Consider the following 288,358-nt stretch of genomic DNA (forward strand, 5'->3'; position numbering starts at 1 on the left):
GATCCGAGGGAGACATGCAAGGAAATTAAAAAAAAAAACTGCATTTTAGTTGCACATGATTGGATGATAAAATCAGCAAAGCTTCCCCTCATTTTAGATCTACCCCTCAGATTTACAAAAAAAGAACAGTTACTCGAAATAACGGTAATTGATGGTCGGATTTTGGAGGCAAGACGGGAGCGTGGAGGACACCGGACAGAGCTTGCCGCCTGCCGCCGTGACCCAATACCCCACCGAGACAAGATAAGTGCCAAGGGAGGCAGCATTTGATGGGCACAGTAGCAGCAATCGATGAGCACACTGGCAGCAATTAATGAGCACACTGGCAGCAATTGTTGGGCACAGTGGCTGCGTTTGTTGGGCACAGTGGCGGCAATTGATGGGCACAGTAGCTGCATTTGATGGGTGCAGTGGCTGCGTTTGATGGGCACAGTGGCAGAAATTTATGGGCACAGTGGCAGCAATTGATGGGCACAGTTGCTGCGTTTGATGGGCAGAGTGGCTGCGTTTGATGGGCACAGTGGCTGCGTTTGATGGGCACAGTGGTGGCAATTGATGGGCACAGTAGCTGCAATTGATGTTTTTTTTTTCAGTTGGTTTGTGCCCCCCTAAGAGGGGCCACCACTGAATAGGGGGGATTGAAGGGATGAGCTGAGGTTAATAAAGGGCAGTCCATAAAATACCCTTTCCCCTTAGCTCACCCTTTAACCCCCTTTGCCACCTCTGTCTCCCCCCCACAATTCCGCTTTTTTTCATAAGAGTTCATTTTTCCAATGCCACTGTAAATGTAGCATCTGCTAACCCACCTGTGTGCATAGTCTTTATTTTAACGAGAAGGATGAAGACTGGACCTGTCACGGTCAAGGATCTGGCTTGGAGACCAGTAGCTATAGCAACAGAGAGAGGCTCCCATCGGTATCAAGAGAGGTGTGCCCCAGTTAGAAACCAAGTGGATTTTTTTTTTTAATATAATTTTTATTAAATCCCAGAAAGGGCGAAACCAAGTCATTACAAATTACAAATGATGTGAACAGACTGCAGTTCCTCTTTAAGAATTGGAAGTTTTTCATCTCTGAAATGGGATAAAAGCTACATCAGCTTGGAAGTGTTTAAGGCCATTTAAAAGCATAGGTCTTTTCTCAGGTATATTGAGGCCCTTTGCGTTTAGTGATATTACCTTTATGTCATCCATCACAACCTCAGATGGGGAAGAGAGGAAAATAAAAAATAAATAAAAAGGGGGGGGGGCTGGTGGAGAGGAAAAAAATTATAATTTAAAGATTAGTAGAAGAAGAAAAGGGTGATAGTCTGCCGAACTGAGCGCCGGATACCACCCTCAACCTAAATTGGCAAATAAATTATTCGCAAAAGCACACATTAACCAAATGGTCCTTGCGAAATGTGGCAGAGAGGGGAAAAACCCATCTGTAAGTAACATCCAACGGACTGGCCAGGTCCAGGAGCGGGTAGAGAAGGGCTTGGCGCTGTAGTGTTGCCCTCGATATAGCCTGGAGAATATTAACTGGTGTCCCATCAATGTCTATATCTCCAGCTTCCCATGCCTTCCGCAGAAAGGCTTCTTTATGGATGTAGTGGTGCAGCTGACAGACCAGATCCTGAGATCTGGTGGGATCATTAGAGGGAGGGCCCAGGGCCTGTTGATCTGGCAAAACTCCAGGCGAGCCGGGAGAGAGTTTCCTGTGATGTTGCTGAGGATTGCCACCGCCGTATCTGAGAGGTCTTCTGTTCCAGTTGCCTCCGGCAGGCCCCGAAGCCGTAGGTGTTACACCGGCTCCATTCCTCCATATCTTCCATGTATAGTTGCAGCGTTATCGCAGCATCCACGTGAGAGTTCTGGAGAGATTCCAGGGCAGTCATCCGACGCTCTAAGGTTGTCAACGAGGATTCCCCCATAGTAAGCCGATCCAATAAAGATTGCACGTCTTTTTTGACATCCTGCAGGTCTTGCCGGTAAGTTTTCTCCAAGCGGCCGATGAGGACCTCAATGTTAGCCTTAGTGGGTAATGCATGTAGCAGGGATCTCAATTTGCCATCTGCCCATAAGGTAAGAGGTTGGTGAGAGGAGCTCTGTGGGCCCAAATGCATAGCTCCCAACTGTCCCTGATTTTGAGGGATTGTCCATGATTGGGAGCAATGTCCCTCATTTATCCTCATTTGTCCCTCATTTTGGTCTGATCAATATTGTTGAATATAAAATGCACATTTTATCTATCAAAAATTGTTTCCCAGTGCTAAACCTTTCATCTGATTTCTAAATTGCTGCATTTGTAAATTCCAAAAGCCAGTATAAAGGAATAGTAGTGGTAAAAAAAAGCACTTGTGGGTTTAACCAACTTTTTTTTGTACAATTTTTTTTAAGGGGGCGTGTCCTATGCCTGCATACTTTTGCTGATAGGTGTCCCTCATTCCTATCTCAAAAAGTTGGCAGGTATGCGAACGAAATGCTGCTGGAGTATCTGAGTAAGCCTCTGACCCTGAAGAGACGGCGGGTGAATCAGGAAGGTCCTGGGCCTCTTTAAGTAGGCTGGGTGACTCTGCCATCTTGGGATCAGAGGAGGCCATCTGAGAGCTCAGGAAGAACCGTTTGATTTCTCCCTCAGATTTAGGGTGGCCTCCGAGTTACTCTTTGCCTTCCACCTCTTTGCTGAGAGCATAATGTGGGTAATCAAGCTGGATAATCTGGGGTAGATAGGAGATGGTCAGGGGCTCAGAAGACTCTTAGCCAGATTCATAGAGAGTTACGCTGGCGTATCAGTAGATACGCCGACGTAACTCGGAATCTGCACCGTCGTAAGTTTAAGTGCATGCTCAAACTGAGATACACTTAAACCTATCTAAGATATGACGGCCTGCGCCGTCGTATCTTAGGGTGCAATATTTACGCTGGCCGCTAGGTGGCGCTTCGGTTGAGTTCGGCGTAGAATATGTAAATGCCTAGATACGCCGATTCACGAACGTACGTGCGCCCGTCGCAGTAAAGATACGCCGTTTACGTAAGACGTTTTCCGGCGTAAAGTTATTCCAACAAATAGCTGGCCTTGTCAATGTTAAGTATGGCCGTCGTTCCCGCGTCGAAATTTGAAAATTTTACGTCCATGAATGGGGCTAGACGTAATTTACGTTCACGTCGAAACCAATACGTCCTTGCGGCGTACTTTGGAGCAATGCACACTGGGATATGTACACGGACGGCGCATGCGCCGTTCGTAAAAAACTTCAATCACGTCGGGTCACTAATCATTTCCATAAAACACGCCCCCCATCCTCATTTGAATTAGGCGCGCTTGCGCCGGCCACATTTACGCTACACCCCGTAAGTTAGGAGGCAAGTGCTTTGTGAATACAGTACTTGCCTCTCTGACTTAAGGCGGCGTAGCGTAAATACGATATGCTACGCCGCCTTAAAGATGCAGCGTCCTACCTGAATCTGGCTATCTGTCTCTACTTGGCCATGACCAAGTAGACCACACCCCAAGTGGATTTTTTAACTAAAAACGTATGGTCCATTTGGATTAAATACTGATTGGGACTTGAATTGTTTTATCAGTAATGCATAGGTTCTTCTGTCTACATGAAAGCTTATGTACATTTTTATGTGTATTTTAAATATTTTATATACTGTGTATGAAAATTAAGAAATATTTAAATTTTCATTATTTTTACCAGAATTTGGGGAAATTTATACATGCTGTTATATAGGTAGAGCAACAAGGTGTCATAGATTACAATATTGTTTTTTTTTTTTGTTTTTTTTTTATCTAAATTTCTGAATTTTAGGATTCATAATTAATATAAAAATGTGTATTTAGTCATTTTTATAAGCCTCCATAAGGCCCCTTTCACACAGGGCAGGGGAGGTGCGGTGGCGGTATAGCAGCGCAATTTTTAGCGCCGCTGTACCGTCATATTTACCGCGATATTTGGCTGCTAGCGTTGCGGTTTTAACCCCCGCTGGCGCCCAAAAAAGGGTTCATACCGCCAGCAATGCACCTCTGCAGAGGCGCATTGCCGGCAGTATTACTGCGGTTTCCCATTGATTTCAATGGGAAGGAGCGGTATAGGAGCGGTAAACACCCCACTCCTATACCACTCCATGCGGCTAGCAGGACTTTTGGAGCGATCCTGCTAGCGCACTGCTTCAGTGTGAAAGCCTTCGGGCTTTCACACTGAAGACTGCAGGGCACGATTTTTTGAGGCGGTATAGCAGCGCTATTTTTCCCTGAAAAACGTGTCAGTGTGAAAGGGGCCTAAGTCTTTTGGCTTATGTGATGCATTCCCTTGTTTAACCACTGGATGGTGCACGGTAACTATCAGTTCAACGTGTATGGGTGATTCTCCCTGGACAGCTTGTCGCTCAGGATCCTATTACATGCCATGGGTAATCTTATAAAAAGCCTCTCTAAGACGTCCCTGTCATTTCCGCATTTCCCTGAAGACGCAAGTGTGCGAAACGTTGGGGCAGAGCAATGACTTTATCGAGCATAGCCACAGTCCAGAGCAGCATGCGCTATTGGAGCTTTGTGTATATTCATTCACATGTAAATGCACAATCTGTTATTTAACCTTACATACTTATTTTCCCCCTTAATGGCCAGGCCATTTTTTGCGATATGGCACTGCGTCGCTTTAATTGACAATTGCGCAGTCATGTGATGCTACCCAAACAAAATTTTCTGACGCATTCATGGCAGCACACACTGGGTTGTGACTCCGCCCCCACAACCTGACAGGATTGGTTAGCTATAAATTTGAAGAGGAGACATCCGGCATTATTCTCTTTTTTTATCCTCACCTGACAGGACGTGGACGTACAGCTTGTCTCCTACCGCTATCGCCCCAGCAGGTTCAGCCTCTCCTGTTTTGGAAGTCCCCCTTGTACAGTCTCTAATAGAGCTTTTATAGGGGGAACCCCGCTCTGGTGGTCTCAGGGGTTAATCCTGGCAAGTTCCTGGCATATATGCAAGCTTTAAATAAGCTTAAACAGGCAGTGTGGCTCTCTAACTTTTTTTTGTTCCCACTCCTCTTTCTGGGTATGCCCTTCGTTTTATATGTCACTTTTTCCTGCCAATTGTGCCCCCTGAAGGTTCCCATTTCATTGCTGTGCTTATTTTGTGTACATCTGTACCTTTTTCAGCAGGCTCACTGAGCCATGTAGTCCCTCGCACCGCCGCGTTCCCCGGGCGTACTGCGCATGCGCGCAGCACAATGATGACGCCGGACACCTCCCTCGCCCTCATCCAAGATGGCGCCGGGACGCGCGGGACGCTACTGCGCGTACGCGTCATCAGCGCCAAATTTAAAAAGCCTGAAAATTTCTTTTTTTCCCTAAGGCTGCTGCTTTGCTTGAATTCCACAGGGATTTCTCCCAAGGTATGCAGGTGCTTCCCTTTCCCTTTGCTTATGCCTTGTTATGTGTTTTGCTTATTTATCTTTTAAACCACCTGTTGCTTTCTTCCAGTCATCCTTCTGCTGCTTCCCTGTATTTTTCATTGAGACCACTGCCCTCGCAGACCACTACCAGCAAACGAGGTATGGAGACCATCATTTTATATGGTAAGTAGAGAAGAGACAAAAAAGAGAGCCGGCCACTAAACACTGCCTTTCTGTTGCAGTCCCATCAGGCCAAGAGACGCAAGCCCACGGCGCAGGGAGAGGTCCAGGCATGCATCAAGCAGGAGGTCCCGTAAAAGTCGGTCAAGATCTTCCTCCCGCTACCATCGATCAAGGCATAGCCGATCACGCCGCAGCCGCTCCCGTCACAGCCGGTCTCATCGCAGACGGTCTCCCTCATCTCACCGCGAGCATTATCATACCCGTCCTGCAGCAAACGCTTGCTGGGTGTGCGGTGCTACTGCTTTGCCAGGAAAGCTAGCATGTCAGACTTGCTTTAATGAAGCAACTAGAGAAAAGGAGACGAGCGCCAGGATGACTACAGATTTCTCCTCCCAACAGCTTGTGGGGGAGTCAGCGCAAGAATCAATGTGGACTTCAGTTCCTTTGGTCTGTGATGAGCCCACTCCGGGCACTTCATCCGCCTCCGGCCCATATGCCCAACTAATAGAGGCTCATTCCGATCATGAAGATCGAGAACTTGTGTCTGGATTTGACTTCTGTCTAGTCGAACCTTTTGCCCGCTCGGTCAAGGCGACACTAGGTTGGGAAGAACCCGTGACGGAACCACCCAAGGTTGGGAAGTATTTCCCCGAGTTAAGGAGGGATCCCGAACTGTTTCCCTTCATCGAAGAATTGGAAGACCTCATTAAGGAGGAGTGGGAGAAACCGGACAAGCGTCCCGGTCTGTCCAACAAACTCTCTAAACTGTACCCTCTGAGAGACTCTAAAGTCGCTTCCCTCATTAACGCTCCCGTGGTGGATGCTTCTCTTATGCGACTCGCCAGGCATGTCACTCTGCCAATAGAGGACGCAGTATCATTCCGGGATGTTCTCGACCGTAAGATCGACCTAGAATTAAAGAAGGCTTACTCCACGTCGGGGGGAGCATGTAGACCAGCTATTGCTACAGCAGCTGTCGCCAAGGCCATTTCCGCATGGGCAGCCAATGCTGAGAAGGTTCTCCTGGAAGGTGCGGATCGAGGGGATGTCATATCCTCCTTGCAGGAGATCAGACTAGCCGGTGACTTTATGGCGGGGGCCTCGGTGGATATCATTCGTTCTTCGGCCAGGTCCATGTTAGCCTCAGTTATGGCCCGCAGAGCCTTATGGTTAAAGCCTTGGGTCGCTGACGCGGCTTCAAAAGCCAACTGGTGCAGGATACCATATGATGGCACGAACCTGTTCGGCACGAAATTAGATTCGGCAATCTCCAAGGTCACTGGTGGAAAATCGGGGCTTATTCCCTCCGACAGAAGCGTCCCGGTAAGGAGTTCAGGAGAGAATGGAGACCTAATCGCCCACCCTTTACAAGGGGGCAGAAGCCCAAGGCCACTACTGCAGGGGACCAGCAGAAGTCCTTTTGAAGTCTTGCCTGCCCACCCAGCTCAGGTGGGCGCCAGGCTCAGCAATTTTGCACAAATATGGTCGGACCACATAGAGGACCCATGGACTCTTTCTACAATAAAGCATGGCCACAGATGGAACTTTATAGGGGTATTGCCTCACGCTACCTTTCAACCCACCAAGATACCGTCTTCCCTAGACAAAAGGAAACTGCTCACTCAATACATCTTAGAACTAGTTCAGAAAAGAGCTATCGTGGAAGTTCCTTCGCACCAAAGAGGCAGGGGATTTTATTCCCCTCTCTTTCTGGTGCGAAAGAAATCAGGGGACCTTCGGCCCGTGCTGGACCTCAAGCGGCTCAACAGAAGGATTCAGATAGAAGCCTTCAAAATGGAGAGTCTCCAGTCCATCCTCCTGGCAGTGAATCTCGGAGACTGGATGCTGTCGATCGACCTGTCAGACGCCTACCTCCATGTGCCAATACATCCCGCATACCAGAAGTTTCTGCGCTTTTCCATCGGCCAACATCACTACCAATTCCGATGTCTACCATTCGGGATCTCTTCGGTTCCCAGGACGTTCACGAAGGTTATGCTTCCCCTCATAGCATTCCTCAGAGAGAAGGGGCTGCGGGTGCATCATTACCTGGATGATATCTTGCTCTTGGCAGCAAATCGGGAGACTCTACTCCACCAGCGGGAGATCCTAATCTCGACCCTCCAAAAGTTTGGCTGGTTAATCAACTGGCGAAAGAGCAGCCTTCAGCCATCACAGTCCATGGCTCTCTTTCCTGCAATCGCTAGCACATGTACATTTTTAATCAGTAAAGAGGCTTCCACTGACTAGCAGGAAAAGTCACCCTGGCAGATCATATGGAGTCTAAGCACCAATCGGTTTTCGCCAGACCTCCCGATGATGGGCACGGATTTTGCTGCATGCTAGTACCAGGCTGTGGTCCTCAGGATCTCCCCACTAGGAGGTGCACAGTCCTGCGTCCAGTAGCAGATAGGGAAAGTAAACAAGCCAAAGGTTGGTAACAAGCGATTGTAGATTGGGATCAAGTGGAAGTGTTGGAAAACATTGTTTATCTATTTTTGTACAACTACAGATATATCTTTCAGCCAGTAGATGGCAGTGTTTATAAATCTTTAGCTGCATCTATGACTATACTGTATGTCATCTTTCTGAATAAAGTTTCTGTTTCCTGCTACATAGCTCCCAACTGTTCCTGATTTTGAGGGACTGTCCCTGATTTGAAACAAAGTCCCCCTGTCCCCAGTGTTAATTTTGGCAGAAAATTTCAATTTAGTTTTAGTCATAGTTTTTTGACTAAAATGCCATTTTAGTTTTGGTCCCATTTTAGTCATCTGCAATTGTTTTAGTCATATTAAGTCTACTAAATCTACAGTACATTTTAGTAGACTAAAATCATTATAGTTGATTAAAATTGAATGGGTTTAGTTAAATTGTAACGCATTATGTAAAGCGGACCTTCAGAAATGTTTTCATCTTTCCATCTATTAAATCCTCTGCCTTTGTTTTAACTTTAGATAGTAAAAAAAAATTCTGACAGTAAATACCTTATACAGCCCACTTCCTGTTCCTTGCCTGGTCATTAGCCTAGGCTTACAACATCATTCACAGCTAGCTTGCGCTCTCGCGCTTTCTGGAATGAGTCATAAGAGGGCCAATGAGGGCTGCAGAGCAGGAGGTGTGCCTTTGTTTGTCTGTGTAAATCCAGGAAGTGAACAGGCAGCAGCTTCAGCTACCCACAGGTAAAATGGATGCAGCCAGACTCAGTGGAGGGAGATTTCTGCAGCATATTTGGAAAGTACAGAATCACGGTATATATAAAATAATATGCAAAGTGGTTGGAGGGAAGCTTCAGAATGGCAAAGATGTTTTTATTACAAATTATGTGAGCAGACTGCAATTCCTCTTTAAAGAAGAAGTCCAGCCTTGTTGATGGCAGTCTCAGCATCTTACTGGGCCACTAAAATGGCCGCTCCCCGTCCTTCACGGCTCAGGGCTCCAAGTAGAGCAGAAGTGTCGCTGAATGGCAGTCAGCATTGCTCTGCAGGAGTGAGAACCGAGCCATCGGCGGTGTTCGGTGGCTCGGTTCTCAGTACAGAGATGCCGGGGAACAGACAGATGTAGCATCAGCTGATGCTGCTTCCACCGAGGTAAGTATGAATAGCAAAAAAAAAAAAGACTTATTTTTTAAGCATTTCTCTAGAATTTCCAAACTTATTATATACTCCTGGAGATTTTTTTTTTTGAATATTTTATTATTTATTGTATTCATTTAAACAAAACTCACAGATACAGATTGAGCCGCTCTGGAAGGTCTGAGGAGGCCTGTAATGCACAGTGCTCTGGCCAGTGGTCTGAGGAGGCCTGAGGAATGTAAGCTACATAGTGTTCTGGATGGTGGTGTCTGAGGAGGCCTGTAATTCTGCACAGTGCTGGATAGTGGTCTCAGGTCTGGCCTGTAATGCACAGTGCTGGATAGTGGTCTCAGGTCTGGCCTGTAATGCACAGTGCTCTGGATAATGGTCTGAGGGCTGGCCTGTAATTCTGCACAGTGCTGGATAGTGGTCTCAGGTCTGGCCTGTAATGCACAGTGCTGGATAGTGGTCTCAGGTCTGGCCTGTAATGCACAGTGCTGGATAGTGGTCTCAGGTCTGGCCTGTAATGCACAGTGCTGGATAGTGGTCTCGGGTCTGGCCTGTAATGCACAGTGCTGGATAGTGGCCTCAGGTCCGAGGGCTGGCCTGTAATGCACAGTGCTCTGGATGGATGGTGGTCATAGGCCTGTAATGCACACACAGTGCTCTGGATGGACAGTGATATGAGGGGAGGCCTGTAATTGTAATGTACACACTCAAAGTGGGTGCTCTCTTCTCTGGACGGTCATCGTCCTGACTTGTGAGTCGGGAGTAGGACTCTCGTCAAGACTCGGGAGGCCTGTAATGCACAATGCTGCTCTGGATAATGGCCTGAGGACTCAGAGGCCTGTAATGCTGGCTGCACAGTCACTGCAAATTGTGAGAAAAACAATCAGCGCCACAATGCTAATAAATTACTCCTATAATGACGTTAAAAAAATAAATGTACCCCTCTGAGTGTCTACACAGCTGCTGAACACTAAGGGCCCTTTCACACGGAGCGGATCAGTAATGATCCGCTCCGTGTGACCGCAAAGCTCAGCGGGGATCCTCCGTAAAAATCCCTGCTGAGCTGGCAGCCGACAGGGCGGTCCCCGCACACTGTGTTCATCCGATCCGATCCGGCAGACAGAAGAAAAATAGGATTCCTTCCGTCCGCAAATGCGGATCTTTGCGGAGGCAGACAAATTACGGGTGTCAGCGGATATTCATCCGCTGACACCCATAATCACATAGGGACCAATGTATGTCCCGTTTTCATCCGCAAACGGACGGATAAAAATGCGGACATACGTTCCGTACGTGTGACGTGTAATAGTGATACACCGCACCTATTGCAATATTCATTTTGTGAAAATAGTGCAGCGCTGCGTATCTAGAAGTCTTATATAAAAAATAAAAAAAATTAGACATACCATAAAACAATTTATGATTTATTTATTTTTTTTATAAAAAAAACAGTTCATATGTAGGTTTCCAAAGCTGTCACCGCTGTGTAAAATCCTATTTAAATGGATCCAATATTCAGTGCACACCACCACCTGCTAAAATGCCTGCTCACCTCAAGGATGAGCATAAAACTCATAGACAGATCACTCCTTGTGTCCACCACGCTTAATCCACTTTACCAATGGTAGTAATTCCTACAGTCCCCAGACTGCACCTCTGTGTGGGTAATCAATGTTTGAATTGTCTCCAAACACCACCTTCCTCCATTCACTTAATTCACTTAATAATCAATTCCACTTACCGTATATACTCAAGTATAAGCCGAGGCACCTAATTGTAGGAAAAAAAACTTTAAAAACGTATTGACTCAATTATAAGCCTAGGGTGTCCATCTGCATGCCTCACTGTGCCCATGTGCCCATGCCTCACTGTGCCCATGACTAGACTGACGTTTAACATGGGAGTCTATGGAAGGAGTGGCCAGATTTGAAAAATGGCTGCTCCCCAGCCATAGAGATGGGGATACATGTGTGCCATGTTCCGGGTCCAGGGGACCTACGACCGGCCGGTACCGGGCCCCCAAAGTCACCGGAGAAATTACCATTTAACATGGGAGTCTATGGAAGGGGTGCCCGGCTTTGAAAAATCGGTCCTCCCCGGTCAACAAACTTTGCACACTTGTAGAGAAAGAGTGGGGCTACATGTATGCCAAGTTTGGGGTCCAGGGGACCTACGGCCGGCCGATATCGGGTCCCCAAATCCAAAAGATCAGGTGCTAAAAAAGGTGACTCGAGTATAACCTGTAGGGGGTATTTTCAGCAGGAAAATGTGCTGAAAAACTCGGCTTATACTCGAGTATATAGGGTAAGGACATGAATGAAAAACACAAGTACCATAGTGTTCTCTGCTTTTAAATTGATTTAAAAAGCCCCCCTAAAAAGTTACACTTACAAGAAATAACAATAAAAACAGCATGTATCAAATCACCAGCTCATTCACCACCGATCTAGACTCACAGTGCTTCGCCTGACATCATAGATCCGACTCCTCCCCTCTAAACGCGTGTCAGCCTCTCATTGGCCTTCATCAGTAGATGCAGTCACTAGCTTGCTGGGAGTGGAAGCAGATGGAGCTCCATGAAAACCGGAAGTTAGTTCACAGGGGTAAACGTCCCTATCTCACATTTTCATTTGTTAACAAACATTGAATTGATTTTCATCATAGTTTCCGTCAGTGGACAAAAATGTGGTGTACTTTTTTTATCGTTTCATTTTCGTCACTGTACAAATGCAGCTGACGAATATATTGGCAAAAAACATTTTCGTTGACAAAATTAACACTTTCTGTCCCGCTTTCCTCCTCGTTTGTCCCTCATTTTGGTCTGATCGCTACAGTTGTATATAAAATGCACTTTTTATCTTTAAAAAAGTGTTTCCCAGAGCTAAACCTTTCACCCAATTTCTAAATTGCTGCATTTGTAAATTTGAACTTCTACATATCCGGGCACCATACCAATAAGCTCCAGATCTGGTTATTCTTGGGACCACAGCAGGGTCATTTTTTGATCATCCGCTCTTGCGCATTAGTTTTTTCTACATTTGTGTATACCTTACCTCCTTACACATATCTTATCATTGGCAGTATTGAAACACAGTATCAAGTTGATCGGTGAGTGATCCCCGTTCCATCTCCCATGATGCTCATTCTTTGTCCATTGGATTCTTGTACACTCCAACTTCTGTTTTGTTCTATTATAAATTGTCATTTGTCTTGATATCTCCTGAAAAATTGCCCTGATGAAGGGATTAATATTGGAGATCCCAAAACATGTCGGGCAAGACAACAGGAGATCAACAACTTCAATTGTATTAACTGTATTAATGCTTTATATGGGTATGTATGCACCTACCTTTTTAATATTTTCCCAATAAATGTTGTATTTTTTTTTTTTTTTTTTTACTCCAATACCTTTTTTTATTGTTTCCATACAAATACAGCAGAAAAGATACAAATCCATATTTTATACTCAGTGCATTTTATGTGCATACAAAAAGTTAATTGCAAAAGTTAAAAATATCCATCCATCCGATTCCCATTCCCAGCCCTCCCTCCTATCTTCCTTTTAAAGTGCATACACGTTTAAAGTTCTGTTCTTTTCCTTAGATTGTTCTTTACCCATCTTTCCTTGATTAAAGTGAGCGGCCTATTTTACATAACCAGTGCTCCCATATTGCATTACATTTTTTGAGGTTACCGCGTCTAATCCATGTTCCCCTTTCCTTCCCAATTGTGCTGTTCATTACGTTAAACCATTCCTCTGCTGTGGGTGGATTTTGTGCTTGCCATTTTAATGCTATCAGTTTCCTCGCCTGGAACAGACATCTTATAGCTGCTTCTAAAATATCCTTCTGCCCCATTCTCTTCTCAATGCATCCTAATAGACAAACCCTGGCTTCAAGTTCCAGAGTGATTCCAAAGGTTGCATTTATAATGTCCAGAATCTTAACCCAGTATCTATGCAATTTTGGGCATTTCCACATCATATGGATGAGGTCGCCTGTATTTTGACATCTGGGACATTTATCATCTGACTTCCATCCAAATCCATATAATTTCTTGGGGGTATAATAGACCCTGTGGAGAAGGAATAAATGAGAGACCCGTTGTGACGGAGCTAATGAGACCACTGTCCCCAGTTCCAGTATCCTGTCCCATTGGTCATTCGTTATAAGTCCAATATCCTCCTCCCACCTCTGTTTGTTCCTGCTCAGCTTCTCTTTTCCTATTAATTGATCGTTTATCCGTTCATATAGTTCTGAGATAAGACCTTTCAGAACCCCCGTCTTAATTACCGTATTTATCGCGCACTTTTTTCCCCTTAAAATAAGGGGAAAATTGTGGGTGCGCGATATACGCCGATAGCCGCTTCCCGCGCTCAGTTTGAAATCCTGCGCCGACATATACCGAGTGCAGTACACTCGGGTACATTCGGTTAGTCTCGGCTTCGCTCATGCTCACGCATAAACGTCACAGAGCGTGAGCACGAGCGAAGCCGAGCCTTGCCGAATGTACCCGAGTGTACTGCACTCGGTATATGTCGGTGGAGGCGTTCGAACTGAGCGCGGGAACTCGACTTGAGGCGCGCGCTGGAGAAGCCGGGAGGACACCATCGAGGCCGCAGACGGACGCCGGACCGGACGATGGACGCTGGGAAGACACCAAAACTAAGTAATAAAATCATATAAATTTTTTTTTACAGGAATTTCGGGGGCATTTTTAGGGGTGCGCGGTATACGCGGGAGCGCGTTATACCGCGATAAATATGGTAGTCTTTGGAGATGCGTGAGCTTTTGCCATCTTACCGGCTGTAATTTAAATTGGGCTTGTAGTGCATGTCTGACCTGCAAATAGGTAAAAAACATGGAGTTTGGAATGCTATATTCACTGCTTAGCTCTGAGAAGAGTTTTAATGTGCAACCTGTATACAGTTGTGCCACTCTGGTTATCCCACGTTTATCCCATTCTTTTAATTTTCCCATGGCCAAAATTTATTTTAAATTATTATTTTCCCATAATGGGGAATATTCTGTTAGTCCTTTATAGCCCAAAGCTAATTTTCCTGCTTGCCATATTCTTACCACCATCTTTACTGTTGGATTTTTCACCGAGAAAGAGTTGGCCTCTAAGGTCTCTATTAAAGATCTATGCGGAGACCCTCTTAGTATCATTTTCCCACTTGCATTTCCTCCCCCCTCTATACTACACCCCCTCAAATGCTGCAACTGTGCCGCCAAAAAGTAGCTATAAGGGTGTGGAACCGCTAGTCCTCCGCTATTTGTTGGTAATTGCAACGTTCGGAGACTGATCCTTGCTTTTCCCTTTTTCCAGATTAGGGTCCTAAAGAGGGTCTCTATCTTTTTAAACCATCGATTATCAATCCATACTGGGGAGTTGTGGAGTATATAAAGCAATTGTGGCATCCATATAATTTTGATAAGATTGCTACGGCCGGCCACCGACAGTGGCAAATGTCCCCATCTATGCGATTTGCGTTTAAATTTACCCAGAAGTGGCACTAGATTATTATTTATAAATTGTTCTGGGTTACTCCAGATACTCCATCTTCTCCCCAATTTTTAATTGAGGGATACCTATCCCATCCATATTGTTTACCGGGTCCACAGGTAAGAGTGTTGATTTTTCCCAATTTATTACTAGCCCCGAGAATCGTCCGAACGCTTCTACTGTTTGAACTGCAGTTTTAAGGGAAGTTGTAGAGTTGCCCAAGAAAAGGAGGATATCGTCCGCATAAAGCGCTGGGAGCGGAAGCAGATGGAGCTCCATGAAAACCGGAAGTTAGTTCACAGGGGTAAACGTCCCTATCTCACATTTTCATTTGTTAACAAACATTGAATTGATTTTCATCATAGTTTCCGTCAGTGGACAAAAATGTGGTGTACTTTTTTTATCGTTTCGTCACTGTAAAAATGCAGCTGACGAATATATTGGCAAAAAACATTTTCGTTGACAAAATTAACACTTCCTGTCCCGCTTTCCTCCTCGTTTGTCCCTCATTTTGGTCTGATCGCTACAGTTGTATATAAAATGCACTTTTTATCTTTAAAAAAAAAGTGTTTCCCAGAGCTAAACCTTTCACCCAATTTCTAAATTGCTGCATTTGTAAATTTGAACTTCTACATATCCGGGCACCATACCAATAAGCTCCAGATCTGGTTATTCTTGGGACCACAGCAGGGCCATTTTTTGATCATCCACTCTTGCGCATTTGTTTTTTCTACATTTGTGTATACCTTACCTCCTTACACATATCTTATCATTGGCAGTATTGAAACACAGTATCAAGTTGATCGGTGAGTGATCCCCGTTCCATCTCCCATGATGCTCATTCTTTGTCCATTGGATTCTTGTACACTCCAACTTCTGTTTTGTTCTATTATAGATTGTCATTTGTCTTGATATCTCCTGAAAAAATTCCCCTGATGAAGGGATTAACATTGGAGATCCTGAAACACATCGGGCAAGACAACTGGAGATCAACAACTTCAATTGTAGTAACTGTATTAATGCTTTATATGGGTATGTATGCACCTACCTTTTTAATATTTTCCCAATAAATGTTGTATTTTTCTATACATACTTCTATTCTTCAATCTCTATATAGTTGCCCTTGAAGTCCCCTGTGTACTCTTTTTGGGGGGCACTTAATTTTCTTCTAACAATATTGAACCCTACGGACTAAGACTGGAATGGTATTAAAAGTTCATGTGTGTGTAAAGGTAGGCATCCCAATACTTTTGGTAATATATATTGATATTGCTCTTAAAGCGGAGTTCCAACCAGAAATGGAACTTCCGTGGATTGGGGGGGGGGGGGGGGGGAGATATATGTCAAATCCAGGTATTTTCTTCCACTTCTGGGAGGAAAGATCGCCGCAATCTGTGTGGCGGACTACGCAATGTCTAGCCCCTCCTTCTTCACTCCCCCAGAAGACAGCAGAGACCATTCGGAAAGTGCAGTGCGACTCGCGCATGCACAGTAGGAGACAGGCTGTGAAGCCGCAAAGGCTTCACTTCCTGCTTGCCTTAGTAAGGATGCTGGTGTGCCTGCACCCGGAGCCGAGGAACGGGTTGGCTTCAGGTGCCGACATTGGGGGCTCCCTTGACAGGTAAGCCTCCTATTAAAAGTCAGCAGCTACAGGATTTGTAGCTGCTGACTTTAAAAAAAAAATTCCAGGCGGAACTCAACTCTAAAAGAGAAGTACGTTTTTGTCTTGTTTGTTATTTAACCACTTCCATACAGGGCACTTACGCACCTTCCCGCCCAAGCCAATTTTCAGCTTTCAGCGCTGTCGCACTTTGAATGACAATTGCGCGGTCATGCTACACTGTACCCAAACAAAATTGGCATCCTTTTTTTCCCCACAAATAGAGCTTTCTTTTGGTGGTATTTGATCACCTCTGCGATTTTTTTTTTGTGCAACAACTAAAAAAAGACTGAATTTTTTTTTAAAAAATAAAGTTTTTATTTTTTTGTAAATAAGTAGGTTTTCTCTTTCAATTACAGGCACTGATATGGCTGCACTGATGGGCACCGATGAGGTGGCACTGATGGGCACCGATGAGGTGGCACTGATGGGCACCGATAAGGTAGTACTGATGGGTGCTGGTATGCGGCACTCATGGGCGGTACTTATGGGTGGCACTCATGGGTACTTATGGGTGGCACTCATGGGTACTTATGGGTGGCACTCATGGGTACTTATGGGTGGCACTCATGGGTACTTATGGGTGGCACTCATGGGTACTTATGGGTGGCACTCATGGGTACTTATGGGTGGCACTCATGGGCACTTATGGGTGGCACGGGTGGGCACTTATGGGTGGGCACTCATGGGCACGGATTGGCACTGATGGATCAATGTTGCCAGTGCCCATTTGTGGGCACTGATTGGCATTTTTTTTTTTTTTTGCCCATTTTTTTTTTTTTTTATTCCCTGGTGGTCCAGTGTGGCGATCCGAGGGGGGCTGCGCTGATAAACAATCAGTGCGAACCCCCCCCTGTCAGGAGATCGGCTCTCTTCTACTCACGTCTGTCAGACGTGAGTGAGGAAGAGCCATCAACGGCTCTTCCTGTTTAAATCGTGATCAGCCGTGGACACGGGGGCACGCAGCGGCTCAATATCCTGAGGACGTCATATGATTAGATAACCACTTTCCGGCCGTCAATCTGTCATTGGCGGGCGGCAAGTGGTTAATAATAATACGAACCTAGGTGGTAAAACACAGCAATTGCTTGGTTTTCAGATCTCCCTGAGCAAAGAGCTGGTGACTGTCAGTCAGCAGCTCTCTGCTCCTCCTCACTGGAGTGCTGGGCTATGGAGGGGACAGGAGCCTGCGGCTCAGGCTCTCAGCGTCTTGCTGAGAGGCCGAGAGGGGGTGCCAGTCCAGGCATGCAGGCGGATTGCAATTCCATTGTTGTGATCTTGGACCGGCTCTGTGATGTCACGGGTCACAGGAGTGCAGAACGAATTGCACTCCCGTGATCCACAGAAGTACAGCCAAACAACCTTTGGCTGTACTTCTCCTTTAATGTATCCCAAATGGACTATTAACTTGGCTTATTAGGCCTTGTACACACAACCGAACATGTCCGCTGAAACTGGTCCGTCGGACCAGTTTCCGCGGACATGTCCGACCGTGTATAGGGCCGACCGGACAGTTTTCCAGCGGACAAAAGTTTCTTGGCATGCCAAGAAACTTGTCCGCTGGAAGCCTGTCCGTCGGACATGTCCGATGGTCAGTACGACTCATCGGACATGTCCACTGGCCCGAAATCCCGTGCATGCGTCAAAGTGATTCGACGTATGCGTGGACGCATTGAACTTCCGGGTTCGCGCACGTCGCCGCGTCATCGTCACCGCGTATTCTGTCTGCGGGGAATTTGGTCTGATGGTGGTCCGTGGACCGTTTTCATCGGACATGTCTGGTCGTGTGTACAAGGCCTTAAATTAGAAGTTCACCCTAACACTAAAATCTGTAAATCTACAGGCATCAACGATCTAAGACTAACTTATCTAGCCCTGTAAAGAAGAAATCAATATACATACCTTTTTTTGAAGCCGCTCTGGTGCAGTGTCCAGCAGCGGAAGCTCTGTAGAGGACACAGCCAATGGCTGTGAAATGACATCACCCATAGAGTTACAGGGCTAGGTTAGTGTTAAATCGTGGATGCAAGTAGATTTACAGATTTTAGTGTTAGGGTGAACTTCTACTTATTTTATAGGCCGACTTTCACAGTTATGAGGAAGCAAGCCATTTATTTATTGTGTTCTGTCACTACATGGAAATCTATGTAGTAAGAAGTACTGAAAGTTTATCTCAAAGGGAGTAAGTAAAGTCTATTTATCCTCACTACTCCGAGAAGTGGCAATAGGTGAGATGATTTGAATGCCTGCTCTGCGCACACTTATTTGTGTTTCTATAGACAGGAAATTTCTGAAATGATAAAGCGCGCTTAACATGCAAATCATCAGTCCCAGCGCAACAGGTTAACCACTTCAGCACCGGAAGAATTTACCCCCTTCCTGACCAGAGCATTTTTTGCGATTCGGCACTGCGTTGCTTTAGCGGACCATTGCGCGCGGTTGTGCCAAAACAAAATTGACGTACTTTTTTTCCCCACAAATAGAGCTTTCTTTTGGTGGTATTTGATCACCTCTGGGAGGTTAATTTTTTTTTGCGCAAAAATTTAAAAAAAAAAATTTCAATATTTTTTACTTTTTGCTATAATAAATATCCCCAAAAAATAAATAAAAAATATTTTTTTCTCCTCAGCTTAGGCCTATATGTATTCTACATATTTTTGGTAAAAAAAAAAAAAAACGCATATTGATTGGTTTGCGCAAAAGTTATAGCGTCTACAAAATAGGGGATAGATGTATGGCATTTTTAGTATTATTATTATTTTTTTTTTTTACTAGTAATGGTGGCGATCTGCGATTTTTAACGGGACTGCGACATTATGGCGGACACATCGGACACTATTGACTTTTGGTCAATTGATATTTTGGGACAATTATCATTTATACAGCGATCAGTGCTATAAATGGCCACCGATTACTGTAGAAATGACACTGGCAAGGAAGGGGTTAACACCAGGGGGGCGATCAAGGGGTTAAGTGTGTACTAGGGAGTGATTCCAATGGTGAGGGGGATGGGCTTCCACTGACATGACAGTGATCACTGCTCCCGATGACAGGGAGCAGTAGATCCCAGTCATGTCACTAGGCAAAACATAGAAATTGTTTGCATCGCCCCGTTCTGCCTCTGTCTCACGATCGTGGGCATGCTTACACGGTGGGCGCGCGCCCGCATGGCGGCAAAATCAAAGGGACGTACAGGTACACCCATTTGCCTGTACAAAAAACAAACATGTCATACTTACCTACTTTGTGCAGTTGGTTTTGCACAGAGTGGCCCCAATCCTCCTCTTCTGGGGTCCCTCAGCAGCACTCCTGGCTCCTTCTTTTTGCGCCCCGTTTGGAGAAGCGATCTTCCTGGTTGTACTTGTGCGGGCGCACTCCCATGTCCTGCTGCATCTATTGACACAAACAGCAGGACTTGGCTCCACCCCCAGCTCCCGCGTTATTGAATTCAATTGACAGCAGTGGGAGCCAATGGCAACTCTGCTATCAATCTATCCAATCAGGGTTCAGGTAAGTAAAAGGGGGACTCTGGGGGGCAGCTGCATCACAGGAGGTTTTTCAACTTAATGCATTTTAGGTGAAAAACCTTGAGGGTTTACAACCCCTTTAAGAAATAGCAAACAAAAAAAAATAGAATCATCAGTTTCTTTACAAAAAGCATTTTTATTTGACATTTTACCATTGTGTACATTTACAAAACAGCAAAACTGCAGGAGAAACACGGTGATTGTTTGCCAGTTCTGGAACAGAAAAGCGATGAATTGTTTGGCTCTGGTTTCCATTTTGTACAAAACATAACACTAAAAACAGAAGAGCTTTAACTTTTCAGGTACAGAAAAAATAAAATTGCATTAGACTTGAAAAAACATTCAACTGAAGATTGCCAAAAAAAAAAAAAAAAACACAACAACAACAACAAAAAAAGACAGTATATAGCAGTTGTAAAAAACATTGTTGGTTTCCCACTAAAGTGGAACATTTTTTTGTAACTAGCTGAATCCCTCTCATCACTAAGAGGTAAGTTTATAAAGCAGTGAATGGGACATTCACTGTAGGCGTTTTAAATGACAGCGATTGATTCAGTGGAATGTTGGGTGAATGCCCCATTCACCACTTTATAAATATACCTCAAATGCCCGGTACACACGATCCGATTATCGGACGAATGATCAACCGTTTTTTTTTGTATGCTAATCTCACGTCGAATCTGATGAGTTTACTAAAGTCACGAAAATTCTCGTACGGCAGAAGAAGTGATGTCATCTGTTGTAATGCATTTGTATTTCATTTTCGAACGACAGCTGTACTGATTATACGAAAATCGGACGATCTGGCATCGTCCGGAAAAAAAATTCGTGCATGTCCGATAAATAAAAATCGGATGAACTGTCCTGATCGGCTCTCGGAAGCGCTGTACTAATGATCCGATTATCGTACGATCGTTTCGAAATCGGCATTTTCCATACGATTTTCGGATCGTGTGTACGGGGCATTAGAGTGCCCTTACCAAAGGCATCAAGATCAGCACATAATACCCGGGTCACCATTCACCTGGCTGTGGTTCTCCATCCATCGCTATGAAGAACTGAGGTTACCAGTGCACACTGCAAGTCAGCGCCGGTCCGCAAATTAGCGTTCCAGGAATTTAGCTTTGTGCAATTTTGGTCCATCAATCTGCCAACATGTGGTGCGTCCTTTGGTAACCTTCAGGGCCAAGCCACACCAGTGCATTGATCTGCGTTTTAGCGCAGCTAGAAAATGCAGATCAACGGAAGGACATCTGAAAATATAAAATATTCCAATGTATTTACGACTTAAGGATGCGCATTCAAGTCAATGGACGTCAAAATGTATGCCAATGGACGTCAGCGCGCATTAAAATGCGATTAAAATGTACATGTCTTTTCCATTCATTTTAGCGCAAGTCAATGCGAATTGGCCCTTAGTCATCATAGAGAGTAAGGAAGGTCCACAGACAGCCAATGACAACTGTTAAAGAGGAACTGAACTCTGGATGCTTCAAAAAAAGTCCAAGTTAAAAAGACTATTTAGCAGTAATGCCTGTGGTCTCCCTGATCTGACTCCATTACAGAGTTACCATGCCTTGTTCTGCACCATGTGTCCCATATGGGGGCAGCCATCTTGGTAGAGCCTCCAGCAAGAACAGTGAGCTGGACCGTAACCACAAGTGTGAACGCAATCTTAATTTACTACCCAAAGCAGCATCAGAAATGTTTAAATAAAAAAAAAAAAAAAATCAAACCTAACCAATATATTATAATGGCAAAAAAGTATACAAAACCCTGTACATAGTGCCAAAACTATTGCACACCAATAAACAATGAAGGTCATACAACACCATGTGAAAGAAAAACTCCAGTAGTGGAAAAATAATAAAAATGTACATAAATATATAATTAAACTTCTCAATGGAAGCTGGGGGAATGAAATGTTTCTCAGTACATCACTGAGACTTATCGTCTGATCATAAACAGGCAGACCCTCCCACCTGATATTGACTTTGGCAAGTCTCAAAATATAGAGGGCAAAAGCAGGTTAGAGCGTCAATAAATAATTTACTAAAAATGTTTGAAATGTTGACAAGGTGACATAAAATTGAATTCTGAACCACAAACCAAAATGATCAGTTTGGTTAAGCAATTACTTGAGATTATTACACACGCACACAATTTTTTTAAATGAACAATCCATTGCCAAAGTCCTTAAAGTGGAGTTTCCATCCCCAAATTTTTTTTTTCATTATTGTGCTCATTAGACCTAAAAAATAAAAAAAATAAAAATGCCTGTTGCTATGCAATCCCACAAAATCTGCCTTTGGAATCACCTAGGATCCTGACATCATCTCCCTCTAATGCTCCTGGGAAATGTGTGTCATCATTTCCCAGGATGCAGTGCGCTACCCAATTATCACTCCCCATCCAAGACTTCCAGGAAGTGCCTGTAGGCTTCACAATGCCCACAAGCAAAATGCCAACTGTGTAGACATAGTTTTATAAACTATATTTTTTGAATATCTATGCGGATCGGCGGCGGATTGTAAAATAGTAAGTGACCGTATTTATATTATAAAAACGCAGGATGAAAGGACATACATTTAAAAAATGCTAATTGTGGTTGGAACCCCGCTTTAAAGGACTTGATTGACATGGACTATTATAGTTCATATGCTGCTATATTTAGGAAATAGATATTGACGTATATCATATTTACTTGGTTTAAAAACTTTATTACATTTCTTCAACTACTTCCTGGTTTCCAGGCCTAGGCAAATGATGTCATACATCCCAGGAGTTTTCAGGAGGGGAGGAGGGGTTTCTCAGCTAAGCACACCCTCCTGCCTACATGCCAGGAAGTCAATGCTACATGAATCATCTGCCCTTACTCAAGATGGCCACAACCAGAAATGCTAAGGGGGCGATTTCTCAGCAAAATAAAAAACATGGATATATGGGCGAGTTTTCATTAAATATAAAAAATTTATTAAAATGGTGTTTTTGGTTTGTGGTGTTCAGATGCAGTGTAGCTCCACTATAAGTAGTAGTTTGTCCCAGGCTCCCCACCAAGCTATGGAGATGTGTCACTTTTTCGAAGCTTGACGCCACTCAATCTTATAAATCTGCATTTTGGAGGATTCAATGAGGGAGGGTGAGTGACCACCGTTTGGCTTTGTAAAGGGGTGCAGCATTTGGGAAGTACTGCCAATTCTGGTAAGCAGACATAGGCTCTAAAAAGCCAGCATTGGATTTTATTTACCAGCAGCCATGCAAAACAACTATACTTTTGGTTGGCGTTATCCTTTAAAATCGCACTACCTAGAAAATTAAAAAAAAATTCCTTAAAACCATTTTTAAAAAATATTAAAAATTTTCTGTATCGGTGGTTGAATATTTTAACCCTTTGGAAGAAAAAAACAACAAAAAAAAAAACAACAGAAACCTTTACAAATCCCTTTGCCCTACAAATACATACAAATATTAGAAGCTGCCAATAAACCTTCTGCATTCACTGGATGCAGATAATTGTACTTTTCACAACAGTGTCTCTTATGCAACAATTAGGAAAAACAACTAAACATACACAGAGCGCAAAATCTACCAATAGGATTTGGTGAACAAAAAAAAATGTTCTTGAACTTGTGGCTGTCGGCCAACGGTGGGCTTTATTACAACTCCTGGTCACTGTGTCCAATCGGGAGTCAGTAAGATGGGCTCCTGATCATGTGATCACCGCGACAGCCAATCAAAGTAATCACATGATCGGGAAGCCCAGGAACTATCAGGAGCTGGAGGTATCGGGTTAAAGCATTTTTAAAGGCAATTTATTTATTTTATAGAACAAGCGTGTAATGCTCATCTGCTCTCTGCAATGGTTCTGCACAGAGTACTGTATTTATCGTCGTATACCGCGCACTTTTTTTCCCTGAAAATCAGGGCAAAATCGTGGGTGCGTGTTGTACGCCGATACCCGCGCTGTGTTTGAACCACTGCGCCGGCATATACCGAGCGCAGTACACTCGGGTATAGTCGGGCAGGCTCGGCTCCTCTCGCGGTCACGTCCTGTGCGTCCTTTACGCGAAAGGAGCCGAGCCTGCCCGACAATACCCGAGTGTACTGTGCTCCGTATATGTTGGCGAAGTGGTTCAAACACAGCGAGCGGGGAGGACGCCACGATGGCCGCAGAAGGACGCGATGGACGACGGGCAAGGCACCGACGAGGGGCATCCAAACTAAGTATTTTTTTTTTTTCAGGGATTTTCCTTCAAGTTTGGGGGTGCGCGCTATACGCCGGGACGCGTTATAGCAAGATAAATACGGTAGTTCCAATCCTCCTCTTCTCTGCTCCCCTGCTGGCGCACCTGCCCCCCAACCCCCCCCTTGCAAAGTGCCCCCACAACAAGGTGCTTTCTCTAGGGGCACTCTTGCATGCTTGCTCCCGAGCCGCCTCTGTGTGTCAATGAGACACACAGCGCACAGCTCTGCCCCACCCCACCCTCACTGGCTGTAATTGACAGCAGCAGGAGCCAATGTCTTTGCTGCTGTGTCTCAGCCAAGGAGGGAGAGACCCGGGAGAGCTTCTGCTCTTGTGTACATCGCTGGATCGGGAACAGGCAAGTATTAGGGGGTGCTGAGGGGGGAGCTGCACATTGGAGGTTTTTACTTTCACGCATAAACTGCATGATGGTAAAAAAAACTTCAGCCCTTAGAACCACTTTAACTCATTCCTCCGTGAACATCTATGGTGAGGCTCATAAAAACAGAGCCTTACTATGGCCGTTGCCACCACATTCAAAGTGCACGTCACAGGAATTTTTTTTTTTTTTTTAAAGCAACCGTTTCCCAGAGGTGCGACATCTGCGTCTCACCAGTAGGCAATAAAAAATACCTGGCTCTATACTGATACAGCGAACACACATCCGCATATTCTGACTGCAGCCATTTCTGCAGTCCAGTATGGCTTGGCGTAACTGCAGCCATGATTGTCATACTTCCAATAAAAATGGGAATTGGGGGAGTGGAGCAACCGATCGCCTTTGGAGTTGGTGGAAACAGAAGATAAAATGTCAGCATATCCATAATAAATACATTCGTTTCAACCTCATTCCACCTGTTGGAGTAATAAATACAGTTAACCTTCCAACAGATATTATATACTTTAAAAAGTGCCCAAACTGTGACCTCATAGTGCAACTACAAATGACACAGAACAGTTTTGTAGATGATATACATACAGGGATATTCCTATAGTAGCCAATCAGGTGGTTCTTCACATTTCAAAACCTGCATAGCAAAAATAACTTGAATCTGATTGGCTGCTTTTTTTTATGGAAACCTCCCAACAGATTGAGCATGTGAAATATTAATTATGTTTGACTAGATGCGTGTTTTAGACTTGCTTCATCTTAAAAGCAGACCTTCCATGCAAATTAGAAGGTTTGCTTCCCTGCCAGCCCTCCACACAAACAAAATCAGCAGGGAAAAAAAAAAAAAACACACATTAAAAATAAAGATAAAAAATAAATAAAAATAAATTAACCTCAGTTACAGCTTCTGGGAAGTACAGACTATGTCCCCATTCAATTCAAAATACCACAACCTGTGTTGGTAGTAGCAGGGTTAGTATCTGCATATGTATGTATATAATTATGTTCTTCTAAGGATTTTATCGCTATGATTTCGGCTACACTCCGAAACGCGTAAGCTGTGTATTTTGTATCACACTTGGATTAATAGATGTATTAATTGCAGAAGATCGAGCTGCTGACTTTCCTTTATCTATGGTTTGTTTGAGTGCTAAAAAGGACACTACAAGCCAGTGCACCAATGGCTCACCACCTCTGGGAATTACTACAGGTGTTTTCTACTACATTTAGACTATTAGGTAGATTCAGGTACGTTGGCGTAACTTTGCGGCGGCGTAGCTTAAGGAATTTAAGCTACGCCGCCGTAAGTTAGCGAGGCAAGTACATGATTCACAATGTACTTGCCTGCTAAGTTACGTCGGCGTAGCCTAAATCGGCGGGCGTAAGGGCGCCTAATTCAAATGTGTTTTGGGGGGGCGTGTTTTATGTTAATGGCGCTTGACCTCACGTTTTTTTACGTTTCTTTTCACTGCGCATGCGCCGGGCGCCTACATTTCCCAGTGTGCATTGCGGCTAAGTACGCCGCACGGGCCTATTGATTTTGACGTGGACGTAAATCCCGATTCACGGACGACTTACTTGACATTACTATTCCAATAGAGCCTAGCTCTAACTTTACGCGGCCTATCTCTTACGTAAACGGCGTAAAAGTACTGCGTCGGCCGGGTGTACGTTCGTGAATCGGCGTATCTCCTCGTTTACATATTCTACGCCGACCGCAATGGAAGCGCCACCTAGCGGCAATCCAAAATATTGCAATCTAAGATAGGACGGCGCAAGCCGTCGTATCTTAGATATGTTTAAGCGTATCTCTGTTTGAGCATACGCTTAAACATAAGTCGGCGTAGATTCTGAGTTAGGTCGGCTTATCTACTGATAAGCCGGCCTAACTCTTACTGAATCTACCTATCTGTCCCCAGAACTTACCGCTGCCTCCTGGCACTCTAAACCCTGCTGAATGCGGTCTAGCCCAATACAGGAGTGCAGTCTCAAAGGAGTTTTAGTGACCACAAGGCAGCAGTGAGGGGTGATGATGGCACCTGCACCTACCAGAAGCCAAGGCTGAGGCGATTAGTTTATCCAATTTCTTGTGAATCTTTATTTTTTATTTTATTTACAGCCTATTCGTTGGGGTAATGGTGGACAGCAGGGAAGCAAACCCGCCATTTACAATGAAAGGACTTTAAAGTGGAACTTTAGTCAGAAAATGAATGATAGATCACTTCAGGCTGGCGCCCCTTTTGCAGGTGTATCTATGTAAAACATTAAAAAATAAGTGCCTATACTGTTTAAAATCCAGCAATACCCTGTCTCACCCAGCTCTGCACATGCTCAGTTACTCTCTTTTTTTTTATTTAAATTGTAGGGGCCGATCTGCAGCCCCTGCTGCTCAGGGGCTCTGGGCTTCAGCAAAAAATGGCGGCCTCCAGCAAGAAGAACCAGAACAGTGACGGAGGCAATTTACAGCACACACTCATTTTGGTAACATAATTCTTCATATAGAAGAATGTATATTCCTTGCTAAAGAACATTGGGCCAGATTCACATAGAACTGCGGCGGCGTAACGTATCGTAGATACGTTACACCGCCGCAAGTTTTCATCGCAAGTGCCCGATTCACAAAGCACTTGCGATAAAAACTACGCCGGCGGCCTCCAGCACAAGGCGGGCCAATTCAAATGGGCGTGTGCCATTTAAATTAGGCGCGCCGGACCTACTGCGCATGCTCCGTTTCCTAACTCCCGCCGTGCTTTGCGCGCCGTGACGTCATTTTTTCGAACGGCGACGTGCGTAGCGTACTTCCGTATTCCCGGACGTGTTATGCAAACGACGTTAAATTTTAAATTTCGACGCGGGAACGACGGCCATACTTTAGACAGCAATACGATTGCTGACTAAAGTTAGGGCAGGTCAAACGACGACTAACTTTGCGACGGGAAACTAGACTAGCAGCGACGTAGCGAACGCAAAAATCCGTCGGGGATCCGCCGTAACTGCTAATTTGCATACCCGACGCTGGTTTACGACGCGAACTCCACCCAGCGGCGGCCGCGGTACTGCATCCTAAGATCCGACAGTGTAAAACCATTACACTTGTAGGATCTCATGGATATCTATGCGTAACTGATTCTATGAATCAGTCGCATAGATAGAAACAGAGATACGACGGCGTATCAGGAGAAACCCCCGTCGTATCTCTTTGGTGAATCTGGCCCATTATTTCTTATCAAGTTGTTATGGGTAAAGTTCCACTTTAAATGGCTTTAATCACCAATTGACCTCATTTGTAAAAAATGCCATAAAAACAACACATCGCTCTCTCCTTGCAATCATACAGAACAGACCTCTAAAGCTTCACTTTGAGGGGAATGTATAGGAGCAAGCTTATAAGTATAAGCTATGCAATTCATATACAAAACTGCTTATAAAAAAGGACCCTGGATTTAAGACGCCCATTTTGGTGGAAAGGGTAAACGCCACCTCATTATAATAACATGCCTGTGAAGTTTTAAGAAGCATTTACAAATGAGGTCAATGACAAGTCAAGTCGCAACAGTAAAACTACGGTTCGAAAAATCGTATTATGATATCCGGCACCATTTATACCTTAACACCTAAGGTAATCCTGGCGTGATTGCACTTTTACACCAAGTGAAATGAATTCCAGTAATGAACGTGTAAAAAGACGGTGGAAGTGACTTTTCAGTCCAGTGCTACATTCGTGAGCAGAAAACGCACAACTGCTTTCAACCAAAAATATGTCATCTAAAGTCTCTGTCACTCTCTTTGCAGTGCCACCGTCACCTTGCAGACATTTTCCAGCCATATCTAGAGCTGTGTGGAGGATTGTATACTTGGGGCTGGTTCTACGGGGCTGTCCACAGGGACCTAAGGGGGGGAGAAAAAATAAAGCATTCAACTGAGTATACAACAAATTCTATTAACCACTTCAATACCGGAGGGCACTTTCACCCCCTTCCTGCCCTGGCCAATTTTCAGCCTTCAGCGCTGTCGCACTTTAAATGACATGGTTATGCAATACTGTACCCATATGAAATTTTTCTCTTCTTTTTCACACAAATCTAGCTTTCTTTTGGTGGTATTTAACCACTTCATTACTGGGCACTTAAACCCCTTCGTGCTCAGACCAATTTTCAGCTTTCAGCGCTGCCGCATTTTGAATGACAATTGCGCGGTCATACAACACTGTACCCAAATTATATTTTTATAATTTTTTCCCACAAATAGAGCTTTCTTTTGGTGGTATTTGATCATCTCTGTGATTTTTATTTTTTGCGCTATAAACAAAAAAGACAGAAAATTTTGAAAAGAAACACAATATTTTTTACTTTGTTATAATAACATCCCATTTTTTTTTAATATATTTTTTTCCTCGGTTTAGGCCAATACGTATTCTTCTACATATTTTTGTTAAAAAAAAACAAAAAAACAAAAAAAAAAATCGCAATAAGCGTATATTGATTGGTTTGCGCAAAAGTTATACTGTCTACAAAATAGGGGATAGATTTATTATTTATTTTTTACTAGTAATGGCAGCGATCTGCGATTTTTTTTGTCAGGCCCGCTATTTTGCGACGGACATATCGGACACTTTTGACACAATTTTGGGACCATTTACATTTATACAGCGATTAGTGCTATAAAAATGCACTAATTACTGTATAAATGTGACTGGCAGGGAAGGGTTAAAAACTAGGGGGTGAGGAAGGGGTTAAATGTATTCCCTGGGTGTGTTCTAACTGTGTGTGGAGGGGGACCGACTGGGGGAGGTGACTGATGCTGTGTCCCTATGTACAAGGGACACAAATCGATCCCCTCTCTCCCTGACAGGACGTTGAGCTCTGTGTTTACACACGCAGATCCACGTCCCTGCTGTCACCGCCGATCGCAGGTACCTGGCGGACATCGCGGCCGCCAGGCACACGCATCGGCATCTGAGCGATGCGCTGGGCATGCGCTCGCGGGTAATGCACATAAAAGGACGTCCACCCGGCACTTGAGACCTGCGCTGTGGACGTCTTTCGTCTATAGTGCAGCTCTCAAATGGTTAAAACAGTTTTTCATTTTTGTTTGCAAATAAACGAAAAATGGCAAAAAAGTTATAAAAAGCAAACATATTTCTGTTATAAAATTTTGAAAATAACAATTTATTATAAAAATTTAGGCCAAAATTTATTCTTTACATTTCTTTGGTGAAAATAACCCAGTAATATACGGTGTAAATTAGTCTGTAGGAAAGTTATAGAGTACACAAACTATGGTGTGTGTGTGTAATATATATATATATCTATATCTCACAAAATCGATCAATCCTCATGTACTGAAGGCCTATCTCATCTTTTGAAATCTGAAAACACCAGGACCGTACAAATACCACCCAAATTAACCCTTTTAGGAAAGTAGACAGTCCAATGTATTTCGTAAGAGGCATGGCAATTTTTTTAAGGTTGTAACTTTTTGGAAAACAAATCGTTTTTTTCTTTTTTCTATACTGTCACCAGTGCAGTAAATCTTCATCGTATAACTGGTGTGGTGTTGAGCAGGGACAATGACTGATGATATGTAAAAAACATTTTTTTTTTAACCCACTGTGACCAGAGTAGTACAGTGTTACCATAGTAATGATCAGAATTTCTTTCCCCCTTTACACACATAGTGATGGTTTATACCAGTAAATTTCACTGGTATAAGCAACCATTTTTACAGAATTAAACAAATGAATTCAGTGTTTACTATTGTGATTAGCCATAGCTAATCACATGGTACAGATGGGCTGTGATTGGCCCAGTCTATACCATGTGATCACTGTGACAAATCACAGCTAGGAACACAATTGTACACAATGAATGGCATGAAAGGAGGCCATCCATTATGTAGACTTGTTATTGTAAGCTGCTGTTATTAGTCACAGTGATCACATGGTATCAGGAGCTGGCCGGTACGCTGATCAGTCATTGGCTGTGTCCAGTGGACACATCCAGTGACAGATCGTGTCGGAGCACGGCCCATGGGTGTTCCAGGAGGATGTCACATGAGATCCACCCAGAACGATGAATGTCCCGCCCAGCCGTCATTTTACAATAATATGCTGGATGGAAAGTGGTTAAACAATGCCTTTTAATCCTAAAGGTGATGCTATGCATAATACAGAAAACATAAACTGGCCATAAATGACTGTTTTTGATCAGCTAGCGGGCAGATAGAAAAAAATAAAAATGGATTCCTCCATCCACAAAAGCGAGGTTGATAGAGGAATCCTCCCTGCTAGGACATTGTATTCCGTTAGTGGGACTCCTCCACTGTCAGAATACACCAATCAACAGCTGCAGCCGATTGGCTGTAGTCACTGATCGATAAATGTTTTCCAACATTTCCGATCAACTTCTGTCAATGGGGGTCCCTGCTAAAACCAGCCAACTTTGGATTCATCTATGGCTAGTTTTAGGCAACCAGATTTTAGGAATACTGTTCACCTAAGTAACTTAATAAGCCTGAATGGTGATTATAGGTTACCATCAGAAATTTTGGGACCCCTCACACAGCTTCAGGCATGGGCCCCCTGGAGCAGAGAACCGGGAAAACCGGGGGGGGCTCCCGCGAATTGAGAAGGGGGGCGACCGGGCCCTTACAGGTGTTTATGCCTGTACCCCCCTGATGGCGGCCCTGCCCCACATTGCAGATAATTTCATGACCTATAGCATATGCCTGGTTATGAAATAAAGGTATACTTACGGCCTTGACTTCGGACTTCGTGATTCCAGCATTTATATTGTGTCTCCTTAGGTCTGATTTGATAAGAGCTGCAACAGTAACACAGAATAACAAATTACAAAGCCATAGAAAGACGTAGAATGAGATAGTAATAGTCACTTAATAATGAGGCAAAAAACATATCAGCTGTGCAGTATATCCATTATAGATTATCAACTATGAATTCCATACCTTTGGACTAAAGCCGATTACGTTATCCACATTTTCCCAGGGAGAAGATGAGTGTGCATTTATTATATATATATATTATATATATATATATATATATATATATATATATATATACACACACACACACACACACACACACACACACACACACACACACACAGTACTGTGCAAAGGTTTAGAAATGCTGTAAAATTAGAATTCTTTCAGAAATATATATTTGAATTGTGTATTTCTATTAATTTACCAAATGCAAAATGAGCGAACAAAAGAAAAATCTAAATCAAATCAATATTTGGTGTGACCACCCTTTGGCTTTATAGAAAAAACAAAAAAAAACGGCATCACTTCCTACACTTGCACAAAGTCAGGGGGTTTTGTAGGATTAGAGTCAGGTGTATGTTTAACCAATTATACCAAGCAGGTGCTAATGATCATCAATTTCATATGTAGGGTGAAACAGTCATTAACTAAAAAGGCTGTATAGGAGGCTTAAAACTGGATGAGGAACAGCCAAACTCTGCTACAAAGGTGAGGTTGTGGAAGACAGTTTACACCATGGCAAGGTAGTTATACTGCATCAGCAAGTTCTCTCCCAAGCAAAGATTTCAAAGCAGACCAAGGTTTCAAGGGGTGTCATTCAAGCCCTTTTGAAGAACCACAAAGAAACGGGAAATGTTGAGGACCAAAGACGCAGTGGTCAGGCAAGAAAATGTAAAGCGTTTTTTGTCCCAGGACTTCATATTCCCGATATGTGCCTGCTCTACCATGTACTTATGTACGTATGAGAAAGTATCCCGTTCTCTTTATATTGCTTCCTTCATGTGAAATCATTGGTGTTCCTGCCAGTCCCTCTGCTTTCCTGTTAAAAATTGACCACACTAAGCAGATCACACCGTGGTCTGTTCTCCAGCTATGCTGGGAACTCCTTCTGTTCTCATCCAATGATCAGGTTTGTCCTGACATGCCCCCGCTGCAAGCCTTTCACTGGGAAGCTCAGTGTGCTGCTACTTCTCCTCCCCCGCTCTTATGCAGCTGAGAACATAGGGAATGTGATCACTTATAAAAAAAAGGGATTTTTTTTTTATATCCAGAATGGGTTTGGGCATTTCATTTCCATTTTAAACTTGTTTACAATCAATCACTTTAATGCAGCAGATGAAAGACACATCATGCTTACTTAAAGCGGGGGTTCCCATCACATTTTTCAATTTTTAAACATATCTGCTTTCATCTCTCGTTGTAAATGTCAATATAGTGTCACTTACTATTTAAAAAGTCCCGCCGTTCCACCGAGTTATTCAAAAGGAACACTTTATATTGTTGTCTGCAGAACGTTCTCATTTTGCTTGTGGGCATTGTGAAGCCCACAAGCAATTACTTCCGGGAATAGTGTGGATGACTAGCTGAAAGGGCCGCCCGTCCCACCCCATTCTCGTGCGTCCGCAATAGAACTGCAGCGCCGCGCTGTCAAACACTTGGGTTGCCATCACAACGAGCGGCGGCGAAAGTGCACGCCGTTGTGATGGCAACAATAAACATCAACAAGCCGGGAGACACAGGGGAATAGGAAAGCAGATTTCATGGGACCGCATAGCAACAGGCATTTCGAGGTGAGTAAAACATTTTTTTTTTTTCTTTTTCAGGTCTAAGCTACAATATAAAGCAAAGTTATATTTTTGATGGAAACTCCACTTTAAGTCCCATTGACATAGGAAGATGTCCAGCAGTGCCATCAGCACAGAATAGGCGGAAACCAGCAAAGATCCATTCCTAGTATTTACTTTTACTAACCCCCTGGATTGGTATTAGGAAAAACCTGCACCCCATGTTCTGGGGCACAGGTATATTAGGGATGCACCAAAATTTCAACGGGCAAAACATATATTGGCAGAAAATGGTAAAAATGCACGCGAATTTGCTGCCATTTTGCCACAATTGAACTGTGCTTTTGGTGTGTTTTTCATAGGGCAACACGGGTGCGTTATCGATGCATTCTTGACGCATTTTCAATGCATTTCAACTGGGAGGTGCATTTTTGGTGCAGTTTTTTTTTTTTAACCGACCAAAAATGCAGCAAGCAAGATTTTTAGTCTGGGTTCACCCTGATGCAATCCGAATGGGTGAGATTCTGTGGATTTTTGCTGGAGACAGGGCGATTGTAATGCGAAGTTGGATGGGATTGGACGCAGCAGTGATGTGTAGTTTTCGCACACATCTGAACACAAGATGCGATTTCAGTGCGGTTTCCACTGATGTCTACGGAGACAAAACAAAAAAAATTGCACTGCCCTGCAGTAAACTCGCATAGGACCCTTTTAGTTGCTGCATTGCATTTGCATTGCAATACATAGATGTGAACAACTTTTATTGAACACAATGTGTTTTTGGACGACATGCAAATCTATGCTTTTTGTAATGCATCAAATTCATAATAAATTGGCATCAGTGTGAACTGGCACTTAACATCACAACGAAAGCGCTACGGACCAGTGCGAAGAAATAGATAGAATTTAAAGCAATACATTTTTTCTTGAGCCTTTCTTGCGCTAAAAGGTGACAATAATGGCTGACGAATTCATATTCATTTAAATTCATGATATTAATAAAAAAAATCAAATACAATTATATATAAAAATGTATATAGTTTTTAAAAACTGTCATTTTCGGTTTTCGGTCAAGTGCATCTTGCATTTTCGGCACCATAATTTACATTCGGTCTAAAGCCTGGTACACATTGAATTTTCCGCAGACAAAGCGTAGGACTTTTGTCCGAAGGGCATTGACTGTAAACTTGTATTGCATACAAACGGCAAAGAATATTCGGGCAACAAACATGAAACTACATGGGTTTTTCAGCTCTTTAGCGCCACCCTTTGGGCAACTTGTGTTAATGTTGTGCTATGGTGAACATTGCTTCTGAGCATGCGAGAGTTTTGTCTGAAGGACTTCTGTACACACGATCAGATAATCCGACAACACACATTTGTTGTCGGACAATTTTAAAGCATGCTATCCAACATTTGTTGGCGGAAAATCCGACAACAATTGTCAGATGGAGCCTACAAAATGGTTGAATTTTCCGACAACAGCCCGTCATTGTCACAATTCCAGTCGGATAATCCAATCGTTTGTACGGGCCTTATAGCGGAGCTCTGGTCAAAAAAAAATTGTCAGATAACATAGTCCCCAAAACATAGCACTATCTCCCCAGCCACGAAAGTAATCTTTGTGCACACGTGCCTTAGTTTCTTTCTCTCCAGATCTGGCCGTATCCATGTTGTGTGTGAGCATTTGCAGCCCAGTTTGTTTCCCTTCCTGGTTATCATGCTGAGGTGCATGCTGGATAACCAGCATGCATCTCGCAATCTCGCGCATGAGCAATAGAACGGCGCACGTATCGGCGTTAGTTTGTTTTGTTGTCATGGCAAGGGGCGGCGACGGAGGAACGTCCCGCCCCGTTGTTATGACAACGCAGATAACAGATCTCGCGCATGCGAAGTAGAACGGGTTTTCGGCAGAGAAAAGCGCATAGCCTCCTGGGAAATTATGACACTATTTTCCCAGGAGTCTGTGCATCTTAGGTAGGATAGGAGAACCACCGCGGTCCAGGAAAAAGGCAGATTAGCAATTCTGCCTAGCAGCAGGGTGTTAAAGGCAAGTAAAAAAAAAATGGTGGCACACAACATTTTTTAACTCATTAAAAGAAAGCTAGTGCAATAAAGTTTAATTTTAGGATGGAGCTCCGCTTTAAGGGGATATGCTTTCACCTCTACTTTGAGCGGCCCCAAAAGCAATCAAACATGTAGCAGTAAGGACTTGATTTTCTTTATCAGTAATACTGTAAACATTATTATGGATTTGTGCCTACCTGTTAAAATGATTCCCACAAACATCCAGGCACAGAGAAATATATTCCCAGCTTGAGGACTGTAGTCTGTTGTCAGCTTTCCCTGAGCCAGGGTGAATAAAATTCCAAATATCTGGAAAAGAGGGTAGAATCACACTGAGAAACAATAAAGATCGCACAGAACTACGTAACATTCATATTTATACTCATATTGAAGCATCAATCAGAATTCTGGTAAGAATTTGAAAGCATATGCCGGAGTAAAATAATAATAGAAGTGAAAAAAATCAGTATAGATCTGTGATATTAAAGCGGATGTGCCATGGGAAAAACATATCAAAAGCCAGCAGCTACAAATACTGCAGCTGCTGACTTTTAATATTAGGACACTTACCTGTCCTGGAGTCCAGCGCCGATCGCAGCAGAGGACGAGCGATCGCTCGTCTCTCTGCTGCTCCCCCCGCCATCCACGCTGAGGGAACCAGGAAGTGAAGCGCTGCGGCTTCACTGCCCGGTTCCCTACGGCGCATGCGCGAGTCGCGCCGCGCCCGCAGATTGGCTCCCGCTGTGTGCTGGGAGCCGAGTGTTCCCAGCACACAACAGGGGGGGGTGACGGGAAGTGACGGAATGCCCGTCTTTTGCCCGTGAATGCCGGGCCGGAAGTGGGTGCAAATACCTGTCTTTAGACAGGTATCTGCACCCCCCTCCCCCTGAAAGGTGTCAAATGTGACACCGGAGGGGGGGAGGGTTCCGATCAGCGGGACTCCACTTTAGGGTGGAGAACCGCTTTAACTCTTATGCACAGGTTTTGTCTCTTTGTAAACACTGCAAGTACAGAAAAGTAGATGCTGATCTGCCAGAAATCCAGTATGCTCTTAATGGACTGACAACACCGTGCCTTCAGGACTACAAAACTGATTTTTCCTTTTTCCTTGTGAGCAATTTATGCAAAATTCCTGCTTCATTCACCACAAGCCTCTGAATATTAATAGTGGTCATTGTGCTGTCTGATTTCCCTAACTGATTTGCAAACACAATCCCGTACATAACATCAGCCCTGGCAATATGGGATTAGTCCGTCAAAATGCTTTCAATAACAGAACAGAATAGTAGCTAAAGGGATTAAAATAGCTAAAGGAAATAAAATTCTAGAACTGCAGCTCAAAGAAATATCTCATCTCCTCTCAGTGCCTGACATATGCAGTATATGGGGGAAAAAATAAAAAATAAAATAAAAACACACAAAAACATTGTAATAAATGTGACGAACGTCCATCTGTCCCATTGGAGAGATTTCCATTCACTTCCTTTCCCATAGTCAAAACAGGAAGTGAGGGAAAACCCTCCCAAGTAAGAGAATCCCTGGCTGTCACTAGAACTAGTGTCCTCCTGGAAAGATTTCACCTTTTCCTGTTCTGGTGACAACCTAAAGTTTAGGATTTTTTTTTACTTTAAGTTATAATGGTAAAACAGGATAAAAAAAAAAAAGTGTTTTTTATCACACAAATCTCCTACTAGCACAAAGGTCAAGTTCCCAAGTCTACAAGAACATAAAACAAGTTTGGCGTTATGTCTATGGTTATAAAGAATTTAAAGGCAAAATCAGAACCACAATTAACCTTTATGGGTGATTCTAAGTAGGCCAGAGGCTGCTACCTTAGAATTTGTGAAAAACATTTACCTGGGCAGAGGCGTTCAGAAGGCCGGAGGAGGTGCCCTCAGACTCTGGGTAGGTGATTTCAACAGCAAACTCAAATCCCAGAGGAAGATATCCCGTCATAAAGAATCTGGAGGTAAAGAGGAAATGTGTTCAAGCTGAAGTTTAATCTGCATATATTAAGCCTTTCTGGGTTTTCATTACATACCTTATTATAGACTCAGTAATGTGATCACCAGCGGTTGCCCGTCCATTAGGGGGCGCCCGTGCCACCAACCCTATAATGTAGTGGATAGATTCATGCATAGCATGAATCCATCCACGGCCGCCCCCTATGAATGCGTCTGGCCCCCTTCAGGTCACCGGGCACATGAATTACAGCAGTGGATTTTTTTTTTTCCAAGCACTTGATTAGAGCCAGAGGCTCGAATAGGCTTAAAAATAGGATAGGCTGGGGTTGCAGAGGATGCGTCCAGAGCCTATCCAGGTGTGTTGCAACAGCGAATGACTGTCAGGACATTGGACGCCTAGCGCCGGGTGACGCACCTTGGAAGCTGCTCCAGGTGAAGAGCTCCAACTGCTGCTCTCACTGCCCACATCCAGGGTAAGGAGGACAGTGGGTGGTGGGGCCACTGGTCACCACTGTGCTTCTCTATACAATACAGGCAAATCAAGAACAATGGAAGGGGTCGGCAGGGTGCTGTACAAAGCTTCCGAAAACATCACAGCTCCCGGCCTCCCTCAGCTCTGATGCAAACAGTGGTTTGACTCTTGGGGTAGAGTTGTGCAAATATCAAAATGTCTTGATGAATGGATGTCAATCTGGAGAGGTAGACGTTCCTAGTCAGGCTGGATTTGGATACAGACTTCCCCGAGTAATGCCCACATGTGATGATGAACCTCCAGGAAAGAACTAAAATTAATGAAATGTAATTAAAAGGGATGGGCCAGGAACAGTCAGGCTGGGGAGGGAAGCCTAGATGCTGCTGGACGTCCTCCAATGAAGAAATGAGCGCTAGCCGACTTGCTGGAGCTTCTAGTGCACACCGAGGAGCTCACAATGTGCAGTGACATCAGAGTAAACTATTTCAGTATAGGAGAGGAGCCATGACTGAAGTGAAGGCTGGCATTCAGCTTTAAAAGAGAAGTATGGTAAAGCTTGTTTGGCCATACTTGTGGGTCACAGGAGTGCGCTTAGTTCTGCACTCCTATTATATAGGTCAGCCGACAGTGTGCTAAAGGCCGTTGTTAGCCGACGTCACAGAGCTTGTCCAGACTCTGCAGGGATCCTGACAATATTGTCAAGACCCACACAGATTCCTGACCAGTAGCTGGCTCATCCTCAGCTGCTGAGAGCCTGAGCCAGCCGCTCCTGCCCCCTCCACAGCCTGGTGCTCCAGTGAGCGCTGGAGAGGCAGAGCAGAGAGTTGGCGACTCACAGTCACCAGCTCTCTGCTCCCTGAAGATTGAGAGCTGAGCGATCAGTGCCTGAAAAGCTGCTCTCAAGCCTCCCCAGTAAACGCTTTTACAGTGGGGTGGTGCGCTTGCAGGATGGAAAAAAAAAAGTCCTGCAAGCAGCATCTTTGGGGGCGGTGAGGGAGCGGTCTATATACTGCTCCTAAACCACCCCTGCCATTGCCCCTGGCAGCGGAGCTTTCCACAAGCTTTTAACCCCTTCTTTGGGGTTAAAAGCGCCCTGCTCCCGCCTGCGGTGCTTAAAGCCAATGCAGCCGTGCGACCAGTGTGAAAGGGGTCTTACAGCTGGCAGGGGAAAGCTGCAGCATTGGACCGATGCTGCATCCACATAAGTGAGTGTGTGATTTGTTTTTGTGTAAAACTATACTTTTCTTTTAACCACCAGCCGCCGTCATATAACGGCGGCAAGGTGGTTGCTTAACTGGGGGTCGCCGTTATTTAACGGCGCCCACCAGAAGCAGTAATGCGCGCCGCCTCGGGCGCGCACACTGAAAATTCTGTGCGTGCCGGGTCTATGAGACCCGGCGCTACACAGATCTCGGTAATTGACCGACAACCGCGGTCTTTTACCATGTGATCGCGCCGTCCAATGACGGCGCGATCACAGGTAAACAAACCGGCGTCATTTGATGACGCCGGTTCCTCCCTCCTCTCGCTGTACCGATCGGTACAGTGTGAGAGGAGAGCGCGGATGGCAGCAGCAGTGTGGGATGGATCTGTGACTATTGCAGTCACAGATCCATCCATCCCTGCTCAGCCATCCCTGCATTAACCCCTGCAATGCTCTGCCTTCCCTGTGCAATACTCTGCAAATACCCCCGCGCAATACTCTGCAAATACCCCCGCGCAATACTCTGCAAATACCCCCGCGCAATACTCTGCAAATACCCCCGCGCAATACTCTGCAAATACCCCCGCGCAATACTCTGCAAATACCCCCGCGCAATACTCTGCAAATGCCCCCGCGCAATACTCTGCAAATGCCCCTGCCAGTACTCTGAAGTACCCCCCGCGCAATACTCTGAAGTACCCCCCGCGCAATACTCTGAAGTACCCCCCGCGCAATACTCTGAAGTACCCCCCGCGCAATACTCTGAAGTACCCCCCGCGCAATACTCTGAAGTACCCCCCACACAATACTCTGCAATACCCCCCACACAATACTCTGCAATACCCCCCACACAATACTCTGCAATACCCCCCACACAATACTCTGCAATACCCCCCACACAATACTCTGCAATACCCCCCACACAATACTCTGCAATACCCCCCACACAATACTCTGCAATACCCCCCACACAATACTCTGCAATACCCCCGCACCAATACTTTGCAATACCCCCGCACCAATACTTTGCAATACCCCCGCACCAATACTTTGCACCTGAGCGTAGCTTGTTTGGTCGTTTTTTTCGGGCGTTTTGTCGCGCGTATTCATGCGTATTTGCGCGTTTGCATACAGCGTCGTCCGACGTTTTTGTACTTCAACGTTTTTTATTTTAGCCAATAGGATAAATTATCATCTTTTCATCACTTGTTGCTATGTTGGTAGATTTTATTTATCTTCTGCCTGGGTGAAATGTTCTATTGATTAAAGCGACGAAACGCCCGTAGCAAACGCTCATTGTCGCGCTAGTCGCTTGAATCGAGCGTTTCCATTACTTTCTATGGGAAATACAAACGCTCAAAAACGCCCAAACCGCCCGATTCGCGCGACAAAAAAGGGTCCGGAACTTGTTTGAGCTTCAGGCGTTCGGCGTCAGGCGTTTTGGAGTGGAGATGTGAACCATCTCTATTGGGAATAATGTATTTTTTCCCCTCTAGCGTTTGAGCGTTGCGCTGCAGGCAACAAAACGCTCAGGTGTGAATGCAGCCTTAAGGATCTCGTACGTTACGTTATAATTACCTGCTCTGTGCACAAGTTTTGTACAGGGCTCCCCTGATCCCCCGTCGGTGCTCTTGGGGCCTTTTCTTCCCTGAGTGCCCCTGAAGGCGCTTGCCATGAGGGCACTCCTGCATGCTCATTCTCCTGCCCCGCTCTGTTTGTCCAAATGACACAGAAGGGGGATTGATCCCGCCCTCTGCTCCCTCTTCACTGGCTGTGATTGAAAGCAACAGGAGCCAATGGCTCCCGTTGTCATCCATCAGCCAATGAGGAAGCAGAGACTCAGGACAGCAGCTGCTCTCAGACACATTGCTGGATCGTGATAGGACTTGGGCAAGTATTTGGGGGGGCTGAAGGCGGAAGCTGCATACCTTCAGCCTTTAGAAACACTTTACGTCTGAATTGCCACATTTTCGGTTGCAATTATGTGCAATTCTCTTAAAAGTGTGACTCCCGCCCCCTAGCTGTCCTGATTACATCCTCCACACGATTATCAAGCTCCCAATTGAAGTACATGTCTTGTGCTAAGCAATAGATTTGTGTGCCCAAGAAATTGGATCATATCTATTGCACATCTTACAGGGTGCTGTAGTGAGTTGGTGGATGGCGCCACCATCTAAACACAGGAAAACAAGAATTTGCACACTGTGGCATAGTGATAATCTTATCTTTTATTCACCTAAAGTAACATGCATCGCATTTCAGGAACTCGCAGAGGCGCCTTCTGCCTTCAGAAAGGAATCTCGAATCTCCTGTGTACCTACTTGTAGCTGACCCAGACAGTACAAGGAAGGTCATATTCACAAGGTGAAAGACACTTACCCAAGAATGCCGCCCGTCACAAAGACCACTACGAGATTCCCCAGATCCAGTGTAAAGGTGAAGACCAGCATCCCAATAAACGACAAGATGTACACAATCAGAGTCGTTTGTCTGTAAAGAAAACCTACAGTTACAGCCAGTAATTAAAGGAATACTCCAAGGTATATATTAAATAGCAGATTCATATTTGTATTCATTAGGTCTTTATTAAGAAGGGTTATATGTGCAAATGTCACGCTGCCCAACCTGGTATCTCTGAAAAACCCACAACTGTGCAGATGTAAAAGGTTTAAACATTAAGGTAACAATACATTAAAGTATAACTAAAGGCAAAAAAACATTTATTTTAACGTTTGGGATAGAGTGGAGAGGAATTAGAACCCCTGTCAGTTTTTATTGCCGTCTGTGCCCCCATTAGGGATTTTTTTCTGGATATTTTTGTTATGCTGTCTCTCACTTTTAAATTAAACCTACCATTAAAATTATAGACTATAGACTTATAAACTTACAAAATCAGCAGGGGATCAAATACTTTTTTCCCTCACTGTATCATTACAGGTATTAAATCCATACAGATGCCAGAATACAATAATTTTGTGTTAGTGATCCTTTAGGCCCCTTTCACACGGAGCTGTCTGTCTGTTTTGATGGACTCCGCTTACTCAGCAAGGATCAATCCATTGAACTCTGCTGAGCAGGCGGATTACGAATCAGTCTCTGCCCACTGTGCAGAGATGCACCTGTCAGAGTCCCGCTCTCCCCAGAGATCGGATGAAAACAAACCGCCTGTCCGTTTTCATGCAATTCCATTAGATCTGATCCATCAGACGGATGAAAAAAAAAAACAAAAAAAAAAAAAAACGGGTTTCCATCCTTCTGGATTTGGCCGATTGTATAGCAACGGATGTCAGTGGACATGTCACCGCTGACATCCCTCGCTCCATAGGATGTGCATGGAGCGTCCAATCAGATCCTCCTGAAGAACGGACATGCGGACCTGATCAGACAGCATGTGTGAAAGGACCCTTAAAGTTTATAACAAATAGTTTTCAGAAAGACACACTAGGTGTTGAATTACTACATTTACTACCAGATATCTACTCATTGTATATGGACATAGAACAGAGGCAAAAGTATACACAGAACACAGCAGTGAAAACCGGTTAGAGGTTCAGCGTTTACCTACTTGTAAGTTTTAGTATAATCCAGCCACACACCACAGATGACAGAGCCAACCATTCCAGCTATGACCAGGGTGAGCCCAATCCGTCCTGCGTTTACTTCTTCCCCCTGTCAGCAATATCACCAAGACAGACAGATTAGTTTCAATCTCACTCATTGTTGGGCTAATACCGTGCGACATAAAATATTACAACGACCACCATTTTATTCTCCAGAGTCTTTGCTAAAGAAATTATATATAAGGCTTGGTGCCAGAAATGGGCTTGGTCCTTAAAAGCGGAGTTTCACCCAAAAATGGAACTTCCGCTTTTCGGAACTTTCTACCCCCCTCCACTTTTGTACCTTTCAGGGGGGAGGAGGGAGCAGATACCTGTGTAATACAGGCATTTGCTCCCACTTCCAGGCAAAGGTCACAGCGGCGACCAACACCATGTCCAACGCCTACTTTGTACAACCCCCCCCCCCGCTGTCTTCTGGGAGACACACAGGTCCCAGAAGACAGCAGGGACCTGTAGGATCGTGCAGCGTGACTCGCGCATGCGCAGTAGGGAACCAGAAAGGGAAGCCGCAAGGCTTCACTTCCCGATACCCTTACCAAAGATGGCAGCGCCCCCACCCTAGAGCCAAGGGACAGATCGGCTTTGGGTGCCGACATCGCGGGTGCCCTGGACAGGCAAGTGTCCTAATATTAAAAGTCAGCAGCTGCAGTATTTGTAGCTGCTGACTTTAATTTATTTATTTCGGCAGAACTTCACTTTAAGTGGTCAAATCAGTTAAGTGTCATTATATGTGTTCTGAAAGAACACACATATATCAGATAAAATCTCTGCAAATATCTATGTACTAAAACACACCCCTAAAAAACTCAGTGTAATTTATATACATTCTTTGCACCCATCTTCTGCATCGCTGGGCATTCTTCCATGAAGATTCCTAAGAAATGCAGAGCAGACATCTCGCAAGAAGACACCTCCAGTCAATTGCAAAGTCCAACGAGCAGTTAAACCTTGCAGGTTGGGCGCAAAACCACAGCAAGGGGGGGACATACAGTTCTCGTATGGCTCCAAGCACAAATCAAAATGACACATTTTAGCCTCTGGCAACACTGGTATGTCATGGGTGCAGAGTGTCACTTCAAGTGTGAGGCTCCCAGTGCAGTGCAAGGCAAATACTGTACATACAACATAGGTTTGTTTATTGTGAGCATGTAATATGTGGCCAGATTTAGAATTTTACTTTGGACAGAAACCCATTGACAGGGAGAGGAGAGCCGCGGGTTGTCTGTACTGTATATCTCCCCCTCAGCTGAAGGAGAGAGAGAGAGAGAGAGAGAGAGAGAGAGAGAGAGAGAGAGAGAGAGAGAGAGAGAGAGAGAGAGAGAGAGAGAGAGAGAGAGAGAGAGAGAGAGAGAGAGAGAGAGAGAGAGAGAGAGAGAGAGAGAGAGAGAGAGAGAGAGAGAGAGAGAGAGAGAGAGAGAGAGAGAGAGAGAGAGAGAGAGAGATTAATTGAATTTGATGTGCTGCTGCCGCCTTGCTTCCTGCCCGCTGTTTTTCTCCCTGAGAATTATGGCACTGATTTCTAGGGGGGGAAACGCCCTCCCTTGCCCTATGGAGCGGACGCCCATGCCACAGTGGCCACTATATTTTAGATTTGTAAGTGGTACTGAAATGGGAGGCCAGCCAACACTCCTGGGAGCTGTAGTTCAAGATTTAGGATTGGTTCATGCCACAGGAACAGTCCAGATTGCATCGCTAGGGATTATACCGGAAGATACCCTCCCAGTTTAAATGTACATGATGTGGATGAGAACCATGTATATGGCTCGCAAACTTATATTACAAAAATGGATATCAATTTACCCGCCTACGATAGATCAATGGAACAAAGCAACTAATCTTAATTTAAGACGAGAGGAACTGACAAACATAGGTGGTGTGCTTAAAAAAAAAAAAAACATCATACCCGAGGGACCCACTACAGAAGCTGGAAATCGCTGTAGTAGTTGGCGTTCTTCCAGATTCATGCTGGTGTTCTGTGTGAGAGGGTAGCTCCCTTGGCCCTGCCACCATGAATGAATACAAGACAATCTCTGATTGGATGAGGTGAAGAAGAGGGGGGTGGCGTCATCATTCATGATATTAACCTTGTCCAATAAGAGAATGCCTTGTATTCAACAAGTTGGCCTATGTGTCTTGGATACTCAACATTCAGCTCTCCCAGCCTCATTTCCCAACACCGTTCCTGTCCACCCGAGTCTAGGCTGTTCCCACCTGTATTCTATCTCCTCCCGTTACATTCTCCATAATATAAAATAATAATAATCGATTAGGGAGAGTGACACCTCAAAAGGTCAAAGCTTGTGTGCACATCCAGATTATCACAGTGCAGGTTACCTCTCCAGCATCGGCCAAAACTGGAATCTGTTTTTGGTGAACAGACTTCATAAGAAATAAAAAAAAAAAAATCAAACAGCTCTGTAATTCCAAAATAAGGAAACTCTTGTTTAGACTGGAGCTCTTCATAAAATAACCCTGACACACGATACAGATCACAGGCATTCATATTGACAGTGATGTAAAGGAGACTGACCTCGTAATGAAATGTAATCATTTGGTTTAGCAGCGTGGACACAGAATAGAAGGAGCCGGTCATGATCCCTGCAATAAAAAGAACAATTTCTTATCTCATGCCTGAATAAATATTTTGCCATGGATAAAGCCAAGGCTGATGAAGACAAAATGAACTTGACACTGCAAATACCGAGAACATGATTCACTAGAGATGAAGGACCGATCCTCACCCATTTCTTCCTCTTACAGGGAGATTACAGGATTGCATTTCACAGATATCATGTACAAACCTGCAGGTCTCTTCTATTCATGGATTATAGAATACAGAAACCCTGGTATATATATATATAGTACAATGTGGCCGTCTGATGACTACTGCTACACTTTGTGTTTCTCCTGTCTGTGTTGCATGTTTATTGGATCCAATTTGCTCCAAGAAGTTTTGTGGAGATAATCCGACGATTCCTCCTACCTCATTTTATTCTTTCCCATCTCTCCTCCCCCCCCCCTCCATGTTTTTATCCCTATACCGACAGGGAAACCTATTGAGCCGCGCAAATGAACAATTATGGATCTCTGTGGCCACACAGTCTTATACACGTGTAAAGCAAACACATTATACTTCTGACTTATTTGATATATTTTTACTACAGACTCGGTCATCTTAAAAACCAAAAGGTTAATTAACCCACTAATGACTAAGATGCCTAGTACAAATTTAGCAGTGACAGTGCATGTGTCAGGCTTACAATAACTCTATGACCTACTTGTATAGGCGAAATACTCTGAATGTACGTTCCTCCACCCCAAACTCACTCATCCACACTATACTGCCAAAATTATTGGGCCTCCCCTCCAAACCATTTGGTGGAGGGGTTGTTTTTCAGGGGTTGGGCTTGGCCTCTTAGTTCCAGTGAAAAGGAACTCTTAAGGCGTCAGCATACCAAGACATTTTGGACAATTTTCTTTATTTTCATGACTATGAAAATTGTATATTTACACTGAAGGCATCAAAACTATGAATTAACACATGTGGAATTATACATAACAAAAACGTGTGAAACAACTGAAAATATATTTCATATTCTAGGTTCTTCAAAGTAGCCACCTTTTGCTTTGATTACTGCTTGGCACACTCTTGCCATTCTCTTGATGAGCTTCAAGAGGTAGTCACCTGGCGCAGCACCCCATCACTCTCCTTCTTGGTCAAATAGCCCTTACACAGCCTGGAGGTGTGTTTGGGGTCATTGTCCTGTTGAAAAATAAATGATGGTCCAACTAAACGCAAACCGGATGGAATAGCATGCCGCTGCAAATGCTGTGGTAGCCATGCTGGTTCAGTATGCCTTCAATTTTGAATAAATCCCTAACAGTGTCACCAGAGCACCCCCACACCATCACACCTCCTCCTCCATGCTTCACGGTGGGAACCAGGCATGTAGAGTCCATCCGTTCACCTTTTCTGCGTCACACAAAGACACGGGGGTTGGAGCCAAAGATCTCAAGTTTGGACTCATCAGACCAAAGCACAGATTTCCACTGGTCTAATGTCCATTCCTTGTGTTCTTTAGCCCAAACAAGTCTCTTCTGCTTGTTGCCTTTCTTTAGCAGTGGTTTCCTAGCAGATATTCTACCATGAAGGCCTGATTCACACAGTCTCCTCTTATCAGTTCTAGAGATGTGTCTGCTGCAAAAGGTGGCTACTTTGAAGAACCTAGAATATGAAATATATTTTCAGTTGTTTCACACTTTTTTGTTATGTATAATTCCACATGTGTTAATTCATAGTTTTGATGCCTTCAGTGTGAATCTACAATTTTCATAGTCCTGAAAATAAAGACAACTCTTTGAATGAGAAGGTGTGTCCAAACTTTGTCTGTACTGTATATAATTTTTTTTATTATTATTAAAAAACCCTGCAGTTATAATAATAGGCTTACAAATATGCAAAAGTGTAAAAAAACAATTACTTTTTAAATCTGTAATTGTATCTGACAATTACAATATAAAATAAATGGCCCTGCAGAGGCTACTGTCCCTAATGTGTGGGGCCTAATCTGTGACATCATGGCCATTGATGGCAAAAGGCGAGGTGATGCATGTCAATCTCAAAACCCATTTTATAAGTACCTGTCATTTTAATAAAGGATGTAGTGTTAGCATGTTTACGGTATGCCTCGGTTCTTCCATGGGATTGCTGAGGATTATGTGAAGCGGATCGTGGTTTGTTGGCTGGTTTCTTGACCCTACTGGCTTGGTGCCATTAAAGTGGAGTGAGATCTGGGTACAAGTATATGCCAAGGTGGCCAGCTGCCTAGTGACCTACTATATAGATAGAGAGAGTGAGAGAGATCATGGCGTTCGGTAAGAGGCTGAGATACTTGTGGTGTGGGACATTGGAGGATAACACCAGTTTGTTTTTACGTCACATTGAGGAAAGAAGTTCACTGACTTTTCCCCATTTGAATTGCTCACTTTCTTATTTATATTTATGGATGAGCACTTTTGTCACACATTGTTTGGAAGCACACCGGCCTCTCCTATATTTGCATAAGGGGCAGATACCTGCACAGAACAATGTGGCTCCTCCCAGTTATGTCCTGTGTTCTCCCTTCTCATTTTTTAAAACAAGAAACACAACTCAAAAAAGGAGAGCGAAAGGAATGAGATCCTTTGCTAGTTCCAGGTAAAGAATAAAATAGTTTCTACAGGGGGAGGAGTACACCACTTCCTCAATCAGTAGCACCCAACAATCACCTCTCAATAATACGGAGAAAAAGATTAGGCAAGGTGGCCAATGGATCTTATCAAACATGGTATTTCAAAAGGTAACAAAGATCCTAACCCTGGTGCTAAAGCTTTGTATAATAGGACTCAACTGGGTTACGAATAACACCCTTCCCCTTTCAATCAAGATCTTTTAACCCGAAATGTCAGCTAAACGTTGTCAATTAATATGAATGTCCTACTATTCTGCAGGAATAGCCAGATATTACCTAATGTGCGTATTTATGTGCATTCAGCAGCAAACTGTAGAGTTTGTGTACAGCAAACCATTCCGAGAACATTTATCAGAAAATGCATTCCAAAACGAAAGCTGAACTCGGAGTGGTTGCTGGTTTTACTACTGTGCTGTATCTTTCAAGAAAAACAAAAAAGTAGACTGGATAAACAATGGAGACCAATGATAGTGCAGCAGTGATAGATGGAGAGTCCATGATAGAACTGCATCTTACCATAACTAATCAGAAGAAGAACAAAGGGAACATTTTTGAAGAGATTAACGATGGAGACCTTGTAGGAGTACTCTTCAGCTGAGCTGTCCTTCAGAACGGCTTGCGATTGGCTGGGGGGGATCTTCGGCTTCTCTTTAAAGACTGAAATAAATCAACAAGCTGGTCAGATGAAACGTTACAGTAGATATGTCTTATTGAGTATACAATCATATTCTTTTTGCTTTGCCAACAAAATGGGGGATGTAAAGTTGTTTTCACACCACTTTAGGGGAGCAGCTTCCTTAACCACTTGCTTACTGGGCACATAAACCCCCTTCGTGCCCAGGCGAAATTTCAGCTTCCGGCACTGCGTCGCTTTAACTGACATTTGCGCGGTCGTGCGACGTGGCTCCCAAACAAAATTGACATCCTTTTTTCCCCACAAATAGAGCTTTATTTTGGTGGTATTTGATCACCTCTGCGGTTTTTATTTTTTGCGGTATAAACATAACAAAACAAAAAAAAAAAAAAAAAAAAAAGTGTGACAATTTAAAAAAAATATATATATATTTTACTTGTTGCTATAATAAATATCCCAATTTTTTTTTAAAAAAAACTATTTTTTTTCTCAGTTAAGGCTGATACGTATTTTGACGTATTTTTGTAAAAAAAAAGCGCAATAAGCGACTGGTTTGCAAAATACAAAATGGGGAACAGAATTATGATTTTTTTTTATGATTTTTTTTTTTACTAGTAATGGCGGTGATCTGCGATTTTTATTGGGACTGCGATATTGCGGCGGACGTATCGGACACTTTAGACACAAATTTGGGACCATTCACATTTATACAGCGATCAGAGCTATAAAAATGCACCAATTACTGTATAAATGTGACTGGCAGGGAAGGGGTTAACACTAGGGGGTGAGGAAGGGGTTAAATGTGTATCCTGGTTGTGTTCTAACTGTGTGGGGGGAGGGGGGTGACTGGGGGAGGTGACCGATTCTGTGTCCCTATGTACAAGAGACACAGATCGGTCTCCTCTCCTCTGACAGCATGTGAAGCTCTGTGTTTACAAACAGAGCTCCACGTCCTGCTGTGTTACCGACGATCACGTGTACCCGGTGGACATCGCGGCCGCCAGGTACACGCATCGGCTCTTCAGCGATGCGCCGGGACAGTGTTTACCCGCTGCGCGCCCCCCAGAGGCGCGCGTGGGTAATGCACTTTAAATGACGTCCAAAGATGTCCACTTGGCACTTGAGAGCCGCGCTGTTGACGTCTTTTGTCAATAGCGCGGGTCTCAAGTGGTTAATATATTTTACATTACCATAGCGCAGAGTTCTCCATTTACTCTTTGCCAACAATAACAAAACTTAATTTATTATCAAGAAGGATAGAAGTTACCAAATCCAAGGGGCTTAAAAAAGCCTGACCAAACGATACTTTAAAAAAAAAAAAAAAAAAAAAATATACAAAAAAATAAAAAAAAACTTCATCGCTGGCTTAAAAGGGATTTAGCTTGATTGACTGGGCACAACAACCCAATTTTTAACAGATTTGCCTAGTCGTGGATAGAACCAAATCTGATCATTTGAAGTAACACTAAAAGGCAATTTTTTTTATATTTTCAAATAACAAACACGTTATACTTACCTGCTCTATGTAATGGTTTTGTACAGAGCAGCCCCGATCCTCCTCTTTTTAGGTCTTCCCCACCCCACCCAGTGCCCAGAGTAGCAAGCCTCTTGCTATGGGGGCACTCAAGTAGGCTCGCCTTCAAGCAGGACTCCTGTGAAGGGACATTGTCCATTCACACACAGAGCACAGCTCGGCCCTGCTCTCTCCTCATTGGCTGTAATTGACAGCAGCAGAAGCCAATGACTCCCGCTGCTGTGTGAGGAGACCCGGGAGTCTCGGTGCTCTCATGCACATCGCTGGATTTGAGATCAGGCTCAGGTAAGTATAAAAGGGGAATAACAGAAAAAATTTAAACCTGCGCAAAAAAAAATAAAAAAAATTTAAGATGTGATTGTGTATATACATAAAAAAATCAGAAATGTAAGTAGAGGAAACTATCTCCTGTCTCCTCCACTAAACTCCAATGAAAATACACACACATGTATGTTACCTTGTGCTCACTACACAATCATTGATTATATATGCGATTAAAATTGCGGGCCAATTGCCCCTAAATAATGTAAACACGCTGAAATGTCCACAGCAAAAGGTAAAGTTCCAAACAGAAGGGGATCTCCAAAAAGATGTAGAATTCTTAAATGAGAGTCCACGATGACATGTGAATAAAACCCAGGAAAGAGTGAATAAGTAAAGGAATCCTCCACCACCAGGTACTAGCCGCTTACCAGACTGTATGATCCCTTGGTTAAAAGAGATCACACATGCTTTGTGGCTTATTTCCTAGCCCTGGGTCTCTGTCTCAGCGGAAAGGATTTTCACAAATGTTCAGCTCACACGACAACCTCAGCAGGTGTCAAGATGGCCCATGTGGAACAATAAAACACTTCCATAGTGTAACCCAGGGGTTGACAAATTTGCTTGGAATCTAGGAGCCAGCTAAAAAAAGTTAGGAGCCAGAAAACGCACCCCGTCCCGACGAGCTTGCGCGCAGAAGCGAATACATACGTGAGCAGCGACCGCATATGTAAACGGTGTTCAAAACCACACATGCGAGATATCGCCGCGATTGGTAGAGCGAGAGCAATAATTCTAGCCCTAGACCTCCTCTAACTCAAAACATGCAACCTGTAGATTTTTTAAAACGTCGCCTATGGAGATTTTAAAGGGTAAAAGTTTGTCGCCATTCCACGAGCGGACGTAATTTTGAAGCGTGACATGTTGGGTATCAATTTACTCGGCGTAACATTAACTTTCATAATATTAAAAAAATGGGGATAACTTTACTGTTGTCTTATTTTTTAATTAAAAAAAAAGTGTAATTTTTTCCCAAAACAGTGCGCTTGTAAGACCGCTGTGCAAATACGGCGTGACAGAAAGTATTGCAACGATCGCCATTTTATTCTCTAGGGTGTTAGGATAACAAATATATATAATGTTTGGGGGTTCTAATTAGAGGGAAGAAGATGGCAGTGAAAATAGTGAAAAATTACATTAGAATTGCTGTTTAACTTGTAATGCTTAACTTGTAATACCAACGGCCACCACCAGATGGCGCCATCTTACACATCTGGTGGTAATAACTTGTAATACCAACGGCTCACCACCAGATGGTGCCAGCTCAGTCGCCAGGACCCTATTTCTAGTCGCCATGGCGACCTGGCGCCCGGGATTTGTCGAGCCCTGGTGTAACACATAAAAATGTATTTATTAAAAAGTTTAAAATTGCACTTACAATTAGGTAGATGTATATAGGCGATACAATTTGTAAAAACAAGCCGGCCGGCTCTCGATCACAGCCCGTAGCTTCCCGGGACTGGCACAGTACGCGATGACGTCAGCACGCCGCATCAACGATTCCCTTGAATAGAGCGGACGGCGACTTGTCAGGCGGCTGAGTCACCTGAAAGGTCGCCCCTGTGTGAACCGGCTATAAAAAGAGACCCTCTTACCATTCTGTTAAAGTGTATAAAATCTGCTTTGTACAAAGAAGAGATTACCAATAAGTGGTTCTCCTCCTACCTACCTCTGTGCACTTTCAGTGTAACATACAACACAATCTCCTCCGCTCCTCTTTCTGTTGTGGTACCACAAGGCTCCATCCTTGGACCACTCCTATTCTCCCTATACCTCTTCACTTGGTCAGTTTGACCTTCAATACCACCTCTATGCTGATGACACCCTGATCTATCGCTCTCAACTTACCCCCTCAATCTCCTCACATATCACTGCAGCTCTCTCCTCACTGGCCTACCTTTACACAGGCTATTATGAATGCTGATACTAGACCAATACACCTTACTAACCGATCTGTGACTGCTGCTCCCCTCTGCCAATCTCTTCACTGGCTTATACTACCCCACTGTATAAAATGAAATACGAACCACAACATAGCCCCCAGCTACATCATCAGCCTCATCTGCAGAGGTCACCTAAATTGTCCTCGCCACTTGTTTCAAGATCTCCTGCCCTCTAACTCCCTTGTTACCTCCTCACATGAACGCCTCCAGGACTTCTCCCATCCTCTGGAACTTTCTGCCCCAGTATGTCTGGCCAGCCCCTACCTTGTCTGCCTTTAGGCGATCCCTGAAAACTCATCTATTCATGGAAGCCTACCCTGCCTCCACCTAAGAACTGTACCCGAGTCACCTCCATTACATCATCCCCGCAGCTATTACCTTTTGTACCACCTCCCCCTCTCTTTAGATTGTAAGCTCCATGAGCAGGGCCCTCCTATTCCAACTGTATTGTAATTACACTGTCCCCTGCTCCCCCCCCCCCCTACATTGCAGAGAGTTGCGCAAACTGTAAGCACTATGTTAATTGTGAATAATAATAATTTCGTTAAAATGCATTTGTGGCCGGGTCTAACATACAAATCAGTAAAACAGGTTTTCTTTTTCACTGAATCCGACTATCACCGATACACCTACTTCATACAAATACAAAAATAATAAAGAGCCAAGAGGCTGCCGGAATTTTCCATCCTGTAATAAACACAGACATCCAAGGATCCATGTGGAAATTTCCACTGTTCCAGGATAAATGTCATCTGTGCATGAAAACTAAAAATGATAGAACATTGTCATTGCTCCTCAGCGCTGGTTTTTAGCGCACCAATCATTAGAGAGTGAGGGATGAAGACTACAGAATTTGACAAGTGCTTGCTGCCTGTAGAAAGTTTCACTTTCAATGCTATTGGTTAGAAAATAAAAGCTAGCCTCTGATTGGCCATCATGGATCACAATACTTTTCCTTTCCTCCAGTTTTGAAAAAAAAATTCTGCTCCCTGATAAGGATTTATAGCAGGACTATTCATGAAGACTTGCAGATAAACTACCTACCATTCATTCCTTACCATATCACCACTAATTGCACAGCCCTCTTTTGACACAGGAAGTTGCAATGTCAAAATTCGGAGTAAAAAATAGTGAGAATTTAGACAGACTGGCAAAAACAAACCGTTAAAGTGGGAAAAAAATATATATATATATATATATATATATATATATATATATATATATATATATATATATATATATATATATATATATATATATATATTCTCTTTCATCAAATAAAGTTCCACCTTCAGCTTCTGTCCGTTGATTACAAAGGATGAAAAAAAAAAAAAAAATTGTAATCTTGCCTACCACTGAGATTTAAAAGGACAGGTTGGTGGCATGATGTTTATTACAATGCCTATAAAATCGCGCCGTCAGACAGCGCTGACCACAGACAAAATGCAAAGAGCCAATCAATCAGTGGAACTCTGTGCCTTGTGATCGCTGTAACAGCCAATCACAAATGTAAACACTATTATTGTTTACACTTGCAAGCCCTCCCCTTTTTCCACTGCGAGAGGAAGGAAAGTGCTCCCAAAACGTAAAACAGTAATAGTGTATACATTTGTGATTGCTGTGATTGGTTGTCACAGCGATCACAAGGTACAGAGCCAGTACAGGAGCATGAAGGAAGGGAGGGAGGGGCAGCATATTCTGTTTAATAATGCCCCCCCCTCCACCCCACTACATGCCCTGCCTAACCTGTATTAAAATTTTTTAAAAAATCTGTATTCCCCCCCTTTTTTTTTTTTTAACTCCTCTGGTCCGGTCACCGGAACTGCAGCTCTGTCTTCCCAATGGCTGGGACATGAGAGCCTATGATTGGCATTACAGCTCTGGGAAAATCGACAGACATTGTTAAGCACTTCCTCCCCTCTCCTGCAGCCGCCTGACTGACACAGGGGGATGATGTGACTGGACCAGAGCAAACTAAAATGGTAAACACACACACACACACACACACACACACACACACACTTTTTATTTTTGGTAGTATTACACTTTGAAATTGTACACTAGATACAGTGCATTATTAAAATCCTATGTTTTAACTGCCTCAATCAGCAGGTTTCTTCATCTTCCAAAAATTGTGTTAAAAAAAACAAAAAAAAAAAAAAAACAGAGATCACCTTGGGGTGTCTACTTTGGGGGGAAAAAAAGCCATTGGGGGTTCATGATGTCCTGGCATTGATATTTTTTATGATTTGTAAGAAAAAGGATAGAAAACCTTTTTTTCTCTTATATAAAAATAATATATAGCACAAAAAGAACTCTATGACTTGCCAACCGCTCACAGTATATATACGTCATTACTTTGACATTTAATACTGAGGTTATGGTAGCAGATAGCTGCCATAACCAGTGGCGGAACTACCGCCATAGCGACCCACGCGGGCGCTATGGGGCCCGCAGCCGAGAGGGGCCCGGTGAGGATCTGTGTTGCTAACCGTCCGTTTTTTTTTTTTGTTAATTTTTTTTTTTTTTCCCAACAGTCCGGTACAGGGGCGGACTGATCAGTCGGGCAGAAACCGAGGACCCCAGAGTCAGGGGGGCCCCATGAGCTGCTCAGTCTGCCCCTGGATGTGCCCACAGTTTATTATGCAAAATTAGGAACGTTTGTGCACCGCAGAGGTAGTGAGTGATGTCAACCTTGCCTGCAGATGATGAGGCTGTATGTAGGTGCTGGCCAGGATTACAGAGCGATCATGGAGCCATGAGGATTAATACAATGACAGGCGCTCTGGCCACCTATCCTCCTAGGGAATTCAGCAGAGGGGCGGGGCCACAGTATACATCCATGCCGCGGGGGAAAGCCAGTGAGAGAGCTGGAGGCTGGAGAGGGAAGACACAGTGGAGTCTTGTGTGTGGCAGCAGGTCAGTGTGTAATCACAGCATGTCTGTGATCATCAGCCAGGCTAAGTGTTCCTTCTTCCCCAGTGCCCATCTACCAGGAGCTATTCCCTGACACACGGATATCTGTACACTGAGTGTCGAAGTGTACAGATATATCAGTGTTGTATACAAGGAATAGCTCTCAATATACAGATATCAGTGTCAGGGAAAACTCTCAGTGTATAGATGTCAGTGTAACACATAAGGAATAGCACTAAGTGTTATTCCCTATGTATAACTGACATCTATACACTGAGAGTTTTCCCTGACACTGATATCTGTATATTGAGAGCTATTCCTTGTATACAACACTGATATATCTGTACACTTGGACAAAAAGAACCATCAGTGAGAAGAATGTCCCTTACATTAGTGGTCAGCAGAAAGAATGTTCCCTACATTGGTGGTCGCCATAAAAAATTGTCCCTTGCATTGGTGGTCTGTGCGAATAATGTTCCCTACATTGGTGGTCCCCAGAAAGAATGTTCCTTGCATTGGTGGTCCCCAGAAAGAATGTTTCTTACATTGGTGGTCTGTGCGAATAATGTTCCTTACATTGGTGGTCACCAGAAAAAATTGTCCCTTGCATTGGTGGTCTGTGCGAATAATGTTCCTTACATAGGTGGTCAGCAGAAAGAATGCTCCTTACATTGGTGGTCTGTGCGAATAATGTTCCTTACATAGGTGGTCAGCAGAAAGAATGCTCCTTACATTGGGGGTCTGTGCGAATAATGTTCCTTACGTTGGTGGTCACCAGAAAGAATGTTCTTTGCATTGGTGGTCACCAGAAAGAATGTTCTTTGCATTGGTGGTCACCAGAAAGAATGTTCTTTGCATTGGTGGTCACCAGAAAGAATGTTCCTTGCATTGGTGGTCACCAGAAAGAATATTCCTTGCATTGGTTGTCAGCAGAAAGAATGCTCCTTACATTGGTGGTCTGTGCGAATAATGTTCCTTGCATTGGTGGTCAGCAGAAGAATGTTCCTGCAGACCCTGATGTAAGTGGGAACTCTGATGTAAAGGGAATGCAGTGGACTCTGATATAAGGTGGTCTCTGGTCACCAGCGCCCCTCCCCCCACATCAGAGTTCCCCCTTAGATCATGATCTGCAGCGTTCCCCTTTACATAAGAGTTCCCTTTTACTGTAAGGGGGAATCCTGCAGACTCTGATGTAAGGGGGGAACCCAGTGCTGGTAGGGTTATAGTAACCTGACTTTCATGTAAATGGAGAAATATGTTTTTTGACTTTTGTTTAACTTAAACACATTGCTAATAGTACTAGCTACATGTTTATAGTTCAAACATTTTACTTGCACTATTTAGCACTGAAAACAGTAATTTTAGGTAGTTTTTTGCAGTGCCAGTAAAAAATTGGTGTCGTTCGTAAATTTTGGCATCCTTGTCAGTAAATTTCACTTCAGGGGGTTGGCAACACTGGTGAGGATGAAGAATGTAATCCGGCTCCCAGCCCCGCGAGCCCGACCGTGTCCCGAGCAGAGGCGTCGTTAGGCCCGGGTTAGGGGGGCTGGAGCCCCGAATGTGCCCCTGAAAAGCCCCGAGTCTCAAAAAGGGCACCATACACTATTTAGCCACGAACACCGGCGAGCAGGAAGCGATCTGATCTGCCGAGTCACAGGTCCCGCCTTCTGGAGCCTGCAGAACATATGATGTCCATCATACGTGCCGCCGGCTCCAGAAGGCGGGAGTTTCCAATCCCGCAGCCGCCGCCACATCACAACACTGAGATCCCCGCTCGGCGCTGAAGCGGGACTCAGGAGAGTTCAGATCAGGGCAGCGGAGGAGCGATCGGGCAAGTCTGAAATCTGCCACTGACTGCACCAATGAAGAGGAGGGGGATGAGGATGACCGGAGGAGCCCGCTGCACTGGGGTGAGTGTTCATTACCTGACCTGAGCTGTTGTTCAATGGCATTAGTTCATTTTTTTTGGAGGGGGGGCCCCATACAACATTTTGCTATGGGGCCCTGTGATTTCTAGTTACGCCCCTGGCCATAACCCTTATATAAAAAAAAATTGTGAGCGATTCGGCATGTGCTAGAAAGTGATTCTGGCGACGGAGTCGCCACGGGTTCATGTTTAAGGGTCGCAGAAGAGTTGCCCCTCACCCGCTTTCTGGTCATTTCCGCGTTTACCGGAGCCATCAGAAACGATCCGATGGATGGGTAGGCAGAAAGTCGAGGGACAAGGACAGTGTAAAAATAAAAACGTAAAAAATAAACTACAAAAAAAAAAAAAAAACCCAATCACTCCGTGCTCGCGTGCAGAAGCGAGCACATACGCAAGTCATGCCCGCATATGGAAACGGTGTTCAAACCACACATGTGAAGTATCGCTGTGATCAGTAGAGTGAGAGCAATAATTCTACTAGACATCTTTGTAGCTCTAGGACAGATAACCTGTAAACATTTTTTTTAAAGAGTTGCCTATGGAGATTTTTTTTTAGGTACCCTAGTTTGGCGCCATTCCACGAGCGGGCACATGAAATTTTAGATATGCATTTACTTGGCATAACATGTTTCACATTATTCAAATAAAAAAAAATGGGCCAACTTTAGAGTTCTGTTAATTCAAGAAAAGTGTATTCTTTCCCCACAAAATTGTGTTTGAAAGACTGCTGTGAAAAAAAATGTGCCATTATTATTATACACGATTTATATAGCGCCAACAGTTTACGCATCGCTTTAAAATGTATAGGGGGGGCAACACAATTACAGTACAATAGGTACAGGAGGGCATTCTAAAGGGAGGGGGTAGTGGTACAAAAGGCAATAGCTGCAGAGAATGATTTGATGGGGGTGGCTCAGGGACAGTTGTTAGGTGGGTGTAGGATAGGCATCCCTGAATAAAAGAGTTTTCAAGGATCTCCTAAAAGATGGACAGGGTAGGGGCTGATCAGACATACTGGGGCAGGGAGTTCCAGAGGATGGTAGAGGCTCTGGAGAAGTCCTGAAGGCAAGCATGGGAGGAGGTAACAAGGGAGCTAGAGAGAAGGAGGTCCTGGAAGGAGCGGAGGGGACGATTTGTAAGAAAATAAATGGCTGCACATCCAGGAATTCCATCTGCATTTTATTGTTCAAAGTGACAACACCAACACGAGGTCACGTAGATGCGTTTCACACAAACATCTTGTGCTTAATCATTACAATGATATTTGATAATTTGTAATGATTAAGCACAAGATGTTTGTGTGAAACGCGTCTACCTGACCTCATGTTGGTGTCTTTGGTGTTATCACTTTGAACAATAAAAGGCAATCGGAATTCCTGGATGTGCAGCCATTTCTTTTCTTACAAGTTTCCCACAGAGGTGGGCCGGGGCTGGCACTCTACGAGATATTCCACCTCAGGTTATCATCATACACCTGGAGCAGCGGCTCTTTTTCTTTGGAGGGGACGATTTGGGCGATATCTGCAGAGAAGGTTGGTGATGTAGATGGGGGCGATGTTGTGAACGGCCTTGTATGGTATTGGTTAGCATTTAGAATTTTACACGGTGGGGTAGGGGAAGCCAGTGGAGGGATTGGCAGAAAAAAGCAGCAGCAGTCACGGATCGGTTAGTGAGGTGCATTAGTCTAAAGTATTGCAACAATTGCCATTCTATTATCTAGGGTCTCTGCTAGAAAAAAAAAATACTAAATTTGGAGGTTGTAAGTAAATTACCAGCAAATACTAAATATACCGTATATACTCGAGAATATGTCGACCCGAATATAAGCCGAGGCACCTAATTTTAACACAAAAATAAAAAATGGGAAAACGTATTGACTCGAGTATAAGCCTAGGGTGTCCATCTGCATGCCTCACTGTGTCCATGACTAGACTGACGTTTAACATGGGAGTCTATAAAAGGGGAGCCCGGCTTTGAAAAATCAATGCTCCCCAGCCATAGGTCCCCCAGACAACAAAATTTGCACACTTGTAGAGGAGAAATGGGGCTACATGTTCAGGGGACCTACGACCGGCCAGTACCGGGTCCCCAAAGTCACCAGAGAAATGACCGTTTAACATGGGAGTCTATGGAATCGGTGCCCGGCTTTGAAAAAATAAATAAAATCGGGGGACCTATGGCCGTAGGTACCCCGGACAAGTTTGGAGTCCAGGGGACCTAGAGTCGGCATCGGGTCCCCAAAGTCCGGAAGATCAGGTCGCTCGAGTATGAGATCAGGTCGCTCGAGTATGAGATCAGGTCGCTCGAGTATGAGATCAGGTCGCTCGAGTATGAGATCAGGTCGCTCGAGTATGAGATCAGGTCGCTCGAGTATGAGATCAGGTCGCTCGAGTATGAGATCAGGTCGCTCGAGTATGAGATCAGGTCGCTCGAGTATGAGATCAGGTCGCTCGAGTATGAGATCAGGTCGCTCGAGTATGAGATCAGGTCGCTCGAGTATGAGATCAGGTCGCTCGAGTAAGAGATCAGGTCACTCGAGTATAAGATCAGGTCACTCGAGTATAAGATCAGGTCACTCGAGTATAAGATCAGGTCACTCGAGTATGGCTTATACTCGAGTATATACGGTAATCAAAAAGCTCCAGGAAAGGCCTGGTCAGCAGGTGGTTAAAAACTTTTTTGTAAAAATTGATTTGGGTACGGTGTTGCATGATGAGTACATCAGTCAAACTATCACAGCACTGAAAACTGGCCTGGTACCGCAGGCGTATATACAGGAAAGTACCAGTGGTAAAGCTTCTATTGTCAGATTAGATTCTACTGGATTTTTTTCTTATGTACATAATGTATTTATACAATGCAGGCACATTATGCAGCATGCAGAGTACATGGTACTGTACCCACTGATAACACACTAGGGGCAATTTAGGTTTATAGCTGCCAATACATTTTCTGATTGAGGGAGGAAACCCAAAACACAAGAGGACCATGCAAACCCCAGGTACACATAACTCAAAACAGCTATACAAATAGCCAGGACTGTCAGAGTCAATACTTCCCCCTGAATAAATGCTGTACTGTTGTTTCTGAAGTTTAGTAAATACACCACATAAAGATGGGTTTATTTATCTTGCACAGAAAGTGACACATTGCTATACATTCACAGTAAAGGCGGCTTTTATCCAAGAAAACACACCCTGACCTCTGACAGTATTCTGGGATCATGCAGGGCATTCACCTGCAATATACAACAGCTACAACAGCTTGCGTCACGCAGTGCAGTGTTTACATTGGGCTTGTTACAAGTATAGCTGGCTGACCTCATATAACTGAGCACATTGCTTAACAGTGTCAACGTGAAACAGCAAATTCTATAACTGCTGAGCTTACTTAAAGCGGGAGTTCACCCATTTATACATTTTTTTTTTTTCTCCCCTTAGATTCCTGCTCGTTCGGTCTAGGGGAATCGGCTATTTGTTTTAAAATATGATCCGTACTTACCCGTTTTCGAGATGCATCTTCTTCCGTCGCTTCCGGGTATGGGCTGCGGGACTGGGCGTTACTTCTTGATTGACAGGCTTCCGACGGTCGCATCCATCGCGTCACTCGTAGCCGAAAGAAGCCGAACGTCGGTGCGGCTCTATACTGCGCACCGACGTTCGGCTTCTTTCGGAAAATCGTGACGCGATTGATGCGACCGTCGGAAGCCTCTCGGAAGACTGTCAATCAAGAAGGAACGCCCATTCCCGCAGCCCATACCCGGAAGCGACGGAGAAGATGCATCTTGTAAACGGGTAAGTACTGCACATATTTTAAAACAAATAGCCGATTCCCCTAGAGAAAACGAGCAGGAATCTAAGGGGAAAATGTGCTCTCTGAGGGTGAACCCCCGCTTTAAACCCGATCCCACTTCCATTCTACACCTATTCCAACAACCCTGCTAAAAGTAAAGAACTCCATACTTCCCTACTGTGCCTTGAAAAAGTATTCATACCCCTTGAAATGTTCCACATTTTGTTATTTTACAACCAAAATCGCAAATGTATTTTAATGGGATCTTATGCGATAGACCAACACAAAGTGGCACATAATTGTGAAGTTTTTTTTACAAATAAATATGTGAAAAGTGTGGCGTGCATTTGTATTCAGTCCCCTTTACTCCGATACCCCCAACCAAAATCTAGTGGAACCCAATTGCCTTAAAGCGGAGGTTCACCCTAAAAAACATCTATGTACCATTACATGCAGCATACTTGCGTCAGCTACAGTATGCTGGTATTTATTTATTTTTTTTAAATCGCTGTACATACCGTTATATAGTTAATTTTCTTTTCTTCTCCCGCGGGGAATAGGCGTTCCTATGAAGAGGCGTAGATGATTGACGTGCGGAAAAGGCGCATCACGCGTTCCGAAAAAAGCCGATCTGGGACACGGCGCCATACGGCACCTGCGCACAGATTAGGAGTCGTGCAGAGCTGACTGCGCAGGCGCCGTATATAGCCGAGTCCCAGATCGGCTATTTTCGTAAAACGCGTTGGATCCGCTGGTCTGTATAGACTCACCGGATCCATTCGTCCGAAGGGATCCCCCGCATGCGTGGAATTCCTTATATGACAGCGTCGCGCACGTCGCAGCATCATAATCGCGGCAACGGCGCGACACGTCATCGCCAGAGGATTTCGGCGCAGATTTCAATGCGATGGTGTGTACACTCCATCGCATAGAAATCCGCGGAAATCCTCGAGAGGATTTATCCGTGGAAACTGTCCGCTGGACCGTATCCGCGGATAAATCCTCCCGTGTGTATGGGGCCTTAGTCATGGACTTCACAAATCTGGCCTTATGGAAATGTGGCAAGAAGAAAGACATTGCTGAAAGAAAGCCATAAGAAGTCCCGTTTTGCAGTTTGCAAGAAGCCACATGGGGGACACAGAAAACATGTGGAAGAAGGTGCTCAGGGAAAGAAAAAAAAAAAAAAAAAAAAAAAAAAAAAAAAAAAAAAAAAAATCGGTGCTCCCCGGCCGTAGGTCCCATGGACAACAAACTTTGTACACTTGTAGAGGAAGAGAGTGTGCCAAGTTTGGGGTCCAAGGGACCTACGGTCGGCATCGGGTCCCCAAACTCCGGGAGATCAGGCGCAAAAAGGTGAGGGTGGCAAATTTCAGCACAAAAACAAAATGTGCTGAAAAACTCAGCTTATACTCGAGTATATACGGTATGTGCATTATCCGGCATGAATGTGCCCCAAGTCTGCATACACCCTTCATACTGTGCTGGTCCCCTCTGAAACGATTCCTTACCCTGCTTACCACAAATATAGTAATGACCCATCAGGCTTTGTCATTCTGAATTGTAAAAAAAAACACACACCACAATTACATTTACACAACACCATTATAAGTGACCAGATTAGTTTGGTTCGATTTTGAGAACTTTTAGGTCTTAAAAAGGGAGAAAACCTTTTAGTTTTTTTTTTTTAAATCTCTCGAAAGCTTTTTGACGTTCATTTAAATAAACCCCAATGGCACTTTAGGTTCAAGAGCAAAGACATTTCACAATCGGTGAAATGTCCTAAAATGTTTTATGATGAAATTCAGCCGCTTGCGCAAGACCCCAGAGAGTGGGATCTCACCCAGTTTTAAGTGTTGAAGTGTGTGACAGTTATGAGGCCGGATCTCAGAGGACTGAATGGAGAGGTCAGGGGCAGAGACACTAAAGGCCACCTTTTGCAAGAAGAATTAAATGCAGCAACACTAATCTAATGATCTAATCTAAGGCAGCACAGTGTGGTTAGCACTTCTGCCCAGTAGCACTTAATCCGGCCATAGATTGAGCGATTTTCTTTCCTGTAACCACGGTCAGTTAGTGCTGATGGGGAAATCCCTGCCGCAGAGCTATTGTGTTCTCCTGATAGGGGAGCCACCAACAATATGACAGGCTGGTTGTACCCAAGTTATTTAATGGATCAACTTGGATGCATTCAGTCTGCTCATACATGGTTTGAATCTCAGCCAGTCCCTGCTAAACCAGCCAAGAGTTGAACCATCTTTGGCCGGCTTAAGGTCGCTGCTTTGAATCTCAACCACAGTACTACCTGTACAGAATGTTGTCTCTGCGCCTGCTAGGGATTCCTCCAGGTACACCGGTTTCCTCCCACATCCCAAAGACATGCTGTTAGGGACCTTGGACTGTAAGCTCCTTGAGGGCAGGGACTGATGTGAATGTACAATATACAGTATATGCAAGCTCTGTGTACAATGACAGTGCTATACAAGTACCTGCAATAATGATTAAAGGGCATTTATAATTTTTGGAATGAAGCCTGCAGAGCACTGCACCCCTGAGAACGGTGTCAAAGGTACAATGCAATGTACAGGTGCATTCAATGGATTCCCCCAGCCTCAGGTCCATATCGGAGGTAAAGATCTGTTATAGTGCAGCTGGACTACAGAGCAGCATAAAATGCTGAAGAGGGATTGGAAGCGAGTGTTACACAGTCCCTCTGCTACTGTGGCAAATAGGACATGTAGGAAATGCTGCAAGAAGAAGCACCCCGCAATTCAGGTAGTGGGGCAGAGGTCTGGGTTTTGGGGATGGTGCAGGTCAGTGGTTCTCACCCTCAGTCCTCAAGTACGCCCTCAACAGGCCATGTTTTCAGGTCTTCCTTTATCTTTGATTTTTGAGCTTAGTTAGGCGCCAAATGCCCACTGTAAAGTGAGCGTCTAAGCGCTCACTTTACAGTGGGCATTTGGCGCCTAACTAAGCTCAAAAATCAATCAATCTTGCACAGGTGCTTTAAATCAGAGTCAATGGCTTGGTATTTTGGACAGCCATTTCATAGAGAAATTCCCAAAACATGGCCTGTGGTTGAGAACCACTGCTGTATGTGACCATGCTTCACATTATTTGGGTGCAACATGTAACCTGGTCTAAAACAAGGACTAAGCCTTTAATAAAGGTTGCTTTTCTACAGCTGCAAGTATAGCACCAAAAGACGGCATCAAGAAAAGCTAGTGGAACTTCCGCTTTAAGCACTCCTCGCCCCCCCTTACATGCCACATATGGCGTGTAATTTTTTTGGGGGGGGGGAGTGGGGGCTTCGGTAGGAGCGAGACTTCCTGTCCCACTTCCTACTTCCACCTAGAGACTGCCTAGACGACGACTCCTCTGCCCCTTGGCAGCCCCTCCCTCTAGGCAATCTCCTGGGACACGTGACAGGTCCCAGGAGATCGCCTGTCCCATTCCGGGAGCGCAGCGCAACTCACGCATGCACAGTTCGTGCCCGGCCATGAAGCCGAAAGCCGATCAAGGCTGGAACTCTGCTTTAAGGTACATGGTCAGTGGCATATTGTGCATATCATTTCTTCAGAATTGAATAAAAAAAAAAAAAAAAAAAGAAGGAAGAGGTTTAAAAGGGTGTATAGCAAATTAAATCCTTTCACTTTCTTATGCAACTTGCTTTGTAGCCTGCAGTTCTATGAAAATGTATGAGCGGTTAGTCATCTCATGAAAGGATTAAACTCACATATTTTCCCAGGCAACATCTCAGTTTACTGTATGACCCAACAAGCAAACGCAACAAAAATCACACACACACACACACACACACACACCTGTATTTGTGGTATGAGTGTGGGTGAAATGCTTTGAGCAAACACACACAAAAAGGAGAAGCTTGATATATTTGGATAGGTCTTGCTTGAAGTACAAATTCTAACATCCCACAAATGTTGAATGTTGGTAGGGGAAGCCATCCCTGCCGGGAGAAGACAGTGATCATCGCTGGCAGCTGCTTGCGGTGATCGCAAGCAAATGAGGCAGGCTGATCGTACCCAAGTCGATCGATCAACTTGGTAAATTCAGTCTGCACTTGAACGGCTCAACTTGGCCGGTTTCAGCTGGATCGGCTGAGATTTGAACCCGTGTACGACCGACCTTACTGGAAAACAGCCAAGGTCCAGCTCCTACCCTTATATGCACACATTGTTCCCCTATAAGAACATGGATCTCCTCAAAAGTTATCCGACTTCCTATTATAACAAACGTTTTTGCGGGTTAATCGGCTTCTAGCCAAACCTGCCGCAGTATAACTTTTTTTTTTTTTTTAAGCGAAACAAAAACAAACAGCACTAGGCACGTTGCTTACCTTCAGCAAGATGCATCCCTTGTGCTGCTGTATCCTCCTTTAGATGAAATCTTCCTCCTCTGGTGCCCCCCCCCCCCCCCCAAGCACTATAATCTGCCGGTGTGCAGGGCTTAGAGTTAAAAAGCTATCAGAGGCTCTCATCAAGAGATCCTGAATATACATTCCTTTCCACCTAGCTGCTCCATTTAAATAAGCCATACTAAAGCATCTATGAACGAAATAGGATCTCTAAATGGAGGGGGAGGAGCCATCATCCATCCACCTGTCCTTCATTCATACGTGAAAGAGAAATATTCTTATTCCCTTTTATTTTTAGGTACTTTGCTTGATGTGTGTGAATAATCTTGGGATATAAAGCACTAATGGGGCTCACTTAGGGGATTGTTGATCGAATATAGGTCTGTAAAATGACGAACTGTGCAATAGTGTAAAAGATTCTATTAATCCCCCCCCCCCCCCTTTTGATTTTTTGGTGGTGGAATTTTGTGAATTTTGATGTAAAAATTTAATAAAATAAATAAAGAAGGGAGGGGGTAGAAGCTGTAATATAGCTGTATTAACCCCACAACAACAAAAGATTACAACGGTCGTGGAGGTGGGGGGCATCAGAGGTGAAATATTTACTCTAAAGGACAACAAAGCAGCACAACATCCTACTGAAGGTATGTAGCATCCCTTGTGCCGATTATATTATTATTTATTTTAAAGCTAAACATGGGCTTTAACCTATTTTTTTTAATACCGCTTATTTGATGCACCCTACTTGCCTATACATCATGGCCCGGATTCAGAAAGGACTTACGACGATGTATCTCCAGATACGCCGTCGTAAGTCCAAATGTGCGCCGTCGTATCTATACTCTTATTCAGGAAAGCAGATACGCCTGAATTTTGGCAAGATACGACCGACGTAAGTCTCCTACGCCGTCGTATCTTGGGTGCATATTTACGCTGGCCGCTAGGGGCGCTTCCGTTGAATTACGCGTCAAATATGTAAACGAGCTAGATACGACGATTCACGAACGTACTTGCGCCCATCGCAGTAAGCTACTCCGTTTACGTAAGGCGTACGTCCGGCGTAAGTTTACCCCTCATAAAGCAGGGGTAAGTCATGTTAAGGTATGGACGTCGGAACAGCCGTCGTATTTTACGTCGTTTACGCAAGTCGTACGTGAATGGGGCTGGGCGTAGGTTACGTTCACGTCGCATGAATGGACCCGGCGTATCTTAGGGAGTAAATTCAACGTGATTCTGAGCATGCGCCGTTCGTTCGGCCATGCATTTACATGGGGTCACGCTTCATTATAATACCACACGCCCACTGCCTTGCTACTTTGAATCACGCGGGGTTACGCCGGCGTAAATATGGGAGCAAGTGCTTTGTGCAGGGTTTGACAAATTTGCTTGGAATCTAGGAGCCAGCTAAAAAAGTTAGGAGCCAGAAAACGCGCCCCGTCCCGACAAGCTTGCGCGCAGAAGCGAACACATACGTGAGCAGGGCCCGCATATGTAAACGGTGTTTAAACCACACATGTGAGGTATCGCCGCGATTGGTAGAGCGAGAGCAATAATTCTAGCCCTAGACCTCCTCTGTAACTCAAAACATGCAACCTGTAGATTTTTTTTAAACGTCACCTATGAAGATTTTAAAGGGAAAAAGTTTGTCGGCATTCCACGAGCGGACGCAATTTTGAAGTGTTACATGTTGGGTATGAATTTACTCGGCGTAACATTATCTTTCATAATATTTAAAAAAATGGGGATAACTTTACTGTTGTCTTATTTTTTAATTAAAAAAGGTGTAATTTTTTCCCCAAAAAAGTGCGCTTGTAAGACCGCTGGGCAAATACGGCGTGACAGAAAGTATTGCAACGATCGCCATTTTATTCTCTAGGGTGTTAGGATAAAAAATATATATAATGTATGGGGGTTCTAATTAGAGGGAAGAAGATGGCAGTGAAAATAGTGAAAAATTACATTAGAATTGCTATTTAACTTGTAATGCTTAACTTGTAATACCAACGGCCACCACCAGATGGTGCCAGCTCACATCTGGTGGTAATAACTTGTAATACCAACGGCTCACCACCAGATGGCGCCAGATTTGCCCACCTTCCAAGTCAAGTCGCCAGGACACTATTTCTAGTCGCCATGGCGACTGGGATTTGTCTAGCCCTGGCTTCGTGAATACTCAGCTTGCCTCTCAATGTTACGTCGGCGTAGCGCATCTCCTATCTAAAGATGCGCCGATCCCTCCGAATTCCGGCCTATGTGTTCATTTTGTTTGGAATAATGTATGGTTTTAGTCATTATGCTGCTACACTTTGATGTTCAAATGCACCTCTAAATTTTAGGGTTTGCATTGCAGGGAAGAGAATCGCCCAAATACAACATACATAACATACTAAATTTACACGCATGTTGCACCAAAAGAACAATTTTTTATGTATCATCTCATTGATCATCACACACTAGTGGGATCACATTGTCTTACTTACCTACAACTGTCAGAATGAATAGAAGAGTAGACACCGCCGCTGTCCCATAAAACATGATGCTGATATTGTGTCCTGTCAACTCTATATCATCAGATCTTGGGACCAACACTGGAGGGAGGAGGAAACCAATCGCCGTGCCAAACTGTAGAAAAAAAGTAAAATATTAAAAAGAGATTTTACCTGTGTGCCTTTCAGATGCAAGTTGCTGTACCGGGCAGAATTTTGTAAATTATTCCCAGTAAAAGGACTTTGGGGTCAGATCACTAAGAGATAAATACTACATGAATTTGAGATATACAGTAATAACTCATGGATTATTTATCTCCAAAGAGGTCAATTCACAAAAAATCTGTGTTACTTAAAGCGGTGGTTCACCCTTAATAACAACAATCTACCATTAAATCAAGCATAGTAGCGCGAGCGACAGTATTCCTTTATTTTTATTTTTTTTGCGCCGTACTCATTGTTTAATGCCATAGTGCGCGGGAAATGCCCTCGCGGGGAATGGGCGTTCCTATCCAGAGGGAAGATGATTGATGGCCGGCTACGGCGCGTCACGCTTCTCCGGAAATAGCCGGAGTAGAGCCAAGTCCTATTTCGTCTATTTCCGGAGAAGCGTGACGCGCCATAGCCGGCCGTCAATCATCTTCCCTATGCATAGGAACGCCCATTCCCCGAGTGAAGTCTGAAACTTCACTACGGGATTAAACTGAGTACGGGGCCAAAAAATAAAATAAAGGCATACTGTAGCTCGCGCTACTATGCTTGATTTAATGCTAGAAAAAAAAAAAAAAAGAGGGTGAACCCCCCCTCTTTAAAAAAATGTGTTAAATATTTATGTTTTATGACATTAAACTTTTTTTTTTTTTGCATGCCAACACTGTACTAGAGGAAGGCAGTTCTGTAAATGAATGTACAAAGAAATAGCCTCCATGCATACTAGAAGTAAAAAAAAAAAAAAAAAAAAAAAAAAAAAAAGCCAGAAAAAAAAAAAAAACACACTGGATGAAAAATGCTCATAAAATGCTTTTTTGGTCAGCTTTTAGCAGCAGTTATGAACATTCAGCATTTTTTTATTCTGCTGGCAAATCGCTTAGGAAAAGGAAAGGAAAGGAATGAAGAAAATAAGTGAAGAAGGAAAAGGAGGGGGAGAAGACTAAAAGCAGAAAAAGATAAAATATATATATCCAGTCGCTGGATAAAAAATGCTGACAATAGCATTTTTGTGCTGGCTTGTAGTAGCCTTTATGAGCATTAGCATTTTTCATGAAGAGGAAAAAAAAAAGCCCCAAAAACTCTGCAAGAAAAAAAAAAAAAAAAACACAACAACAACAACAACAACAACACACTCCAAACAAAACCCTACACAAATTCTAACAGCTTCTATGAGCTTAAATAAAAAAAAAAAATGTCAAATCGGAAACATCGGATGTGCTTTCATTCACAGAACGATCTCCCTCTGGCAAAATGTTACTACTTATTTTCACTCCTGAGCTCTGGGAAGAACACTTTCCACATTGATACATGGGCCCAGATTCAAGAAGCACTTGCGCCCGCGCAACCATAGGTTGCGCGGCGCAAGTGCTTACTTGCTCCGGTGTAACGAGTGCTCCTGATTCAGGAACCTCGTTACACCGACTGCAGCCTAGGATATGACAGACATAAGCCTCCTTATGCCTTCATATCCTAGGCTGCATTCTTGCGTTGGCCGCTAGGGGGCGCGGCCATTGTGATCGGCGTATAGTATGCAAATTGCATACTACCACCGATTCACAAAAGTTGCGCGGGCCCTGCGCACGCAAGGTACGGAGTTTCCGTACGGCAACTTTAGCGCAAGGTTGCTCCTGCTAATAGCAGGGGCAACCTATGCTAAAGTATAGCTGCACTTCCCGCTCGTGAAATTTAAATTTCACGTCGTTTACGTAAGTGATTCGTGAATGGCGCTGGACGCCATTCACGTTCACTTAGAAGCAAATGACGTCCTTGCGACGTCATTTGCCGCAATGCACGTCGGGAAAGTTTCCCGACGGAGCATGCGCTGTTCGCTCGGCGCGGGAGCGCGCCTAATTTAAATGATTCCCGCCCCCGGCGGGATCATTTACATTAGGCGCCCTTACGCAGGGCTAATTAGCATAGCGCCCGCGCAATTTACGGAGCTACTGCTCCGTGAATCGCGGGCAAATCAAAATATTTGCGTGGGCGCAGAGAAAAATCTTTGCTCTTTGCCCACGCAAATATTGCTCCGATCTACCTGAATCTGGGCCACTGTACGCTTTGATACATTGTACGCTTTAAACTTACAGAGTTACTCTCATTGTTATTTTGTATCTTCAATTTTGACTGCTTACACCAGGTGATAAATATCAAAATGAGGGTGTTTTTTTTTGTGAATTGACTCAATGATTTATCTCACTTTTTTGTGGTATTTTCTTCACGTTTGATATCTTACTTTGATGAGTTGATATTTAAAGAAAACAATACAATTCTTGCATGCAATATCAGTCAGTATTATTTGTCCCCCTTTGCTTGGAGGAGAAGAACATATTAAAAACCATCACAAAAATTACAAACATAAACATTAAAGCAAAATTTTACCCGAAAAAAAAAAAAAAATGATGTTCTGTAGCAAGGATTTAGTTTGTGATGTAAATTGTCCAAGTGACACAGCTCAAGCACTGTGTTGTATAACATGCATTAAAGGGAACAGGATCTGTATTTTTATGTTTTAGGTAAAGCTATGTGTAGGGAGGGATTCTTCCAACTCACCACAAATGTAAAGAGTATTCTTCTCACTGACCGCTGCACTGAAAAATACATCCCTTTAAATCCTACGGAACTCTTCACAGCAGCACGCAGTAGGTGAGCGTTTGTAAAAGTCTGGCAGCTGCATTTTTGGTGCGCTGTTGTGAAATGCATCAGACTATTATGTCATTTTGGGAACTTGAGTCATGCTCGTTATCAAAATCTATATGGCAGTCTGACTATTGTGCGACTTTTATATATTTTTTTTAACTATGTAATAAAGATTTGTGACAGTTTTTCATGACGTGAAAAATAATTCTATTTTTTAAATTGGTCCTTAAAAACGGCCGTGTGTAGGATCCGGAGCATTTTTCATGATGTGAAAAATGGCAATTAAAATTTAGAACATGCTCTATTTTTTCTGGTCGTTTTTCACGTTATAGTTTTTCTCGTCGTGAAAAACGGTCGTGTGTACGATTCAATGACGGGGAAAAAAAAAACACGCATGCTCAGAAGCAAGTTATGAGACGGAAGCGCTCGTTCTGGTAAAAGTAGCGTTTGTAATGGAGATAGCACATTCATCACGCTGTAACAGACTGAAAAGCACAATGACTGAAAAGCGCGAATCGTCTCTCACCAAACTTTTACTAACACGCGGTAACACTAAATCAGCCCAAAGGGTAGCGCCATGCAAATGGAACTTCCCCTTTATAGTGCCGTTGTACGTCACCGCGCTTTGCTCCAGCATATTTTTTTTCACAATCGTGTGTATGCAAGGCAGGCTTGACAAGAATCACGTCTAGAAAAATTTCGTTTTTTTCCATGACATTAAAAACAGTCGTGTGTACGCGGCTTAAAGCGGATGTGCCATGGGAACAAAATATTAAAAGTCAGCAGCTACAAATACTGCAGCTGCTGACTTTTAATATTAGGACACTTACCTGTCCTGGAGTCCAGCGCCGATCGCAGCAGAGCACGAGCGATCGCTCGTCACTCTGCTGCTCCCCCCGCCATCCACGCTCAGGGAACCAGGAAGTGAAGCGCTGCGGCTTCACTGCCCGGTTCCCTACGGCGCATGCGCAAGTCGCGCTGCGCCCGCCGATTGGCTCACACGCTGTGTGCTGGGAGCCGAGTGTTCCCAGCACACAACGGGCGACAGACGGGATGTGACGGAATGCCCGTCTTTCGCCCGTATCGTGTGGCCGGAAGTGGGTGCAAATACCTGTCTTTAGACAGGTGTCTGCACCCCCCTCCCCCCTGAAAGGTGTCAAATGTGACACCGGAGGGGGGGAGGGTTCCGATCAGCGGGACTCCACTTTAGGGTGGAGGACCGCTTTAAGACTTTTTTCTCCCTGTGGCACAATGAAAGTCCCCCTTTTGATTCTCCTCTTTTTTTGGCTTCATATAAGAAGAGAGGGTAGTACATTGTAATGTTTACATTGATGGGATTGTGCCCCGAGGGAGAGTTTAGGAGGATCTCACCAGTCTATTATTTTGGAAACAAAACATACACTTTAACCTCTTCACACCGATTGGCCACATAAATGGAGGCCTCTTGGCGGCTGGGCTTTAATGCTGAACAGCCGCATATATGTGTTTATATGTAAACGCTGTACTGGCCGACAGCACACTCCCAGCACAGCAACTAACATGTCACAGAAAGTTCCTGATACATACTTGTGATTGGGAGCTTTCTGATCGAGTAGCCACTGTGACTGCCTTCTTAAAGTGCCAGAAGGCAGCAGGAGGAAGGGGTTAAACTACACATATAAAAAAATAAAATAAAAGCTTGCATACACATGTATAAATATTTAAAAAGCAGGGGTCGACAAAATCTGGGCGCCAGTTCGCAATTGCGACAAGAAATTGTGACCTGGCGGCCGGTAATTGAGGCCGCAAAGCGGTGGCCTCAATTACCGGCCGCCGCGATCGTGCGGCGGGGGCGCACGGAGGCACAGGATTCTGTGTCTCCGTGCGTCCCCCATCGCGGGGCCGGTAATTGAGGCCACGGCCTTGTGAAGTCCCAAGCTTCCTTCTGTGAACTGGCGCCATCTGCTGGTGGCCATTGGCATTACAAGTTAAACAGCTGTTCTAATGTGTAATCTTTAACTATTTTCACTGCCATGGCGACTAGAAATAGGGTCCTGGCGACATGTGTTTTTTTTGTGAGCTGGCGCCATCTGGTGGTGAGCCGTTGGTATTACAAGTTATTACCACCAGATGTGTAAGCTGGCGGCATCTGGTGGTGGCTGTTGGTATTACAAGTTAAACAGCAATTCTAATGTCATTTTTCGCTATTTTCACTGCCATCTTCTTCCCTCTAATTAGAACCCCCAAACATTATATATATTTTTTATTCTAACACCCTAGAGAATAAAATGGCGATCGTTGCAATACTTTGTTACGCCGTATTTGCGCAGCGATCTTACAAGCGCACTTTTTGGGAAAAAATTACACTTCTTTTAATTAAAAAATAAAACAGATAAATTAGCCCAATTTTTTTTTATATTGTGAAAGATAAATGTTACGCCGAGTAAATTGATACCCAACATGTCACGCTTCAAAATTGCGTCCGCCCGTGGAATGCTGACAAACTATTAACCTTTAAAATCTCCATAGGCGACGTTTAAAAAAAAAAAAATCTACAGGTTGCATGTTTTGAGTTACAGAGAAGGTCTAGAGCTAGAAGTATTGCTCTCGCTCTAACGATCGCAGCGATATCTCACGTGTGGTTTGAATACCGTTTACATATGCGGGCGCTACTCACGTATGTGTTCTCTTATGCACGCAAGCTCGTCGGGACGGGGCGCGTTTTCTGGCTCCTAACTTTTTTAGCTGGCTCCTAGATTCCAAGCAAATTTGTCAAACCCTGATTTAAAGAATAATGTCAGTGACAAACTGATGTGAACAAAAACCAGATCAGTGACATTCATATTTAAAAATTCAATGCCGCTTCCTCTAAAGCGGAAGTAAAGCCATCCATAAAAACAGTTTATTTTCCAGCACGAAAATGTAACACTCCGATTGGTTGTGCTCTCAAAACCAAACTGTCAAACCATCCAATGGCTGGTGTCATAACCGATCACATGTGCAGCATTATGGCAGTTGTAGATTAAACGGAGGCAAAAGATGGCCGCTTCCTGAAAAGGATAGGGGGGGGGGGGGTACTTAAACTTTAAAATCCGTATGGAAAACAACTAAAGTTGACCATACATGCTTAGATTTGTTTTGTTCAGCCTGTCTGAATGAGGTCAAAAACATAATTAAAGCAGAACTCCAGCCAAAAACAAAATCTGAACATATCAATTGTGGGGGAAAAAAAAATTGCGTAGTGTGCAGCATCCTGGAAAAGTCTTACTTACTATACTGTATGTGATGAACAAAAGTAACAAACCTCTTAGAGCCGGTTCACACAGGGGCAACACGACTTGCCGAGCGACTTTATCTTATCTTTACTTTTATCTTTTAATGGGCTATCTGTTGGACTAAGAATGGCCGGGGAGTAGGGTTGCCACATCATCATCATCATCATCTCTTTAATCCAGGACACACATTAAATTACACAGGTTCTGTGGCTGATTAAGGTGTTAAACTCACTTGGTGCCTTATCTGCATTAACTCAGCCTCAGAACCTGTGTAATTAATATGTGTGCTCTACCGAGGAGGAGGATGTAGCTGGCTGGTCTGTGAGAAGGGAAAACCCAGCAAGACCAGGGCACCATGCCATTCTTCAGGAGGAGAAAAGCCAAATCAGTTAAAGCACATTTGCTCATGGCGTCATCCCTGCAGCCACCAGCCCCTCTAACTTGCACCCCTTCTCCCTGTAGCTCCTTTCCAGAGAGACCCTGGACTGCTCTTGCTGTCATTTTGAGATCTTCCTTAACTGGTCGCACAGTTGCCATACCGCAGCCTCGCTAAAAGGTCCTACACGGACAGCATATATGTTCATAAAAACGAGCCACACTGAACCCTACTCTTTGGCTTTAGAACTCAAACTAGCACAAAACTGGAAGGCCTATGGAACAAGTAAAGTTTTTCCGCCATGTCAGACTTTGTGGACGGTTGACCATGACACAGGAGGAGCAAAATGTTGGAACTTGAAAACCAACTTGTTCAGCAAGTGTCACCAAGATGAAAATGTGGCACTTAAGCCAAATTTACGCTCTTCCACACAAGGGTGGAAATAGACCTATAGCAGAAGAAAATTAATGGCAACAGAGCATTTTCTCCTGCTGTTGACAATTATCAAACTTTTCAGATCCAAAGAAAGCAGAGGTGACCCTACTGCAGAGTTTTCGATACCTGGGTCGTGCCAACAACCAGGGAATCTCAAGTGACCGACGTAGTCAGATCAGGTTCCACTGCCGTATTGGAGACCGAGTCGTGACTCCCATGAAGTAAACCAAGAGGAGCGGAGGCAGTTGCTCACCACAAACAAGCAACTAACCAACATTAATCATGGGGTGAATATTCCGGTGGAGGAGATGAAACAGAAGCAGATGAAGGCCTTGAGACTGAAGCTAAGGAATCTGAAGAATGAGAAAAAGCAGATGCTGCCCAAATGAAGCCAATTTGGATACATTTAAGCATAAAACGGCTGCTCATCATAGCCGATCCTAGTATAGATGTTTACATGTGAAAGCCTTAGTCAATGCCACTCCTCAGGCCATGCCCCCCTGACATGTTGTTCCCCACCCTCCGTGGATTAATCATAGGGGTGTTCATTGCCCACTGGATGAGATTTTCTTACACTGGTAGCTCTACTATCCTGAGTGCCAATGGTGTTCAGCTTGGAATGGCACCACCAAGCATTAATGGCGTCAATTTGGGAACATGCACAAGAATTTGTCAATGAGAATGATGCATTAAAGATGACAAGCAAATGTGTCAATGTTGAGCTGAACCGCCATCAAACCAAGAATTACCCGTTAAAGAAGGGAATCGGAAGATTGATGGGTCACCATCCAAAGAACCTCCACTGCCCTGTTTGGAGGAAATTAAACATTTTAAGAGTCATATCAAACAGGTGATTGAGGAGAAAAAGAAACTGCACCAGGTGCTGGAGTAAAGGCCCATACACACGATCAAACTTTTTGACAAATGTCCGACAGACCCGTTTTAACCGGACAATCCGACCGTGTGTATGCTCCATCGGACAAACTTTTTGTGTTTTTTTCAAATCGGACAAAATATTTGCTGTGTAAATAGACAAACTTTCCGGCAACAAAATGTCCGATGTAGGAAAATCCGATCATGTGTACACAAGTCCATCGGACTTAAGTCCAAAGTACAAAAACGCATGCTCAGAACCAATGCTAAACATCAGCCAACAATAGCAGAAGTTGTCAAAAGGGTGGCGGTAAAGAGCTGAAAACCACGTGATTTGGTGAAAGTTGACAGAAAAAGTTCTGCCGTGTGTATGCAGAACAAGTTCACGGCCAACACCCATTCGGGGGGGGGGGGGCAAAATCCACAGAAAAGTCAGATGGAAGTCCAATCGTGTGTACAAGGCTTTATAAAGACCAGTATATGCTATAAAATGAGAGATACTGGAGCATCAGAATAAACTCATTGTCCTGGTGGAAAAGCTGGAGGTTCACAAGATGATCAGCTGAGCGAGTCATGCAAAGCATCTGCAGAGAGTCTCTAAATTAACAAAGTGGGTTGAAGCTACAAATCGCAGCAATAAAAAAAAAAAAAAAGAAGAAGAAGAAGGAGGCCCTGTTAGAATTACAGGAAAAGCATGAATTCTACTCTCCAAGTACAACAAGTTGAAAGTAAACCTGGATGGCAGAGTTGAAGAAGAGGCACACATTGCCATGGTGAATGATTTAAAGAGTCAAGCAGCAGCAGTGTGACACTAGTGAGAAAGAATTGGACAATATCAGATCTGTAGACCCAGAAAGAGACTCTTCTGCTCCAGAAAAACAACTTGGTGGCCAACAATAACTGGCTGGAGGGAGTTCGGAAATCCAATGGCCAACTGCAGCAGCACTGGGACACTAGCAAGAGAGAGAAAAGTGTGCGAGATGATGGACAAGATCAGAGATATGATGACTTGGTGGCCAACAAGAGGCAGTTCAGAAATCCAATAGGTAGATGAGGAGGATGATCGGCCAATTGAAACAGCAGTTGGAGGACAACATGCAGAAGGAGGTGATGGCTCCCCAGTATCTGGCCAATCTCATCGGTTATGCAGAAAATACTCGCTGGAGAAATGGACCAGCTCATATATGTGGATAAAGTCTTGGAAGCAGAAGAACATGGAGTCTTGAGGGAAATCAGCGTACGTGTGGGAAGGCCAGCAGAGATGGTGAAGAATTCTATTACGTATTCCAAGAACATCTAATAGAAAAACTCCTGCAAGTGACACAAGATAATAATGATTTAATATAACAATGGTTATTTGTTTCCTTATATTTAATTATCTTCCACATCTGGATGCAAACCAAGCTGTAACAAGGGTAGGGACAAGCTAAACTCTGCCAGGGATGCCTTACAAATGGTTGTCTTTTATTCCTGTGGTTTACACATTTTAAACAGATGTTTCTGCAACTGTTCCAGCTCCCCGTGCAGATAATAGCTTATCCAAAACCCGTTCACGTTTACTGAACTATCCCAGCACAACCGATACCTGCTGGTCAACAGTGTGCGTTCAATTCAGCAGGGCTCAACTATAAAAACGGTCCACTACTAAGCCTGGCCATACATTATACAAATTTAGCTAGATTCATGTAGGGCGGCGTATGTTTGAGCCGGCGTATCGTATTTACGCTACGCCGCCGTGAGTTAGAGAGGCAAGTGCTGTATTCACAAAGCGTCCTAAGTTACGGCGGCGTATCGTAAATGTGCCGGCCTAAGCGCGCCTAATTCAAATTGTGAAGAGGTGGGCGTGTTTTATGCAAATGAATCGTGACCAGACGTGATTGACATTTTTTTCGAACGGCCGTGGACATATCCCAGTGTGCATGCTCCAAATTACACCGCAAAGACTTATTGGTTTCGACGTGAACGTAAATTACGCCCAGCCCCATTCACGGCCGACTTACGCAAACAACGTAAAAATTTCAAAATTCGACGCGGGACCGACGTCCATACTTAAACATTGGCTAGGCCAGCTTTTTGTTGGACCAACTTTACGCCTGAAAAACGCCTTACGTAAACGGCGTATCTTTACTGCGATGGGCAAGCGTACGTTCGTGAATAGGCATGTCGTACACGCCCCTAGCGGCCGGCGTAAATAGTCAGCTAAGATACGACGGCGCCCGCAGTCGTATCTTAGCTACATTTAAGTGTATCTCAAGTTGAGAATACACTTAAATGTACGACGGCGCAGATTCAGAGTTACGACGGCGTATCTACTGATACGCCGGCGTAAACCTCTCTGAATCTGGCTAATTGTCTTTAGATTTACCAAAAGCCATGCAAAATATGAGGTCAAACCTAAACAACACTTACAATTTGTGTCCCATGCGGTACATCCTTGCACTACATAGTTGAAGGTAAACCTAAATTTAATTTTACAGAAATTAGACATGATTATTGTATCATGTATGGCAATTTTTGGGGTAAATTACTGGAGTTTATATTTAGTAAAAGCAAAGACCTTTAAGATCTCAATCTTTTCTCTAACCATGCGATTGCTCAATTGAGGACACCAAGAAAAGAACAATTGCCTTTCCAGGGAATAATAAATGTTATTTCAAAGTACAAGTGACATCTACAAGAGGCCTCCGAGAGATGAGGTATGATTATGGTCTGACGCTGACGATTCTGTGACATGACTGATAAGACAGCAATAGAATAAAGCTCACCATAGATTACTATTTTTTTGATCAGGCCAGATCCCCAAAAAAAAAAAAAAAAAAAAAAAAAAAGAGAAGAAGCAGCTGTTGATCAAAAAAATTCCCAACATTCTCATTCAATACAAGTTGATCTAAAGTTTGAATTCTATTAAATGTGTCTGTTTCCACTGTAATGGCCGAGTTTTCATCCATCTTTGTTTGACCAGTTTAACCTCCCTGGCGGTATGATTATTTCAGATTTTAGGTGCTGAAAGCGGTACCATTATTTTGCATGGAAATTTGGTGTTTTACATTGTAGGCCTGTAATCCTTATGAATAACTCCCTTAAATCTGTCCAAACAAGAGTCTAGTAGGCATCCCGGGTATGAAAAAGTTTGAAAAACAAAATCATAAATTATAATATAATAAACTATAAATAACAAATAATATAATTATAATAAAAATTATTCAATAATGTAATCAACTCAAAATCACTGAAATTTGCGGGGTGTGTATTTTTTACATACAGTACTGTAATCTATAAGATTACAGTATACTGTATTTATTTACTTTTTTGAATTTGGCGCCATCCTCCGCCCCCCCGCGTCGTAACGTCGCAGGGAGCGGAGATCGGCGGCACACAGGGACACTGTGTGAATCGAGCGAGGACCTCACACAGCGGGGAGACATCGCACAATCCAGGGACAAGGCAAGTAACTTTGTCTGTGGATGCTGCGAGGCGAGCCCGAGTCTGGCTCGGGGATACCGCTTTTGGTACAGAAATCTTACCCAGAGCCAGACTCGGGAATACCACCAGGGGGGTTAAAGTGATTGTAAAGTCTTGTGGGTTTTTTTCCCCTATAAAAATAACAAACATGTTATACTTACCTGCTCTGTGCAGTTGGTTTTCAACAGGACAGTCCGGATCCTCCTCTTCTAGGGTCCCTCTTTGGCTCTCCTAGCCCCTCCCTCCTGTTCAGTGCCCCCACAGCAAGCAGCTTGCTTTGGGGGAAGCCAAGTTGAGTTAGAGCCGGTTCACACTGGGGCGGCACGACTTCGGGGGCGACTCGGCAAGGCGTCCTGAAGACAACTTGAGAGAGAGAGAGAATCTCTGACGGCTGAGACACTCGTGGACATTGCTGGACAGAGAGGGACCTCAGGTATGTATTTAGGAGGGCTGAGGGAGGCTGCTGCACACAGAATGCTTTTTACCTTAACGCAGAGAATGCATTAAAGTGGATGTAAACCCTCCATACACCCACCCAGTGAAGTGAACAGCCTCAGATGATACACAGAGATGAACCAAATCTCCCTACATGTAGTTTTACATGTATATTTACTGTCTTCACATTTATATACTGTTTAGAAAGTTGAGATTTTAGAAAGTTGAGATCCTGTTGGGAGATTTTCTTTTCCTGTTTAACACAGAGTGTGATGTCTGGATGTACAGCCAAGATAGCTAACTTTGCTGATTGGAGGAAAGGCACACACCCCCTCTCCTCATAGACAGAGACTCTTGGAGGTGTTTTGAAATAGGGCCTGCTACCTACCTATTTTAGCAACCCCCCGGACTGAAGATTCAGGCTGCTTTTGTCTAGAGTGTCTGAGAATTTGTCAGGAATTATGGCTGATAACAGAGTAACAGTTCAGGAGAGAGCTACAGGACACTGAAGAGAGATAACAAAATACTGCAGATATTATGTGTGCCCAGCTCAAATTTCATGAATTGGGTTTACATTCACTTTAAGATAAGCAACCTCCTGCCTTTGCAACCCATTTAAGATACATAACAGGATCAAAAGGCAACTCCCATCAAAAATCTTCATCATAAAATGTATGAATGTTGAATAAGGAAGGGGTACAACCTCTGTCAAGTTTTAACTGTGGTGTCTCCCCTGAGGAAATTCCCTTCATGTCCTATCCTGGTGACCACATAAGACATAATGGTAAAATGAAGCAAAAGAAGAATAAAAACAAAAAATAAAATAAACATAAATAAAAAATGACAGGAGATTCTCACACTTCCCACCTCTGCCAAATACAAATCCTCTTATTGCTGTTGGTGCCCACACTGGAATGATGTCCCCACACTATGGGCATAGTCACACTTTCAGTTGGGGAGCAGTAAAAACAAGCAACTGAGCCTCATTTTTACTGATCCCTCTTAACAGCGCACAAACAGTGGCTGGGAGTGTACACATACAAAGCATCGTGGCGGTCACGGCGAGAATTATAATCCCCTGTCACATTCAACGGCTCTACTACCTGCCAAGCCAACCAATTCAAATGCACATGGTTGCTGCGTGGTAGTGAGCTATTTAACTAATTGAGGACCACCGCACGACGATGTACGTCGACAAAATGGCACGGCTGGGCACAAGGGCGTACATGTACATCCCCTTTAAGATCCCAGCCATGGGTCGCGAGCGCGCCGCCAGTGGTGCGCTCACGACCCAGTCCTCTTCTCCGTGACCGTCCCCGCGGGAACAGTGGACCCAATCGTGCCGGTGTCTCGCAATCGGGTCACAGAGAGGAAGAACGGGGAGAGGAAAGTATAAACCAACCTCTCCCCGTGCTTCCTAGTGTGGCTGACACTGATCGTCCGTTTCCTGTCATAGGGAACGCCAATCAGTGACGTCACACGCACAGCCACGCCCCTCCACAGTAAGAACACTCCCTTAAAATCACATTTAACCCCCTACAGCGCCCCCTCCTGGTTAACCCCTTCACTGTCAGTGTCATTTTTACAGTAACCAGTGCATTTTTATAGCACAGTTCGCTGTAAAAATGACAATGGTCCCAAAATAGTGTCAAAAGTGTCCGATGTGTCCGCCATAATGTTGCAGTCACGAAAAAAAAAAAAAAAAAAACAGATTGCCGCCATTACTAGAAAAAAGAATGATTAATAAAAATGCAATAAAACTATCCCCTATTTGGTAGACGCTATAAATGTTGTGCAAACCAAACGCTTATTGCGATTTTTTTTACCAAAAATATGTAGAAAAATACATATTGGCATAAACTGAGTGAAAAAATGTTCTTTTATATATTTTTGGGGGATATTTATTATAGCAAAAAGTAAAAAAAATATTGCATTTTTTTCGAAATGGTCACTCTATTTTTGTTTATAGCACAAAAAATAAAAACCGCAGAGGTGATCAAAACCCACCAAAAGAAAGCTCTATTTGTGGGGAAAAAAAAAGGACGCCAATTTTGTTTGGGAGCCACATCGCACGACCGTGCAATTGTCAGTTAAAGCGACGCAGTGCCGCATCGCAAAAAGTGGCCAGGTCCTTTAGCTGCATAATGGTCCGGGGCTTAAGTGGTTAAAGCGGGGGTTCACCCTAAAATTTTTTTTTTTTTTCTAGCATGCCATCAAGCATACTAGCACGATCTACAGTACGCCTTTCTTTTTTTTTTTTGCGCCTTACTCACAGTTTACTGCCGTAGTGAAGTTTCAGACTCCCCGCGGGGAATGGGCGTTCCTATGCAGAGGGAAGATGATTGACGGCCGGCTATGGTGCGTCACGCTTCTCGAAGATAACCGAAATAGGACTTGCCTCTTCACGGCGCCTGCGCAGTCAGCTCCGATGTCTGTGCGCAGGCGCCGTATAGCGCCGTGAAAAGACAAGTCCTATTTCGGCTATCTTCGGGAAGCGTGACGCGCCATAGCCAGCCGTCAATCATCTTCCCTCTGCATAGGAACGCCCATCTGAAACTTCACTACGGCAGTAAACTGAGTACGGCGCAAAAAAAAAAAAAGAAAGGCGTACTGTAGATCGCGCTAGTATGCTTGATGGCATGCTAGAAACTTGTTTTTAGGGTGAAACACCGCTTTAAGGAGTTAAAACAGGCAACTTTATCACATCCTTACTACCTTACCAAAAAACCTTTGAAAAATTCTCAGTGTGGATTGCTTTTCAGAAGAGTGGCAGCCCTTGACGCTAGTGTAAATGAGCCCTAAAGGGGTCCAGTTATAACAGAAGAGCATGTGACTTTTACCCAACACTCTCTCTGGTGGAGAATCTTCCAGGCGTTTCAAAACACAGCGATTGATTTTCCACCACAAAATGTTTGGTGAAAGTTGCAGTTATAAAATAACCCGACCCTTCTTCATGAATCCTCCCAAAAATATAAAGTGCGTGTGGTGTATAGATTTATTTACACACACGTCTGCATTCCATGAAAAGAATGTTGTTTACCAACTCAACAGGACTGCAACCAACTCACACTGGGGCTCAGCCGCCTGACGAGTCGCGTCCCATTCTATGCAATAGAAGCGTTCTAAGAGTGACGCAAGTCGCTCCGACTTAGAAAAAGGTTCTTGTACGACTTTGGGGGCGACTCGAGGCGATTTGCATTGACTTCTATACAGAAGTCATTTTGCTAATCGCCTCTGAAGTCGTCTTCAGGACGACTTGCAGAGTCGCCCCCGAAGTCGTGCCGCCGCAGTGTGAACCGGCTCTTACCATCTCTGGCCAGAAGACCAGCAAAATGTGACAGCAACAGGGCTTGGGGGCAAGTCAGAGGAAGCAGTGCCTCAAAACACCGGAGATATACAGCTATGGAGTGTGTAGGCACACGCACATACCTGGAGGTACCGCTATTATTCAGGAACTACCGCCCCCCTTAATTCCTGAATTACTGGTAGAAGAGGAATTAATGGAAAAATCTCAAAACTATTAATTTTAGCTTGCACAAATAAATAAAACAATATGCCCGGAACTACACTTTAAGCTGAAGGAGATGTAAACCTAATCCCTAAATTCTTATTGTTAATGTCATTTCTAAAGTTGTTTAAAGTGGAGGTTCACCCAAAAAAAAAATTTTTAACATTACATTCAGCCGAGTTGTCCTAATGACAATCGGCATTTTTTTTTTTATTTTATCCCCGTACATACCGTATTTTCACCGCCGCTTCCGGGTATGTCTTCTGCGGGACTGGGCGTTCCTAATTGATTGACAGGCTTCCGACCGTCGCATACAGCGCGTCACGAGTTGCCGAAAGAAGCCGGACTGCGAGTCGGCTCTATACGGCGTCTGCGCACCGACGTTCGGCTTCTTTCGGCAACTCGTGACGCGCTGTATGCGACGGTCGGAAGCCTGTTAATCAATTAGGAACGCCCAGTCCCGCAGAAGACATACCCGGAAGCGGCAGTGAAAATACGGTATGTACGGGGATAAAATAAAAAAAAAAATGCCGATTGTCATTAGGACAACTCGGCTGAATGTAATGTTAAAAAAAAAAAATCTTGGGTGAACCTCCACTTTAAGGGATTATATTCTAAATAGGTTCCTTTAAGCTAGTGCATTGTTGGTTCACTTACCTTTTCCTTCAATTTCCCTTCTAAATGTTTTTTTTCCTTTGTCTGAATTTCTCACTTCCTGTTTTTCCTCAGTAAGCTTTCCACCATCTGTGACGAACGCGAGTGTCAGATCTCCGCCCTCCGCGCCAACTTACGACGAAGGACAGGCCGACCTCACACCACGCTGTCACTTACGTAACAATGCCACTCTCAGCTGCGCCCAGCACAAAGATTTCCCTGCTTGCGGGACCACAATCTAAGTGCTAGTAGCCTGAGAGCGATTGTCACTGGGCTAATGACACAATTAACCCTTTAACTGCCACCACCAACATTGATAAGGAAGCGTTGGTACTCCCGTCAATTAGCAATACCAATTAGGATTTTAGAATAAGCGTCTGCAGCACACACTGTCACCACAGGCAGGTCTGCGCAGAGGCCTTACTCTACAAGTAGCGCTCTTCAAAAGGCAGAGGTTCGTTCATAGCTTGCATTAAGAGTTTTAGAGACAAGGTTAACACTTTTCAACATAAAAGGTTTATTACGAAAAGGGCAAACTTGGTGCAATAAGGTGTTACAGAAAAATATGTTTTAAAGAGATAACGACAATATACAGCGACAAAGTAATGAGGTAGAATTGAAGAAGAAGAATACTTGCAATTAATGTCCAAGGTTGATCAGAGTTCGATCGATGAACTCGGTAATCGGTTCTCAAACTTGGCAGATGCTCATGCTTGGATGGTAAAAGGAGAACTCCCTTGACTTGGCATCTCCTCTTTTCTGTGCGATCAAAAAGGGGTGTTGACACGACCAGTAACCAATTGTCTGGTCATCTGATTTAGGGGCTGGTTACTGGGAGGGTCCACATTCACGCCCATAACCCAGGTACACTTTGTGATACATATTCATATCTCTGCCGTTCTACTAGTTACAGACTACCAACATCCGTGTTATTGTAGAGCATGATATTTGCTTTAAGAAAAGTCCAAACGTGACAAGTCTACCATGGTTATTCTACCTATGACGAATAAATGGGGTCAGGGGCCTTCCGTATGATTGATCATATTCATGTCTGGGCTCGAAACGTTACAAATTATCTGAGGAAACTAAATATGTCTGTTGTTTGGCTGTGCTATGAGTTAGCTGGAAGTTATGAAACATGTGTAACGTTCATACTTATTCCTTAGTCTTCAGCGTTTATGAGTCTAAGGCATTTACGACAGGGGTCTGTGGACTCTCTGAGGTGAGAGGACGACAGCTTTACGACAGGCCAGGAACCCTGCCAGGAGATATTAAGAACCCTAGATTGCTCTGTTCCTTGGAGGAGATAACAGATCTTTTGAAGTAGAATGCCTATGAATTCCTGAGAATAAGGGAGGGAGGGAGTGAGTTTCTTTCCACTGCTTATACTGTTTTTAAACAACATGGCTGCTGTATGGTTCTTACACAACAGCTAGTCGCGTGTCCAGCGTGCAATATCGTTACACCTCCCCCCTTAGGTGGTTGCATGGGAGGGAACTACAATTTCCCTCCTGACGCAACCGACTCCGGCGGGCTCGGCTTGTCGTGACAGCCCATCAGCATTTCCATGGGCACTGCCTTTCTTATGCTGGATGGTGAAATCGTATTGCTGCAGAATTAAGCTCCACCGAAGTAGTTTGCCATTCTCCCCAGCAACACGATTTAGCCAGCTCAAGGGATTGTGATCGGTGATCACAGTGAAATGCCGTCCATAAAGATACGTTTGTAACTTCTGGAGAGACCACACGATCGCAAGACACTCCTTTTCGATCGTGGCATAAGCTACTTCCCTGGGAAGCAGCTTCCGGCTCAGGTAGAGGATGGGATGCTCCTCTCCGGCATCATCCACTTGGCTCAGGACTGCACCCAATCCATAGGCAGAGGCATCCGTCTGCACTAGAAAACGGCGGGTGAAGTCGGGAGCCTGTAGCACAGGGGCGCTGGCCAGCGCCTCCTTCAAGGCCTGAAATGCCTGCTCACATTCTGGTGTCCAAGACACCACCTTGGGCAGTTTCTTTTTGGTTAGGTCAGTCAGAGGTTTGGCCAGGCTGCTATAGTTACCTACAAACTTCCTATAGTAGCCAGCGGTCCCCAAGAAAGACATAACCTGTTTTTTGGTTTGGGGGATAGGCCAGGCCAGGATGGCCTCAACCTTTCCTGTCTCGGGTTTCAGGGTGCCTCCTCCTACCTGGTGTCCCAGGTAATGCACATCATTCATGCCGATCTGACACTTACTGGGTTTGACAGTCAGGTTGGCATCGGTCAATCGGTCCAGGACCTGTGACAGGTGCATCAGGTGTTCTTCCCAGGTAGGGCTGAACACAGCGATGTCATCCAGGTAGGCTACGGCAAAGGGTTCCAGCCCCTCCAGTAAATCATTCATGACTCTCTGGAAGGTAGCTGGGGCATTCTTCATCCCAAACGGCATGACGGTAAATTCGAACAAGCCGAATGGGGTGATGAAAGCCGACTTTTCCCGAGCCTCAGGGGCCAGAGGAATTTGCCAGTACCCCCTGCTCAGATCCATGATTGTTATATAGTGGGCGGCCGCCAGCCTATCTAACAACTCATCAATCCGGGGCATGGGGTAGGCATCTGCAGTGGTGATGGCATTCAGCTTCCGGTAGTCCACACAGAACCTGGTCGTCCGATCCTTTTTGGGGACCAGGACTACTGGGGATGCCCAGGCACTGTGGGACTTCTGAATCACCCCCAGCTGCAGCATTTCCTCCACCTCCCTTTTCATGTCAGCCAGCACCTCCAAGGAGACGCGATAGGCCGACTGTTTAATGGGCGGATGTGTCCCGGTGTCCACCTGGTGGATAGCGAGGTGCGTCCTCCCAGGTTTCCCGGTAAACCTGCTACCATGTACTGCCAGCACTCTCTTTAGCCCAGGTACCTGGGTGGGGGTCAGTTTGGAGTTTATCAGGAGTTCTGAATCTACCTCCCTGCTGTCAGTTAGCAGCTGTCCCCTAAATTGACTGGGTACAACTAGCTGCCTGCTTCTTGTGTAAGTCTCATTCGCCTCTGCAGACAAACCTTCTCTGTACAGTTTCCCTTTCTCCCAGTAGACCTTTTGTTTGCACTTCTCTGCAGGGGGGCGATCAGCTAAACTCCTGAGCTGTGCTAGAGTTTGGTCTGTCTGCAGTGCTGTTTCAAAGGCGGAACCACAAGTCCCAGCCAGCAGTCCTGTGGCAAACAAGGACGGCTGCTGAGGCTCAACAGAGGTGAAGTCCGCTGGGTCAGAACAGGGAGAGGGCCCAGAGACCTCCTCCTGCTGTTCTGCGATCAGGGCCTGCACCTCGGCCGCCTTGGCAGCACTGCGAGTGACCACTAAAACTGGCAATGCATTATCATCAACATCAACATCAGCATCATCACATTTAACATTTATCATTGCAGCATCATTGGAACCTGTATCAGTTACCTTCCCAAGCAAGGGGGTCTCCTCTCCTGTTTCTGAATAAGGAGGACCTTGCACTTCAACTTCACCCTCCCCCTCCCTCTGTCCATCCACAGGTTGCCCAGATATTACCCCAACATCTGTACACAGTACCTTGGTAGGTCCAGAGAGTTCCGTGGGAGCATCCTGGGTGCTCTTAGCAGGGACGTAGTAAGAAACAAGGGTACCTAAATCAGCACCCAACAACACAGCAGTAGGGATCTCCTCTGAGACGCCCACCTCTCTCATCCCACTCCCAGCACCCCAATCGATGAAAACATAGGCACGGGGCACACAGGAAAGGGTTCCCCCCACTCCAGTGAGGGTAAGAAACTTCTCTGGGATGATGTCTGTTTCTTCTATCACCTCTGGTCTGACCAACGTAACTTCTGCTCCAGTGTCACGCAACCCTATTACAGTCCGGTGGCCTACGGTGACAGGCTGCAAGTTGGCATTGGTTCCTGGAGGTTTCCCACTGACGAACAGTACAGCAGAAGGGTTGCTGGCCGGATGGCCAGGTGATGTCAGCTTCTTCTGCTCAGGGCACTGTGCCTTGAGATGTCCGGCTTTCCCGCAGGTGTAGCATGTGCGATTATTAGTCAGGAATGCCTTGGCACCAGGAACTGCAGGTTCCATCTGCTGAGGGACTTGGTTGGCAGGTGGAGGAGGGGTTGCCATGTGAGATTTCCCTCCTTTCCAGCCGTTCGGAGGAGCCTTGCGATGGTCAGATACCCGAGAGTGGATATAGGTATCTGCCAGTTCTGCTGCTACTTTAGCTGAGGTTGGCTTTCGCTCCAGCACAAACTGTCTGACGTCTGTAGGACAGATGTGCAAAAGTTGATCTTCAATCATAAGATCTTCCAGGGACTCAAAAGAATCAGCTTTCAAGCCTTTAGTCCACTGCCGGAATGTGGTACGTAAGCGACTTTCCACATCCAGGTATGAGTCCCCAGGCCCTTTTTGCAAGGACCTAAAACGCTTCCGGTAAACTTCCGGGGTTAGCTGAAACTTTTGGATGATCGCAGCCTTTAGGGCCTCATAATCATTGCCCTGCTCTTCAGACAGTTCAACATAAGCATCCAGGGCCTTGCCTCGTAGCCCTGGCGTCAGGTACCGGGCCCATTGTGCTGGGGGCAGATGGTACTGACGGCAAGTTTTTTCAAACGACAGTAGATACACGTCAATGTCACTGTCCTTTTCCATAACAGGAAATTTGGCTGCCGGAGCTACTGGCAGAGCGGCATCCCTGTGCTCTAGGGATCCGGGGTTCTGAACCTGTCGCTGCTGCTGGAGCCTAGTCATCTCCAGTTCGTGTCGACGATCAGCTTCCCTGTGCGCAGCCTCCCTCTCAGCCCTGCGCTCCTCTCTCTCAGCCTGACGCTCGAGAAACTGCAGGTACACCACAGGATCCGTTTCCCTGAGGCGTTGTAGCGTTTCCTGCATTTGAGGAGAGTCCATGCTGGTTGCAAGCAATGGGGTGTTGGCCTGCTCATGCGGTGGCTTGGGGATAACAATCCGTGGTATTCCAGTGTCAGTCTCTGCTGGCCTATCCGGTGAGGCCGCCTCTGAACCACTGGGCTCTGGAGTAGCGGAACCCCTTTCTGGTCCGGTTCCCTCCAGGTTCTGGTTTGCCTGGATATCAAACTCCTGTAGGGCATGTATCAAGCCTTCACGATTTTTGCCATTAATGTCAATTCCTCTTCCTGCGCACTCAGCAGTTAGGTCATTTTTGTTCATCTTTTTATATGCTGATAACCCAGACATGTTGCAAGCAGAAAAGATAGAACAGAAAGCAGAGGTAGGAAAAAGGGGTAGGAAGGAGCTGTTGCTGTATGTCTCTCTTTAACACAAAAAAAAAATATATGCACCAGCTTGTCTCTAAGGACTGTTTCCAAAAAGGTTACAATCCTTCAGTGCAGAGCTAATTCCTAACAATGCACTGAATGCTCTTAATGCAAAGCTATCCCGCTACGCTGCCAGCCAATATGTGACGAACGCGAGTGTCAGATCTCCGCCCTCCGCGCCAACTTACGACGAAGGACAGGCCGACCTCACACCACGCTGTCACTTACGTAACAATGCCACTCTCAGCTGCGCCCAGCACAAAGATTTCCCTGCTTGCGGGACCACAATCTAAGTGCTAGTAGCCTGAGAGCGATTGTCACTGGGCTAATGACACAATTAACCCTTTAACTGCCACCACCAACATTGATAAGGAAGCGTTGGTACTCCCGTCAATTAGCAATACCAATTAGGATTTTAGAATAAGCGTCTGCAGCACACACTGTCACCACAGGCAGGTCTGCGCAGAGGCCTTACTCTACAAGTAGCGCTCTTCAAAAGGCAGAGGTTCGTTCATAGCTTGCATTAAGAGTTTTAGAGACAAGGTTAACACTTTTCAACATAAAAGGTTTATTACGAAAAGGGCAAACTTGGTGCAATAAGGTGTTACAGAAAAATATGTTTTAAAGAGATAACGACAATATACAGCGACAAAGTAATGAGGTAGAATTGAAGAAGAAGAATACTTGCAATTAATGTCCAAGGTTGATCAGAGTTCGATCGATGAACTCGGTAATCGGTTCTCAAACTTGGCAGATGCTCATGCTTGGATGGTAAAAGGAGAACTCCCTTGACTTGGCATCTCCTCTTTTCTGTGCGATCAAAAAGGGGTGTTGACACGACCAGTAACCAATTGTCTGGTCATCTGATTTAGGGGCTGGTTACTGGGAGGGTCCACATTCACGCCCATAACCCAGGTACACTTTGTGATACATATTCATATCTCTGCCGTTCTACTAGTTACAGACTACCAACATCCGTGTTATTGTAGAGCATGATATTTGCTTTAAGAAAAGTCCAAACGTGACAAGTCTACCATGGTTATTCTACCTATGACGAATAAATGGGGTCAGGGGCCTTCCGTATGATTGATCATATTCATGTCTGGGCTCGAAACGTTACAAATTATCTGAGGAAACTAAATATGTCTGTTGTTTGGCTGTGCTATGAGTTAGCTGGAAGTTATGAAACATGTGTAACGTTCATACTTATTCCTTAGTCTTCAGCGTTTATGAGTCTAAGGCATTTACGACAGGGGTCTGTGGACTCTCTGAGGTGAGAGGACGACAGCTTTACGACAGGCCAGGAACCCTGCCAGGAGATATTAAGAACCCTAGATTGCTCTGTTCCTTGGAGGAGATAACAGATCTTTTGAAGTAGAATGCCTATGAATTCCTGAGAATAAGGGAGGGAGGGAGTGAGTTTCTTTCCACTGCTTATACTGTTTTTAAACAACATGGCTGCTGTATGGTTCTTACACAACAGCTAGTCGCGTGTCCAGCGTGCAATATCGTTACACCATCATCCGAGCCGTTCTGGTGGGGGTTAGTCAGCCAGAAGAGCTTACTGAGGAGGAACAGGAATTGAGAAATTCAGACAAAGAAAAAAAACCTTTAGAAGGGAAAGCAAAGGAAAAGGTAAGTGAACCAACAATGCACTAGCTTAAAGGAACCTATTTGGAAATAAAAAACAAACCTTTACAACCCCTTTAAATCTGCAGATTTTATGAAAATAACGCCCAGTGATCCTGCTCTAAAAAGGTCCTTGCTTAGGCACTCCCTGGGGTGACAACTGATTGTAGATGGTGCTCCTGTGTTGTCACCCCACTGCATGGGCCCATGATGGAGAATACAAGCGGCTGTGCTGGCAGGCAGACCTGTCCCATCACTGCCACCATCAGGAAGGTGGTCCACAGCAATGCCGTATAGTGGACGCTGAAATGGGTACATGGTGGCAGGAGATCAGCACTGACATGAAAAGGGGAATTTATGATAAACAAAACATGGCAGCTGTGTGTAATACACAATAAGTAAACTAGTAAGGGTTAACATCTACTACACACACTACAATCTTATAATAAATCAGTACAAAGGAGACTTCCTGTACATTCGATCATCAATCAGCCCCATGAGCGGAGAGTTTCACAGAATACATTCCTTCTTCTGGAATTTTTACTGCACTTCCTGTACATGAAATGAATGTGCTTCTTGTTCCGACTTTCCATTGTTATGCATTTACTTTATTAGGTAAACACTAAATTAAGGTGATCGGGCATTACCAACTCATACATTGTACAGACAGGACAGGCCATGTACAATATTCCATCTAAAGTGTGTGTGTGCGATTTGACCCCCCCCCCCCTCTCCTCCCCCCTGCATCGCACCATGTGGGTTGGGTATACATAATTCACGTTGAGTCACATGACAGCTGGGCTTTGTGCCCACTTTCCCCTCCCCATCACCACGTTGCCGGCCTCTTCCTGTACTCCCTGCAATGAAACGATCACCCGGAGTATCACATCTCATACGTATGATGAATAACCCACCCTCCATTACTGACTGACAAAAGAACACAATAGCCAGGCTTTATGACATGCAAATGGCAATCCTGCAAAAGACGTTTATGAGACCAGCTCTGATTTACATCCCATAATTGTAAACATCCATGTACACAGCATGAGGAGGATCTACAATGTACAGTGTGGGGACAAAAAGGAGGAGGATCTACAATGTACAGTGTGGGGACAAAAAGGAGGAGGATCTACAATGTACAGTGTGGGGACAAAAGGAGGAGGATCTACAATGTACAGTGTGGGGACAAAAAGGAGGAGGATCTACAATGTACAGTGTGGGGACAAAAAGGAGGAGGATCTACAATGTACAGTGTGGGGACAAAAAGGAGGAGGATCTACAATGTACAGTGTGGGGACAAAAGGAGGAGGATCTACAATGTACAGTGTGGGGACAAAAAGGAGGAGGATCTACAATGTACAGTGTGGGGACAAAAAGGAGGAGGATCTACAATGTACAGTGTGGGGACAAAAGGAGGAGGATCTACAATGTACAGTGTGGGGACAAAAAGGAGGAGGATCTACAATGTACAGTGTGGGGACAAAAAGGAGGAGGATCTACAATGTACAGTGTGGGGACAAAAAGGAGGAGGATCTACAATGTACAGTGTGGGGACAAAAAGGAGGAGGATCTACAATGTACAGTGTGGGGACAAAAAGGAGGAGGATCTACAATGTACAGTGTGGGGACAAAAGGAGGAGGATCTACAATGTACAGTGTGGGGACAAAAAGGAGGAGGATCTACAATGTACAGTGTGGGGACAAAAAGGAGGAGGATCTACAATGTACAGTGTGGGGACAAAAGGAGGAGGATCTACAATGTACAGTGTGGGGACAAAAAGGAGGAGGATCTACAATGTACAGTGTGGGGACAAAAAGGAGGAGGATCTACAATGTACAGTGTGGGGACAAAAAGGAGGAGGATCTACAATGTACAGTGTGGGGACAAAAAGGAGGAGGATCTACAATGTACAGTGTGGGGACAAAAGGAGGAGGATCTACAATGTACAGTGTGGGGACAAAAGGAGGAGGATCTACAATGTACAGTGTGGGGACAAAAGGATAGGGAGCAAAAGAGGTGATCAGACCAGAGGAACGTATCCATGATATATACACACTATATAATAAACATGAACTAACTGGTATATTAACCACTTAACCCCCGGACCATATTGCTGGTCAAAGACCAGAGCACTTTTTGCGATTCGGCACTGCGTCGCTTTAACTGACAATTGCGCGGTTGTGCAATGTGGCTCCCAAACAAAATTGGCGTCCTTTTTTCCCCACAAATAAAGCTTTCTTTTGGTGGTATTTGATCACCTCTGCGGTTTTTAGTTTTTTGCGCGATAAACAAAAAAAAAAAGCGACAATTTTGAAAAAAAAAAATATTTTTTACTTTTTGCTATAATAAATATCCCACAAAAAAATATATATATATAAAAAAAACATTTTTTTCCCTCAGTTTAGGCCGATACGTATTCTTCTACATATTTTTCGTAAAAAAAAAAAAAAAAAAAAAAAAAAATCGCAATAAGCGTTTATTGATTGGTTTTCGCAAAAGTTATAGCGTTTACAAAATAGGGGGTAGTTTTATGGCATTTTTTATATATTTTTTTTTACTAGTAATGGCGGCGGTCAGTGATTTTTTTTCGGTACTGTGACATTATGGCGGACACATTTTTGGGTCCATTGGCATTTTTATAGCGATCAGTGCTATAAAAATGCATTGGATTACTATAAAAATGCCACTGGCAGGGAAGGGGTTAACACTAGGGGGCAGGGAAGGGGTTAAGTATGTTCCCTGGGTGTGTTCTAACTGCAGGGGGGTGGGACTCACTAGGGGAAATGACTGATCGCTGTTCATACATTGTAAGAACAGACGGTCAGGCATTTCTCCCCTTACAGAACCGGGAGCTGTGTGTTTACACACGCAGCTCCCAGTCCCCACTCTGTAACGAGCGATCGCGTGTGCCCGGCGGCGATCGCGCACGCGCCCCTAGTGGCCTGCGCGAGAGCCGACGTATAGCTACGTGCTCTCGCGCAGGGGAGCCGACCTGCCGCCGTAAAACAATGGCGGCTGGTCGGCAACCAGTTAAGTGATAAACAGTACATGTTGTGTAGCCCTCCTGCCTCCCCATAAAATAGGTAGTGAGTTTTAAACAATGCACAGTGTATGATATAGAAAGGCAAATGGTCAGTGCAGACCCTACACAATATATATTCATAGGAATATACACTCACCGGCCACTTTATTAGGTACACCTTGCTAGTCCCGGGTTGGACCCCCTTTTGCCTTCAGAACTGCCCTAATTCTTCACTCCATACATTCTACAGAGATTTTGCTTCATAGTGACATGATAACATCACGCAGTTGCTGCAGATTTGTCGGGTGCACATCCATGATGGGAATCTCCCATTTCACCACATCCCAAAGGTTCTCTACTGGATGAGATCTGGTGAGTGTGGAGCCCATTGGAGTTCAGTGACCTCATTGTCCAGTGGTGAGATGATCTTTGTGACATGGGGCATTATCCTGCTGGAAGGAGCCATCAGAAGATGGGGACACTGTAGTCAGAGGGCTGGACATGGTCAGCAACAATACTCAGGTAGGACGTGGTGTATAAACGATGCTCAATTGGTACTTAGGGGCCCAGAGTGTGCCAAGAAAATATCCCCCCCACCATTACACCACCACCAGCCTGAACCGGTGATACAAGGCAAGATGGATCCAGGCTTTCTTGTTGTTTACACCAAATTCTGACCCTACTATCTGAATGTCGCAGCTGCAAATTGAGACTCCTCAGACCAGGCAACGTTTTCCCAATCTTCTATTGTCCCATTTTGGTGAGTCTGTGTGAATTGTAGCCTCAGTTTCCCGTTCTTAGCGGAGAGGAGTGGCAGCCGGTGTGGTCTTCTGCTGCTGTAGTCAATCTGCTTCAAGGTTCGATGTGTTGCTAGTTCAGAGATGGTATTCTGCATACCTTGGTTGTAATGAGCAGTTATTTGAGTTACTGTTGCCTTTCTATCATCTCTGCCAATTCTCCTCTGACATCAACAAGACATTTTCATACACACAACTGCCACTCACTGGATATTTTCTCTTTTTCGGACATTCTGTAAACCCGAGAGATGGTTGTGCGTGAAAATCCCAGTAGATGAGCAGTTTTTGAAATACTCAGACCAGCCCATCTGGCACCAACAACCACGCCACGTTCAAAGTCACTTATATCCCCTTTCTTCCCCATTCTGATGCTCAGTTTGAACTTCAGCAAGTCGTCTTCACCACGTCCAGAGGCCCAAATGCATTAAAGTGGTTGTAAACCCTTATTTTTCACTTTTACCTACAGGTAAGCCTATAATAAGGCTTACCTGTAGGTATAAAGAATATCTCCTAGGGGGAATCCACGGCGAAAGGACCGGCAGCCGCCGGACCTTGCCGATTTGAAATCTCCCGCGCACGCATGGAACAGATGTACCTAATAAAGTGTGTGTGTGTGTGCACCTGGGGAGGCTCAGATAGTGGCCATACAATATAATGTATATAAACTATATTGTCAAAAGTATTGGGACACCTGCCTTTTCACGCACATGAACTTCAATGCCATCCCAGTCTTAGTCCGTAGGGTTCAGTATTGAGTTGGCCCACCCTTTGCAGCTATAACAGCTTCAACTCTTCTAGGAAGGCCGTCCACAAGGTTTAGGGGTGTGCGCTTCTGGAAGAATGGTCAAACATCCCCATAGACACTCCTATACCTTGTGGACGGCCTTCCCAGAAGAGTTGAAGCTGTTATAGCTGCAAAGGGTGGACCAACTCAATATTGAACCCTACGGACTAAAACTGAGATGGCATTGAAGTTCATGTGTGTGTAAAGGCGGGTGTCCCAATACTTTTGGCAATATAGCGTGTGTAGTACAGGGATGGTGGTACTCACCTGGTTGCCTAGCACAGCGGTGGCGCTGTGGATATACAATATGTATGTATGTATGTATGTATGTATGTATGTATGTATGTATGTATGTATGTATGTATGTATGTATGTATGTATGTATGTATGTATATATGTATGTATATATATATATATATATATATATATATATATATATATATATATATATATATATATATATATATATATATATATATTTTTTTTTATTAGTATGGGGGGTGGAACTCACCTGGTTGCCCAGCATGGCGGTGGGCATACAATGTATATATAGTTTAGGGGGGGTTGGTACTCGTCTGGTTGCCCAGCATGGCAGTGGCACAGGCGGTGGACATGTATATATAGTACAGGGGGGCTGGTATTCACCTGGTTGCCCAGCACATCGGTGCTGCAGGTGGCGGACATACAACATATATATAGTATAGGGATGGTGGCACTCACCTGGTTGCCCAGTACGGCAGTGGCGCAGGTGGTGGACATACAATGTATATATAGTATAGGGGGGTTGGTACTCCATCTAGTGGTGCAGGTGGTGGACATACAATCTTTATATAGTATAGGGGGGGTTGGTACTCACCAGGTGGCAGACATACAATGTATATATAGTTTAGGGGGGTTGGTACTCACCTTGTGGTGCAGGTGGTGGACATACAATGTATATATAGTATAGGGGGGTTGGTACTCACCTGGTGGCAGACATACAATGTATATATAGTTTAGGGGGGGTTGGTACTCGCCTGGTTGCCCAGCATGGCAGTGGCACAGGCGGTGGACATGTAATGTATATATAGTACAGGGGGGCTGGTCCTCACCTGGTTGCCCAGCACATCTGTGGTGCAGGTGGCGGACATACAACATATATATAGTATAGGGATGGTGGCACTCACCTGGTTGCCCAGTACGGCAGTGGTGCAGGCGGTGGACATACAATGTATATATAGTATAGAGGTATTGGTACTCATCTAGTGGTGCAGGTGGTGGACATACAATGTATATATAGTATAGGGGGGGTTGGTACTCACCTGGTGGCACAGGTGGCAGACATACAGTGTATATATAGTTTAGGAGGGTTGGTACTCATCTAGTGGTGCAGGCAGCAGACATAATACACACACACACACACATATATATTATAGGGATGGTGGCACTCACCTGGTTGCCCAGTACAGCGGTGGCGCAGACGGTGGACATACAATGTATATATAGTATAGGGGGGGTTGGTACTCACCTGGTGGCGCAGGCGGTGGACATCCAATGTATATATAGTATAGGGGGGTTGGTACTCACCTAGTGGCACAGGTGGCGGACATACAATGTATATATAGTATAGGGGGGGTTGGTACTCACCTGGTGGCACAGGTGGCGGACATACAATGTATATATAGTTTAGGGGGGTTGGTACTCATCTAGTGGTGCAGGCGGCAGACATAATACATATATATTAGTATAGGGATGGTGGCACTCACCTGGTTGCCCAGCACGGCGGTGGCACAGGTGGCAGACATACAATGTATATATAGTATAGGGGGATTTGGTACTCACCTGGTGGCACAGGTGGCAGACATACAATGTATATATAGTATAGGGGGATTTGGTACTCACCTGGTGGCACAGGTAGCGGACATACAATGTATATATAGTATAGGGGGGGTTGGTACTCACCTGGTGGCGCAGGTGGCAGACATACAATGTATATATAGTTTAGGGGGGTTGGTACTCATCTAGTGGTGCAGGCGGCAGACATAATACATATATATAGTATAGGGATGGTGGCACTCACCTGGTTGCCCAGTACGGCGGTGGCGCAGGCGGTGGACACCTCTTTGGGCCCGAACCATACAGACGCCACCCTGGAGGGGAGGCCGAGGATGAAGACTTGGGCCACAGAACAGATGGTTTGGGCCAGCATGGTGACGGGGAAGAGGTCGTGCCGGGCGCTGGCACACTTCACCCATGCCCCCAGGCAGTTGAGTCCGGAGCCCAGCAGGGCGGTGAGGCGGAGGCCCCGGGTGTCCAGCAGCCAGGTGGCCGGGAAGATGAGGGGCACATAGGCCACCATGTACACCACAGACAGCCAGTCAATGTCCGGGTTGGAGACCCCATAGAAGCCGGTGAAGATGGAGCTCAGGATGCTGTATTGGATCCATTGGAAAGCGTTCACCAGGGAGTAGAGAGAGAACACTACGAGCACCAAGAACCTCCGCCGGTACAGCCGGGTCTCCAGTACAGGAGGGGCCCCCTCGGGCAGCATGGCCTGCCGCTCATCCTGCTGCGCTCCCCCGACACACACCGACACCTCTCCATTACTGCTGGGGCTGGCCAGACCGTCCTCGGCCTCCTTGGCCAGCGTGTGCCCGTTCAGTTCAGTGGAGACCATCCCAGTTCCCGCAGCATCCCTCGCCTGTCTGAGGAGAAAGCCGGCTGACAGCTTGCGCTACACATCCCGCACCGCTCAGCCGGCACGGACCGACCAATCACCGCACACCTACCAAAGCTCCCAGCCAATCGGTGCCGGGGAGGTCACGCCCACCGCAAGCTCTATGTCAGAGAAGGGCGAAGTGACAGATGCTGTGTATAGAAAGGTGCGGAGAAGGGGGCGGAACCGGGTAGTCACATGACAGGAGATGCCCCAGTAAGGACCACGTGGGTTATTAATGTCGTCTTGATCGAAGATCTGCTACATCAGTTTCTCAGCTCCAGTTCTCAAGTACCCCCAACAGGTCATGTTTTCAGCTGTCCATTATTTTGCACATGTATTTTGATCAGCTACATTGCCTTAGTAATTACCACAGCCGTTTCATCTGAAGGAAATCCTGAAAACATGACCTGTTGGGGGCGTACTTGAGGACTAGAGTTCAGAAACACTACGGTACACCAATCAACTGTCTAGAAGAGAGATCTGGCCAGAAGTGGTCTTCATGGAAGAATTGCGGTCAAATATATGCCCCAGGCACCACATTGAGAGGGGCACCGCCAAGTAGTGACAGCTGTGTGCCAACTGGGTGTCAACTATTCCTGTGACTGACATGTCTGAGCACCAGTGCCCCCCTCTCTACCCACTGAGCACCAGTGCCCCCTTCTCTCCCTACTTCTCTCCACTAAGCACCAGTGCCCCCTTCTCTCCCTACTGGGCACCAGTGCCCCCTTCTCTCCCTACTTCTCCCCACTGAGCACCAGTGCCCCCTTTCTATCACCACTGAGCACCAGTGCCCCTTTTCTATCACCACTGAGCACCAGTGCCCCCTTCTCTCTCTATTGAGCACCAGTGCCCCCCTATCACCACTGATTACCAGTGCCCCCTTCTCTCCCTACTTCTCCCCACTGAGCACCAGTGCCCCCTTCTCTCCCTACTGGGCACCAGTGCCCCCTTTCTATCACCACTGAGCACAAGTGCCCCCCTTCTCTCTCTATTGAGCACCAGTGCCCCCCTATCACCACTGATTACCAGTGCCCCCATTCTCTCCCTACTGAGCACCAGTGCCCCCTTCTTTCCCCATTGAGCACCAATGCCCCATTCTCTCCCTGTTGAGCACCAATGCCCCATTCTCTCCCTGTTGAGCACCAGTGCCCCCTTCTCTCCCTACTTAGCACCAGTGCCCCCATTCTCTCCCTACCTAGCACCAGTGCCCCCATTCTCTCCCAAAAGTGCACCAGTGCCCCCCTACTATCCCCACTGAGCACAAGTGCCCCTTCTATCCTCACTGAGCACCAGTGTCCCCCTTTCTCTCCACACTGAACACCAGGGTCACCCTTCTGTCCCCAATGAGCACCAGTGTGCCCCTTCTCTCCCCAATGAGCACTAGTGTCCCCCTTCTCTCCCCAATGAGCACCAGTGTGCCCCTTCTCTCCCCAATGAGCACCAGTGTCCCCCTTCTCTCTACAATGAGCACCAGTGTCCCTATTCTCTTCATACTGAGCACCAGTGCCTACTTCTCTTCCTACTGAGCACCAGTGCCCCCCCCCCATACTATCCCCACTGAGCACAATGCCCCCTTCTCTCCCTACTTCTCCCCACTGTGTGCCAGTGTCCCCTTTCTCTCCGCATTGAGCACCAGTGCCCCCATTCTCTTCCCACTGAGCACCAGTGTCCCCCTTCTATCCCCACTCAGCACCAGTGCCCCCCTTCTCTCCCCACTGAGCACCAGTGCCCCCCTTCTCTCCCCACTGAGCACCAGTGCCCCCCTTCTATCCCCACTGAGCACCAATTCCCTCTTGTCTGCCACTGAGCACCAGTACCCCCTTGTCTGCCACTGAGCACCAGTGCCCCCTTGTCTGCCACTGAGCACCAGTACCCCCTTGTCTGCCACTGAGTACCAGTGCCCCCTTGTCTGCCACTGAGCACCAGTGCCCCCTTTTATCTTTGCACTGACCCTCTTTTCCCCCACTGAGCATCAGTGCACTTTTTGTCCTCCCACTGAACATAAAATTGTAAAAAATAATAAAACTGTAAAAAATAAAATAAAAACTACTGACACTGTCTGCTGCCCTACTCTTCAAGGGGTGGTGTGTACTGAGTCTTTGCCCTTGGTGAAAGAATGTCTGGATTCCTCACTCTTTGGTACATCCTGCCTGCCGAGTTTCTTGAAAAGTAGCGTGCAACCTACGAGGATTGATGCTGTTTATAAGCCAAAGGGTAGTCACACCAAATATTGATTTGATTTGGATTTCTCTTCTGTTCACTAACTTTACATTTTGTAAATGAATACAAATAAAGTTAAAATATATATTTCTGAAAGCATTCCCACTTTACAGCATTTTCTACACACCTGCCTAAAATCAATGAACATCAATGAAGGAGAAAAATTTCCTTCTAATTAATTTTTTATAACAAAATACAAAAAAAATATATATATATTTTTTAAATTCGGTCTTTTAAAATTTTTTCAACAAAAAACGCAGAGGTGATCAAATACCACCAAAAGAAAGCTCTATTTGTGGGGAAAAAATGGGACTGGAGCTGGTGTGATCATCCCTGTCGCTGTAAAGACTGGTTTCAGGTAAGTAAAAGGGGGGCTCTGGGGGGCTGCTGCATCATAGGAGGTTTTTCACCTTAATCACTTCAGCCCTGGAAGAATTGGCAATGACCGGGCCATTTTTTGCAATTCGGAGCTGCAACGCTGCAACAATTGCACGGTCGTGCGACGTTGCACCCAAACAAAATTGACGTCCCTTTTTCCCCACAAATAGAGCTTTCTTTTGGTGGTATTTGATCACCTCTGCAGTTTTAATTTTTTTGCGCTATAAACAAAAAAAGCGACAATTTAAAAAAAAGCTATATTTTTAACTTTTTGCTATAATAAATATCCCCCCAAAAAATATATATATATAAAAAAGGTTTAGGCCGATACGTATTCTTCTACATATTTTTGGTAAAAAAAAATTGCAATAAGCGTATATTGATTGGTTTGCACAAAAGTTATAGGGGCAGATCCACAGAGATCTGTACCGGCGCAGCGTATGGGAGATACGCTACGCCACTGTTACTTACTTTTTTAAACTTCGAATCCACAAAGAATTTGTGCCGTAAGTTACGGCTGCGTAGTCTATCTCTCGCGGCGTAAGGGAGCCTAATTCAAATCGGCGAGTAGGGGGCGTGTTTCATTTAAATGAAGCGCGTCCCCGCGCCGAATGAACTGCGCATGCGCCGTCCCTAAATTTCCCGCCGTGCATTGCGCTAAATGACGTCGCAAGGACGTCATATTTTTTAACATAGACGTGAATTACGTCCATCCCGATTCACGGACGACTTACGCAAAAAAAAAAAAAATTCAAAATAAACGCGGGAACGATGGCCATACTTAACATGGCAAGTCTAACTATACGCCGCAAAACACCAGCTTTAACTATACGCTGGAAAAAGCCGACTAGAGACGACGTAAGAGAATGCGACGGCCGCGCGTACGTTCGTGGATCGTCGGAAATAGCTAATTTGCATACCCGACGCAGAAAACGACGAGGACTCCACCCAGCGGACGCCGAAGTATTGCATCTACGATCCGAAGGCGTACGAAGCCGTAAACCTAGGATTCAAACCAAAGATACGACGCGGGAAATTTGAAAGTACACCGGCGTATTAGTAGATACGCTGGCGTACTCGCTCTGTGGATCTGCCCCAGAGCGTCTACAAAATAGTGGACAGTTTTATGCCATTTTTATTATATTTTTTTTCACTAGTAATGGCGGCGATCAACGATTTTTATCATGACTGCAATATTGCGGCGGACACATCGGACACTTTTGACACTATTTTGGGACCATTGTCATTTATACAGCGAACAGTGCTATAAAAATGCACTGATTACTGTGTAAATGACACTGGCAGTGAAGGGGTTAACCAAGAGGGGGAGAGGAAGGAGTTATGTGTGTTCTAGGGAGTTATTCTAACTATGTGGGGGCTGGGCTACGAGTGACAGGACAGTGATCACCGTTCTCGGTGACAGGGAGCAGTAGATCACTGTTCTGTCACTAGGCCGTACAGGGAAATGCCTTGTTTACATCTCCCCATTCTGCCACCCTGTGACACGGTCGCCGGACACAGACGGACATCGAGTCCGTGGGTCCCGCAGACACGGTCATGGCGCGCGCTAGACGGCAGATTCAAAGCAACGTACCTGTATGCTGCTTTGACTGCCCGTGCCATTCTGAATGAATGAAAAACTTATAAAGCGCGGCGCATGCGAACTGAATCGCTTCTGCCGACATATATCTACGTTAGGCAGTCGGCAAGTGGTTAAAGCGGGGTTCCACCCGTGATTTTTTTTTTTTAAGTCAGCAGCTACAAACACTGTAGCTGCTGACTTTTAACCGGTTGCCGACCGCCGCATGTACATGTACGTCCACAGAATGGCACGAACAGGCATATGGTCCGATCGGGACCCCCCCCCCCCGGTACACGCGGCGGTCGGTAACCCGCGGGGAGCGATCCGGGACGAGGGCGCGGCTAGAAACGTTTCTAGCCGCCCCTTCGTTTCTATCCGCCCCTTCGCGATCGCTCCCCGGAGCTGAAGAACGGGGAGAGCCGTATGTAAACACGGCTTCCCCGTGCTTCACTGTGGCGGCTGCATCGATCGAGTCATCCCTTTTATAGGGAGACTCGATTGATGACGTCAGTCCTACAGCCACACCCCCCTACAGTTGTAAACACACACTACTAGGTGAACACTAAATCCTACAGCGCCCCCTGTGGTTAACTCCCAAACTGCAACTGTCATTTTCACAATAAACAATGCAATTTAAATACATTTTTTGCTGTGAAAATGACAATGGTCCCAAAAATGTGTCAAAATTGTCCGAAGTGTCCGCCATAATGTCGCAGTCACGAAAAAAATCGCTGATCGCCGCCATTAGTAGTAAAAAAAAAAAATTAATAAAACTATCCCCTATTTTGTAAACGCTATAAATTTTGCGCAAACCAATCGATAAACGCTTATTGCGATTTTTTTTTACCAAAAATAGGTAGAAGAATACGTATCGGCCTAAACTGAGGAAAAAATAAATTTTTATATATGTTTTTGGGGGATATTTATTATAGCAAAAAGTAAAAAATATTGCATTTTTTTCAAAATTGTCGCTTTTTGTTTATAGCGCAAAAAATAAAAAACGCAGAGGTGATCAAATACCACCAAAAGAAAGCTCTATTTGTGGGGAAAAAAGGACGCCAATTTTGTTTGGGAGCCACGTCGCACGACCGCGCAATTGTCTGTTAAAGCGACGCAGTGCCGAATCGCAAAACCTGGCCTGGGCATTTAGCAACAAAAATGGTTCGGGGCTTAAGTGGTTAATAAGGACACTTACCTGTCCTAGGCACCCGCAATGTCGGCCAATCCCTCAATCCTGGCAGCTCCCGGCGCCACCATCCTCACTAAGGGAAACAGGCAGTGGAGCCTTGCAGCTTCACTGCCCATTTCCTTCTGCGCATGCGCGAGTCTCGTGGCCCTTTTTGAATGGGCGGCTGCTATCTGGGATACACACAGTTCCCAGAAGGCAGCGCGCACCATTCCCCAGAAGACAACGTGAGGAGGACGAGGAAGAAGACCTGCCGCAGAGTAGGAAGATCGAGGTGAGTTGGGAGGAAGTAGAGAGGAGACAAAGCTGGAAGAGATAGGAAAGGAGGTCATTTATGCTGGTGATTTGCAACTATCACTGGATGAGATCCACTGTTTCAAAGATTGAGTCTGCCTGAGCTGCATAGTAGGAGTGAGACCCTTAATTACACGCGCTTAATGATCCCCTGTCATAAGGGATCAGGGCAAGTCGGTAAGGAGCCATTGCTATTGATTGGTGGAGGATTTATCACCTTTGTTTGGAAACGTTTTTCCATCAGATGTTGGATCTTGGCACAGAGCACGGGTGTACAGCATTTATTGATTAAGCACTTATGGACTATGGGCCAGATTCACAGCCAGGCGGCGCAGCGCAACGTAACCGATTTAGGTTACACCGCCGCAAATTTTCTGGCTAAGTGCCCGATCCACAAAGCACTTACCTGGAAATTTGGGGCGGTGTATCCTAAATCCGTCCGGCGCAAGGCGGGCCCAATCGAATGGGGCGAGTCACATTTAAATTAGGCGCGCTCCCGCGCCGGACGTACTGCGCATGCTCCCGTCGCAAATTTCCCGACGTGCTTTGCACGAAATTACGGTGTGCCGATGTTTTGTGAATCGCGACGGGTAAAAAAGACTTGCGCCGGGAAAAATAAAAATTAAAAAAAAAATTCAAAAGCGACGCGGGAAAGACGGGTATACTTTTACAGTGTACAGTGTAGTAAGTTTACACTTTGTAAAAGGTGCCCTATCTTTGCGACGGCAAACTAACACTTGCGGCGACGTAACGACGGGAAAACGTTTCGTGGATCGCCGTAACTGCTAATTTGCATACCCGACGCTGGTTTACGACGCAAACTCCCCCCAGCGGCGGCCGCGGTACTGCATCCTAAGATCCGACAGTGTAAAACTATTACACCTGTCGGATCTTATGGATATCTATGCGTAACTGATTCTATGAATCAGTCGCATAGATAGAAACAGAGATACGACGGCGTATCAGCAGATACGCCGTCGTATCCCTTTTGTGAATCTGGCCCACTATCTCTGTTCATTTTTTCAATATAGAATCCTATTTACACTGGTTTTGATGTCAATTTTTTATTTTAGCAACACATTAATATTGGCACATGTTTATTGATTGCCACGTGATTGCTTTAAAATGGCAACTGATGTTTTTTATTATTTTTTATTTAATGTCGATACATTATTGATATGATATCGTATGTCATCAGTTACATATCCATATATAATCAACTTTGTTCTTCTGACATTCTTAATTTGGTGATTTTTTTATTTAAGTTTTCACCTGGTTATGGGGTAGCGTGATTTTTTCATTTTTATTATTTTTTAAGATTGGAAAGATCCACATAGCAACCGCTATTTCTGGAAAGTACTTTGGGCCAGATTCACGTAGAATTCCGGCGGCACAACGTATTGCATTTACGTTACACCGCCGCAAGTTTTACGGGCAAGTGCTTGATTCACAAAGCACTTGCCTGTAAACTTGCAGCGGCGTAGCGTAAATCCGTCCGGCGCAAGCCCGCCTAATTCAAATGGGGCGTGTATCATTTAAATGAGGCGCGTTCCCGCGCCGAACGTACTGCGCATGCTCCGTTTTGTAATTTCCCGCCATGCTTTGCGCGAAATGATGTCGCACCAACGTAATTTTTTGAACGGCGACGTGCGTTACGTCCTTTCCTATTCCCGGACGACTTACGCAAATAATAATACAAATTTAAAATTCGACGCGGGAACTACGGCCATACTTTAACATGGCAAGTCTAATTATAAGCCATGAAATAGCAGCCGTAACTATACGCCGGGAAAAGCCGACTAGCGACGACGTAAGAGAATGCGACGACCGCGCGTACCTTCGTGGATCGCCGTAAACAGCTAATTAGCATACCCGACGTGGAAAACGACGCGAACTCCACGCTGCGGGCGCCAAAGTACTACACCTACGATCCGAAGGCGTACGAAACCGTACGCCTGTCGGATCGAAGCCAGAAGCCGTCGTATCTTGGTTTGAGGATTCGAACTAAAGATACGACGCAGCAAATTTGAAAGTACGCCGGAGTATCAGCAGATACTCCGGCGTACTTCTTCTGTGAATCTGGCCCATTTTTTTTTTTTTTCTATTTTTTTGCAGGACTTTGGTGTATTTTTATTTTTTAGGGTGGACGTACACTTTATTGCATAGAATGCATTAGGGTGAAAAAACACAACTCCTTTAACCACTTAAGACCCGGACCAAAATGCAGATAAAGGACCTGGCCCCTTTTTGCGATTCGGCACTGCGTCGCTTTAACTGACAATTCCGCGGTCGTGCGACGTGGCTCCCAAACATAATTGGTGTCCTTTCTTTCCCACAAATAGAGATTTCCTTTGGTGGTATTTGATCACCTCTGCGGTTTTTATTTCTTGCGCTATAAACAAAAATAGGAGCGACAATTTTGAAAAAAATGCAATATTTTTTACTTGTTGCTATAATAATTATCCTACCTATTTTTGGTAAAAAAAAAATCGCAATAAGTATTTATCGATTGGTTTGCGCAAAATTTATAGTGTTTACAAAATAGGGGATAGTTTTATTGCAATTTTATTAATTTTTATTTTTTACTACTAGTGACTGCGACATTATGGCGGACACTTTGGACAATTTCGACAAATTTTTGGGACCATTGTCATTTTCACAGCAAAAAATGCATTTAAAATGCATTGTTTACTGTGAAAATGACAGTTGCAGTTTGGGAGTTAATCACAAGGGGGCGCTGATGGGGTTCTGTGTGACCTCATCTGTGTTTCTAACTGTAGGGGGGTGTGGCTGTAGGTGTGACGTCATCGATTGTGATTCCCTATATAAGCGAACACACGATCGATGACGCCGCCACAGTGAAGAACAGGGAAGCTGTGTTTACACACAGCTCTCCCCATTCTTCAGCTCCGGGGACCGTGCGGGACTCCAGCGGCGATCGGGTCCGCGAGTCCCGCGGCCGTGGTCACAGAGCTTCGGCCCGCGACCCACGGCTGGGCATTATACAGGTACGTGATTATGCCCAGCCGTGCCATTCTGCCGACGTATATCGGCGTTAGGCGGTCCTTAAGTGGTTAATGACTACAGAACTGCATTAAATTGTGACTTTTATGCCGCGTACACACGATCATTTTTCAGCATGAAAAAAAAAAGTTGTTTTTAAAAAACGTCATTTAAAATGATTGTGTGTGGGCTGCGCATCGTTTTTGAGATTCTGAAAAACGTAAAAAAACGTTTAAACAATGTCGTTTTTCGGGTTGTAAAAAATGGTCGTGTGTGGGCTAAAACGATGAAAAAAACCTGCATGCTCAGAAGCAAGTTATGAGACGGGAGCGATCGTTCTGGTAAAACTAGCGTTCGTAATGGAGTAAGCACATTCATCACGCTGTAACAGACAAAAAAGCGCGAATCGTCTTTTACTAACACGGAATCAGCTAAAAGCAGCCCAAAGGCGAATGGAACTTCCCCTTTAAAGTGCCGTCATACGTGTTGTACGTCACTGCGCTTTGCTAGATAATTTTTTAAAAACAATGGTGTGTGGGCAACGTCGTTTTAATGATGAAGTTGGGAAAACGTCGTTTTTTTAGACATGCTGAAAAACAAAGGGCTAGATTCAGGTAGCCGGGCGCATTGTTATGGCGGCGTAGCGTATCGTATTTACGCTACGCCGCCGTAAATCAGAGAGGCAAGTGCTGTATTCACAAAGCACTTGCCTCCTAAGTTACGGCGGCGTAGCGTAAATGGGGCCGGCGTAAGCGCGTCTAATTCAAATGAGTATGAGGGGGCGTGTTTTATGTAAATGGGTGGTGACCCGACGTGATTTCCGTCCGTGTACATATCCCAGTGTGCATTGCTCCAAAGTACGCTGCAAGGACGTATTGGTTTCGGCGTGAACGTAAATTACGTCCAGCCCTATTCGCGAACGACTTAAGCAAACGACGTAAAAAATTAAAAATTTGACGCGGGAACGGCGTACATACTTAACATTGCGTATGCCTCATAGAAGCATGAGCAACGTTACGCCGGAAAAAAAAAGCCTTACGCAAACAACGTAAAAAAATTCCGCCGGGCGCACGTACGTTTGTGAATCGGCGTATCTAGGTCATTTGCATATTCTACGCCGAAAACGACGGAAGCGCCACCTAGCGGCCAGCGTAAATATGCACCCTAAGATACGGCGGCGTAAGAGACTTACGCCAGTCGGATCTTAGCCTAATTTCAACGTATCTTGCTTTCTGAATACAGAAAGAAGATACGCCGGCGCAGCTTTGAATTTACGCGGCGTATCTATAGATACGCCGAGTAAATCAATGCTGAATCTAGCCCAAAGTTTTCTTTCATGCTGAAAAATGATCGTGTGTACGCGGCATTACATTTGTCTGCAGTTCGGCTTTGACGTTTTTTTCTTTCAATTGATATTGCTGTATATTTGATGCTAATATGTAATCCTACCTATTCTGGACATTCTGGTTTAATTGTTGCGTTCCCATCACATTCGTTTATACCAGTAGAAGCAGTTGCTATGGTCAGGACTTATGTTTCACTGTCATGGTAATGAGACTCATTGTCCACACAGGCCAGCGCTCAGTAACACTAGACTTATTATCACATCAGTGAGACGAGAAATTTGGTCCCAATGTCTGAAGAAGCAAAGAAATTACAGGCGATCTATGAGGAGCGGGAGAGCTGGTGTATGGTGGAGAGACACCCCACACAGTACTGGTGCAGAGCCGAGAGAAAACATTTCCCCCACCATTTGCGAAGTGTCCTGAATGATCAGCCGCCGCCATGCTATGAATCAAGATGCTCCTGGGCTGTTGTAACCCCTAGACACAGGGAGAAAAGGCACTTTGCTGATGCTGGTAAGTCCACACAAAACTCATTTTAGTTTGGGCTCAATGCTAAAGGGATTACCGGCGTATAAGACGACTTTCTGGATGCAAAAACATGCATCCAAAGTCGGGGGTCGTCTTATACGCCGGGTACGGTCTCCGTGCTGCGAGCGTCAATGATTTAAAAGACGCTCCTTCTCCTCAGAGTGTCCTGTGATAGGCGGAACACAAATCTTCCCAGCAGCGCCTCTGTTCTGTGTTCCTCCTATCACAGATGCCTTCTCATCCTCGGACGAGATGAGAAGACGTCCGTGATAGGCGGAACACAGGACAGTCTGAGGAGAAGGCGCGGCTTTCAAATCATTGACGCTCGCGCTCGCAGCACGGAGACTGTCACCGCCTGCAAAAAAGTGAGTGTTTGCAGTGATTGCACTGGGGGGCAAGTTCAGGCACAGCGGGGGCAAGTGATGGCACAGAGAGGGGCAAGTGATGGCACAGTGAGGGGCAAGTGATGGCACAGTGAGGGGCATCGCTTCTCGGCCTTTTGGCTAATATCAAGTGTAGTATCTGTTCTTATCAGTTGCCAATAGGTGGTGCTAAGCTGACTGTCCCCGGTACCCTGTGGCAGGGGGAAAGGGATGGCAGTCGGCGGACGCTAAGCCTGTTGGTGTGGAGGTGAAAGCCTTCTGATGTGGACAGAGAGGCATGAGGTCGAAGCCAAGAGGCCGGGTCCCTGGCCGTTGGCCTGGATTTGGTGGTATCTGCCCCAGTCAGTTGTTCTGGAGGGAACCTTTGCTTCTCCTTTAACCGGGAAGGAGCGGGTAGTACTTCCAGAATGTGATTAGGTGGGAGAGTTAGGGGTTGTGGGTAGAGTCTGCGTCAGTAGGCTCTCCCCGACCTCTTCTCCCACCTTCCTGGCTGGGAAGGGTGCTGCCGGTCCGGACCGGGGGCTAGGGACCGTTGAAAAGCCAGTGGAGATTGTGCCCCTGGAGTGGCAGTCCCGGGGTGCCATACATTGCACGAGTGTTTGAGGGGCACTCATCGTGTGGCACCTTCAGGTCACTGATCTCCACAACACACTTTTCACACCTGCCGCTTGGGCCGGGCCTTTTGGCTAGGACCAGTGGAATTTTTATCCTGGCCGGAGGGCCGGCCAATGTATTTCACATTGGTCACTTTCCTCACTCTCCCATCTTCCTTTTCCCCACTTTCTTTTATTATTTTTACCCGTGTTCTGTTTTGTTTGTCACTCTTTTTGTTGGTGCTTGCACTTTATGTGTGGCGAGTAGGGTGCTGGTCCTCGGGCCGGTCTCTGAAAGTCTTGGGAGTTGGTGGACTCGGCCTTCTGGTTAGGTTCACCGGCTCTCATGGGGTCTCCCTTCGGGGGAGCCTCACCGAGGACGGTTCTGTTTCGGCAGTCCCTCCGAGGATGTTGGGTCCTTGTGGCTTCGGCTGCTTGGACCAAGATGGGTCCATATGGCTTCGGCTGTATGGACCACAGTAACTCTAGTCCCTGTCAGGAGCCTAACGCCCCGGGGGATCAGAGACGGGTCCTTTTCGGAGGACCACTGACGTATGCACCCGTCGCAGTTTTTTGTGATGTCACTCTTTATGTGTGTGCACATTTTTCCCTGCATCGGGTGGAGTTTTTGGGTTGTGTTTTGCACGCCACAGGCTTTTCAACAGAAAAAAAAGTGAGGGGCAAGTGATGGCACAGTGAGGGGCAAGTGATGGCACAGTGAGGGGCAAGTGATGGCACAGTGGGGGCAAGTGATGGCACAGTGAGGGCATGCAATGTAATGGCACAGTGAGGAATGTAATGTAATGGCACAGTGCAGTGAGATTTGAAAAAGCCTGTTTCTGTCAGCGGTTCTGGCTCCCCCTCAGCTTCCAGACAGACTAGAAGGAAGGGGGTAGTCTTATACAGTGAGTATATCCCAAAACCAAATTTTTTCCTGGAAAATTAGGGGGTCGTCTTATACGCCCAGTCGTCTTATACGCCGGAAAATACGGTAATCACCTACCAGATTCCTTTTCATCTCATGGAGAGACCATTGAGGTACCTACAACAGAGTTTCCATCCACTTGCCTGGACCAATGGCGAGTACTAAGGTATCTGATGGATTCTTCATTTACTTTAGAGCAAGGGAAATGACATGCCATACAGTAGACTAGGGAACATCAAGCCTCATACACACGATCAGACTTCCATCGGACATTTCCGTGGATTTTGGTCCGAAGGGCGTTGGCCGTGAACTTGGTACGCATACACACGGCAGAACATTTTCAGCCAACATTCACCAGACCACATAGTTTTTAAGCTCTTTACCGTCACCCTTTGGGCAACTTCTGCTATTGTTGTCTGATGGTTAGCATTGGTTCCGTGCATGCGTGTTTGTACTTTGGATTTTAGTCCGACGGATTTGTGCACACACGATCGGATGATCCGACGGAACACATTTGATGTCGGAAAATTTGAGAGCATGCACAGCCAACATTTGTTGTCAGAAATTCCGACAACAATTGTCCGATGGAGCATACAGACGGTCGGATTCTCCGATAAAACATGTCTGTCGGACCGTTGTTGTTGGAAAATCCGATCGTAATTCAGCTTGTTGATGTCCAGTCATGACAAAAAACTTCTAGATGGCTGGTTCTAGATAGGCCAATGTTCACTCCCTATTAACCCTTCATTCTCCCAGAATGGAAGACTTTATGTAATGTAATTCCATAGCAGTCAGAAAACTGCAGGTCTAGATAGCAGCGTGAATGCCACTATAGGGTTGGGGTGAATTTGCCAAGTGTGTAAAGTCCTTCCATCTAGTAACATGGAAGATTCCCTCTCTGACAGCTTTATAGAAAACCCTGCCAAACAAGCAACAGGTGCTTAAGGCAGAGGTCTGCCCACCGCTGCAAAGATTAAAAGCCAGCAGCTGCACATACTGCAGCTGCTGACTTTTAATAATCGGAGACTGTCCTGGAGTCCAGCGATGTAGGCAACGCAGCTGATGTTTCCAGCAGCTGTCGGGTGCTGCCGCCTCCGTTGCGAGTAAGGGAACCCGGCAGTGAAGCCTTACATCTTCACACCGGGAAACCTACTGCGCATGCGCGAGGCTCCGCTCCTCTCTCCTACTGGCCCAGCGGCCGGGGAAGGAGGAGGGAGCCCGGGAGGTGATGTCAATACCCGCGGCCTGAGGCTCCAGGAAGTGGGAACAGGATACCTGTGAAAGACAGGTCTCTTGTCCCCCCCAAAAGGTGGCAAACATGGCATCGGAGGGGGGGGGGGAGTACGAGCGGAAGTTCCACTTTTGGGTGGAACTCCGCTTTAATGTTTGCTTTGCTTTCCCACTGCAGAATCAAAGTAAAAAGCCTTGGGCTTACCGATATGGAGGAGCATATGAATCACTCTCCTCCCCTCTATCTCACAACAGCATGCTGCTTATGCACAAGGCTGGTGCAAGGATTTTTGACACCCTAGGCAAAACCTAATTTTTCCGCCCCCCTGGCCCCACCCCTGACTCCACCCCCTTTGCTTTGCCCATATGTGGGCACTGATTGGCATCTTTTTTTTTTTTTAATGCTTTTTTTTTGTTTTTTCAGTCTTTTTTTTTTGTTTTTTTTTCGGCATTTTTTTTTTTTTTTTGCCCTTCCCTGGTGGTCCAGGGTGGGCTTCCCTGGTGGTCCACTGTGGCGATCCGAGGGGGGGGCTGCGCTGATAAACAATCAGCGCGAACGCCCCCTGTCAGGAGAGCTGCCGATCGGCTCTCCTTTACTCGCGTCTGTGAGACGCGAGTGAGGAATAGACATCAACGGCTCTTCCTGTTTACATCGTGATCAGCCGTGATTGGACACGGCTGATCACGTGGTAAAGAGCCTCCGCCGGAGGCTCTTTACCGAGATCGGAGATGCAGGGTGTCAGACTGACACCCCGCATCACCGATAGCTGCGCTGCGCGCCCCCACGGGCGCGCGGCATGAAATCCTGCAGGACGTCCATGGACGTCCAGTCAGGATTTCAAAACCACTTCCCGGACGTAAATCGGCCATAGGCCGGGCGGGAAGTGGTTAAAGTGGTTGTAAACCCATTTTAACAAGTTTATGCTACAGGTAAGCCTATATTAAGGCTTACCTGTAGCTACCCTGGATATCTCCTAAACCTGCACGGTTTAGGAGATATCCCCCTGTGTCTGCATGTGCCGAAGTGATCGGCACATGCGCACTGAAGCAATGGGACGTCGCGCCGTTGTTTCAGTTAGATGTGCTGTTACCGGCGGCTCCCATGTGCATGCACGGGAGTGATGTCGCCGGAGCCGCGATACCTGGAAGTAAGCTCCGGGAGAGATGGCCGCGGCCGGAGGGGGGGGGGGTCGAGGACGCCTGCGATCTGAGGTAAGTAATACATAATGAGCTAGTATGCGTAGCATACTAGCTCATTATGCCTTTGCAGGGCTTTTTTTCTCAAACAATAGGTGCTGGAACTTAACCACGACCCCACAAAACCCCTCCCCCTACACACACCCTCCAAATCACATCAAATAGTAGGAGGGCCTTAAAGGGCATTAAATACCAGAATTTCAGTACACCGAGTGCAGAGCTGTCACTTGTAAACACAGAAACCCGACTTCTGTGTTTTCAAGTGATTGTGGTGAGCGGGCACCAAAGGGTCTGACCCAGAGGTGGTGGAACTGAGTTCCACCAAGTTCCACCTGAAAAAAAGCCCTGTGCCTTTGTATTGGAGTTTTTTTTTTTAAGGGTTTACAACCACTTTAAAGCATATGTGCAAAGTAAAGAAAAACCTGAAAACATGGATCGATGGGGGTACTTGAAGTCTGAGGTTGAGAACCACTGTTCCACTGGATGTCCACCCAGTAATGTAAGCAACAGTAGAACAGGGATTTTGCCAAAGATGGAAGCCGGTTAAAGTGAACATGTCCTGAAATGTTTCTAAGCTAATAACATGATGTGAAGGCAATCTGTGGTCTTCAAATTGATCTATGTGGAGCCTCCTTGCATTCTAAGACAACATTGTACATGGAATTTCGACTCCTATGTAGGTAAAAGTAAGAACCATCCTTTCATTGTACTAAAAGGCACCTCTGTCATTCTGTTGTCATATCTCAGATCTTTAGTGGTCTGTGAAGGCTTTTGATGTTACCTATTAAATGACAGGAGTTTAACTTATTGCCCAAAGGGAGCATGAAAAGCCTAAGCCCTGCAAAACCCTCTTGCTAGCGCTACTTGTAAGAGCGACCCTCAAGAAAGTGGGTCCACTTGAAGGCCAAAGCATCCTAGTCATTCTTGCCAAAAAGAGAAAGGACACCACCACTGTAACCTCAATGCCACTCACCAAACCAGCCTTGCTGCCCACTTTAGATCAGGGAAAACAATACTAAAATAAAAGCAAAAGAAGAAGTTGCACCGGCCTAGTGCATTATCACATGACTCATTTATTGAACAAAACCAAATTCTAATGTACTCACAATGGTACAAGATAGATGCATGTAACCTAATCCAATCCCAACGCTGAATATGTGTCCATCCACAGGGGCATAGCTTATGCATTTCGAGGGCTATGCCCTCTTTTTCAGAGTTCTGAAGAAGAGGGCATAGCCCTCGAGATGTGTAAGCTATAGTACACCCCTGTAGATGGACAAGTATTCAGCCTTGGGACTAGATTAGGTTACATGCATTCTATCTCGTGTCATTGTGAGTACATTGGAATTTTTGGGGGGTAAAATCTCACGTCAACTAAATAAATAATAAGTGAATAATAAATCAATTAAAACCTGAGTAGCTCCCCAAAATTGCAGTAAACTGTAACAATGTGAATATGTGAGGAGAAAGGGGGCGCTACAGGTAATAAAATACCTAAATAAACAAGAGTAAATCCAGATAAATTATTAAATAATTAATAATCAGCAAACAGTAATTAATCATAAATGGTGATAATAATAGTAATAATGTCCATTACAGTGTAAACTCCCAATTGGGAGATATTACTATTATTATCACCATTTATGATTAATTACTGTTTGCTGATTATTAATTATTTAATAATTTATCTGGATTTACTCTTGTTTATTTCGGTATTTTATTACCTGTAGCGCCCCCTTTCTCCTCACATATTCACATTGCAATTTTTATTCAATAAAAATGTCTTGTGATAATGCACTAGGCTGATGTGCTTTCTTCATTTCCTTTTATTTCAGTGTTGATTTTTTTATTGCATACATAGGGAAAAGATTAAAAAAAAAAAAAGCTTTTTGGAATCAAAGAAGTATATTCATCCAGTAAAGGACTGCATTTTGGCCCTGATAACAACTACATACCCAAGCCAATCATCTGCCATTTATTGTCATTATTGTCGAAGTAATAGCCTTACAGAAAAAATGGGGTCCTCTTTCCTGGACCTGTATAGCACCCTGCTAAAAAAACTTCTGGTATTCGGTTGAAAGACCAAAGTACTGGATCCCAGGGTCCAGGTCTCCAAGAGAAGAATTACAGGCAAAACCTCGCTCTTCTTCCACGAGGCCCGGGTACCATTCACCTTGGCCTCTTCATGGCCCCTTGAATGGATCCGGTAGCATAGCCCCTTGACCCTATAAGGAGCTTTTCTTTAGCACTTCTTCACTCGTGACCAGGGCTGGACTGGGACACAAATTTGGCCCTGGACTTCATCCAGATTGGCCCAGTTTGACAAGTCTCTCCCATGGCGGCCGGACAACTCCCACTACCCCTCCGGCCACCCAAGCCCCCTCTCCCCCTTCACTAGCTGTTCTACTTTATTAGAGTAGAACGGCTGGTAATGGTACTCTTATAGGCAGTACCAGTGGGGAAGCTAGACATTTTTTCACCCGGGGCAAAGAATCGGTTTGGTGCCCCCCCTTATGGGACAAGATTAGGCAGAAGTGAGAAAATCCCAGGCCATAGCTGTTGAGTCAGCTGTCTGTCCCCTCCCCCATGCTCCCCCTGTCGTCCCCCCTGCTACTCTGGTCCTCCTCCTGCTTCTTTGTTCCCCCCCCAGGTGAGCGTTGTGGGAAGGGAGAGACAGAGGAGCGGAGGGGGGTGGCGGTCCGCTGTCACTGAAGCCGGCCCACTGAGCCATCGGCCCACCGGGAAACTCCCTGTAGTCCCAATGGCCAGTCCATCCCTGCCCGTGACCAACACATTAGACACTGGCAAAAAAACTGAGGTACTACTGGTATGGGAGGGGTTATATAGGGAGGGGGACTTGCTGTCTTGGGTGTCCATCACTTGAAGGTGGCCCACATAGTAATTACTATGGCTCCTCTGTGTCCCGTGATGTACGATAAAGAAAAAACGTTATATCTGTTTATTTGCAGGCAAGGGACATTTGGTGTGACTGGTATTTGAAGCAAAAGGCGCCTGTGAGAGTTTGGAGAAATGTGCACTGCCATCAACATCTGTGATATCCTCCTTGGAGATCTTCCCATTCTCATCACTTGGCTCTCAGCTAATTCCCCTTTTATTTTCGCTCATGCACAATAAAGCCGATTTGTGTCCTTTGTTGGTTTTATTTCAATCACTCACTGGGTCAGCAATACTGATGGACTTATGCATAACTGAACAAAGAATTTCATGGCACGAAGGGGACTGTTTATGCTACAGAGCAGAAATTGCTGCTCACTGGACACTGCGGTGTTACTCTACGTCGTGGCCTGCATTTTACATTCCATTCATCATATGCTGGCTGAGCTGTGGAGCCCATGGTGTAACGCAGAGTTCTCTCTACAAAGTGAAGTCCATTGGTGGAAAGGCTGGTCACATGACTTTCACAGGTTACATTACCTGGCTCTCTTCTGTCTGATTTTTTATTTTTTTTTGTGAATTGTGTTCTGCTTGCTTAAAAGTCCTAAAGCAAGCAGAGCTCATTTGCAAAGCACACAGCTAGACTTTATAAACAGAGCCCAAATTCATTCTGTACTCAAGCCAATGGTGCCAACCAGGTATAGATGTAACTGTTATATACACTATGGGCCAGATTCACATATAACTGTGGCGGCGTAACGTATCCCGTTTACTTTACACCGCCGCAAGTTTTCAGCGCAAGTGCTTGATTCACAAAGCACTTGCGTGTAAACTTTCAGCGGCGTAGCGTAAAGCCGTCCGACGCAAGCCCGCCTAATTCAAATGGGGCGTGTACTATTTAAATTAGGCGCGTTCCCGCGCCGAACATTCTGCACATGCTCCGTTTGGAAAATTCCCACCGTGCTTTGCGCGATATTACGGCTCCCCAACGTGTTTTTTGAACGGCGACGTGCGTGACGTATTCCCGGACGTCATACACAAAGAATTTTTTTTTTTAAAAAAGCAAGGCCCATAAAGACGTGGATGAGAAAATTTGGGGTGGAGGAATCTGATTGGCCTGCACAGGGTCCTAACCTGTCCACTCAGACACAAGACTACTCTCAAAGCATCATTATATCAGAACAGTCAGGTCCCGTTACTAGGTAAAAATATGATTGTATGTCTGCAGGTTCTAAGAACAGGGGGCCATATTCTCGTAGATTTGAGGCGGGCGTAGCGTAAGCCATTTACACTACGCCGCCCCAACTTACAGGAGCAAGTGCCGTATTCCCCAAACACTTGCTCCGTAGTTTGGGGCGGCGCAGTGTAATTGGCCCGGCGTATCCCCGCGTAATTCCCAAGGGGGCGGCCTGTATTTAAATTAAGTGCGCCCCCGTGCCATTCGAACTGCGCATGCGCCGGGCTTAAAATAGCCCAGTGCGCATGCTCCAGTTCTCAACGGAAAACGTCAATGACGCCGACGTGTGCGTCACTGACGTAAAGTCGTATTCAAGAACGACTTAGTAAAACGACGTACCTGACGGGAAAACACGACGCGGACCCGACGCCATACTTAACATGTCATACGTGGGACTGGCGTAAGGTTACCCCTCATATAGCAGGGGTAACCTTACGCTTACGCAAACGACGTAAGCGACGGTTACGTGACCCAATTTCGTTCGGGAATCGGCGTATCAGGCTCATTTGCATAAACAAATGAGACCTGAACGTAAACGCCATCTAGCGGCCGGCGGCGAATTACATTTAGGATCCGACGGTGTAAGTGATTTACACTAGTCGGATCCTAGCCTAAATCTGGCGTATCTTGTTTTGTGAATACAAAACAATGATATGCCGACGGGAAATTCGATTTACGCCGGTGTATCAGTAGATACACCGGCGTAACTTGTTTGAGAATATGGCCCAATGGGAATAGGTGTCTCTGTATTGCTGTATTTCAGGCGTATATTTCCTCTAGTAAAGATGTGTAAAACTAAAAAGCAGCAGGAAGAATAATGGGCGGTTTGTTTTGAAACGCTGCAGGTGAAGACTTTGTAGCCACAACAGATCAGAATAGGAGGAAATGGAATTGTAACACAACTAAAATTGGATGCTATAATTAGTCTCTTCCTGGCCATGTTACACAGCAGATAAAAGAACACAAATAACATGAAACTGACAATATATTTGCAGACATTGGCCACTTTAATATCACTAAATTTACAATGACGCAGTTATGACTGGGCCTAGGTAGCCTGAAATGATTGTAAGTGTTGAGTTGAGTGTTGTATTTAGATGTTGTCCATGAGGTTGACACACCATTTTGTCAAAAGTATTGGGACGCCTGCCTTTACACGCACATGAAATTAAATGGCATTCCAGTCTTAGGGGCAGATCCACATACAATTAGATATGTGAGATATGTGAGATACGCTACGCCGCTGTAACTTACTTTTGGCAGCTTTGAATCCACAAAGAATTTGCGCCGTAAGTTACGGCGGCGTAGTCTATCTCTCTATCTCTCTCGCGGCGTAAGGGCGTGGACTTCAAATTGGGCGGGTAGGGGGCGTGTTTCATTTAAATGAAGCGCGTCCCCGCGCCGAACGAACTGCGCATGCGCCGTCCCTAAATTTCCCGCGGTGCATTGCGCGAAATGATGTCGCAAGGACGTCATTGTTTTGACTTGGTAGGAAATTACGTCCATCCCGCGATTCACGGACGACTTAAGCAAACGAAAAAAAAAAATCAAATTAAACGCGGGAACGACGGCCATACTTAACATGCCAAGTCTAACTATAAGCCGCAAAACAGCAGCTTTAACTATACGCCGGAAAAAGTCGACTAGAGACGACATAAGAGAATGCGACGGCCGCTCGTACGTTCGTGGATCGTCGGAAATAGCTCATTTGCATACTCGACGCGGAAAACGACAAGAACTCCACCCAGCGGACGCTGAAGTATTGCATCTAAGATCCGAAGGCGTAGGAAGCTGTACGCCTGTCGGATCTAACCCAGATGCCGTCGTATCTTGGTTTGAGGATTCAAACTAAAGATACGACGCGGGAAATTTGAAAGTACGCCGGCGTATCAGTAGATATGCCGGCGTACTCTCTTTGTGGATCTGCCCCCATGTCTTTATGCACCTTGCTTTGTGCACTGGTCCAAATCATTTGGTGGAGGAGGAATTATGGTGTTGGGTTGTTTTTCAGGGGTTGGATTTGGCCCCTTAGTTCCAAACCCAGTAAAAATTTAAAATAAATACCATCGACGCCTCCACCGCCCCAGTGTGAAAGGGGCCTTAGTTCTAGTGAAGGGTCAGCATACCAAGACATTTTGGACAATTTCATGCTCCCAACTTTGTGGGAACAGTTTGGGGACGGCCCCTTCCTGTTCCAGCATGACTGCACACCAGTGCACAAAGCAAGGTCCATAAAGACATGTATGAGCGAGTTTGGGTAACGTTCCCTCTCGGCACAGGTTTGTTTATTATTTACTATGCAGATATGCGGCTGCCTGGCATCAAGGTCCATCCACCAAGAAGCCGAATATTGCCATACTCTGGGTGCTAACATACTTTCATCAGTGTAGTTCAGTGACACAGTGGGGGTTATTTACTAAAGGCAAATCCAGTTTGCACTACAAATGCAAACTACAAGTGCAAAGTGCACTTGAAATTGCACTTAAAGTGCACTTGGAAGTGCAGTCACTGTAAATCTGAGGGGGACATGCAAGGAAAATAAAAAAACAGCATTTTAGCTTGCACATGATTGGATGATAAAATCAGCAGAGCTTCCCCTCATTTCAGATCTACCCCTCCGATTTACAGTGACTGCACTTCCAGTGCAATTTTAAGTGCAGTTTGAACTTGTAGTGCAAAATGGATTTGCCTTTCATAAATAACCCCCTGTGATTGCTTGTTACAGAGATGATCACTGTAACAGGAATCATTTGAAATTACATGAATGGCTTTCATTCATGACTCATTGTATACTATTGTGATGCTGGGATCAGCCCACAGCTATCACATGGTACATGGTGTCGTGATTGGCCCAGGTACCATGTGATCATTGGTGACCAATCACAGATCACACACAGTAGTAAACAATGATGTCATGATTAGATTCCACCTAATCACCCCATGCACATTAGCATTATCCATGGGTGGCACCAGATGGGTGGTTGGGGGTGCCAGTGGCCAGTGTAAATGCCCCCATTATAATAAAGGCTAGGTTCAAATTTAGGAACCCATTACACCCGTATTTAGGGTCTAACATAATATGCTCCCAATCAAGTGTCTCCTACCATCAGAGCCTCCTCCCTGGAGAGCGTTGTACCTAGATCAGCCTTTCCCAACCTTTTTGTGGTCATTGAGAATAACCCCCCCTCCCCCCATTACAGATAGCTAAAAAGATCATTGTTGATAGTGGTTACTTATGTCAGAGGCAGGAATTGCTCATTGCTGAAGGAACCCCTGGCAACCTAAAAAAAAGTGACCTAGATGTTACAAATAAATATGAAGACTGAGATTTGACGAAACTTTATTTATTCAACCTGTAATTGATTTTATGGAAGAGCCGCAGGGCGTTCTGTGCTGTTGCCTCGCAAACCACCTCCGGAGAAAGACCTTTAACTTGAGCAATATATTCACAGGAGATGTGAATATTCCATGGGACATTTCTTTCCTGGAGAAAACACAAAGGACAGTGTGATCTATGGAACTTCAGTCATACCATACAGTGATAAAAAGCCAGATGAAAGCCTCCCCCTCAAGAGGCTTTCTGCACACCAGGAAGAAAGCCTCGCATTACTGTGTGGAGTTACAGACAGAAGAACAGGAAGTGAGGGTTTCTCAGAAGAAATAAGGACATTTAAAAGCAAAATGGAAGGATGAGGTAAGTGAAGGAGGACTGCACTAAGGTAAAGGAAGCTATTTAGGAAAAAAATTGTACCTTTTACAACCCCTTTAAGGTATTCTGGAAACATCAGTTAAGTTGGCACATTTGATGCTCGATTATTTAAGTTGTGGATAGTGTATGGAAGGATTACAATCTCTAAGGCCCCGTACACACGTCCGAGGAACTCGACGTGCAAAACACATCGAGTTCCTCGTCGAGTTCTGTGTGGAAGCCGCCGAGGAGCTCGGCGGGCCGACTTTCCTCATTGAACAACGAGAAAATAGAGAACATGTTCTCTTTTCGGCCCGACGAGTTCCTCATCAGCTTCCTCGCTGAAAAGTGTACACACGACCGAGTTTCTCGGCAGAATCCAGCTCCGACCAAGTTTCTGGCTGAATTCTGCCGAGAAACTCGGTCGTGTGTAGGGGCCTCACACGTTTTTGCAAAGCAGGGAAAAAAAATCCAATCCAGTATACAAAAACACTGGTTAGGCATACATTTAACCCTTTAATTGCTCTAGATGTTTAACCCCCCACCCAGCCAGTATCATTAGTACAGTGATAGTGCATATTTTTAGCACTGATCACGGTATTAGTGTCAGTGTCATTGGTTCCCAGGCATAAATTGTCAAAAGTGTCAGTTAGGCCTCGTACACACGACCGAACATGTCCGCTGAAACTAGTGTGCGGACCAGTTTCCGCGGACATGTCCGACCGTGTGTACGGCCTAGCGGACAGGTTTCCAGCGGACAAAAGTTTCTTAGCATGCTAAGAAACTTGTCCGCTGGAACCATGTCCGTCGGACATGTCTGATGGTTAGTATGACTCATCGGACATGTCCGCTGGTTATGACGTATAACCAGCGGCCCAAAATCCCGCGCATGCGTCGAATTGATTCGACGCATGCGTGGAAGCATTGAACTTCCGTGTCAGAGAACGTCGGTGTCTTCTACGTCACCGCGTTCTCTGTCCACGGGGATTTTGGTCTGATGGTGTGTACACACAGCAGACCAAAACCTCCCAGCAGACATGTCCGATGAAAACGGTCCGCGGACCGTTTTCATCGGACATGTTCGGTCGTCTGAACAAGGCCTTAGTGTCAGACTGTCTGCCACAATATTGCAGTCCAACTATAAGTCGCCGATCGCCGCCATTACTAGTATAAAAAAGCAAAATAAAAAAATTCCAGTACATATGCCATCGTTTCTAGACGATAAAAATCTTGCACAAACCAATCAATATAAGCTTATTAAGATTTTGTTTACCAAAAATATGTAGCAGAATACAGATTGGCCTACATTTATGAAGAAATTCGATTTTTTACATTTTTTTATTGGATATGTTTTCTAGCAGACTGCCCAGAAAGTCCTTACCTCCTGGTCCCTGTATCAGTCTTGATGACATCAGAGGACCTTAGACCACCGGAGCACGGGAAAGAAAAGGCTTCAGGGACCAGACTAGCTTAGCAGAGGAGTAAAAGTGCTTTACCAAGTTCCCCCACACTGGCACTAATGGGCCCTTCCTCCTGCCGGGTGTTCATACAGCAAGCAAAAGCTCTGTGGGCCAGATTCACAGAAGAGATACGACAGCGTTTCAGAGAATCTATGCGACTGATTCATAGAATCGGTTACGCATAGATAGCCCTTAGATCCGACAGGTGTAATTGTCTTACACCGTCGAATCTTAGGATGTAGTACCTCGGCCGCCGCTGGGTGGAGTTTGCGTCGTATTCCAGCGTCGGGTATGCAAATGAGGTTTTACGGCGATCCACAACGGTTTTTCGCGTTCGTTACGTCGTTGCTAGTATAGTTTCCCGTCGCAAAGTTAGTCGTCGTTTTACCTGCCCTAACTTTACACAGCCCATTTTAAAGTATGGCCGTCGTTCCCGCGTCGAATTTAAAAAAAAAAAAATTCTTGCGTAAGACGTCCAGGAATACGAAAGTACGCTACGCGCGTCGCCGTTCAAAAAAATTACGTTACTTCGCGCAAAGCACGGCGGGAATTTCAAAACGGAGCATGCGCAAGAAGGTCCAGCGCGGGAGCGCGCCTAATTTAAATGGCACACGCCCCTTTGAATTACGCGGGCTTACGCCGGAGGCCGCCGGCGTAAGTTTTCTTGCAAGTGCTTGGTGAATCAGGCACTTGCGATGAAAACTTGCGGCGGTGTAACGTATATACGATACGTTACGCCGCCGCGATTCTACGTGAATCTTGCCCTGTGTGTCTATTCACACACAGAGCCATGGTTCGGCCTCGTCCCCTCCGTCTCCTGATTGGCTCATTGGCTTTGATTGACAGCAGCAGGATTGGATTTGATTGCCAAAAATTAATCGGGAGGGGGGAGTCCCTGGAAAGACAAGATTCTCGTGGACATCGCTGGATCGAGAGGGGACTCAGGAAAGTATTGGGGGGGGGGGGGGGTTTGCTGCACACAGGAGGTATTGTGCTTGGGGTAAATATATTTTTAGCCATGACTTTATCTGACATTTGTGTACACTAGATGGGCAATTTTGTCTCTCGCTTATCATGCTGTCTGTTTATTCTTACCTCTCTGTTTGGTCCGAGTGCCGGGGAATCTGTTTCTAAGCAGATGTTCTCCATTGGGATCTGTCTTATTAGCCTCTCTCTCTGGAAAAACAATGAAGCATGAAACAATTGTAGCTTTTATTAATCATGGCTTATAATTGAAACTGAGAGGTGCAGCAAGGCTGGCCATATTACTCACATCTGATCTCTAGCAGGCTTCTATACCAAAGTATGGCAAAAGAGAAATGTGCACAGTAAGGCTAGGTTCACGTTAGTGCAGGAATGCGTGTAATTGCATGCCAACTCACACCAAAAACGCAATGCAGTTTAGGAGATGCCATTAATACCACACCTCCCAACTTTTTGACATGACACTGAGGGACACCTATTTGCAAAGGTATGTAGGCAAAGGACACACCCCCTGCCACACCCCCTTAACTAGATGCCGACCAGCCGCCGCAGTTCTACGGAGGCAGGTCGGCTCTCCTGCGCGGCGCGAGAGCCCGTAGCTCTACATCGGCTCTCTAAGTGGCCACTAGGGGCTCCTGACTCCCGCACGCTTACCCGGCAGTCGCGATTACCGCCGGGCACCCGCGATCGCTCGTTTTGAGCGAGAACCGGGAGCTGTGTGTGTAAACACACAGCTCCCGGTCCTTTTAGGGAAGAAATGCCTGACCATCTGTTCATACAATGTATGAACAGCGATCAGTCATTTCCCCTAGTGAGTCCACCCCCCCCTACAGTTAGAACACACCCAGGGAACATACTTAACCCCTTCCCCGCCCCCTAGTGTTAACCCCTTCCCTGCCAGTGACATTTTTATAGTAATCAATGCATTTTTATAGCACTGATTGCTATAAAAATGCCAATGGTCCCAAAAATGTGTCAAAAGTGTCCGCCGTATTGTCGCAGTACCGAAAAAAAAATCGCTGATCGCCGCCATTACTAGTAAAAAAAAAATATTAATAAAAATGCCATAAAAATACCCCCTATTTTGTAAACGTTATAACTTTTGCGCAAACCAATCAGTAAAGGTTATTGCGATATTTTTTTACGAAAAATATGTAGAAGAATACGTATCGGCCTAAACTGAGGAAAAAAAAAGTTTTTTTAGATATTTTTGGGGGATAGTCATTATGGTAAAAAGTAAAAAATATTATTTTTTTTTTCAAATTTGTCGCTCTATTTTTGTTTATAGCGCAAAAACTAAAAACCGCAGAGGTGATCAAATACCACCAAAAGAAAGCTCTATTTGTGGGGGAAAAAGGACGCCAATTTTGTTTGGGAGCCACGTCGCACGACCGCGCAATTGTCAGTTAAAGAGACGCAGTGCCGAATCGCAAAAAGTGCTCTGGTCTTTGACCAGCAATATGGTCCAGGGGTTAAGTGGTTAATCACTTAAGCCCCGGACCAATATGCTGCCTAAAGACCCAAGGGGTTTTTACAGTTCGGGACTGCGTCGCTTTAACAGACAATTGCGCGGTCGTGTGACGTGGCTCCCAAACAAAATTGGCGTCCTTTTTTCCCCACAAATAGAGCTTTCTTTTGGTGGTATTTGATGACCTCTGCGGTTTTTATTTTTTGCGCTATAAACAAAAATAGAGCGACAATTTTGAAAAAAATGCAATATTTTTTACTTTTTGCTATAATAAATATCCCCCAAAAACATATATAAAAAAATAAATTCCCTCAGTTTAGGCCGATACGTATTCTTCTACCTATTTTTGGTAAAAAAAAATCGCAATAATCGTTTATCGGTTGGTTTGCGCAAAATTTATAGCGTTTACAAAATAGGGGATAGTTTTTATTGCATTTTCATTTTTTACTAGTAATGGCGGCGATCAGCGATTTTTTTCGTGACTGCGACATTATGGCGGACACTTCGGACAATTTTGACACATTTTTGGGACCATTGTCATTTTCACAGCAAAAAATGCATTTAAATTGCATTCTTTATTGTGAAAATGACAGTTGCAGTTTGGGAGTTAAACACAGGGGGCGCTGTAACATTTAGTGTTCACTTAGTGTGTGTTTACTACTGTAGGGGGGTGTGGCTGTAGGTCTGACGTCATCGATCGAGTCTCCCCTATAAAAGGGATGACTCGATCGATACGCCGCCACAGTGAAGCACGGGGAAGCCGTGTTTACACACAGCTCTCCCCGTTCTTCAGCTCCGGGGAGCGATCGCGCCAGAGCGGCTATAAACAAATAGCCGCGCCGTCGTCCCGGATCGCTCCCCGAGGCTTACCGACCGCCGCATGTAGCGGGGGGGGGGGTCCCGATCGGACCCCCCACCCACGTCAAGCAGAGGACGTATAGGTACGTTGATGTGCCTGTCCGTGCCATTCTGCTGACGTATATCTACATGAGGCGGTCGGGAAGTGGTTAAAGGAGAATTATAGAAAAAAAATTAGTCAAACCCACAAGTGTTTTTTTTTTAAACCACTGCAATTTCTTTTTATTGGCTTTTGAAATGTACAAATTAGCGATTAGTAATTGGATGAAAGGTTTAGCCCAGGGTAACAATTTTTAAAAGATAAATAGTGCATTTTATATACAACGATGTAGATCAGGGACAACTGAGGAGGAAAGAGGGACTTTGTTCAATATCAGGGACAGTCCCTCGAAATCAGGGACAGTTGGAAGCTATACTTAATCCTAATAGCATCCCCACACCCTGGAAATCACAGGAGGACACTTTGAGGTTGATTTACTAAAGGCAAATGGACTGTGTACTTTGCATAGTGAAATTGCACCCTGCACGTGCAGTTGCTCCAGAGCTTAGTAATTGAGAGAAAGCTTCACTTTGCAAAGTATACCCAATCACGTGCAAGGAAAAAAATGATTTAAAAATGTTTGCTTGCACGTGATTGGGTGATGGAAGTCAGCAGAGCTTCTGCTCATTTACTAGGCTCCAGAGCAACTTTTTAAAGTGCACAGCCTATTTGACTTTGGTAAATCAACCCCATTGATTCACATTAGGATGTGGTGGCACTAATTCATTCTCACTTTTCTTTTTTTTTTGCATGTGATGTGGACACTATTTTTATTTAATTTTTTAGTTAGTACATTGTGCAATTACAATGCAGGTACCAACAACGATACTCCAGACATAAATTTCCAATGTTACAACACAGTAATTATGTAATACCAGACATTCCAAGTAAAAGAGACAGACTTCTGGGCAACAACTAACAAAATACTTCAGATAGACCTGGCAGCTTGCACATGCCCAATAGTAAAAGGCAAAAATAACAACTCGGAGCATCTGGATCAGGTAGATAGATGTTTGTTGTTGGACCTCCTGTCACCACCTAAGTGACTTTAAACGTGGCATGGTTGTTTGTGCCAGATGGGCTGGTCTGAGTTTTTCAAAAACTGCTGATTTACTGGGATTTTAAGGCACAACCATCTCTAGGATTTACAGAGAATGGTCCGAAAAAGGGAAAACATCCAGTGAGTTGAAGTTGCGTGGACAAAAGTGCCTTGTTGATGTCAGAGGAGAATGGGCAGACTGGTTCGACATGATAGAAAGGCAACAGTAACTAAAATAACCACTCATTTTAACTAAGGTATGCAGATCTCTGAATACACAACTCATCAAACTTTGAAGCAGATGGGCCACAGCAGCAGAAGTTTTGGAATAGCCCAGCCCTGAATCCGATTGAAAATCTGTGGGGTGATCTGAAGAGGGCTGTGCACAGGAGATGCCCTCGCAATCTGACAGATTTGGAGTGTCTTTGCAAAGAAAAGTGGGCAAATATTGCCAAGTCAAGATGTGCCATGCTGATAGATTCATACCCAAAAAGTGCTGCAATAAAATCAAAAGGTGCTTCGACAATGTATTACCATATATACTCGAGTATAAGCCGAGTTTTTCAGCAATTTTTTGTGCTGAAAATGCCCCCTCGGCTTATACTCGAGTCACCTTTTTGCGCCTGATCTCCCGGACTTTGGGGACCCGATACCGGCCGGCCGTAGGTCCCCTGGACCCCAAACAAGCAAAGTGTGTTGTCCGGGGGACCTACGGCCGGGGAGCACCGATTTTTCAAAGCCGGGCACCTCATTCATAGACTCCCATGTTAAAGGTCATTTCTTCGGTGACTTTGGGGACCCGTACTGGCCGGTCGTAGGTCCCCTGGACCCGATACTTGGCACACATGTAGCCCCATTTCTCCTCTACAAGTGTGCAAAGATTGTTGTCTGGGGGACCTACAGGTGGGGGGCAGCGATTTTTCAAAACCGGACACCCCTTCCATAGACTCCCATGTTAAACGTCAGTCTAGTCATGGACACAGTGAGGCATGGGCATAGTGAGGCATGGGCATAGTAAGGCATGGGCGCAGTGAGGCATGGGCACAGTGAGGCATGCACATGGACACAGCGAGGCAAAGTGAGGCACAGTGAGGCATGCAGATGGACACCCTAGGCTTATACTCGAGTCAATACGTTTTCCCAGTTTTTTGTGTCAAAATTAGGTGCCTCAGCTTATATTCGGGTCGGCTTATACTCGAGTATATACCGTAGTTTAAGGGTGTGCACACTTATGCAACCATATTACCGTATTTATCGGCGTATAACACGCACCTTCAATTTAAAGTGGGGGTTCACCCCAAAAAAAAATTCTAACATTACATTGAGCCGAGTTGTGAGAATGACATTAGGCTGTTTTTTTTTATTTCCTTGCCATACATACCGTTTTATCTATATTTTCACCGCGGCTTCCGGGTATGTAATCTGCGGGACTGGGCGTTCCAATTCACATGCTAATTGATTGACATGCTTTCCACCGGCGCATACAGTGCGTCACGAGTTGCCGAAAGAAGCCAGACTGCGAGTCGGCTCTATACGGCGCCTGCGCACCGACGTTTGGCTTCTTTCGGCAACTCGTGACGGCCTGTATGCGCCGGTGGGAAGCATGTCAATCAATTAGCATGTGAATAGGAACGCCCAGTCCCGCAGATTACATACCCGGAAGCTGCAGTAAAAATATAGATAAAACGGTTATCTGTTAAAAAAAAAAACGGTATGTATGGCAAGGAAATAAAAAAAAACAGCCTAATGTCATTCTCACAACTCCGCTCAATGTAATGTTAGAATTTTTTTTTTGGGTGAACCCCAGCTTTAAGAGGGAAGTTTCAGAAAAAAAAACGTTTCTTTTAAAGTGGAGGTTCACCCAAAAAATCAATTTTTACCACTAGATTGGGCCTAATTACGGGAAGCAGAATCGGGTGTTTTGTTTAAAATCAATGCAGTACTTACCGTTGTAGAAATAGATGTTCTCCGTGACTTCCGGGTATGGGCTGCGGGACTGGGCGTTCCTATTTGATTGACAGCCTTCCGACCGTCGCATACAGCGCGTCACCAGTTTCCGAAAGTAGCCGAACGTCGGTGCGCAGGCGCCGTATAGAGCCGCACCGACGTTCGGCAACTGGTGACGCGCTGTATGCGACCGTCGGAAGGCTGTCAATCAAATAGGAACGCCCAGTCCCGAAGACCATACCCGGAAGCGGCGGAGAACATCTATCTGTAAAACGGTAAGTACTGCATTGATTTTAAACAAAACACCCGATTCTGCTTCCCGTAATTAGGCCCAATCTAATGTTAAAAAAAAAAAATCGGATGAACTCCCACTTTAAATAAACCGCTTTGAAGCACAACAATGGTCAGTGCCCATCAATGCAGCCTGACAAGTGCCCTTCTGCAGCCTCAATGCAGCCTGATCTGTGCCCATCTTCAGCCTGATATGTGCCCATCTGCAGCCTGATATGCGCCCATCTGCAGCCTGATCTGTGCCCATCTGTCACATACACAGTCCCGCCTCCGTCATTGGCATTGGACCCGCTCCTGTGATTGAAAGAACACAGGTCCAATGCCGGTGGTGGAGGCAGGAATGTGTGTGTGACTTCAGAGCCGAGTGAGAGCTGAATAAACAGGAGATGACGGCTCTGTGAATTCCGGCGGCGCTCATCCCCCTCCTTGGTACAATATCGGTGTATAACACGCACTTGTGATTTGCCCCCTATTTTTAGGGGGAAAAAATTGCATGTTATATGCCGATAAATACGGTATTTAATTTTTTACATTTTTACTTCCCTCCACCTAAAAGATTTCAGTATGTTGTTCAATTGAGTTGTACAGTTTATAGATCAAATTAAAGGTGGAAAAAGTTCTGAGATTATTTATCTTTGTCTCATTTTTTTTACATCACAGAAACCTGACATTTTAACAGGGGTGTGTAGACTTTTTATATCCACTGTAGCTGTAGGAGATCGTAGACACATTTAGACCCATATAACTGTGTCCATAGCAGGAATTAGGACCGCAGACAGTGCCGATCCTGACCTCCCTGGGGCCCTAAGCAAAATGACATGGCACTGCGTCGCTTTAACTGACAAATGCGCGGTCGTGCGACGTGGCTCCAAACAAAATTAACGTCCTTTTTCCCCCACAAATAGAGCTTTCTTTCGGTAGTATTTGATCGCCTGTGCGGTTTTTATTTTTTGCGCTATAAACAAGAGAGCGACAATTTTGAAAAAAAATACAATATTTTTTACTTGTTGCTATAATAAATAGCCCAATTTAAAAAAAAAAAAAAAAATCTCAGTTTAGGCCGATACGTATTCTACATAATTGTGGTAAAAAAAAAAAAAATCGCAATAAGGTGGTTTGCGCAAAAGTTATGGCGCCTACAAAATAGGGGACAGAATTGTTTTTTTTTTTTTTTGCTAGTAATGGCGGCGACCTGCAATTTTTATTGGGACGGCGACATTATGGCGGACACATTTTTGGCGCCATTCACATTTTTACTGCGATCAGTGCTATAAATATGCACTAATTACTGTATAAATGTGACTGGCATTGAAGGGGTTAACACTAGGGGGTGAGGAAGGGGTTAAATATGTTCCCTGTATAGTGTTCTAACTGTAGGTGGGGGGGGGGGGGTGACCGATCTGTGTCCCTATGTACAAGAGACACAGATCGGTCTCCTCTCCAGAGACAGGACGCTGTCTATGTATGAGCCGGCAATGAGAGATGACCTCAAATGTTTACATTTGAGATCATCTCTCATTGGCCGCACAGATCGCATAGCAAACGGCCACTCTGATTGGCCGTTCGCCGCGATCTGTAATTGATTGTGTCCAAGGGACACGGCCAACACAGAGTTTCCCCGCTGCGCGCTCGGGAGCGCTCGCCGGGAACGCCAAAAGGGGCGGACGTCAATTGACGTCCACTTGGATTTTCTGGTCCGTGCTGTAGCCGTCATTCGGCTATAGCGCGGGCCCCAGGCGGTTAAAGAAAGTTGAGAAGTGGGGGGGGGGGGGGGGTTCTGCTGTCGGAAATGACTCAGCCAGCGAGTTTAGAAGCGGGGTGAGGGGGCGAAAATGACTTCTCACCAGGTGGGACCTCTAGTAATTTGGGGGGCCCTTGGCAGCTTTGCGGGGGCCCTAAGCGGCTTGCATAGTGAGCCTATAGGGAGGATCGGCCCTGACCGCAGAATGCTATTTCTATAGGCTGAGAGACTTCTGATCACCGGTGTTAGTCAGCAGTCTAGGTGCGGGTCACACAGGGCTATGCAGTTGCTTGGGATTTGGAAATCCTATACTATTCTTGGCCGAAGCAGGCGCATGGTTTGATGCCAGAGCTGTGCTTATAATAATATCTATAATAATACCTTACCTGATTATTTTTTGTAACTGCAGGGGGAAAGGAGAAGAAGTAGCCAGCCTTCACACCCTCCAAGGCTGCTGAAGGGCGGCCAGCAAAATTGTGTAGCAAAGCCTTTTCAATACCTGGAATGTATACAGGAACATATCACTACGAACGTTCAACCTTCTCCCTCCCACCTTTCATTTCATATATATTTGACACCTATTTATTAAGTTGTGTCAAAAGTAAAATAACGAAATACATCACGACTGGTATGACCGATAGTCTGTAACTCTCACCTTGTTCTTTCAGAAACGCTATTGTTTGTCTTCCAGCTGAGCGAGAATGGACATTTCTGTCAAAATCAAAATGTTACAGTGTTAAACCCAAAAGAAAACATTTATTATATTGCAGCTTACCAATTCGTAGATGCAATTGCATTAGTTTTCCTTTTTAGGCGTTCTTTCCTTTATTTTGACCTTGTGATCCAGGTAGTAAGTCTGTTGCTTTTCAGCACAACAGGCTGCAAAATGTATCAATTCAAACAAACCATTTACCACACAGGGGTGTTTACAATGATCAACTTTTATTTGTTGATGTAAAATCTTTATCCCAAAAGATAAAAAAAAGTTTGCTGTAACTACTGTGTTTTGGCTTCAGTTTGTTTGTGTATTTAAATCTGCTAGTCCATCTAACACTCCCTTCCCCCCAGACTGGCAATACTGCTGTCCAAACGTGCAGTTTTCCTGTCGGCTACCGGTAACCTGATTGGCTGAAGCGTCATCGAGGGTGGGAGAAGACATCGAGGGATGGTGGAAGGAGGATGGCTGACCCCAGAAAGGTAAGTGCCGGGCGGGGGGGGGTAGCATTTTACAGGGCACAGTGGCGACAATTACAGAGCACAGTGGCGACAATTACAGAGCACAGTGGCGACAATTACAGGGCACAGTGGCGACAATTACAGGGCACAGTGGCGACAATTACAGGGCACAGTGGCGACAATTACAGGGCACAGTGGCGACAATTGGCACAGTGGCGACAATTACAGGGCACAGTGGCGACAATTACAGGGCACAGTGGCGACAATTAAAGGGCACAGTGGCGACCATTGGCACAGTGGCTGCGTTTGATGGCATAGCACAGTGGTGACAATTGATGGCACAGTGGCTGCGTTTGATGGGGCCAGTGGCTGCATTTGATGGGCACAGTGAGGCTGCAATTGTTTTTTTTCGTTTGTTTGCACCCCCCCCAGAAAAAATTGAGTACCAGCCGCCACTGCCCCATCCCCATTATATGTGTGGATGGTGGAATCAGTTCATTATTTTACGTTCAACAAAAAAAAATGAAGTATGCAGAGGCTGAAAAAAAAGTGATTTTTGATTTGATTTATTTGATTTTTGTTAGCCTAAAGGCTCATACACACGGTAGGACATCCAACAAAATTTCCCTTGGATTTTTGTCCTAATTGATTTGTCCTGCCACACCCATAGCATACACACAGTCAGACTTTTCTGCAAACTTTTCTAAAAGTTTCCTAACATCATGTGTTTTTTTTTGCTCTTTTCTGCTCTTTACCGCCACCCTTTGGTTAACTTCTGCTATTGTTTTTTGCTTTTAACATTGGTTTTGAGCATTCGTATTTGCACTTTGTCCAAAAGTTGGTTGGATTGCTGTACACACGGTCACACAAAGCACCATCGGACTTTTGTTGCCGAAAAGTTGGTCCGTTCGCAGACCCAACTTTTTGTTGGATGAAACCAGAAAAAGTTGGTCTGATGGAGCGTACACACGGTCGGACAAATTTGAAAAGTTGCAGATTTTGAAGTTGGTTGGCCAAAAGTCCTACCGTGTGTACAGGGCTTTAGACATAACAAAAAATACAAAAACAGGATAAAATCCCTTTAAAGTGATCGTAAACCCATTTTTTTTCAATACCTACCTGCTCTGAGCAAGGGTTTTGCAGCCATGATCCTTCTCTTCTCGGGTTACCCAGATCCCTCCCCCCCCCGCCAGACCGAGTGCCTATCATAGCAAGCCACTTTCTATGGGGGCACTCTTGTTGCATACTAGCTCCTATGCTGTCTCTGAGCCAATGAGGAGGGAGAGAGCCACTGCTCTCATGCACAACTCTGGATTGAGATCGGGCTCAGATAAGTATAAGGGGGGTTGCGGGGAGCTGCACTCAGAAGGCAAAGAATGAATTAAGGTAAAAAACCTTCAGCCTTTAAAACCATTTTAAGAAAGACATATTTCAGAATTCCATACTGACACAGGAAGATCCAATCTTTTTGCAAAATCCAGTTGTAGCTTTAAAACCTTTAACTGCTCTTCTCTCTCTTTAGCAGTTGGAGTCAGCCAAGGAGTGAAGTCTAAGCCGATCTAAGTGCAAAAGAAAGAGAACATATTTAAAAAATATATATAATGGGGATGGGTGCTATACACTGTATACAGGGCCATGCCAAGGGCAGGTGGATTCTGAGGAAGCAATTTTTCCAACTTTACTCCCTCTCCAGTCCTGGCAGCATACACCATAACAACCAATGATGATGTGAGGCCCGGGGGTAAAATTACACAGGGCTGAACATGCACATAATGGGGTGGGGGCGGAGATTTACTAAAACTGGAGCACACAGAATCTGGTGCAGCTGTGCATGGTAGCCAATCAGCATCTAACTTCAGCTTGTTTAATTAACCACTTCAGCCCCGGACCAGGACCTTTTTTTGCAAAACGGCACTGCGTCGCTTTAACTGACAATTGCGCGGTCCTGCGACACTGTACCCAAACAAAATTGATGTCCTTTTTCCCCACAAATACAGCTTTCTTTTGGTGGTACTTAAGCACCTCTGTGGTTTTTATTTGTTGTGCTATAAACAAACAAAAAACGGCAATTTTGAAAAAAAAAAAAAAGAAATTTTTTACTTTTTGCTATAATAAATATCCAAAAAAAAACAAATAAAAAAACACAAATTTCTTCATCAGTTTAGGCCAATATGTATTCTGTTACATCATTTTGGTAAAAAAATTGCAATAAGTGTATATTGATTGGTTTGCGCAAAAGTTACAGCGTCTACAATATCAGGGATAAATTTATGGCATTTTTATTATTATTACTTTTTTTACTAGTTTACCCAGCCAGACACAGGTCCAACGTAAACAACGTAAAATACGCCGGCTTGAGTTCCCTGGTGCAGACCTTTGCATGTCTGCTGCTGGGTTACACCTGCTTTATGGGGCATAACTTTACGCCGGACGTACAACTTACGCGCACATCGCGTAGCCTGCGTTGGGCGCACGTATTTCCCTCATTTGCATATATTTGAATGGCTAAACAATGGGAGCGTCCAGCCTAAATGTGCGCCCATGCTACACCGGCGTAGGCAAGTTACGTCGGCGGGTTGAAGCCTGTTTTTAGGCGTATCTTAGTTTGTGGGTCCGGCACACAGATACGACGGCGCATATTTGCACTTATGCTGCATATCCTGAGATACGTCGGCGCAAGTGCTTTGTGAATCCGGGCCTATGTGTTTAGTATCACTTTAATATTTAAAGTGCGGTCACACACATGATTGTCATGAAAATTCTTACCTGGCTGCATAAAAACTGAATGAGTTGTTCATGTAGACTCGCACTACACAATGGTTGGTAAAACTAAATGGCAATGTACATTTACATACCTCCCAACTTTCTGAGATGGGAATGAGGGACACCTATCAACAAAAGTATGCAGGCATAGGACACACCCCTTTCCACACCCCCTTACAGGAGAATTGTACAAAAAAGTGCTTTTTTACCACTACTTTTCCTTTATATTGGCTTTTGGAATTTACAAATGCAGCAATTTAGAAATCAGATGAAAGGTTTAGCATGGGAAAACACTTTTTGATAAAAAATGCATTTGATATACAACTATATGGATCAGACCAAAATGAGAGACAAATGAGGAGGAATGAGGGACATTGCTCTAAATCAGGGATAGTCCCTCGAAATAAGGGACAGTTGGGAGCTATGCATTTATTATACAGTTGGAGTAAAAGGTGTATTTGTGAATTATATACTTTGGCAAGGTCTTCCTAATCCTATTACATACAAATTCTGAAGAAATCGATTTCCTATCAATAATATTGACTATCTAAACTGCCAAGTTGTGGTTGTATACTTATTGTGTTACTGGCACATTTTTTACACTTCCTTACCTCTCCTATAGCAATCAGATCTTTTTGGCACTTTTCAAACCATACAAGTGCGGGTTCCAGATCCTTCAAATAAATAGACAATAAGGTAGAGAGAGAGAGATGAAGACATTAATAAACAGGATAACACAGCGTACTTTTAATGAGCATTTGATTTAAGTCATTATTGCATTGTTTTCCTTGTGAATAGGGATGAGCTCAGGCGTGTTCGGACATGAGTCCATACCTGCCTGAGCTATTCTGCTAGGAAGCTGTCAAAGCCGACAGCCAATCATAGACCAGCAATGAAGAAATGGCTGCACTCCAAGATCCATCAAAATTCTTTAATATCCGAACATCCCAAGTGTTACAAACAGATATGGTAAACGCGTTTTACACACTAACAGGTGCGCTTATTAATTATTAATAATGAATAAGCGCACCTGTTAGTGTATGAAACGTGTTTACCATATCTGTTTGTAACACTTGGGATGTTCGGATATTAAGAATTTTGATGGATCTTGGAGTGCAGCCATTTCTTCATTGTTGATCGTATAGGGAGGCGAGCCGAGGCGGGCACCCATGAAATCACTAGGCTTCCTGTCTCACCTGGAGCGGCGGCTTCTTTTGTTTGGCTATTCAACCAACCATAGACAGTGGAGGCATTCTCCACCCCGCAGTCACACGTATACCTGGAGCTGCAGGGAATGCCTCTGCCGCCTTTGGTTGGCTGTTGTCTTTGACAGGACAGGACAACCAGGTGAATCAGGTAAGTATCCCCCTTGAATAAACCAGCGTAAAACCCTTGCAGTGCAAGGAGAGCCCCACTGCAAGGGAGAATTTTCAGATTTCCTAGATTTGTGCTTTAACCCTTTGCCTGACAAAACTTTTTTCCCCTCCAATTTTTTGTTTTTGCGTTAAAATGCACATTGTAGACCTGAAGGTTACTAAAAGTACTTAAAGGGTCAAGTCCTGGGGAAAAAAGTGTGGGAACTCCCACCCAAGATCTACTCCCCCACAAAAAAAAAAAAAAAAAAATGATACCCTCATATGCATAATTACTAAACCGCATATTTTTTTTCTTCGATCCACTGTACCTTAGTAATCCTTTATGTTACTGGCCGCTTCCTGTATATGGATTCATCGGGTATTCCGTCACTTCCTCGATCAAGGAAGTGACGGAATACCCGCACACTACCTGATGAATCCATATACAGGAAGCGGCCAGTAACATAAAGGATTACTAAGGTTTGCCTGCCCCTGACAGTGACTCGAGCTGGGCATCGCTGCTTAGTGAAGGATTGGCTCGGGTGGCTCGGCTGCTCTCGGCTGCTCTAGTCCTGCAAAGGGAACTGAGTTCCTGTTGTGAAAAAAGTGCAGGAACTCCGTTCCCACGCGTTCCCGCAGGACTTGAGCCCTGTTAAAGTTACTTCCCACAGCTATTTCAAATACACCATGAAATCTACTTTGACTTTTACTTATAGTTTTGCAAGTTATTGGGCATTCCCTTTGGCATATCCCATCACTTCACAAGTGTCCAGGCGCATATACCATCACCTAGCTGGGGAGATGCAGTCTGCATAGGTCGCTGCTGTTCCAAACTCATAGACTGATGAGATGAAAAGAGAAATACACACAAAAAAGCGCTGTACCATAGCAGAGTCATGAAACCAATCTGTAATGGCTAAAACCATGTCTATTTATTAAACAATCCAAGACATTCAGTGGACAAGGTACATCCAATGAACAGCGTGGCTGACCCAAGTGTGTCCCGTCACTTACCTATCCATGAGAATCCAATGTTTCCACAAGGCTTAGAATACTGTATGTAGCCCTTGAGGCACTATTCCATCCAACTCCAATGGGGCATAATTCTTGTTGCTGACACAAATGGGGCACTATTCCTCCTACTGACACCATCAATTCTTTCCATTGACACCAACAATGGGGCACTAGTCCTCCCACTGTCACTAAAGATATGGTATTATTTACTCCCACTGGACACTTTCTACTCCCAATGGCCCTAGTCTGGCCTCCTAAAGTCTGAAGGACCGTAAACTGGCCCTTTGTTTAGAAAGTTTGGAGACCCCTGACCTAGACAATAGCACGATCTCAAGAGCTAAAGCCCCGTACACATGACCGGGTTTCCCGTCTGGAAAACTGCGGGGAGAGCTTTGGCCGGGAATCCCAGCGGGGAAATAGAGAACCTACTCTCTATTTTCCCGTCGGGTTTTAAACCCGGCAGTTTTCCTGTTGGGAAACACTGCGAGGGAGCATACACATGGCCGGAAAACCCGGCAGTGTGTACACAGGAAACTTACCGAGCAGGTTCTCGGGTTTCCTAACGGTTTTCTTGACTTTTTACCGCCGAGAAACCCAAGCGTGTGTACAGGGCTCTAATGCCGTGTACACACAACCGTTTTTCATGACGTGAAAAATGCAATTTTTTAAATTGGTCATTAAAAACAATCGTGTGTGGGCTCCAGAGCATTTTTCTCGACGTGAAAAATGGGCATTAAAATTTTAGAACATGCTCTAATTTTTCTCGTCGTTTTTCACGTTGTGAAAAACGGTCGTGTGTAGGATTTAACGACGGGAAAAAAATACGCATGCTCAGAAGCAAGTTATGAGACGGGAGCATTCGTTCTGGTAAAACTAGCGTTTGTAATGGAGATAGCACATTTGTCACGCTGTAACAGACTGAAAAGCATGAAGACTGAAAAGCGCAAATCGTCTCTCACCAAACTTTTACTAACACAAAATCAGCAAAAGCAGCCCAAAGGGTGACTGGCAACATCCGAATGGAAATTCCCTTTTATAGTGCCGTTGTACGTGTTGTACGTCACCGCGCTTTGCTCTAGCATTTTTTTAACGATCGTGTGTATGCAAGGCAGGCTTAACAAGATTCACATCGAGAAAAACTTAGTTTTTTTCCCATAACATGAAAAATGGTTGTGTGTACGACTGTACGTGGCTTAAGGGTTTTTTCCTGTCATCCACATTTGCTTTATTATATGCGTATTGAACTGAACGGGGTCACTGATACAGGTTTAGCGATATTGAGCTGCTGTTGATTGCTGTACAGCCTAACTCTAGACTTGGGCGGCGGGGGGGTTGGGGGGTTATTTACGAAAGGCAAATCCACTTTGCATTGCAAGTGCACTTGGAAGTTCAGTCACTGTAGATCTAAGGGGGACATGCAAGGAAAATAAAAAACAGCATTTTAGCTTGCATATGATTGGATGATAAATTCAGCAGAGCTTCCGCTCATTTCAGATCTTCCCCTCAGATCTACAGCGACTGCAGCTCCAAGTGCCTTTCGCAAATAACCCCCAATGTCTTTAAGAAGGAACTCTCCTGTTATTCTGAGCCTGTACAAAACTTCTCCTTTTATTTTTTGCGAGCATGCCGCCTGAATACTTTGATGTTATTTGTATGTTCTTGAAAATTTCCATAAAAATATTTTAAAACAAAGTTGACCTAAAAGCGGAGTTCCACCCAAATTGGAACTCTTGCTTATATGCTCCCCCCCCCCCCCCTCCGGTGCCACATTTGTCCACCTTTCAGGGGGAGGGGAGGAGGGGGAAAGGGGGACCTAATTTTGACAGGTCACCTTCCACACTTCTGGAGGCAGGCCTGATCTCCCGGAAGTTTGGCCCTCCTCCTCCTTCCCCCGCCACCGGGCCAATTAGAAAGCGCAGCACGCTTCTCGCATGTGCAGTAAGGAAGCAGGAGTGAGGCCGAAAGCCTTCCCTGCCTGGTTCCCTTACCAGGAATGGCGGCAGCAGCACCCAGCATTTGTAGCTGCTGACTTTTAATTTTTTTCACCCAGGCTGGACCTCCACTTTAACTTGAAAGCCAAGTACTGCTAATGTGCTTCTCTTCCCCGCTATAACATCTTTGGAAGGTTTTTGTGTGGGTGAGGGGGTGTGTAGCGTTTTCTGACAGGTACCCGCTTCCATTTTTGCAATGTTTGCCTAGATAAGAATTATGCCCACAACCCCCTGAGACATGTCCCTTGTCCCAGGAGGTTGCTGGACCAACCTGTCACCACAACGCAGTCTTGCGCATGCACAGTGGGGAGCCAACTGTAAAACAGCAAGAAGTCACGGCCGTCTTCCCACAAGCAAGAAGGCGGCACTGGACACAGAAGGAAGCAGTGTTATCATGCTATAACACCCCCCCCCCCCCCCCCACCACCACCACATATCATTTAGTACAGGTTTCCTTCAAGAATTTTGGTTGGTATACAAAGGCTTTTTAATGACTGCAAGGCTAGTATAAAATAAGATATACAGTATCTGCAGCTGTGGCTAAGCTCTCCCAGCAGAGGACACTGAACAGAAACTGCTAGATGAATTACATAACGATCAGATTGACAGATATGGTTGACTATCCCTTAAATATACCAACCTTCATTGTAACACTGCGGGGACCATCTCCATTATTCTGAATAGGGTGTACCCCAAAACATGGCATCACAAAATCTGGATAGCTGTAAAATAAATTTTCAAAAATCAGGGTACTGTAGATCAAAGGATTTATCAATTAACTATAACCTGGATTATGGAGTAACGTGGAGGTGTGGCCGATGTGGTCCAATCATCTTTCATACTGACCATTGTGTATTGACCAACGTTTTGTTAAGAGTTATGCCGCGTACACACGATCATTTTTCGGCATGAAAAAAACGTTGTTTTTCAAAAACGTCATTTAAAATGATCGTGTGTGGGCTTCACATAATTTTTCAGGTTTTGAAAAACGACAAAAAAAAAAAAAAACGATGTCGTTTTTCGGGTTGTAAAAAATGATCGTGTGTGGGCTAAAACGACGTAAAAAACCCGCGCATGCTCAGAAGCAAGTTTTGAGACGGGAGGGCTCGTTCTGGTAAAACTACCGTTCATAATGGAGTAAGCACATTCATCACGCTGTAACAGACAGAAAAGCGCAAATCGTCTTTTACTAACACGGAATCAGCTAAAGCAGCTCCAAGGGTGGCGTCATCCGCATGGAACTTCCCCTTTATAGTGCCGTCGTACGTGTTGTATGTCACCGCGCTTTTCTAGATAATTTTTTTAAAACGATGGTGTGTGGAAAACGTCGTTTTAATGATGAAGTTGGTAAAACGTTTTTTTTTGTACATGCTGAAAAATGATTGTGTGTACGCGGCATTAGAAGTCACTATATAAAATAATTTAAAGCGGATCTCCACTCTAAAGTGGAGTCCCGCTGATCGGAACCCTCCCCCCCTCCGGTGTCACATTTGACACCTTTCAGGGGGGAGGGGGGTGCAGATACCTGTCTACAGACAGGTATCTGCACCAACTTCCGGCCCTACGATACGGGCAAAGGACGGGTTTTTCCTCCGCTTCCCGTCGACCCCCCCGTTGTATGCTGGGAACACTCGGCTCCCAGCACACAGCGGGAGCCAATCGGCGGGCGCAGCGCGACTCGCGCATGCGCCGTAGGGAACCGGGCAGTGAAGCCGGAGCGCTTCACTTCCTGGTTCCCTCACCGTGGATGGAGGGGGGAGCAGCAGGGTGACGAGCGATCGGCTCGTCATCTGCTGCGATCACCGCTGGACTCCAGGACAGGTAAGTGTCCTTATATTAAAAGTCAGCAGCTGCAGTATTTGTAGCTGCTTGCTTTTAATATATTTTTTTAGTGGCACATCCGCTTTAAGTGTCACTAAAGAAAAAATTGTTTTTTCATTTTCGATAAAGTAAAAGAGGGTTATAACGGCTGTCAGTGTTATTTGTGCCACCTGTGTCCTCATTGAGGAGATTTTCTTTCACTTCCTGTCCCATAGCCAAAACAGGAAGTGAGGGTAAATCCCTCCAAAATGATGGATTTTTTTTTTAATATGAGTTATACTTTAACACCACACATTGGAACTCCAATGCTGCAATAACACGCCTTTATAGGCGGGTAGCAAACCATAAAGTGTATGCCCTCTAGTTTTGGATAGGGCAAGGATTAGAAGTCAGGTTTTCTCTCCATGGCTCCACTAGAGAGATTTTCCCTTGCTCCCTATCCTGGTGACAACATTCCAGACAGGGACACAAAAATGCTTTACTTTAGTAGAGTAGGGTAAAGCTAAGCTAGAAACCATCAAAACAAATAGTTGTGAGTGACAAAGCCACCACAACCTGTACAGTGACCATCATATGAGACACAAAAAAATGATAAATATGTCATTTGGGTACAGTCTAGTATGACCACACAATTGTCATTCAAAGTGTGTCAGCACTGAAAGCTGAAAATTGGTCTGGGCAGGAGGAGGGTTTAAGTGCCCAGTAAGGAAGTAGTTAAAGATTCATTGTAATAATTTTTTGAAGATTTTTCTTTTGTTTGTTCCCTTTGCTGCAATCGGAAAAATATAACATTTTCGATTTGATCGGAAAAAAAAGGTGAATTCGGAGCCTAGCCTGCCATCCTCTGCGACACGTCACAGGTCCCAGAAGATTGCCTGGCCAATAGTAGAGCGCAGCGCGACTTGCACATGCGCAGTGTGCGCCCGGCCATGAAGCCGTAAGCTGTCACGGGTCGGGTGTTTACAGGTGCTATGATGAGAGGAGGGGGAGAGGAACGAGGCTCCGGGCGCCCGCACCGCTGGACCGTGGGACAGGGAAGTGTATGTTTATTAAAAGTCAGCAGCTAAACTTTTTGTAGCTGTTGACTTTTATTAAACTAAAAAACGGGTGGAACTCCCCTTTGATGCATAAGATGCATTAACCACTTCCTTACTGAGCACTTATACCCCTTCCTGACCAGGTGAAATTTCAGCTTCTGGCACTGCGTCGCTTTAACTGACAACTGCGCGGTCGTGCGACGTGGCTCCCAAACAAAATTGGCGTCCTTTTTTCCCCACAAATAGAGCTTTCTTTTGGTGGTATTTGATCATCTCTGCGGTTTTTATTTTTTGCGCTATAAACAAAAAAAGAGCGACAATTTTGAAAAAAAGTCAATATTTGTTACTTGTTACTATAATAAATAGCCCATTTTTTTTTTTTTTTAAACATTTTTTTCCTCAGTTTAGGCCGATACGTATTCTTCTACATATTTTTGGTAAAAATAAAAAAAATCGCAATAAGCGACTGGTTTGCGCAAAAGTTATAGCGCTTACAAAATAGGGGACAGAATTATTATTAATTTGTATTATTAATTTTTTTTACTAGTAATGGCGGCGATCTGCGATTTTTATTGGGACTGCGACGTTATGGCGGACACATCGGACACTTTTGACACATTTTTGGCGCCATTCACATTTATACAGCGATCAGTGCTATAAAAATGCACCGATTACTGTATAAATGTGACTGGCAGTGAAGGGGTTAACACTAGGGGGGCATGGAAGGGGTTAAATGTATTCCCTGGGTCAGTGGCGTAACTAGAGACTTCAGGGCCCCGGTGCAAGAAATCATGAAGGCCCCCCCCCCCCCCCCCCCCCGAAAATACTGATTTTGATACTTAATTTTTTACACTATACAACAAAGTAAAACAATTCTGTTTCTGATTTCACTTGAGGGGGGGGGTGGCTGCAGTGGCAGTGCCATCCTATCCCACCACCACCTGTGCCTCTTACTTACCTCATCCCCCCAACCACCGATCTCATCACTATCCCCCCAACACCTCTGTTGTAGAAGTAATAGTGGGATACGGATGAGATCAGTAGTGCGGCTGTAGGGGGATGGGATCAGTAAGAGGCAAGGGTAGTGGCAGGAGAGGATGGCACCACCACTGACACCCCCCTCAAGTACCACCGGCACCACCCCCCTCATGTATCACCACTACCACTCCGCTCTAGTATCACCGCTACCACCCCCCTCAAGTACCAATGCTGGTACTTGAGGGGGGTGGCTGCAGTGACAGTGGTGGTGCCATCCTTTCCCACCACCACCTGTGCCTCTTACTGATCCCATCCCCCCCACCACTGATCTCATCCCTATCGCCCCCATCACCTCTGTTGTAGAAGTAATAGGGGGATAGGGATGAGATCAGTGGTGGAGGGATGTGATCAGTAAGAGGCACAGGTGGTGGTGGGAGAGGATGGCACCACCACTGCCACCTCCCACAAGTACCACCGCTGGTACTTGATGGGGGTTGTAGCGGTGGTACTTGAGGGGGGGTGGCCGTGGTGGTACTTAAGGCTGGTGGCGCCATCCTCTCCCACCACCACCTGTGCCTCCTTACTGATCCCATCCCCCCCACCACTGATCTCATCCCTATCCCCCTCATTCCTTCTACAACAGAGGTGATAGGGGGATAGGGATGAGATCAGTGGTGGGAGGATGGGATCAGAAAGGAGGCACAGGTGGGAGAGGATGGCACCACCACTGCCACAAGTACCACCGCTGGTGCTTGATGGGGGTAGTAGCGGTAATACTTGAGGGGGGGTGGCAGCAGTGGTACTTAAAGAGGGGTGGTAGCGGTGGTACTTGAAGGGGGGTGGCCGTGCTGGTACTTGAGGCTGGTGGCAGTGGTGGTGCCATCCTCTCCCACCACCTGTGCCTCTTACTGATCCCATCCCCTCACCACTGATCTCATCCCTATCCCCCTATCACCTCTGTTGTAGAAGGAATGGGGGGATAGGGATGAGATCAGTGGTGGGATCAGTAAGGGGCACAGGTGGTGGAGGATGGTATCAATTGCTGAGCTCTGTCACTCTTGATTGACTTACTGTCAGTCAATCGACGAGTCGATATCCTTTTTGTTCTGTGGCCTGGGTTTGACTCTGACTGAGTCACCGTGTGCCTTCTCCCGCCAGGAGCCTTGCCTCAGGGTAGACACCGGGTACGTTCTCCATGCACGCACGCACGCTGCCGCAGAAGGGAAAACTTTTCCTTGTCTTCTCTCATTTGCTGCAGAGTCCGCCCCGCCTCCCTACATCTGTGTCTCTGGATAGGCGGAGGCGGAGGCAGAGGCGGGGGCGGGCCACAATCACAGTCAGTGAGAGCTGCCTCAAGCTTGTTGTTTCTCTCTTACCTCAGCGCCAAAAGCACGCCCCGCGGCTGAACGAACAGAGCGCGCCGCACCGCATCGTCATCCGCTGGCTGGCAGGCAACATAACACACTAGTCACAACATGTCACACTAGTGACAGTCAGGGGCCCCCCCCCGGACTTAGGGCCCAGTCGCAATCGCGACTGTTGCGACTATGAAAATTCCGCCACTGCCCTGGGTGTGTTCTAACTGTGGGGGGAGGGGGGTGACCGATGCTGTGTCCCTATGTAAAGGGACACAGATCGGTCTCCTCTCTCCCCTGACAGGACATGGGTCTCTGTGTTTACACACAGAGGTCCTTGTCCCTGTAACCGCCGATTGCGAGTGCCTGGCGGACATCGCGGCCGCCAGGCACGCGCATCGGTATCTCAGGAATGCGGCAGGCACGCGCTTGCGCGCCCTCTAGTGGCCTGAAAGAGCGGAGGACGCATATATGCGTCCTGTCAGAGATTTAGAACCACCCTGCGGCCGCACATATTCGTACGGCCGTCGGGAAGTGGTTAAGATAAAAAAATCTTCTGCCAATACAACTCCTTGAACCGATTTAGGAAATCTGCGCACTGCCTGGTACCGCTGTCCTTGGATACTCGGCTGCACTCTCTCCATACCTTTCTGAAAGCTGAAGAAGCCTTTCAAACTCTCCACAGTGTTCTGTAACAGAAACAAGAGCACAGACTCCTTCCTAGACAAAAACAAAATAATCAAGTGATAAAAGTATCATTATATATATATATATATATTTGACTCCTGACACAAAATCCTGGCCTCGCTTACCTTCCTTGATCTCTCCAGAATATCCTTTGTGTCCTTGAAAAGGAAATAGAAAATGTTAGTTTTAGCTTTTTTATAAATACACAATAAAGTCGCACAGCGGGGCTCTCTGTTCTTTGGTTTTCATGTTTATTTGATCAATTGTTGACTTAAAACCAACATTTGTGGCTAATTTGGAAAACTTCTGAATGACAAGTAGATCAATGGAAAGGAAATATCAATGGTGTAGAACAGTGGTCTCCAAACAGCGGCCCTTTGCTTGTTTTTATCCGGCCCTTGGGGGACTATTTCATCCGGTAATGCCAACAATGGGCCATAATTCCCCCCACTGACACCAATGAAGGGGGACAGTTCCTTCCAATGACACCAACATTGGGGACCAATGACACCAATGATAAGGCACAATTCCTCCCAATGACACCAATGATCGGGCACTATTCCTCCCAATGACACCAATGATAGGGTACAATTCTTCCCAATGACACCAATGATCGGGCACTATTCCTCCCAATGACACCAACATTGGGGCCAATGACACCAATGATAGGGTACAATTCTTCCCAATGACACCAATGATCGGGCACTATTCCTCCCAATGACACCAATGATAGGGTACAATTCTTCCCAAAGACACCAATGATCAGGCACTATTCCTCCCAATGACACCAATGATAGGGTACAATTCTTCCCAAAGACACCAATGATCGGGCACTATTCCTCCCAATGACACCAACATTGGGGCCCAATGATACCAATGATAGGACACAATTCCTCCCAATGACACCAACATTGGGGCCCAAAGACACCAATGATAGGGTACAATTCTTCCCAATGACACCAATGATCGGGCACTATTCCTCCCAATGACACCAACATTGGGGCCCAATGACACCAATGACAGGGTACAATTCTTCCCAATGACACCAATGATCGGGCACTATTCCTCCCAATGACACCAACATTGGGGCCCAATGATAGGACACAATTCCTCCCAATGACACCAACATTGGGGCCCAATGACACCAATGATAGGGTACAATTCTTCCCAATGACACCAATGATGGGGCACTATTCCTCCCAATGACACCAACATTGGGGCCCAAGGACACCAATAATAGGGTACAATTCTTCCCAATGACACCAAAGATGGGGCATTGTTTTTTCCAACTGATCTCGGGACCTTTTATAGTCCCAATGGCCACCGTCCGGCCCCCCTAAAGTCTGAAGGACCATAAACTGGCCCTTGGTTTTATAAAGTTTGGAGACTCCTGGGGCCAGATTCACAAAGAGTTACGCCGGCGTATCAGTAGATACGCCGACATAACTCCGAATCTAAGCCCGTCGTATGTTTAAGTGTATTCTCAAACTGAGATACACTTAACCACTTCCATACCAGGCACTTACGCACCTTCCCGCCCAAGCCAATTTTCAGCTTTCAGCGCTGTCGCACTTTGAATGGCAATTGCGCGGTCATACAACACTGTACCCAAACAAAATTGGCGTCCTTTTTTCCCCACAAATAGAGCTTTCTTTTGGTGGTATTTGATCACCTCTGCAATTTTTTTTTTTTGCGCAACAACTAAAAAAAGACTGAAAATGTTGAAAAAAAATTAAGTTTTTATTTTTTTCAGTTAATTTTTTTGTAAATAAGTAAGTTTTCTCTTTCAATTACGGGCACTGATATGGCGGCACTGATGGGCACCGATGAGATGGCACTGATGGACATCGATGTGCACAGATGAGGTGGCACTGATTGGCGGCGCTGGTATGCGGCACTGATGGGCACTCATAGGCGGCACTGATGGGCACACATAGGCGGCACTGATGGGCACACATAGGTGGCACTGATGGGCACTCATGGGCGGCACTGGGCACTCATGGGGGGCACTGATGGGCACTTATTGGTGGCACTGATGGGCACTTATGGGTGGCACAGATGGGCACTGATAGGTGGGCACTGGGCATGGATGGGCACTGTGGGTGGCACTGATGGACACTGTGGGGTGGCACTGATGGACACTGTGGGGTGGCACTGATGGACACTGGGGTGGCACTGATTCTCATGTTGCCAGTCAGTGCCCATGTGTGGGCACTGATTGGCATTTTTTTTTTTCAGCCTTTTATTTTTTTGTTTGGCCCACCCTGGTGGTCCAGGGTGGGCTTCCCTGGTGGTCCAGTGTGGCGATCCGAGGGGGGGCTGCGCTGATAAACAATCAGCGCGAACCCCCCCCTGTCATAAAAAAAAGAAGAAACTAAAAACTGATTGATTGCTATGGGCAACAGCACTTGTCTCAGGCTCTTTCCTTTAGGTCTGCTTTATAGCAGTTTTACTGCTACAGGGCGGCATCCATATATATATATATATATATATATATATATATATATATATATGTGTGTGTGTGTGTGATCCGACACTTCCAGGTAAGAGGCGTGTAAGCGCGCCACCGACAGCTCACTTCTGCTATGATTACATACAGTGGAAGCTTTTCGAGGTGTGTGGCGGGTACTCGATGTCCGCTGGCACCCGCTAATCGTCGGGGAGAGAAAACTGAGATCTGCCTATGTAAACAAGTCAGATCGCCATTCTGACAGAAGGGAAGGGGTGAATCTTGTGTCTCTGCAAAGCAAGGGACTAAATTCCATCTCTTCCCCTAGAAAAAGCACCTTCTACAGTGTAGTAAAACACCAGCTAGACACACAGTTAACCCTTTGATCGCCCCCGATGTTTAATCCTTCAGTTTCGTTTCAGACACCCGCCGGGAATGGGCGTTCCTATGAAGAGGGGAACATGATTGACGTCCGACTATGGTGCGTCACGTGTTCTGAAAATAGCCGGAGTAGGACTCGGCTCTTCACGGCGCTATACGGCGCCTGCGCACAGACTAGGAGCTGACTGCGCAGGCGCCGTATATATCCGAGTCCTATTTCGGCTATTTTTGGAACGCGTGACGCACCATAGCCGGACGTCAATCATGTTCCCCTCTTCATAGGAACGCCTATTTCCCCGCCGGAGTCTGAAACGAAACTGGACGATTAAACGGTAAGTACAGCGCAAAAAAAAAGGCATACTGTAGCTGACGCTAGTATGCTGGAATGGATGGTAGATAAAGAATTTTTTTTTTTTAGGGTGAACCCCCTCTTTAATGTCAGATTGTTCGCTGCAATATCACAGTCCTGCTATAAGTTGCTAATCGCCACCACTACTAGGAAAAAATGATTAATAAAAATAAATAACTTTTGCGCAAACTAATCAATATACGCTTATTGGGATTTTTTTTACCAAAAATATGTAGCAGAATATATATTGGCCTTAATTTATGAAGGAATTCGATTTTTTTTTTATATGTTTTATAGCAAAAAGTAAAAAATATTGTTTTTTTCAAAATTGTTGGTCTTTTTTTGTTTTTAGCGCAAAAAAAAACAAAAAAAACGCAGAGGTGAACAAATACCATCAAAAGAAAGCTCTATTTGTGGGACAAAAGGACATCAATTATATATGGGTAGAGTGTTGTGCAATTGTCAGTTAAAGTAACGTAGTGCCGTATCGCAAAAAAAAACGGTCTGGTCATGAAGGGGGGTAAACCTTTCTGGGGGTCAAGTGGTTCATTTTTCCTAACAACATTCTAATAATTGTCAAATAAGAATTTGCCAACCAGTTACTATGCCCTGTAGTCACAAAGCTATACCACGCTCACTGACAAGAACCTGTCTCCACTGAGGGAGACATCTTGGTGGAGTCATCTGCCTTAGTTCCTAGGCATGTTAGTCTCCAGAAAAATGGCCGCCGCTCTGATCTTCGGTTGCATTATTAGAGACAGGATTATAAACCGTGATAGCTCGGTGCTGACAGTGGACTGATGACTACTTTCCCTTTCGGATACTTTATATAGTTACAAAATCGCCATGGTTACCTTCAGAAACTCATCAGCGGTCACATGACAATGACAGTCAATAAAACCCACAGCCATTCCTCTCCACGTCTCTCTCAGACACAGGGGCCTTGGCAGCGGTAACGCCCATGGGAGGCGTGGTTTGACAGTAGGCGGGATTTGTACTGTGCTCGGCTATATAGAGAGGGGCGGAGACACTCTGAGCACGTGGTTTACAGCTGCCTAATGATTTGCGGTGGTAGGTGGTTTCCCGTGTGTCTTTGCTGAGCACACACGGGACGATCTGATTGGTTGTATGGGAGGTTGGAGGCTCATGCACGCTGTCAGGGTTGATTGGAACTGTCCATCTATTGGAACCACTTTCCCTCTCAGTCATCATTCTTTTGATTCTGACCTTTCCCTTAAAAAAAAAAAATATTGTAATAAACAAAAATTACCATTTAGATACCAAAAGTATTTTTAAACCTTAAATCCTGTATATAATAAACAGACACTTACCTGCTCCACGGTCCAGCGATGCGGCTGCCCGGAGCGTCGCTCTTCTCCCCCCTCTCCGCCGGCGCCTCCATTCACATTGTGGGCACCCGACCGTGACAGCTTTCGGTTTCACGGCTGGGCACTCACTGCGCGAGTCACGCTGCACTCTATCAGTGGACAGGCGATCTCCTGGGACCTGTCACGTGTCCCAGGAGATCGCCTAGAGGGAGGGGCCACCTAAGGCGAAAGGAGGAGTCGCCTAGGCGGCCCGCAGGTGGAAGTAGGAAGTGAGACAATAAAAAAATTAAATGCGTAATCGGGCAGGTGTGATCCCAAACACGCCCGAGCCCATCTCTAGTCTATTGTTTTGAATAAATGGCCTCTAATGATGGGGGGTCCGATGTGCTGACAATCAGGGCCGCCATCAGGGGGGTACAGGCAGTACTCCTGTAAGGGGCCCGGATGCCACCCCCTTTTTTTGTAAGGGGCCCAGAGGTCCCCAGGGCCCCGGATGGAAACACCCATTTAAAAAAAAAAAAGATATATATAATTATTTTTTATGTTTTTTATATATATATATATATATATATATATATATATATTATATATGTTTTTATTAAAGGGCCCAGAGGTCCCCAGGGCCCCGGATGGCAACCCCCCCTTTTTCTTTTATATATATATATATATTTTTTAATTTATATATATATATATATATATATATATATATATATATATATATATATATATATTATTAAAGGGCCCAGACTTTCCCAGGGGCCCCGAGGTCCCCGGATGGCAACCCCCCTTTTTTTTATAAAAACAAGTTTAATTTGTATTTTTTATATATTTTTTTGTTTTTATTAAAGGGCCCAGAGGTCCCCAGGGCCTCGGATGGCAACCCCCCCCCCCTTTTCTATTTATTTTTTATAACATTTTTTATATTTTTTTATATATATATATATATATAATATATTTTCTTATTAAAGGGCCCAGAGGTCCCCAGGGTCCCGGATGGCAACCCCCCTTTTTTTTTTATAATTTTGTTTTTGAAATTTTCTTTTAATATATATATTAGGGCTGTGCAAATTAACTTTTAATTCATCGATTAATCTTTAATTTTTTTGATCGATCAAAATTCTCTTGATTGGTACTCACCTCTCCGCTGGCTTCTGGGCCTTCAGGGAGTTCCGTCGGAGATCCGGTGAAGTCACGGACACCGGCGGGGCTTGCTGTGTCCATCTGAAGGGCTCCTTTGCTGTGCCTTCATATCTGCATGCCGGCGGGACCTTACTATCTGCCACACGCAAGGGCTGTTACACTTCTCTCTATCACCCTGGGATTCTACAACCATCCACTGGGAGTTGTGATAGTTCCCTTCACGGGACATCTACATGCCGACGGACTGATGTTAACCCCTCCTCATCTGGATTCAGCAGTGGCATCGTTGTACACATTTTTATACCAGTATCATACTTAGCTACATGTTTTTATGACTGCTTTTGGTACCGTTTGGTATTACTCGCACCATTTTTACAGTTTATGTAGCTACATCGATTTTATCTCCAGTGCAATATTTATTTGGTTACCTACCTGAAGACTATAAAAGTTTTAATCCTATTCCCATCTGGCGCTGCCTTTGTGTGTTTTTTTTATCCTGCTATCCATTTTCCAGTGGTTGGTAGCTGCACTGGGAATCAGCCTGCAAGGAGATCAGCTAAAAGTAGTTGGATCTGTATGTGCGTTATAATTAATCGAAATTAGTCGATTAAAAAAAAAAACGATTAATCGAACACAAAAATTTTGATCAGTAACAGCCCTAATATATATATATTTTTTGCTTTTATTAAAGGGCTCAGAGATCCCCAGGGGCCCGGATGGCAACCCCCCCCCCTTTTTTTTTTACTTTAACAGAGTTGAACAGCCCCCCCGGGGGGCGGTCCCTCCGGACATAACCCTCCTCCCTGCAGCATCAGTTCGTAACAAGCAGTACAAACCTAAAAAAGGAGGGGTGGGTGCTGTGTCTGTCAATGGATGACAGAGAAAGGCATTTTACGGTGAGTACAAAAAATCCTATTTTCTCTTATCGTCCATGGACGGACCCAGCCTTCACAAGTCTTGACAAGTGGGACGTCCCCAAGCAGTGTACAAAAAAATGAGGGGTGGGAACAGTATCATTAAAAACAAACAACTTCACCCCAAACAAGCAGAGCTCCCCAACGGAGGAGGTGCAAGTTTAAACAGCCGCCTGCAAAACCTTGCGGCCGAAGGAAGCATCTGAAGATGCACCCACATCAACCTTGGAAAATTTGGAAAAGTTGTCAACGGACGACCAAGTCGCCGCCTTACACACCTTTGAGACAGACGATTGATGTCGGAAAGCCCCACTTATTTGCCCCCCCCTTTCAAGGATGCGGGGTGAACCACCCCCACTTACGGGAGACAGGGCCGCGGCGCCGTCCCTTGGAAGATTGGCCCCCTCCTTTTTCCGCTGGGCCAATTAGAATGCGCAGCACGCTTCGTGCAAGTGCAGCACTGACAGGCTGACCCCCCACTCCTTCAACCTCTGCAGCAATGCTGGCAGCACTCATATGTCTTTTTCATGCTTAAAAGATCTACACTTCCTAGGGATTGACACAATTGGCAAGAATATAACAGGGATGGAATAAATTATGGAATATGGGCAGGTGACACGAGAGCGGTTTACTAAAACTGGAGGGTGCAGAATCTGGCACAGCTCTGCACAGAAGCCAATCAGCTTCCAGGTTTTATTGTCAAAGTTTAAAGTGATATTAACCACTTAAGGACCGCCGCATGTACATTTACGTCAGGAGAATAGCACGGACAGGCACATCAACGTCCCTGCCTAGACGTGGGTCGGGGGTCCGATCGGGACCCCCCCCCCGGTACATGCGGCGGGTACTGTGGCTGTCCGAGCGATCCGGGATGAGGGGGCGGCTGTTCGTTTTTGTCCACCCCCTCCGGATCGCTCCCAGCCAATCTGCACGCTCCCCCGTGTGTCACTTCCTCTGCCTGTGTAAACACAGGAGGAGGAAGTGATGTGATCTCTCCTATCGGCGGTATTTTCAACCGCCGCTGAGGAGAGATCACATCACACAGTGAGTCTGCACAACACTACACTGACACCAGTACACGCAGGCACATTAACCCCTTGCGATCACCCCCACCCCCGTCACTGAATGCAGTGATCATATATGTACTGATCACTGCATTTAGTGTCAGTGTGACAGGCAGTTAGTGTTAGGTCCAGGGTAGCCCCCGTACCCCCCCTAATAAAGTTTTAACCCCTTGATCACCGCCCTAGTTAACCCTTTCACTCCCTATTGCCAGTGTCACTAAGCGATCATTTTTCTGATCGCTGTATTAGTGTCGCTGTTCCCGCTAGGTAGCTATTTTTTTTTTATTGCGATTTTTTTTTTACTAAAGACATGTGGCCGAATAAATTTTGGCCTAAATGTTTGACTAAAATTTAGTTTATTCGATTTTTCTTATAACAAAAAGTAAAAAATATAGATTTTTTTCAAAAATGTCGCTCTATTTTTGTATATAGCGCAAAAAATAAAAAAAATCGCAGGGGCGATCAAATACCACCAAAAGAAAGCTCTATTTGTGGGAAGAAAAGGACGCAAATTTTGTTTGGGAGCCACGTCGCACGACCGCGCAATTGTCTGTTAAAGCGACGCAGTGCCGAATTGTAAAAACCCCTTGGGTCATTTAGCAGCATATTGGTCCGGTCCTTAAGTGGTTAAAGTCTTGTTTTTATTTTTTAAATTAACAAACCTGTTATACTTATATGCCCTGTCACAGTGGCTTTGCACAGAGCAGCCCAGACCGGGTCACTCGCTGGCACTCTTGGCTCCTTCCTCCTCTCTCTCTCATTGGCTCACTGACTTTGATTGACAGCAGCGGAGCCAATGGCACCCACTCTATCTCAGCCAATCAGAAGAGAGAGTCTCGGACAGCCTAGTCTCTCGTACAACATTGCTGGATCAAGATGAGGCTCAGGTAAGTATTAGGGGGGCTGCTGCACACAGAAGGTTTTTTATCTTAATGTATAGAATGCATTAACCTCCCTGGCGGTATGATTCTGTCAGAAAAAAGGTGCTGAAAGCGGTACCATTATTTGCAAGGAAATTTGGCGTTTTATATTGTAGGTCTGTCATTTTTAGAAATAACTCACTTAAATCTGACCAAACAAGATTCTAATAGGCATCCCGGGTATGACATTTTTTTAAAAACAAAATTATAAATTATAATATAATAAATAATTATAAATAATTATAACAAATAATAATATAATTATAATAAAAATTATTCAATAATGTAATCAAATTAAAATCACTGAAATTTGCTCAGTTGCAGAATTGTTGCTGTCATTATTTTTTTTTTATGACGAATTTCCCCACAAATCTCTATCGCACAATTCTGCAAGTGATTATAATTTATTATCGCTGTTTTTTAGCTGATCTAAAACTATTTTTGACATAAAGGGACACTTTTGGTTGCTATGGACAATCTACAGTTTGCAGGGAGAAAGAAACGTTTTTATTATATAAAATGACATGCATGACACAGGACAGACCACTAGGGACAAGGGGGGTGTGTTTTTTTTACATACAGTACTGTAATCTATAAGATTACAGTATACTGTATGTAAAGTGTTTGTTTACGTTTTTGAATTTGGCGCCGTTCTCCGTCCCCGTGCGTCGTAACGTCGCAGGGAACGGAGATCGGCGTCACACGGAAGCACTATGTGAATCGAGCGAGGTCCCGCTCGCTCACACAGCGCGGTGGCATCGCTGGATCCAGGGACAAGGTAAGTAAAAAGTGCCTGTGGATTCAGCGAGGCGAGCCCGAGACTGACTCGGGGTTACCGATCGTAGCAGGAAAATCAAACCCCGAGTCAGTCTCGGGAAGACCGCCAGGGAGGTTAAGATAAAAAAAACTTCTGCCTTTAGAACCACTTTAATTGAACAAGCTGAAGTTAAATTTAACAACAAAAATACTGCGCTTGTGTATAAAGTGCAAAAAAATAAGGAATTGGACTTATTAATTCATTTTGCTGACACTTTTTTGGATTTTACCATCCACATTTATATTATGTCCACTTAGCGCAACTTACTTTGTATCCTATGAAGTTAGAAGCTGATTGGCTATTGTAACGGAATGGCCTGTGATACCCAGAGACTTTTGAAGGATGTGGGGTACTCCTGTGCCAGCTTCACCAATGACTCTTGGGTCTAGGGTCATCCTATGTCCAATAGGGGCATAGGATGACTGAGAGATATCTCGGATTACATGAGATGGGACCGTAACGATAATTCATGTATTGCAGGATATCTTGAAATAATACAGGTGGTTAATTCTGACCCCAACAGGTCAATAGCAGAGTGACTCATTCATGTGGGGACACAGACTGTTGAGGTGCTAATTAAGTCTACCTGGCTGTAGTGATAAAAGCTTGCTGTGTTTGCATTCTATTGTCTACTGTGCTAATTAAGTCTGCCTCTCAAGAACATTCCATTGTGTGATGCTAATGACACTGTATTGTGTGAAAGTTCTATTGATGATAGATATGTGTTGGCAGTCTGAAAGGTCAGATGTCTGACCTTTCAGGTGTAGTGGATTAGCATGTCAATTATGTTTACTAAAGGAATGTGTTTTATGTAGCAGGTGAGAATAACTTATCGCAGAGTCAGAACGTTTGGGTAATGATGAGTAATTAGCTCATCTGAATGTCATTATCTAACGGAATGTGTATTGAGCACCCCTTTGTGTGATGTTGTGGGTGGAGTGTTTCATTGTCCCTGTGATTACTGCAGCATGCTTTGTAACTGTATATAACCAGCCTGAGTTTACCATTAAAGGTCATTCGTTTTGGAACCAGAAACAGAGCTTGTGTCTCGTCATTCTGGAGAAAAATCCATATGGATCGTGTCTGCTGGATTGTGGAGTGTCGATAAGCTGTCTTGGGTTGGTGGAATGGAAGATCATGAACGGCGTTAACCCCTGACCGTTACAGCTATCATGAACAACTGCACTAGATTCTGAGTGCTCCAGTTTTAGTAAATCTCACCCAATGTTTGTAAAAGTGGATTTCTATAACATTACCCTACTGGAGGAACAGCTACAAGAGCTGGGACAGAGCTCAGTGACCAAGAAAAGGTTTACCACTGGATATCCACCAATCTCCTTTTATATATCTTCTGTATAAGTAGCTGTGGCTGCTTCCTTTATAAAACGACTCCTCTGTGTCACAGCAATCTATTTCTTATCTGCAGCCTCTAACCAGCAACCATGAGCACAAAACATTGTCCAACATCTATAAAACATTTCTTTATTTGTGAACAGCTTGTCTCAGTTTGGGGAATAGTTTGATGGCGTTCTTTGTAGTTACTTCAATCACTTCTTCCAGAGATATCCCTTTGATTTTAGCAATGTATTCAGCAGAAAATATGATATTTTTTGGCTCATTTCTGACCTGTTAAAAAAAACAATTGTTAGTAAAACTTAAATCAATTTTTATATGTTTTCTTTGTGAATGCGTTAAAGTAGTTATAAAGCCTAAACATTTTTTACATTAATGCATTCCCTGCATTAAGGTAAAAAATGTTTAGGCATCAGCATCCCCCCCCCCTTTATTTACCTGAGCCCTTCTTCGATCCAGCGCTGTGCAGGTCTGCAGCTCTTCTCTCCCCTCACTTCCTGGTCTCTCTGGCTTTGCAGAAGCAGGGGTAGCCATTTGCTCCTGCTGCTGTCAATCAAAGCCAGTAAGGTAGGAGCGAGGGGTGGGGCCGAGCCCTGCTGTCTGTGTCAATAGACGCAGACAGGGTGACTTGGAAGCGAGGCAGCATAAGTTACCCCCATAGAAAGGTACTTTCTAAGGGGGAACTCATCAGAGGGAAGCAGCAAGAAGCACTGGTAGAGGACCCCAAGAAGAGGAGGTTCGGGGGACAGAGAAGGTAAGTATAAACCTGTTATTTAAAATAAATAAATAAATAAATAAATAAATATATATATATATATATATATATATGCGCCTACTAGCTCATTATGCCTTTGTCTTGCAGTTTTTTTGGGGGGGTTTACAACCTCTTTAAAGCTGCACTCTGATCAGCAAATATTGTCCAACTACAAGAGTCATGCATCTTTCTCCTTTCAATCTTGGTGTACTTTGTATATTTATTTCTAATCTGTGCAGTAATCCAGTGTGCAGCTTTAGCTCTGTGCAGGAGCTTCCTGTGATAAAGACCACTCACTGCTGCTCTCTCCTTGTGCAGGATGACTAAGCTGGTCTCCGCCCCCTCCTGTAATTTGCTACCGGCAGCATGTACAGGGCGGGGCCTGCTGGGTCCCTCCCACAGCTCTTCTCTCTGCCCAGGCTATGTACAGCACAATGATGATGTCACTGTTACATGTTAAAGGGGTTGTAAAGGTAAAAAAATGTTTTCCCTAAATAACTTCCTTTACCTTAGTGCAGTCCTCCTTCACTTACCATATCCTTCGATTTTGCTTTTAAATGTCTTTATTTCTTCTGAGAAATCCTCCTTTCTCTATCTGCAGGTAGAGAGTGTCCTGATTTGCCTGCTCGCCCCCTCAAGAGGCTTTCTCCACACCAGGGAGAAAGTGTTGCATTACTGTGTGGAGTTACAGACAGAAGAACAGGAAGTGAGGATTTCTCAGAAGAAATAAGGACATTTAAAAGCAAGATGGAAGGATAAGGTAAGTGAAGGAGGACTGCACTAAGGTAAAGGAAGCTATTTAGGGAATTTTTTTTTTTTACCTTTACAACCCTTTTAATATCTGGGTTTGCTACTGATCCATTTATTACATAAAACTTTGTGTGCTCAGATTTCAACTTAAAAAATTAACTCTGGCCCACATAATTTTATTTTGTTTGGAGAGAGAGAAGAAAAGGGTTAGAAATAAAAACCCGTTGGAAATGTATGTCATTCCACTGATCAGATTTTCCTTGTAATTTCTGCTTTACTTAAACTCTGAATCCAACAAAGTCCTATTCATTCTCACATAAGAAAAGTGTCAGGAAGATGAGTAGTAACCCTTAAAACAGTTCATTTGACAGGCGGAGGAGTAATAGGTCTCAGGCTGGGTTCACATTGAATCGCACCAGGTTCAATTACATGACAAATGACATGCAAATTCAGTGTGGTGCGAATTGAGCCATACATTATGTATGGCTCAATTTACACTGGATCCGCACCAAAAACATGCAGGACCCTTTTTTTTTGTCCGCACTGGAATCGGATCGCATGGGTGTTCAGACCCATGCGATCCGATTCTACAGTTCGCACTGCATTCTGCAAACTGATTTGAGGGTGTCATTAACTTTATATTGAGACCCGCAGCGGTTCTCAGAGCACAGTGTGAACTGCCTGTGATTATGATGCGGTGCAGGAACAACTCAGAAATCACACACCACATCAGTGTGCACCGGGCCTTATAACAAGCATGGTGAAAACTCTCTTTTCCTATTATGAGGACAGGCAAGCTGGAGTAATGTGATTTGCATAGAATGGCAGGGATTCCCCTGGAGGGGGTAACACAGGGATCAACCAAGAGGACTATCAAAGATTAAAAAAAAAAAAATCTGTGGGTAATATAAAAATGTACCTGCTTTTCTGGTCCGAGAGCTGGAGAGTCCGTTTCTAGACACATGTTTTCCAGAGGTAATTGTTTTACTAGTTTCTGCTTCTTAAACAAAGAAGGACTGAATTACATACAATATCACACATAAAGGCGTCTTTTCTATTACTATGCATTCCAGATTGTATTTATCACATATGTACGCATTATGAGTAGAATTCCAGGCAGGCATACAAAAGCACCAACTAATACACTTATGTGTATCTGCCCCGAAGACGTCATTGGATGAAACACGTCAGGCAGAGCCTTTGGCAGTGACGTCATCACGCGTGGTCATGGACTCGAGCAGGTCTTTTTTCTTCTTATTGTTTTATCGTTCTAAATCGTTGTAAGTGTTATATCTTTTAATAAACTATCTGTATACCGGGTAACGCATAGCTCCCAACTGTCCCTGATTTCAAGGGACTGTCCCTGATTTGGGACAAAGTCCCTCTGTCCTCCTCATTTGTCCCTCATTTTGGTCTGATCTATATAGTTGTATATAAAATGCACTTTTTATCTTTCAAAAATCGTTTCCCAGTGCCAAACCTTTCATCTAATTTCTAAATTGCTGCATTTGTAAATTTCAAAAGCCAATATAAAGGATCAGTAGTGGCAACAAAAAGCACTTGTGGGTTTAACTAATATTTTTTTTTTGCTATAATTCTCCTTTAAGGGGGCGTGTCCTATGCCTACATACATTTGCTAATAGGTGTCTCTCATTCCCATCTCAAAAGTTTGGGAGGTATGGGTGATGCACTATAGAGAATTGTATTTCATGCATGTCCAAACATTGGTAATTGTTGCTGCAATTGATTGAGGGGTGAGCAGCCAATACAGAGTCATTTATTGGTCGGAACAGAGGTCATTAAACCCTGAAGTTTAATCTGGTCTCGAGAAGCGTGTATGGCCTGTCTTGGTGAGGACTTTGGCTCTGGCGAGAAATTTGTGTGCTCACTAGGCGGGTGAAGGTGAATTGAAGTTCGTGTAAAGAGTCAGCTGTGGATTCACCAAGTCATGAATGACACCTAACATTTATATATTCATATTGATTTACATGTGTTCGGAGTATTTCATAGTTGAAGTACAGTAATTTAAAGGGATAACACATCTAATTTCTTTCTATGGGGGTTGAGTTACTAAAATTGGAGAGTGCAAAATCTGGTGCAGCTCTGCGGAGAAACCAATCAGCTCCTAACTTCAGCTTGATCAATTAACAAGGTTGTAAACCTCTGGGAAAAAAATAAATAAAAAACCTGCAAGACAAAGGCATAATGAGCTAATATGCATCGGATACTAACTCATTATGAAATACTTGCCTTAGAACGAAGCCCTGAAATAATGCCCGCACTTTGTTCCCACAGCCGACATCTTCCGGGTTCGCGGGCACCGACGCTGTGATTGGCCGGAGCCGAGATGACGTCACTCCTGTGCATGCGCATGGGAGCCACCGATCACAGCACTGACCCTAAAAAAACGACACCAGCGGCCGTTTCTTCAGTGCGCATGCGCCGATGATGTGGGCAGCAGCGTATATAGTGAATATCTCCTAAACAGTGTGTAACAGAATGGCCCGTGACACCCAGAGACTTTTGAAGGATGGAGGGTACTCCCGTGCCAGCTGCACTAATGACTCTTGGGTTTAGGGTCATCCTATGTTCATTAGGGGCATAGGATGACTGAGAACTGATATCTCGGATTACATGAGATGGGACATTAATGATAATTCATGTATTGCAGGATCTTGGAATATTACAGGTTGCTTATTCTGACCCCCCAACAGGTCAATAAGAATGTGTCATAGACTGTTAAGATGCTAATTAAGGCTGCCTATTGTGGGATGTTTAAGTGTCTTGCTGTGATTGCATTCTGTGTCCATTGTGCTAATTAGGTCTGCTTATACAGACCATTTCATTGTGTATGCTAATGACACTGTTTTGTGTGAAAAGTTTATTGATGATAGATATGTGTTGGCAGTCTGAACGGTCAGATGTCTGACTTCTCAGGTATAGTGAATTAGCATGTCAATTATGTTTAGTAAAGGAATGTGTTTTGTGTAACAGGTGGTGATCACTTATCGCAGAGCCAGACCGTCTGGATAATGATTAGTAATTAGCTCATCTGAATGTGTATTGAAGCCCCCATTGTGTGATGTTGGGGGTGGAGAGTTTCATTGTCCCTGTAACATGCTTTTTGGTTGTGAACTGTATAAAAACCTGAGTTTTACCATTTAAAGATTCATTCATTTTGGAACCAGTAACAGAGCTGTGTGTCTCGTTATTTCTGGGGAAATAGAATTGGTCCTGTCTGCTGGATTGTGGATTGTCGGATAAGCTGTCGTGGTTGGTGGAATGGAAGATTGTGAACGGTGATAACCCCTGACCGTTACACAGTGCAGGTTTAGGAGATATTTACAGTACCTACAGGTAAGCCTTATTATAGGGTTACCTGCAGGTACGAGTGGTGTTACAGAGTGTACAAACACTTTAAGATTTGACAAAAAAACCTGGAAGCCGATTGGTTTCTATGCAGAACTTCACCAGATTTTGCACTCTGTCCCTGCTGAACCAGCCAAATTTCAATCCATCTATGGCCAGCTTAAGCTATAAGCCATCACTGGTGTCTCTCCAACTTTTAGATGACTCTAGTCTTTAATTAAGGTCCAGGCTATGGTATCTAGTAGGGGTTTCTGAATCACATGACTGGCTTAAAGCGGAGTTCTACCCAAAAATGTTACTTCCGCTTTAAAGTGATATTAAAGGTTCCGTTAAAAAAATAAAATAAAAAATAACAAACATGTCATACTTACCTTCACTGTACAGTTTGTTTTTCACATAGTGGCCCCGATCCACCTGTTCTGGGGTCCCACGGCGGCTCTTCCCCTCATTAGATAACCCCCTCTGGGAAGCTCTCTCCCGAGGGGGTTACCTTGCAGGCGTGCTCCTGTATCATACACTCGGCGTCCAGAGACACAGAGTGTATGACTCGGCCCTGCCCCCCAGCGCTCGCGTCATTGGAATAGATTGACAGCAACGGGAGCCAATGGCTGTGCTGGTATCAATCTATCCAATGAAGAATAGAGAACGTCACGTGATCGTGCCCACGCGAATTTGTGGCTCATGCAAGTAAAACACGGGGTAGGGGGGGTGTGCCGGGGGGGCCGGACACCTTAATGTGAAAAAACACAAAGATTTACTACCCCTTTAGGTGCTGGTGACCCCCTGACATGCCAGAAGATTGCCCGGCCATTCACAGTGCACAACTATCTGACCCGTCTTAAGCCCCATACACACTGCCAGCCATTTGCCGGTTAAAAACATTAATAAAAAATTAATGCATGCATGCTGGAAAACTAGCAGCTGATTGGCTCCGGATTAGCGCTCTCAGCCAATGGCAGAGAGCACTGATGGGAGTGTTCTGGCGGGGGGGATGGGGAGGTGTCCCCTGTCAGAACACAATAGCTCAGTGGGGAAGATCTCTGAACTAACATCCTATGGTTAGTACAGTGGCTCCCGACTGGAGCTGACAGTTTTTTTTTGTGCAACCCTCACGGTTGCACGGAAAGAACTGTAGCCGGGTACGGCTTTCATCCCTGCACAGACCTTTGTAAGGATTAGTTAATCTGTACAGTCCCTGAATCACCATCTGATTTTGTGCTCAGACTCCATGTGATGAACATGTTTTACCTGTTCACTTCTGATGATGGATGGAGGGATGGAAAAAAAATACCCAGCTTTCACGCCTTCCATTGCCACTGAGGGCTTTCCATCGAATGCATGGAGCAGAACCTTTTCAGCACCTACAAAAAGAAAATCCTTTACTAGGTGTGTGTTGCTGCACTTTAAGATTAGAGGTGATTTGAAGGCAAGAATTCATATACTTTCTCAAACATTCTCAATCAGGATTCCTCCAGAGGTTACTAGGGGTTAACTGTAATCCTCCCTCTCTATATTCTCTCCCGAAATGTACCGTATATACTCGAGTATAAGCCGACCCGAATATAAGCCGAAGCACCTAATTTTACCACAAAAAATGGGAAAACATATTGACTCGAGTATAAGCCTAGGGTGTCCATCTGCATGCCTCACTGTGTCCATCTGCATGCCTCACTTTTCCTCACTGTGTCCATGTGCATACCTCACTGTGCCCATGCCTCACTGTGTCCATAAGTAGACTTACTTTTAACATGGGAGTCTATGGAAGGGGTGCCCGGCTTTGAAAAATCGGTGCTCCCCGGCCGTAGGTCCCCCAGACAGCAAACTTTGCACACTTGTAGAGTGGAGCTACATGTGTGCCAAGTTTGGGGTCCAGGAGACTTACGACTAGCCGGTACCGGGTTCAGGAGATCAGGTGGAAAAAGGTGACGCGAGTATAAGCGGGGGGGGGGGGGGGTTTTTTCATTTTCAGCACACAAAAAAATTTGCTGAAAAACGTGGCTTATACTCCAGTATATACGGTATATATCCCCTCCCACCTCAGAGTATAATCCAAAATACCCAACCATTTCTTCCATATATTCTCAAATTTCCCTGGGCAACCTCCATGTAAGAAAATATATTTCTTCAATTATCATTTCCTTTTTGTGTGTTCTCCACTCTGTTATTGTTGGGGGGGGGGGGGGGTGGCATACACTCTTGTGATATTAGGTTAAGAGCCTGAAACAGACTCCTTAAGGTAAGATCCGGGATCCTATTTAAAAGGCAAATACCTGGCTCTATCAGCAACTTCATCTCAAAGAGGGCATTAATAGTAGAGACATCCTATTCTGATGACAATCGTCACAGGGGCAAAAACTTTAAGTGGTATTTAACCAGTTCCCGACCTCCTCATGTACATATATGTCAGCAGAATGGCACGGAGAGGCACATGTACGTACCTGTACGTCCTCTGCTAGACGTGGGTGAGCGATCCGGGACGACGGCGCGGCTATTTGTTTTTAGCCGCTCCGTCGCGATCGCTCCCCGGAGCTGAAGAACGGGGAGAGCCGTATATAAACACGGCTTCCCCGTGCTTCACTATGGCGCTGCATCGATCGAGTGATCTCTTTTATAGGGAAGACTCGATCGATGGTGTCAGTCCTACAGCCACACCCCCCTACACTAGTAAACACACACTAGGTGATCCCTAAATGTTACAGCGCCCCCTGTGTTTAACTCCCAAACTGCAACTGTCATTTTCACAATAAAGAATGCAATTTAAATGCATTTTTTGCTGTGAAAATGACAATGGTCCCAAAAATGTGTAAAAATTGTCCGCCATAATGTCGCAGTCACGAAAAAAAAATCGCTGATCGCCGCCATTACTAGTAAAAAAAAAAAAAAAAAAAAAAAATGCAATAAAACTATCCCCTATTTTGTAAACGCTATAAATTTTGCGCAAACCAATCGATAAACGATTATTGTGATTTGTTTTACCAAAAATAGATAGAAGAATAAGTATCGGCCTAAACTGAGGAAAAAAAAAATGTTATATATGTTTTTGGGGGATATTTATTATAGCAAAAAGTAAAAAATATTGCATTTTTTTTTAAATTGTCGCTCTATTTTTGTTTATAGCGCAAAAAATAAAAACCGCAGAGGTGATCAAATACCACCAAAAGAAAGCTCTATTTGTGGGGAAAAAAGGACGCCAATTTTGTTTGGGAGCCACGTCGCACGACCGCGCAATTGTCTGTTAAAGCGACGCAGTCCCGAACTGTAAAAACCCCTTGGGTCTTTAGCCAGCATATTGGTCCGGGGCTTAAGTGGTTAAGTCTTTTTTTTTTCAAAAAAAAAAAAAAAAAAAAAAAAGCAGGTTTTTATGGCAGAAGTGACTCGATCAGTCTCTTCTGTCATAAATGCTGCCTCCTGCCTCTCACCTGTCATTAACACGGCACCACACATGAGTGGCTCAGTGTACGTTTACGTCACCTGATCTGGGCTGTTATGATGCGACTCCCCTGCTTATGTGTAGGAGTCGCCATCATGGCCATTCAAGCGGCTATACAGACGAAACCCAGAAGGAGGCCCGGGCACAGATGGAACCCAGTGCCCAGGACCTGTTGGATCGGTGACAGTGCAGGGCTGGAAGACATGTTATGAATGGCAAGTCTTTCATAATGTGGTGGATACCGACACATTATGGCATAAACCACCTGGGGCCCATCTAATAAAAAAAAACACAACCCAAGGACAAAAATGTAAAGTGGGTGTAAAGCCTCACATATACCCAGTGAAGTGAACAGCATCAGATGATACACAGAGATGAAACAAATCTCCCTATACAAGATTTACATGTATATCTACTGTCTTCAACTTTATCTATTCTTTAGAAAGTTCAGATCATGTTAGATTTTTCATTTCCTCGTTCTGCACTGTTAGAGAAGTCTTGGATTACAGTGGGAGATAGCCGATTGGAGAAAAGGCACACACACCACTGCAGATAGGCAGAGACTTGCAGAGCTGTGCTGTGAATAGACCAGCTATCTGCTAATCTATTTATAGCACACACCCCGACACAAATATCAGGCTGGTTTTCTCTCATGTGTCAGAGAACTTGTCAGAAGTTATCATGAGGTGTTCCCGAGTGTCTCCAAGTATCTCCGGCGCCCCGGCCCCTCTGGCCACATGCGGTACTGCATAGACAAGCAGTGGCTGTGGAACGGATTATATGAGTTTCCATAATTTTCTATGGGGAAACTCGCTTTGATATACGAGTCCTTTGGATTACAAGCATTCTTCTGGAACAAATTATGCTCATAGTACTCTATTACATTTTAGTTATTGGGTTTAGATACACTTTAACTACAGGGCTCTGTGATACCGATATGCACACAGGAGCTGTGTTATTTTTTAGTAAACCTCCCAGTGTGTTAAAATACTTAAACAAGACACTGTACCTTGTTCCTTCAAAAGATTTATAGTCGGCCTTCCTGCTGATCGGGAATGAACATTTCTGGGAGTGAGGAATCAAAGTGTGAGAAGATCAGATTCATGGAACAAGCCAACATATCTTTGTCTTCTAATCACACATTACTGTCTCATATCTATGTTTGTGATCAGTCTGCATATATAATGAACAAAAATCTTCTGTACATAAAATGAAAGAACAAACAGTTCTTTATTGTCCAGCACAACCAAAGATGTCCTTTTACGCACCCATATTGCACTGTAAACATTAATGGCAACATGCAATGAGACTGAAACAGAATGCTAATATTAAAGGGTCACTAAAGGAATTTTTTTTTTTTGCTAAATAGCTTCCTTTACCTTACTGCAGTACTGGTTTCATGTCCTCATTGTTCGTTTTTGCTTTGAAGTAGCTGTAATTCTGCTGTGATCTCCACACTTCCTGGTTGCCTGTTTCCTTATAACCATGGTACTGGGAGATTTTCACGGTGGTCTAAGCTGTCATTACTGTGTGTCTAAAACCCCTCAGAACCAATCAGATTCATTTTAAAAACAAAACACTGCCCTGGATTTGTTTTTGTTCTGGTTCTTCCCGACTCACCTCTCACCCGGAACTTCATGTATGTACCTTTAAAACCGAAAGTGAAACTAAAGGCACATTATATGATAGATTAAAGCGGAGGTTCACCCATAGCTTACACATTTTCCCCTTAGCTTCATGCTCGTTTTGTCTAGGGGAATCGGCTATTTGTTTTAAAATATGATCCGTACTTACCCGTTTACGAGATGCATCTTCTCCGTCGCTTCCGGGTATGGGCTGCGGGACTGGGCGTTCCTTCTTGATTGACAGTCTTCCGAGAGGCTTCCGACGGTCGCATCCATCGCGTCACGATTTTCCGAAAGAAGCCGAACGTCGGTGCGCAGGCGCAGTATAGAGCCGCACCGACGTTCGGCTTCTTTCGGCTACGAGTGACGCGATGGATGCGACCGTCGGAAGCCTCTCGGAAGACTGTCAATCAAGAAGGAACGCCCGCTCCCGAAGACCCATACCCGGAAGCGACGGAGAAGATGCATCTCGTAAACGGATAAGTACGGATCATATTTTAAAACAAATAGCCGATTCCCCTAGACACAACGAGCAGGAATCTAAGGGGAAAATAGAAAAAAAAAAGGAATTGGGTGAACTCCCGCTTTAAATTCAATTTTTAATCATTTTTAAAAGGAATCAGTTAACTTTTATGTCTCTATACCCAATAAAACTTTTATGTCTCTATACCCAATAAACAAACAGTCATTTCAGCAAAAAAAAAATTTTCCTTTAGTGACCCTTTAAGTGCTCATTTTGCCAATAGCAACCAATCAAAATCTTTGATTTTGTATCAAATCGTGAATTGTAGAAATTACACGTGGATGCTAATAGGTTTAGTGTCTTTCAGCCATGCAGGCTGAAGAAGAAAAATCAATTGAATATTATAACTATTGAATAATATTGAATACATCCACGCTACACAACGTCAATGGAGGAAAGTATACTGTACATTGACAGCCAGTACTTGAAGCTGTAAGAACACCCAAACAGGGGGAGCCTCTAAATAAATGCAGTCGATGTTCAGCCAACAGTTTTTTGCTCAGCTCCTTCAATTTTCAGATCAAAGGATGTCAGGCGGGAAAAAGCCAACAGGGCCACTCGCAGCTCAAATTTTGGCTGCTCCCGTGTACAGACAAATTAAGCAGTTGCCTTTAGTGTTTTAAACTGCCTATAAAATTGCAGTGATACAACATTACAGTATCAGAGGCCCCATGTTGACTAATGTAGTGGTGAAAGAAATATATCAATGGCAAAGGTAGTATATACATAAGGAGAATTATATTATTTATAAAAGGGATTTAAAAAATAAAAAGCCAAATAAGGAATATTCCAGACATATAGACCATGTATGAATGGATGAGAGTACTCAGTAAAGACCTTACAGTGGTAGTCCGAGGTGTTTGGCCAGTTCAATCTGTCTGATGAACACCTGACGCTGCCCTTCCTTCTGATCATCTGTGCTGGCGATTCGGGGAGTGAAATCCAGGCCAACCTGAGAGCAGACACAACAGAGATAATTTATTGAAAACAATCTGTAACCATCTAGGGGGCAACACAGTGGCTTAAAGGGTAGTACTTCTGCCTTGTAGCCAGGGGTGGACTGACAACTCATGGGGCCCCCGGGCAATAGAAGATTATGGGGCCCCCTGGGCTTACAGATGGGCTTACAGATGGCCACCACGCCAGGAGGCAGTGCAGAGGCGGGGCAGCTAAAATCTCAGGATTTTCACATCAAAAGCATGTCGGTTTCGGACATATCAAGGACAGATGTAAAAAAAAAATAAAAAAACACAGATTTTTACATACTGTCCCTGGTTTTATTGAGTCTGGCAACTTTGATGGGGCCCCCTAGTGGCTTGGGGCCCTCGGGCAGTGCCCGAGAGTGCCAATGGTCAGTCCGCCCCTGCTTGTAGCACTGGGGTCCTTGGTTCAAATTCCAGCCAGGACACTATCTGCATGTAACTTGCATGTCCTACCTGTGCTTGCCTGGGTTTCTTCATGTGCTCTGGTTTCCTCCCACATTCCAAAGACATGCTGGTAGGTTAATCTAACTATTTAAATTGGCCCTAATATGTGTAGGTATGTATGTGAGTTAGTGACCCAAGATTGTAAGCTCCGTAAGAGCAAGGACTGATGTAAATGTATAATATATGACACGCTGTGTAAATTGTCAGTGCTATATAAATGCCTTTAATAAATAAATCTAGAAATGCTGTGATGGAAAAACATCATCCCCATGTTAATTCCCTTCAACTGTTTTCAATATGTATTCAAGAACTGGCCCCTGACAATCTGTCTGGCTGTAGGGTTGTAGTATAGGCAATAGACTGAGGGAGGGATTCTGGAAAACCTACTCCACTACATGGACCGGGGGAGGGATTCATGAAAAAATGCTCCACCCACAACATGGACCGGAGGAAGGATTCAGGAGAAAATGCTCCTCCCACTATATGGAACAGGGGAGGGATTCAGTAGGAAATGCTCCACCCACTACATGGATCGTAGGAGGGATTCAGAACAAAATGCTCCACCCACTACATTGAACGAGGGAGGGAATCAGGAAAACATGCCCCACCCACTACATGGAACAAGGTAGGGATTCAGGAGAAAATGCGCCACCCACCACATGGAACGAGGGAGGGATTCAGGAGAAAATGCTCCACCCACTACATGGAACAAGGGAGTGATTCAGGAGAAAATGCTCTGCCCACTACATGGAACAAGGGAGGGATTCAGGAGAAATGCTCCACTCACTATATGGACTGGGGGAGGGATTCAGAAGAAAATGCTCCATCCTCTACATGGATCGGGGGAGGGATTCAGGAGAAAAATGCTCCACCCACTACACAGACCAGGGGAGGGATTCAGGAAAACATGCTCCACCCACTACACAGACCAGGGGAGGGATTCAGGAAAACATGCTCCACCCACACAGCAACACAGTACTGTAAATGTAATATTGCAGTGGTTCAGGGATGGGGGTGTTCAAATGATCGCACTCTTTTAACTCTCAGAGGCCTCTATACAATGGTCACAGACCCTCCCCTCTATTCTACAGGTAATAGATAAATTCGCAACACAATTGGTCACAAGAAATATAACTTTTATTACAAATAAACTTCAATTGATTTAAATCACTATTATAATTAAAGTTTAACCCCTAGTAATAGATATAAAGTTGCTCTCTGCAACACAGTGATATTGTAACTGCTACACTTACAAGATAATATCTGGCAGTTTGGTGCATAAAAAGTATATATGGGTAAAATTTGTGGCTAGTGATTAATAGATTTGAATTGAAGTTCAGCTTTAATTTCCATACCTGCAGCAAATAATTGTAGTCCAATCTTCTGATGAAACATGACAGTGTCTAATTTGGGGGTGAGGTCATTCAGAGGATCCTATTAAGGAGGGATATGCAATTAGCGGACCTCCAGCTGTTGCAGAAATACAAGTCCCATGAGGCATAGCAAGACCCAGGCAGCCACAAGCTTGACACCCAGAGGCAGAAGCATGATGGGACTTATAGTTTTGCAACAGTTAGAAACCCGCTTATTGCATATCCCTGCTATAAAGGAATTCTCACACAGCAAAATCTCTTACAACACACAAAATCTAAAATGGTATATTAGATATTCTGTACCTCACCAATAGCCACCAATTCATCCTTGTAGAGTTCAATTAAAGGCAAAGCGTCTTCCAAGTCCTAGAGGATAAAATAGTGTTCACTATCACATCTTATAAATCTTTATTTTCCAAGTATTTAAATATTTTATTTATGAAAACAATGGCTGACAAAAGCTGCTTAAAGGATCACCCCCATTCACAACTGGTATTTGGGTTATAGGTGGGGTCTGGGCTGAGTTGACTGCAAAACTTTGTCGGCCAACATACACAAAACTACGTGGCTTTTCAGCACTTTAGAGCCACCCTTTGGACAACTTTTGCTAATGTTATCTTATGGTGAGCATTGCTTCTGAGCATGCATGTTTGTACTTTCGATTTCGACGAACTTCTGTATACACGATCGGATAATCGGACATCACACATTTGTTGTCGGAAAATTTTAACGCATGCTATCCCACATTTGTTTTTCGGAAAATTACGACAATTGTCCAATGGAGCATACAAACGGTTGGATTATCCGACAACATCCTGCCATCACACAATTCCCGTCGGAAAATCCAATCGTGTGTACGGGCCTTTAAACTTATTTTGGATTCCAGTGGTTGGAGGTCCCTGCCATGGTTCCCAGTTTAGTTCTTACCGTATTGGAGTCTTGCAACAACAGGGCTGTTTTTTCGGCGTGGGGGTTCCCCTTAAAATCCATACCAGACCGAAAAAATTGGCGTGGAGTTCCCCTTCATGCACAAGTCGCATGCCAAAGTCGGATCTGTTAATACCGAATCCGACTTCAGAAAAAAAGTAATGCAGGAACTACTTTTAAGTTGGCACGACTTAAAGTCGTGCCAGTATGAATGGTAGTCATTGAAAGTCATGAAGAACGACTTGTCATACGATTTTGCCGTCCAAAATCGTGGTACAAGTCGTATAAGTGTGAAAGGGGACTAAAACATCTTACCTGAAGGGTGGCACTGCGTTGTTGCTCCGAGGTTTCCGTTTGCACTGGGTGGACTCCTAAACATGGAAATACCAGTCCCGCATTCCTGTGTACATACAGTCAGGCATTGGATAAACAACATGACCACCTTATAACTTTACAGCTGTGCTACTAAACAAAGCCACTGCCCAAGTACTGCTTAAAGCGGAGATTCACCCAAAAATCCAATTTTTGACATTAGCTGTAGCATACTGCTAACATCTGCAGTATGCTGTTTTTTTGTTTTTTTTTACTTGTACTTATCGTTATATGAGCCCTTGTTTTCCGGCTCCGAGCGGAGAATCCTGCGGGGAATGGGCAGTCCTAAGCGAAGAGGAGTTGATTGACAGCTGCTAAGGCGCGTCTTGGCCTCTGTTTAATCTTCAACTGCCATGAGGCTGCACATGTGATCAGTTATGACACCAGCCATTGGATGGTTTGACAGTTTGGTTGAGAGCACAACCAATGTGACAGTTAGCACTCCCGGCATGCCAGGAATGTAACTGCTTTTTCAAACTGTTAAATTGATGGGTTTACTTCCGCTTTAAGGATGCTGGAAAGTTCATTTTGGAGGGTGAACCTCCGCTTTAAAGCGGAACAAAACCCATTGATTTAATGGTTTCAAATAACAGGTACATTTCCCACATCCCCGAGATTGCCAACTGTCACAAGTGTTTGTGTCCTCAACCAAACTGTCAAACCTTCAAACGGCTGGTGTCATAACTGATCACATGTGCAGCACCATAGAAGTTGCAAATCAAACAGAAGCTAATATGGAAGCTTCCATGGCCGAAAAGGATAGGAAGGGTTACTTCTGCTTTAAATCAAAACTGGCAACAAGACAAACTACAAGGTATCTTCAGAACTATTTCTGTCAGCAGTGGGGCTGGGTACAGACAACACAACCTCCTATGATCTTGAAGTAACATGGGGTCTTACTTACTAAAACTAGAGAGTGCAAAATCTGGTGAAACTCTGCATGGAAATCAATCAGATTCCAGGTTTTAGGGTCGGTTCACACTACTGCGACTTCAAAATCGCGTGATTTTATAGACTGGCATTCCCTGAAATCGCAGCCGCGATTTGCGGCAAAATCGCGGCCGCGATTTCAGGGAATGCCAGTCTATAGAGCTGAATTTGCATCGCACATGGATCAAACTCGCACAGAACCCTTTAACGCAGCTTAGATTCGCAAAGCATTGATGTGAATGGCATTCATGGAAAACGACGTTAGTAAAATGAAATCCGAATTTGAGCAATCGCAACTAATCAAATTCGCAGCAGTGTGAACCGGCCCTTATTGCCAAAGCTTAATTGAACAAGCTGAAGTTAGAAGCCGATTGGCTACCATGCACAGCTGCACCAGATTCCGAGTGCTCCAGTTTTAGTACCTTTAGACCCGGTTCACACTGGGGCGACTTGTCAAGCGACACAGCCGCCTGACAAGTCGTGTCCCATTGTAGTCAATAGAACCGTTCTAATAGGAGCGACGCAAGTCGCTCCGACTTAGAAAAAGGTTCTTGTACGACTTTCGGGGCGACTCGGGGCGATTTGCATTGACTTCTATACAGAAGTAATTTTGCAAGTCGCCTTAGAAGTCGTCTTCAGGTCGCCTGGCCGAGTCGCCCCCAAAGTCGTGCAGCCCCAGTGTGAACCGGCTCTTACCCCATAGTGACTGATGCCCCATTATACTCTGGCCGGGATCTCCAGAACTGCACAGCCCTCTGCTCAGTTAGAGGATTTCATTTGTTTGCGCTCAGGTTTAGGGTTTTCTGGGGAGAACTAGTTATTTTAGAATGATTAAGGGTCCATTAAAACTAGCTGCTGTGGGATTGCATTGAGCGGCTATTACAGTGCAGTCCCACCGCATGACAAGGCAAAGTGCCTTGTCTCCTGCTGTTTGTGCCCATTTCACACCACTGCCTTGCGGTGGTAATGCATGCACTACTTTTTTTCAGCGCAGCCGGAGGCACTGCACAGCTGCCAATTGAACTTTATGAAATGTCTGTGCGACATTTCAATAAAGTTTGTTTAAAAAAAAAAAAAGGGAACAGAGCAGTACAGTGTGGTGATCCTGCTGAACTGCACCGCACACCAGCCGCTATGTTACATAGTTAGTCAGGTTGAAAAGAGACACAAGTACATCAAGTTCAACCATAAGAAATAAAATAATAATAGTATTGTACAATCACATATACCCACAGTTGATCCAGAGGAAGGCAAAAAAAAAAAAAAAACAGCAGAGCATGATCCAATTTGCTACAGCAAAGGAAAAAATTCCTTCCTGATCCCCCGAGAGGCAATCGGATATTCCCCGGATCAACTTTACCTATAAATGTTAGTACCCAGTTATATTATGTACATTTAGGAAATAATCCAGGCCTTTCTTAAAGCACTTTACTGAGCTGGCCAGAACCACCTCTGCAGGGAGTCTGTTCCACATTTTCACAGCTCTTACTGTGAAGAAACCTTTCCGTATTTGGAGGTGAAATCTCTTTTCCTCTAGACATAAAGAGTGCTCCCTTGTTCTCACTGTTGACCGTAAAGTGAATAACTCAACACCAAGTTCACTATATGGACCGCTTATATCAGGGCTTGACAAATCCCGGGAAATGGTGTCCTGGCGACTTGGCTTGGAAGGTGGGCTTTTTGAGCTGGCGCCATCTGGTGGTAAGCCGTTGATATTACAAGTTATTACCACCAGATGTGTGAGCTGGCGCCATCTGGTGGTGGCCGTTGGTATTACAAGTTAAGCATTACAAGTTAAACAGCAATTCTAATGTAATTTTTCACTATTTTCCACTGCCATCTTCTTCCCTCTAATTAGAACCCCCAAACATTATATATCTTTTTTATCCTAACACCCTAGAGAATAAAATGGCGATCGTTGCAATACTTTCTGTGACACCGTATTTGCGCAGCGGTCTTACAAGCGCACTTTTTTGGTAAAAAATTACACTTTTTTAATAAAAAAATAAGACAACAGTAAAGTTATCCCCATTTTTTTTAATATTATGAAAGATAATGTTACGCCGAGTAAATTCATACCCAACATGTCACGCTTCAAAATTGCGTCCGCTCGTGGATTGCCGACTAACTTTTACCCTTTAAAATCTTCATAGGCAACGTTTAAAAAAATCTACAGGTTGCATGTTTTGAGTTACAGAGGAGGACTAGGGCTAGAATTATTGCTCTCGCTCTACCAATCGCGGTGATACCTCACGTGTGGTTTGAACACCGTTTACATATGCGGGCACTGCTCACGTATGTGTTCGCTTCTGCGCGCAAGCTTGTCGGGACGGGGCGCGTTTTCTGGCTCCTAACTTTTTTAGCTGGCTCCTAGATTCCAAGCAAATTTGTCAAACCCTGGCTTATATATTTGTACATGTTGATCATACAATTCAGCAGCTGGTGTGAACGGACCATAAAGGTACATCATACGGTCACCTTCTGGTGTTTTCACTTAAAGCCTTATGCCCCATACACACGATCGGAAATCCCAACAGTAAAAGTCTGATGTGAGCTTTTGAACGGAAATTCCAACCGTGTGTATGCTCCATCGGACTTTTGCTGTCAGAATTTCTGCCAACAAAAGATTGAGAGCTGGTTCTCAAATTTTTAGACAGAAAAATCCGATCGTCCGTAGCAATTCCGACACGCAAAATTCCAAAGCAATGCTCGGAAACAATTAGACGCATGCTCGGAAGCATTAAACTTCATTTTCTCGGCTCGTCGTAGTGTTGTACTTATTACTGGAGGATATAATACAGCTTCTATTAATTTAGGGAGAGGAGCATGACATTAAAGAGGAGCGCCAGTCATATTTGTGTTTAATTAATACAAAAACTGTAGCTGCTGACTTAAAGGGTCACTAAAGGAAAAAATTTTTTTGCTGAAATGACTGTTTACAGGGTATAGAGACATAAAAGTTAACCAATTCCTTTTAAAAATGATTACAAATAGATAAAAATCAATCATATAATGTGCCTGCAGGTTAGTTTCACTTTTAAACTGGGTTCATGTTCCTGTGAACTAGAGAGACACACAGAACAAATACAAACAAATCCAGGGCAGTGTTTTGTTTTTAAAATGAATCTGATTGGTTCTGTTAAGTCTTAGGCCGGGTACTCACGACCAAACATGTATGGTGAAAGCGGTCCGTCGGACCGTTTTCACCATACATGTCTGCCAGAGGGCTTCTGTACGATGGTTGTACACACCATCCTACAGAAGTCCGCGCGTAAACAATACGCGGGGCGTGTCCGCGGTGTCGCCGCGACAATGACGCGGCGACGTGGGCGGCCCGCCTTTAAAATGCTTCCACGCATGCGTCGAAGTCATTCGACGCATGCGAGGGACGGCGGGCGCCTGGACATGTACGGTAGGTCTGTACTGACAACCGTACATGTCCGAGCGGGCAGAATTCCAGCGGACTGTTTTAAAACAAGTCCAGGAATATTTGTCTGCTGGGAAAAGGCCCGGCGGGCAAATGTTTGCTGGAATTCGGCCCGCTCGCGCACACACACGACCAAACATGTCTGCTGAAACTGGCCTGCGGGCCAGTTTCAGCAGACATGTTTGCTCGTGAGTATGGGGCCTTAGACACACAGTAATGACAGCTTAGACCACCGTGAAAAGCTCCCAGTACTGTGGTTATAAGGAAACAGACAACCAGGAAGTGTGGAGATCACAGCAGAATTACAGCAACTTCAAAGCAAAAACGAACAATGAGGACATGAAACCAGTACTGCAGTAAGGTAAAGGAAGCTATTTAGCTAAAAAAAAAAATTCCTTTAGTGATGCTTTAATAAACAAACATACACTCACCTGTCCCCGAATCCAGCGATGTGCTCACCAGAGCTGTGCTCCATTGGTGTTTTGTCCCTGGCACCTGCATCTCAACTGTGGGCACCTGGCTGTGACAGGTTGCGGCATTACAGCCGGGTGCCCACTGCGAATGCGTGAGCCACGCTGCACATTGTGAACTTTCCTACAGTCTTCTGAGACCTGTGATGTGTCCCAGAAAATTGCGCAGAGGGAGAGGGGGGGGGGATAAATTCCGGTCAGCTATGTGATCGGAGGGGAAGTGGGAGTGGGTATCTGTCAAAACCAGGTCCCCCCTTTTGGGTGAAGCTCCACTTTAAACTTGTTGCTCTGCCCTGCATAACTAAAATGCAGGTTACTATAAATAATTAATTTGGGTGGAGTTGGCCTTTAATAGATGCATATGATGCACAGATATTTTATTCTTACCTTCTAGAAAGCTGAATTAATTTTTCGAATTCTGCAGCGTGCTCTGCCACCGCCACTAGAGCCCGGACACCAGCCTAAAATCCAGAAAAAGACCCATAATATGAAACATGGTAGTCATTTTTAAAAAGGGCATAGTGCTGCCAGAGAAGACCGTGATACAGGGTCACTGTGTGCCCGGGAGAACATACCAGCTCTATTCACATTGACCCTAATTTACTAAAAGAGTAGACTATTTTCATTTCTAAACCATTAACTTTGCAAAGAATGCCCAATATAAAAATATTAGGGCTGTGCGTTAAACGCGATATTAACGGCGTTAACGCAAACCCATGTTAACGCCGTCAATATTTTTATCGCGCGATTAACGCAGGAGCCCTCGGGGTGGACATGCAGAGTGTGCAGCGGCGCGGCGCGGCTTACCTTCTCGCTGGATTCACAGGCAAGTTACTCACCTTGTCCCTGGATCCAGCGATGCCACCCCGCTGTGTGATCGAGCGGGTCCTCCTTGCTTGGCGGGTCCTCCTCGCTTGGCGGGTCCTCCTCGCTTGGCGGGTCCTCCTCGCTCGATTCACAGTGCCTGTGTGCCGCCGAGCTCCGTTCCCTGCGACGTTACGACGCACGGGAGCGGAGAACGGCGCCAAATTTAAAAAAGTAAACAAACACAATACACACAGTATACTGTAATCTTATAGATTACAGTACTGTATGTAAAAAATACACACCCCCCTTGTCCCTAGTGGTCTGCCCAGTGCCCTACATGTTCTTTTATAAAATAAAAACTATTCTTTCTGCCTGAAAAACTGTAGATTGTCCAAAAGTGTCCCTTTATGTCAAAAATGGTTTTAGATCAGCTAGAAAACAGCGATAATAAATTATAATCACTTGCAGAATTGTGCGATATTTGTGGGGAAATTCGTCATAAATTAGAGCGATTAATCGTGAGTTAACTATGACATTAATGCGATTAATCGCGATTAAAAATTTTAATCGTTTGACAGCACTAAAAAATATATATATCTATTCTTATGTTCGCATAATTGGATGATGAAAGTCAGTACCTCATTCTCTAAGCTAAGTGAAAATTCCCTATGCAAAGAGAAAATGTCCCCAGCTTAGAAAATAAGGTGAAGCTGGGCTGATTTCAATCATCCAATCCAATGTGTCAGCACAAATTTTACTGCCTTCCCTAACCACAAGTGTAAATGAGTCTTTTCTCTGCTGTGATCATTTTTACCAAGCAAACAATTTTCAAATGGCTAAATTAGGGATGCACCAAATGGAAATTTTGGTGCTGAAAACCAAAAATGCAGGATGCACTTAGCGAAAAACCTAAAATTACAGTTTAAAAAAAAAAAAAAAAAAAAAAAAAAATGTATATTTTTAGATATAATTGTATTATATTTGACTTAATATCATCAATTTAAATTGATATGAATTTATTGTTGGCCATTAGTGGCACCTTTAGTGCAAGAAAAGCTTAAGAAAAATTCAGTCTGCAGTCTCTGACCATCTCATGTATCATGTCAGCAATAACTTACCTAAAGTTAAACACATTTGGGCCAGATCCACATACAAATAGATCGGCGCAGCGTATCAGAGATACACTACGCCGCCGTATCTTACCTGGCTTTAAATCGAATCCTGGAAGAATTTGCGCTGTAAGTTACGGCGGCGTAGTGTATCTCTGGCGGCGGAATTCAAAACGGCGATTAGGGGGCGTGATTCATTTAAATGAATCGCGTCCCCGCGCCGAATGAACTGCGCATGCTCCGTTTCTAAATTTCCCGCCGTGCATTGCGCTAAATGACGTCGCAACGACGTAATTTTTTTAACTTAGATGTGATTTACGTCCATCCCGATTCACGGACGACTTATGCAAAAAAAAAATTTTAAATTTTGACGCGGGAACGACGGCCATACTTAACATGGCAAGTCTATCTATACGCCGCAAAATACCAGCTTTAACTATACGCCGGAAAAAGCCGACTAGAGACGACGTAAGAGAATGCGACGGCCCCGCGTATGTTCGTGGATCGTCGAAAATAGCTAATTTGCATACCCGACGCGGAAAACGACGTGAACGCCACCCAGCGGACTCCGAACTATTGCATCTTAGATCCGAAAGGCGTACGAGGACGTATACCTGTCGGATCTAACCCAGATGCCGTCGTATCTTGGTTTGAGGATTCAAACCAAAGATACGACGCGGGTAATTTGAAAGTACGCCGGCGTATCAGTAGATACGCCGGCGTACTCTGTCTGCGGATCTGCCCCATTGCTAATAGTACTAGCAAAATTTCCAGTCGGTGCAACTCTAGCAGACATGATACAAGAGATCAATGCAGCCTTACCAGTGTCCATGAAATGCAGTCTCACCGTTGCCCGTCGGATGCCGCCTCACCAGTGCCCGTCGGATGCAGCCTCACCAGTGCTCGTCGGATGCAGCCTCACCAGTGCTCGTCGGATGCAGCCTCACCAGTGCCCGTCGGATGCAGCCTCACCAGTGCCTGGATCAGAGCGGCGATCTCTATCTGTGTCACGGGGCTGGATTATAATTTCCCAGGCCAGGCAGCCAAAGAAACAATGTCCCACCTCCTGTGATACATCACACTGATTCAATTACTGCAGCCACCCAGACAATTCATCTCCATGGCATAGAGAGAGATCACCGCTATGTGTGAGAAGAAGAGAAGGAGGGAGGTGAGGACTGACTGAGCCACCAGGATGACACCCCCACAATGTGCAGCACACGAGGCAGACCCCGCCCCCTTTTCTATGCCATTATCTGCACCTTTTCTTCTTTCAGTCGCATGCCCAAAACACAGTTTTCGGCAGATATTTTTCAGCGATCAACATTTCAGTGCACCACTACTAAAAATGGATAACAGCAGTCCAAGAAAAGTTGCTAAGCAATACATTTTAGCAGTTAGAGAAAATAAAACAATACTTACTGCTTTTGCATCTTGCAAAATGTTATCGATGTCCTGCAATGTAAAGGAGCAATAAATGAATAGATGCACACACAAATTGTAGACATTTTAAAGACATTGGTATGTTATGAATTGGCACCAGGAGCAAAACGCTGAACGTTCTTACCTGTCAGCATTGCAGAGGGAAAAAAAAGACAAGACAATCAGGGTAGGGTGCAATTATTCACAATACACTGGTACAGTCATAGATATTTGAAGATTAACAATGGAAGGGGAGTACTCTCCCCACTGACCTCCAGTGGAAGGGGAGTACTCTCCCCACTGACCTCCAGTGGAAGGGGAGTACTCTCCCCACTGACCTCCAGTGGAAGGGGAGTACTCTCCCCACTGACCTCCAGTGGAAGGGGAGTACTCTCCCCACTGACCTCCAGTGGAAGGGGAGTACTCTCCCCACTGACCTCCAGTGGAAGGGGAGTACTCTCCCCACTGACCTCCAGTGGAAGGGGAGTACTCTCCCCACTGACCTCCAGTGGAAGGGGAGTACTCTCCCCACTGACCTCCAGTGGAAGGGGAGTATTCTCCCCACTGACCTCCAGTGGAAGGGGAGTATTCTCCCCACTGACCTCCAGTGGAAGGGGAGTATTCTCCCCACTGACCTCCAGTGAAAGGGGGATATTCTCCCCACTGACCTCCAGTGGAAGGGGGATATTCTCCCCACTGACCTCCAGTGGAAGGGGATATTCTCCCCACTGACCTCCAATGCAAGGGGGCATTCTCCCCACTGACCTCCAATGCAAGGGGGCATTCTCCCCACTGACCTCCAATGCAAGGGGGCATTCTCCCCACTGACCTCCAATGCAAGGGGGCATTCTCCCCACTGACCTCCAATGCAAGGGGGCATTCTCCCCACTGACCTCCAGTGGAAGGGGAGTATTCTCCCCACTGACCTCCAGTGGAAGGGGAGTATTCTCCCCACTGACCTCCAGTGGAAGGGGAGTATTCTCCCCACTGACCTCCAGTGGAAGGGGAGTATTCTCCCCACTGACCTCCAGTGGAAGGGGAGTATTCTCCCCACTGACCTCCAGTGGAAGGGGGATATTCTCCCCACTGACCTCCAGTGGAAGGGGGATATTCTCCCCACTGACCTCCAGTGGAAGGGGGATATTCTCCCCACTGACCTCCAGTGGAAGGGGATATTCTCCCCACTGACCTCCAATGCAAGGGGGCATTCTCCCCACTGACCTCCAATGCAAGGGGGCATTCTCCCCACTGACCTCCAATGCAAGGGGGCATTCTCCCCACTGACCTCCAATGCAAGGGGGCATTCTCCCCACTGACCTCCAATGCAAGGGGAATATTCTCCCCACTGACCTCCAATGCAAGGGGGCATTCTCCCCACTGACCTCCAATACAAGGGGAATATTCTCCCCACTGACCTCCAATGCAAGGGGGCATTCTCCCCACTGACCTCCAATACAAGGGGAATATTCTCCCCACTGACCTCCAATGCAAGGGGGCATTCTCCCCACTGACCTCCAATACAAGGGGAATATTCTCCCCACTGACCTCCAATGCAAGGGGGCATTCTCCCCATTTACCTCCAATGTAAGGGCACATTCTTCCCACTGACCTCCAATTTAAAGGGACACTACAATTTTCACTGTCAGCGTCTCTTTTCTGGCCATTACTTAATCCTTTCATTCCATGACTACTACTGTAAATAATTTGGTTGGATAGATAAGGGTAATCTTTTCTGGGTGTCAAATACTCAAACAGGTGTGCCATAATCCATATTTATTCCTTTATTATTATCTGTACAGATCTGATCACACTCATGTACCTTACACTGTAGCTAAAATAATGTTTAACGGGGGTTCCCTGAGACCTGGAGATTATTTCAGGGGTTCCTCTGCAGTAAGGTGGAGAACATCTACTCTTGGGTCGTAGATAACAGAGAATTTGCCCCCTCCCAGTCCTTCTGTATTAAACTGTATTATAATTGTACTGTCCCCCATCTACATTGTCAAGTGCTGCGTAAACTGTTGGCACAATATAATAATAATTCCCTCATATATACCTGTAATATTCCTGTCCTGGCTGCAATCCATGGCAGGATACATGGGGCAGATCGCCCTGTATGCTGCCATGTTGGCACCAGGATAACCGAATATTTAAATATTGTCATTGGAAAATAAAAGTCAGCTGATCACATGATTGGCTGGGGCAGCAATGATATCAATTTGGAATTGTCAGCCCCATAACACCCCACTGGAAGAGTTGTGTTACTGGCAATCACTGCACATTACAGAAGAATGGAAGGAGAGAGCAATGAATAGGACTCTCACCTGATTAAATTCTGCAGCAGACAGGTGACAGTGACAGTCCACAATCCCCCCATTCAGCTCCATCCCGGATCCCCCAACAAGAACTTGCAGACATCTGTCAGTCTCCAGCTCAGCATGGACTCTCACTGCGTGCGCATGCGCCTCCCCATCCACCAAGCACCGTCCTCCATCTTTGTACACCCGTTCTTTACAGACCTAGCGACATCAACTCCAAATATTTAACATTCCGGTAAAAATTATCTTACTCTATGTAGCTGCATTGAAACTGTCATCTAAAAAGTGATATGAGTTTTATTTCAAGTACTGGCAGTTGTCGGGTGTAGCAAGATGGCGATTTTCCCTTTTTAGCTGGCAGCTAGTTGCTCACGTTGTTTTAATTTTTTTGTTACTAAATTATTTTAAATATAGCAATTACAATGCTTTACGAATACAAGTTAGTTAGAAATAGTAATTAATAAAGATTGAGAGTAGTTAGATGGCGGCTCTCCGACTTCCGGTGCGCAGGGAAAAAGACCGAAATATGCCATGATATTCGTTTGGAAAGAATGCTTAATAATATCCTAATACGTACAGAGTAATAACGATAAAAATAAATATTAAAGCAAGCCGCCCCAGTGCCAACCTACACGGAACGAATGTGTTAGGGACGGTTCCCGGGGGTGCAGATTTGGAAGCGGGACTTCCGGCGCGGGGATTTCCGGTTTTTGAAAATGGCGGCAAATGTTGACAGTCCGAAGCGACGGAGTCTCCGCTCACAGGATACGAAAGTGGACGCTGAGAACGGACCAGCCTCTTCCACCTCAGGGGCCCGGGGCCCCGCAGTGCCAAGGACTTCCGGTAATGCGAAAAGCCTGTCTGCGGAGAAGAGGAGGGCAGGCACAGAGAGAAAGGAGGGGTCCCTGGGCAAGAGGAGAAGCGAAGAGATACTCAGGAGGAAGCAACACCCCATTAAAGGGACTCCTCAGGGGAAGAATGAAACAGACCAGGAACCCAATAACAGAGCGCCCTCCACAGGAAGGAAGGAGAAAAGAGACTCAAAGAGCGCGCACCCCAAGGGGCCCAACGCTGCGGAGAGCGCCCACCCCAAGGGGCCCAACGCTGCGGAGAGCGCGCACCCCAAGGGGCCCAACGCTGCGGAGAGCGCCCACCCCAAGGGGCCCAACGCTGCGGAGAGCGCCCACCCCAAGGTGCCCAACGCTGCAGACCGTGTACCCTCCATGGAGCCCAAAAGTGCCTCTCATTCTCCTGGAGGTGATGACGTTAGAAGCCTACGATCGCGGAGAAGCCAGGACAGCCCCAGTGTTAACATTGCGGACAACCCCCAAGGTGCCACCTCCTCCCCCGCAACTAATGCATCCCTCAACAGAGAGACCAGATCCAGCAAAGCTAAAAGCCAAGAGCAGCCTGAAGCCTCCGCTGCAGTAAGAGGACTGGGTGAAGGTGCAATCTCAAGCAAAGACAAAGCACGCCTTGCTGAGCCCAGCTCTGAAAAAACACAAGGCTCTGAGGGCCCTGTTGAGAGCAGCGGCCATGGAAGTAGCCTGCGACCAAGGAGAAGCCGTGACGGCTCCAGCATTAACGGAGAGAACAGCTCCAGAGGAGCCGCCGCTGTAACTAGTGCCTCGCTGAAGAGAGAGACCAGATCCAGTGCAGGAAGAAAGCAGGAGGGATCTGAAGCCATCATGGGTAAAGGTGCCATCTCAAGCAAAGAGATAATGGAAAATGAAGACCTTGTGGAGCCCAACTCTCAAAAACAAGAGAACCCCGATGAGAGCAGCAGTCGTAATAGAAGCCTGCAATCAACGAGAAGCCGTGAGGGCTCTGGCTTTAATGCAGAGGATGACCATAAAGGAGCCACCCCATCCACCGTAACTAGAACATTGTCTAACAGAAAGACCAGAGCCAGAAAAACAAAGGACTTTGAGGAACCTGGAGTCTCCATTGCAGTCAGCGGAGGAGGTGATGGTTTAGACTCAAGCCAGCAGAATGAAAACCAAGCCAAGGCCAACTCTCAACATGGGAAAGGATCTGAGGACCCTGGTGGGAGTAGTGGTCATAATAGAAGCTCACAACCAAAGGGAAACCTTAGTAGCACCAATGTTAATGTAGAGGACAGCTCCAGAGCAGCCGCTTTGTCCACTGGTACCAATGCATCATTCACCAGAGAGACCAGATCCAGTAAAGCAATAGACTTTCAAGAGGAAAAAGGTTCTGGGGACTTTGGTGGGAGAAGCAGCCACAATAGAAGCTTACAAAGACAGAGGAGCCCTGAGGTCTCCAGCAGTAATGTACAGAACAGCTCCAGAGGACCCAGTTCTTCCACTGAAAGGTGTGATTTAATCAGCGGAGACGCTACGGGACAAAAAATATATGAGAAAGCTGGACTTTCCACTGCTGCCAATAAAAGTGACAGTGATACACTTTTAAGTAAAGGAGACAGAGTAATGAGGCCTAGCAACCAAAGTGAGGAGACCTTAGACATCTCTGGTGGGGTTAGAAGTCCGGGTAAAAACTTAAGACCAAGGAGAAGCTGTGATGGCTCTGGCATCAGTGGTGGCAATAGTGAGGCAATACGAGGAGGTGATGGTACACCTTCCAAAGAAAGGACTGGGAAAAGTGAACCCATCACCCAGAGTGGGGACGTATTGGGGAATCCTAGGGGGCACATCAGTCCCAGGAAAAACGTAACAAAAAATAAAAATCTTGAGGACCCTGTTGATGAAAGGCATCCTTCTAACTTGACCATGGAGAGCAATGCAGGAGAGGCTGCCAGAGACTATAAAGTGCACTGTTGTTCCAAGCAGTTGCTACAGGAGATGCTGGGGATGTGCACTGGAATCTGCAAAGAAATTGTGGATAGTCAGCAGTATCTGAATGAGGAACAGAAGCAGCAGCATCACAAGAACTTGGTCTGGGTGAGAAGAGTTTTGCTTTGGAACTTTAAATTTTAGTAGAGATGTTGTGAGAGAATATATATATATATATATATATTAGTGCTGTCAAACGATTAAAATTTTTAATCGCATTAATGTCATAGTTAACTCACGATTAATCTATCTAATTTATGACGAATTTCCCCACAAATATCGCACAATTCTGCAAGTGATTATAATTTATTATCGCTGTTTTCTAGCTGATCTAAAACCATTTTTGACATAAAGGGACACTTTTGGACAATCTACAGTTTTTCAGGCAGAAAGAATAGTTTTTATTATATAAAAGTACATGTAGGACACTGGGCAGACCACTAGGGACAAGGGGGGGTGTGTATTTTTTACATACAGTACTGTAATCTATAAGATTACAGTATACTGTGTGTATTGTGTTTGTTTACTTTTTTGAATTTGGCGCCGTTCTCCGCTCCCGTGCGTCGTAACGTTGCAGGGAACGGAGCTCGGCGGCACACAGGCACTGTGAATCGAGCGAGGACCCGCCAAGCGAGGAGGACCCGCCAAGCAAGGAGGACCCGCTCGATCACACAGCGGGGTGGCATCGCTGGATCCAGGGACAAGGTGAGTAACTTGCCTGTGAATCCAGCGAGAAGGTAAGCCGCGCCGCGCCGCTGCACACTCTGCATGTCCACCCCGAGGGCTCCTGCGTTAATCGCACGATAAAAATATTGACGGCGTTAAACGGCTTTAACGCAAACCCATGTTAACGCACAGCCCTAATAAATATATATATATATATAGATTTGTTTAAGGGCCAGTTCACACTATAGAAACAAAGTCCGGATGCTTTTCTGCATGCGCGTTTTTGATGCAGTCTATTGCATTTTTATCCCCCACCCCTCTTTTTTCTTAACTGCTTCAGCCCCGGAAGATTTTATCCCCTTCCTCATTTTAACTGAAAATTGCACGGTCGTTCAACGCTGCACCCAAACACAATTGGCGTCCTTTTTTTTTCCACAAATAGAGCTTTCTTTTGGGGGTATTTGATCACCACTGCAGTTTTATTTTTTGCGCTATAAACAAAAGAACACAAAAAATTTAAATTCGTGTATATTGGTTGGTTTGCGCAAAAGTTATAGGGGATAGAATCATGGCTTTTTATTTTTAACCTGCAATTTTTATTGAGACTGCAACATTACGGCGGACACTTTTGACACATTTAAAAATGCACTGATTACTGTAAAAATGTTACTGGCAGGGAAGGAGTTAACTGTGTTCCCACTCCTTATTATAACTGAAGGAGGGATGGTACTTATTAGGAGAAATTGCATATCACTGTTGATACTTTGTATAAACAGACTATTAGTCATTTCTCTCCTGAGTCTATGAGAACCGGGATGTGTGTGTTTACACACACAAATCCCGGTTCTTGCTGTGTCACGAGTGATCGCGGTTGCCCAGCGGTTATCGTGCTCGCTGGACACTCGTAGCAGCAGTCGCGCGCGTGACCCTAGTGGCCACATGGCGAAGCCACGTAACATAACGTTGTTTTGCCCAGCGTGCCCTGCTGCTGCAGTAAAACTGCGGCGCCTGATCGGCAAGTGGTTAAACTTAAATAAGGACGTTTGTGTTCCAGTGCGTTTTTGATGCTTTTTACAGCGTTACAGTGCAGGAAAAAAGCTTTTTTTTTTTTTTTTTTTTTTTTCTGGAACTGCAAGCACTGGTGTGAACTATGCCATCAAAACCATGTAACCCTGCATTGACACTGCGCTGACAAGCCATTCACCTCTGCAGCTAGGGGTTCGGATCCCGGTCTCGGCTACGTGAATTGAGTTTGGTGGTCTCAGCCCGGCTCCTGGTGGGTGTGCTATGCAAGGTAAGCCTGCGCTTAGTACGCCCACCCCCCTCCCACAAAAACCACCACACTTACACGCACTCGAAATTGAGTTAACATGCACGCACTTTGACCACGCGGTCTCTAAAAAGAGAGGCGAAGGACTAACGGGGCTGGTTGAGCAGGCTAGATCCTCTCACTCCCTTGTAGGGAGTCCCTCTGCCCCGTTGGGCTTCAAAGCGGAGCAGGTAGGGCGGGCTGTGTGGGAGGACCCCCTCACACACCCGCCATTGCCAACCGGGGCATGGAGAAAGGTGGCAGATTGCCCCGGGGGGAGGCCTCCCAACTCCTGCAGTCCGGCTCCTCTCTCGAGTACACGCACAAAATACACTTAAAAAAAAAAAATATATATATAACCTATTTTCTATGCGTTTTTGATGGAGAAGAAAATGCACTGGACTGCATGTGGTGTGAACTGGCCCTTAAAGGAGTAAAATATCAGGTCATTATTGCGAACCACCTTTCATGGAAATACTATGGCATGGTGTCAGCATGGTGTCGCCTTTCATGGTGTCAGCAATGGCACCCTTAATATTTAATGCAGCTCTGTAGTCATTCATATATCGTTAAATGTATTTTTACATGCAAGTACCTGAATTTGACCTGGTATCTGCCTCTTGGAGGACTACAGAACCAGGTCTGGTCACCGGCCTGCACTTTGCAATAGAACTGACAAAACATCTGTGCTCAAATCTAGTTGGCTTACATATACACCGTATGCAGCATGATGGTAAAATGGAAGTAAACCCTCCATTACAATTTTCACCTACAGGTAAACCTAGATTAAGGCTTACCTGTAGGTGTTTGTAATATTTCCTAAACTTACACGGTTTAGGAGATATTTGCCAAAGAGATTGCACCGTTGTCTACAGCACATGCACGCCGTAGACAACGGTGCACTGAGAATGCCGGCTTTCTGAATGGAGAATGCCGGCTTTCTGAATGGAGAATGCCGGCTTTCTGAATGGAGAATGCCGGCTTTCTGAATGGAGAATGCCGGCTTTCTGAATGGAGAATGCCGGCTTTCTGAATGGAGAATGCCGGCTTTCTGAATGGAGAATGCCGGCTTTCTGAATGGAGAATGCCGGCTTTCTGAATGGAGAATGCCGGCTTTCTGAATGGAGAATGCCGGCTTTCTGAATGGAGAATGCCGGCTTTCTGAATGGAGAATGCCGGCTTTCTGAATGGAGAATGCCGGCTTTCTGAATGGAGAATGCCGGCTTTCTGAATGGAGAATGCCGGCTTTGACAGGGAAACTGTTTCCATGGTCCCCGAAAGATCCCACTGCTTCCTCTTGCTGACCTCTACATTAGTACTGTGTTTGTAGTGACATGGTAGTAAACGGTGAGAGTTGCTGGAGACTGTGGAGACATCGGTTTACCTGCAGTCTTTGAGGAACGATGGCGATTGACATTGCTGAAAGTAGTGACATCAAGTAGTGGAAAACAAGTACTGAGGGAGCAGCTTCAAATTGAAGCCGAGTATTGCAGCAAAAGCTGTTCTCTTCCTATTTTTAATAACCCCGAGCTCTTGTTTTTTTAAAATCGAAACAAAACTGGAGTTCTACTTTTAGGTATCAGTTTTTGAATAGGGCTTAATACAGTTCTTGGAAAACCTCAGCATATTCTTCAGGTAGGATCTTGGTGTTCTGATTTGACAGCTATTTTGTTTAAATTCAGGACTTTGAATCTGCCTTTCAAGAGAATGTCAGCATCAATGGACGGTCATGGCACGAGGCCCCAGATAAAGACTCTGGTAAGAATCGGTTAAAGTGATTTGTAAAGTTTTGTGTTTAAAAAAAAATGTTATACTTGCCGCCTCTATGCAGTTGGTTTTGCACAGAGCAGACCAGATCCTTCCTCTTCTTGGGTCCCTCTTTGCTGCTCCTGGCCCCTCCCGAGTGCCCCCACAATCGGCAGCTTCCTAATGGGGACACCCCGAGCCGAGTCACAGCTCTGTGTCTATTCATACACGGAGCCCCGCCCCCTCTCTCCCCTGATTGGCTGACTGACTTTGACAGCCGTGAGAGCCAATGACTCTGCTGCTGTCTCATCCAATCAGGAGGAGTCAACCGGACGGCTTTGACATTCGTGGACATTGCTGGAGAGAGATGGGGCTCAGGTAGGTAATTAGGGTGGTTGCTACATTTTTTTTTTTTTTAATCTTGATGCATTAAGATAAAAAAAACTTCTCCCTTTACAATCCCTTTAAAGCCAAACTCCAGATGAAACTTTCTTTACCATTGTATGCAATTAAAACTCAGGTTTAATCTGCTTATAATTTTGACTTCCCATTGGGAGGAATGTCCATATGTTCCCCTCCTGAGACACACCAGTGAGTTTTAAATATGTCTTCTGGGAATGCTTAGTTAAAGTGGATGTAAACCCACTCTCATCCTTTCAAAACTACTGCCATAGTGCTGATCTATAAGGATATAGATGCCTCCTGCATGTATCCTTACCTGTCAAATGTCTCCCCTCTGTCTGTTATAAGAACTGAAAAACTGCAGATTCTGTGGGTGGGTCTGTTGACTGGAGCTCAGTGGGTGGAGTCGTGATGTCGGTAGACTCCCTGCCCACCTCTACACTCCCCTTACACTAAATTCTGCTATGATCACTAACATCCAGTCAAAATCCAGAAAAGTAACCACATGACTTCAGAAAAGCAGTGGGGGTGGAAATTAAAAAATAATGCCTGCCTCCGAAGTGCATGAGAAATGTAAATAACCTGTCACTCACAGCAAGGGGGCGGAACGGACTAAGGTTTTTCTCTGTAAGTCCGTTTTATTTCACTGAACAATAAAAGAGGATTAACTCTGTGTGGCAAGACTGGGCACCGATGATAGAAAATCTTATACTGTACATTGTGACATCAAAAAATAAAATAAAAAATTCGGGTTTACTTCCACTTTAATGATAGACATGCTGTAATTCACTCTGCTGCACATGCGACAAGCTCGTCTCCCCCTCCCAAAAAAATAAGTGACTGGAAGACTATAGGACACCCCAGTCCTCTGGGCTTAGGCCTTAGTGTAGCACATCATCCTGAGTATTTATATTACTAAGATACACAGCTAGACTAGGACAAGGCTTTTTTCAGATGCCCCAAACAATCAAAAAGGAGATTCATCAGAGAAAATTACTTTACCCCGGTCCTCAGCAGTCCAATCCGGACCTTTTGTAGAATATCAATCTGTCCCTGATGTATTTCCTGGAGAGAAGTGGCTTCTTTGCTGCCCTTCTTTTCACCAGACCATCCTCCGAGAGTCTTCTTCTCACTGTGTGTGCCAATGTCCTCACACCATTCCTGAGCAAGCTCTGCACTGGTTGTGCCCCCATCCCGCAGCTGAATGAACTTTAGGAGTCGGTCCTGGCACTTGCTGGACTTGGGCGCCCTGAAGCCTTTTTCACAAATGCAGTGGAAATTTTTTTGGGGGATTAAGTTCATTTTCATGGCAAAGAGGGACTTTGCAATTAACTGAAATTCATCTGATCTCTCTTCATAACATTCTGGGGTATATGCAAATTGCCATCATAAAAGTAGAGGCAGTAGACTTTGTGAAAATTTGTATTTGTGTCATTTGCAAAAATTTTGGCCACAGCTTTATATGGTTTGGTATAGTTGTAGAAATCCAGACTTATTCTATATTTCCTCACCTGGCAGAACCTGACATTAAAATACTAGAAGACCAATTGGATGAAGCCATAGTGGAGACTTCAATGAAGAGAAAGAGATATCCAAGGAAGATCCTGAGTCATTTTGTCAAAGCATTAAAAACGGAGCGTGAAATCCTGGTATGTCGTTCATAAAAATAGTAATATTTTTGAGGCAGTGGACCAATACCGATATTTTATTTTATGGTTGATTGCTGGAACCCAGTGTGGCACAGCAAGGCTACCAACTACTCAGCCACCATTCTTGCACTATGTGGTTGGTTTATTAAAACTGGAGAGCATAATTGAATAAGCTGAAGTTAGATGCAGATTGGCTACTAAATCAACCCCTATTAGTTTAGTGATGTCTTGTGACCTGTGATTTTGATATCCTTTATTGTTTACACGCAGAACCAGTACAAGCCTGTTGTGAATCCAGAAAAGGTCAGGCTCGATCCAGCACTTGGTAAGCGAGTTTATAATTTATAATGTTCAGTGTGTCTTAGAAATGGTGCACAATTTCTGAATGCTACTGTGTGTCCAGCTGTTGTATGAAACCAGATGATTTTAGTTACTCATTATAACCTATATTTAACCCTGTGGCCTACTTGTCATGACAATCAAAGGGTTAAAAGAAGCATGCAGTTATTGTAAAGTCTATTCTATTAGTTACAGAAGTGCCTTTGAAAGTTTTTAAAAATATGTACAATTTTGGGCATTTTTGTGGGTACCACAGTTTTTGGTTTAATCAAGGTTTATTAGGTTTCCAACTAGAGTGATACAATAACAGCAGTACATTTTCAAATGCATTCTCACATTTGCCATATTTGATCTCTGTGTAAATGAGAGAGATTCGGAACATGCGTGTGCAGGAATGCTGCGTGTACACAGAATCTCGTGCCTCACATGCGCCCTCTGTAAAACATTATCCTCTGGGATGTGTGATGTGGCAATCCCAGGAAGCAGAGGGGAGTCCGTACGTAATTCTCACCTAAGCAAGAAAGCGGGACAGGCTGCCTTGCAGTACAAAAATGGTACTAAACTTTACCCAGAGGGGTAAGGACAAAAAAAAGAAAAATCTCTTAATGGATGGTCTGCATTAATTCCATGCACATTAGTACAAAGCAACAGGATGCCAAGGTCTGAACAGGCCCTATCACTTTACTAACATGTAAACTAGACCCCAGCTGTCATCCTTTACTGACATTTGAAATGCGCCTATTGGCTGGTAATCTTATTTTGCTATCTAGGATATGAAACCCCTTTTTAGGATGAAGTAACCGATTCATCTAATAGCACACCCCCTTATCTGCCCATTCTTACCTTCCCCATGCTGCTCTGCCACCCACTTCATCTGCAGGTACCAATTGTGGTCATGATCCCTGTCATGTGGTGGTAGGGAGAGTGTTCTTAGCCTGTCTGCGGCCTTTATAGGGATAACTTTCACTTGGGCTTGGTAGTACTGGTTTATTATAAGACACTGCACTTCTTTGTATGCTTAAAGCGGAGGTTCACCCATGCCTTACACATTTTCCCCTTCGCTTCATGCTCGTTTTGTCTAGGGGAATCGGCTATTTGTTTTAAAATATGATCCGTACTTACCCGTTTACGAGATGCATCTTCTCCGTCGCTTCCGGGTATGGGCTGCGGGACTGGGCGTTCCTTCTTGATTGACAGTCTTCCGAGAGGCTTCCGACGGTCGCATCCATCGCGTCACGATTTTCCGAAAGAAGCCGAACGTCGGTGCGCAGGCGCTGTATAGAGCCGCACCGACGTTCGGCTTCTTTCGGCTACGAGTGACGCGATGGATGCGACCGTCGGAAGCCTCTCGGAAGACTGTCAATCAAGAAGGAACGCCCGCTCCCGAAGACCCATACCCGGAAGCGACGGAAGAAGATGCATCTCGAAAACGGGTAAGTACGGCTCATATTTTAAAACAAATAGCCGATTCCCCTAGACAAAACGAGCAGGAATCTAAGGGGAAAATAGAAAAAAAAAAGGAATTGGGTGAACTCCCGCTTTAATTATTGCTTGATAATTTCATTGTTGGTGAAATTGATGATGGCTGCAGATGTAATCTGTTTTCTCTGTTTCCTGCAACTGTACAGAATTGCGCATGAAGGACCTCAGTGCTACAACTGCAACCGTTTGCCATCACATCCATGAAACCAAAAAGGTAAAACTGACTGTTCAGAGACGTTGTCCTTACCGACCAATACTTATATTTTACACCTCTGCACCTATGCAATCTGCAGGCTGGCGAGTGTCTTAAGTCTTCCTTCCTTCTTCCTTTTTTTATTTTGGGGGGGGGGGGCCTATTCATATTATACCAGATTTATAGAGTGCAAACAGTTTGTGCAGCACTTGGAGGAAGACAGTACAATTCAATATAAAGCCTCGTACACGCGATCGGACTTCCATCTGGCTTTTCCGTGGATTTTTGTCCGAAGGGGCGTTGGCCGTGAACTTGGTATGCATACAGGCGCAGAACATTTTCAGCCAACATTCACCAAACCACGTGTTTTTTCAGCTCTTTACCGCCACCCTTTGGGCAATTTCTGCTATTGTTGACTGATGATTAGCATTGGTTTGGAGCATGAGTGTTTGTACTTTGGATTTTAGTCCGATGGATTTGTGTACACGCGATCGGATGATCCGACGGAACAAATGTTTTGTCGGAAAATTTGAGAGCATGCACAGCCAACATTTTGACAACAATTGTCGGATGGAGCATACAGCCGATCGGATTGTCTGATAAAACATGTCCGTCGGACCATTGTTGATGGAAAATCTGATTTTGTGTGTATGGGCCTTTAGAGTGTTCAGAGGGCCCTGCTAGTTAGAGATTACAATCTAAACAGAAATGGTATAATTTGTTAGAAACCCCTGTCAGGGAATCTCCACTTCACAGGTGTGCCCATTGCAATATTTTTCCATCACTTCCTGTTTGAGTGAAAGCTGTAACATGCTGGATTTGATTACTTATTGTCCCAGTGACAATACTCCCCAGGGAAAATAGAGAGGGTAACTCTCCAAGTGGGATAAAGCTATAAAAACCAAACCGGGCTTGGAACTGTTAACTATGCTATCCGAAACCTAATAAAAATGTCTTGGCTAGAGCTACATTTTAATACAGATCTCTCAAATGTCGTTATCATTTTGCTAGAATGACTGACTGACTTCTCAGGGAGCTATAATTTCCAATTTGTAGCTTCCTGGGAACTCTGACACAGGGGGCACACAATTTATGGAAATCTGAGCATCAGAATTTTATCTTTCTAAATAATTGGATTTAAAAAGTCAAAATAAAACCATGAGTTAAAAATGTAAGGCCCCTTTCACACACACGGACCGTTTCTCAGTTTTTATCCATCCGTTGACATATGAAAAAAGGACATCAATGCATTTTTATGGAAAAATGGATGATCAGCCATTTGCATCTGTTTACATCCGGTTTTTAAAACTGATCAAAGCCCTATTTTTGTTCCATTAAAAAAAGGGATGTAAATTGACAAACCTTCCGTTTTTGCATTGGTAGTAGATGTAAAAAAAATGAGCAACTGATGGGTAAACCTAATGTAAACTTCATCTGTTTTTTTTCTTTGAAAAAAACTTGACTGAATTGATGAGATGAATGGTCCGCTTGTGTGAAAGGGGCGTTGGAAGTCCAGAGTCCAAGCCCAGATCATAAAGAATTGTCAGCATACAGGCTTAACCTATATATCTTTCTACTGATGCACACCAGAGTTCTGTTTACATTCCCAACTACCTGGCCACACTGATTTCACAATCATTTTAATATAAGCACCCCCAGATCTTTTGCCTCTGTAGTTATGGTCAACACTGTACCCCTAATATTGTACTCTTATCAAAGGCCTATTTTTCCTTAAAATGGTTGTAAAGCCTTAAGTGTTTTTCACCCTAATGCAAAGAATGCATTAAGGTGAAAAACATTCTGTGCTGCAGCTCTTCCCCCAGTGAGCCCATTCCGATTCAGTGATGTGCATGAGCGCAGAGGCTCCAGATGCTGTCGCTCTTCTCATTGGACAGATTAATAGCAGCAGGAGCCATTGGCTTCCACTACGGTTAATGAAAGTCTGTGACGTGGAGGGCGGGGCCGGACACAGCAGTAGGACTTGGGAGCGAGCCCATACAGGTGCCCCCATGAAAAGCTTCTTTCCGTGGGGGTACTCTTTAAAGAGGAGGGGTCCTGAAAGCGCTGGTGAGAAACCCCAGAAGAAAAGGATCGGGCTTCTCTGTGCAAAACCATTACACAGAGCAGGTCAGTATAACATGAATGTTTTGTGTGTGTAATTTTTTATTTTTATTTTTTTGAAAGTTTACAACCACTTTTAGTATGTTGTTTTTCATTTAGAAAGAAAGTCAGGGTACCAGGTGATGTGCAGGTGTAAACCTTGTGTATTTGCAGAAATGTTCTGATTAAAGAACATCAATGTAAATGCATTATCATCACATTTTTTTTATTGCTGCACTGTACTGATCGTGATACACGCCTGTTATAGTTTGGAGCAGACATCTGCACATTGTATAGTGGCAGATTGAATTGGTTTTAAATGTAGTTACGTTAAAAATAAAAAATGTAATGCTTATGGTTTATAACACATTGATTTTTGTCTATTAATTAAAACCATGATTGCTTCTAATTGTATGGAAAGCAAGACCATACAACCCCCAGCTTGTTCTGTTCAAGAACTACTGTCTCCCATGTCTTGAATTGTGAAAATGTAACCACTGGCTGAAAAAAACATGAAAATCTAGGCAGATATCAGATTATCGTGATGTTTACATTGTTGCGTTACGGCCACTAGATGGTGCTGCAGAATTATATATTTATATATATATATATATATATATATATATATATATATATATATATATATAAATATATTTATTTTAGAGACAGTGTAAAAAAAAAAAGGTAAAATAAAAAAAGAATTTAAAGTGCCCCTGTGCTTGCGCACAGGAGCGAACGCATACGTAAGTCACGCCCACATATGTAAACTCCGTTCAAATGACACATGAGGTATTGCTGCATGCATTAGAGTAAAAAACATTTAAAGCGTTGCCTATGGAGATTTTTCGATTTTAACATAATCCTTTCTCATGAAAACGTTTGAAAAATTGCTGGGCAAATATCGTGTGATGTAAAAAGTTGGCAACGACCGCCATTTTATTCCCTAGAGTCTAGAGTCCTAGAGTCTCTGCTAAAAAAGCATCTATAATGTTTGGAGGTTCTCAGTAATTTTCTAGCGAAAAATATGATTTTTACATGTAGGAAAGGAGTGCCAGAATAGGCCCGGTATGGAAGTGGTTAAAATACCTGCTATAGAGTCCTTGAAGCCTAGATGCCTGGGCTGAACTTGACAGTGTCGCCTTACGTCGGTTAACTTGACTATAGCTCTGATTAAATAACTATATATATTTAATCTCTGTATCTTTCATTTTAGATGGTGGTTTATAAAACCCCCTATGTAGGCTGACAAAGGAGGAAAACACATTTTTCTACGTATTTTTATTTTTGTACTGTAGATGTATCTGGTAATATTACACATATGAACACTTACACCTTCATACTACAGTGGCACCTGCGATTACATCTACGAGCCGTTTTTTTAATTTTCTCTTTTTTTTTTTAATGAAGCCTCTAGCCTGCATATGTGATCACTGGTTCAAAGCTGGCATAGTGATCACATGACTGGGAACCCCTCTGGCTTCCATTCATCAGTAAAGCGCTGGGATTGTCAATGGCAGCTGGATTGCTTGTGGCATTGAGTAAAGATGGAGATGCTTGCCACTGATTTGAGCAAGGTGGACAATAATAGTGGCAGATGACTGCTGCTTCAGAGCTGTACAGATGACTTGCCTTTTTGTTTAACCATTTCGCATCCAGGCCAATTCTGACACTGCTAGAAAATTACATATTACCCCCAAACATTCTCTATATATATATATATATATATATATATATATATATATATATATATATATATATATATATATATATATATATATATATATATATATAACATTTTTGCAGTTTCATGCTTAAAAAAAAAAAAAAAGGTAGTTGGCCCAATTTTTTTGCATAATGTGAAAGATGAAGTTACGCCGAGTAAAAAGAAACCTAACATGTTGCAATTCAAAATTGCACATGCACGTGGAATGGCGCCAAACTTTGGTACTTAAAAAATCCCCATAGGCGACACAAATTTTTTTTTTTTTAATGGTTGCATGTTCTCAGTTACAGAGGAGGTCTAGGGCTAGAATTATTGCTCTCGCTTCAACATTCATGGCGACGCCTCACGTGTAGTTTGAACACAGTTTTCATATGTGGACGGGACTTATGTATCCTTTCGCTTCTGTGTGCGAGCACATGGGGACAGGGGCACTTTAAAAAATATATTATTTATATACCCTGTTTCCCGGAAAATAAGACAGTGTCATATAATTTTTTTTGCTCCCAAAGATGCGCTAGGTCTTATTTTCAGGGGATGTCTTATTTTTCAATGAAGAAGAATACGGTACACATTTATTGAACAACAAAAAAAAGGAAATGTATTACCTGTATACGAATGGGGGGGATCAAAATGACACAGGAGAATCGGAGGGGGGGAATTACCATTTTAGTAACCCCCTCTGATCCTCATGTGTCATCTTAAGTGATCCCCCCCCCCCCTTCCCCCACCCGTGCCAGTGGACACTTTCATCAGACATCCCCCTCACCCCTTTATCAGACATTTCCCCCTACCTCAGTCACCCCTGTGTGTCCACACAATGTGCCCGACTCCTGCTCCACGCTACTCACTGTCTAATTGTGAGTCGGCCAGACTCAGTCAGGGCAGAGCGAGCAGCAGACGGCAACTTTTCCTGGCGGCGGCGCAGGCTCTCTGATGAAAAGAGACCACTCACTTCCTGTCTGCGCTGCGGCCAATAGTGAGCTGCGTGGCGGCACCCGCTGCTACGGTCCAGGGTACAGAGTTACGGTAGCTTTGGGGGGCCTTATTATCGGGATGCTTTATGTTCGGGGGAGGCCCTATTATCGGGGAGGTCTTATTTTCGAGAGGGATGCCTTATATTTCAGCGAGAGGTAAAACTGTAAGTAGGTCCTATTTTCGGGGGATGTCTTACTTTCGGGGAATCGGGGTAGGTAGAAGCACCGGTGGGGTGGGTGGCGGACGTCCCCTCTCGCCCCCCCGTAAGAACGATTAATCAGCAGGACAGCCGCTATGCTCATTCTTATGGTGTAGGGAATCTGAAAATACTGATATCTGAATGATGCCTGTAGCTGCACCCATCATTCAGATATACACCCACAAAGTCAAGGACGTCATATGATGGCCTGGGGGCACCAAGTGGTTAAAAGGAGGGCTGCCAGTGCATTGGGAGGGGGGAATTCGAGGGTCCAGAAACCAGTGGCCTTTCATTCAGACTTTAGGCTAAACCAGTTACTAGAAAACCTTTTCAGATTGCTTTTGTATTTACTTTTGTATCCATTTTATTCCCCCCCCCCCCCAGGCATTACCTGTTCAGTTGAAAAAGGCTGAAGGATTCTGCGAAGTTCTCAGTCTCCAACCTGTATTGGAGGAATCGCACATCCGAAAAGACATTTTCTATAGTCGTGTTGTGATAGAGGACATTTCAAAGAGCATTCCGAAAATCCTGGACACAACTCCCACTGAGAGCGAACCCCAAGACCTTGCCACACCGGTGCGCAGCCTCCGAAAACGGAAAATCTCATTACCACAGAGACATTTATACCCCTTACAGTCCAAGAGGAAAATTAGCCTGGAATCCTAATTACACTTTACGCTGTTTTTTTTTATCCTTGTTTATATCAAGCCTGGAGCTTCACTTTATTTTATTAACTTATGTGTTCTTCTCAATACTGGATGACGAAAGAAAACCTGTCACCATCCATAAAAGATTGATATGTTATCTCAAAGTCTATATTTGGACGACCTGCTTTGTTTCTTTAGAAATGGCCGGCTTGTGTGCCGCTTTCAAAGCTCTTCTTTTTTTTTTTTTTTTTATTATATGTATTAATTGCTGCCATACATATTCACGAGTAAGATATTTCTAAAGTGACAGGTCCTGTTTAAGCTGTTTCCTTGTGGGAATGCTAATGAGCAGCGCCAGGCTAAGGATTGTGGAGTTCCACGGGTTTCGCACTTCCTTATTAAGTCCATGTTTTCGTTTTTTTTTTTTTTTAAAGCAGTAGTAAGACTCCCATTTTTGCATTGAAGGAAAAAAATCTGGTTGTTATGGCAAAAGGTATTTTATGAGAAACAAAGGAACGCCATTGTATCCAGGACTACCTGACCCACCTGTGGGTTGTGCTGGTAAAAACTTGATGGAATGAAGTCAATGGATTACCCGGCGGCTTGGGTAAAGCATGTTGTGATCACCATATTCCCTGGCCTTGCAGTGCATGAGATCTAAACCTTATCCTTTTAAAGAGAACCAAATTACTAATGGGTATTTGTAAGACTATGGATTCTCCACTCTTCCAAGAGCGCAACCATTCTTTGGGATTGTCTGTTTGTTATACACTTTTTATTCTCTCCCTGTCAAAACACAAATGTCAGGCTGTGAGGCCCTCCTTATAGGCTTGACCATCTCATTGCAGAGCCCAGGTCTAATAACTGAAAAGGGGAGAACTGCTGGTTAAAGGAGAACTACCGATTTAACGTTTTTTTCCAAAACAATTACATTCAAGGCATGTCTCGAATGATAACTGTTAGTTGCCTGTGTGTTTGTTAGTGCTCAGCCAAACTTTAAAGCCATCAAATGGTTGGTGATCACATGTGCAGCACCATTGGAGCTACAGATCAAACCAAAGGTAAAATGGCAGCTTCCTTCGCTGTAAAGGATAGAACGGTTTAGTTCCGCTTTAAATTTTTTTTTTTTTTTTAATCTGTCATTAGAACTAAGCTCAGACAGGAGATATAATAGCCTCTACATGACCCCTCCAGCCTGACACTTCTGCTCTGATGGGTAGAAAATGATTAGTAAAAAAAATACAATGTAATAAACACAATTTTAGGAATTCAAGAGTTTAGACCAGGGATATGCAATTAGCGGACCTCCAGCTGTTGAAAAACTACAAGTCCCATCATGCCTCTGCCTCTAGGTCTCATGCTTTTGGCTGTCAGTCTTGCTATGCCTCATGGGACTTGTAGTTCTGCAACAGCTGGAGGTCCGCTAATTGCATATCCCTGGTTTAGACTCAAGTTTACAGATGCCCATTGGTATTGGTGACTGTATTTCTAAATTAGCATTAACATACAATAGTTTATTCAGTATATGTATGTACAACACATGACTAAGATCTATGATATGACCTGGGCCACTACAGCCTTCAGGAAGCTCTATGGATGTCAACATCACTCTCTAGTGGTTTTACAACTCTATTGTCCACACCATTTCTGTACAGGAAGTGTTAAAGAATCACTCCCAACTGGGATACAGTGATCTTAAAGGTCTGTTTTTTTTTTTTTTTTTTTTTTTAATGTCTAGTGATCTATCTTAAATATAATCGGGGTCCTTTACAAAGACAAGGCAAGTTTCTGTAAAGACACGCATAGCAGCCAATTGGAATTAAATCTCAACTCTGGAGAAAACATGAACCCTCTCCCACCCCTTCTAATTGAATATCGGCATGAAAAGGAAAAAAAAGAAATGCCTTTTGATCTGCACATTTCCTATTGGTGCTCCAGTTCATGCTTTGCCTGGAGTTTGGCTTTAATTTTACTTTAGTTCTGGTAGGTGTGAGTAGCATTAGTCTGCAGAATGTTAATCCTGCATACATTTAAAGTCAAACCGAGTTTTCAGTTTAATTTGGATAAATAGATAAGTGCAGCAATAGAAAGGGTGTGCAGAGTTTTAGAGTTTTTCTTTAGGAAGCAATCCCTGCTTAAGAGAAAGTCCTGTGTCCTGCCAGCATGCTGCAGAGAAGCACCCTTGTGTGGAAAGTTATCCCTCTGTAAAGGTCCAACACTCCCCATGCTGAATCGGAGCCAGAGCTCTCCAATCATCGGGGAACATGAACGTTGCAGATCTTGGTCTGACTCGGCATTGAGTATGTTGGACCTCTGCAGAGAAACCACTGCTTCCAAACAGACCACATGGGTCCCACTAGGTAGCATGCTGGCAGGGGACTACTTGGTCTGTAGCTGATTTCTAAAGAAAATAAACAATAAGACATTATCTATTGTTTTGATGCACCTGCTGGAATGTATTTAACTGATTAGACTAAACGTTTAATTGGGCTTTAAAGTGGTTGTAAACCACGGGAGTGACGTCATCGCGACTTTGGCCAATCACAGTGCCGGAGCCGCGATACCCAGAAGAAAGCCCCGGGCGAGATGTTGGCTGCCGGAAGGGGGGGGGGGGGGACGAGGATCGGGGCGGGGGCTTCGATCTGAGGTAAGTAATACATAATGAGCTAGTATGCTATGCATACTAGCTCATTATGCCTTTGTCTTGCAGTGTTTTTTTTTTTTATTTATTACATTTTTTGGGTTTATTTCCTCTTTTTAATTCATTAGCAGCCAATGAGAACTGGCTTTTTTTTTCCCTGCAATGTGGCTGCAAATAGGAATGCCTCCAGCAGCACTAAATACAAAAAATAATGCCTTCTTGATGTTGAAATGGAGTCTGTTCTCACTTGCTATTTTGTAAATGTATTTTTGTTAAATGTTATTACCGACACTTTAATGTACAGCCGCTTGCTATTAACTTTAGAGATTACTTTAAGTATTAAATATATTTTATGTTATATAAAATTTTGTTAATTTAATTATATCGTTGGTCTGTTCTGAGTCTAACACCTAGATGTATTTGATGTGTGATATTCAGAAACATGCAAGTGCCAGTGGCCACTTCTGAAGAATGCAACCAATGTATAGCCTTTGTTCAATGATAGAAAAATGTACAAAAAAGCCCATCTCGGGACACAGCCCTCTTCCTACCCATTCATCAACATTTTTTTTTTTTTTTAAAGTTATCTTACTCTGTCATCTGTATATCGTGTCGGAACCTCTGACAAGTCATCTCTTCACAATGTCCGCTGGAGCCTGAGAGAATTGCTAGATAGCCAATAGGACATGTCCATGCAACCCATACAGTGATGTGGACTCTGGTAGAGGGACCCCCTCCTTCTCTGCACTGAAGAAATGTAGAAACCTCTGGATACTAGGGCATTTATGTGTCCATTGATGTAGGCAAGTTAGAGCGGTAGTAAAGCCTGCTTTGTGATTTGTATTTATTATTATTTTTACCTACAGGTAAGGCTTAAAATGAATATCTCTTAAATGTGCACAGTTTAGGAGATATTCACCCTTGATGCAGCCAGTGACATTACTGACGCATGCGCTCTGAAGGTCTGGCATACCTTGCCGGAACTTCAGAGCTTCGTGCCGGTACCGAGGGCCCCTGTGCGCATGCACGGGAGTGACTTCATCGCGGCTACGGCCATTTCACACAGCTGGAGTGCGCAAACTATGAAGAAAGATTGGGGTGACAGCATGCTGCAGGAGGGCTTAGTTCAAAGGTAAGTTTTTTTTATAATGTGCTAGTATGGGATGCATACTAGCACAATATGCCATTGGCGTACAGGTGTGTGTTTTTTTTTTTTTTTAAGCACTCGTGGTTTACAAGAGACTTTTAGGATAGGGGAGGGGTTAATGCCTGGAGTAAAGCTTTTAAGGTAAAAGATTCCTAAAAGTTATGCAGGCTCTAATTTACTGACTCCAATACTTTCTGGAATTTCCTCATCTTCACACTTGTCCTGGGATAATGACATCATATTGAACTCAACTCACTTTTTCAGAATAAGAAGTCGGCAATGGCAGTCACCATGGGCCAGATTCACGTAGAATTGCGGCCGTGTAACGTAACCCGTTTACGTTACACCGCCGCAAGTTTTCAGTGTAAGTGCCCGATCCACAAAGCACTTACCTGTAAACTTGCGGCGGTGTATCGTAAACACGTCCGGCGCAAGCCCGCCCAATTCAAATGGGGCGGGTACCATTTAAATTAGGCGCGCTCCCGCGCCGGACGTACTGTGCATGCTCCGTTCGCCAATTTTCCCAACGTGCTTTGCGCGAACTTACGGCGGCTCGACGTGTTTGTGAATCGGGACGTGCGTAATGTACTTACGCCGGAAAAAAAAAAAATTCAAAAGCGACGCGGGAACGACGGGCATACTTTAACATGGTGGAGTAATTTTACACCATGTTAATAGCACCCCTAACTTTGCGAAGGGAAACTAAGACTTGCGCCGACGTAACGACAGGAAAAACCTTTGTGGATCGCCGTAACTGCTAATTTGCATATACGACGCAAACTCCACCCAGCGGTGGCCGAGGTACTGCATCCTAAGATCCGACGGTGTAAGACAATTACACCTGTTGGATCTAAGGGCTATCTATATGTAACTGATTCTATGAATCAGTCGCATAGATACTCTGAGAGATACGACGGCGTTTCAGAGAAACGCCGTCGTATCTCTTCTGTGAATCTGGCCCCATGTTTCTTACATGACTGGTTTGCTTTTAAGTGACCTGCGCCTTTTCTTAAGCTGCTGTTAGATTCTGTTTCGCTCCCTCTCTCCTGTGTCAGCTTTCTAGAAATCCTTAGATAGCAGCTGTGAAACTCTGTGTGAAAATCCACATTACTTTATCTGCAATGCCTGTGTACAGAAAGTCTGTAGCTACAGAGACATCATTTTCTAATTTGCTGGATTTTGTTTCTGTTGCCTGCCTGATTTTTACACAGAATTCACATAGAGCTGTGGCATGAAAGGGAACAATACAAAGCGTACAGCAGCCTCTGTGTGCAGGTACTGATAGATGGAATGATGAGAGAAATAGTATAGATCACTTTAAGGTGTCCGTTTATGAAGCAGTGGAAAATATCCACTGCTCCATTTTCCGACATTCACAGAGGAGATCTTTCTGTTTATCAGTTTATGAAGCGGTGTAGATTGCTTCTTCTTTTGTGAAATGAAGTGATCTACAAACGCTTCAAACTGTAGAGAACTGGAATCTGGTGAGACATAACCGTACCAGAATCTCGCTGGAACACTCGAGGTGTCCGTTTATTAAAGCGGTAGTTCACCCCCCCCCCCGACACATTTTACCATCGAGACAGGCATTGTAGCGCGAGCTACAGTATGCCTGTCCCGATTTTTTTAACCCCGGACTCACCTTGTAATCGGACATCGTAGATTTCGGCTCCCGCGGGGAATGTGCATGCCTATGGAGAGGGAGGATGATTGACGGCCGGCCCTGGCACGTCACTCTCCCCGAAGACAGCCGGAGTAGGTCTCGGCTCTTCACGGCGCCTGCGCACAGGCTATGCGCACGCGTCGTGAAGACCAAGCCTATTTCGGCTATTTCCGGAGAAGCGTGACGCGCCAGAGCCGGCCGTCAATCATCCTCCGTCTCCATAGGCACGCCCATTCCCCGGTATCTTCGATCTACGCGTACAAGGTGAGTACGGGGGTAAGAAATTCGGGACAGGCATACTGTAGCTCGCGCTACAATGCCTGATTTTAAGGTAAAAGAAAAAAAATATTTTTTTTTTTGGTCGATAGGGTAAACCCCCGCTTTAAGCAGTGATAAATTATCACTGCACTGTACAGGATCAGATGACCCACCTCATTTTAATAAAATAAAAAGTCCTCCTACATAAAATGTGTGTGTGTGTGTGATATATATATATATATATATATATATATATAATGACATGCACACACATACATTATATATACAGTATCTCACAAAAGTGAGTACACCCCTCACATTTTTGTAAATATTTTATCTTTTCATGTGACAACACTGAAGAAATTACACTTTGCTACAATGTAAAGTAGTGAGTGTACAGCTTGTATAACAGTGTACATTTTCTGTCCTGTTTTTTTTGTAAAGGTAAACTTATCATATGCTGGGAGGGGAAGCAAGTAAAACTGAGCTGCTGAGGGCACACATTATTAACATCAGTGTTTCAGTTGTGACCTCTGAGGCTCCATAGTGCCTGCAGCTACAGAGGTCAGTGAGAGCTTGTGTAGAAGCAGGGCCAATGCTACCACTAGGCAGCCGCCTAGGGCACACTGCCGCTGGTTTCCCTACTCTCCGTCTTCTGCCAGTCTCTTGACTGTAGGTTTTCGTTGTGGTGGTGACTATGCAGGGTATCCCTCCGCTGTCTGCAGCATTTAACTAACTCGGATGGCAGTTGCCCCGAACATAAGTAAGTAGTGTCAGAGGTGCAGCATAGCACTGGAGGACTGTGGCCCAACAGAACAGAAGCACACATAACCTGTGTGCCACAGCCTCTATGATCAGTGACCTGTATGTCTCTCCCTCTCTGAGTCTCTGCCACTGCCCATACATGATTCCTATACCGAGTAATGTGACGCCTTGTCACCACCATTCGTAGAGGCCGCTCTCCCTCCCGGCCTGTCCTGTACAGAGGCAGCGTGTGCTAAAGTCTAATCGTATCTGAGTAGTGGGCAAATCGGGGCTTGTGACAGCTTGAACCTGGAGGCACCAAGGCAGAGTTTGTTCCTGGTACTGGCAGGGTCGTCGGATACATGTAGGGCCTCGGTGAGACGTATTAAGGGTCAGGTAGGTCAGTGTAGGGGTCAGGTAGGTCAGTGTATTGGTCAGGTAGGTCATTATAAGGGTCAGGGAGGTTAGGGTAAGGGTCAGTGTATTGGTCAGGTAGGTTAGTGTAGGGGTCAGTGTCAGGTAGGTTAGTGTTAGGGGTCAGGTAGGTCAGTGTAATGGTCAGATAGGTCATATGTGTTACATGGGCAGGGCAAAGGAAGTGGAGTCATGAACAGAGCCAGGAAAATTAGGTTTTGCCTAGGGTGTCAAATCCTTTTCACCAGCCCTGTGAAGAAGCTTTTACTGCTGCTTAAGAACATGCACAGTAAATGAATGAATGAAAAATTTATATAGCGCGGCACATGCGAACTGAATCGCTTCTGGGCGCTAGTTGTTTGTGTCTCATGCCTTCAGAAAAGCAGGGTTTTGATCTGCTTTCTGAAAGATAGGTGGTTTTGCTCCAACCGAATGCTGGTTGGTAAAGCATTCCAAAGCCTGGGGCCCTGGAAAGCAAACCTTCTTTCTCCTTTGGATTTGTATTTGGTTTTAGGAACCTTGACCAGATTTTGGTCGGTGGATCGCAGAATGCGGTTGCAATTGTGCGGTTTGATCTTGTCGCATAGATATCTAGGAGCCTTCCCATGGATGCACTTATGTGTCAGGCAGAGTGCTTTGAATGCAATTCTGTCTTTCACTGGCAACCAGTGAAGGGATCTCAGTGAAGGTGAGAATGATTCCCAAGATTTTTTCCCAGTCACCAGTCTAGCCGCCGTATTCTGTACGACTTGCAGACGGGAGATTTGGTACTTGGGGAGCCCGAGGTAAAGGGCATTTGCATAGTCCAGTCTGGAATTCACGATTGTTCCCACCACGACTGCTACGTCTTCTTTGGGGATAAATGGAATAAGTCTGCGTAGTAGGCGCATCAAATGGTGCGATCCGCTGACTACTGACCCTATTTGTGCGTCCATTGTCATGAGGGTGTCAAACGTGACTCCTAGACTTTTGACTTTGGAGCTAGGGGAGATGATTTGTCCCAGAATGGGCGATGGTGTCCAGTTTGTTGCCGGTTGTCTCTTCCGACTGGCATCGCACATAAAGAGTTCTGTTTTAGCGCTATTGAGTTTGAGATAACTCTTAGTCATCCAGTTTTCTATTGAAGAGAGACATTTCTCTAATCTGAGATGATGATCCTTTTTGTGGCAGATGCGAAAATACAACTGCGTGTCGTCTGCATAAGAGTGATAGAGTAGTTCTTGGCTACTGATAATATCAAAGAGAGGACGAAGATAGATATTAAACAGCACCGGTGATAGGGGGGATAATTGATAATTGAGTGTTTAATTTGACCCCGTTATGTTTTAAAAAAAATTGAACACCCCATATAAAACACAAAGCTGACTACTGGGTGGTACCTAAAATCTTCACTATTTTGAAGAGCTCCGTTGAAAGATAATAGTTTGCTTAGATTTATTTGCAATGTTTATATGGTATTTTGCTCTTGTTCTGACATTAGATAGCACAAGACCATTCAAAAAGTGTGAGAAAGGAAACCGTGTTTTTGTACTATCCTGTGCATCACCCTTTGATGTATGAGGAGTTAATGACACATCAGCCTGTGTGATGGTTACCACAGCTAGTGGTATTAGTGGCGAGAGTAGCGAGTTACTCCACCAGCTTATCCAAAGGATGAAAAATGTTCTTTTTGCTTATCTGTACTTATTATCTATTTCCAAATTCAGAAATATATTTGTTTTAGTATTTTTTTTCATTGTGTGATTCTGCAAGAGAGACAATGGCAACATGCTCAGAGTTTACTTTATTACATATTTAGAGTGCTGATTTGATCTATAGTGTGAGAATTAACCTTTTTTTTGTTTTTTTCGGGCACTCTAAAAAAAAAAAAATCGTACTGTATAGAGGGGCTGTCATTGCATGAAGTGTTGTCTGACATGCACACCAACCAATTGTTGAAAGGCAAATGGAAATAAACCAATGCTCAATTTTATTATCTATATATATATATATATATATATATATATATATATATATATATATATATATATATATATTTTACATTTATTCCAGGGTCCCCTTATGACACTGGGGGCTCAATTCACTAAAGAATATCTCGTGAGATAATTTTAATTATTTCTCCAATTATCTCATGAGATGCTGGATCACAGAAGCAGTGAAGTAAAGGAAAAACGCAGCAGAAAGTGTTTACTTTCCGGCTCTCTCTCTTTAACCAAAAGTGTGCACTGAGTAGTGTTGAGCGGAATACGCCATATTCGATTTCGCGATATATCACGAATATATAGCCGAATTTTCGTGAAATATTCGCTAAAATCGAATATTCGTGATATTTTATCAAAAAAAATTTTTGCGAAATTTCACTAATGCGAAACTGATTGCGAAATTTCGCTAATGCGAATGCGAAATTGATTGCGAAATTTCGCTAATGCGAATGCGAAATTGATTGCGAAATTTTGAAACATTCAATTTCACCTGCCCTTTGGAAAAAGTGTGGTTTTACGTAATGGACCCTGCAACTAACAAGGTATTAATAAAATAAATACATTATTATATAGATTTGAGGGTTTACTTTGACCAATTTGTATATTGATTAGTTTAATAAATATTGAATAACCATAGATTTGGAAAATACAAGTAAACCGTTTACGTTGACATCTCTTAAATGTCTTTATGTTAAACAGTTATTATTCTCATTAAAGAGGTGAAATGCAAATGATGACACGGGACAAAAGATGGAAAATTCTTTGAAGATGTGATACACTGGAAAAACGCACATAAACACTCCACTCTCTCCTATGACAACTGTGGTAGGAGAACTCTGATTGGCTCTGATGCAAAAGAAGGGCGGAGAAAGTATTCGCGAATATTCGGAAATCGAATATTCGCGATTGCGAATATTCAGCAACATAAAAGGATCGCCTCAGCTTAGCTACTCGGCCCAGGGTCTCTAATCATACCAGCAATGCTTTTAGACGTCGATGGAGATCACTAGGATGTGATCTGTTTTAAAAATAAAATTGAAAAAATACGAATATTCGGAATAGCGAATATTGGCCGCAAAATTCGAGTTATTCGCGAATATTCGAATATGCCATATTCGTAACGAATATTCGCAATGCAAATATTCGTGAGCAACACTAGCACTGAGCTGTACAGAGCATGGAAAAGGGGGTTGATCATGGCGCACAGGGACAGGGGTTCCTCTAGATTAGGAGTCTCCAAACATTTTAAACAAAGGGCCAATTTACTGTCCTTCAGAATTAATGGGGGCCATACTGCGGCCATTAAGGGTAGAAAAGGTCCTAATGCTAGTGTGAATAAACAATACCCAATTTTTGGTGTCAGTGGGAGGAATTGAGTCCTATCATTGGTGTCATTGACCCCCATTGCTGGTGTCATTGGGAGGAATTGTTCCCCATTGCTGGCATTATTGGGAGGAATTGTGCCTCTTCGTTGTTGTCATTGGGCCCAATTGTTGGTGTCACTGGGAGGAATTGTGCCCTTCATTGGTGTCAGTAGGGGGGAATAATGCCCCATTTTTTATATCAGTGGATGAAAATAGTGCCCTGAGGGCCGGATGAAAGCAAGCAGACTGCAGCATCTGGCCCCCGAGCCGCAGTTTGGAGACCACTGCTCTAGATGATTGAGTTATGTGTGTGAATTTGAGCACTAAAGTTTGCCTGTTGGTCAGCGAGGCAGCTCATCATTGTGATGGCCTATAAGAAAGGAAGCAGGGCTAAGTGACATTAGAAATACTAACTGCAATTGTAAACGCAGTGATGAGAATGACCTAGCATTCTAAAAAAACAAAGGATACTGAAAGCTGTTGCAGGTTTGTGCAGAGGCCTCCAGGTGCCCCATATGTGTCAACAGCTTTCAGAATTCCTTTAAATTACAGAGGGGTTGATTTACTGAATCTGGAGAGTGCACAATCTGGCGCAGTTCTGCATGGTAGCCAATCAGCTTGTTCAAAAAAGCTTTGAGAAAAAAAACCTTATCGGTTTCTATGCTGCACCAGATTTTACACTTTTTTCAGTTTAAGTAAATCATCCACAGTGTCTCTAAGTCTGAAGTATGTCGGTGACCAGACCTGAACCCAGTAGCTCACCCCCACCTTGTGTCTTTATGCCCCATGTTGGCATGGTGTCCACTGTAGCATTTGCAGTGGCAGAGCGGTGTACGACTGGCCGTAAGAGGGATTATTTTGACACAGTTGGCCAGTTTAACTTCTTAGCGAACGACCCACACAAATATACTGCGGCAGGGATGCCGCTCTTTGCCAGATCACGTGCCTAGTATGTGATCTAATGCTTACTGTTCTGGGGCGCGCATTTGAATATGCAAAAATAAATTTCAAGGTGGAAATCCGACGCTTTACTAGAACATTGTTGTCCTTCATTCTGCTAATGGTTATGGGGGATGGTATTATATAATAGCTGGATGAATCCAACACATCAGCCATTGGTTTAGTTAGGTGATTAGCATTCTTGCTCTGCAGCCCTTGGGGTCCTAGTTTCTGTTTCCCAGCAATGACACTAACTGCTTATGGTTTGTGTGGGTTTTGTTATGTTTTTCATTTACAGTCTAAACCATACTAGTAGGTGAAATGAAGTTAGTAGGTATGACCCAGACTGGATCTTCTATATACTGTATGATTGCGGTAAGGACCAGACAGGAATTGATGGTAGAGGGTCAGTGTTCCCTCTAAGGATGTGGCAAATATTTCAGTGCTGTATAAATCAGTAAATAGCCAGTTACCCTGAATACAGGATGTCAAAGTCGCAGCTGAATATTCAGTTGTAGCTTGAACCTGTCCAGACACCTGATGACCTAATTTGTGGTCATTGCCTGACAAACTGCTGTGAAAACCAACATTTGTACTTTGTTACTAATCTAAAAAGAATGGCGTGACACCAAAGGCAGGCTCGTGTAGCAGGACAATGCAGAAATTGTGTAAAGGACAGCTTCACTTTTAGTGAAATTGCCCTTTAAAGTGTCCTTACCCACTTCAATACTGGGCACTTTTACCCCCTTCCTTCTATTGTGTACAACTGTCATGTGACCTGCTGTGATTTGTCCTGGCGGTCACATGGTACCAGAAGCGAGCCGATACTCTGATCAAGACATCAGGTGTGTCCCATGGACAGGGCCAGTGACAGTTCGTCCCGCTGTGCGGCCCCGTGAATGGCACATCCTGACAGGATGTCATATGACGTCCAGTCAGGATGGGAAAGCCACCGCCCGGCCATCATTTGTCTATAGGCCTGATGTGAAGTAGTTAAACCCATTGTAGCAACTTCTTCTGGAACATCCAAAAATCTAAGATTAGAAGCAAGAATTTTTTTTTCCCCAAATACCATCTTTTTACTGCCATATCCTGCAGTCATGTGACATAAATTAGGTTTAGTCGCCCACTGGCTTCTTATGTCTCCCGTAGTATCATCGCCTTACAATAATTTCTTGCTCTGTTCCTGCCCACAATGAGGTGCTCCCACTTCCATCCAATAAATCAGGCATATGCAATTAGCGGACCTCCAGCTGTTGCAAAACTACAAGTCCCATCATGCCTCTGCCTCTGGGTGTCATGCTTGTGGCTGTCAGAGTCTTGCTGTGCCTCATGGGATTTGTAGTTCTGCACAGTGCTTTAAGTGGGCCGGAACGCGGCAGTACTCAGTACCGCCACTTCCAAAAATGGCCCTCGAGAGTACCAGCACCTCTCCGTGCGCCCAGTACGTGGGTTTCCGGTACCGGAACGCAGCGGAGAGCTAGCTACAGCATTGTAGTCAGGGGCGTCTCCAGGGTGGGGCCTGAGCGGGCCACGTCCCCCCCAATTTTACTGTGTGCCCCCCCAAGTAATGTTGTCTGTTTGTATTGCAGACAGACCGCGAAACAATAGCCGCCGCGGCTGTCCGCGATCCGTCTGCGGCGCTGAATGACAGAATCATGACTGTTATTGTCATGTGACGTCGCCACAGTGCCGCTAATTATCATGGGAGTTGTAGTCTCCGCGGCCGTGCGGGCGGCGTCGGCTACGTGCTTGAGTCAAGCTCAGCCTGCTCCCGGGGGGTGGAGACGAGTCAGTCAGTTACTGTGAGAGAAGCGGAGCCAGGCCGCGTGCTAGACCAGACCTCCCATTTGCCCGCCGACTTCAGTGCCTGCCTCGCTCTGCTGCCACAAGGTAGGTCAGGAAAAAACGTAATTTGATGGCAATTGGAAATATCATTTTATTGGTGGTGATGGACAATTTTCATTTCTGTTAGCTCCCTCCCTCCATGTTACCTCCATGAGAGCTCATTATATATATATATATATATATATATATCAGTATTGGGGGGGGGAGCACCGGCGCCTAATAGAGTACCGGCACCTCTTTTGGCCCACTTAAAGCACTGGTTCTGCAACAGCTGGAGGTCCGCTAATTGCATATCCCTGCAATAAATTGAATCACTGATTGAGGAGAGTCCACCCCCCTTGTAATTGCTGGCATAATTGTGAAAATCTGGGATCTCAGTTCTAGACATCTCAGCACAACATATGAGAAACAGGTAATATAACGCTCCTTCATCCGTTACAGAGAGACCCTTCAAAAATGACCTTACATAACACCCTCCTATACCAGGGGTCTCCAAACATTCTAAACAAAGGGCCGGTTTATTGTCCTTCAGACTCTTGGAGGGCCAGACTTTGGCATCAGTGGGAGTAAACATCTGGTATTAGGGGGAGGAATAGTGCCCCATTGCTGGTATCATAGGGAGGAATAGTGCCCCATTAGTGGTGTCAGTGGGAGAAATTGTGCTCCATTGTCGGTGTCAGATGGCAGAATAGTGTCTCGTATCATTTGGAGTGACAGTGCTCCAAGGGCCGGATAAGGGCAAGCAAAGGGCCGCATCCGGCCCTTGGGCCACAGTTTGGAGACCACTGTCTTATACTGTCATAACATTACCTGCGCTCCTGTCTTGTCCAGGAATCAGCACCAACTTAGGGGGGCATTTATAATGCAGTAGTATGGCATTACGTGGTATTTAGTTGTGCATCAGTGTTAATCAACTTAAACATTTTTGAGAGCCTTAAGTGCGGCCAGAATATCTCCAGAGGGCCACAATAGCAGCAATTTATGTGCATTGAGATACGTTGCATAAAGTTAGGCAGCCCAAAATTTGTTGTCCTGCTTCGAGATGGGAAGGCCTGGAAAAAAACAGATTTATTTTCTAGAAAAAAAAATGTGGAATATGTTCTTTTGCAATAATACATATTATACAGTATCCATGACATGGTATAAGCTATAGAACATGGATGCCTTAATGAAAGATTTCTCAAACTTTATGTACAGTCTCAAATTATTGCAAGTTCTCTGGAATCCTGGAATACAATTCAAGTAACACTGTACTTCTCAGTGCAGTTCTCAAAGAAGAGAAATATGCGTTTCTGCCACTAGATCGCACTGCAGGGGAAAGGCTCCACTTTAGTTTGCTTGTGGGCTGCATCTTAAATCTCCTACGGTTAGGTGATGGGATACATTAGATGATAGTTTCTGTCCTCTCAGGCTTTAATTGAAAGGTATAAGGGTAAATTTGTCTGATAAATTAGTTTATCTCTATAACCTTTTATATTATTCCTATTAAAGCGGAGTGCCACGCAAAAGTGAAGTTCGGCCCCCCTTCTCCTTCCCCCTGCCCCCAGGCCATTCAGAAAGGGCAGCGCGCTTCGCTCATGCTCAGTAGGGAACAGGCTGCTTCATTGCCGGTTTTCATTACCACGAAGGGTGGCACCCGAGAACTGATGGAAACATCGACTGGGGTGCCGACATCGTTGGATTCCAGGACAGGTAAGTGTTCTAATATTACAAGTCAGCAGCTACAGTATGTATAGCTGCTGACTATATATTTTTTTTATTAACTCTGCCTTAATAAGTTCTCCCTTGGGAAAATGTTACATGTTCCACCCGCAAAATAAATGTGCATTTTTTTTAAAGTGAACTTATCCTTTTTATGTTCTCCACCATCACAGCATAATGTTTCCCTATAGTTTGCTCAGTAAATTGTTTTTTCTTTTCCTCCTTAAATGGTGAGACTATTCAATAATAACATCTGGAGTTTGGAAATGTTTCCGCAGTGCAATTTCTGTTAAGAACAAAGTTGCCATTTTCAGATATTGTGAGAAGAAATATTCGTTTGCAAATGCTACAAGGATGACAAAAAAACATCCCAACATGCCGGGGGTGTCCTAAAGACATTAAAAACACTTTATGGAATAAAACGAGGAGGACCATAGTAAAAGTGTAAGTAGCTCTTCCCTCCAAAGTTTTCATTTTAGAAACACTCTCTGCTGCTTCTGGATCATCACAAAGTGTTTCTTCACCAGCAGCATATTCAAGTAAGGAAGTGTTGCAAACCAGAGTCTCCTAAAAATACACGGTCTCTTAATTTCTTGATAAAATGACACCTGAAAATCAGGAGAACGTTTGTCATGAACCTTGGAATACTGAAGTATTTCTCCTTTGAATCTGTTACACAGTGGTGGGTCTTCTGCCCTGTCTTAAGGCTACCCCCCCCCCCTCCAGACGGCTCCATGGTCTGGAAGAACAGGATTGTTCTGTGTTTGACTGTTTATGTACTTTAATTACCCCCTGGGGCTTCTGTGTCATTACACATATCAGTCCTCCTATTCAAGCTATTGGACCAATCCCTGCTGACCCTTTTTCAAGTCCTCATTTGCATGGCCAGGAGGACATAATTGAGAACTACAATGTACTTTACAATTGACCAATAGGAAAGTGGTTGTTGGGGGCACCGCCTGGTGTTTGTTCTGAGCTATCACAGATGGATTCGAACGGCACATAGCTGTAGTTCGAATCCCGGAGCATCGGATGGCCGAACCATCAGACGTTGCGAACTGCAATCTGATCCAATAGTAGCAGAGGAGTGTCAGGAGAGTGGAACCGAACGAGCAAGGGTCTCGTTACAACGTTAATCAAGCTCTTCATAGAGCTACACTATATTACCAAAAGTATTGGGACACCTGCCTTTACATGCACAGGAACTTTAATAGCATCCCAGTCTCAGTCCGTAGGGTTCAATATTAAGATGGCCCACCCTTTGCAGCTATAACACCTTCACCTTTCCTGGGAAAGCTATCCACAAGGTTTCGGAGCTCAGGCACTGATATGGACGAGAAGATCTGGCTCGCAGCCTCCGCTCTAACTTATCCCAAAGGTGTTCTATGGGGTTGAGGTAAAGACTCTGTGCAGACCAGTCAATTTCCACCACCCCAAACTCGCTCATCCATGTGTTTATGGACCAGATGTCTATTCAAGTTGCACCTGAAATTGACAAAAATAGTGCAGGAACTACTTTTTCAAATCGATGCGGCACCACAAAGTCGGCTTTGCAACGATTTGATCAGTGCGATTGCCGAGAATAGGGTCTGATTGTCATGCAATTTGACAGGTCAAATTGCATGACGATCACACCCTATTCTCGGCAATAGTCAAGTTGCTCTGGTGTGAATGTAGGCTAAAACAGTGACTCCCTCGTGTTCTTGCACTTCTTTCTCTCTGTTTTGTGGGGTACTTATTTGCCTTATTTGACACAGACTGCTCTGGCAAAGTCAGGCAGATGACCGCTATCAACTAACCAATGGTTTAATGTTATATGTGCAGATTGAGAGATACGTCTTCCGAAAATCAATAAATACATGAACTAAGTTGACCTGATCTGTGACTGTTGCTGTAGTATAATATAAATCAAGATCAGATATTAACAGTCTTCCTGTTCTCCTTTTCATAACCCCTGTGCAGAGGTCATACCAAGCTACATGAGAGCTGGAAAGTTTGACAGAATTTCCCACACTGCTCACACAGTTCTCACGATATTAAAGAAAGGTTGGAGGTTGTGACCTTAAAGTGGAGGTTCACCCTATAAAAAATTTCTAACACTGCATCCAGCCCAGTTGTGCATATATATTCCTTCGGGAAGTCGTGACGTGCTAAGTGCGCCGTTGTTTAGCATGTCAATCAATTGGCATGTCAATAGGAACGGCCACTCCCGCGGGATTCCCTACCCGGAAGCCGCGGTGAATTCCACGGCTAAACGCTATCTACGGAAAAGAAAAAAAAAAGGTCAGTGTCATTTTATATGCACAACTGGGCTGGATGCAGTGTTAGAAATTTTTTATAGGGTGAACCTCCACTTTAACACTCCATTTATGTCATCTTCTCTTCCCACAATCCTACAGTTTTTGTAAAGTCAAAGCTTTACCTTTTAGTTTTTGTACAGAGTAGGGAATTTTTAGAACCCCTGCCAGGTTTTTATCGCTGTCTGTGGCCCCGCTGGGCAGATTTACCCTCTCTATTTATACTGGGGAAAGTTCTCATTGAAATAGGAGGTGCTAGAAATTAAAAAATTTTACAGTTATCACCAGAAAAGGAGATGAGGGCAAATCTTCGGATCGGCTGTCTGGTGCAGTCGCCACCATTACCGGTAGAGCTTCTTTCACACTAAAAGCGCTCGGGTGTCAGCGGTATTGTTTAGCTGCGCTTTACCATTGTTTTTGCTGCGTTTTTCGGGCCGCTAGCGGGGTACTTTTCCCTCCGCTAGTGGCCGAAAAAAGGTTAAAAGCGCTGCTGGAGCGGCAGTTCTGCGGCGCTGACCATTGATTTCAATGGGCAGGGGCGCTTTAGTAGCGGTGAGTTCACCGCTCCTAAATCGCTTAAAAGAAGCTGCTGGCAGGACTTTTCTTGATGCCCTGCCAGCGCAGCGCCACAGTGTGAAAGCACTCGGGCTTTCACACTGGGTTTGCTGCTGAGGCGCTATTTTTAGAGCTAAAGCGCCTGAAAAATGCCTCTAGTGTGAAAGGGGTCTAAGGGAACCCGGCAGTGAAGCCTTTTGGCTTCACGTCCGGTTCCCTACTGCGCATGCGTGAAGCGCGTTGCACACTCCAATTGCTCAGGTGGCGGAGAAAGGAGGAGGCAGTCGGACTTCTGACATACCTTGCCACGACAAGGTCCGACAGAAGTGGGGACAGGGTACCTGTCAAAAATAGGTCCCCTCCCCCCTGAAAGGTGCCAAATGTGACACCTGAGAGGGAAAGGGGACAAATAGGTGGAATAAGCCATAACTCTGGTAAAAAAAATTTCAGTCAGCGGCTGACTTTTTTATGAAAGCGATCTGAGTGGCTCATGACCCACTGAAACGCTTTCAGAAGAAGGGAAAGTTCCTCTTGCCACTCGCCGACGTTTCTCGAGCTTACCATTCTTACCGCCGTGCCCGAGAAACCAAACGGTGTAGGCCGGCTGTTCACAGAGATGATAAAAGACTAAATTGTCTTTGATTGCCTCTATGACCTTGGAGGACCGAAGTGGCATCATGACTTCCGGTCCAGGGTTCTTTACTCCAGATCTCTCCATAAAGAGGACCTGTCATCCTTATTTCTTTTACAAGGGATGTTTACATTCCTTGTAATAGGAATACAAGTGATTATTTTTATTTGTGTAAAAATAAATCATATAATAAAATAAATTATAAAATAAAAGTAAAACGCCCCCATCCCTCGCTCGCGCGCAGAAGCAAACACATACGTAGGTCGCGCACGCATATGTAAATGGTGTTTGCACCACACATGTGAGATATCGCAGCGAACATTAGAGCGTGGGCAATAATTCCAGCACTAGACCTCTTCTGTAATTCTAAACAGGTAACCTTTGAAGCGTGACATGTTAGGTATCTATTTACTTGGCGTGTAACATCATCTTTTAATTCACTAAAGTGCATTTTCTCCCAAAAAAATTGCGTTTGAAAAACCGCTGCACAAATACTGTGTGACGTAAAAAATTGCAACAATTTCCATTTTTTCCCCTAGACTGTCTGCTAAAAAAATATATAATGTTTGGGGGTTATAAATAATTTTCTAGCAAAAAATATAGATTTTAAACAAAAAGTGCCTGGTCTTCAAATTGAATTATCATGCTGCAGCTCTGGGAGTAATACTTCTTGGTAATAATATCTCGGTGTGTGTTTCATATTTGCCACTAGAGGGCACACAAAATGAGACTGTCTATTACAGCAATTTAAACCTTTTTAACATGGGGGGAACCCTTGAAATAATTTTCCAGTCTCTGGGAATCTGATGATCACGAGAAAGAATCCTCCTTACAACTTAAGTGGAAAGAATCCCCCTTTACAGATAGCTAAAAGGGCATTGGTTTCAGTAGTTAATTATCTGAGAGGCAGAAATTGTTTATTGCTCAAGGAACCCCTAGGAACCTCTGGAGAAAGAATGGCCTATTACAAACCATATCAGAGGACTAAGATGGGGGCAGGTTACATAGTTACATATAGCCGGATTCAGAAAGCACTTACGCCGACGTATCTTCTGATACGCCGCGTAAGTGCACTGATGCGCCGTCGTATCTATGCGCCTGATTCTTGAAATAAGAAACGCCTGAATTTTTGCTCCATCCGACCAACGTAAGTCTCCTACGCCGTCGTATCTTGGGCGCATATTGACGGTGGCCGCAAGGGGCGCTTCCATTGATTTACGCCGGTTCACGAACGTACTTGCGCCCGTCGCTGTAATCTACGCAGTTTACGTTAGGCGTACGTCCGGCGTAAAGTTATTCCACATAAAGCAGGTGTAAGTCATGTTAGGGTATGGACCAGGGAACAGCCGTCGTATTTTACGTCGTTTACGTAAGTCATACATGAATAGGGCTGGGCGTAGGTTATGTTCACATCGCACGCATTGAGCCGTCGTATCTTAGGGAGTATATGCGACGTGATTCTGAGCATGCGCGCGCATGCGCTGTTCGTTCGGCCCTTCATTTACATGGGGTCACGGTTAATTTAAATGTATCATGCCCACTACCTTCCTACTTTGAATTGGGCAGGCTTACGCCGGCCAATTTACGTTACGCTGGCCCAACGTAGGGAGCGAGTGCTTTGTGATTACTGCTCTTGCCTCTCAGAGTTACGTCGGCATAGCGCATATGAGATGCGCTACGTCGGCATAGCGCATATGAGATGCGCTACGCCGGCACAAAGATGCGCCGAGCTACGTGAATCTGGCTGAAAGTTAGTCAAGTTGAAACAAGACAAAAGTTCATACAGTTCAACCATAAAAAAAAAAATAATAATAACAATAATATCATACAGTACCATATACCCAATTCTATACCCACAGTTGATCCAGGGGAAGGCAAAAATCCCCAGCAGAGCATGATCCAATTTGCTACAGCAGGGGAAAAAATTCCTTCCTGATCCCCAGAGAGGCAATCGGATTTTCCCCGGATCAACTTTACCTATAAATGTTAGTACCCAGTTATATTATGTACATTTAGGAAAGTATCCAGGCCTTTCTTAAAGCAATCTACTGAGCTGGCCAGAACCACCTCTGGAGGGAGTCTATTCCACATTTTCACAGCTCTTACTGTGAAAAAACCTTTCCGTATTTGGAGGTAAAATCTCTTTTCCTCTAGATGTAAAGAGTGCCCCCTTGTCCTTTGTGTTGACCATAAAGTGAATAACTCAACACCAAGTTCACTGTATGGACCTCTTATATATTTGTACATGTTTCTCATATCCCCCCTTAATCTCCTCTTCTCAAGAGTGAATACATTCAGTTCCTCTAATCTTTCCTCATATCTGAGCTCCTCCATGCCTCTTATCAGTTTGGTTGCTCTTCTCTGCACTTTCTCCAGCTCCCTGATATCCTTTTTGAGAACTGGGGCCCAAAACTGAACTGCATATTCCAGATGAAGTCTTACTAATGATTTGTACAGGGGCAAAATGATATCTCTCTCTGGAGTCCATACCTCTCTTAATACAAGAAAGGACTTTGCTCACATTGGCAACCGCAGCTTGGCATTGCATGCCATTATTGTGCTTATGATCTACCAAAACCCCCAGATACTTCTCCACTACGGATCCTCCCAATTGTACTCCCCCTAGTATGTATGATGCATGTATATTCTTAGCCCCCAAGTGCATAACTTTACATTTATCAACATTAAATCTCATCTGCCACATAGTCGCCCAATTAGACAGAGCATCGAGGTTGGCTTGTAAATTGGAGACATCCTGTAAGGACGTTATTCCACTGCATAGCTTGGTGTCATCTGCAAAGACAGAAATTTTACTTTTTTTTCATCAATAGATTTTTATTGAAGTATATCAGAAACAAAAAGATACAGACATACAACGGGTAGCGTTGATGTACATTAAGGCCAGGTTCACACCTATGCGAATTGAGTGCGGCTTCAACCGCATCTAATTCGCAGGACATTTCAAAATACATTATTTTCAATGAGACTGGTTCACATATGTGCGATGCATTCGCACTGCGCATTGTCTCCAAACCGTGTGCGGTTTTTAGGTCTTGCGGTGCGGCTCAGGTGCGAATTCAGTCCCATTATCTTCTATGGGTACGCAGCTGAATTTGAAGATGTGTTCATTTCTCTTCAGGAATTTCTCTCATTCAGCTCAATACACTTCTCCCCCACTCTCCTCTCACCTGGAACTTCTCCCAGGTCTCCAAATTCGTATCTAAAACGTTGCTAATCTGCTGAACACTTCTCTTATGTCTCTGCAGAGATAAGAGAGCTGAAATTCGCACCGCACTAGTGTGATTCCGGCCTCAAAGACGTTGACATATGTCTCAAGATTGTGTGCATATACATACAGGTTCATACACTACTAACAGGAAATTCTAAAACGTTTACAGTTAATACAGGTTGTTGTGTAATGTTAATATGACCTTCCTCCAGGAACCCCCACTGGGATCTCTTTTGTTACCTGGAGGTAGGTTATGGTTGATCAGAGCATAACCCGTATGTAACGAAATGGCCCGTGACAAACAGAGACTTTGGAAGGATAAGGGGCAGAGCTTTTTTTCTCAGAAAATAGGTGCAGGAACTCAACCACGACCCCATTCAGATTTCACAAACAGTAGAAGGGTCTTAAAGGGGCATTAAATACGAGTATTGCATTACATACAGAGTGTAGAGTTCAGGGGGGGTTACACAAAGTACAGAGCTGTCACTTGTAAACACAGAAACCAGCCTTCTGTGTTTACAAGTGTTTGTTGTGAGCAGGCACCAAAGGGTCTGAGCCAGAGGTGGTGGAACTGAGTTCCCCCAAGTTCCCCCTGAAAAAAAGCCCTGATAAGGGGTACTCCTGTACCGGCGTCACCAAGGAGTCTTATGTCTAGGGTCACCTTATGTCCAATAGGGCCATAGGGTGACTGAGAAATGATATCCTAAATTACAGGACAGGGGACATTACTGATAGCTCATATTGCAGGATCTGAGATATTGCAAAGTGTTGGTTTATTCTATGACTCATTTCTCTGTGAAGACTGTTGACATGTTAAATGAGGCTGGCTCTTGAAAGGCCTTTCATTGTGTGATAACACCGTTTAAAGCCTATTGAAGCTCAGAGGTGTGAATACCTTTCTGTCGGAGACGGACCGTCTGTCTAAAGATGTGGATTGAGAAGAAATCATTGTGTGATGGTGTTTTGTTTGAATTCTGTTAATGAAGGAATGTGACTTCTCAGGTGCAGGTGAATGACTTATTGTCGGAGACGTAACGTCTGGGGGATAATTAACTCCTCTATGTAATTATCTAAAAGAATGTGATTGAAGATCATCGTGTGATGTATGGGTGGGGTGTGGTTTTGTTCCAGTGATTACTGTAACCTGTTGTACTGTATATAAGACTGAAAGTAACCATTAAAAGTGTTCATACATTTTGAAACCAGAAGCCAGAGCTGTGTGTCTCGGTTATTCTGGGTAATAGGATGGATCGGGTCCTGTTGGTTGGAGTGTCAGATAAGCTGTCGTGGTTGATGGAAGGTCGTAAACGGTGGTGACCGTTACACCGTATATCATCAAACTAAAGAAACCAAAGTCCAACTTGCCGCTGTAACATGGTAATACTCGTTGAGCTATAAACAAATCAAAGAAACTTTGCTGCCCCACCACTTTTCCCATATTGACCAAGTGGTTTTTCTTTTATTCAAATTTCCAGCGCTGGATGCTAGAGTCATCTCATATCCATAATGGAGGTTTACCGAGTCTAATGTACTCTCAATGGTAGGGGACCTGTCTGTTTTCCACAGCCTAGTTATGCTAAGCCTAGCAGCCAAGAGGATATGTGTAACCACATGTCTGATATTATGAGGTAACGAGTCTCAGGCCTCGTACACACGACCGTTTTCCTCGATAGAATCCATCAAGAAACTTGGTGGGAGAGCTTATTTGCCAAGGAAAACGGTCGTGTGTACGTTGTCTCCTGGGCCAATAATAAGATGGACTCCTCTGGTGCTCCTGAGTGAAGATACTTCAATATTCAGAGCAGGATCTGGAGTTAAATGACACACACTGGATTTCTACAGCTACCTGATCCCCACTGCGATCACAGCAACTGGCAGAAGGAAGTCTTTCAATACTGACTTTAGAATGGCATGTGACCAAATGCTGACAACCGCAGAGAAATGTACTGCAGGAAGATGTAAAAGGGTGTGTCACGATAAACCATGGTCTTTAGCAGTGGTCTCCAAACTGCAGCCTTTGGGGACTATTCCTCCCATGGACACCATCAGTGAGGCACCGTTCCTTCTGCTGCCATCAGCAGATATTTAATATAAAATGTCTCCTATACCCCCATGGATGACGTCCCATTGGATGAAACATGTTGGGATGAGCTACAGCAGTGACGAAATCATACCTGCTAGAGTGATGATTGTGCTGATTTATCTGCTTGCTTAATTTTATCTGCTAGTGTGTGAGTAGTATTCTTTTTTTTAACCACTTGCCTACTGGGTACTTTTACTTTCTTCCTGCCCAGGCCAAGTTTCAGCTTTCAGCGCTGTCACATTTTGAATGACAATTGTGCGGTCATGCAACACTGTACCCAAATAATTTTTTTAGCATTTTTTTCATACAAATAGAGCTTTCTTTTGGTGGTATTTGATCACCACTTGTTTTTTTATCTTTACCCCGATCTGTGAACAGCAATAGACGCCCTCCATGGCCTCTCACCTTAGGATTCAATGTAACTCGATTCTATTGAATCAGTAATCTCCAGTAAAAATGTAGCTAGGTTAAAAGATAGTGACAGTCCAATGACCAACACATGGAAAGGAAATTAAAATCCACATAGTGTAATAGTGTAGTAGTACTAAAACAGGTTTATTAAAAAACATAGTAACTTACCATTAAAATTACACTCAGCACTGAGTGTCTGGGACCGCGAGGTCACACAAGCATAAAACACTATCAGATCCGAACTTCTGGTCTCGCCAGTGACCAAAAGTGACTTCACCCAGCTTCTCCCGACATGTTGCGTCACAGACACATGACTTTCTCAAGGGTTCCCTTGAGAAGGAACCCTTGAGAAAGTATGGGATTCATTTTTATTTTGGAATCATACTTACCAAGGGGGATGCAGCATCAGTCCAATGCTGCATCTGTCCCCCGCCGGCTCTAACACTGAGCTTTTTGAGCAGAGAGCTAGTGACTGTCAGATACCAGCTCTCTGCTCTGCCCCTCCAGGCAAACTGGAACACTGGTCTGTGGAGGGGGTGGGAACGGCTGGGTCAGGCTCTCTGTGGCTTGCTGAGAGACTGAGCTGGGTGCCGGTCCGGGCTCCTGGGGGGATCCCGACCATATAGCCATGATCTTTATCGAGCCTGGACCGGCTCTGTGACATCAGCTGACAGCGGGCTTTAGGATGAAAATGGGTCATAGGAGTGCAGAACAAACTGCACTCCTGTGATCCACAGGAGAAGTACAGCCAACCGAGATTTGGCTGTACTTCTGCTTTATGTACAATATGACTTGTGTAGCAATTGTATATGATTATATATATATATATATATATATATATATATATATATATATATATATTGTGACAACAGGCAGGTGAAATCGCCTGGTTGCATCCAGGATGGAAAATATGTTATGTCTCCCAGATTCAGGCTTAATCCCAATTTATACCACTAGGGGGAAGTGCTGAGAGTCCTGCAGGGGTAGAGATAATGAGCCCAGCTGAACTAAGTTGGCTCAATAAAGCCTCTAAAAAAAAAAAAACAGCATGCACAGGGAGTTGCTCCATCCAGTTCTGTGTCAGTGTAGACTGGGGAGTGTAATACTTGTCGTGTGCGGTGAGACAACGCCAGTGTGGCAAACCTCTAAAACAGGGAGATAGGTGCTGGGGCAGTACAAGGCTGCACCTAGTTGATAGGGAACCTGCATGTGTAGTAAGTGGTCAAGTTGACAAAGATTTATTTTCATGTTTTTTTTTTTGTTTTGCTGTTATTTTTCCATTGTATATAGTGTAAATAAACTGCGCCGTTGTCTTTTCACCTGCAATGTTGTTTTGCTGTGCCTAATTTTGTGTAGTGAACTCAACCAGGGGGTCACACACACATGCTGCTGAGGTAACCCCCCTCACATATACATATATATATATTTATTTATTATTGCAATTTTTATTTCTCCCAATGAGTTGCCATTTAACTTTAAACTTCCATTCATTTTTACTGCACTCAAACGACTTTAGACTCCCAAAGCCACCAGAGTAGAATGCACATTTGTAAACCACAATGCTGTGCTTTATAAATTAACTAGCTGAATACCCGGCGTTGCCCGGTCTTCCTATCTTAACGTTTTGGGGAGGAAAATCATAGTAATATAAATATACCCATCTTTTATATAAGGGTGTGGGTAAGGGTTAATTTAACTGTCATATATTTTTATTTGGCATATAAGTAATATGTGTACCAGGTATTATTGAAATATCTCCAGGCGTACAGAAGTTATGTGGGAACATACATTTCCCATTGATTTGCATGGGACTTTAAACAAAAACCCCGACCCTCACAAATGGGGGTAGTTAAGGGATAAATTAACTATCCTATAGTTTAAGTGGACATATAAGTAACATGTGACCAAGTGTTATCGAAATATGTACAGCCGTTTGGAAGTTATGAAGTAACATGTATTTCCCATAGTTGAATGGGACTTTAAAGAAAAACCCCGACCATGGCAAATGGGGGTGGGTAAGGGTTAAACCACCTATCCTATGTTTGTTGCTGACATATAAGTAACATGTGTGCCAAGTTTCATGTTAATATCTTTAGCCGTTTGGACGTGATGCTGGAACATACATACACACACACACACGTTGAGTTTTATATAGATAGATAGAAAAAGAAAAGAAAAGCTCCACGAGGGCTTCAGTCAGACCCTACAGCTGCTTTATAATCCGGGGGGCCATGAGGGTACATGAGAAGGTATGAGACCCTGAATATTGTCTTTGTGTCTGGATAGCCGCTGTTGATAATGAGTAGATATTTCAGGATGACGGTGTAGCATGTAGATCTGTATCCCATGAATGAATCAACTGCGCATGTGCCGATCTCAGGCAATTGAAGTCGAGCGCAGAGCAACTGCCGACGAACACTGTGCCGTTGTAGTTCCAATGGATTTATGACAGTACACACCAGCGAACTCGGCATTTCGGGGCGATGTGGAATTAGAGGAAAGTGGCCAGTCGGCCTCACGTCCTCGCTTCGCTCGGCCTCCTGACTCTTTTTTTAACATCCTCCAATCCACGGGGGTGTCTCCCCATTGAGAACGTCTGTTAATGACGAAACGTTGTCTGGGAAGGCACACACTGACGTCACCACGTTCCATCTGAAGGAGGAAGGGCTCCTATTGCCGGCCGGCATACATACACGCTTTTAATCATGAGATGTTTGTAAGTACATGTCTTATGCATTTTTATTAAATATTTCGTACGGTATCACGCTATGGTCCGTTTTTATTGATATACCGAGGATATGTTCAATCATCGATGTGGTGCAATTTGAGATCTGCTCCCTGGATCCCTCCCTAGTCTGATGCTAATCTGATGTGGAGCCCATTGAATAGAATCTGTCTACATGCCTAATGTTTGGGTGGTTCTGGTAAGCGGCTTTCAGTTTGGTGGTGGTGTGTTCACACTGAAGTTTTGCTGACACATTGTGGTGCTGCTACGAACTTTTTATTGGACTGAATGTGCTTTTATTCATATTATCTATTATCATTGCTTTTTACCAGCCTGATATCTGGTTTCCTACTTGGCGCAGTTTACTTTTATATTGGACTTTATATGCTTATCACATTTCTTCTGCTGCCTTGACGCATATATATTTAGAACGTTTTTGACAAGCGCAGTTTTTTCTCCCTATAGTAATGTTAAGGAAAGAGCCTGGATGCCGACCGAGGTTTCACTGGTGTGTACTGTCAGCAGTAGCTCTGCGCTCGACTTCAATTGCCTGAAATCAGCACATGCGCAGTTGATGGCAGGGATACCGATCTTCATGGGATACAGATCTCCATGCTACAACGGCTTACTTTTTGCACCACAACACAGAGGAATTTACCTCAATCCCTGTGGTGACATTGTTACCCATAAGATTTCACCCTTTTGCTCTTCTGACTAATCTGAATTAATATCAACATGACTCCTGCTAAAGTAAGTACATTATGGGAAGTATTGGAACACACCAGCAGACTGTGTAATTTCCCCTGACATCATCATGAAGGGCCCATTTCCCAAAGGCAGCGTGCTCATTGGACCTGCTCTGCTCTTCGTAGATCTGGACTTTCTGTGCACGTTTTCTCTTACAGCCGTACGGCGGGGAAACTCATAAATTCACAAGTTAAAGTGACAGTGGTAGCCGACGGCAGCGATCTCTCAGTTCCCTGTCACTCTAGAGCTGTGGTTTCCTCTGAGTTTCAAAGGACCTTCACGTGACTTACTTGAAATGAGCTACAGGCCCATTCCAAGAAGAAGTAGAGGCAGTCGCTCTGATAAAGGACGGGGGCTCACGAAGAGCTGCTCACTTCTCTTCACCTGCTTGTCAGGCCCACCGGCGGTCATGTAAGATTGACCTTCAGCTTCCTCCTTGTGTTTGGCCCTGGTGCTTCCAGCTACCAAAGCTGCATTCGTCTCAAACCTTCTTTGACAGCACCACCATCCTGTTGATTGGACTTAACCTTGGGTCTTGTGGTGTTGGTGGGCTTCCTGGACTACAAGCGGTGTTCTGCCATTGTGCTCTAGCTGGATAAAGACTTTGTTCTTTAATCTTTTCCTGATTCTCAGCAACCTCGGAGCCTGCGTCCCATCAACCGACTGCAGGTACCACCTCTGTCTCCTCCCACCCCCTGACTGGTCCCTGCAGTCATCTAATGTATGCACTATCAACTCCCAGCTGCTTATTCTAGACAGAATGTCACAGAGATCACCACCGTCCGTCAGCTCCCTCTCCAGGAGTGCACCCGACACGTCTGGGTCAGAGGCTGACGCTCTATCACAGGTACGACGTTTGCTTATACTTCCAGTGGACTTTTGTAGTGCTCTTGTTATCATCATCATCATCATTATTATTTATGGTACTTATATAGCGCCATCAATTTACGCAGCGCTTTACATATACATTGTACATTCACATCAGTCCCTACCCTCAAGGAGCTTACACTCTAAGGTCCCTAACTCACATTCATACATAGGTGTGCGCAGCCTATTGCATTAGGGTGTGCACCCCAAAGATCAAACATATTTGCATGTGTATATACAGTATACAGATGGTGTCAGCAGAGCCGTGGACAGTGTCAGTAGGGCAGTGTCAGTAGTTTTTATTTTAGGAGCCCCATTAGGCAGCTTTGGTTAAATATCAGGGGTCTATTTCTGTGCGTTACTGCACGTTTAACGCAGTATGTTTCTGTGCATTAGTGCATGTTTAACGCAGTATATTCCAGTGCGTTACTGCACGTTTAATGCAGCATATTTCTGTGCATTAGTGCACGCTTAACGCAGTATATTTCAGTGCATTACTGCATGTTTAACGCAGTGTGTTTCTGTGTGTTACGTGCCATTTAATGCTGTATTTTTCTGTGCATTAGTGAACGTTTGACACAGTATAGTTCGGTGCAATCTGCACCACACAGGGTGATTAGGGTGCGCACGCCTATGCATTCATATACTAGGGCCAATTTAGACAGAAGCCAATTAACCTACCAGCATGTCTTTAGAGTGTGGAAGGAAACCGGAGTACCCGGAAAAAAACCCACACAGGCACAGGGAGAACATGCAGACTCCAGGCAGGTAGTGCCATGGTTGGTATTCGAACCAGCAACCCTTTTTACTGCTAATCAAAAGTGCTACCCACTTGGTGCTGATTTTTATTCATTGTGGTATAGAACCCTGCTGCTTATTTAATATGTAGTTTTCTGTTAGTTGTTATTGATGATTATTATTATTATTAATATGTTATTTGTTTATCATATTTTATTTTTTTGCAAGCAGTTTTATTCTTAGGTTATCATCTGATAATTCCATGTTTCTGAAATAAATATGGAGCAGGTTCTATTAGCTCATATGTTTTAAAGTCGCAACATCATATTTTGGTTACCAACGTTGTAAAATGATTGTGGGCTGACTGAGTCGGAAGGGGGCGGAAATTACTAAAACTGGAGAGTGCGTTTGTTTGTTAAATTAAGTAAAAAACTTGGGAGTGCAAAATCTGGTGCAGCTCTGCATAGAAACCAACCAGCTTCCAGGTTTTATTGTCAAAGCTTAATTGAAGAAGCTGATTGGCTACCAAAGTGGCTGGAGTAAAGCTGTAGATTTGATAGAAGAAACAAAGCAGATACTACAGATAGAACTAATGATATACCGTATTTATCGGGGTATTGCGCGCTCCGGCGTATAGCGCGCACCCCTAATGTGGACCCGCATTCCTGTAAACAAAAACATTTTAGTACTTACAGTTTTGGTGTCTTGCGCGGCGGCCTCGTCGGGTCCGGCGTCCGTCTGCGGCTTCGGTGCTGTCCTCCTCGTCGGGTCCGGCGTCCTTCTGCAGCCATCGTGGTGTCCTCCCCACTCGATCCCCGCTTCCCGCGCTGAATTTGAACCACTGCGCCGGCATATACCAAGCGCAGCACACTCGGGTATAGTCGGGCAGGCTCGGCTCCTCTCGCGGTCACGTCCTGTGCGTCCTGTACGTCCAGGACGTGACCGCGAGAGGAGCCGAGCCTGCCCGACTATACCCGAGTGTACTGTATATGCCGGCGCAGTGGTTCAAACTCGGCACGGGAAGCGGGTACCGGCGTATATCGCGCACCCACGATTTTGCCCTGATTTTCAGGGCAAAAAAGTGCGCGATATACGCCGATAAATACGGTAATTATCAGAGCTGAGCTGTAGAACTGTTGAAAGATATCTATTTATCAGACTATAAACAGTTTAAGCATCTGTCAGGTTATCTATATCGTATAGACAGGTAGGGTATTAAAGTAGCCTCCTGCAGATAGACAGTTTGACGCAAACCCAGCAGATCAGATAGATCTACTATACAGCCAGAGGGATCTTGTTCAGACTAGGAGCAGGCAAGGTATTTGCAGTATTAAAGAACCCAGGTAAGATTGGGACCACCGTGGTAATCTCTCATCTTTAACCACTTCAGCTCCGGACCATTTGACTGGCCAAAGACCAGAGTACTTTTTGCGATTCGGCACTGCGTCGCTTTAACTGACAATTGAGCGGTCGTGCGACGTGGCTCCCAAACAAAATCGACGTCCTTTTTTCCCCACAAATAGAGCTTTCTTTTGGTGGTATTTGATCACCTCTGCGGTTTTTATTTTTTGCATTATAAACAAAAAAAAGAGCGACAATTTTGAAAAAAAAAACAATATTTTTTACTTTTTGCTATAATAAATATCCCCCAAAAACATATTTTTTCCTCAGTTTAGGCCGATACGTTTTCTTCTACATATTTTTGGTAAAAAAATCGAAATAAGCGTTTATTGATTGGTTTACGTAAAAGTTATAGGGTCTACAAAATAGGGTATAGTTTTATGGCATTTTTATAATTTTTTTTTTTTTTTTACTAGTAATGGCAGCAAACAGTGATTTTATCGTGACTGCGACATTATGGCAGACACATGGGACACTTTTGCCGCTATTTTGGGACCATTCACATTTATACAGCGATCAGTGCTATAAAAATGCACTGATTACTGTGTAAATGTGACTGGCAGTGAAGGTGTTAACCAGTAGGGGGTGCTGAAGGCGTTAAGTGTGTCCTAGGGATGTGTTCTAACTGTAGAGGGGATGGGCTTACTGTGACACGACACTGATCACCACTCCCGATTACAGGGAGCTGTGATCAGTGTCCTGTCACTAGGAAGACTGGGGAAATGCTTGTTTATATCAGAAATTCTCAGTTCTTCCTCTCCGTGAGACGATCGCGGGACTCCTGGCAGACATCGAGTCCGCGAGATCCGCGGTCACACTCACAGAGATCACGGCACGTGCTCTGAGGCCGGCGCGTGCGCACCCAGAATCTTAAATAGCTTCCTTTACCACAGTGCAGTCCTCCTTCACTTACCTCATCCTTCCTTTTTTGCTTTTAAATGTCCTTATTTCTTCTGAGAAATCCTCACTTCCTGTTCCTCCTTCCTATAACTCCACACAGTAATGCAAGACTTTCTCCCTGGTGTGGAGTGTCGTGCTCGCCCCCTCTCTTGGACTACAGGAGATTCAGGACGCTCTCTACATTGCAGATAGAGAAAGGAACTGTGTGTTAGTGGGCGTTCTGACTCTCCTGTAGTTCAAGGGAGGGGGCGAGCACGACACTCCACACCAGGGAGAGAGCCTGGCATTACTGTGTGGAGTTACAGACAGAAGAACAGGAAGTGAGGATTTCTCAGAAGAAATAAGGACATTTAAAAGCAAAATGGAAAGATGAGGTAAGTGAAGGAGGACTGCACTAAGGTAAAGGAAGCTATTTAGGGAAAAAATAAATTGTACCTTTACAACCCCTTTAACTTTGAAAATTATTTTTTTCTAAATAATTGTGAAGCTGTATTCTCTTCAAATACCCAATCCTGTGCAGGAAAGATTGTGTTTTTATAATGTTACTTGCACATGAATAGGTATTCTAAGTGAATGTAGTTTCACCCTACTTACTAACATTTACTTTGAAAAGTGAACATACACTTCGCTAAGTGGACAGCCTCTACTCCCTAACTAAACCATCCAGTATGAGAAAACTGTACACTGTGCAGAGAAAAATTCCTAAAAAATCCCCCAATATCTAAGTATAAAATAAATATTTACAAATGGAAAAAGCAAAAATTAAAGCGGGGGTTCCGCGGGTTTAAGTTTTTTTCTTTTTAAAGTCTTCTGCCGCTCTTACCTTGTGTAGGTAATCGCTCATCTGTCCCAGTCTTGTAGCCCGCTGCATTGCCAATCGCGAGAAAAGGATATTTTATAAAATTCTAAAATGGACGTTACCATCTTTACTGTGGGCACTGTGAAGCCCAGCTCATTCTTCTTCCGGGATGCGGCGAATGCTGATGCTGGCAAAGTCACATGACCCGCCTGACTAGTCACCTGACCCGCGAGATATCGCGGGATTTCGACACAGCGCGTCTCCTGCGATTCTTAGGAGACGCTCCCAGGAGACAAAGCGCTGATGGGGGATTTTGGAAAACCACGCCCACTCCAGCGGGGAATAGTGAGTGACAGCTCACAAAAGGCCCTCGTTCAAAAGTAAGGAGGCCGATAAAAAAACTAAAAAAAAACGCATACATCGTGTACTATGGCTGTAGTTTTAATAAGCACAACTTGTAAATTAGGGTGAACCTCCGCTTTAAACAAATGAACTAAACAAGTTATAACCAAATACAATGAATGAGTTCAAATGACAAATGAATGAGAATAAGTAATTCAATGAATTACTGGCTATGGCCACTAGGTGGCACAGTATATATATCCCCAAACCCTATTTCTTGTAGACTATACAAGTGCAAGTGTATTGGCATGCATTTGATGTCTAAAAAATATTGGCCCGGATTCAGATACATTGGTGTATCTATCCGTGTGGCTTAACGTATCTCAGATACGTTACGCCGCCGTAAATTAGGGCGCAAACTCCGTATTCAGAAAGCACTTGCGCCCTTAGTTACGGTGGCGTAACGTCTGTGGTCCGGCAAAAGCCCGCCTAATTCAAATGTGGATGATGTGGGCGTGTTTTATTTAAATTCACTGTGACCCCACGTATTTGACGTATTTTATCGGTGTATCTACCTAATTAGCATATTCATCGCGTAAATATACGGAAGCGCCACCTAGCGGCCAGCGTAAATATGCAGCCTAAGATACAACGGTGTAAGACACTTACGCCGGTTGGATCTTAGGGAAATTCTGGCGTATCTAGCTTTCTGAATACAGAAAGAAGATACGCCGGCGCGTAAAGGCTATCTGAATCCGGGCCACAGTGTATGTGTGTTTGTGTCTGTCAGGATGCTTCTGTGAAATAAAAATAGTTTATATTGACTTCACACTTCACAGAAATGTGCAAATTTTAAAACGGAACTAAACTCTCTCAATCAACATTTGCAATTTTTAATCCTTTTCCTGCTAGTACTAGTAAATACAGTAAAACATTGGATTGCGAGTATAATTCGTTCCAAAAACATGCTTGTAATCCAAAGCAAATTTCCCCATAAGAAATAATGGAAGCTCAAATGATTCGTTCCACAACGGTTTATTCATAAATCCTTCTGTCTATAGTCCATATAAAACTGAACCATACCAGGCCACATGCTCTCAACGTGAGGGGTTGCTTTGGGGCAGTGAGACCCCCCCAAAGCATGTTGATGGGGACAAGGGCCTCTTACCCACAACCCTGGGTGATTGTGAGGGTCTGTGGTCAGGGGGCTTATCGGAATCTGGAAGCCCCTTTAATAAGGGGGTCCCCAGATCCCCCCCCCTCCATGTGAATGAGTAAAGGGTAACCAGGACCTCAGTCCTCTTGCTGGTGATCCCTCTTGTAATACCTATTCTCCTGCTGATGAGTAGTGATACCTAAAGGTCTATGTAGGACAATCGGGGCCTCCTTTCTGCTGCTGGTGATCCCTCTAGTAAATAACTAAAGATCTATGTAGAGGAATCGGGACCTTCTTCCCCTTTCTGGTGATCCCTCTTGTGATATCTTAAGATTTATAGGGGAACCTTCACCTCCTGCTGGGGATCCCTCTATTGTTGCACCCCAGAACTCTATTTTCTTTCCCCACAGCTTGGCCTCATGGTTTGCTCATTTTGCAGAAATTCATCCAAGCTGCATGCATATTACTGTCAAATGAGATCCCACAACCACAAAGCAGCTATTTTTAAACCAAGGAACAAAAGAAAGTGAGAGTAAATATTAAGGAACACCTTTACAGACGCAGCAAACAAAGAAGTGTTTAACATTGCATTGCTCTAGGTCAGGGGTGGCCAAACTTTCTAAACAAAGGGCCAGTTTACTGTCCTCCAGACTTTAGGGGGGGCGGACTGTGGCCATTGGGAGTAGAAATTGTCCTGATGTTAGTGAAAGTTAACAACGTATCTTTGGTATTGGGAGGGGGGATAGTGTTCCATAGTTGGTGTTAGCGAGCAAAACGGTGCCCAATCGCTGGTGTCAATGGGAGGAATGCTGCCCCATTATTGGTGTTGGTGAGAGAAATAGTGCCACATCGTTGGCGTCACTGAGAGAAACCCTGCCCCATTGTTGGTGTCAGTAGTAGGAATTATGCCCCATTGTTGGTGTCGGTGGGAGGAAGAGTGCCTTTTATCAGTGGAAGGAAAATTGCCCCAAGGGCCATGTGAAGGCATGCAAAGGGCCGCAGTTTGGAGACCACTGCTCTAGGTGTTGGGATGAGTTGTACGATAACAGCACTGCCAGTATATCAACATAACAATACAAGACAGGGAGGAGGAAGCCCATTTATTTCAGAGAGCTGTCTTAAAGTGGTTGTTTGCCCAAAAAAAAAAAAAAATACCCTGCAAGACAAAGGCATAATGAGCTAGTGTGCATCGCATACTAGCTCATTATTAAATGCTTACCTTAGAACGAAGCCCCCGCAGCGTCGCCCGGTCACCGCTGAGCGGGCCGACATGTTCCCCCAGCATTACTTCCGGGTTTGCAGGATATGCCTACAGTTCCGGCAAACAGCTCTGAAGTTCCAGCACAATATGCCAGACCTTCAGAGCTCATGCATCACTGACGTCAGCGGCTGCATGCAGGGTGAATATCTCCTAAACGGTGTATGTTTAGGAGATATTAAAGCGGAGTTCCACCCAAAAGTGGAACTTCCGCTTAAACCACTTGCCCCTTACATGCCGCATTTGGCATGTCATTTTTTTTGGGGGGGGGGGAGTGGGGGTTTCAGTAGGAGTGGGACTTTCTGTCCCACTTCCTCCTTCCGCCCAGGGACCGATTAGGCGATACGTGGGAGGGGCCGCCGTAGGCGATATGACGTGACAGGTCCCAGGCGATCGCGTGACCACACATTCGAAAGTGAGTGCCCAGCCGTGAAGCCGAAAGCTGTCACGGTCGGGTGCCAACACTTGGAATGAAGGCGCCGGCAGGAGAAGGGGGGAGAGGAGCGGAGCCCTGGCCGGCGCGTCGCTGGATCGTGGAACAGGTGAGTGTATGTTTATTAAAAGCCAGCAGCTACACTTTTTGTAGCTGCTGACTTTTAATAAACATAAAAAAAGCCTGGAACACCCCTTTAATTTTACCTATAGGTAAGCCTTATTATAGGCTTACCCAGTGGCGGCCCATCCATTAGGAGTGCCCGGGCACCACCCCCTATATGCAATGGATAGATTCATGTATAGCATGAATCTATCCACTGCTGCGGTCACCTCCTATTCATGCATCTAGCCCCTTTCAGGGCATCGGGCACATGAATTACAGCGGCGAGTTTTTTTTTAAGCACCTTATTAGAGCCAGAGGCTCTAATAGGCTTCAAAATTGGGTGGGCGTGGGTCGCAGAGAATGCGCTCCAATCTCACCCAGGTGTGTTACAACAGCGAATTAATATTCGCTGTTGAAACACTGATCCTCAATCCGGCCAATCAGAAGTGGGTGTGAGACCCGTTTTCTAATTGCCTGAAAAGATAAGGAGGATGAAAACGTAAGCCGCCGCTGTGATGACCTGTGGAAAGCAGGAAAACGGGAATCTGCTGAGCAGGGGAAGCCACCGGTGAGTGGGATAAGCGCTACTGACTGACTGACTGATTGTGTGTGTATATTGGCATACTGTTTGCCGCTCCCCCCCATAAAAAAATCCATCTGCCGCTACTGGGCATACTTGTAGGTAAAAATCACAAAGCGTGGTATACAACCGCTTTAACACAGTGTATGCTAAAGTGATATTAAAGCGGAGTTCCACCCAAAATTGGAACTTCTGCTGTCCCACTTCCTCCTTCCGCCGAGGGGCTGCTAAGGCGAATAGCCTAATCGCCTTTCTGCAGCCCCTCCCTGTAGGCGATCGCCTGGGACACGTGACAGGTCCCAGGCAATCGCCTGTCCAATTGGATGGCACGGCACCGCTCGCGCATGCGCAGTGGCGCTCGCGCATTGCGCAGTGGGTGCCCGGCCGTGAAGCCGAAAGCTGTCACGGCTGGGTGCCCACACTTGGAATGAAGACGCCAGCCGGAGAGGGGGGGGGGAGAGGAGCGGAGCCCTGGCCGGCACGTCGCTGGACAGTGGAGCAGGTGAGTGTTTGTTTATTAAAAGCCAGCAGCTACACTTTTTGTAGCTGCTGACTTTTAATAAACATAATAACTGACTGGAACTCCCATTTAAACACACACTGTTTATTTTACACTGGCCTTTTTTTCTGTATATGGATGATGGCACTGTAATCATTTTAATTTAAAAAAATCTAAGTACTTTTTTCCGAATCAATATACAGCTGTCACATGACCCAGCTCTTTCCCAGCCTGTCTGTAGGGAAACAGTGGCAGGAGGAGCTTCTAGTCCTCTTCTGCTAAACACAAGTTTAAAAAAAACAGCTACAAAGTACAGTTATAAATTAATAAATAAATAAATAATATCAATAAACTGTTTTAAATTGTCACACAAATAAATAATAATAAAAAAAAATCTATATATATATAGGCAATAACATGGTGTGGGTGGATATCTGCACGTCACAGGCTGTGTCGTGCCTCTCAAACCTGTGTCTTAGAATAAGAGGGAGGTGAAGCCTTCATCAATCTACATGTAACATCCTGCCCCCATTTTGTTTAACTGGGCGTGGCTTGGAGGAAGTGGGAGGGGGTGAGCTGTCATTTACCACTGTGTATACACCCACATGTGTGACTCTATAGTCACATGGGCTGCTCAGGTGTGATAGGGCGGAAATGCTCAGGGTGGAAATACACTGAAAACTGAGCATGTGCAGAACTGCCAACACAGCTCTGCAAAATCTGCAACTGCGGCGGTGACATGGACAGGAGGGGAAGATAGAGAGCAGCAGAATCAACCAAGCTTTTTGCAAAAACAGAAAAAGAATCTCATAGTGACTGAGTGAGTATGAACAGGATGTAATGCACTATTTATTGATAGTTTTTTATGTTGTGGGTTTAATGACACTTTACCGCACAACATAACTTGCATTTATCCACCACAAAGAAGTAAATGAGTGGCAGCATCTTGTTTATTGACATAAAGCCTGTGCATTGTTGCAAATTTTGCTTGTAGAAATTGTTTACAGCATTTACCACCTGTAGTACGGTGTTGTAGATTTTGCCATACATGAAATATAGGAGTAGATTAACAGATGGACATATATGTGACAACAACTATACAATTCTGAGGTTAAACCTCTACTAGGTGAATTTTCCAAAAAACAGGGCAAGTTGACTGAGTACAAAAACAATGGCCCATATTCAAGAAGCAATTGCGTCTGCGTAACCATAGTTACGCAGCGCAATTGATTACTTGCGCAGGCGTAACGACTTCTCCTGATTCAGAGAGCTCGTTACGCCGACTGCAGCCTAAGATATGCGTGGCATAAGGCTCTTATGCCCTCATATCTTAGGCTGCATTCTTACGCAGGCCGCTAGGTGGCGTTCCGGTAGTGGTCAGCGTATAGTATGCAAATTGCATACTAACGCCGATTCACTACCCTACGCGAGCCCTGCGTACGCAGTTTACGTCGTTTGCGTACGTCGGTTTTTGCGTAAGGCTGCCCCTTCTAATAGCAGGGGCAGCCAATGCTAAAGTATACCCGTCGTTCCCGCGTCGCGAAATTTGAAATTTACGTCGTTTGCGTAAGTGAATCGTGAATGGCGCTGGACGCCATTCATGTTCACTTTGAAGCAAATGACGTCCTTGCGACGTCATTTACCGCAATGCACGTCGGGAAAGTTTCCCGATGGAGCATGCGCACTACGCTCGGCGCGGGAACGCGCCTAATTTAAATGATCCACGCCCCCTACGGGATCATTTAAATTGCGCGCGCTTACGCCGGGCATTTTGCCGGAGCGCCCACGCAATTTACGGAGCTACAGCTCCGTGAATCGCGTGTACTGCAGGAAATTTCGGGAGGTGCAGCGGCAAAACGGTGCGCAGCGCCTCCGTAAAAAAGGGGCAAAGCTACCTGAATCTGGGCCAATGTTATCTTCATTTCTGAGCAGTCTGAACTGAAACACAAATTCAGTTTTCTAAGAGGAATTGCTCCCTCCCGCTCGGCCTGGTCTGGAGGACATTTATTAAAAAAGAAAAGCTAAAAGACAGTAGTGCACACACGGTCACTAACGATATCCGCAATAAACTTCTATAATCTGATTGTCTCAGAGTGCTGACCTTCCCACACTGCTGTACAGGTTGTAAGGTACCGGTTGGGAGGATTATGGATGATGTATATGTATTATCTAGGTTTCTCTTACACACAGTGGGGAGCATCAGGGGGCTCCATGATTTGTTACGGAGGAAATAAATGTTGTGTTTTCTCAGATCTTAATAAGTTCTGGACTGAAACCTGGAGTCTGGAGACTTTGTAGAGCTTTGGGTGGGATAAAGCCTCCATCCCTTGGTCCATGTTTTACCTGATAGCCAGACGTCATTAAATAGCCATTTACCCACAGGCCTTTATATATGTGAGATGACTGATGCTAGATGCTCTCTCTCTCTCTTCCAGCTGCTGTATGAGCCTGCTGCTGGGTGAAAAGGCTGAATGCTGACAGAACACTAAAGGTTAATGTTCTTCCTGTTTGTTTGGCCCATTAAGGGGTACCGTTAGTTAGGAACCGACATGAGTTTAATTATTGGTTTGGAACGAACAGATGAGCAAAGGATGGATACCTTGAAGCCGCACATCAATGCAGACCCACTGGTATTGGAATGAATGGTAGTATCAGCCTGAGCTCCCACCAGGCTATGGGTGTCCGCAGAACTTTTTTCAGGGAGGGGCATCATTTTAAGGTCACACATGCAATATAAAAAGATGTACGTTCGCTAGTCTATATGTGTATGGGCATGGACTGGTGTTACGCCTGGCCTGAGTGATTTCAAATACAAAGTGACGCTGAACTATCTCTTCTATAACACATATATCTTTCCAGTAGAAAGATATATGTGTTATATAAGAGATAATTCAGCTTTACTTTGTATTAGAAGTTACTCAGGCCAGGCGTACCACCAGTCCATGCCCATACACATATAGATCAGAGAACGTACATCTTTTTATATTGCAATGTATTGCAATACATCTGTTGTGGCCATATTTTGATCTTGATGAAAATAGCTTATACAAAGTGAAGAAGATGAATTATCTTTTAACATACACAGACATATCTTTCCAGCAATATATAAATCAAAATGCTCCTCCTAACTGCTGTTACCTGTAGTTCGTCTTCTGTTGCTTGCAACTGTATATGCCACTCGCTTCAGGTCAGGATTTCCTGTGATGTGATGATGAGTAGGCACTGGCAGCGTATCACTCGGTGGTTGGGCCACTGACTGCACTTAGTAGGCGGCGCCAGCCGGATCTACACAACGGGGCAGATTCAGATAGAGATACGACGGCGTATCTCCTGATACGCCGTCGTATCTCCTGATATGCCGTCGTATCTCTGAGATCAGACGGTCGGATCTATGCGACTGATTCATAGAATCAGGTTCCGCATAGATCTCCCTAAGATCCGACAGGTATAAGTGACTTACACTGTCGGATCTTAGGCTGCAATCTCCCGCTGGCCGCTAGGTGGCGTTTCGTGTTTTACTCGCGACAAATATGCAAATGAGGAGATCCGCCGATTCAGAAACGAACGCCCGCCGCTTTTTTTTTACGTTGTTTGCGTTCGGCTTTTTCCGGCGTATAGTTACCCCTGCTATGTGAGGCGTATCTTATGTTAAGTATGGCCGTCGTTCCCGCGCCGAGTTTTGAATTTTTACGTCGTTTGCGTAAGTCGTTCGCGAATACGGGTGGACGTAATTTACGTTCACGCCGAAACCAATGACGTCCTAGCGACGTCATTTGGAGCAATGCACGCTGGGAAATTTAGCCAGCGGCGCATGCGCAGTTAAATCTGCGCGGGGACGCGCCTGATTTAAATACTACACTCCCCCTAGCCGCGGAATTTGAATTCCGCCGGGGGATTTACGATCCGCCGGCGCAAGTTTTGAGGTAAGTGCTTTCTGAATACAGCACTAGCCTCTCAAACTTGCGCCAGCGGATCGTAAATCAGATAGATTACGCGGATCTAAAGATCTGCTAATCTATCTGAATCTACCCCAACATGTACATAGGCAGGCAGCCAATTACTGGAGAGGAGCGGTGGAACGGCCGAGCTGCCGAGCCATCTCATCCGATTATCGGGCCGGGGGTGAGGGAGGGACATCAGATGTGTCAGGACAGAGAGCAGCCGGCTGACTCAGAAAAAAGTCAGTGGCGGACACTGCAGCTGGCAGTTCGGGGGGGGGGGGGCATTTGCCCCTACCTGCGGGCGCCCATGCACCATGCCATGCCTCCAACATGTTTTACTCCACCCCTCTGCGTTTAATCATCATTATCTAAAAGTAGCAGCTCAAAAGCCATTTATTTTGTATTGCATGGTATTTATATTTCCATTAGGCCAATAAGGAAACAAGGAGAGAAAAATTGCAGTTAACAAAGGTACAATACCAGAATCCTGAGACTTAAAAATTACAGTCACATGAGTGAAATAAAGATCTGTATCTTTGTATTGGGCTTTATTAGTTGAGCTTAAAATGTTGTAAAATCAGGGTGTTGTGTTCCACATATGCATGGGGCCTCTAGTTGTTTCATCGTTCCCCTTGTTGCTATACAGTATACTGCACATAAACCCAACCTCGTTAATACAAAAATAGCTACCGTGTTTCCCAGAAAATAAGCCCAGGTCTTATATTAATTTGGGCAACAAAAGACACAGTAGGGCTTTTTTTTGGGTAGGTCTTACCATGTAATATGCTGTCTTCTCTCCCCCTCTCCCTCCCTGCCTGACAGGAATCCCCAGTGTGAAGTCTAGGGGGAGGATGTGTGGCCATCAGGTTCCTTCCTCCCCTGCCTTGGGGGGGGGGGGGTCTACTTTCGGGAGATCCCCTGACCTAGTACTTGTTGGCTGAGGTGGGGGAGATTTACTAAGACGGATGCACTCAGAATCTGGTGTAGCTGTGCATGGTAGCCAATCAGCTTCTAACTTCAGCTTGTTCAATTAAGTTTTGGCAGTAAAACCTGGAAGCCAATTGGTTTATTTGCAGAGCTTTACCAGATTTGCACACTCCAGTTTTAGTAAATAACCACCAGTGTGTGTAGGGAAATGGCTCTGCAGGGATGTAGTTCAGGTGGACATGCCTATATCAGTAAGGCCTCATACACACAACCAAGAAACTCGACAGAATCCATCAAGAAACTTGGTGGGAGAGCTTTTTTTGCCGAGGAAAATGGTCGTGTGTACGTTCTCTTTTTCCTCGACGGGAGTCTCAATTTCCTCATTGTGTTCCTCGTCGGGCTGGTTTTTGACGAGAAACTCGAGCGTGTGTATGCTAAGAAACCCGCACATGCTCAGAATAAAGTATGAGACGGGAGTAAAAGTAGCATTTGTAATGGAGATAACACATTTTTCACGCTGTAACAGACTGAAAAGTGCAAATCGTCTCCGACCAAACTTTTACTTAACACGCAGTAACATGAGATTAGCAAAAGCAGCCCCAAGGGTTGTGCCAGTGGAATCGAACTTCCCCTGCCGTTGTATGTGTTGTACGTCACCGCGTTTGAGAATGAGGAGATTTTGTCTTGACCGTGTGTACGCAGAGCAAGCTTGTCGAGTTCCTCGACAAGCCTAACAAGGAACTCGTCGAGGAAAACGATGTGTCTCGCCCGACGAGTTCCTCGGTCGTGTGTACGAGGCCTAAGAGCTGAGTTTTCAGTAGTTGTCCCTGTTAGAAATCCAGTGGACTCCTAACTTTATGTTTGGGCTGACAATGCAATGTCATTGCTGCATTGAAATCCCAAGCAGGATTCAGTCCTGCATGCTGAACTACAGAAATTCACCCATCCCCCACCCCCCTCTGTCCTAGTCTACATGCATATGTACATTTATTTCCCAGCAAAACAAGGCTGCTTCATTGTTTCCCAAAAGCCTATGCACACATTGCGCGTAGGAAATGGCTTCATGGAGATTTAGTTCTGGTGGACATGTGTAAAAACTAAGCTTCCATTACAGCTGCCTCTGCAAGAATTTAACCACTTGCGGACCGCCCACCGTACATATACTGTACATATACTGTCTAATAACAGTCTTCTATTCAGGTATCACCGGCTGTTGCTGTCCCAGGCAGAGAGCATTTGGTATCACAACACCCGTGACAGCAGTTGGCGCTATACATTAAGCATCGGCTTATGACAACCCGCTATCCCAGAGCAGGAGGTCGCGGGCCACATCAGAGGAATCCGTGGGCCACTGGTTGGGCACCCCTGACGTAGGGTGTATACTCTTACCAGAAAGGTGGATGCCGTTAACATTGAGTCAATCGAGCAGAGAAAGCCAGGATCTGCACTCCTCCAAGGCAGTCATGGGGTTCTGAAAGATTTCCAAAAGCAGCATCCAGGGGTCTTGTGGACAGCCGTACGAGTAGAAGACCAGATTGGGCTTGGTTTACTGCTCCCCACATTGCTTTTATCTTGGTGATCACAAATTGTATTATTACGGATGTTCTCTGGTTTTTATTTAATAAAACCTACCCTTTTAATCTACACCATGTGGAGCATTTTTTTCTCTCTAGCTCCCTCTTGATTTGGCCTTGCAATCTGGTCTTCTACTCGTACGGCTGTCCACAAGACCCCTGGATGCTTCTTTTGGAATTCTTTCGGGAACCCCATGACTGCCTTGGAGGAGTGCAGATCCTGGCTTTCTCTGCTCCATTGACTCAATGTTAATGGCATTAGAGTCCACCTTTTCTGGTAAGAGTATAACCCTACATTTATGATAGAAGATACATTACCTTGATGTTTCCACGTGTTCACCTTATCACTGGGTTTCACTTTTGAACAACAACTCTTCTTTGTTGGACTTTATATGTTCAGGACATGGATTTGTTTAATTATTGGACATTTTTTAATTACCGTATTTATCGGAGTATACCGCGCTCCGGCGTATAACGCGCACCCCAAGCTTAGAAAGGTAGTTTAAGGAAAAAAAAACTTACATTTTTGCCCTGCGTCCATCGGCGGCCTTGTCTGGCGTCCGTCTGCGGCCTTGTCTGCAAAACCATCCGCAAAACCATCCGTACCTTGCCCGGGGTTGCAGCGGTGTTTGTTTTTGGATTTGGCGCCTCAGCCGAGCCCAGAGGAGCCGGATTTCCTGTGTGTTCGGCTCCTCTCGGCTTGTCTCGGCTTCTCTCGCGTGGCTGCGGGTGGAGCCGAGCGTGGCCGAGCCTAGCCGAGTGCGTAGTACACTCAGCTCGGCTCTAGGCTGCGGCAGGCGGAGCTGAGCCTAGCCGAGTGCGCAGTACACTCGGCTCGGCTCTAGGCTGCGGCGCTCAGAGACAGCGGGGATCGGCGTATATCGCGCACCCACAATTTCCCCTTGATTTTAAGGGGAAAAAAGTGCGCGGTATACGCCGATAAATACGGTATTTTCTATATACACGCTTGTTGTATTATTGTTATATATTTCCACACAATTTGGAGATTTTTGTGTGTATCGATTGTTGTTATACTCACTAGTGCATATTTAGTTTGCACCTTAGCGCTACATTTTTCATTCACCTTAATCATTTCATGGAATCTCAAAGGCCTTTGCACAACTCATCATTTGCCAAACGCCGTGCTTATCTCTTCCATGAATCTCTTGCTCGTCCTCGTGTGACCTGAGTTCTGTGAATTATCTGACGTTAAGCTATGTCTGGCCGATATTAGGGACAGTCCCTCCCCCGCACAGACAGTAAGAAACGTCTGCCTCCTAAGAAAACAGTTATTACCTTCAGCTAAATGGCAGTTTTCTTCAGAAAAGTCAGTCTATCGAGTCATTTTATGAGTGTTGAATTTCAGATGAAACCACACGATCGAATGATGATTATAGATCTATAACTAAAGGGAATTTGTCTGAATTAAACTTTCCATTTATTGTGTTTATTTTAATCTTCTCTTTCTGCAGTTTTGTATTTTTCCTGAGAACCCCCTACTCTACCTTTTTGGGGTTTTTAAATGGGCGGTAAGGTTTAGGAGATCGTTTTTGGTTATAAATATTTGAGATTTTTGTTCTCCTTGTCACCTTTAAACCTTGCTCTGAATTTGGCCATAAGGATTCATTGTAATTAGAACACGTTGTGGCGCTGGTATTTGGCGGTGTGATTTTTGTTTAAACATTTATAGTTGCAACTGAGAGTTGTGTTGTTGATTGATATTGTTGCATGGTTTGAATGTTCTGCAGATTTTTTTTTTAGAACAACGGTAATACCACTTTAACCACTTGAAGATTTACCCCTCCTTCATGACCAGGCCATTGTTTTGCGGTACGGCACTGTGTTACTTTAACTGGACTGCGTGACTGCGATATTGCGGGGCACATTCTGACACTATCTGACACTTTTTGGGAACCTGTGGCACTAATACAATGATCAGTGCTAAAAAATATGCAATATCACGGTACGAACTGCTGGGAATGGGTTAACATCAGGGGCGATCAAAGGGTTAACCGTGTGCCTGACCTGTGTTTTTCTAAACTGTGTGAGGTACTTTTATTAGGGAAAGACAGGGATCCCAGTCCATGCTTTGCAGAGATGCAGACTTCATGCCTTCCCACCTGTCAGAACGTTTTCACTTCTGTCTCTATAGCTGATGATTGGCGGGTGCCAGCTGACATCGAGTCCGCGATACCCACTGATCGGCTCCCACTGTGTGTTTTCATTCGCGCCCCCTACCTGGAAGTGCAGGATCACATAATATATATATATATATATATATATATATATATATATATATATATATACAGTGAGGAAAATAGGTATTTGAACACCCTGCTATTTTGCAAGTTCTCCCACTTGGAAATCATGGAGGGGTCTGAAATTGTCATCGTAGGTGCATGTCCACTGTGAGAGACATAATCAAAAAAAAAAATCCAGAAATCACAATGTATGAATTTTTTAACTATTTATTTGTATGATACAGCTGCAAATAAGTATTTGAACACCTGAGAAAATCAATGTTAATATTTGGTACAGTAGCCTTTGTTTGCAATTACAGAGGTCAAACGTTTCTTGTAGTTTTTCACCAGGTTTGCACACACTGGAGGAGGGATTTTGGCCCACTCCTCCACACAGATCTTCTCTAGATCAGTCAGGTTTCTGGGCTGTCGCTGAGAAACACGGAGTTTGAGCTCCCTCCAAAGATTCTCTATTGGGTTTAGGTCTGGAGACTGGCTAGGTCACGCCAGAACCTTGATATGCTTCTTACAGAGCCACTCCTTGGTTATCCTGGCTGTGTGCTTCGGGTCATTGTCATGTTGGAAGACCCAGCCTCGACCCATCTTCAAAGCTCTAACTGAGGGAAGGAGGTTGTTGCCCAAAATCTCGCAATACATGGCCCCGGTCATCCTCTCCTTAATATAGTGCAGTCGCCCTGTCCCATGTGCAGAAAAACACCCCCAAAGCATGATGCTACCACCCCCATGCTTCACAGTAGGGATGGTGTTCTTGGGATGGTACTCATCATTCTTCTTCCTCCAAACACGGTTAGTGGAATTATGACCAAAAAGTTCTATTTTGGTCTCATCTGACCACATGACTTTCTCCCATGACTCCTCTGGATCATCCAAATGGTCATTGGCAAACTTAAGACGGGCCTTGACATGTGCTGGTTTAAGTAGGGGAACCTTCCGTGCCATGCATGATTTCAAACCATGACGTCTTAGTGTATTACCAACAGTAACCTTGGAAACGGTGGTCCCAGCTCTTTTCAGGTCATTGACCAGCTCCTCCCGTGTAGTCCTGGGCTGATTTCTCACCTTTCTTAGGATCATTGAGACCCCACGAGGTGAGATTTTGCATGGAGCCCCAGTCCGAGGGAGATTGACAGTCATGTTTAGCTTCTTCCATTTTCTAATGATTGCTCCAACAGTGGACCTTTTTTCACCAAGCTGCTTGGCAATTTCCCCGTAGCCCTTTCCAGCCTTGTGGAGGTGTACAATTTTGTCTCTAGTGTCTTTGGACAGCTCTTTGGTCTTGGCCATGTTAGTAGTTGGATTCTTACTGATTGTATGGGGTGGACAGGTGTCTTTATGCAGCTAATGACCTCAAACAGGTGCATCTAATTTAGGATAATAAATGGAGTGGAGGTGGACATTTTAAAGGCAGACTAACAGGTCTTTGAGGGTCAGAATTCTAGCTGATAGACAGGTGTTCAAATACTTATTTGCAGCTGTATCATACAAATAAATAGTTAAAAAATCATAAATTGTGATTTCTGGAATTTTTTTTTTTATTATGTCTCTCACAGTGGACATGCACCTACGATGACAATTTCAGACCCCTCCATGATTTCCAAGTGGGAGAACTTGCAAAATAGCAGGGTGTTCAAATACTTATTTTCCTCACTGTATATACGTGATCCTGCATACAGCGGCCACCCTGTACCAGTAAGGGCGGCCGCTGGTGGTTAAGTAATATGGTTACTGTAAGGTTATGCTATAAGACTTAAGCCTCATACACATGATCAGTCCATCCGATGAGAACAGTCTGATGGACCGTTGTCACAGGTTAACCGATGAAGCTGACTGATGGTCCAACGCGCGTACAAACCATCAGTTAAAAAAACGATTGTGTCAGAACGCGGTGACGTTAAACACAACAAAGTTCAATGCTTCCAAGCATGCGTCGACTTGATTCTGAGCATGCGCTTTTGCATACTAACGATCAGTTTTGACCTATCGGTTAGGCGTCCATCGGTTCAATTTTAAAGCAGGTTCTCATTTTTTTGACCGAAGGTTAAAAAACCTATGGGGCCCACACACGATCAGTTTGGACTGATGAAAACGGTCCTTCAGACCGTTGTCCTCTGGCGATCCTATCGGACCAGTTTCCGCGGACATGTTCGGTCGTCTGTACGGCCGACCGGACAATTTTCCGGCGGATCGGACAGGTTTCCAGCGGACAAATGTTTCTTAGCATGCTAAGAAACATGTCCGCTGGAAGCCTGTCTGTCGGACATGTTCGGTCGTCTGTACGACTCACCGGACATGTCCGCTCGGCCGAAAGCCCTCGCATGCGTCAAAGTGATTCTACGCATGCGTGGAAGCATTGACCTTCCAGGGTCGTGCACGTCGCCGCGTCATCGTCGTGGCCACGTCACCGCGTTCGCTGTCCGCGTGAAATTTGGTCTGATGGTGTGTACAGCCATCAGACCAAAATCCGCCAGCGGACATGTCCGATGAAAACGGTCCGCGGACCATTTTCATCGTCCATGTCCCGTCGTGTGTACGAGGCCCTAGAGTTCAAGGTCACAGTAAGAATTCAGGAAAGAGAGAAGGTGATGGGTAAGGGTTAGGTTAAATAATAAATTGAGGGTTAAAGGTTTACTTGTGGGTTACAGTGAGAAATTAAGAGATATTAAACCCAAATATAAACCGTTATTATATTGCAGTTTACCAAATCTCATGCCGCGTACACACGACCATTTTTAATGGTCTAGAAAAAAACAAAGCTTTTTTTAACCCGACTGTTGTTGCCTTGCCTACACACGATCGCCAAAAAAAAAATGCTCTAGCAAAGCGTGGTGACGTACAACACGTACGCCGGCACTATAAAGGGGAAGTTCCATTCAGATGGCGCCACCCTTTGGGCTGCTTTAGCTGATTCCTTGTTCGTAAAAGACGATTCGCGCTTTTCTACAGCGTGATGAATGTGCTTACTCCATTAAGAAGGTAGTTTTACCAGAACGAGCGCCAAAGCTTTATTGAACAACTGAAGTTAGAAGCTGATTGGCTATTATGCACAGCTGTGTAAAAAGTAATTATACAAAAAGTATAAAAATCACCGCGCTACCTAATAAAACATATATATGGCAGCCAACACAACAGAAGTAGATCAATTCTGTAGAAACAAACATAAAAACAAGAAAAAGTGTAGCGCTAAATATATGTGACAATTAGAGATGACTAAGGCAAATCTAATATGAGTGACCAAAAAATAAATAAATAATTAATTAGTCGTGAGTCCACAAAAACAGTTGAAAAAAGACATGATGATAAAGTCTCTTAATTGATGTATAAAATAAAACACTCCAAAAATTGGTGAAACGATCAAAGATAAAGTGACTTGTCTTCATAGGCATATAGTGAAAATCTGAAGTGAATCCACCACCGAAAACAATTGGAGGCTTACCAGAATCAGTGGACCCAATTAGGCTTATACCTAATGGGTCATACAGGCTTGTAAATGAAGGTATCCTACTTCTAGAGGTGTCTCGGATGGCAGGCAGGAGGGATCCAGTGCGATGTAGTGAGTGTACCAGGAGAAGGGTTAACTCTATAACAGCCTTTGATATTTAGGATTTGGACACCATGTGAGTGGTTCAAAATCTCAGCTCATAAAGAGGACAAAAGAGAAGGCAAAGATGCACATAGTGTAATTCTGTATAAAAAGTTTTACTTGGCAGTAAAGCAAAGAGATTACACTCACATTTCAGCAGTTAAAATCAGGCATAAATCAGGCATAGATTCAGCAGTAGGGTCAGCGGGTTCCCGATGCGTTTCGATCAAATTAGATCATCATTTTTATCATCATTAGATCATCACATTTACAAGCCTGTATGACCCATTAGGCATAAGCCTAATTGGGTCCACTGATTCTGGTAAGCCTCCAATTGTTTTCGGTGGTGGATTCACTTCAGATTTTCACTATATGCCTATGAAGACAAGTCACTTTATCTTTGATCGTTTCACCAATTTTTGGAGTGTTTTATTTTATACATCAATTAAGAGACTTTATCATCATGTCTTTTTTCAACTGTTTTTGTGGACTCACGACTAATTAATTATTTATTTATTTTTTGGTCACTCATATTAGATTTGCCTTAGTTATCTCTAATTGTCACATATATTTAGCGCTACACTTTTTCTTGTTATTATGCACAGCTGCACCAGATCTTGAGTGCAGCAGTTTTAGTAAATCTCCCCTATAGTTCCTATGTGACCACAGCATCTGCTCGGGCAGCTCGCTGGGAGGCTGAGCCGGGTGCCGGTCCAGGCATGTGGGTGGATCCTGACTTCATTGTTGCGATCTTGCCCGAGGCCTGGACCGGCTCTGTGACGTCAGCCAAATACCAGAAGGAACTGCACTCCTGTTATTCATAGGAGAAGTACAGCCAAACAAGCTTTAACTGTACGTCTCCTTTAAGGCTTCACAAACTTTTTTCCTGGCAACTGTTCACGGCTCACAATTGATAACATAAATTGAAATATAACTTTTTAAATAATTACATAAAATAAGATGATAACAATTTGAAGTTGCAGTGATCATGAGGCTTCTTTAAGAAGGTTTCTGTTCCTTCAACAAAGTTTCAGATGTTAGGAAATGTATGTTAGAAATATGTGAGTTCCCCAAAGATGATCAACAAACAACCAAAAACAACAACAACAAATAAACTGATTGTGGCAGTGTGTCGTACCCTACTTTCATATACAGTGGAACCTTGGATTACGAGCATAATCCATCCGTTCCAGGAGAATGCTCGTAATCCAAAGCAAAGCGAGTTTCCCCATAGAAGTCAATGGAAATGAAAATAATTTGTTCCCCATTGACTTCTATGGCATGCAATTCCGCATGTGGCCAGAGGTGGGGGCGCCGGAGAGCCTCTGAAATTCTCGGACAGCTCGACTGAACTTGAAAACACTCGGAAAGGCTCAGGAACGGAGTATTTCAGAGTTTTTCAGAGTATTTCAGAACGGCTCTGCTCGGCTTCGATCAGCTCCGCCCCCCCCCACACCTCTGCCCAAATGCGGTACTACACACCGCTGTAGCTTTAATCCTGCTCGTTTCGCGAGACAACACAACTGCTTGCTTTGCAAAATGCTCGTTACTCGCAATCTAAGGTTTCACTGTATGGCAATGGCAGAAATGTAAACCACATGAATCATTTTATAAAGTCAGAAGTTACCTGCTGGTCTCATTTACACCAGCGTTTAAAATGTTGCATTTAGATGAATGCAGTGTATAGTTTTGCGTGCATCTAAATGCAGCACTATGGGAATCAATGGGCCCTACACACAGTTGCGTCTAGAAAGGAGAGTGTGCGTTGCATTTAGCGGCATGAAAATTAAGTAGGTCCCTTTGTCGCCACTGTGCCCATTGATGCCACCGTGCCCAGTATAATGCCCATTGATGCCACTGTGCCCAGTATAATGCCCATTGATGCCACTGTGCCCAGTATAATGCCCCCCCACCACCCACCTTTCTGTGGGTCAGCCATCCTCCTTCCACGTCCCTGGATGTTTTCTCCCGCCCTCGATGACGCTTCAGCATAATTCTATGTTATTTCAGTGGCGGTGAAAGAGCCAGAGGGGGCGACGCTCCAGTGCCCTCTATAGACGCACCGCCACTGGATTAATGGCTGACTTTGCCCCAACAGGATAGCTGTCTGTCCCAATGACTGGTGCCACCAAAGACAAGTTGTGGGCGAAGATCTTTCCAATAGGGGCAAAGAAAGCAATTATTAGTAGTTATTATTTAGTAGAGCAGGAAGAATTAGAATCTCCGTCCCTTTTTTTATTTCTGTATATGAACTCACTGGGTTGATTTCTCGTGTCTTCCCAATCAAAGGAATGGTGGAGAGAGCAAGTAAGGAAAGATTTCCCCTATGGGAACACAGACATCAAAGAAAACCTTCTCGCTCTGTCTATCTTAACCTGTGGACTCAGATGTTCGCGTAGAGTTCAGCTTTAAATTTAGACTTTTGTTTGACACTGTCTCCTCTTCCAGAGCCCTGGCGTAAGCAACAGAAAAGTACGAAGAAGGGAAAAAAACAGAGTGGCCGCCCAGAGAAGTCGCCGGAAACAGACGCAAAAGGCGGACAAGTTACATGAGGTGAATCTGAATTGAACGGTCCATAAAAAATAATAATAATAATAATAAACTTACATGATGTCAGGTTATGTGAACATGGTAGATCTTTTGTTAACAATGACCCTCAGCAGTACATGCACTGAGGTTAAAAATCAGTTACCTGCAGCAGAAAGCCACTTTCTAGGCAAATCATTTTGTGAATGGTGGAGAGGATGGAATGGCACTGTGTGTAATGGCTAGATTATTTCTTCAATTTATATCTTCTTTATTAATTTTCTTCATCATATCAAAAACAGATTACATCCATATAAAATCTTAAAGCGGGGGTTCACCCTTAGAGGGCACTTTTCCCCCTTAGATTCCTGCTCGTTTTTACTAGGGGAATCGGCTATTTGTTTTAAAATATGTGCAGTACTTACCCGTTTACGAGATGCATCCTCTCCGTCGCTTCCGGGTATGGGCTGCGGGAATGGGCGTTCCTTCTTGATTGACAGTCTTCCGAGAGGCTTCCGACGGTCCCATCCATCGCCTCACGATTTTCCGAAAGAAGCCGAACGTCGGTGCGCAGGCGCAGTATAGAGCCGCACCGACGTTCGGCTTCTTTCGGCTACGAGTGACGCGATGGATGCGACTGTCGGAAGCCTCTCGGAAGGCTGTCAATCAAGAAGGAACGCCCGCTCCCGAAGACCCATACCCGGAAGCGACGGAAGAAGATGCAGCTCGAAAACGGGTAAGTACTGCTCATATTTTAATACAAATAGCCGATTCCCCTTGACCGAACGAGCAGGAAGCTAAGGGGAGAAAAAAAAAAATTTAATACATGAACTCCCGCTTTAATCTTTTCTTACTACTCATATAACATAATCTTTTCAATAACGAACAATTATTCAATTTCTTTCCCCTCCTCCCCTCTTCTTTGCTATCGGGGTTAATGAATTTTCCTTTTATATGGGGTATCCCATTTTTTCAAAGCCAAGGGTTCCACATTTCGCAGAATTCCCTGATGTTCCTTCTCTTAATATATACTACCTTCTCCTTCCATATTGTTTCGGTTACTACGTTGATCCACTCTCTTACTGCTGGGGGATTCTCTGCTTGCCACCTTTTGGCAATTAGTTACCTTGCCTGAAAGAGGCACCTTAGCACTGCTTTTATTGTACTGGATACTCTGCTAATTTCTTCCCCCAGTCCCAAAATACACATTCTGGGGTCCATCTCCAACTTCGTTTTATATGTCTTGTTTATGACATTGAGGATCCCTTGCCAATACCTAAACAATTTTGGGCACCCCCATAACATGTGTATCAGGTCCCCGGTGTCTTGGCATCTAGGACAACTCGCGTCTACTCTCCACCCGAAGTTAAATAATCTTTTTGGTGTATAATACGTCCTGTGTATCATCTTCAGGAATGAAAACTTCTGTGCGGGCGAGACTGTCACCATATGTCCTCTCTCCAATATCTTCCTCCATTGTCTATCTGTTATAGCCCCCAGATCTTCCTCCCATTCCTCTCTACTTTTTAGCTCTTCTGGGCACTCAATGCTTCCTTTGCATATACATGGATAGATTTCTGAGATATAACCCCTCATCTCACTACTACCACCCAGTTTTCGTGCGATGGGGGTCCTATCCCACGTTGGTCCTACTCTATCAAACTGGACATTTAGAGCATGTCTAATTTGAAGATATCTATAAAACATATGGTTAGGTATGTCATATTCCTGTCTTAAGGCGGCAAACGTTTTTAGGGTTCTTCCTTCGTATAGCTGAGCCAATCTAACTATCCCCTTTACTGCCCATTCCCTGATTTCCCCGACTGGCTCCAGTTCCTTTAAGTTCCTGTTATTCCACAGGGGCGCATATTCTGTTACACCACCCTGTCCTCCCAATGACCTTACTGCTTTCCATACTTTAATGGCCATCTTGACCGTGGGGGTTTTATTAACAAATGAGTTGGCTTCCAAAACCTCTACCACTGTTTTATGGGGTGCCCCCAAAATCATTAGGCCTCCATTTGTGTCGCCTCCTGGCTCTGTTCTTACTCCTATATGCTGCAGTTGTGCTGCCAGGAAGTAACAACGTGGATGTGGTATTGCCATTCCCCCCTCTCTTATTGGTAGTTGTAGGGTTTGTAACCTGATTCTAGCTTGTCCTTTCCATATTCGTTCTCTAAACAAGGTGTCTATTTTCCTGAACCATTTTTTATGAATCCATATAGGTGCATTATGCAACACATATAATAATTGTGGCATCCCCAGCATTTTGATCAAATTACATCTCCCCGCGACTGACAGCGGGAGATGCCGCCAAATTTGAATTTTATTTTTAAATTTGGACAGTAGGGGGACTAAATTATTCCCTATATATTTATTAAGATCACTTGTTATATATATTCCTAAGTATTTCATACTCCCCACTATCTCCAACTGTGGGATTTCTACCAATGTCTGGGTCCTCATTGGGTCTACCGGCATTAATGCTGATTTCTCCCAATTTATGACCAATCCTGAGAGTCTTCCAAATTCTCTGAAAATAGTCATTGCCTGTTTAATGGAGTGATCCCTGTCACCAAGAAAGAGGAGAATATCGTCCGCGTAGAGAGAAATCCTCTCCTCCCCAGTCGGTCTCACAAACCCCTCCATTTTTGTATCCGTTCTTATTATTTCTGGATGAAAGCTGTACGTTTGCCTGCCTAGGCTTGGAACACAGCAAAATGCCAATTATATTGTCTATTCTACAAAGAATCAATGTCCCTCAAGCTCAAAACAACCCTTTGGGGGTTATTTACTAAAGGCAAATCCACTTTCCACTACAGGTGCAAACTACAAGTGCAAAGTGCACTTGAAATTGCACTGAAAGTGCACTTGGAAGTGCAGTTGCTGTAGATCCGAGGGGGACATGCAAGGAAAATACACGATTGAATGATAAAATCAGCAGAGCTTCCACTCATTTAAGATCTATCCCGCAGATTTACAGCGACTGCACTTCCAAGTGCACTCTCAGTGCAATTTCAAGTGCACTTTCACTTGTAGTGCAAAGTGGATTTGCCTTTTGTAAATAACCCCCTTTATGTCTTTAACCAGTGTTTTTAATAAAAAGAGTAAGGGTTAGAACCTCTGCCATGATGTTCTTGCCTTATCATAAATCCATCCACCACTAGACTCTTCGGTTTTCTTAGTCGGGAGCGCATGGCTGACAGTGACACCGCCAATAACCATTTGAAGAGAAAGTCAGCACTCAACCAGTGGGGCAGCACAGTGGTGTAGTGAGTAGCACTTTCGCCTAGCAGCAAAAGGGTCGCTGGTTTGAATCCCGACCACGACACCATCTGCCTGGAGTTTGCATGTTCTCCCTGTGCCTGCGTGGGTTTCCTCCCACACTCCAAAGACATGCTGGTAGGCAAATTGGATCCTGTCCAAATCGGCCCAGTATATACAGTTGTATTCAAAATTATTCAACCCCCACTGAAATTGATTGTTTTGGCCAGTTTGACATTGATTTTGATCATTCAGTCATCCTGCTTACAATTAAATCAAAGAGGCACGTGTAGGTCAGACAAATATAACATAACATTTATAATGAAATAACCACAAATGTCTTTTCTGTGCTCACATCATTATCAGTTTTATTCAACCCCCAAGTGACATTCAATCTTAGTACTTAGTACAACATCCTTTTACAGTTATAACAGCTTTTAAACGTGAAGCATAGCTTGACACAAGTGTCTTGCAGCGATCTACGGGTATCTTCGCCCATTCGTCATGGGCAAAAGCCTCCAGTTCAGTCACATTCTTAGGCTTGCGCATTGCAACTGCTTTCTTTAAGTCCCAAATCGAATTTAAGTCTGGTGACTGCGATGGCCACTCCAAAATGTTCCAGCCTTTAATCTGCAACCATGCTCTAGTGGACTTGGAGGTATGCTTGGGATTATTGTCCTGTTGAAAGGTCCAACGTCTCCCAAGCCTCAGGTTTGTGACGGACTGCATCACATTGTTATCCAATATCTCCTGGTAATGAAGAGAATTCATGGTACCTTGCACACGCTGAAGCTTCCCTGTACCTGCAGAAGCAAAACAGCCCCAAAGCATGATTGACCCCCCGCCATGCTTCACAGTAGGCAAGGTGTTCTTTTCATCATAGGCCTTGTTCTTCCTCCTCCAAACATAGCGTTGATCCATGGGCCCAAACAGTTCTAATTTTGTTTCATCAGTCCACAGAACACAATCCCAAAACTTCTGTGGTTTGTCCACATGACTTTTGGCATACTGCAGTCGACTCTTCTTATTCTTTGGAGACAGCAAGGGGGTGCGCCTGGGAGTTCTGGCATGGAGGCCTTCATTACGCAGTGTGCGCCGTATTGTCTGAGCAGAAACTTCAGTACCCACATCTGACAAATCTTTTCTCAGTTGCTCAGCAGTCACACGAGGACTTTTCTCCACTCTACGCTTCAGGTAGCGCACAGCAGTCGAAGTCAGCATCTTCTTTCTGCCACGACCAGGTAGCGTTTCAACAGTGCCCTTTGCCTTGAATTTGCGAATGATGCTTCCTATGGTGTCTCTTGGTATGTTTAACATCTTTGCAATCTTCTTATAGCCATTGCCCTTCCTGTGAAGAGTAATCACCTCTTCTCTTGTCTTCCTGGACCATTCTCTTGACTTCACCATGTTTGTAACCACACCAGCAAATGTCTAGAAGGAGCTGAGTATCACAGTCATTTTAGAGCTGCCTAATTGGTGCTTATTAGGCTTTATTGCTGCTCCCTGACATCCACAGGGGTTTTCAATACCTGATTGAAAACACTTCAATCAACCTCTGTTCTTCAGAGTGGTAGTCTTTAAGGGGTTGAATAATTGTGTAAATGAAGAATTCACAAAATAAACATTTACTACTGTATTACAAAACAAATTGATGTCATTTTAGTTGCATATGGTTCTTTAAGAAGTCCTTGTAGGATTTCATTCTGAATACAATTACAAATGTACACTAAATTCCCTAAAACCCTTTACAGCATTGGGGGGTTGAATAATTTTGAACACAACTGTATATGTATATCTGTCTGTATGACTGTGTGTCCCAAGCGTGTCACGATCCTACGGGGTAAAATGACCGCACCAGCCAAGCAGACACTGGCTGGAAAAAGCGCCCAGAGGCGATTCAGTTCACATGAGTAGCGCTATACAAGTCATTCATTCAGTGGACTTCAAGATTTTATTGCAGAAACAATGTGCAGATATGCAGAGTAAACCATAACACAGATGTTTCGGAGCCACAGTGGACCCCTTTCTCAAGGTGACAGACCTTGGTGATTTCCAAAACATTGGTTGGTTATGGTTTACTCTGTATATTTGCACATGGTTCTTGCAATATGACCCCAATAAAATCTTAAAGGTCAACTGGTTGGGTGCTGGTCTTCTCTTCAAAGGAGTTTATTCTGTGTCCCCTTCTCAAAGATTTACCGTCATTCCATGTCTTGCAGACACAACAGGAAGTGAGAGGGAATCTCCTGAATATAAAGACCCATCTTTTTACAGTTGTCACTGTTGTCCTCTCTGCATACCTCCCAACTTTTCAACTTCAGAATTAGAGACAAATGAGCATACCCCCAAACGAAGTTGTTGAGCGGGGGGGGGGATTCCGTGGATCAGAATTGTTGAGCGGGGGGGGGGGGGTCGCGGGACATTTGCGCTAAATCCGGGACGGTTGGGAGGTATGCTCTCATCACCTTCCTCGCAGATGAAATGTACATAATGTTCCGATTCCCTTAACGTTTTGTTAGGGTGACAGTGATCGCTGGGACAGGGAGTAAATTCCCCAAACTGGGACACACAGGACCGAAAGAAACAGAGGACCCAACCTTCGCGCTCTACCTAAGGCCTCACTCACAAGGTGCATACTATAGTGTATGGCCATGCAAGGGCCCTGTTTGCCTGTATGGGGGAGCCCGGGTGTTTTCTATAAATCCCCATGCAGGCAGTCATATTCATGTCAAATAGGGTGCAGCAGCTGCATGGATAAAGCCACTGTTCCCAACTTGAGAGCCATGCAGGTGCACAGCCCTGAACACAGTGTGCGTTCAGGCCGTGCACCCTAATGCCACGTACACACAATCGGAAATTCCGACAACAAAACCGTGGATTTTTTTTTCGATGGATGTTGGCTCAAACTTGTCTTGCATACACACGGTCACACAAATGTTGTCAGAAATTGCGAACGTCAAGAACGCGGTGCCGTACAACACGTACGGCGAGCTGAGAAAAATTAAGTTCAGTAGCCAGTGCGGCTCTTCTGCTTGATTTTGAGCATGCATGGAATTGTGTGCGTTGGAATTGCGTACAGACGCTCAGAATTCCCGACAACAAGTTTTGTTGTCAGAAAATTTGAGAACCAGCTCTCAAATTTTTGTTGGAAATTCTGACAGCAAATGTCCGATGGAGCCTACACACAATCGGATTTTCCGACAACAAGCTCCCATCCAACATTTGTTGTCGGAAATTCCGTGTGTACGCGGCATAACTTGCTTGGATGTCAGATTTGGAGCAATGCTTTTGTTCATGTGGCATCCGTATATGCGGCGGGGGTCGCAGGGGTCACCATTTTGACCCAGCCCCATGCTCCAGGGGGCCCATGTGGCCTCCCTGTACAACTACATGTAGAGTAACCCATCCTTTCATGTAGACCGGGCATTCAGCAGCAGCAGGAGAGAAATGGAGGGCATCAGTTCCTTTACTTGCCACTCCTGCCGCCTCCCTATCGCTGTCTTGCTGCCCAGGTTAAAAATAATAAAAACTATAATTTCAAAGAAATACAATAAATGGTAAAAAAAAAAAAAAAAACAACAAAAATATAAAACGACTGACACCAGTGGCAGAACTTCCAGGGTCACAAAGGTTGCACTTGCGTCTGGTTTCTGGCGTTCCGCCACCGTGGGGGGATGGCAGGAAGGTGACCCGCTTCAGGACTGTAATAAAGGGCCCCACAATGGGAATAAAGGGCCCCAGGATCAGTGGGAAGGGCCCCAGTCAGGGGCTAGAGGATCCCTTCATGGTTTCTTGCACCGAGGCCCTGAAGGTTCTAGTTACGCCTCTAATGCCCTGTACACACGATCTGAATTTCCGATGGGATAAAATCCGATGGAATTTTCCGTCAGAATTTCGTTCAAACTGTCTTGCATACACACTGTCAGACCAAATTCCGACAGTCCGCGGTGACGTAAAACACTACGACGAGCTGAGAAAAATGAAATTCAATGCTTCTGAGCATGCGTCGACTTGATTCTGAGCATTCGTGTTCCATACGGACGAATGTAATTTCCGAAAGGATTTTTTTCCATCGGAAAAAATAAAACATGTTCTATTCCTAAACTCCGATGCAAAAAAGTCTGATGGGGCCCACACACGGTCGGAATATCCGATGAAAAAATTCTGTCTGACTTTTTTCATCGGAAATTCCGATCGTGTGTACAAGGCATTAGGCATCCTAATTGACATGAATGGGTCTGCCTGCATGGGAGTGCAGGGAACATCTGTGGGGGTAAACATGGCCCTTGCATGGGTGTGCGCTGTTGTGCGATTCGTGTCAACAAGGCCAAAAACTAAAAAAACAATGCACACTATATGTACCTTGTATGCTGTAAATGTTGGAGGGTGACAGTCCCTTGGGTCTCTCTTTGGCCTTGTACACACGACCGAGGAACTCGACGGGCGAAACACATCGTTTTGCTCGTCGAGTTCCTTGTGAGGCGGTCGAGGAACTCGGCGAGCCAATTTTCTCCATTCCCGTCGAGGAAAAAGAGAACATGCTCTCTTTTTGGCTCGACGAGTTCCTCGACCGTTTCCTCGTCGAAAAATGTACACACAACTGGTTTCCTCGGCAAAAAAAAAAACAGCAAGTTTCTTGCTGGTTTTTGCCAAGAAACGTGGGGGTGGGGGGTTCATTTTCTTTTTGCAGAAATCTATGCAGGCACACGTGCGGCATCTGCTCTGCAAATCACCCAATCACTGTTGGCAGTTTGCCTCGGTCAGTTGGGAAGTGAAGATGAAAGTAAAACTGAAAAAAAAAAAAAACATCTATGTCCCAACAATAGGTTGGGTTCTGAGCCGAAGCTCCAGTATTTCCCAATATGCCTGGGACTTCCAATAGCTTCCTCAATAGCTGTAGTGGTGCAATAGCGGTGCAAGCATACTCAGATCTGCAATTCTAGGAAGAATTTAAGTAAATCTGACCACCTTCAGAGCTAAAAGTCCAACTCTAGACAAAACTTTTTATCTTTTTGGTGTGGTGAAGGTTTAGAGCCCTTGTTTTTTTGCTGTTTGCATATTATAGCTTGCAGCTGTCCCTTATTTGAAGGGACTGTCCCTCTTTTTGAACCAAAACCTCCTATGTTGTCCCTAAATTTGGTGTGATGCAATAATGATTAATCGTTGTTAAAAGAATAGTACAGTTATACCAAGAATAGGTTACAACCAATCATCGAAGGATCAGTGCGGGCAAATAGTAACAATCAGTTATATACAGTATCTCACAAAAATGAGTACACCCCTCACATTTTTGTAAATATTTTATTATATCTTTTCATGTGATAACACTGAAGAAATGACACTTTGCTTCAAATTTTTTTTTTAAATGACGTGAAGTGCCCCCAAAAACCATACCAGACCATTATGCAAGCATGCAGGGCAGGTCAGAAAAGGGGCGGTGATCGAGCACCCCCCTTCTAAACTATACCAGGCCACATGCCCTCAACATGGGGGGTGGGTGCTTTGGGGTGGGGGCCCTGCTCTAGGGACAAGGACCTCAGTCCCACAACCGTGGCCGGTGGTTGTGGGGGTATGCGGGCAGGGGGTTTATCGGGAATCTGGAAGCTCCCTTTAACAAGGGGGCCCCCAGGTCCCAGCCCCTACATATGAATGAGTATTGGGTACATAGTACCCCTACCTAGTTACCAAAAAAGTAAAAAAAAAAAAACACAGAGACAGTTTTTGACAATTCCTATATAAAAAAATTAAAAAACAGTGTCCCCCGATGTAATTCCATTGTCAATCACGCCGCCCGACGCACCTTAAAAAGACAAGAAAATGGAGCTGCGGTGGCTCAACGCGATTGGCACTGCGCTGACAAGCCATTCACCTCTGCAGCTAGGGGTTCAGATCCTGGTCTCGGCTACATGTGAATTGAGTTTGGTGGTCTCAGCCCGGCTCCCGGTCGGTGTGCTATGCGAGGTAAGCCTGCGCTTAGTACGCCCACCCCCCTCCCACAAAAACCACCACACTTACACGCACTCGAAATTGGGTTAACATGCACGCACTTTGACCACGCGGTCTCTAAAAAGAGAGGCGAAGGACTAACGGGGCTGGTTGAGCGGGCTAGATCCTCTCACTCCCTTATAGGGAGTCCCTCTGCCCTGTTGGGCTTCAAATCGGAGCAGGTAGGGAGGGCTGTGTGGGAGGACCCCCTCAAACACCCGCCATTGCCACCCGGGGCATGGAGAAAGGTGGCAGATTGCCTCTGGGGGAGGCCTGCCTACTCCCAACTCCTGCAGTCCGGCTCCTCTCTCGAGTACACGCACAAAATACACCAAAAAAAAAAAAAAAAAGACAAGAACAAAATAAACATTCCCGCTGTCCATGAATGCTGGCTGCCTACTGCAGGCTCCACCCGTTTGACAGTTCTTATATAGGTAAGAGTGTGGCCACCAGGCGACGTCACCTGGTGGCACCGCTCCTTGTGACATCATGGAACGGTGCATGCTGGATCGGTGGCATCACAAGGGGATGATGCCACCAGGTCGCGGGGAAGCCCATTGACAGTTGTTTTGTAAGGCTGGGGGAGTGTCTAGCTAACTACTGCTGTACTAAATACGGCTAAACAGAAGGGGGGAACAGGGGAAAAGATCAAATTTTTACTATCTGTGTTGCGTAACCCTTTTCTTTATATTCTAAAGAAGATTATTTGTATCAGCTAGCGGTTACTCTTCTTTGGTATTACTAGAAAGGAGATCAGCTGTGTGTAGGAAATTATCTTCCCTCCCAGCAAGCTCTTCATCTTTATGTTTTCCTTCCGTAGGAATATGAATGCCTGGAACAGGAGAATTCCTCTCTTAAGAGGGAGATTGGAAAACTCACGGATGAACTGAAAAACTTGAGTCAAGTCTTGAAGGACCATGAACAGATATGTCCATACTTGCGCTGCCCGATGAACTTTGTGACTGTGCCCAGAGTGGCAGATGCCCTGTCCGGCTGCTTGCCCCGGTGACCACTACTGTTTAGGAATAAACCAAGCCCAACGAATGGAATCCAACAGATCTTCTTTCCAGGGTATCTTGAAGCCAAACTCCAGACAGACATAAAAGACACCAATTAATGCACTCCATATTTATTAATATGTCTTTAAATCTAATTGGATTTTAATACAAGTGGTGTAACTACCTGAATTTGACTTTGTTTCGGTCTTCTGCAGTCCCTTCACAGCAGAGCTTGGATTGAGGGAAGGAAAAGCAGCCCAAGGAGCCTGTGAGTTGCAATGGAAGGGACATGTTAATTGGAGGAGAGAATAGTGTCAGAGATACAACTTTAACAGTGCTGCTTCATTTTTTACTCTCCATTCACACAGCGGGGGTGTAAGTGAAAGTGAAACTGCAGCAGAGAAAGATCAGGTCTCCTCCCCTACCAGGCTGTATACATATCAGGACTAGATGGACAGAAATACAAACCACTTGGTCAGAGAAGATATCTCCTATATGAATAGTACCTGTGTATGTAATTGTTTGCCTGGAGTCCAACTTTAAGTCAATTGACCAACCCAATGGGATTTACTAAGTGGCAGCTATCATGTGCACACGAGATTAGAAGAATCGGGATGGTACCTGAAGATTCTGTATTACCCCCGACATCTCTGGACATTCTTTACTACAATGTATGTCTGGTGTCTACAAATCGTAATTCATCCTACTTGAAAATATGAATCATGTTACATTTATTTTGTTATTAATAAATATTTTTTTCTAAAAACCTTAGAGACGAGTCTTCTGTTTCCATTTCAGTTTTAATTTTCTTTTCAACCTTTAGGCAAATCTCTAGATAACTTTCAAGCAAATTTTTTTTAATTACAATTAAAACCCAAAATAAAACAAGTTTTTTATTTTTTTTTTAAATGCAGGAAAGGCTTTAATCCTTTGTCTGATGTCTGTGTCTGAGATTTGTCCCTACTTCCTGTCAACAAGACATTTTTAGTAGAGCAGGGAAGAGTTAAGCTCTGTACGCATGATCGGAATTTCCGATGGAAAAAGTCAGACGGACTTTTTCCCATCGGAAATTCCGACCGTGTGTATGCTCCATCGGAGTAATTCCATCATAAATTCAGATGAATTCCATCGGAGTTTAGATAGACAGGGCCAGATCCACGTAGATAGGCGTAACTTTAAATGGGCGTAGCGTATCATAGTAACGCTACGCCGCCGCAACTTTGAGAGGCAAGTGCTGTATTCACAAAGCACTTGCCTCTAAAGTTACGGCAGCGTAGCGTAAATCTGCCGGCGTAAGCGCGCCTAAATCAAATGAGGAACAGGGGGGCGTGTTTTATGTAAACTAAGCATGACCCCACATGACGCTTTTTTTGTACGGCGCATGCGCGCGCATGCTCAGTATCACGTTGAATTTTCAAATAAAATTACGCCCGCTCAATGCCTAGACGACGTGAACGTAATTTATGCAAAGCCCTATTCGCGAACGTTTTACGCAAACGGCGTAAACAACGGAAAATTTGACGCTGGGCCGACGTCCATACTTAACATTGTGTACGCCTCATAGACCCAGGGGTAACGTTATGCCGAAAAAAGCCTTACGTAAACGACGTAAAAAAATGTGCCGGGCGGACGTACGTTCTGAGAATCGGCGTATCTAGCTAATTTGCATACTCTGCGCGGAAATCAACGGAAGCGCCACCTAGCGGCCAGCGTAAATATGCACCCAAGATCCGACAGCGTACTAAGACGTACGCCAGTCGGATCTAGCCCACATTCTGGCGTATCTTGTTTTGTGGATACAAAACAAAGATACACCGGAGCATCCTAGAAGTTACGCGGCGTATCAATAGATACGCCGACGTAACTTCTTAATGGATCTGGCCCAGAATATTTTTCTACTTTACTCCGATGGAATTCCGTCGTAATTTTGATGTGATTTTGGTCGGACAAAGGTCCGATCATGTGTACGGGGCTTTAGGCTTGCTTCACACCTATGCGTTTCTTGGCCCTTTTTGCAGAAACGCACTACCGTTCATTTAACATGGTTTCCTATGGGACAAGTTCCCATCTATACTTTTTTCTGGAAAGGCTCAGGGACTTTTTAAAATGCCAACAGGTGATTTTTGGTTATAGTGGATTTTTTTATGTCACAATGTAGAGAATAAGATTTCCTATCATCTGTGCCTAGTCTTGCCACACAGAGTTAATCCAGCTCTGAGCAATCCTCTTTTTATTGTTCAGGGAAATAAAACAGACTTCCAGATAAAAACGTCCTTGCTTGAGTGACAGGTTATTTACATATCTCATGCACTAGCTTGCAGACATACACAGCTTCTGTAAAACGTGCTCAATTCACACCCCCTCCCCTCTTCCCTCCAGCTCTATGTATATTCTGATGGCTGTTGCATTTTCTCATGGCACTGAACTGTGACTCACCCCATATTTTGAAAACATTTAATCAAAACACAGGGGAGGGGATGTGAATTGTGCACTTTTTTTCAGAAGCAAGGACTTTGATTTTTATCTGGAAGTCTGTTTTATTTCACTGAACAATACATGAGGATTGCTCAGAGCTGGATTAACTCTGTGTGGCAAGACTGGGCCCAGATGATAGGAAATCTTATATTCTACATTGTGACATCAAAAAACAACAACATTTTTTGGGGTTTACATCCACTTTAAAGCGGGGGTTCTCCCTAAAACATTTTTTTTCCTAGCATTTGATTCAGCATAGTAGCGTGAGCTACAGTATGCCTTTATATTTTTTTTTAGCGCCGTACTCACTCTGTAATCGAGTAGTAAAGTTTCCGGGGAATGGGCGTTCCTATTCAGAGGGCTCGTGATTGACGGCCGGCTATGGCGCGTCACGCTTCACGGAAATAGCCGAAATAGGTGTTTGCTCTTCACGGCGCCTGCGCAGTCAGCTCCGATGTCTGTGCGCAGGCGCCCTATAGCGCCGGGAAGAGCCGAGACCTACTCCGGCTATCTTCGGGGAGCGTGACGTGCCATAGCCGGCCGTCAATCATCTTCCCTCTGGATAGGAACGCCCATTCCCCGCGGGGAGTCGGAATCTTCTCTATAGGATTACACAGTGAGTACGGGGCAAAAAAAAAAGGCATACTGTAGCTCGCGCTACTATGCTTAATTTAATCCTACAATGTTGTTACTGAGGGTGAACCACCGCTTTAAGTTGACTTCAATAGAGGGTTGAAGTCAGAGCTTTTTGCGGGCCATACAAGTTCCTCCACACCAAACTCATCAAACCATGTCTTGATGGAGCCGGCTTTGTGCACAGTAATGCTGGAACAGAAAAGTGTCTTCCCCCAAATTGTTACCACAAGTTTGTAAGTGTATCATTATCTACAATGTCTTTGTATGCTGTAGAATTAGCCGTGGCCCTTCACCGGAAACACCTGAACTTAAAATTTGAAGGGTTGTCCACATCATTTTGGCCATATAAATGTACTTTAAAGCCTTGTACACACGATAGGTTAACCAGAGGACAACGGTCTGAAGCTGACTGATGGTTAGTCGCGCCTACACACCATAGGTTAAATAACCGATCGTGTCAGAACGCGGTGACGTAAAACACAACGACGTGCTGAAAAAAACAAAGTTCAATGCTTTCAAGCATGCGTCGACTTGATTCTGAGCATGCATGGATTTTTAACCGATGGTCGTGCCTACTAATGATCGGTTTTGACCTATCGGATAGGAATCCATAGGTTAATTTTAAAGCAAGTTGGCTTTTTTTTTAACCTATGGTTAAATAACCTATGGGGCCCACACACGATCGGTTTTGACCGATGAAAATGGTCCTTCAGATCGTTGTCCTCTGGTTAATCTATCGTGTGTACGAGGCCTAAGGCCCTGCACACACGGACAAGAATCTCGTCAGGAAAAAAACGTAATTTTCCCTGACGAGATTCTTGGCAAGAAACTCTTGCCGCCCGAGTGTACAGACTCTTGTTTCAAAAGATCCGCGGTTCTCTTGAAAGGAAAGAACACAGTGACGTCATCGCGTACAACGAGCATGCGCTCGTCACATTCAATGCCGCCGCCGCCATCTTGCTTCACCCTACCTATCCCGTGGAAGCTACCGCGTATGCCTCAAAGTCATTTCGAGCATGCGCCGGTTTCCACAGCGAAAGGTAAGTATACACACTCTCGGGTTTCTCGTCGGGATACAGGGCGACAAGAATCTCGACGAGAAAAAAGAGAGCAGGTTTTTTTTTTTTTTCGTCGAGATTCTGGACAGATTTCCTGACGAGAAAAATGAAATGCCTCGTACACACGAATGGGAATCTCGGCAAGAAGCAGTTTTCTTGCTGGTTTTTGCCGAGAAAACCGGTCGTGTGTACGAGGCTTAAGAAGCATTTCCAATACTGAACTTTTAGCAGTCTGGATGATTCACTGGAAAGCTTGAACCATAGTATTGTATAGTATTGCATAGTATTGAAGTCCAACACCAAGAGAGCTTCCTTGATCTGTAGAGAAAACAAAGATCAACCCCAAAGTGATGACATTTCAGGAACTTCCCTGTTTGAATAATAAATGATCTGTTTCTTACAGATTGATGATAGTTTTACCCAAGCTTCACAGCAGAAGGGAGGGTACGTAAAGAGCCCCATATATGCATGCACCCAGGGCAGCTTCGGGCATGGGCCCCCTGGAGCAGAGAACCGGGGGGGGGGGGGGGGGGTGCTGCCGCCTGAAATTGAGAAGCGGGGGGGGGGGGGGGGCTTTACAAAAAAAAAGAAATAAAGAAAAATATATATATATAAAGAAGGGGGGTAGCCATCTGAGGACCACTGGGCCCTTTAAAAAAAAAAAAAAAAAATATATATATATATATATATATATATACACATAAATTATTATTATTTTTTATAAAAGAAAATTACAAAAAAGGGGGGTTGCCATCTGGGACCTCTGGGCCCTTTAACCTGCCTGGCGGTCTTCCCGAGTCTGACACGGGGTTAGATTTTCCTGCTGCGAGCGGAAACCCCGAGTCAGACTCGGGCTTGCCTCGCTAGATCCACAGGCACAAGTTACTTACCTTGTCCCTGGATCCAGCGATGCCACCGCGCTGTGTGAGCGAGTGGGACCTCGCTCGATTCACACAGTGCCTCCGTGTGACGCCGATCTCCGTTCCCTGCGACGTTACGACGCACGGGGACGGAGAACGGCGCCAAATTCAAAAAAGTAAACAAACACATTACATACAGTATACTGTAATCTTATAGATTACAGTACTGTATGTAAAAAAAACACACACCCCCTGTCCCTAGTGGTCTGTCCTGTGTCATGCATGTCATTTTATATAATAAAAACGTTTCTTTCTCCCTGCAAACTGTAGATTGTCCATAGCAACCAAAAGTGTCCCTTTATGTCAAAAATAGTTTTAGATCAGCTAAAAAACAGCGATAATAAATTATAATCACTTGCAGAATTGTGCGATAGCGATTTGTGGGGAAATTCGTCATAAAAAAAAAAAAAAATAATGACAGCAACAATTCTGCAACTGAGCAAATTTCAGTGATTTTGAGTTGATTACATTATTGAATAATTTTTATTATAATTATATTATTATTTGTTATAATTATTTATAATTATTTATTATATTATAATTTATAATTTTGTTTTTAAAAAAATGTCATACCTGGGATGCCTATTAGAATCTTGTTTGGTCAGATTTAAGTGAGTTATTTCTAAAAATTACAGACCTACAATATAAAACGCCAAATTTCCTTGCAAATAATGGTACCGCTTTTAGCATGTTTTTTCTGACAGAATCATACCGCCAGGGAGGTTAATAATAATAATAATAATAATAATAATAATAAAAAGAAACCTCTGGGCCCTTTAATAATAAAAAAAATATATATAAAAAAAATAAACATTTATAAAAAAAAAAAAAAAAAAAAAAGGGGGGGGGGGTTGCCATCCAGGGCCCTGGGGACCTCTGGGCCCTTTAATAAAAACATAAAAAATAAATATATATAAACAAAAATAAAAAAATAAACATTTATAACAAATAAAAAAAGGGGGTTTGCCACATGGGGCCCTGGGGACCTCTGAGCCCTTTAATAAAAAAAAAATATATATATAAAAAAAAATAATATAAAACATTTTTTTTTTATAAAAAAAGGGGGCTGCCATCCGGGGCCCTGGGGACCTCTGGGCCCTTTATTAATAATAATAATAATAATAATAATAATAATGGGGACCTCCGAACCTCTAAAAAAAAAAAAAATTGTCCCTGTAAAAAAATAAATTAAAATATATATTCAATTTTTTTTTTAATAAAAAATAAATAAAAAAAAGGGGAGTTGCCATATGAGGCCCTATGGGCCTCCGGACCCCTTACAGGTGTACTGCCTGTACCCCCCTGATGGCGGCCCTGCATGCACCCAATAGCTGCATGGTCCTAGGCCACAGAATGGAACCACAACCAAGCACAAGCTTACAAGAATAACCTTGTACGTCATTTAAGTATTGCTATTCTTGTACAGAAAACCACAGACAGGAAGCACCACCACTACCCTGGTAATTAGTTGAAGTCCAGACATACCCTCAGTCTTGTGCAGTTGTACAGGCTCCTCTCCTCCACTGAAATGGCATAATTGCATTGTACTGCACACTGTGAGGACCTCACAGCATGCATTAGAAGTTGCAGCAAGTCATTTTCTGGCTGGAGGTTATCCAGCATTTTCTTGTCCTGCCTGACTGTCCCTGGCCCACCCCTTTCATTCAATGTATTTCAGGTCTTTTAACATCACACGTGGACATTACCTTGGGTGGTCTGCATGCAAATACAACCTGCTAGGAACACCCACTCCTCCAGACTGACATCTACCCATCAAGGCATGTTAATATTTGCACAACACCCCCCAAGAGTTGGCCTACTGCTTGCATCAGGACTGAGGGCTCTTGAGAGGAGTCCCGGGGCAGGAAGAATGTCTTCAGAAAGCTATGTACAGCACCCTGCTGCATGGGCGTCCGCAGGTAGGGGCAAGGGGGAAAACCCCCCCCCCCCCCCGAAATCAGGGATCAGAAAGGTGTCCGCCATAGGCGTGCGCATGGGTTGTGCCCAGGCACGCACACCCTAATCACCCGTGCGCAGCACGCAGGGTGTCAGCGGTTGCCGGGCGCTGGAATGTTCTCCATGTACCAGCACCTGGCACAGGAAGGAAGATTGCACTGTGAGCGGCAGCTTTTCATCGTCCGATGTTAGGACATCGCTGGTCTCTAGCATCCGGAGTCAGCACACACAAAACCCTGTCAAACTGAAAAGATCGATCTCTACCACTGAAGCCACACTAAAAGCTGAACTGTGATGTAGAATTGTTGCCACACAACATCCTTTTTACAAGAAACAACAGCTTGAAATGCCCCCTCTCTTTCCCCATGTATGAAATGCCATGGCAAGAACTAACACACAAGTTCTAGGTGATGCCAATCTTTTCCCCTTTGGTAGACTCTTCACCATCTGCCAGGGTCTCGCTGGGGACACTGTCCTACAAGATAAAGATTGGAGTTACAAGCGCCAGGACTGATAAGTATAATTAAGTCTTATAGTGAAAAAGGTGCCAACCTAGAGTAGCTCTGTGTGTTTATAAACCGCTGCCCCTTTACCCGTGAACCACACTAAAAACAAAATTGTGAAATGGTAAAGTCAGGCGCTGTTACTTAGCGAAATAGACATAAACCTTACTATGTGCAATAATTTACCCCTCTTCCACTCAATGCTCAAAATAAACTCAATGTTATGTCATCAAAAGAACTTCAAAAATTAAAAAATGGCAAGGTAGAGATACAAATCACACTTTGCTACATTCATAAATTCATGTGTCACAACCAATACTAAAATAGATTTTCCTTGTTTAAGTATTGTATTAAAGATTGTCAGAAAACATTGAATAAAAAGTGTGAAGAGAACTAGCTAGATTCACATAGAGTTAGGCCGGCGTATCAGTAGATACGCCGACCTAACTCGGAATCTGCGCCGACCTAAGTTTAAGTGTATTCTCAAACAGAGATACACTTAAACCTATCTAAGATACGACGGCTTGCGCCGTCCTATCTTAGGGTGCAATAATTAGGCTGGCCGCTAGGTGGCGCTTCCATTGCGGTCGGCGTAGAATATGTAAATCACTAGATACGCCTATTCACGAACGTACGTCCGCCCGTCGCAGTAAAGATACGCCGTTTCCGTAAGAGATAGGCCGCCTAAAGATAAAGCTGCCCCTAGGAGGCGTAGTCAATTTTAAGTATGGCCGTCGTTCCCGCGTCGAAATTTGAAAATTTTATGTCGTTTGCGTAAGTCGTCCGTGAATAAGGATTTACGTCATTTACGTCCACGTCTAAACCAATAGGCCCGTGCGGCGTACGTTGCCGCAATGCACACTGGAATATGTAGGCAGACGGCGCATGCGCCGTTCCAAAAAAACGTCAATCACGTCAGGTCAAACCAAATTAACATTAAACACGCCCCCTAAGCCTATTTTGAATTAGGTGCCCTTACGCCCGCCCGCTTTAGGCTACGCCGCCGTAACTTAGCAGGCAAGTACTATGTGAATCATGTACTTGCCTCGCTAACTTACAGCGGCGTAGTGTAAACACGATACGCTACGCCGCCGCAAAGTTAGGACACCCTTTGTGAATCTAGCCCAACATTTTTACATTAAGATACGGAAATTATATTACTTGTCATGAATTATACCAGAAAATGTTATAGTTAGCTTAGGTTCACACTGCTGCGAATTCAAAATGTGCGATTTTACCGCGATTTCGCGGCCGCGATTTTGCCGCGATTTCGCCCGCAATTTAATGTAAATCGCGGCCCGAAATCGCAAAAAGTAGTACAGGAACTACTTTTTGAAATCGCAGATGCGGCGTCGCACTGATTAGGATAGTGCCATTGCCGACAATTGCCGCTGATTTGAGATGCGATTTGACATGTCAAATCGCATCTCAAATCGTTCCAAATCGTACCCAGTGTGAACCAGGGCTAAAAGATAAAAAAAACAACATGCAGTAGATAAATACTATTCTTATCTAAGCAAAAGTCTTTATTTAAATGTTATGTATGATCGCTATATAATTAGAATACATTAAATGGGTCCCGCGGGTCCCACAAGGTAACAGAATCACGTCGGTAAGCCCGCCTAATTCAAAGTAGGCAGGTAGTGGGCGTGTTGTATTAAAATTAATCGTGACCCCATGTAAATGAAGCGCCGAACGAACGGCGCATGCACGCGCATGCTCAGAATCACGTCGAATTTACTCCCTAAGATACAACGGCTCAATGCCTACGACGTGAACGTAACCTACGCCCAGCCCCATTCACGTACGACTTACGTAAACGACGTAAAATCCGACGGCAGTTCCGACGTCCATACCCTAACATGACTTAGACCAGCTATTTGGTGGTTTATCTTTACGCCGGACGTACGCCTTACGTAAACGGCGTAGCTTACTGCGACGGGCGCAAGTACGTTCGTGAATCGGCGTATCTAGGTAATTTACATATTTGACGCGTACATCAATGGAAGCGCCCCTATCGGCCAGCGTAAATATGCGCCCAAGATACGACGGCGTAGGAGACTTACGTCGGTGGGATGGAGCCAGAATTCAGGCGTATCTTATTACAAGAATAAGGCGCATAGATACGACGGCGCATCCATGCTTAAGCGGCGTATAAGAAGATACGTCGGCGTAAGTCTTTGTGAATCCGGCTACATGTGCAGTGATCACAAAGGTTGTTCTTCCATGTAGCAGCACTAGATAATGACTGTCTAATTGCCTGATGGATCACAAAGACATTAAAGGGGTTGTAAAGGTTTGTCTTTTATTTTCTAAATTGGTTACTTTAAGCTAGTGCATTGTTGGTTCGCTTACCTTTTCCTTCCATTTCCCTTCTAAATGTTTTTTTTCTTTGCTTGAATTTATAACTTCCTCTTTCTCCTCAGTAAGCTTTCCACCATCATCCGAGCGGTGGAAAGTCATTTAGAACACCTTACTGAGGAGGAACAGGAAGTGAGAAATTCAGACAAAAAAAAACATTTAGAAGGGAAATTGAAGGAAAAGGTAAGGGAACCAACAATGCACTAGCTTAAAAGAACCTATTTAGAAAATAAAAAACGAACCTTTACAACCTCTTTAAGTATGGACAAACTAAGGTACTCTTACCATAAGGTGTGGGCTCAACTGTTTTACAACAGCAAGTCTGATGCGCTTGATGTTCTCAAAGGACCTGGATTGCTGCGGCAAAGTCCCCCAAGTTGGCGATGCGTTCTCAGTGGCTCCGGTGGGATGGATACCAAAAGGACAACAGGAACGGAACCAATGGACCTTACAGCTGCAGGATGGATATGGAATGATTCTGACAAGCTCCGAAAAGCAAAAAGAGACAAAAAAAGGAGTGTTCCAGATGGTGCAGGTCAAAAAAAAACGTGACAGGTTTTACTTAGAAAAAGTCATATAAAAATGACAAACAAAATAAGATAAAAGCGATCACATGAAATAAAAGCAATGAGGGGTGCTATAAAGCTAACCCGACGCGTTTCGGCTCAGAAAGCCGTCACCAGGGGCATAACTGTAACTGTATATATAATATCATGATGTTTTGTATCAACTTTATTCTTTTTATCATGTGCCATTCATTGGCTGAGCTAATATGCTATAGCAGGGCTCGACAAATCCCGGTCGCCATCTGGTGGTGAGCCGTTGGTATTACAAGTTATTACCACCAGATGTGAGCTGGCGCCATCTGGTGGTGGCTGTTGGTATTACAAGTTAAGCATTACAAGTTAAACAGCAATTCTAATGTCATTTTTCACTATTTTTCAATGCCATCTTCTTCCCTCTAATTAGAACCCCCAAACATTATATATATTTTTTATCCTAACACCCTAGAGAATAAAATGGCGATCGTTGCAATACTTTCTGTCACGTCGTATTTGCGCAGCGGTCTTACAAGTTCACTTTTTTGGGAAAAAATTACACTTTTTTTTAATTAAAAAATAAGACAACAGTAAAGTTATCCCCATTTTTTTTTATATTATGAAAGATAATGTTACGCCGAGTAAATTCATACCCAACATGTCACGCTTCAAAATTGCGTCCGCTCGTGGAATGCCGACAAACCTTTACCCTTTAAAATCTTCATAGGCGACGTTTAAAAAAATCTACAGGTTGCATGTTTTGAGTTACAGAGGAGGTCTAGGGCTAGAATTATTGCTCTCGCTCTACCTCACATGTGTGGTTTGAACACCGTTTACTTATGCGGGCGCTACTCACGTATGTGTTCGCTTCTGCGCGCAAGCTCGTCGGGACGGGGCGCGTTTTCTGGCTCCTAACTTTTTTAGCTGGCTCCTAGATTCCAAGCAAATTTGTCAAACCCTGTGCTATAGTATCCATGTATGTACAATTAATTTTCATTAAACATTTTTACTGTTATTACTTTTGTTACTCAGTGGCAAACTGTGACCACCTCATTTAAAGTCCCATGGGCGACTCCTTTTTGTATATATATATATATATTTGGGATGGAAGTATATCACTGGTGACTTCAGACCTTTTAATTTGTTTGCAAGGTTTTACTGTAGTATGAATGAGTATTGCACCTTTTTATTTATATGGCTTGTATACTGTATATATATATACACATAAAACCCGTTTTTTCTCATAGTCTCACATACAGGTTCTAATTCCTGGTCCTGCACAATGAACATGCTTCTCATTTCTCGCAATTCATTTCTATCAGTCGAAACAAAAACCACGCACTCCCCATGTGGCTAACTAACCTTGCCTCCCCACCTTTCAGCTGGATTCGGATCCTATTATCCGTGGATCCCCTTTGCTGTTCCTCTTATTTTAGAGACTGTCTAATTGAAAACAAATGCTGGAACAGGATCACACACCCACAATGCCTTTGGTTTCCAGACACCATGTGATCTTGTCTGCCTAGGCTTATGTCGGATGAGGACACGAGAAAACCTGTGAACACGATTTATATTTTAATGTGGTAAGCATGAGTTCTGTTGTTACTCAATAGTGTCATTTGGTAATGACCAACCCAATTTAAATCTGCTTGTATATACAATTATAGAAAGGGTCACATTATACCTTCCCAGAAGATGACACTTCACACTATGTGACTCCTTATAGATAAGGAATTTTGCAATGCAAGGAAATTAAACCATTTATAATAAAAGAAAACAGGAGAGCAGAAGTGGTCAGTAGTATCTCCGGGTCAGCAATACAATGAATGATGAGTCATAAATGATTGCAATATTAGAGGGACATAAACATGTGTTTTGTGGCAATCGATGCATATTTGTATGCTGGGAAAAAATATATACTGTGGCCCAGATTCTCGTATCCCGGCGTAAAACTATGCGGGCGTAACGTATCTCGTTTACGTTACGCCGCCGCAAGTTTTACGGGCAAGTGCTTGATTCACAAAGCACTTGCCTGTAAAGTTGCGGCGGCGTAGCATAAATTCCCCGGCGCAAGCCCGCCTAATTCAAATGATCCGGGTAGGGGGCGTGGATCATTTAAATTAGGCGCGTTCCTGCGCCGAACGTACTGCGCATGCGCCGTCCCGACGTGCATTGCGCGAAATGATGTCGCAAGGACGTCATTGGTTTCGACGTGAACGTAAATGGCGTCCAGCCCCATTCACGGACGACTTACGCAAACAGCGTAAATTTTTACATTTCGACGCGGGAACAACGGCCATACTTAAAGCGGGGGTTCTCCCTAAAACATTTTTTTTTTCTAGCATCTTATTCAGCATAGTAGCGTGAGCTACAGTATGCCTTTATATATTTTTTTGGCGCCGTACTCACTCTGTAATCGCGTTTTAAAGTTTCCGGGGAATGGGCGTTCCTATTCAGAGGGCTCGTGATTGACGGCCGGCTATGGCGCGTCATGCTTCACGGAAATAGTCGAAATAGGTGTTTGCTCTTCACGGCGCCTGCGCAGTCAGCTCCGATGTCTGTGCGCAGGCGCCGTATAGCGCCGGGAAGAGCCGAGACCTACTCCGGCTATCTCAGGGAGCGTGACGTGCCATAGCCGGCCGTCAATCATCTTGCCTCTGGATAGGAACGCCCATTCCCCGCGGGGAGTCGGAATCTTCACTATAGGATTACACAGTGAGTACGGGGCAAAAAAATAAAATAAAGGCATACTGTAGCTCGCGCTACTATGCTGAATTTAATGCTATAATGTTGTTACCGTGTTTCCCCGAAAATAAGCCCGGGTCTTATATTAATTATGCCAACAAAAGACACAGTAGGGCTTATTTTTGGGGTAGGTCTTACTATGTATTGTGCTGTCTTCTCTCCCCCTCTCCCTCCCTGCCTGTCAGGAATCCCCAGTGTGAACGGAGTTAAAATGCTTGTAAAATCCTACAATCCACTTTAGTACAGTAGTATATAATGTACAATGTGCGTGTTCCTGTAATATAATTGTGCCAAATACCTTTTTTATAGCGCCGCTCTGCGCTTCTGTGATCCGCCGGAGCTCTCTTCCCCGTAATTATATTACAGAAACACACACATTGTACATTATATAATACTGTAATAGAGTGGATTTTAGGATTTTACAAGCATTTTTAACTAGGGCTTATTTTCGGGGTAGGTCTTATATTGCAGCCCTCCTGGAAAATAATGCTAGGTCTTATTTTCAGGGTAGGTCTTATTTTTGGGGAAACAGGGTACTGAGGGTGAACCACCGCTTTAACATTGGTTGCCCCTCATATAGCAGGGGCAACTTTACGCGTCGCAAATCTAACATAAACGTCGTATCTTCACTGCGTCGACCGCGCGTACGTTCGGGAATTCGCGTATTTTGCTAATTTGCATACTCGATCAGGAAAACGACGGAGGCGACACCTAGCGGGGGGAAAAAAATTGCATTTAAGATCCGACAGCGTAAGAGCCTTACGCCTGTCGGATCTAATGGTTATCTATGCGTAACTGATTCTAAGAATCAGTCGCATAGATACGATGGCCCAGATTAGGACTTACGACGGCGCACATGGCGTTACGCCGTCGTAAGCCCTTTCAGAATCTAGGCCTGTATTTTTTGGCATATAACACGACCGGTTTTCCTGTTGGGAAAACTGCCATGAGAGCTTTTGGCCGGGAAAACCGGCCGTGTGTATGCTTCATCTCAGTTTTCCCGACAGGAAAACTGCCAGAAAAAAAGAGAACCAGCTCTCTTTTTCCTGCCGGGATTCCCGGCGTTTTTTAACCTATAGGAAACACTGCGATGGAGCCTACACACGCCCGGGATTCCCAACCAAAGCTCTCATGGCAGTTTTCCTGTCGGGAAACCCGGTCATGTGTAGGGGTAAAAAGTTACAGAGCAGGTTCTGGGTTTTCCCCTCGGGATTCCCGGCAGACATTTTACCGCAGAGAATCCTGTACGTACGTGTGTACGAGGCTTCACTTTTTTACCCTGCAAATCGGTTGCAAATAGTGTTATACGCTGATACTGCAATTTGGGTGGCCTCGGAGAGAACGGTGAAAGGGGTGGGACGAACGCTGTCACACTGCATACAATGATAATCTCTTGTTTACTCAGCGACCTCTGTAATACGAAGTCCCATCTCCTGGGCCGGCATTGTTCTGTCTATCATAGAAGCCGGTCCAGGAGGCGGGACTTTGTATTAAAGAGGCCGCTGAGTAAACAGGAGATTCTCGCTGTATGTAATCTGACGGCGCTCATCCCGCCCCCTCCCTGAGATGGGCATTGATCAGGCTCCATTTACGGCAATGGGGAGGCTGCAGATGGGCATTAATCAAGCTGCATTCATGGGCAATTGTGAGGCTGCAGATGGGCATTGACCCTTAGCCCCCATTCACACCTAGGCGTTTTGTCGCCTGTAGTGCGACGCCGCTGCCGCCAGAGGGATGAAAAGACATTGCCCTCTATGGAGATGGTTCACATCTCCACGCCGAACGCCGGACGCCTGTCGCCTGTCGCCTGACCTTTTTTTCAGGCGGCTTTCGGCGTTCGGGAACCATCTCCATAGAGGGGCACATCTAGGGGCACATCTAGGCAGACAATCGCGGCGTTTTGTCTCCGCAAATCGCGGTACAAAATGCTGCTATTTGCCGCCGCAATTCGCGGGACAAAACGCCGCGATTTCGTCCGCCTAGATGTGAATAGAGCCTTATTTTGCTTCAGAGTTTTTTATTTAAAATAGAATTGCCTGTGCGTGTTATATGCCGATTAATGCAGTACTTTCTAAATCAAATCACCTGTAATCAGGGGGGGACTGACAACTCATGGGGCCCCCGGGCAATGGGAGATTATGGGGCCCCCAGGCAATAGGAGATTATGGGGCCCCCGGGCAATTGGAGATTATGGGGCCACACAGTATACACATAAACACACATATAGTATACATACACAGACACACAATATACATACACAGTATACATACACACAGAATACACACACTGAAAAGGTAATAGAAAGGCGGGGAAGCTATAATCTTGGGATTTTTAAAATAACACAGATTTTTTACATACTGTCCCTGGTTTTACTGAGGCTGGCAACCCTGATGGGGCCCCCTAGTGGCATGGGGCCCTCGGGCAGTGCCCGAATGGTTAGTCTGCCCCTGCCTGTAATTCTTCCCTATGTTAGGGTGGCCATACAGTAGGCATGTGCACAAGGGAAAATTTAGTTTCGTTTCGTTTCGTTTTAATTTGTTATTTAATTAATTTCGTTAAGTTAGGTTCGTTACATGTGTTAAATTCGTTTTCGGAACTCGTTCGTTTTCGACCGAATTTCGAGAAATCCGTTCGAATTCGAAAATATTTAGACCGTTTTCGGAATTCGTTAATTTTCGACCGAATTTCGAAAAATCCGGTCGAATTCGAAAGTATTTCGACCAGATTCGACAACAAATAGTCTCTTTTCGAATATAATTTCGAAATTCGATCGGAATTCGAAAAAAAAAAAAAAAAAAAAATTCCAATTCCAAATCGAAGACCCGCGGACGAAATTCGATCGGAATTCAAAAAAAAAAAAAAAAAATTTTCTTTTCGAATTCCAAATCGAAAACCCGCGGACGAAATTCGTTCGGAATTCAAAAAAAAAAAAATTTGAATTCCGATCTAATTTCGTCTGCGGGTTTTCGATTCGGAATCGAAAACGTTCGTTCGGATTCGGTAAATTCATTAATATTGCAATTCGGGAATTCGTATGCATCCGAATGTCCGAATAATGAAAAATTCGTCCGAATTTCGATTCGGAACGAAACGAAATGCACATGCCTACCATACAGTCTGATTGTACAATCTCTATTAGATCTACCATTAACAATGTAGTGTAAAGCCCCGTACACACAGGCAGAATGTCACACATTTGTCAGTTTAAAAAAAAAAAAAAAACTTCCAACATTCGGCCCGTGTGTATGTCGGTCTGTCCGAATGCTGGAAAAGCAGCAGCCGACCCACTCCCGATCAACACTCTCAGCCAATGGCAAAGAGCGCTGATGGGAGTGCTCTGGTGGGAGGCCACCCCCCTGTCAGAACACAACAGCTCAGTGGGGGACAGGGCTGGACTGGGGACAAAAATTTGGCCCTGGACTTCATCCAGACCGGCCCACTTTAATTTCGCAAACAACTCACCTCTTTTATTATCTCACTTATCACGTGGGAGGGCTAACATCATTGCTACATTTTTTTACTCTTATTATTTTTTTACAATTTATTTTTGTATTATTTTTTTTACAGTGATTGGAGGGGGGTAGTGGACGGTGTCAGTAGTTTTTTATTTTATCTATTATTCTTTACAATTATGTTGTTTATTACTTTTTTTTAAATCATTTTTAAAAAAAAATTCCACAATGCTTCTGGAGAAGGGGTGGGTATAGGGCAGTGAATGTCGTCAGTAGTTTTTTATTTTTATGTATTCATTTTTTTTACAATCATATTTGTTAATTTTAACGATTTAATTTTCATTTTTTTCACAATGCTTTTTGGGGGGGAGGGGGTTGGGGCAGTGGACAGTGTTGGTAGGGCAGGCGGGGGGGGGGGGGGGGAGTGGTGTCAGTAGTTTATTATTGTATATATTTTGTACAATTTTATTTTTTATATTTTTTTTTACATTTTTTTTATATTAATTGCAATGCTTTGGTGAGATATCAGAGGTCTAAACATGAGTTAATTACTAGTCATTTACCCAGACGAGGTGACTCAGGCCCCGTACACACGGTCGGACAAAACCGATGAGAATGGACCAAGGTTCAGTTTCATCGGTCCAAACCGACCGTGTGTATAGGCCATCGGTCTGTTTTCCTTCGGTCCAAAATTTTAAAACATGCTTCAAAACCGAACCGATGGACCGCTGCCCGATCGTTCCAAACCAATGGTTAGTACAGAAAAGCATCGGTTCAAAACCCGCGCATGCTCAGAATCAAGTCGACGCATGCTTAGAAGCATTGAACTTCGTTTTTTTCAGCACGTCGTTGTTTTACGTTGCCGCGTTCTGACCTGATCGGTTTTTGGAACGATGGTGTGTACGCACATCAGACCATCAGGCCACTTCAGCGGTGAACCGATGAAAACGGTCCGTCGGACCATTCTCATCGGTTTTGTCCGACCGTGTGTACGGGGCCTCAGAGGTAAGCTCTTCTCACCTGCTAAACAACACACATCTATCCTCAATAGAAATTCACACAATGAACGGTTCCTGAGAGCCAAACCAAGGTTCATTTACATGACGTAGCAGACGACATTACCACAGCAAGCTTTTATAGTACACCCGCCCTCTCTCTGCCTGGGCGATATTGAGATCAGTTAAGGAATAAACCAATTATCTCCAGGCAGAGAGCACACAATTTCCCCAAAAGTTGGAACACCCCTTTCCACACAAGGTATCCCTACAATTACATATCCCCTGATAGCCCCGATCTGGGGGACCAACATATCCAAATTTCACCCAGATCGGTCCAGGGGTCCTTAACCACTTCATTACTGGGCACTTAAACCCCCTTCGTGCCCAGACCGATTTTCAGCGCTGACACATTTTGAATGACAATTGCGCGGTCATACAACACGGTACCCAAATTATATTTTTATCATTTCTTCCCCACAAATAGAGCTTTCTTTTGGTGGTATTTGATCATCTCTGCGATTTTAATTTTTTGCGCAATTAACAAAAAAAAAATTTTTTTTCTTTGTTATAATAATATCCCAATTTTTTTTTTTTATATATTTTTTTCCTCGGTTTAGGCCGATACGTATTCTTCTACATATTTTTGTTAAAAAAAATCGCAATAAGCGTATTTGATCGGTTTGCGCAAAAGTTATAGCACCTACAAAATAGGGGATAGATTTATGATTTTTTTTTTTTTTTTACTAGTAATGGCGGCGATCTGCAATTTTTATTTTTTTTGTCAGGCATGCGATATTGCGACGGACATATTGGATACTTTTGACACAAATTTGGGACCATTCACAATTATACTACGATCAGTGCTATAAAAATGCACTAATTACTGTATAAATGTGACTTGCAGTGAAGGGGTTAACACTAGGGGGTGAGGAAGGGGTTAAATGTATTCCCTGGGTGTGTTCTTACTGTGTGGGGGGAGGGGACTGACTGGGGGAGGTGACCGATGCTGTGTCCCTATGTACAAGAGACACAGATCGGTCTCCTCACAGAGCTCCACGTCCCTGCTGTCACCGCCGATCGCGTGTACCCGGCGGACATCGCGGCCGCCAGGTACACGCATCGGCTTCCCAGCGATGCGCCGGCACAGTGTTTACCCGCTGCGCTCCCCCCAGCGGCTGCCGCGGGTAATGCACAGAAAAAGACGTCCAAAGACCTCCACTCGGCACTTGAGAGCCGCGCTGTGGACGTCTTTTGTCATAGCGTGGATCTCAAGTGGTTAAAAAACAAACCGAACCTATGAGAAAATACAGAATAAAGTCTATTTTATTCACACTGAGTTAATTAAGTGACGAAACAAGTCACAAGGTATTCAAAAAATATAAATTTTACTGCGCGTCACAGGTTGCCGGAAAAACCCGAACGTCGGTGCGGCTCTATACGGCGCCTGCGCACCGACGTTCTGGTTCTGTCGGCAACCTGTGACGCGCAGTATGCGCCGTTCGGAAGCCTGTCAATCACAGGCAGTGCTTGGGAACGCCCACTCCCGCGGGATCGCCGTGAGGTGAAAATCGGGATTAAGAGGTATGTGCTGACAAAAAAAACAAACCACTGGCATTGTGTCGGTAGGATGGCGCGACTTTGTGTGATGTAAAAAAATGTTTTAAAGGGTGAACCTCCGCTTTAAGGCCCTAACTTCCTGCTGTGGCACACATTTCTGCGAGTGGCAGTGTAGGGTTAGGATATCCATCTATTAGAGACAATGATTAGCATAAGAGAAAGGTTTCAGAGAAGTAGGGAAAGTGCAGGGACATGCCATCCTTCCTGGGAGCCTACCATTTGGGTACTGACCAGCCAGGCCACATTCCGCTCTTTAAGATAGACCCCGTCGACACCTCTGAGTCTGAGTCCCCCATGACTAAGCTCCGGGGGTGGAGCGAAACGCATTGCGGCGTGGCCTGGCAAGAGCCAAGGCTGAGGTTCTCTCACTCCTTACTACCATGGGACTCAGTGGATGTACAGTACCAGGGATTTTTCCTCTCTTCTTTTCGAAATCTTTCATCTATTGTCTTATCGCTGGTACAACTTGTGAGTACTCCCGGTCTTCTCACCGGGTCTGTTGTGTATTGCTGGACTTCTGTTACAATATTTTCCTGTTAATACACTTGGACTCCTTGGGCCAGATTCATGTAGATCAGCGGATCTTTAGATCCGCTCGATCTACGTGTTTTACGATCCGCCGGTGCAATTTAGCGAGGCTAGTGCAGTATTCATCAAGCACTTACCTCGAAAATTGCCTCGTCGGATTGTAACTCCCCCGGCGGAATGCAAATTCCGCGACTAGGGGGAGTGTACAATTTAAATCAGGCGCGTTCCCGCGCCGATTTAACTGCGCATGCGCCGCCGGCGAAATTTCCCAGTGCGCATGCTCCAAATGACGTCGCTAGGACGTCATTGTTAGCGGCGGGTACGTCAATTGCGTAAAAATTTGAATCTCGGCGCGGGAACGATGGCCATACTTAACATTAGCTACCCCTCATATAGCAGGGGTAGCTATCCGCCGGAAAAAGCCGAACGCAAACGACGTTAAAAAAAAGCGACGGGCGGGCGTACAGACTTGAATCGGCGGTTCTACTCATTTGCATATCCGACGCGTAAAAAAAAGTGACGACACCTAGCGGCCGGCGGTAGATTGCAGCCTAAGAATCGACTGGTGTAAGTCACTTACACCAGTCGGATCTAAGGGAGATCTATGAGGAATCTGATTCTATGAATCAGCCTCATAGATCCGACCGTCGGCTCTCACAGATCCGCCGTCGTATCTCTTGATGAATCCGAGCCCTTGTGTTTTTCTGCCGCCGCATCAAGCTGCACCTGCCAACACACACCACACATTTAAAGAGTTGTGTGAAATCTGGCTTACAGAGAACTCAGCTTAAAGGAGTTGTAAAGGGAAAAAAAATCTTTGCCTAAAATTAATGTCTGCAAGGTAGACAGACAGAATAGTGTAATGATTCTGTTAAAAAAACAAGTAAATACCTATTAAATTCCTTCATCTATATCACCTCCGGCGTTCTAGTTTCTGTTCTCTCATTCACTTCCTGGTTTGCGGCGCTCGTTCATGTAAGAACTACATTTCCCAGTATGCATTGCGGCACGCCCAGTAATTCACACCTCCTTGAAGTCTCTAACACGTAGAGAGCGTCCTGCCACACAGATGTAGTTCCCAGGAGGGGGTGAGCACGTTACTGACCACTGCAGTAAAGCCTCCCGTCACGGTGGTGAGTAACAATCAGACAAGCGGGAAGTGAACAGAACAGAGAAGAAATAGAGCAACTTCTGAGCAAAAACGAACAATGAGGAAGTGAAAAGAGTAATGTCTGCAGGTAAAGGATGCTTAATATGAAAAAAAAAAAAAAAATTCCTTTACAACCCCTTTAAGATATAGAATTTCATGACTTTAGCGCAGTTGCAGTGTTTGCCGGATAGCATTAGTTTGCTAATAAATCTTATTGCATAAAATAAATTCTAGAGAAAGAAGCCAGAAGAGTTTTTTTTTTTTAGGTAGTGTAGATTTAACTGGTTTAAGATGTATCAGATGATAATAGTTAAAGAATTTCCCTGACAGAGCTTCAGGTTTTTCATGAGAAATGCTGCTAAGAAAGAAGTCAGTTGAAAAGCGTGACCTAGTTGTGTTTTACCCGGACTGCAAACTGGGCCACACAGGTCAGGCTACCCGGGAATTAAAGTGATCAGTCACAGGAACTGCTGACACCTTCACTATATACAAAGTGATCTTTTCCAAAATGTTGAAATAAAAGGAAACCCTTCATAAGAGAATTATGTAGGCAGATCCTTCTGATCTGCTTCTAAAAATACAATTTTACATACATTAGTATCCTACAAAACTAAATAAATAATATATAAACTATATGTATCCAACGAATAGCATAACATGATTGCAGCACACGTGTTCACATACATTATCCAGAGTTTCACAGTTCAAATATAAAAAGGATTTATATTTTCCAATGATAAAGGGGAACTCCAAGTACTGTAGATATAAACACAAATTCACACCCAACGGAGCCTTTGTTTTAAATAAGCTAAATATACACTAAACAGTAAAAGTAAATAATCACTGAACAGCAAATATCCACTTTCCCTCAGTATTCATGAATCTGTTAACCACTTCAGCCGCGGAAGACTTTACCCCCTTCCTGACCAGAGCACTTTTTGCCATTCGGCACTGCGTCGCTTTAACTGACAATTGCGCGGTTGTGTGACGTGGCTCCCAAACAAAATTGACGTCCTTTTTTTCCCACAAATAGAGCTTTCTTTTGGTGGTATTTGATCACCTCTGCAGTTTTTATTTTTTGCGCTATAATCAAAAAAAGAGTGACAATTTTGAAAAAGAAGTTTTTGCTATAATAAATACCCCCCCCCCCCAAAAAAAATACATATATATATATATATATATATATATATATATATATATATATATATATATATATATATAAATATATTGATTGGTTTGCGCAAAAGATATAGGGCCAGATTCACGAATAATTACGTTACACCGCCGCAAGTTTTCATCGCAAGTGCCTGATTCACCAAGCACTTGCGATGAAAACCTATGCCGGCGGCCTCCGGCGTAAGGCGGGCCAATTTAAATGGGCGTGTGCCATTTAAATTAGGCACGCTCCCGCGCCGGACCTACCGCGCATGCTCCGTTTCCGAACTCCCGCCGTGCTTTGCGCACCGTGACGTCATTTTTTCGAACGGCGACGCGCGTAGAGTAATTCCGTATTCCCGGACGGCTTAAGCAAACGACGTTATTTTTAAAATTTCGCCGCGGGAACGACGGCCATACTTTAGACAGCAATACGCTTGCTGACTAAAGTTAGGGCACCAAAAAAAAATCTAACTTTGCGACGGGAAACTAGACTAGCGGCGACGTAGCGAACGCAAAAAAAACGTTGTGAATCGCCGTAACTCCTAATTTGCATACCCGACGCTGGTTTACGACGCAAACTCCCCCCAGTGGCGGCCGCGGTATTGCATCTTAAGATCCGACAGTGTAAAACAATTACACCTGTCGGAACTTCTGCCTATCTATGCGTAACTGATTCTATGAATCAGTCGCATAGTTAGAAACAGAGATACGACGGCGTATCAGCAGATACGCCGTCGTATCTCTTTTGTGAATCTGGCCCATAGCATCTACAAAATAGGGGATAGATTTATGGCATTTTTTTTAATATTAGTAATGGCAGCAATCTGCAATTTTTATCATGACTGCGACATTATGGCGGACACATCGGACACTTTTGAAGCTATTTTTGGACCATTGTCATTTATACAGCGATCAGTGCTATAAAAATGCACTGTTCGCTGTGAAAATGACACTGGCAGGGAAGGGGTTAAACACTAGGGGGCGATCAAGGGGTTAAGTGTGTCCTAGGGAGTGATTCTAACTGTGGGGGGGATGGGCTAAAAGTGACACGACAGTGATCACTGCTCCCGATGACAGGGAGCAGTAGATCTCTGTCCTGTCACTAGGCAGAACAGGGAAATGCCTTGTTTACATAGGTGTCTCACCGTTCTGCCGCTCCGTGAGATGATCGCGGGCACCCGGCTGACATCGAGTCCGCGGGACCCACGGGCACGCTCACGGAGCACGTGGCAGGCGCGCGCGTGCCCGCACTGCGGCAAATCCAAAGCAACGTACAGGCACGTTGCTTTGTGCAGCCGTGCTATTCTGCCGACGTATATATCGGCGTGAGCCGGTCGGCAAGTGGTTAAAATAAACAGGTCACAGACCTTTCAGCTGCTGCTAATAAATGAATCTGGAAGTAATACATGTCTACACAAGATAAGTGCCCGTTCACACTACAGCAACATGAAAGTCGGCACGACTTTGCGAGGCAACTTGAGGCAACTTCGAGGCAGCTTCAAGTCGCCTCCAGGACAGGCAACTTTGCCAGTGACCAATCAAACAATAATCAGCTCTGTGGGAGGGAGGGGTTTGCCTAAGAAAACTATTTTCTCTTTCTATAAAGTTGCTTCAGTTAAGACAGTGATCCGACTTTAGAGGCAACTTCCATTGAAATCAATGGGTACAAGTCGCCTAGACGTCGCCTTGAAGTATTACATCAACCTTTTCTGAAGTCAGAGCGACTTTAGTAGTGTACATTAAGACGGCTCCCATTCACTTTAATGTGATTACTCATGTAGCGCGACTTGGGGCGACACAAGTTGGATCCCAAGTCGCGGTAGTGTGAACCGGCACTTAGGAGATATAGGCACTAGCAGCTAAAACTCTTGTATCAATCCCAGAAAGATATTCATTTTAGAGACATAATAATATATAAAAGCAGCACAATGTCTTCATTATAAACAAGAATGGAAAAGTCTCTGTAGAGTAATCAGCTGTGACAAAATAACAAACAATGTGTGGGGGAATGTTGAAAATTTTTAATTATACTTAATTCCTCAGAATCGTCAACTCTTCACCACACCACGTGGGACAACGCTCCCTTAAAGGGTTTGTAAAGGAATTTTTTTTTTATCTTAATAGCTCCCTTTACCTTAATGCAGTGCTGTTTTCATGTCCTCATTGTTCGTTTTTGCTCTCAAGTTGCTGTAATTCTTCTCTGATCTCCACACTTCCTGGTTGTCTGTTTCCTGATCACCACAGTACTGGGAGCTTTCTCTCTGTGGTCACTAATCAAGGAGGTGTGATTACTGTGTGTCTAAAACCCCTCAACACCAATCAGTTTCGTTTTCCAAACCATCACTGCCCTGTATTGGCTCTGTACAGCAGAGAAGCAGGAAACATGCAAAAACAAACTGGAAACTGTAGGTACATTATATGATTGATTTTTTATCTATTTTTAATCGTTTTTAAAAGGAATCAGTTAACTATTATGGGCCAGATTCTCAGAGCAAGTACTCCAGCGTATCCACTGATACGCCAGTGTACTTTCAAATTTCTTGTGTCGTATCTTTAGTTTGAATTCTTAAACCAAGATACGGCGGCATTTGGGTAAGATCAGACAGGCATACGGCTTCGTACGCCTTCGGATCTTAGGATGCAATACTTCGGCGCCCGCTGGGTGGAGTTTGGGAGTCGGGTATGCTAATTAGCTGTTTACGGCGCTCCACGAAGGTACACGCGGTCGTCGCATTTTCTTACGTCGTCGCTAGTCGGCTTTTCCCGGCGTATAGTTAAAGCTGCTATTTCTTGGCTTATATTTAGACTTGCCATGTTAAAGTATGGCCGTCGTTCCCGCGTCGAATTTAAAAATTTTTTTTTGCCGTCCGTTAATAGGAAAGGACGTAACGCACGTCGCCGTTCAGCACGGCGGGAAATTTTTTAAAACGGAGCATGCGCAGTACGTTCGGCGCGGGAACGCGCCTAATTTAAATTATACACGCCCCATTTGAATTAGGCGGGCTTGCGCCGGATGGATTTACGCTACGCCGCCGCAATTTTTACAGGCAAGTGCTTTGTGAATCAAGCACTTGCCCGTAAAACTTGCAGCGGTGTAACCTAAATGCAATACGTTACGCCGCCGGAATTCTACGTGAATCTGGCCCTATGTCTCTATACCCTGTAAATAGTCATTTCAGTAAAAAAAATATGTTTTATTTACAACTCCTTTAAGATTTTACACTCACCAGAAATCAGGTGAAAATCAGCCTTAAACTCCACAAATAAGCGGACTTCCTCCTCTGGTCATCGGATCATGGTACGGACTACCTCTTTAGCTTCTAACATACTTTTACCAGTATTAGGTCTGTATGGGTTTACACTGTGTTCTATCCTGGAATGCCAGACTCCAATAGATTGTTACTGGATCCCAAGCTCACCAGCGATAATGCCCCAAGGATAAAGAAGCTCTCATATCATAATTCTATTTTAAACAGTTTTTAATTAAACCCCAAATCCCCCCTTACATATCGCACTTACAAATATAAGATTAAAAACAAGCAGCTTGCCTGCCTGGTGTCAATCCTCCACTCCTAGTATTGAAAGGATCGCGGTGATGCCCAGGTTGAGCTCCATGAGGGTAGATAAGCTGAGTGGCCGTGTGGCCCGGCTCTAACGCGCATTGTCATCAACTTCAACAGAGGGCGTCACACGTTAGAGCCGGCTACACAGCCACTCAGCCAGAGCTTTCAATCAACAGGTAGCATCAGATTTTTCTGATTGAAGTGCTATAGGGACTTCCTCAGTAGGTTTGCATAGCTCCCAACTGTCCTTGATTTTAAGGGACTGTCCCTCAAATGTGATCTGGAACAAAGTCCCTCTGTCCCTCTTCCCTCCTCATCTGTCCCTCATTTTGTTCTAATCTATATAGTTGTATATAAAATGCACCATTTTTCTTTCAAAAAGTGTTCCACAGTGCTAATCCAATTTCTAAATGGCTGCATGTATAAATTTCCAAAGCCAGTAAAGCCAAGGAATAGTAATGGTAAAGAAAAAAAAGCACTTTTGGGTTTAACTACTTGCCGACCAAGCGCCGTCATTTTACGGCGGCAGGTCGGCTCCCCTGCGCGAGAGCCCGTAGCTATACGTCGGGTCTCGCTCAGGCCACTAGGGGCGCGTGCGCACCGCCGGAGGCGCGCACCCCCCGCTCGCCCCCGACTTCCGTGCGTGTGCCCGGCGGGCGCGATCACCGCCGGGCACACGCGATCGCTCGTTATAGAGCGAGGACCGGGAGCTGTGTGTGTAAACACACAGCTCCCGGTCCTGTCAGGGAGAGAAATGCTGATCTTCTGTTCATACAATGTATGAACAGCGATCAGTCATTTCCCCTAGTGAGGCCACCCCCCCTACAGTTAGAACACACCCAGGGACATACTTAACCCCTTCCCCGCCCCCTAGTGTTAACCCCTTCACTGCCAGTGGCATTTTTATAGTAATCCAATGCATTTTTATAGCACTGATCGCTATAATGGTCCCAAAAATGTGTCAAAAGTGTCCGCTATAATGTCGCAGTTTTTCATTTTTAATTTTGTTTTTTTCTATTTAATTTTGGCGCGAGATTCTACCTCCCATAATGTCGCAGTACCGGAAAAAAATCGCTGATCGCCGCTATTACTAGTAAAAAAAAAAATTAATAAAAATGCCATAAAAATACCCCCTATTTTGTAAACGCTATAACTTTTGCGCAAACCAATCAATAAACGCTTATTGCGATTTTTTTAACGAAAAATATGTAGAAGAATATGTTTTTATATATTTTTGGGGGATATTTATTATAGCAAAAAGTAAAAAATTCCCTGGTAGACAAGCTGTTAATGTGCAAAAAGCAGTAGGGGACAGGGGCAAGGGAATGGGGGGCAGAATTCACTTGCAGATCAAGGTTGGACATTGTTAAAGCATTTTCTATAATTTGGTAAATTAGCAGTCTCTTTTATTAAGTGGTAAACAATATTTCCATGTGCTGCCCACAGTGAGAGCACAGCTGCCTGATATACGCTGTAACTTGTTATTATGTGGTTTTATTTTCCTTTTTCTATATACCGGTAAGAGCCGGTTCACACTGCGGCGGCACGACTTCGGGGGCGACTCTGCAAGTCGTCCTATAGACGACTTCAGAGGCGATTAGCAAAATGAATTCTGTATAGAAGTCAATGCAAATCGCCCCGAAGTCGTGCAAGAATCTTTTTCTAAGTCGTAGCGACTTGCGTCGCTCCTATTAGAACGGTTCCATTGCATAGAATGGGACGCGACTCGTCAGGCGGCTGAGCCCCAGTGTGAACCGGCTCTTACTGGTAATGTTATGTGTCTTTGAAAGAGAGGAAAGCTGCTAAAATACTAAAACATAAATGAATGCAACTCTGAAATCACTAATGCACCATTGAATGTATTAAGCAGTGTAAGTACCTGGATTTGACTTTATAGGAGGCTCTTGCAGGTCTTTACAGCAGAGCTCAGAGAGGGGAGGGAGAAGGAGTACATAGCTCCCAACTGTCCCTGGTTTGGAGGGACTGTCCCTTATTTGGATAAATGTCCCTCTGTCCTTCTTTCCTCCTCATTTTGGTCTAAACTATATACCCTGTTTCCCCAAAAGTAAGACCTACCCTGAAAATAAGACCTAGCATTATTTTCCAGGAGGGCTGCAATATAAGACCTACCCCAAAAATAAGCCCTAGTTAAAAATGGTTGTGAAATCCTAGAATACACTCTGTTGCAGTATTGTATAGTGTGCAATGTGTGTGTTTCTGTAATATAAATGCGGGGAGGAGAGCTCCGGCGGGTCACAGAAGCGCAGAATGGCGCTATAACAAAGGTATTTGGCACAGTTATATTGCAGGAACGCGCACATTGTACATTATGTGGTACTGTAGTGGAGTGGATTGTAGGATTTTACAAGCATTTTAACTCAGTTCACACTGGGGATTGCTGACAGGCAGAGAGGGGGAGAGAAGACAGCACAATACATAGTAAGACCTACCCCGAAAATAAGCCCTACTGTGTCTTTTGTTGGCATAATTAATATAAGACCCGGGCTTATTTTCGGGGAAACACGGTAGATGTATAAAAAAAAGTGCATACTAGCTCATTATGCCTTTGTCTTGCATACACTGTGAGATATAACCACTAATGACATCTCAGGTTAAATTTGTTTTATAAACCTGCTTTGGCTATGTACAAGAACATTATTCTACTTTGTATTATGTGAAGGTATTGTATAAGGCTGCATTCACATCTATGCGACAGCGGCGTACGGCGTACGCGGCGTATTTTGCCGCAAGAGTGTATCTTTTTTTTTTTTTTTAGATTCTTCCCATTGCTGTCAATTGGCGAACGCCAATGTCGCCTGAAAAAAAGGGTCCGGGACTTTTTTTCAGGCGACAGGCGTTCGGCGTCTATGAGATGTGAACCATCTCCATAGGCAGCAATGGGAATTCTCCCCTCTAGCGGCAGAAGCGTCCGGCGTCGGGCGTTTTGTCGCATAGATGTGAATGGAGCCTAAATGTAATACTTCAGGATGTGCATTGTTTGTTGTACTGTTAAAAGTTGTTAATAAACTTTTTTCTGATTAAAATAAATAAAAAATGATATTCTATAGTCTCTCAATGCTGTAAGTTTGCCCAATGCAGTTTCAGGCTCGCTGCATTTTATAAAACTCTCACGTTACGAAGGGAATCCATAACTGATTTATACAAATTGTGGTCCTGTGGTTTCTGGTTCACTACAAACCTGTTAACTTGACTATTACACAGATTTCTATGATACCAAAGTCACTTGTGAACTGTCAGAGCAACTTAAAAAGCCTTCTATTATTCACAAACGTTTTACCCAGAATATTATTATAAGGTATAAAGTACATGAATACTATAACTGGGTGACCTATCATTTTCTAAAGAGCTGTTTATCATAAACTGTTTCCATTTTTTTAATACTGTTTTAATCATTTTTTTTTCATCCTTTTTTTTAAGCATTTTGGCCCATATTCTCGTAGATCGGCGTAAAACTCTGCGGGCGTAACGTATCTCATTTACGTTACGCCGCCTCAAGTTTTACAGGCAAGTGCTTTATTCACAAAGAACTTGCCTGTAAAGTTGTTTAGGCGTAGCGTAAATCACCCGGCGCAAGCCCACCTAATTCAAATTAGCCTGGTAGGGGGCGTGGAGCATTTAAATTAAGCGCGTTCCCGCGCCGAATGTACTGCGCATGCGCCGTCCGAAAAATATCCCAGGGTGCATTGCTCCAAATGACGTCGCAAGGACGTCATTGGTTTCAACCTGAACGTAAATGGCGTCCAGCCCCATTCACGGACGACTTACGCAAACGACGTAAATTTACAAATTTCGACGCGGGAACGACGTCCATACTTTACATTGGTTGCGCCTCATATACCCAGGGGCAACTTTACACCGGGACAAGCCTAACGTAAACGTCGTAACTTTACTGCGTCGGGCGCGTGTACGTTCGGGAATTCGCATATCTGGCTAATTTGCATACTCGACGGGGAAAACGACGGAGGCGACACCTAGCGGGCAAAAAAAAAAATTACATTTAAGATCCGACAGCGTAAGAGCCTTACGCCTGTCGGATCTAATGGACATCTATGCGGAACTGATTCTAATAATCAGTCGCATAGATACGACGGCCCAGATTAGGACTTACGACGGCGTACATGGCGTTGCGCCGTCGTAAGCCCTTTGAGAATCTGGGCCTTTATGTCTACTACTAATCTCACATCCTTGCTCTGGACCAGCTTACTAATGGGGACAAAGGTAAAAGATGCTTGCATATTGAGAAAGAAGTGCATGTGACAGGGTGAGCAAAGTTACAGGAAAGTTGTCACCGTATAACAGGGAGTGCACAAACAAGGATCGCTGTCTATGGCATGTGGGATTGTTTAGCAGCCCATAGTGAATTGGAAACACATGTTGCAGTGTTTGCTGCATGTTGCACTGCTGTGCACTTCAGAAGGTCCCTTGGGGTGCCTGGCTGGAGGCCCAGGTTTCTCACCTGCTGTTTATCATCTGAATTTCTTTTTCTAGCAAGCTCAAACCTTATGTAGTGCACCCCACGTAGGAGCCGCTGGTGCATAGGATAGGGTGACTAGACGTCCCAATTTTCAGGGGACAGTCCCCGGATTGAGGACACTGTCCCCGGGTCAAGTCTGTCCCCGGTTTTGTCCCCGGATTGGATTTGAACAGGGATTGGGGCAATTTCAAAGACAGTCAGTGCAGAATAAAAAAAAATACAATTCTGAATAATAGCCACTCCTACTACTGGGGGTGTATTTTTTTCCATTATCTGTGCCCCTTTCTGATGATCATGTGCTGGTCGGAGCGGAGGGAATATTTCTTCAGTTTCGGGTGCATGCCCATTCAGCTCCGTTCACATGTTCTTCTGCCTTGACTCAAGTCCCGGCCAGTCGCCTGCCTGCCTATCTCCTTGC

The 288,358-nt window shown here is 44.6% G+C and overlaps 5 protein-coding genes, 1 long non-coding RNA gene and 1 pseudogene across 8 annotated transcripts; 4 read left to right on the top strand and 3 right to left on the bottom strand.

Moving 5' to 3' along the window:
- Nucleotides 1-27,697: 27,697 nt before the first annotated feature.
- FLVCR1 (FLVCR heme transporter 1) lies at nucleotides 27,698-97,716 on the bottom strand. The gene is made up of 10 exons (XM_040351464.1): nucleotides 96,954-97,716; nucleotides 67,526-67,667; nucleotides 48,123-48,263; nucleotides 44,906-44,973; nucleotides 42,321-42,424; nucleotides 41,135-41,245; nucleotides 36,973-37,078; nucleotides 35,313-35,424; nucleotides 31,235-31,302; nucleotides 27,698-28,369 (listed from the first exon to the last, which is right to left on the bottom strand). The coding sequence occupies exons 1-10, from the start codon at nucleotides 97,548-97,550 to the stop codon at nucleotides 28,310-28,312; spliced, it is 1,509 nt and encodes a 502-aa protein (XP_040207398.1). The 5' UTR covers nucleotides 97,551-97,716; the 3' UTR covers nucleotides 27,698-28,309.
- A 10,104-nt stretch (nucleotides 97,717-107,820) lies between these two features.
- Nucleotides 107,821-115,607, top strand: LOC120935459. Its single transcript, XR_005748499.1, has 2 exons — nucleotides 107,821-108,114; nucleotides 115,427-115,607. It is a non-coding gene; the product is annotated as an uncharacterized LOC120935459 (long non-coding RNA).
- On the top strand, nucleotides 108,613-108,743 carry LOC120938723 (annotated as a pseudogene).
- A 4,305-nt stretch (nucleotides 115,608-119,912) lies between the features above and the next one.
- LOC120937914 (putative deoxyribonuclease tatdn3-A) lies at nucleotides 119,913-148,553 on the bottom strand. 2 transcript variants are annotated; one of them, XM_040351465.1, is made up of 10 exons: nucleotides 148,316-148,543; nucleotides 144,408-144,440; nucleotides 144,242-144,315; nucleotides 139,045-139,126; nucleotides 134,656-134,718; nucleotides 132,731-132,840; nucleotides 130,761-130,816; nucleotides 130,492-130,604; nucleotides 122,833-122,913; nucleotides 119,913-120,073 (listed from the first exon to the last, which is right to left on the bottom strand). In XM_040351465.1, the coding sequence occupies exons 1-10, from the start codon at nucleotides 148,370-148,372 to the stop codon at nucleotides 119,930-119,932; spliced, it is 813 nt and encodes a 270-aa protein (XP_040207399.1). In that variant the 5' UTR covers nucleotides 148,373-148,543; the 3' UTR covers nucleotides 119,913-119,929. The 2 variants fall into 2 exon arrangements, with proteins under 2 accessions (XP_040207399.1, XP_040207400.1); XM_040351466.1 differs by lacking the exon at nucleotides 122,833-122,913 and having other exon boundaries at nucleotides 148,316-148,553.
- Nucleotides 148,554-155,110: 6,557 nt separating this feature from the next.
- LOC120937916 (putative deoxyribonuclease tatdn3-B) lies at nucleotides 155,111-180,191 on the bottom strand. Of its 2 annotated transcripts, none has more exons than XM_040351468.1 (10): nucleotides 180,037-180,191; nucleotides 177,713-177,745; nucleotides 174,762-174,835; nucleotides 169,491-169,575; nucleotides 168,552-168,614; nucleotides 166,291-166,400; nucleotides 164,310-164,365; nucleotides 161,119-161,231; nucleotides 157,421-157,501; nucleotides 155,111-155,270 (listed from the first exon to the last, which is right to left on the bottom strand). In XM_040351468.1, exons 1-10 carry the CDS (start codon nucleotides 180,097-180,099, stop codon nucleotides 155,127-155,129), a joined length of 822 nt encoding a protein of 273 aa, XP_040207402.1. In that variant the 5' UTR covers nucleotides 180,100-180,191; the 3' UTR covers nucleotides 155,111-155,126. The 2 variants fall into 2 exon arrangements, with proteins under 2 accessions (XP_040207402.1, XP_040207403.1); XM_040351469.1 differs by having other exon boundaries at nucleotides 157,421-157,498; nucleotides 180,037-180,190.
- A 496-nt stretch (nucleotides 180,192-180,687) lies between these two features.
- On the top strand, nucleotides 180,688-196,437 carry NSL1 (NSL1 component of MIS12 kinetochore complex). The gene is made up of 6 exons (XM_040351467.1): nucleotides 180,688-182,951; nucleotides 186,501-186,576; nucleotides 188,485-188,615; nucleotides 188,886-188,940; nucleotides 190,583-190,650; nucleotides 196,011-196,437. Exons 1-6 carry the CDS (start codon nucleotides 180,747-180,749, stop codon nucleotides 196,290-196,292), a joined length of 2,817 nt encoding a protein of 938 aa, XP_040207401.1. The 5' UTR covers nucleotides 180,688-180,746; the 3' UTR covers nucleotides 196,293-196,437.
- A 27,336-nt stretch (nucleotides 196,438-223,773) lies between these two features.
- BATF3 (basic leucine zipper ATF-like transcription factor 3) lies at nucleotides 223,774-258,538 on the top strand. Its single transcript, XM_040351470.1, has 3 exons — nucleotides 223,774-224,499; nucleotides 247,462-247,566; nucleotides 257,609-258,538. The coding sequence occupies exons 1-3, from the start codon at nucleotides 224,413-224,415 to the stop codon at nucleotides 257,795-257,797; spliced, it is 381 nt and encodes a 126-aa protein (XP_040207404.1). The 5' UTR covers nucleotides 223,774-224,412; the 3' UTR covers nucleotides 257,798-258,538.
- Nucleotides 258,539-288,358: the final 29,820 nt, after the last annotated feature.

Source organism: Rana temporaria, chromosome 4 (genome assembly GCF_905171775.1).
Source record: "Rana temporaria chromosome 4, aRanTem1.1, whole genome shotgun sequence".
In the NCBI taxonomy this organism is placed as follows: Eukaryota; Metazoa; Chordata; class Amphibia; order Anura; family Ranidae; genus Rana; species Rana temporaria.

Excerpts from the sequence above, each read along its gene's own strand:
- BATF3 (XM_040351470.1), top strand. The coding sequence starts at position 224,413 with ATGTCACAGAGATCACCACCGTCCGTCAGCTCCCTCTCCAGGAGTGCA. Across the intron at positions 224,500-247,461 it reads AGGCTGACGCTCTATCACAG|AGCCCTGGCGTAAGCAACAG; the intron begins GTACGACGTTTG and ends CTCCTCTTCCAG. Across the intron at positions 247,567-257,608 it reads AGGCGGACAAGTTACATGAG|GAATATGAATGCCTGGAACA; the intron begins GTGAATCTGAAT and ends TTCCTTCCGTAG.
- LOC120937914 (XM_040351465.1), bottom strand. The coding sequence starts at position 148,372 with ATGGCTGTGGGTTTTATTGACTGTCATTGTCATGTGACCGCTGATGAG. Across the intron at positions 130,605-130,760 it reads AGCGTTTCTGAAAGAACAAG|GTATTGAAAAGGCTTTGCTA; the intron begins GTGAGAGTTACA and ends TATACATTCCAG. Across the intron at positions 122,914-130,491 it reads CAGTTACAAAAAATAATCAG|AGAGAGAGGCTAATAAGACA; the intron begins GTAAGGTATTAT and ends TTGTTTTTCCAG.
- LOC120937916 (XM_040351468.1), bottom strand. The coding sequence starts at position 180,099 with ATGGAGCTGAATGGGGGGATTGTGGACTGTCACTGTCACCTGTCTGCT. Across the intron at positions 164,366-166,290 it reads AAACACCTCGGACTACCACT|AAATGTTCATTCCCGATCAG; the intron begins GTAAGGTCTTTA and ends CCTCACTCCCAG. Across the intron at positions 155,271-157,420 it reads CTCTCGGACCAGAAAAGCAG|GTCAGAAATGAGCCAAAAAA; the intron begins GTACATTTTTAT and ends TTTTTTTAACAG.
- FLVCR1 (XM_040351464.1), bottom strand. The coding sequence starts at position 97,550 with ATGGTCTCCACTGAACTGAACGGGCACACGCTGGCCAAGGAGGCCGAG. Across the intron at positions 42,425-44,905 it reads TGATTACATTTCATTACGAG|GGGGAAGAAGTAAACGCAGG; the intron begins GTCAGTCTCCTT and ends TATTGCTGACAG. Across the intron at positions 35,425-36,972 it reads TTCTGAACGCCTCTGCCCAG|ATATTTGGAATTTTATTCAC; the intron begins GTAAATGTTTTT and ends CCTCTTTTCCAG.
- NSL1 (XM_040351467.1), top strand. The coding sequence starts at position 180,747 with ATGGCGGCAAATGTTGACAGTCCGAAGCGACGGAGTCTCCGCTCACAG. Across the intron at positions 182,952-186,500 it reads ATCACAAGAACTTGGTCTGG|GACTTTGAATCTGCCTTTCA; the intron begins GTGAGAAGAGTT and ends GTTTAAATTCAG. Across the intron at positions 186,577-188,484 it reads GGCCCCAGATAAAGACTCTG|AACCTGACATTAAAATACTA; the intron begins GTAAGAATCGGT and ends CTCACCTGGCAG.